A 288,358-nucleotide genomic window follows, 5' to 3' on the forward strand; every position below is an offset into this window, starting at 1 on the left:
ATTTAAAAGGAGAGGAATGCACTTCCACACCTGATCACTCAGTAGTCTGTAGGCACACCCAATTGCATGGCGCCTGCAACGTTCAGGAACCAAATTTAGCTTGCATTCTGAAGGGAAATCCTGTGCCAGCAATTACACCGACTTTTACATTATTAGCTAACGGTAGCTTTTAAATAATGAGGCATGCTGCAGGATGCTAGTGGGGATTCCGTACATTGTAACGGTCTCACAACGCGTAGTCTGCTGTAAAAATGTCCTTTTCCCGCCCCCGCATGGGAGACTGGAAGTCTCCATCTGGCCTTCCATACCAACCTTGAAAGCAGAGTTCAACAAGAAGAGCAGAATAAGGGCTCTATTGTCTCAAAAAGAAGTCACTCTGACTTCCTCCCGTGAAACATTCGTCCTTCACGTGGCAAACACCCACACCGAGGTGCATGCGCTTTTAAATACTGATCTCCCCATCGCGGCCAAGTTGGGGTAGGGCAGGCATGGGAGGAGGGGGGGTTTGACTCGTGAATTGCTGCAACGCTCACTCATGTTGATTGCTGTTATGTGCTGCTTTATTGTGGGATTGCAGCTGCACAGTTCTGGCTGCTATGTTTGTGGCTGGACACGAGTGTGGGGTGGACACATGTTGGGAATGTTTTTGGATGTTTTTTCTGTTGTATTAACACATGCTGTGCAGCTTTGGCGTCACATGGTCCTGATTCGAATTTCCTTGTTTCCTCTCAACTGCGTTATCATATATGACAGACACACCGGTATTTAATCCTGACAGCACTCTAGACTCGCTGGTCCTGCTTACTTGGAACGTGCGCGGCCTTAATGACTACCGAAAGGTCCGTAAAATTCTAAGCTACCTTTACAGGCACAACATTGATGTGGCCCTCCTGCAGGAGACTCACCTTCACCCGAATAGTCCCATATTACGTACTAAAGGACTGATGGGCAATATCCATGCCGCGGGCTTCACTTCGCATGCTAGGGGGGTCATGATGTGGGTGAACCCGAAGACGTCAATAACTTTGAGGCCCTTAGAGACGGACAGAGGAGGGTAGATTCGTCCTATCTAAGTGTTGTGGGAAGGGACTAGAACTTTCCCTTTTAAATGTCTACGGCCCTAACTATGATCATCCAGACTTCTATACTAACTTAACGACTTTGTCCCAACCATACGCTCAAGACCATATCTTGTGGGGTGGGGATTTTAATTTTACCAGATACCCTGCTCTGGATAGGTCAGACGGCCCAGACAGACGCACCTCAGTTTCAGCCAGTGTGGTGGAGTTGTCCCTGATGAGGTTGGACATGTGTGATGTATGGCAGCACAGACACACTCGCCAGGGTGGATACACGCACTATTCTGCGCATCACAATATACACACGAGAATAGACTACTGGTTCGCTTCACAGCACTTGCTTCAGCATATTCGAGCATGTACGATCCTCCCCCGCACTTACTCTGATCATTCGCCACTACTTCTTACACTTGCTTCCCCTAAGAAACGTATCCCCCCATTTTTATAGCGCTTCCCGCCATACTCCCTCCTTAACACTGTTTTCAGGGAGGAACTTTCCATGTCCATCGAGACGTTTTTCGTGACCAACGTTGGATCAGTGGACTCCTTTCAAACTGTCTGTGAGGCTTTTAAGGCGTATATCAGGGGGCTGACTATTTCCAAACATGCGGGGGTTCTTAAGTCGATACGCAATAGGCTGACGGCTCTGGAGCCCAAATTGAAGGACCTCGAGTCCTCCCGCGAGAAGGTCCGGAGTGAAGAACTCACTCTGGATCTAGCGCAGACTCTCCGAGAATATCACGAGGAAGCTGACGCAGAAATAAAACACCTCGGGAAATATGCCACCGCCCGAAACTATGGCGAGGGCGAGCAGCCGGGAAAGGTTCCAGACATTAAGCCGCAACAAGGAGAGCCCCCGCTCACGGAGGATCAGGTAGCGGAGCAATTTCGGAAATATTACACTGAACTCTACTCCTCCCGCGGCCGCAGCTCAGACGAATGCATGTTAGACTACCTGACCCATATTAAACTCCCATGGCTATCCAACTGTCATCGTGAGTTCGTGATGCGCCCGATCGAGCGGGAAGAAGTGATACTTGCCCTCTCGGAGATGAGAGCGGGTAGCGCACCGGGGAGTGACCGTCTAACCGTGGCCTTCTATAAGGCGTTCCAGGACCTCCTAATTCCACACTTACTTACACTGTTTGAGGATATATGCACCTCAGGAAGTATGCCTCCGACTATGCGAGAGGCGGTTCTGGTAGCCATACTCAAACCGGGGAAGCCGCTGGAGGAGTGCGCATCGTACAGATCGTTGTCCCTTATGAACGTAGACGCTAAAATCTTCACGAAGTGCCGAACTGCCAAGCCATGTCTTGCCTGGACCGGAAACAAGCATCCTGGGACCGGTTTCGAGGATGCTAGTTTCCGTCCCATGGAAGACATGGCTTGGCAGTTCGGGCTGGACTGTTCCCATGAGGCACAGGCCAAGATGATTTGCATATAGCTGTGTCTGAACTGAGGTGGCAAAGTGAGCTAAAGAACAATAATGGATTCAACCCAGATCTGTGACTGGAGGTGAGTGTCTGAAAAGTTTCAGCGCTCCGTCCATCATCTCCTTGTGTTTGCTTTGTTCGCCCTAAGTTGGCAGGGTATGCCCATGTTGTAAATTGGCAGCGATTGGGTTAGCATTAGCGGAAGCCATCTTGTATTTAGAGGCTATCTTGTCCATTTTGTGGAATCTATTTGTATTTCTGGCAGCCATTTTGTTAGCCATGTGCTGCCACGTGCTCACCATGTGCTCTGTCCTCCCTCAGTGTTGACTGCTCTTGTAATCTGCCTAGAAACTAACTATATTTAGCATCTTCCACATTCGCACATGCCCAGTTGAGTTTGCAGCTGTTAGTAGTATGAAACTGTCAGGATGTGTTTGGCAAACTGTTAACTCCTCCTACTTGTCGACTGTGCATTTCTATATGACCTTATATGTACATAAAACCTTCTTCTGTACTTGTACTGCCTTCTTTTGAGCCCCTGTGTGGGTTTAAAAGGACCATGCTCCTTCTGTTCGGTGTGCTACTTCATGCATTACCGAAGGGTGCTGTGTGAATGTAGTTCCACCTCATGAGGTTTATTAAACTTTGTATTTTCTATTCCAGTTTCTGTGCCAACTTCTTCCTATTAGTCTGAGGACTCTGTGCAGAGAAGGGCGAACCCCTTGCACTGGTAGGCCTTGCTGAGGCTTACTCCGACAAATTGGCGCCCAGAATGTTCTCTACTTTAATTGATTTGAACGGCACATCGTACTAAAGGTACCTTAAGTGATACTTTCATTATAATACTGCATATTCTGCACTATTTTTGGCATGCCTGTTTTTAGCACACTTCGTAGGATGTGTTGGTTTTGTAGTGGTACCAGTTTGAGACTCGATGAAGCACAACCAGCCCCCCCGGAGGGGACACCTAATAGGGATATGTATATTAAGTATGGTCTTTCTTCTATAATGTACAGCACATTATGGAATAAATACACTCGTAAGGATTCTGAGTTGCGTTGGCCTATGCATGGGTCATTTGATTTACGAAAGATTGAGTATGTGGAACAATGTATGTTTAAGCGAACGACTAGGCAAGATATGTTTGACTGTGTACGAATGTGGGAGAAAGAAGTGCGTGAACGAATGAAGCGTGAGCAAGCCTTGATTGAAAAGGAACAGCGAAAGAACATTTATGCGAAAGCATTAGAGTTGAAAAACAAAGAAATAAAAGAGTTAAAAGAGAGAGAAGATAGGGAGCGCAATTTACAGGTAACTGGCCAATACGCTGTTGGGCGGCCCCTTTATCCTAAACGTAATAAACCACAAGATGATTTCTTATTATTAGATCATCCTCCACCTCCGTATACTGTTCCTTCTGCCCCTCATGAGTCAGATGAGGACTCCGGTTCAGAGCAACAGAAGGCACGAGAAACTCGTTCTATGTTGACCGCTGAGCGTGCGTCCCAGCTTAGATCTGCTGCTCATAAAGCAGTTCGTAGCACTGCCCCCGCCTCTGAACTTCTAGATAGTATGAAAGGGTGGCAGGAAAGGGAGCAGCTGTATTTTACTGAGGTGTTTGCCGCAGAGGTCCTTGAACTGTTTATGAAATATTCTTAGGAGTTAAAGCCCGGCAATGTTGCAGATAATTATAAGCAAATGCGTGATAATCTTTTTTTTTCTCCCAGGTGGCTGATACAATCAGGCGTTTGATTAAACTGCGTGTTGATGCAGTCCGTTTGCAAGAGGAGAAAAAGGCTGCAGACGAAGCTGCACAGACATCTCAGACCGGCATGGCACAAGCTTCTATCTTCGGAACAGGTAAGACTATGATAGTTCATGCGAAACCTATGCGGGAGGCCGCGCCTTTGTATGCTCCTCCTAAAGGAATGGGTACAAGTGATGATAAGGCTTCTATCGATGCAAAGGGTTATTTTATTTATAATTGGGTTTACACTCCTTGGAATAGGATGGATGTCATGGCACTTAAAACTGCATTGCCTGATCCGCGGAAAAATCCAGCCGCTTTTTATGAGGAAGTTGAGGGTGCTATTAGCTCTTATACTATGACTTTGCCTGATATTGATTTATTTTTCAGATTGATATTACCGCCTGATATGTGGAGAACTGTTCATAAAATTGATGATCGTGCAGCTTTTGGGGCGATATGGAAAGACTTAGAACAAATGGATGTAGAAAGGGAACCCGCACAGAAGCCATGTCAGTTAATTTTAGATCTTCCCGCAGCTATATTAGTTAAGTTAAAAACGATTATTCCCCCTAAAAAGATAGATTGGACTGTTTTAGCATCTTGTAAGCAAAAGGCAGATGAATTGGTCTCTGGTTTCTTTACACGCTTTGAAGAAGCATTCCACGATTTTAGTGGCCAGTCATTGACAGATGACACGGGCAGACATCTGTTTGTCGATAAATATGTCGCAAACCTGTTGCCAGGAATAGCTAGTCGCCTAAAAGCCAGTGAGAGTTCATGGACTACCTCTTCTCCGGTTTCTCTCTTGACTATGGCTCAGTATTATAAACACCAGGAATTAGAAGCAAAGGGTAATGAGGATAAGAAGACTAAAGAATCAAAAACGAAGGTTATGTTGGCTCAGGCTTATGGTCCACCTTCTAGAGGTAGTGATAGAGGTGGACGTGGATCTTATGGTTCGTCTTTCCCTTCTTATACTTGTTCGAATTTGTCTGTTGACCAGTGCGCATACTGTAAGAAATTTGGGCATTGGGCTTCCGATTGTCCAGCACTGCGTGCTCAGCAGTTTCCACGTGGTCGGGGACAGATGAGAAATCGTTCAGGATATTCAGGACCTAGAGGAAACACAGGTGATCGTGCTAGGTTTGATGCTAATATATGTGGACAGGATGGGTTTAACACTTTTGATAGAAGGAACCAATATCAAATGTCCGACTATGTGCCGTCTGATTTTCAAGATTCTGCTTATGCATAGGATTGCCTAGGATGGGGTAAGGAATCAGTTGAAGTTCCAGTAGATCAGAGGGGTCCCTATGTTACAGCACATGTTTTGGGTTCTAATGATCAGTTTCTGGTTGATGCAGGAGCTACTCGTAGCGCCTTGTCTAAACAACTGGTTCCAAGGGCTCCCCTGTCTGGCTTAACCATTACATCGATAGGTTTCGATGGAACAACTTCCCTTAGCCCACTGTCACAACCACTTGCATTCCATGTTGATAAATTTACTGCTCCATGTCTATTTTTGCTTTCCCCGAATACACCAGACAATATTGTGGGTCTTGATATGCTCAAGTATTTCAGGGCTACGATACGATGTTCTCCAGAAGGTGTACGTGTTATCTTGAATGACAACCATCCTGTGACAGAGAGAGCTTGTCTTGTTAAAGAGGATATTGCATTAGCTTCACTCCCTAGTACTTTGTGGGCTACTTCAGACACTGATGTAGGTCAAATGGTTATTCCACCAGTGCATATTAGTGTCAAGGAGGGCGCTGTGCTGCCACGTTTGCCTCAATACAAAATTTCATAGGAAGGCGAAGAAGCACTCATACCTATTGTCCATGATCTCATTGAAGTGGGGGTTGTTGAGGAAGTTCCTTACAATGTTTGTAACAGTCCGATTCTTCCTATTCTGAAAAAAGATATTGACACTCGGATTTACCGATTCATTATTGATTTGCGAGAAGTTAACAAGATTGTAGTACCACAATACCCCGTGGTTTCTGACATAACGAAACTTCTTACTTTGGTTCCTCCGACAGCAACTACATTCTCTGTGATAGACTTGAAGAATGCTTTCTTTTCGATCCCTATTCATCCTGATAGCCGATATTTGTTCGGTTTCACTTTGAATAATCGATCGTATAGATTTTGTAGAGTTCCTCAAGGCTATAGTGAGAGTCCTAGTATTTACAGTCAAGCATTAAAAAGACAACTTGATTCTTTCGTTTTGCCTGATGGTGTGGCTTTCATACAATATGTCGATGACATCTTGTTGGCAGCCGATACCCCTGAACAGTATGAAAAATGTACTTTGTCCTTGCTTTCTTTTCTTGCTTCACATCATCACAAAGTGTCACGAAAGAAATTGCAATATTGTAGACCGAAGGTAACCTACTTAGGTCACCTTCTGTCTAAGGAGGGCCGTGCACTTACATCAAGCAATTTTAGACACACCAGTACCCTCTACTCAGAAAGATGTCCGTGCATTCATTGGACTTACTTCTTTTTGTAGGCAATGGATATTAGGTTTTTCACACATTGTTAAACCCTTGCTAGAACTTTTGACTAAAGATACTCCAATGCCCCTCCCATGGACATATGAATGTGAGACTGCTTTCCGACAGTTACGACAAGCTCTTTGTTCAGCACCAGTGTTAGGTACTCCAGATTATACGAAGCCTTTTACACTCTATGTACATGATAAAGATGGATACGCATTGTCAGTTTTAGTGCAGACACACGGTGACAAACAGCTTCCCTGTGCATATTTTTCAGCAGTACTTGATCCTGTTGCTCGTGCATTGCCTGGATGCTTCCGTTCAGTTGCAGCAACAGCTGTGTCAATACGTCAGAGTGAAGGGATAGTTTTGTCACATAAGCTGTTGGTGCTAGTACCCCATGCGGTTGATGCCCTTTTAAATCAGATGAAGACGCAGCATTTAACTAGTGCTCGTCTGACAGGATACGAATTGACATTGTTGGCCCCTCACATTACACTGAAGAGATGTGCGACACTAAACCCAGCCACTTTCTTGCCATACCCGGTGACTCAGTCTCAGTAACAGGAATCACACGATTGTATATTCCTTACTGAAGAACAGACAAAGGGTCGTGTTGACTTACAAGATACACCCCTTTCAGATGTGGATGGGGAATTGGGGGTTGATGGGTCCTGTTTGAAGTTGCCAGATGGTACGACCTCAGCTGCATATGCAATTACGACACTTCATACGGTAGTGGAGACAGCTCTCATACCACAGAAGTCAGCTCAAGCAGCTGAACTAATAGCTTTGACACGAGCATGAGAGCTTAGCACTGATTTGTGTGTGAACATTTATACAGATAGCCACTATGCTTTTGGAGTGGCCCATGATATTGGCCTGCTCTGGAAGGAAAGAGGCTTTCTTACATCCCACGGGATGCAGATAATGCACTGGGAACTAGTACATAATCTTTTGACTGTACTGACATATCCAAAGAAAATAGCTATTGTGATGTGTAGTGCACACCAGAAAGTGACTGATAAGGCAGGACAAGGCAATGCCTTTGCAGACCGCGTAGCTCGTGAGACTGCGATTCAGCGAAGCACTACTTCTATGTATGTAGTGAAGTCACAAGCTGAACGTTGGCATGATGCTAGACAAGAAGTACTAGACATACAGAAATCTGCTTCTGTGAATGAACGTGAGCAATGGTTTGAAGAGGGAGAGTTGGATGATGAGGGCTGTTGGCGGAATAAGCAGATGGACAAATGGAAACTGCCCATAGCTTTTGTACAACCTATGGTTCAGATGGCACATGGACTGGCACATGTTGGAGCTTCAGCAATAACGAAATTGCTTACGTAAATTTGGGAGCATCCAGAAATTGCCAGCACAGCTAAGAGAGTAGTACAGTCTTGTTTGATCTGTTTGCAGTACAATCCTGGAAAAGGGACACGAACTCCTGCAGAAGGGTTTGCTACACCGACTGCACCTTTTGAAGTTTTGCAAATGGATTATATCCAACTTGAACGCTGTAATAACCTGAAGTATGTTCTAGTGGTGGTATGTGCCTTCAGTAAATGGATAGAGGCATACCCCACAAAGGATAATACTGCTATCACCACAGCGAAGGTGCTTTTGAGGTAATTCTTCCCTAGGTATGGTGTTTGCAAACTTTTGTGGAATGATAATGGACCTCATTTTGTTGGGGAAGTTATTAAGCATGTCTTGAAAGGATTAGGGATCAAACAGAAGTTCCATGCGGTCTTCCACCCGCAATCAGCAGGGCTAGTGGAAAGGTATAATGCTATTCTGAAGCTGAAATTAGCAAAAATACTGGCTTCCACATCCTTGAATTGGCCAGACGCATTACCTTTTGCATTATTGTCTATTAGATCGGTGCCACATTCTCAAACTGGCCTTACCCCTTATGAAGTGGTGTTTGGGAGACCGATGAACATTTGGGGAGTTCCTATGCCATGCTCCATACATGATGTACCATGTGTTCTAATGAGTGATTATTTGGCACAGTTAACCGACAGTTTGGTTTCTATTCATCAACAGGTTCGAGAAGCACTTCCTGACAGATCCACAGGTGAGGCCCATGAACTCCGGCATGGAGACCATGTAATGGTCAAAGTCTTTGAAAGGTCGAACAGCTTGGAGCCGAGGTGGCGAGGACCAGAGCAGGTGCTCTTGGCCACGAGGACAGCAGTTCGAGTGACGAATTGGAAGAACTGGGTCCATAGAACCCACTGCAAGAAGGTGCTACCTACCTTGGTGGAACCTGCTGTGCTGACCGACCATCGAGAGATCCTGAATGCGGAGAAAGGCCACGCCATATCACCTGACGAATCTGAGGAGGTCTTCCCGGACCACATGATTCCTGGAGTATCCCGATACCAACTGAGACCACGGAAAGAGCCTGCATCGTCGAAATAGACTGGTTGAGCAACCGCCCTGGGTTAGTGAAACGGAATTCCGATGTGGCAAGGGTGGGGATCAGTCCTGTATAGTGTAGCGACACCCGTCTTGACCCTCGGTGAAGAAACCAATGGCTGCCCAGGGATAAGAGCTCCAACGATTGTTTCCAACGACGAGCTGATCATGTCCACAATGAGATCAACTGTTGCTAAGAGAAAGATCATTTGTGCTATAGGGTTTGTTGTTGCTATGGTGGCTGTAGCAGTAATAACCTGGTTCGTTGAGAAAGTGGCTCCTGCTCGAGAGCTTTTGATCGCCACTACTCCAGTATCAGTTGAACACCACTACTTTACGCTTCCCTACCATGAGCAGAAGCATCGACAATCCTACTTAAATAATACCTTTATCCAGATGTTGCATCATACTCATAATGCCACAAATACTACCAACTGTTGGGTGTGTGGGATGATACCTGCACATCAGAAGAAAGGAGGAACACCTTTAATTCCTCTTCCCTTTTCTCATAATGGTTCTTGTCAAGCTTGGTATGCGCTTTTGTCTGCATCTGGAAGACGTACAGTAGGCGGGCTTCTTTTTCGCCTTAATAAAGGATGCTACCAAGATAAAGATGGTTATCCTCAAGCCAAAGGGATCAAATGGGAATGGGAAGAGTACCAACCGGACAATATTTCAACACCATATGTTCTCACAAATATGAGAACTTTTACCAGTAATGAACAATTTGTGATTTCTGTTACTAGAACTAAAGCAGATCTATGTATAAACAGTATTGGAAGAATTCCAGCGGGGAAAAGCGAATGTACTGTAATTCTGACTATTGAAAGTGTAAATAACAGTAGTTTTATAGCCTCACATAATACTTACTTTATCTGTGGTAGCCAAGGATATTATCAACTACCTGCTGGGTGGTCAGGTGTGTGCTATGTGTCCTTTCTATTGCCCCCTGTGTTTCTGGCACCTGCATCATACCACCGGGACCTTAAATTATTCGACGATATCTCTAGAAATAGATACAAAAGGACAATAAGTGCTGAAGAAGTAGACCAAACTGCCACTACTCTCCAACAATATGTCGATTTTAATTTAGGTTTGTTCTTCTTTGTGGGTGCTGCATTAAACAGTAGGAAAATAAGACGATTGACTAGAGTTGTGGAAGCTGTTACCAATCAGACAGCTATGGCACTTGGGAACATTACGGAGGAGCTGCAAATTGCAAGGATTGTAGCTCTCCAGAACCAAATGGTTGCGTATTCATACCGGATCACTCACCTTCAGTATATGACGCAATATCAAAACTGCATAAGATTGCTGCAGAAATTCATCCAGAGACTGGTACTTGGACTTTTGCTGGATGGTTTTGGACTCTTGTTTCTGCTTGGGGCTGGAAGCTACTGACTATCCTGTGTGTAATGATTACGATACTTTTTACATGCGGTGTATGTATCCAATGTGGTCCAATGCTTTGCTCTAGTTGCATCTCTGTTTGTATACCTGCCAAAAGGAATGTTCCAGAAACAAAGACCCAACAAATGTTGAATAAAGAGGTGGCCGAAATATTACTAATAGATGTACGGGATGCATATTTAGATTACCCCAGAGGAACGAATGTCTCAGCTAATGCTAAAAGGGTCGTCTGTTGTAAATTGGCAGCGATTGGGTTAGCATTAGCGGAAGCCATCTTGTATTTAGAGGGATCTTGTCCATTTTGTGGAATCCATTTGTATTTCTGGCAGCCATTTTGTTTGCCATGTGCTGCCACGTGCTCACGATCTGCTCTGTCCTCCCTCAGTGTTGACTGCTCTTGTAATCTGCCTAGAAACGAACTATATTTAGCATCTTCCACCTTCGCACATGCCCAGTTGAGTTTGCAGCTGTCCTTGCAGCTGTTAGTAGTATGTAACTGTCAGGATGTGTTTACTAGCATTGGCAACATGTTAACTCCTCCTACTTGTCGACTGTGCATTTCTATATGACCTTATATGTACAAAAAACCTTCTTCTGTACTTGTACCGCCTTCTTTTGAGCCCCTGTGTGGGTATAAAAGGACCATGCTCCTTCTGTTCGGTGTGCTACTTCATGCATTACCGAAGGGTGCTGTGTGAATCTAGTTCCACCTCATGAGATTTATTAAACTTTGTATTTTCTATTCCAGTTTCTGTGCCAACTTCTTCCTATTGGTCTGAGGACTCTGTGCAGAGAAGGGCGAACCCCTTGCACTGGTAGGCCTTGCTGAGGCTTACTCCGACACCCAGACGTGGGTCCCTTGCTCACTTTGCCACGGGATTTAAGCTAGCGTGGCTGATGAGGGCTGTTAGCGTGAAACCGGTCCTAGAATCCTTGTTTCCGGTCCAGGGAAGACATGGCTTGGCAGTTCGGGCTGGACTGTTCCCATGAGGCACAGGGTCAAGACTGATTTGCATATGGCTGTGTCTGAACTGGGGTGGTAAAGTGTGCTAAAGAACGATGATTGATTTAACCTAGATCTGTGACTGGAAGTGAGTGTCTGAAAAGTTTCAGCGCTCCGTCCATCATCTCCTTGTATTTGCTTTGTTCGCCCTAAGTTGGCAGGGTATGCTCAGACGTGGGTCCCTTGCTCACTTTGCCACTGGATTCAAGCTAGCCTGGCTGATGAGGGCTGTTAGCCCGAAACGGGTACCAGGATGCTTGTTTCCAGTCGAGGGAAGACATGGCTTGGCAGTTCGGGCTGGACTGTTCCCATGAGGCACAGTGTCAAGACTGATTTTCATACAGCTTTGTCTGAACTGGGGTGGCAAATTGAGCTAAAGAACGAGAATGGATTCAACCCAGATCTGTGACTGGGGGTGAGTGTCTGAAACGTTTCAGCGCTCCGTCCATCATCTCCTTGAGTTTGCGATTTTCTTGCTTGAGCCATTTGATGTCTGTAGCCTGTCTCTGATCATTGGGTGTCGGTGGCATTTGGGCTTTTTGTGTTCCTCCTTGGCAGCCACACACAATGGGTGCTTAGATGTGTCTCAGTGGGGGGTCTCTGGCAGGATGGAGGAGGGGAGGAGCTGGGCACAGCCTCACTAATAAACCTTAATAGGCTGTGTCTTGTCCACACACAAAGGGCTGCATTCCCCTGTGGTAAGTCTGGAGCCAAGGTAGGAAAGGAGGGCTTCAGTGCATTTCAAAGGCCTGTCTTTGAAGTTTCCTCACTTCAAAGGTACCACTGGGTATAACTTCTAACCTCAGAAACCACCACTTCAGTACATTTCTGAACATGTTTATGCTCTGCCAGGAAGGACAGATGTGCTGCTGAAGGACTGCCACTCTGCTGGACTGCACTCTGTTGGACTCCTGCTTTGCTTTCCTCTCACCTGGGTAATTAGAACTGGTCCTGCATCTCTTGACCGAAGAACCCAGAGTGACTACAAGGGCTAGTTGTCTGGCCTCCTGATTATAAGCCTCAGGGACATAACAGGCTTCCAACTCCTGCACCTATAGTCTGCCATCTGTGAATCTACCCTGCTAAGTGGTGCCACCCCAGTCCTGGCCATTTGGAAGTGGGCCTAAGCCAATAGAACCGACACATCTTCCCTGCTGAGCGATGCATCCCCTGGCAGAACTGACACATCTACTTGGCTGAGCAACGCATCACAGAGCAGAACCGACGCATCACCACTGCTGTGTGGATTGGACGCTTTGCAAAAGACTCACATTGCCGTCACCTCCTGCATCTTGGGACCGATGCATCGCCTTCGGAACTGCAGGGGTGTGACGCTTTTACCGGTGCAAGCTCCTCTCATCCCTTGTCGATATAAGCCTTGACGACAAAACTCTTCATCGTAGCTTCACCGCTCATTGGAACCAATACATTGCCTCAGCTGCACCTCCCATCATCGACACCAGACTTCACATTGCAAGCCCTGTCGACAGGATCCTCGATGTCGATTCATCAGGAACTCACACTGTAGTCTTGCTGCATCTCAGAACCAATACACTGCTTTTGCTGCGTGCCGCATCTTCTAAGCGGATCCACACAACGCTCCACAACCAGGATTTAAGGTACTCTGTTCAGTGGGCCTAACTGGATCCCTGTTACCAGCCTGAACTTGTGACTTTGTCCTAGTCCAGTGCCACAAGATATACCCAGTAGCACTTTATGCTTTTTGGCAATATTTTTCTCTATAAACTTGAAAAATCAATATCTCTACTTCTACTAATTGTTAGGTCGAGACTAGAGCCAGCCTGCATGCCTTGCTCTTTGAGACTTGTTGTGGTAGAGTATCAAATAACAGCTCCGCCCACTCTCCCATATTTGCCATTGGCTTGTGTCATTGTCTGTCCTAAATGCTGGCTTCTGATTCGTAAATAGGCTTGTTAGTAGCTCCTCCTCTTCATTTGTCACCTCCCATGGCGACTGGCCCCTTTACTTCAGTTGTTACATATAGGTGTTATTTATACTTTGAGCACTATTTCCTTGAACTAGGTTCTCCTACTGCAGGCACGACATGCTTTGGTGCGTTCTTTACCCTCCACCCTCCCTCCTGTTGTCCGTGCCTTCTTCCCCCGCCAGACATCCTTCCCGTTGTCCGTGTCTTCTCCCCCCACCTCCCCGTCCTCCCGTTGTCCAATTACACAAGAGCTGTTTATTTAACTACCAGTAATTTTGAACATTTTTGTTCACAACTTACTATTCGTTTTCCCTGATAAGACCAACAAAGAAGGATTTGTTATTCTCCGTGGTGTAAGAATCCCAAATATCTTCACATGGAGGTTGGGAGTATCAATTACATTATTGTATTTACCTCTTTTTAATGCGCCACCTAAAAATAATAAAACGCGGAGACGGTTGGCATACCCATTGGGCTTCAAATGTTGTGTTTTTCAGCAGCATAACATGCCCCCTGCCCCCACCAGCCCCTCACGAGCGTGTCTCCTCGCTCTGCGCTCCGTAAGTCACAAGGGTAAAACAAAACATAACTGCAGCCTCTGAGGTGAATCTCTGCTCAAGCCTAAGGAATTACCGATTTTGCAAGAATGTACAGGGATGTACACATGGCGCATTGAACCAGGCCTCGTATGGAATCCCACACATCATAATAATAAACAAGCATTTGCAATACAATAGGTCTCGCATATACACGAGTTTGAGCTATTGGCATTGTAAATGACAATGCCTAATAGTTATGTTTTGGTTTTTAAAACATAAATAAAAGGCATTGTCATTTACAGTGCTAATAGCGTAAACTCCCGCAAATGCGAGACCTATTGCATTGCAAATGCTTATTTTTTTGTTGTTTTTTATGAAAATTAGAACTATTTTTCTAACTTGGCGTGGGACCTTTTTGTGTGGTGTTTTCACTGTTTTACCATTTGAAGTGTTGCAAAAAATACTTTACACACTGCTTCTAAGTTAAGCTTGACAGTTCTGTGCCAAGCTACCAGATGGTTACCACAGGTTAATTTAGGGTTTGCCTGCCCCTTACCATGACTAGGATTGTGGTTGTTTCTTGACCACGGCTTACCCCCCAGTCAACCAACAACTCAATTTCTTACACATCATAACTGGCACACCTTCTACCTGGCTGTCAACTTCACCATCTCTGGTAGCTCTTGGCACATTCACATCCATGGCACAACAGACTGTAGACGAAGAAGTGCATAACAAACAACAAATCAATAGGTCTTCTCTAGCAAGGCACCTAGGATATGGAAGAATATCCCCTTACCCATCAAGACTGCCCCAATTCAGGAAACAGCAGAAAACGCACTTCTTTAAAAATAGGATGTCATCATGATGCAGTAGCATTCCACAAGTCAGCTATCCATCCTATCACATGTTGAGTGTGCCTTTGCCTTAGACGCTGTACATCATTCATTTGTCTTTCAGCTAAGTTTGCACTACACAAATACTACATACATCAGATGCATCTTTTCCTCCACAGGCTAAAGCCATGTGAAACTCTTAATAGCATCATCCACCTCTTTCCTCCCCATGTTCCCTGTGTTCGCCTCTCCATATTTGTCCACCATCTCATGAGCATGAAGGGGATTAGAACTGGGCCACATCGCATTTCATCTTTTTTTGTCAGTTTATCCAGGATTCTCCTTTCAGCAGAGACTCTTTATTTTAACCATCCAATATTCAAATTACCTTGTCTGAAGTTGCTGGATGGTGGAGTATGGTTATGTGATGCAATGGCTCAGCCACACACAAGTCACCTAGTCTGGAATTGATGGCTAGAGGCAGGAGTCCTTATTTCTCAGCCTATTGAGACTATAAGTGTCACTGTACGAGTCCTGCACATTTCGTTTGAATTATTTAAAACACCCGAGGTTAACAGTACCAGGCTACCTGTAACTCCAAGGGTGTGGAGTTATCAGAGATTACAGGTGGGGGGGGCGTGGCCAAGCCACGGACCAAGATGGCCTTGCGGCTCTGAAGCTCCGTCGGCCGCCCAGGCAATCATTAAATTTCTCACACTACAGTACGGCCACTAATCAAGTGCTTCAATCCGATGGTCTGGTGAGCGGTTCCGGATCCAGATGAGCCCTGCAGCCTCAAAATCTGAGCGCTGAGTCCGGAGATATGCGATCAAGGCTAGTCGACCCCGGAATTATAATGGCGGCGGCGTAGGCGATCGGGGACACGGCGGAGTGACGCTGCAGAGGGGGCGAATTTATCAGGGCCCCACAAGTACCTGCTTCTTGCGGAGTGATCTCACAGGGACGACAAGAGCTATCGCCCCCTCGCCCACTCTATCCCACTTAGGAGTGAACAACAAGCTAGGATAGATATGGAAGTGGGGAAGGTAGCCTAGGATGTCTGGTTGGCGTAGGTCTTAGCAGCGGACGTCCCTCTGGTGGAGATGTCCTGGGCCCCAGCTGAATAGGGAAACAAGGGGACACCTGTTACCAACAATACAACAGTCGTATGTCATACACTAGTACACATTCATACAGGAGCCCACTAGTACCTCATCATGATGCTTTAATACAGAGTATCAGCGCTCCTGCACTATCCACCATGGAAACTTAAATTAAACAAGCGCTCTTGCACTATGGCTAGTGAAGGGAAAGGAAAACAACGTAGCCCCTGAGTTTGGGGTTCAGCATCAAGGTGGCGTGCTGGGAATCCTGCAGCACCACTGGCTACCTAGCCAGAAACGGAAATAAACGCGCCCTAACAAGCAGCACTCCACCTCAACCAGGGTGAAGCGCACTAGCGCAGAAGTTACCAACAGGCAAGCAACAAACGGCAAGTCATAGAATATGGAGAAGCGTGACAGCGTGGGAGGTTCACAACAACAGGAAGCTCTACAGGAACGAGTCACTTAAACCCGAATCGCTCCAGCGCGGACTCACGCAATTCCCACAGTACAATGGCCCGAGTCGCTCCAGCGCGGACTCACGCAATCCCCACAGTACAATGGCCCGACTCGCTCCAGCGCGGTACTCACGCAAACCTCAGAAACAGTCCTTTCAAGGGCAAGGCGTTGCGCTCCTGCGCGGAACTGTCATGCAGGTTCCAGGTCTCAGCACGGTCTTGGGGCATCTGGTCTGGCGTAGATGCGAAGCGCCGCACCGGGGGGAAGACGCAGTTAAAGTCAAATCCTTCCGGAAACGCCGCTGACGTCAGGGCGGTTCTGGCATGGCACACTAGACCGCTAACCTACGCGGGACCGGAAGTGAGGGGAACCACCTCCCGCAGGAGGCGCTGCGCATGCGCTCCAGGCATACAGGGACAGAGACGGGAGGAACGGTGAGCTAGCATTCACCCCATGACAAATTGCACAGATTCCCAGACGGCCTGGGTGCAGTGAGTCGGCGGGGCGCGGGCCGGGGCAATTGGCAGCTACTCGCAAGTTGAGCGCAGCACGATACCGGCGGGAGGCCCGTTCGGCCTCCGGCAGACTGCGCAGTGAGCTTCCCCCCCAGGGGCGCCTCAGAGCACACAGGGACAGGGCCTGCGTGCACGGGCTGGTAACGGCCCCAGGGCTCTTCTTCTCAGCACGGTAACTGCCCACGGGGGTTGCTCCAGTCCTGGTCTTGCTTGCGCCTGGCCTCCACCCTGCCGCTCCCCCTTTTCCTCCGATGCTGATCTCCCCGGTGGGCTCTTCCTGACACACTGGGACACTGACGCATGCTTGCCGCCTCCCTCATATCATGGATATTTCACCATCAGGCGCCAACATGGATGCTCCCGGCTTATGACCATCAGCCCAGCGCCCTGAAGTCCTACAGCTCGCCTGCCATCTGCTAAGAGAATTCAACTATTTCACCACTCCGTTTGCTAGACATTCTGGTCCCCTGCTGACTGATAACTCCACATGCTCCTGGTCAGTGCTGGCAGCAGTTAGGCCCCGGGGCGCCAACTTGCAATGTAGACATTGTGTTGCCCAGCTTGCCACATAGAGTGCAACTTTACCCACTTTCGCCTGCTAGTCATAATAGGTACCCCCACCTAATCCCTATTTTTTTGGGCTCTCTTGCTGAAACTGCGGCATGGGCCGCAAAGACCAAAAACGACGACTCCTTCCCTTTGAAAAGGTTACAGAGACTGCCCCAGAGGAATCTATCACTATGGCGGAAGGCGGACAAAGAGAGGCTCCATCGGAGGACAGTACTAGCCAAATAGGCTCTCTTCTGCGCGAGATGAGAGCAGGATTCAAGGCACTTGATGTACGCTTTGACATGCTTGAAAAACATATAGCGGATATGGGCTCCAAGATCCAGGCACACGACAGGCGTCTCGACGTGATGGAGTCCTGCACTTCTGACTTGGAAGACGGAACGGCACAATCGCTTAAGCAACTCGAACGCGTAGAACGTATCCTCAAAGATGTCGCCATCAAGAATGAAGATTTGGAAGTGCGCAGCCACCGAAAGAACGTTCGCATCATAGGTGTGTCCGAATCCACTGCCACGGGCTGCATGGACACTTTTGTAGAGACGATTGTGATTGACCTCTTTGGTAGGGACTCCTTCACCCCTAGCTTTGTGGTGGAATGTGCTCATCGGGGCCCAGGCCCAATCCTGGTTGCCCACCCATGCCCATCATCGCTCGCCTCATGAACTTCAGAGACCGGCTCGTGAACGTGGTGAAACCATCTGGCAGGGCTCCAAACTGTCACTATACCCAGACTTCACTAATATGGTTCAGGAGGCCCGGCCCAAATACAACGGAGCCAAGGCCACGCTCAGGAACCTCTGCCTGAAATATGGCATGCTATACCCCGCTCGTTTGCAAGTTGAGATCAATGGGCGGGCCCATGTTTTTGACAATCCCACGGAGGTGCAGGAGTTCTGCCACACATACAAGGTAAACAACAAGCGGCCTGGTGACGAAAGTAGACTCTCTCCACCGCAAAGTGGCTCAGATGCAAGTATGGAGCTTTTCTCCGGATCAGGAACTGGTTGAATTACTATTTAGGCCTTCCTTCCCATAGATGCCTGATAACGTTGGGATATAGTTTATTACATACATATTTACTAGTTGCCATCCGGCGGTAAGGGCATTGCCACCCCCCTATTGGTGTATACTGTGATTCTGTTTTGTGAATTATGAATATACCTTGTTTGGGCTTTTTGCATTATCCTGACGATTCATTGGTACTATGGTTCTCTTCGATGTTGTTGGTATTGCCTCTCTAAATGGGCGGGGAGGCTGGGTGGGGGGTGGAGGTTTTTGTTTTTGTTAAGATACACTTGGTCAGCTTTGCGTTTGTATTCAGTCATGAATAGCATGAATATACGTTTGCTTCATGTCAAGCTTCGTCCTTTGTTACCCACATGGCCCGGATAGGACACAACTCTGGCCCCTCTGATTTGTCGTTAATGACATGGAATGTCCGAGGCCTAAATGATACACGTAAGAGGAAACAGGTAGTGCATTATTTACTCCGACATGGGGTGGACATAGCCTTCCTACAAGAGACACATTTGTCCACAACTTATCAAGCCAGCTTTGCCACTAGCTGGGGAGCCCATAGATATTTTGTGAATTTTAGCAGCTACGATAGAGGCACTGCCATTCTCATACACAAAAGGATCCCATTCAGCCCCCACTCCATTATCCGAGATACTGAAGGTAGATATATAATTGCAGTTGGCACGTTAATGGGACATAAAATAGCGAAGGTGTGTGTGTATGGCCCTAACGACAATTACCCTGACTTTTATTATTCCATGCTCTCCCAGCTGTTGAAGCTTGGCCCTGTACCTTTTCTGATGGGAGGTGATTTCAACAGTACCCTGGATCAGGCATTGGACAGCACTTCACGGGCGCCCGATCCCAAGCCACATGCGTGTAGGGCTCTACATTCATTGTGCGAGCAGCTATCATTAATAGACATAGGTAGAGCACATGACCCACAACGCACCAACTACACACATTATACCAGTTGTCACAACACATGGACGAGGATTGATTATTGGTTGTCCTCCCCCACTATATCTAGCAGGTGTCGCTCCATCCAGACGTTCCCACAGACATATTCTGATCACTCCCCTGTATTAGTGGCATTGAAAATCCCCCGCCCTGAGGGTTTCGAGCGGCAATGGCGGTTCCCTAGTTGTGCTTTAGACGATGATTTATTCCGAGACGAAATTCGTGAACACTGGCTCAGTAGACTCTGCATCGATGTTATGGGAGGGCTTTAAAGCATTCATAAGAGGTGTATGCCTAGCCAAACACGCCGGAGTGCTGCGAGATTTACGCAGAACGTTGGCCCGATTAGAACGCAAACTCACAATATTAGACTCCGGGCGGTTGCTCCCGCAAAACACCGAAATCGACAAACAACGGATGACCCTGCTCACAGAATACAGAGATACTGCTGAGCGAGAGATCCTATTCATGGGGAAATACCACAATGCAAGGCAATATGGCGAGGGCGAGCGTCCGGGGCGTGTGTTAGCACAGATGATCAGACCTCCATACAGTAAGGCATATGTTCCCACTTTGCAGCCATTGACGGAGCATCAACTTACAGACACACTTGAAATCCAGAAGGAATTTTGGTCCCATTTTAAGGCCTTATACACCTCTAGAGTTAGGCATGACCACTCAGAGCAGGAGACTTATCTATCGGAGATTGCGCTTGTTTACCTCGAGAAGCATATGCAAGGCTTCCTGGCGGTACCCATCGCGGAGACGCACATTATCGAAGCCATAACCACTCTGAGGTCATCATCGGCCCCTGGCCTAGACGGCTTCACGGGAAACTTTTACAAGGCCTTTAAGGACTTATTAGTCCCACAACTCCTGGAGGTATATGCGGAGGCCTTGGAGAGACAAGTTCTGCCACCCACTCTTCGAGAAGCGGTTATAATTCTCCTCCCCAAACCTGTTAAAGATCCCCTGCTCTGTGGCTCGTATCGCCCCCTTTCATTATTGAACCTAGACTACAACATTCTGGCCAAAGTACTCACAAGTCGTCTATCCCTCTTAATGGAATTCATAATATCTCTGGCATAATCTGTTTTTTTTATCCCCCATCGCTCTACAGCTTTCAATATGTGAACCTTGTTCTCTACCCTGCACAGGATAAGTCCTGAAGTGCCTGCGGCCGCAATTTTACTCGACACAGATAAAGCCTTTGATTCCCTGGAGTGGCCATTTTTTCTGTCCATTATGAAATGCAAGGGAATGCTGCTAGGCTTTGTTGCTACCACAGCACTGCTGTACAGTCAACCCACCACTCGGCTCCGACTAAATGGTACCCTGTCTGAACACTTTACCCTATCGCGAGGCATGAGGCAGGGCTGCCCACTTTCGCCTTTATTATTCATTCTGGCCATGGACCCACTGATCCGACACTTTCAAGAAAAACACCTCCACAAAGGACTACAATTTAACACAGGCCCATTATTAGTATCACTCTATGCAGATGATACAATACTTTATGTTCACAACCCGCATATTAATTTAGATCCCCTCCTCCGTGAAATTCTCCGCTTTGGCGTGTATTCCGACCTAGGCATAAATTGGCACAAGTCTGTGATTTTCCCCCTCATGATCAGCACGGAAAAGTGGGAACTCGAGTTCCCACTGGAGAGGTGCACAGACTCAATAAAATATTTGGTTATCCACATACACCTCGACACTGAACAGATTATCCGCCTTAAATACGGCCAGGCGATACACACATTAGAAGTGCAGATTGACAAATGGCTCAAACTTCCGCTTTCCATGGCCGGCCGGGTGGCTCTTGTCAAGACGGTCGTACTCCCTAAGTTCTTATATTTATTTCATAACATCCCTATCCCCGTTCCAGACAGGTTTTTTTCTACTCTTCGCTCCCATTTAATATGACTGGTATGGGATGATAAACGGGCCCGGGTCCGATGGCAGGTCATGACGTTACAATACGACAGAGGGGTGTTTGGAGTCCCTGATCTACAGCTGTATTATTTGGTTGCCCAGTGCAGCTACGCACAGGCGTGGTACCACCCAGATGCCAGAATCCCTTACCCACGCCCAGAATCGGATCTAGTGCTCCCCGATACACTGGCTACCTTTTTGCCTAAGGGCCTGCCCAGACACCCTAAAGACATCCAAACGGTCACTACTACCAGTTGGGCGTGGGAGAAACGAAGATGGATCACTAACACACCACTTCTTTATGCTGCAACCCTTTCACTCCCAAATGCCAGATGGCTGCCGATCACAGGTGAGAAACTCATACAACGCACATGCACTAAATTCAACATTGTTAAAATGGGAGACCTATTTCCTGATGGCCATGTCTTTGACGCAGATGACATGACCCGATTCCCTTATGCAACATTCATGGATACGTTTGTGCTATTGCAAATTCGTTCTGTTACGAGCCACCTTCCCCGACTTTCCCCTTGAACCCCCGTCTTTCCCCCGCTCTCCAAGGTTATTGAGAGCACTCGGGGCGTGCACCTCATCTCCAAGCTCTACGAGGCATGTGCAGACATTATCCCACTCAATGATGACAGAGTCCGCAGGGATTGGGAGAAGGATTTGGGCAACCCAATAACAGATGAACAATGGGCTGCGTGCTGCACAGTGACGAAAAACGTATCACTTAATAGCCGGCACAAATTGATATATTTTAAGTTTCTCCGTAGGACTTATGTTACTCCAGCAAGAGCCCACAGAATAGATCCCTCCAAATCACACAATTGCCATAGATGCAATGCCCCACATGCGGACTTCGCTCACCTTGCATGGACCTGCCCACGCATTCATTCTTATTGGGTGGAGATACATAAGATACTGAGCAGTATGGTTCACTTGCCAATAGATCCCTTACCCGAGATTGCCCTCCTGGGGTACGTAGTTCAGTTTCCCCTAAAAATTCTTACATTTTCAGCCCTTTGTCTGTTGTTAGCCAAAAGAGAAGTCGCCATTAACTGGGGAGGTAGATCCGTACCCTCAGTTAAGGGTTGGAGGAGTAGCCTGGCATCTTGCTCCACGAGAAGCGAAATATATGCGACCACGAATCCTCCCATCTCTAGACCCAAGGACATATGGGGCCCTCTCCGAGCCTACCTGGAATCACGGCAGAATGACCCCTCCACACAACAGGAACAGGGTATTGTGCCCACCGGGGTGGGGTAGACAATTCCAGTAAATGGGCAGAGTGCCATCCCAACACCCTCTTGGTCATTTATTTTGCCTTATGTTTTGCATCCCATGTATAGAAGATAACTCTGTGGGGCGTATATGTATAATATGGGTAACTGTATTCATCCAGAAATTTGCCACAGACTGTTGAAAACTGATTTATATTTAGAACCTCCTATGGATGTGTTTCTGTCTAGACCACACGAAGCATGTACGCTACTCTTCAATGTTCTTTGGTACTGACTGCATTCATACATATGTATCTTACTGATATATGACAAAATGCTAAATAAAGTTAAAAAAAAAAAGAGATTACAGGTGGAACCTTGAGGTTCCCCTAAGAAATGAGGCATTACTGATGAAATTTGTAATTTAAAAACGACACCCCGAGTAATTCCTCATTTCCCACTGGAGTTTTACTGGTGGGAACAAAACAAATCCTTGGAGTCCTTGCAAATCTATGAATTTTACTGGGGCAGGTAACACCCATTAACAGCCCCATTAGAATGAAGAGGCCACTCACAATGAAGGCCTAAGAATGGTGAAATTATACGTGTCTGTAGTGTGTGTGACCTCACTGAAATCAATGGAACTGAACTTGTTTTCAGCGGAGGGTGCGTTTGCAGGGCAAAAGTGTAAGAGAAACATTTGTCTTGTCAGGATTAAACTGAATTCAAGAAGTGTGTCACTGTAATTATGTGATTCTGTGACTGTGGTGTTTTCTTCATAATTATGGATTTGCGGTATTTGCCACATAATACATCATCTGCTGTTAATATGCAGATTTTAGCAGTAAAAAATGTGTTTCCAGCTCAGACAGATGAAAGTTACTAAATACTTGGTGACGTGTTGCTGTGTAGTGGAAAGACCTTTGCAAAGGTGACTGATTACCTTACAGTTGCTTATTCATGTATTTAGGTGTTAAACTGGTACTCATAAGGTAAACCCTTTACCAAGACCGTGTTAACATGTATACAATGACAAAAGAATGAAGTAACACTATAAACAAATGTGCAGCATTACTCAGCATAATTTGTCTTTTCTTGCCACATAAATTAGTCAACCCTACCACATAATTTGGTCCTCCCCTGCCGCATAGTTCCATGGCAATACGTGAGTGTCAGAACCCCTTTCAGAGGGACACAGGGCACGCACAAGCTACTGAACCCAACTGTGGTGATTGAGGCCTTTTACTCCTGATGTCCTGGAGACCAACCTACTATGTATCCTGAGCAACTGGGCGAGTAGCCCCTCTGCACTTGACTCTCAGTGGTAGCTGTGGGCGAGTAGTGTAGATACAGGTTAGTGAACACGACTCATAACTCAAAGTGCACACAGTATTGTCAATAGATCAAGGCCCAGTCAAATACTTGCTTTTATAAGAAAAAAAGTATTTTATTCCTAATTCTACATATGCAAGGGAAAAATGACATTCATTAGCAACAACACAATCCCCTTGAGTTCGGGGCTCTAGCGTTTGTCAAGCAAATCCTTGTCCCACCCTCTTCCTTGTAATGTAGTCAGTGTTATTCCCCATTCACTGGTGCCTGCCTCCAGGGAATGCTTACTACATCGTACTCAAGAGTTCCCCTTTTGACTCCTTTGAAATGAGTCATCAGCATTTATGGTATTGGAGCACCATCAGCAGCTAGTGCCCTGATACCCCACAGACCCAGTTCAAGTCTTATCCGCACCTGCAGCATGGAAGCGTTCAGAACTGCAGCGAGAGCCCTGACCGCAATCACTCAAGTGTTCTTATCCTGGTTGGAGGAGTCGGACTGTGTGTGGTACACGCGACACTACTCAGCAGGGGTAGCCTTTATTTCCTAGCGGCACTGCCAGATTCTTAGAGATCAGAGATGCTTCCAGCCGAGACGTGGTAAGTCAATTTTCCTGAATCGGGGGTGGTCCTTCAGCTCCCGACTGGAGCGTATAAGGGTTATTGTCATCCTCGGCGTCCTCCACAGTTGTAGGGGTTCAGTCAGGGTCAGTTGTCTCGCTGTGTGGGCTTGACCCGCTGAAAGCAACCTCTGTCTTTCCACGGGCGAAAGCCCAAACGCTTGGCAATGTCAGTATCCGCAGTCACTCCTGGCATATGAGGTTGTCGAGGAAATTAAAAAATTCTGCACAGACTCCTGTGTTGCAGTTGCCTCCACCACAGCAGTTACATGTCTAAACACACTTGCAGCAATAATTTCACTGGGGCCCCCTCTGGCAGACTGGGTCACTGCAATGCGGCAGTAAGGACTTGGCAAGTCCCGCACAGCACTTAGTACAAGGCTCAGTTCACAGCGGCCCTCTCCTGGCATTCAGGGTCACAGAGTCAACAATGCACATGTGCAACGACCTGTGTACAGCTGTTCACTCACACCTCACTCAGGAAATCCTCTCAGTAGGCTCTCCACTGGACCTCGCTCCCTCCAACACTCTTCTCTTCCTCACAAGGCACACTGGCCTAGGCAAGCAGGCAGACGTTGGTGCTCCAGGGCAGGTGGTTCTTGGTTTCTCTGGGTGATGTCTTCTCACCCTGCAGGGAGACTAGCAGGACCCCCCCACCCCCCCCACCCCCACCCCCACTCCCCCTCCAGTCCTGGTCACAGGAAAAAGTCTTGTAGAGCTTGCCCTCTTCACACAGTCTGTCTGACTACTTGGCAGATGACACATTTTGGGGTCTGAACCTCCTTTTCTTACAGTCCTTTTCCGGACACCAAATGTGATTTAGGGTCTGAGTCTTTGAAGTTTTATGTTGGGGTTCTGCTTCTATTGAAGTCTGCATTTTTCCCTTCTCTTCTTTCTTCTTGAAAGGCTGTCTGTCACAGCAGTAATACTCTGAAGTTGATAGATCTGCAACACAGTTCATGGGATTGACCAGAGTTCACACCTGGATGACAGCCACAGTGATATATGCATCAAAAGGTTATTCCTGAGCTCCCAGACCTACTCTTTATGATCCCGTTTTAAATCCCATCTCATTCCTGAGATGTGTCCAGGCCCCTTCCTTGTAATCTATCACTGAATCAAAAAGCACTCTTTTGTGGGGTAACATTTGAGTCTTTTCCTCCCTTTCTCAAGTGTCCAGCTCACAGGGATGCAGCAATACTCAAATCTGTCTGGATGAATTACTCTACTCCTCATATGTTCACCAGGCAGGCCTGTTCTTGCCAAAATTAACCCAGGGGTCCTTCGTGTAATGTACCATTGCAGGCACACTTAAACTCAGTGTGCGTTCACAGCATATTTACTGTCCAGCTGTGTTACCTCCATGCATGTGTCACTACAGACACACATACATTTAGCACACACATTCAATCTGTGCGCATTGTTCAGTACTGTTGCTTTTCTGATTTGCACAGTGGTGTGCTATTTGTAAACACACACTACCAACAGTCACACTCACCATGTGCGCGCTGCACAACACTTCATCCTTCATGTATTGTACTTCTTGCAAGCACACATAAACCCAGCCCATGCTTCCATTGTGTTCGCACTGCACAGCCCTACATCTCTCATGTAATGTATTCCTCACAGGCATACCTACACTCAGTACATGCACTAAGTCCTCCTGTACTGCGCAGTACTGCTCTACCCTTGTACTGTACCCTTCCCAGGCACACACACTCAGTCCCTAGTCACTACTCCTGCACTGCGCAGCACTCCACATACAACTGATGTAGGCCAAGAGTCATTTAAGCACACAGCAGTGGAACTTACAAAATGGTAAGTGACCCTGTATGCTTCACTCCTAATGACACAGGTTAACAAGCATTGGCAAACCCAATAGGTCACTCCTATGCAAGACCTATTGGCTTTGTCAATATGTTTTGTTAAGTCATGTAGTACAGTCATGGCTGAAAGCAACAAAAACAAGCATTGGCATAGCCAATAGGTCTTGCCTTTGGGACCTCATAAGTGTTTAGCCATGCAACAGTTGATGTTGTTGCACCAAGGATATTGTGCTGGATAAACACTTATAAGGTCCCAAAGGCGAGACTTATTGGCTATGCCAATGCTTGTTTAAGATTAAGCATTTTGAACATAAACACAATTAGCCGTTGATAAGAACTGAGGTACAAGGGGATAAAGCAATTTCCTAAAGACCAGCTAGCGATGGAATAGTAAGGAAATAAGTGTGAGAGCCCAGGTGTGCCTGCGTCAAAGCAGTGTGTTAAATACAGACTGCGCCACTTCCTTTCTGGGTGGAGGAATGGCTTCAGCATGGTTATTCTCTTCATAATTCACTTGTTTATAGTCAGGGCAGCTGGAATTATGTGGCAAAAGAGGAGCAAGAGGTAGAATACATACCACGGCACAAAAAAGCAAATAGTGCATTAGTATGCTGCTCATGCTACGGCAGTATTATCATGCTGTTTTGTAATATTCGCACCCATTGATACAAAAGAGATGCTTTGCAGCACCGCTAAAAACCATTGGCAAAGCCAATAGGTCCCAAAGGCGAGTCCTATTGACAATGATTGTTTTTTGCTCTAGTCTGACTCCGGAAACACCGCTTTAAAATTGCAAAAGGCAGTGTTTCACTGGAAGGCACAGTAAAATTCCAGACCCAAGGCATTAAAAAAAGAAGCAACATGTTTGGGATTTTTCTGTACTGTGAGGGCTCTCCGGAAAAAATGATCCAGGTTTCAAAAGAGGTTCTGTAATGTAACATCAATTTGCACTAATACTAAATCAGACAATCTTTTATAAATAAGAAGGGATCAATATTCCCAACCTGTTGAATTACATTGAAATATGTAAGGATGTTTTCAGTGCTACAGAACAAAGCTTCAACCCCACTCCAAAAGTTTCAACTAATTTGCACCAGTTTAGCATCTGAATACAGCAATCAGCATCTGAAATGTGACCAGTTAACCCTCCCAGATTGATTGTGAACCACATCAACTGAACTACATCAACTAGAAACACTTTTTTGTTGAAATGTGCAAATTAAGCAGCAGATCATGGGTCATGCGGCAAATGTGATACATTTGTAATTACACGGAAAAAGCTGTGGCTGCAGTATCAAGTGGCTTGATTGTCGTAAACAAAGAGCATCACCTTTGGTGAATATTTATATCATAAGGGAAAGTCTTTCCAGTACGAAACGAGTAACCAGTAACAAGTGCATGCTGCCTCCGTCGGTAATGTTTTTTTCAGATACAGCCAAACATTCCAATTGAAATAAATGAATAAAGAAAAAACTCAATCAACTACGGAAATCTCTTTGTCGTTTACCTGCATTTCTGTCCTGGCCAGGTTAGCATTAAAAGAAATTGGTAAAGGTGAACCACAGGACCCAAGGGCCAGGGCCGCTGTTTGCAGAGCTTGAGTGGTGCACCCAGGGCTGTTTTTGCATGTTTAGATGGGGTAGAGTCAGATTGTGAACGTGTTGACTCTTGCAGAGTGACTGTTTGCATGTGACCATTAGATCGAGTGTTCGTGCACATCTTCGTCCTCAGCCACTCATTAAAAAAAACGCAGTCCCGGGGAGTAAAATATGCTCTTAAGAAAGTCAACACAGGAAGCTAGGCAAAAAACAAATAAATCAGCGAAATGTAATGCCCACTGAAAAAACATCAGAGGAGAGGGAAACATTGCAGCTATGAGGAAAGCGACGTTGCCACCCGTGCACCTCGAGCACCCTCGTCGGGCCATGCGGTGTCACTGCAGGGACAGGTCGATTGACAGGCAGGGTTCATGTCGACCCTTAGGTGTAGAGAGAGGGGGAGATTTAATTTTAGCAGAGGAAGGGGAGGAGCTAAAACTCTAATAGAAACGAGTAAACAAGTATTCTGTGGTTAAATTCAAGAATAATTGGAGCACTTTGGAAAGATTACTTGGCATGCGCTCCTGAGAATCAGAACCCGGCCCTGCTACCATCTTGGCACAGACTTGAGAGGCTTAAACGTTCAAAAGAGTTAGTAATAAGACCCTCGGTGCACCGCTTCATGCATTAAAAGCCGAATTATTGCCAGTTTTTTTTTGGGGCATACACCCTCTGATTTCAGCTCACTCAGCTTAAACAATTATTGTGTCACAAATATTTTTGCAATGATTAATCAGCAGAACAGACTTTTCCTTCCCTGACTTGTGTAAATTCCAGCCTCTGAAAGGATCAGGCCTGGCTCTGCACGCAGAGCTACCTTGCCCTAACACGACACTCGCTGCTGTAAGAACACATTGGCCGTGCGGCAGCGAAAGTGAAAGTGATCGCGATCAAGGGCGCGAATGGGAGTTGTGTACGCGTGCGTGTGCGCGTGAAAGTGAAAGAGCTCAACAACAGCGCTCGCTTGTGCGCGTAATAGCAAGCTGGAGGCCGGCAAAAGCCTTTTAGCAGCACTTGAAAAACCTGCTTACTAAATGTCTCGCCAGACCAGCGCATGCGCTGGCTCTAGCGAGACCTAAAGAGCGCTATGATGCGGTGAATGTTGGCCATGTTATAGCGTTTTTGGTTTTTTTACTCTGAACCATGCTGCACATGGTGACTACCTAGACCTCGGTCCAGGCCAGCACTCTCCCCAGCAACTCCGCCTGCAAAGCGTTGCATCCAGAGCCCTCCTTCAGCCTCCTGGGTTCGCGCCGGCAGCCCTTGCTCACTTGCTGCTCCGGTATTAATTTTAGTGTGCCCACGTGAACTCCTTAACGTTTTTCGAGTCACTGGTTTTACTGCTTCTGTAATTGATTCTTGTGTTGTGTATTATTTTTTCATTAGCCTTAGGTTTTTCCTTTAGCCTTAAGTTTCTGCCTTTGTTTTCTGCCGCTGCTGCCCCTGCGGCCCCTCCCACTGACTCAACCCCCGCTCCCACCTCCTTACCTACAGTCCCGCCCTCCTCCCCTCCTTAATGGCAGCCGCTGCGGGGAGCGTGTGTGACTACCTAGACCTCGGTTCAGGCCAGCACTCTCCCCAGCAGCTCCAAATGCAAAGCGCCGCATCCAGAGCCCTCCTTCAGCCTCCTGGGTTTGCGCCGGCAGCCCCCGCTCACTTGCTGCTCCGTTATTATTTTAGTGTGCCCACGTGACCTCCTTAGCGTTTTTCGAGTCACTGATTTTACTGCTTCTGTAATTGATTCTTGTGTTGTGGATTACTTTTCCATTAGCCTTAAGTTTTTCCTTTAGCCTTAAGTTTCTGCCATTGCTTCCTGCCGCTGCTGCCCCTGCGTCCCCTCCCACCGACTCAGCCCCCACTCCCGCCTTCCTACCTACAGTCCCGCCCCCTCCCCTCCCCTACTTAATGGCGACCACTGCGCAGTCGCGCAGCGGACGCACCTAGGGCAAGCCCGTCTGTGCCCGTCTGTGCCCCGACCGCGGCCAGCGCCAGGAACCCTGGTTCTCCTAGGTCACACCGCTACGATTCCACCACCCTCCACGCACTCAATCCCGGAAGACACACCGACTGCGGAAGATCCTCACCGAACACCACCCATGGACAGTTCTCATGCAGACCCTGCCATAGATCCTTCACCATTGACAAAGCCTCCACGACCGCCGAAGGCCCACCTGACGCACGCACTGCCGAAACCCTGACATGCATCCTCCTCCCTGCACCGACACGCCGTAGAGATCTGGGACCTGATCGACACCCTCTCGACCGATGTCGCCTTCTTCACGGAAACCTGGACCAACGCCACCTCCGGCCCCGACATCACCACTGTCATCCCCGATGGCTACAAGATCCAAAGGAAGGACTGCCCCCACCGCCCAGGAAGAGAACTCGCCATCCCACACAAGACCCCTCTCCGACTCTCCACCTCCAGCACGAGTGACCCCCACTCCAACAGTGAACACCTCCACTTCCAGATCCAGACCAGCCCCAGGACCGCGCTTCGCGGCACCCTTATCTACAGACCGCCGGGACCTCGCACCCTGTCCGCAACCACCATCGCTGAGCTCGCTGCACCCCACGCCATCACCTCCACGGACTACATTCTACTCGGGACCTGAACTTCCACCTCGACAACTGCAATGACCCCGACTCCACCACTGTCCTCGAGAACCTCACCAATCTCGGACTGAAGCAGCTGGTCAACATGCCAACTCACAGAGCTGGACACACCCTCTACCTCATCTTTGCAGGAGGGACACACATCCGCTTCAGCCACACCACCCAGCCCCCCTGGACGGACCACCACTGCATTCCTTTCATCTTCAACTCCACCACTGCACCCAAGCCCACCCCGCACCCACCACAAAGGAACTGGAGCAAGGTCACAGAGGAACACCTCAACAGCACCCTCCTCCAAGACCCCCCCAGCGCCACGGCCGACACCAACTCGGCAGCCAAAGAACTTCACCGCTGGATCTCCTGCTGTGCCGACAAACTCGCACCCCTCCGCCACCCCGCCAAACCACGCCCTTTGAAAGACGCCTGGTTCACCACAGAACTACAAAAAGCCAGGCGCTCTTCCAGACGCCTTGAGAAAAAAGCCAGAAAACCACAGAAGCACAACCACAGGAGCACTCTGAATGAATACTACCAGCGCATAAGAGACACCAAATGGACCTTCATAAGAGACAAAGTCCAGACCAACGCGACCAGCGCCAAGGAACTGTTAAACGTCATACAGCAGTTCGCTAAACCCCCAGCGAAGCCACGGACGTCACACCCTCCCAAGAACTCTGTGACAAGCTCAGCTCCTACTTCCATCTGAAGATCAAGGTCCTCTAAGACAGCTTCAGCGAACAGACACTGGACACCACCCCCCTCCCCACATCCACCGATAAGCCAACCTTCATGACCTGGAATCCCGCCACCGTCGAGCTCATCACCGCGACCATGAAGAAAACGCACTCAGGAGCCCCAACGGACCCCTGCCCACCGCACATATTCCACAGAGCTGCCGCCGCCATCGCACTCAAACTAGGACGGACCATCAACGTCTCCTTCAGATCCGGAGTCTTCCCAGATGTCTGGAAACGGGCGGAGGTCAAACCCCCCCTCAAGAAATAGACAGCCGACCCAACGGACCTGAAAAACTATTGGCTCATCTCTCTCCTCCCATTCGCGGCCAAAGTCACCGAGAGACTCGTAAACGCCCAGCTGACCACTTTCATCGAAGAGAAATCCGTCCTAGACGCCTCCCAGTCTGGATTCCGCAGCAACCACAGCACCGAGACTGCCCTCCTCGCCGCCACTGACGACATCTGCATACTACTCGATCAGGGACACACTGCGGCCCTCATCCATCTAGACCTCTCCGCAACCTTCGACACCGTCTCACACCGCACGCTCGCAGCCAATCTTCCCGACGCAGGGATACAAGGAGCCGCTCTCTACTGGATCCACTCCTTTCTCTCCGGCAGAACCCAGAGGATCAGACTCCCTCCCTTCTTTTCCGAACCCACCGATATCAACTGCGGAGTACCCCAAGGATCATCGCTCAGCCCCACGCTCTTCAACATCTACGTGGCCCCCCTTGCCACCATTGTCAGACAGCATGGGCTCAGCATATTATCCTATGCCGACGAAACCCAGCTCAGCCTCTCACTTACGAAGATTCCCGAAGACACCAGACTCTGCTTCCATGAAGGAATGAAAGACGTTGCAGCTTGGATGAAAGATAGCTGCCTGAAGCTCAACTCAGAGAAAACCGAGGTCGTCGTCCTCGGACCCTCCACCTCCGCCTGGGACAACACCTGGTGGCCCTCCGCCCTCGGGAATCCACCCACTCCTACAGACTACGCACGAAACCTCGGCGTCCTCCTCGACTTCTCCCTCTCCATGAACCGCCAGATCAATGCCGTCGCCTCCACCAGCTTCCACTGCCTGCGCCTCCTCCGCAAGACCTTCAAATGGATCCCCCCGATTGCAGAAGGACCGTCACCCATGCGCTCATAACCAGCAGACTGGACTACGGCAACGCCCTATGTGCCGGAATCAACAGAAATATTCTACACAAACTCTAAATCATCCAGAACGCCGCAGCCAGACTCGTCCTCGGGACACCGCGTCACAAACACATGACCCAACATTTACGATACCTTCACTGGCTCCCCGTCGAAAAGAGGATCACCTTCAAACTCCTCACCCACACCTACAAATCCCTCTACAACATCGGACCCAAATACCTCAACGAGAGAGTCTCCTTCCACGTACCCAAGAGGAACCTCCACTCCGGTGACCTCGCCCTGGCAGAAGTCCCCCGCATCCGCAGAAAAAGAGCAGGCAGGAGAGCTTTTTCATACATCGCAGCCAAGGCCTGGAACGAGCTCCTGGTGAACATCAGACACTCCCCGACCCTGCACACGTTCAGAAAGAACCTCAAGACCTGGCTCTTCGACTGATCCGGAGCTGACCCCCCCCCCCCCCCCCCCCCCACCCCACCGCCTTGAGACCCTCACGGGTGGGTAGCGCGCTCTATAAACCCCCCTGATTGATTGATTGATTGAGCAGCATGGCAAAAAAAGACAAAGCCCAATAGCTGTATTTTATGGCTTTGTGGATGTTTTTAAGCAGTGTTGTTAGGCAGGCCTGGTGGCTTAGTGGACTAATGCATCCACTGTAGGGGCCTATGTTAGACCTCATGGTCACAGGTTCTCATTCTTCTGAGTCAATAAAATGAGTACCAGTGCGTTGGGTAAAAATAAACATCTATTATTCAGCACCAAGATACCCTTCTGGGTGAATGTGCACTTTACAAATATACATTATGATATGTTGTGCAGCTGCGTGATTTAAAGAAAAGACCCCTATGATGCAGTCAGCGTTGACCATGTCATAGCTCTTTCTTCTTTTTAGCCATGCTGTACAGCAGCTGTGCAGCTTGGCTAAAAAACACAGACATGTCTAATAGATCTTACATTGGCAAGACCTATTGGCTTTATCAGTGTTTTTTTATTTTTTGTTGATGATGTTTAACATTGGCAGTAACTATTTTCTTTTGACGCTGTGGAACAGCATTGGCAAAAAGCACTGGCAGAGTTGAAGACAAGACCTATTTTGCCAATGCTTGTTTCTGTATTGGATGAATGAAAGAACAGTGCCAAGAATCAGTTGTACCGTCATTATCAAATGGTATATGTACATTGTGGCCCAACTGTTTGGCACAGAAAACTCGAGAGAACTTCAAAATGTCCATATGCATGATTGTAAATTATGATCTGCTGGAAGAGCCTCATCCACTTCATTGATGGTGAGAAAGGGTTTAGTGGCACATCATGATCCACTGTATCAAAGCAAATACATTTCAATAATAAATGTGGCGCAATCCGTTAAAGTGTGTAAAATGCCAGGCTCTTCTTCACCGCACATAGATGACCCTTGGGACTTTATAACAGGTTTAGTTTAAATTAATACTATGCAACCCACCCGCCAGAAACCACGGTTCATGCAGTTTGTGATTGCCGAGTGTGTGAAAAAAAGAATACTGTGCATGTTTTAAGGAAAAGAAAAGTCAATTTGATTTGGAACAAGGTGCTTCAAAAATAAAACACAAGCGAAGCAGCCACTGCACAAATGCTAGGAGGACAATCCACTGAATTAAAGCATATACCAAGAAAATAAGTCATTAAACTGAAAAAAAGACAAACATACTAGGGATGTGCAAGCCGATCAATAAATCTTGAGAATTACTATGCCCCACAAATGATGCCTTTGTCAAGTGACAAAACTGTGGCAGCAGACCTGTGTAGATAAGAAAAGAGAGTGGGACCCCTTGCAGCAAGCCTGGGGAATGGAGTGCTACTAAACGGTAGAATTTTTTTTTCCCTTGGCAAAGAGTTCAATGTGATCAATTCGTGCAATGCTCGCATTCACATCAAACAGGATTTCTTATCATATCAACCCTACGTTATACCATTTTACCGCAACTCGTAAAGCCCATATGATAGAGCCTAACAATTACATAAACGACATAAATGTATTAAGAATAAAAATATTTTATTTCTTTTTAAAAATGTCCCATAACTCATTATATCATAAAAAACCCATACAAATCACAAAAGTACAAATGTAAAATTCATATACATATAAAATAAGTTGCACCAACACATATACTAAAGAGAGACACACAGACAATACACTTTGTCATAGAGAGCACATCTGAAAGGAACACTTCTCTAGCTTCTCCAGGATACACTGTATTGTCTTTTGTCTGCAGGATAAGCCTGTTCCACTGAATATGCAACAACAGCGTAGACGTGTTTCGATGGCTTAATTATTTTTCCATCTTTTTCAAGACAAAATTTTTATCTCTCTCTTATTGGCACTGAATGGTTACCATAAAACAACTCCTGTATGAGGCAAAAAAATATATATTTTTGTATTTAAAACTCTTGCCATAGTGAGCTACACAGTTATAGTTACAATCAATTTAAAAATCACTATTTTATATTGTTAAACCTAAATTGAGTTTCATAGCACCTTAAACACAATAAAAGACTCAATAAACTAATATGTGATACTCTCTATACTGTGAGCGATTTCATTAAACCTTCCCTACAAAGCACAATTTTTTCCTTATTTTTTGCCCAAGTAGATTCAAACCACATAATTGTGTGACATCAATGCTCCAGCACTTTCATTATAGCTCTTCAAACCCCATTTGGGCACTGAGAGTGTACTACTTGTGGAGTCTCATTGTTGGCCTTGCCTAGAGGCACATATATTTCAGTCTCTATCATATGGGCTCAACCTCGTATAAACCCCACCCTCGAATTTAACCAGTTTCTGTGGGGTCTAGAAGTGGGCTCTCATTGATGCTGCCATGCTACCTCAAGACTAAAACACAATTGAATTATGTACGGATTCTTTTACAATTACCTTATTACATTTGGATTTTTTAACGCCTTCTGTATCTATGCGTACACCATAGTATCAGCCCTCAGGTCCCCACATCTATTTAAAAGAAAAGATACCAGAATATTACATGACTGGTTTCACTCCCTCCTTAACGGGGCATTTCTCCTAATTCGTATTCTATAGTTATATTCTCCCGTTATCACCTGTTAAAATCGGGAGGTTCTCCTCTCACTCAGGAACTCCCTTTTTTTCCTTTTCTTTATTCGTTTTCTGCCGGTTAAAATCTAGGACAGGGAAAATCTCATGTCAATACCCAGCATTTCTCTCAACTCAACTAAATCCCAGATACCTCGGCTACTATAATATTGTACCTGTGTATTGCTTTTGTATTGCCGGCCTGGATTCCGTATGTTCTTTTTTAAAAATCCTGAGTGCTACTGAGCTTAAAACTCCCTTATTCTTTGAGGATGCTGTGAAATTAAAACAAAACCGATTTCCATTACACAATGGCACAATATGTCTGCCATTGACAAGAAATGTTATATCGCTAGCAAGGGGAACATTTCTTCTACTCGAGAACGGTACTGCCTGCCTCAGCCTAACTCTCACCTTACCTTGCGGCGTTACTTTTAGCGGGACTCATGGAGGTTCCTCTCGTCTATAGAACTCCAGGAAACTCCTCACTTGTACGATGCACAAACCCTAATCGCATCACCGGCCCTCGTTTAAATTGCATGTTTCCTGCCGCTTCATTGGTTCCGCCTTCAAGCTTGTAATTATTCACAGCTTCTTGTTTGTTTGTGGCATGTTCAGCTTTGCTTATTATGCCCTAGAAGTACTATGTGTTTGATTAAACACTAGAACGACTCCTTCCCTCATTTTTGTATCGGAAGTTCACTAGCTCCGGACTACGTAGACCAGATTTATAAACCACTACACGATATCTCGCTACCACGATGTGGAAAGTTCCTTATCGTGTGTCATAAAACCTGGCAGTCCTATCTCCACTCTTTAAACATGTTGGTAAATACGAGCACAGAATCTGACATCTACTATGCTGTATCCTTTTTTAAAATACTTACTGGTTTTCAAATAATGTCATCCAGTCCTCGCGAGAGTTTAGGCCTTTGTCAATGGTATCCAGGTGACACATATACCATTGTTCACGCATTTTCCTCATAGTGTTGAGGTTGCCTCCTCTCCTGCTGATGTTCACATTTTCTAATATAAACCAACTAAACTGGTTACAGTCATGATTGCTCTTCAGATAGTGTTCAGTCAGCGGGGCATTTTCCTTTTTGTTCCTCAATGCAGATTTATGTTCCAGCAATCGGATCCGCAGTTCCCTGCCTATTTCCCCTACATAGCCCATTCCACATGGGCAAACAAGCAAGTAAACTACGTTTTTACTTGGACAGTTGTTAATTGTTTTTGCTGTTAATGTTTTTCCATTGAACTCAATACACTGTGGGCAGATTGAACAAGTACCACACCTGTAATTGCCTACCGCTTTTTGGTTATACAGGGTGGTTTGACTGTCACCATCAATTCTCTTATATGTATGGACTAATGCATTGCGTATAGTTTTGTTGCGCCAAAATGAGAAGAGGGGTTTTATCAATAGCTCAGAGAGATCATTGTTTAAAATCTTCCAATTCCGATTGATTACATTTTTAATTTTATTACTCATGCCTGAGTATTGGCTCACAAACACTATTCTTTCCAAGGTTTTGTTCTCTTTTTGTTTGTTCATGTTTAACAAATGGTCCCTATCGTAGAACCTTGCACGTTTCAGGGAGTGTTTTATTATTTTTTGGGGATATTCCCTATTTTTCAGTTTTGTTTCCATAATGCCAGCATGGTAGTAAAAATCAGTAAGATTCGTACAGTTCCGGCGCAATCTTAAAAATTCACCAAAAGGAATATTATCCTTTTGTGATTTTGGGTGGTTGCTGCCGTACTGTAAGAGGGTATTTTTGTCTGTAGGTTTAGAAAACAATTCAACCTCCAGGACACCCTGTGTGTCCTTCACTCGAATATCCAAAACGTCTACACTGGTATCACTAAAATGGGCAGTGAACTTCAAATTGTTGTCTCCCAAGTTTAACCATTCTAAGAACTGCAACAAATCACCGTTGGCACAGGTCCAGATGAAGATGATATCATCTATGAAGCGGTGCCAGCAGGTGATGTTCTCATAGTATGGTGCCATCTCGTTGTAGATGTGTTTATGTCCAAATCTACTCACATAGAGACATGCCAGACTAGGGGCACAAGTTGCCCCCATGCTGGTCCCTTTGATCTGGTTATAGAGTTCATCTTTGAACAAAAAGATGTTATTTTTCAAGACCATACTAATACAGTCCAAAATAAACTCCTTGTGGCCCCCATTCAGATCTTCATCATTTAGACTAGACGACACCACCATGATGGTGTCGTCTTGGGGGATATTGGTGTACAGGGCTTCAATGTCCAGGGTGACCCGAAATTGGGTCACCCTGTCGAAACCCTGACCTTCAAAAATAGAGATAGTATGAGCCGTATCTTTTGAATATGATTTTTGTTTCTGGACAATCAGCCTTAAGAAGAAGTCCACATATTTACTGAGAGGCTCCAAAAGTGAGCCCAGGCTGCTCACAATTGGCCTCATAGGCGGGTTTCTTGTGCCTTTATGGATTTTTGGCAATCCATAGATGGCCGGAATGATAGGGTTGTTGTTAAATAAAAATCTGTACTCATTCTCACATATAAATGACTCTTCTTTTCCATGTTTTAAAAGTTGGGCTATCTCTCTTTTTAACTCTTCGATGACTCGAAGGGGAACTCTTTCATAGTGGTTCCTAACATTCAGTAGTGACCTCATTCTACTTTCCTAGGCATGGGTGTCTAGGACAACAACCCCTCCACCCTTATCGGCGGGTTTGATGGTAATTGAGTCACATTCTTGGAGTGTTTTTAAAGCCTTCCTATGTAGAAGTGACAGGTTATTATTCTGATTGTGATTCTTGTCCGTAATGCTCTTAATTTCAATTTCAACTACCTTTTCAAAGAGTTCCACATTTTTGTCTACCTGATTTAAGCTACGAGTAAACGTTGACTTAGGTTTAAACCCTGATACATTGTGGGTTGGTTCATACGTTCTATTAGCAAAAAACCTATTGAGTCTTATTTTTCTAAAGAAACTCCTCATATCCTTCTCTAATTCAAATTTGTTTGGAGGGGCAGTAGGGGCAAAGCTAAAACCTTTCCTTAGCACTTCTTGCTCTTCTATCGTTAGAACTCTATGTGATAGGTTTATGATGGGTAATTCCTCTATCTCCAGTACCGCTGGTTCCTGGTCTTGAGATAATCCTGAGCTGAATGGTTCTGAGGTGGATGGTTCCTCATTGGTTCTTCCCTGGCATAGTTCCGATAATTTCTCTGTCCTCGATTTGGGCGCCCACCTAAAAAAGACTCCCGCTCATAATTAGGCGCCCCTCAACCTTGTTGCTCAATACTCTGTTCCTCTTCACTTGCTGACCCTGAGGACTCAGAGAAGGTTATTCTCTTATTGCCTCCTCTAGAGTACACCTGTCTCTGATATTGTGGTTTTTCCCATTTTTGCTCCTTCTTGATGTTATAATATTCATTTTCCAAGAATGGATATGCCACTTCTGCACTGAATTTCTCAATATCTTTCCTCAGCTTCATAGTTTTTTTATTAATAAGATATTCACGATATCCATTATTTTCCATTTCTAATTCCTCACTCTTTTCTTAGCATCTTCCAGAGCTGTATTTTGTTTCAAGGCATTCTCCAACTCTTCTAATTGTCTCTTCTCAATAATCATTACTTCCTGTGCGGTTTCAATTATTAAAATCAACCAATCCCTACTGCATTGATTTGCTATGTGGGTCCAAACTTCTAAAAATTTCCTGTTCTCAAAAAATAGCCCTGGCTCATTCCTAATCCGTAATCGGAATTACTCCAGCCTTTAAATATTTGATTAAAAAGTCAGCATTGAGTTCTGTCCTTGTTATTTTTTTCTTGAGATTCAAGATTTTCATCATTTGTTCATGACTGTTACTATTAGTCATTCATTTGTTCCCCATCTGTATGTTTTGGTTGATAAGCCTATTAAATTGATCTTTGGTGAATCTGAACGTCTTAAAAGTATCCATTATATTCACTGTACATTATATGTACATTATATTCACTGTACATTATATGTACTGTACTGACTTGCGTCTACAATAACCTCTCCAACCCGGAAGGGCTGTAATGTATAAATAAGAAAAGAGAGAGGGACCCCTTGCAACGAGCCAAGAATGGAAATCGGTTTTGTTTTAATTTCACAGCATCCTCAAAGTAAAAGGGAGTTTTAAGCTCAGTAGCACTCAGGATTTTTAAAAAAGAACATACGGAATCCAGGCCGGCAATACAAAAGCGATACACAGGTACGATATTATATTAGCCGAGGTATCTGGGATTTAGTTGAGTTGGGAGAAATGCTGGGTATTGACATGAGATTTTCCCTGTCCTAGATTTTAACCGTCAGAAAACGAATAAAGAAAAGAAAAAAAGGGAATTCCTGAGTGAGAGGAGAACCTCCCGATTTTAACAGGTGATAACGGGAGAATATAACTATAGAATACGAGTTAGGAGAAATGCCCCGTTAAGGAAGGAGTGAAACCAGTCATGTAATATTCTGGTATCTTTTCTTTTAAACAGATGTGGGGACCTGAGGGCTGATACTATGGTGTACGCATAGATACAGAAGGCGCAAAAAAATCCAAATGTAATAAGGTAATTGTAAAAGAATCTGTATATAATTTTATTGTGTTTTAGACTGGAGGTAGCATGGCAGCCTCAATGAGAACCCAATTCAAGGGTGGGGTTTATACGAGGTTGAGACCATATGATAGAGACTGAAACATATGTGCCTCTAGGCAAGGCCAACAAAGAGACTCCACAAGTAGTACACTCTCAGTGCCCAAATGGGGTTTGATAGCTATAATGAAAGTGCTGGTGCCTTAATGTCACACAATTATGTGGTTTGAATCTACTTGGGCAAAGAATAAGGAAAAAAGTGTGTTTTGTAGGGAAGGTTTAATGAAATCGCTCAAAGTATAGAGAGTATCACAAATTAGTTTATTGAGTCTTTTATTGTGTTTAAGGTGCTATGAAACTCAATTTAGGTTTAATAATATAAAATAGTGATTTTTAAATTGATTGTAACTATAACTGTGTATCTCACTATGGCAAGAGTTTTAAATACAAAATTATTATTTTTTTGCCTCAGACAGGAGTTGTTTTATGGTAACCATTCAGTGCCAATAAGAGAGAGATAAAAATGTTGTCTTGAAAAAGATGGAAAAATAATTAAGCCATCGAAACGCGTTGACGCTGTTGTTGCATAATCAGTGGAACAAGCTTATCCTGCAGACAAAAGCCAATACAGTGTATCCGGGAGAAGCTAGAGAAGTGTTCCTTTCAGATGTGCTCTCTATGACAAAGTGTATTGTCTGTGTGTTTTTCTTTAGTATATGTGTTGGTGCAACTTATGTTATATGTATATGAATTTTACATTTGTACTTTTGTGATTTGTATGGGTTTGTTATGATATAATGAGTTATGGGGCATTTTTAAAATGAAAAAAATATTTTTATTCTTAATACATTTATGTTGTTTATGTAATTGTTAGGCTCTATCATATGGGCTTTACGAGTTGCGGTAAAATGGTATAACGTAGGGTTGATATGATAAGAAATCCTGTTGGATGTGCACGCGAGCATTGCACGAAGTGATCACATTGAACTCTTTGCCAAGGAAAAAAAAAATTCTATCGTGCAGCAGACCAGTGCACATGAAACAACTGGGGCGTCTTGGCATCACAGATAAACTTCCAGGTACACTCACCCGTGCACATTCTCACATTTAACAACACCAAAAAGAGGAGTCCAGAGAGCACACCTGCGAGCAACTTCAGTTTGCACTAGAAATCATCAAATGAGCAGCTGTTTGCTCCCAGCCTCTACGTCAAGGAAGAAAGGGGACAGGAAGCAGATGGGCGAGGAAAAAGACCTGATTCAAATACCAACATCATGTTGTAAAAAAAAAAGTAAAGATACGTTCATCCACCCACCTTATCGAATGGACGCACATCCAACATTTCAAATAAAACATCACACTTACTGTTACTCTAAATACAAACCTAATATCATACCAAATATTAAATGAGAGAGGATGTGGCGTAATAGCCCGGGCTGAAAACTTTGGAACTGGGAAAACAGTTTTGAGTCCCGGGTTTGACTCAAACCTTCAAGCCTGGAACGGAAAAACTATTTTTGGAAATGTTCCAGACTTCACTATAGAATTGGACGCGAGCACTCGGGGATGGGGTGCTCGCCTAAACAATTTAGAGACAGGAGGGAGGTGGTCCTTACTGGAACAATCCCTTCACAGAAACTCTCTGGAAATGTTAGCAGCTCTGAATGCGCTTATGAGCTTCAAAGAACTTCTAAAAAATTCCAATACCTTAATCCATTTAGACAATTTTTCTGCCGTCTCCTACATAAATCGCCTGGGGGGCGTGCGATCCAAGAATCTTTCAGATATTGCCAAACGGATCTGGTTTTTTTGTTGGGATCACAAGATTATTCTCAGAGCAGAATTCATCCCCGGAATTCAGAATCTGAGTGCAGACTGGAATTCCCGTTATCTCCACGATTCCAGCGATTGGAAATTGAATCCAGAGATTTTCTCATTGATTCAAGAATTATGGGGTCCCTTCCAGATAGCTCTTTTTGCCAGCAGATTAACCCATCAATTTCAGACATATTTCAGCTGGAGACCGGACCCCAATGCATCAGGGGTAGATCCCTTTCTCCAATCCTGGATCGGAATAAAAGCTTACGCTTTCCCCCCTTCTCAATGATCCAGAGATTGTTATGGAGAGTAAGACTCGAGCGTTGCTCAATCGTTCTCATAACACCTTTTTGGAAATCACAAGTTTGATTCCCAGGAGTTATGGAGTTGGCAGTGGACTTTCCACGCTTAATCCCATCATCACTAGGCATCCTCCAAGGCCCAGACGAAGAAGAACATCCTTTGATTCTAGAAGGGAAATTGAACCTTCTTGTCTGGAAGATATCAGGAATTCAGGAAGATATTCTGAACTTTCAGGAGAAGCTAAGAGCCTTTTGGAAGACTCATGGGCACCTGGAACTAGGAAGAGGTATTCAGGTGTATGGAGAAAGTGGTCTTGCTGGTGCTTGGAAAGGGATCTGGATCCCGTACAAGCCTCTTTACAGCAGATAGCCAACTACCTTGCTTGTCTTTTTGATTCAGGCCTCTCCTATAGAATGATCAATTGCTACAGATCAGCAATTTCTTCAGGACACTCGTTGATCAATAATCTCTCTATTGGGAGCAACCCTTTAATTAAGAGCGTTATGAAAGGTATTAGATTGAGGAGACCTCCTAAAGCCCGTTATGAATCCCTTTGGGATGTTAACCTCATCTTTAATTTCTTTCTTTCCTGGCCTACCAACAATCTACACCCTCTTAGAAGAATCTCCATGAAATTGGCGACACTTTTGTGTCTGATTTCCTTTAGAAGAGTATCAGACATTAAAGCTTTGGAACTTTCCAATAGATTTTACTCGTCTGAAGGTGTTCACTTTGACATCTGGGGAAGAACTAAAACAATGTCAAAATCTGTCTTTTATCCTTTCTTTCATGAATGTGAAAAACTCTGTGTTGTAAACTGTATGAAATGTTATGACAATAAAATTTCTACATTTAGACCTGTTAACAGCGATCAACTTCTCTTGTCTTATGTTAAACCTTTTAGACCTGTCTCTTCAGCCACATTAGCCAGGTGGGTATGTCTGATTATGCACGAAGCTGGTGTAGATCTCTCTAGATTTGGAGCTCACTCTTCACGAGGAGCTATGGCTAGCAAAGTATTTTGGGGGGAGGTTCCTGTTGTGTTTATCCTATCTCTGCCTGCTTCCTATTTGCCTCCCCTCCCCCCTGCCTCGCGCGATACCCTCCCTCGCGCGAGCCTGCTCACGTCAGCTGGAATGTTGACAGCTGGACGTTCTGGTTGACAGTTGGGGCGGTTGTATTTGTCAGTTGCATCTGTGTGCTCCGCACAGTGGTTCTCCTGTGAGTGTCGTCCTACTGAGTAATAAACTACTTCAACTCGATATCGTTGAGGTGTCATCTTTACAATTTTGGCGACGAGAATAAAAGGATGGCACAGTAAAGAACCCACGGCGTGGTGAAGAGCAGTGTGAGGAGGATAAAGAAGATTTAACTAAGCTGCATTTTGTAAGAAAGAAAACGGAATAATTGAAGCACAAAGGAGAATATTAAGGAGAACCAAAATATACACAACAGACACGGGACCGACGGCGGAGAAATAAGAAAGTCGGTATGGTGTCGGAAGTAAGAGGATGAAGTGACATAACTTTAAGTCGTACAGTGTGTCTGCGCACTAATGGAGATAGACTGAGGAAGCGGTAGCGGAGTAACGGAACCGTTTGACTTACAAATAAGCTGGGTGATTGAAATCAACCGTCGTAACCCATACGAACATCAAAGAGAGCTTACTAGAAGAAAACCTCTGGTATTCTGGGTGAGGAAACGGCGGAGTGTGAAGAAATCAGCTCGCTTGGTTTGGTTGTTGCTACGCAACGGATTCTCCTCAGGAGTTGTGGTGAGCAGTGCGAGTGAGCGCTTTGTGACGCAATTTGAAAGCGACGCCATCTTGGCAGAAGAAGTCAACGCTCTAGCCTTTCAAATATTTTCACGCAACAGGAAGCGTGCGTGCGGCCATTTTCGTGAAGTGAAAACAGAGACTCGTTTTTCAAGCACTTCGTAGGAGCATTATCCTTAGTCTCCCTTCACATGTACTTTGAGGAATCTGAATGAAGGAGCAAAGGAAGCCTTGTTTAAATGCTCAGGTGAGAGGAAAGTGATTCGCTTTGAGTGTGTTAACATTTAAAAAACGAAAAAACTGTGGAATATTCGAACTTTAGCCTCTGACTTCACTGAATATTTCTAATATATCTGTGTAGAAGGATTCAATGGCTTCAGGGAACGTATATAACCTACAGCCACCAGAGGCATTTTTTAAAGGTAAAGGGGCACCTCCTGTACAATGGAAAGAGTGGAAAGAATATTTTTGCAATTACATTACAACTTTTGATAAGGATGATGAACCACTTAAACAGGAGGAAAGGAAAAAAAAATTGTTGCACTGTTTGGGTGCTGGTGGACTCACAGTGTATAACAGTATAAGTAAAAAAGTGAGGGAAGGAAATGAAAGAAATGTGTATGATGAGGCAATGGAGGATCTTGATAATTATTATAAGCCAACTGTATGTGTGGCGGTACACAGATACAAGTTCTACAGAAGAAAACAGGGTAAAGAGGAAAGCATAGATGACTATGTATCGGCTTTAAAAGAGTTGGCACGTTCATGTAAATTTGAAAATATGCATGATGATTTGATCAGAGACCAAATTGTGATGTGCGCCGCAAATTCAAATATTCAGGACGCATTATGGGCAAAAGGAGAGAAACCTCTTCTACAAGTCATTGAAATTGTCAAAAAAAAGCAGAATTGACAGGACGTTGTGCGAAGGAGGTGATTAATGAGAGTAAGTGTAAAGCAGAAGAAACAGGTGTGGTCGCAAAAATAAGTGGGAGCAAAAATGTGAATAAATACAAAGGAAAAGAAGGACAAACATTTAGAGGTAATGAAAGGAAGTATGATCAGTTGAAGTGTTACAGGTGTGGTAGCAGTAAACATTTAGCAAATGATTGGAAGTGCCCAGCTCGAAATAACAAATGTACACAATGTGGACTCGTAGGTAACTTTCAGAAGGCTTGCAAAAGAAAGATTAAAGGAAAAGGAAAATTTGTAGAGGATGAGGAGGATGGAGAACGGAACTCATCGGATGACTCTGAATATAACTTATGTGTATTAAATGTGACAGAAGCAACAGAAAGTGAGGAAAACGAAAGTTGCAAAAAGAAAAAAACAGTTTGCTTAGTCGAAATTGGTGGAATTAGTATAGAGATTGTGGCTGATTCGGGTTCACCATGCACAATAATTAACAAGGATGTATGGAGAGAGAAATTTAAAACGAAGTTAGGGAAACACTTAGAAAAACCTGACATCACACTCAAAACGTTCACAGGGGAAACTATTGAACTCATGGGTTACAAGGAACTTCCTTTTACATTCAAGGAGAGAAAAACTTAGAGCAAGTTGTATGTAGCTATTGCAGGTCCTTCGGTGCTTGGTTGGAGGGACCAGGGTAAACTTGGTATTACTCTGAACCCTAACAGTGCTGAACCTGTGTTAGTCATAAAACAGGAAGACATAAGAAGCAGTAACTTAGTCAACAGGTTCCCCAAAGTCTTCAATGGAGAAATTGGAAAACTGAAAGGATTCCAACATAGGATAAAACTAAAAGAGAATGCCGTGCCCTGTGTGCACAAAGTTAGGCACATCCCGATGACATTAAGAGAGGAGGTGAAAAGTGAAATAAATAAACTAATGGAAGCGGACATAATTGAACCTACGGAGTCTTCAGAATGGGTTGCACCTTTGGTGGTCGCAAGAAGGTCCAACGGAAAATTGCGGTTGTGTATTGATTTGCGCGACTTGAATAAGAACATTCTCGTAGACCAATATCCCCTTCCAAGAATTAACGAGATGTTGTCACTCACAAAGAACATGACAGTATTTTCCACTATAGACTTGGCTGCTGCCTACCACCAGGTACCCTTGCATCCGGATAGTAGGCACCTCACCACCTTTATTTCGCCTTTCGGTTGTTTCAGGTTCAAAAGAGTACCCTTTGGATTGGCGTCGGCAGCGGCGTTATTCCAGAGACTAATGCATGAAATGTTCAAAGGGATCAAAAAATTGCTGATTTTCCAAGATGACATTCTTATTATGGGGAGAGATCAGTCAGACCATGACAACAGGTTGCTGGTGGTACTGAAAATTTTGGAAAAAATGGCATGACGGCAGAACATAAAAAATGCAGTTTCAGCAACAAAACTGTCACCTATTTAGGTCATGAAATTACTCAAGAGGGTATAAAACCTAAGAAGGAACTCATTAAGGCTATTAAGGATGCTCCAGTTCCACAGAATAAAGATGAATTGAGAGCATTTTTGGGACTGGTGGAGTACTACTCCAAATTTGTGAGGAATTTCTCTACTAAAACGTATAGTATAAGGATGCTTTTGAAAAATAAGAATAAATTTGAATGGTCTAAAGACTGTGAGGAAAGTTTTAAATTGCTCAAAAAGGAAATTTGTGACGCACCGCCCCTCAAGGGATTTGACACCAAACTAGACTGTGTAGTCACTACGGATGCGAGTGGCAAGGGTATTGGTGCCGTCCTCACACAAATTGAGAGCGATGGCAAGGAGGCCACCATTGCATTCGCTTCCCGCTCTTTAACTCCCACTGAGGAGAGGTACTCAGTTATCGAGCGGGAGGCCTTAGCGTGTGTGTGGGGGCTGGAACATTTCCGGCAGTACATATAGGGAAGAAGAATTGTTTTGCGGTGTGACCACAAACCGCTTGTGAAAGTGATGACAGTGAAGGGGTTGTATAATGCTTCACAAAGATTAGCGCGATTGTCAATAAGGCTTTTGGATTTTAACTATGAGGTACAGTATTTACCTGGAGCTAAGAACGTCGTCGCTGATTTTTTAAGCAGATTGCCTTTGCATAATGAGGAAAAAGGGGTGGATGAAGAGGAGCTCTGCGTAGCGAGCATAAATGAAGAGTTCCCTAGTATACTAGAAGAAGACTGGAACAAAGAAGGTCAGAATGATGAGACACTTAAAGAAGTCAGTAAACTTATTGTGAAGGGTTGGCCTGAGAAAAAGAAACTGAAAAGCGAGTTAAGACCTTTCTGGGAATTGAGAAGTGAGTTGTCGGTGGAGAACAACTTTGTGTTCAAACAGGGTAAAATGGTTCCTCCTGTCACCTTAAGGGAAAGAATTGTCAACATTTGCCATGAAGGTCACTTAGGAATTAACAAAACCAAGCAGAGAATAAAAAATTGGTATTGGTGGCCTGGGTGCGACATACAAATTGAGAGGGCAGTAAGAGACTGCACACAATGTGTGAATTCGGATAAGACACAAATGACTCTCAGACCACCTTTGCAACCTTTGAAGTGTCCTAACATGCCTTGGGAACGCGTTGGGATTGATATAATGGGTCCGATCCAATGGCAGGAAGAAAAATTGAGTATTCTGGTCTTGGTGGATCATTTCTCAAAGTGGCCAGAGATAAAAGTTTGCAGGAAGGTGGAGGCTGTAGACATTGTGACGTTCATGGACAGTATCTTCACAAGAGAAGGCATACCTAAATATATCGTAAGTGATAACGGAAGTCAGTTCTTGTCTGAGGTTTTCAAGAGTTTTGTGATCAGGAATGGTATTACCCACAAGACCACCTCAGTGTACCACCCCGCGGGCAATGGTGCCGTGGAAAGATTTAATAGAGTAATAAAGGGCATTATCCAACTAGCGAACAACAACGGAAAATGTTGGAGAAAGGAAGTTAACAAAATGGTCTGGGGATACAGGATCACACCTGGTGAGAAGACGTTGATAAGCCCATTTGAGATTATGAGGGGAAGAACACCCATCTCAAAAGACAATATTGGATGGCTCAAAGAAGCAAGAAAATCGGAATGGTCAGTGGAAAGCGTCAGGAAGAGAATCCAAGAAGCGAAGGACATGAGCAAAGTGAAGTATGACAGCAAGCACAACTGCAAGCAAATAAAACTCAAGGAAGGCGATAGCGTAAGGGTAAGAAGAAGTGGACACATTATAAAAGGGCAGAACAGATTTTCGGAGCCATTGAAGGTGGAGAAGGTGTTCTGTAACTCTGCGCTCCTCGGTGATGGGAAGGTTTGGCATGCCTCTGCGTTGTCCGTTTGTCACAGGAAGGAGAGTGTACAACCAGAAATGGATGCAAGGGAAGTCAAGGATGCGGAGGACAATATGGAAACTATAGACATGTATAGTTGGTTGCACCTAGCGTCGTCAGATTCAGAGGAAGAAGTGGATAGCACAGTGTCACATGCCCTTGATCATACCACTGAGGATGAACAGGAACATGAGCTCATCGAATCCATTGGGGAACTCAGAGACCTCAGCACCAGTGCCTCAGAGGCATCCCCTGAGGACAGTAACATCACCACCGAGGAAGATCAGGTTGCTAAGGAACTTGATGTTGAGGTGTCCGATATCCTCACCAAAGATATGAGTAACTCTTGCGAGCCTAGAGGAAGCTCTGCGTTTGAACAAGAACAAGAGATAGGAAAAGAAGCTACAGGCGAAATGGCCAGCACGAGTAGACATGGCCGCATATTAGTCAAGCCAAGCAAATACAAAGATTTCGTATGCGAATAGATAGACATCCTTTGTTGTATTCCACCCTCTTCTTTCTCTCCTTCCCGGTTCTTTCAAATTGTTGCAAAGGGAAGAGATGTGTTGTGTTTATCCTATCTCTGCCTGCTTCCTATTTGCCTCCCCTCCCCCCTGCCTCGCGCGATACCCTCCCTCGCGCGAGCCTGCTCACGTCAGCTGGAATGTTGACAGCTGGACGTTCTGGTTGACAGTTGGGGCGGTTGTATTTGTCAGTTGCATCTGTGTGCTCCGCACAGTGGTTCTCCTGTGAGTGTCGTCCTACTGAGTAATAAACTACTTCAACTCGATATCGTTGAGGTGTCATCTTTACAGTTCCCTACCCGAAATACTTAGAGACGCAGATTGGTCTAATGCAGATACCTTCTCAAAATTCTATTTGAGACCAATAGAGCATGTTAGCAATGTAGCTTTACATGGCTTTAAACATGCATAATGGTAGCCTCCGGTCTTGTAATGAAATGACGATTCTCCAATTATTATGCAGAGAGAATCTTGATTTCATTAAAGACATACGGAGGCTAACATTATCCTACCCTCCTCTCTCTGAGAGGTTTGGGTTTGTTTTTTGTACATCTTTAATATTATATGAAATCTAATATAGCGATATGAATTTCTGATGTATTACTCTTTGTCATATTATGTTTCATTTGTTCATACTTCATTCACTATACAGTGTATTTTTGTTTTATTCCCTCAGCTAACAACGCTTAAGAATAACTGTTTCGCCTCATTTTACGCCTGTGTCATCGCAGCCCAAGAGGAAGATTGGAGTATACATTGGCTACTAGTTATGTTGTGAATGTTCTATTCATTGTGATGTATTTACATTCTTTAAAGGGCTGCATGTTGGGCAGCAAATAAAAGTATTTGCATAATGTTAGCCTCCGTATGTCTTTAATGAAATCAAGATTTTCTCTGCATTATAATTGGAGAATCGTCATTCTGGGCAAATCTCTTAATCCCCCTGTGCCTAAAAGAGAAGAATGTGACCTTGTGTAATATAACTGGTGCTAAGGTAGAACACTCTAATATCTTTGGGTCGAGTTGTTGCTATACAAGATTGCAAACAAAAAGAAACATAAAAGGCAGGGATAAAAGGAGGAGTAGGAATATGGAGAGGGATAAGAAAGAAAGCAATATGGTTGCGGGTTGCTCTGAAGCTCTAAAGCACATGCACTCACAAACAAACAAAAATAAAAAGGTAAAGAGTACAATCTAAAAACTCACTGGCAAGCTTGACGGCATGACCTATTGACATGCAGCCGTCACACTGACTGCTTTATTAGTTGGTGCCATTCAAAAATATTAACGTCCAACAAAGTGAAAATTTGAACAAAAAGTCGATCAGAAAAAAATGTTGATCTGAAAAAACGTAGAAAAGCAAACACTGAAGTCTGCCTTAATAATCTGTGCCATTGAAAAAAGTCCCATAGACCAAAGTGAAAGTTTGGAGAAAAAAAACTACTGATCTGAAAAAATGTTATTCAGAAAAAAATGTTGTCCAAAAAAGTGATATGGCGAAAAAATAAAAATAGCGATCTGAAATAAATCTTGTAAAAAAATGTTTTTTAAAGTTCTCAGAAATGCAGCGCAAATAGCAGAAGGACACACATTAAACTAAAATAGGAAGTGATGTCAGGTATATGGTAGTCGATTAGGAGGCCGCAACAAAGAGTGACAATCAAGCCTGCAAATGGTAAGTAATGGCGGGGCTCCAAGTCTCTTACTGCATACAATGCCCCTTGCAGCAACAGCGCATGTACGCTGTTAGGTGAGACCTAAAAAGGACCTGTTCACTACTCCTAATCCCTACATCAGAGCTTTCCAAACTCTGTGTCGCGACACATTACTGTGTCGCCTGCCATGTGTGGGTGTGTCGCAAGACGACGCATAGACGCTGTCTACCAGGCGCGCAACACCCATTGGACTCAAAGGGCTTCAGCCCCCCCCCCCCCGTCGTGTGTGGCAGCCCGGGATGAGACAGCTTCCCGGGCAAAAAATCAGCCGCACCCGAGCACTTCACAGGTCTTTAAAAGACCATTTGCATGTTAATGAGGCCTTGCTGTTGTTTCACCCCTTGTAAGAGCCCCTGCAGCTCCACTCTGCCTATTGCTTAAAGTTCAGCCCCCCCCCCGAAATTTTTGCTCAGCCCCCCCCCGAAATTTTTGCTCAGCCCCCCCCCCACCCCCCCCGAAATTTGGCTCTAGTTGCGCCTCTGTTGTCTACTCATCATGCAGGACGGTACTGTTCATGTCAGTGATGCTGTACCTGTTCCTGCAGAAGGCGGAAAGGATGAGCATCACACTGCCGTTCTACTGCGGGCCCGGCGGTGAGTATAATATTGCGGCATGAATGTCCGGTGATGGAGCTGCTAGATAGAAGAATTGGAAAAGGCTTTCAGTGACGTTCATTACCCTGATGCGTATGCGAGGGAAATGCTGGCCATGAAAACAACTTCCGGAAGACAGGATACAGGTGAGTTCAGGGAATTTTGTTAGACACTCTTGTTACATGCACACAGATACACAAATGCGTTCCCACACGCGTTCTTGCTATGCATAATAAATTTGTCAGGACAAACAAAATTGGAGCCCAAAAACACGGATCTTGCGAGGTTCAAAGCAAAACACACTACTATCCACAAAACTGCTCAAGAGAATCAGTTCTAACAATTGGACATCCAATCCTTGTGGCATTTTAGCCAATTAGAAATAGGAGCGTGCAGAGCCCGAAGACCAAAAAATCCTGGGGTCACTCAGGAGCTCGTTCGGAAAAAGAATTCAAGCATGTTGCTAAATGAATAATCCAGGAAGTACGATATGGCTCTCCTGCAAACACCGCCATGAAGTTTACAATCCGAGTGGAATCCGCAGAGGCGTGGGCTCGATAACCAGTTAGCGTTTATAGCCACACTGTTTGGGGATAAAAACACTGCTCTCGCGAAGTGGCCTGCAAACTGTACTCCTAGGGGACTTGTCAAATATCTCTTCACATGAGCATACCATATATACATGATAACTTGTCTGAATCCTGGCAGGTTCACGAAGTCTTTCGTCCTTTTGAGTACATAACAAACATCTTACTTAAGTGCCAACAGACTCTAAGCAGAGGTGTTCAAACTGTGGGGCGCGCCCCCCTGGGGGTGCGCATTCCTGGTGGTCCGTGGCTACATTCTCGTCTGAGGATTGCTTTCCATCAAGCGATTAGATTTCATTCCATAGTTCAGACTGTAAGGGAGTATGTGCCAAAAAACGATATTTCCCCTGTTTGGACAAATGGATTCCCACTAGCAAACTTCACCTTTGGGAAAGTGAAGGAAGAGGCATTTGTAGTTGTTCCTTAGAAGAAGGTGCTCTTAGACATCGCAATCCATGACAAAACCACAAAGGGTGGCTTCACACTTTGAGAAGCCACTGCTGTCGAGGAAGGAACTCTTGTGCATTTACTGCAGGGATGTCCTTAATAGTAAACTTTCAGAGTACTGTGGCCATGAGTGGCATTCATGCTGAATATATAAAAATCCAGAGTTCAGAGCAGTGAATCTTACAAATATTTAAAGATGCAACTGCTAAGTTTTGCAACAGTTGTAAATGTGACCAAGATTCTCTTTATTGTGCACCACAGTAATGAATTGAATATTATTTAATTATTTGCCCAGTTCATTCACAAATGCTCTGGTAGAGTCACATCATGTAGGTTCCTTAGGGTAGTTTTAAACGTATTAACAGAAAACCATTGAGTGTATCTTCAGACCTTTCTGATTTTTTGGGGGAGTTGCCAGAAAAAGGATTCTTCGCAGTTGTCATTCATGCTGAAACTGAGTTTTAGTTGCTGCGTTCTTGTAAAAAACACACAAACTTTCAAAAACGCAGTCACACACACACACACATACTGACACGTGCCGGCATTCACAACTGAACACCAAGTCACACAATTGGAGATGCGTTCACATATCACACAATGACACACACACAAAAGCACAAATTTCACTTGCATATACAAAACGTTCACATTTACAAAAACACACATCAGAAGGCACACTCATTTGCATACACACAATCAGACCCATACTCCGATATACAAACACACAAGCACACACCAACAGACACCAGCTGAGAGCGCACAGTCAACCATGTTCGAGACATCCAGTGTTATTATGAACGCGCCATCTGCTCTCCTCCAGTGCTTAATTTGTAAAAAAGAAAAAGAAAAAACGCGCCAGGCCCTCGTCAGGAGGCTAAAGCAGCCTGATCCACCCATTGCCCCTGCTAAGCTGGGTCTGGTGGCTTACTGGACTAGTGCATCCACTGCAGGGCCCTGTGTTCGACCTCATGGTCACAGGTTCAAACCCCCGGCTGGTACACTCAGCCATTCATCCATCTGAGGTCGATAAAATGAGTACCGTTGGGTAACATTAAACATTTGTTATTCAACTCCTTGAGACACACGGTTGATAAGTGCACTTTACAAATACATGTGTTCTGTTATGTTTTTTGTTATGTCAGAGCTGCCAATGATACTACCTTTACAACTACAAACCATCACACGCCTATAGGTGTGACAATTCAAACTATTCAAGGCCCCAAAGCTATAAGAATTGCTTGTATGGGAGGTATTAGTAATCTTTTCGTGAGATATGTTGCGTCCCTATACATTTTGTTATTTACAATTCCTATGGCATGTATTTGTCCTTATCTCTTATAGGCAGCTAATTTGACCTCCGGTTTGTTAGTAAAACTGAATAACTGTGTCACGAACTGATGCATGTCTAAAAAGTGTGTCACCAACATGAAAAGTTTGGAAAGCACTGCCCTACATGGTCTGCTATCACCAGCACACTCCTGCTGCTTAACTCTTGGTGAAGGCAGCAGCCTTCCACCACTATGAGGATAGCGATTTTGGCAACCCTTCCAATCCAACAAGACCGCAATCCGTGAGACAGGCCTTTCTCATGGCACACATGCATGATCTGTCTGTGTTTGCGTATGATAACAAAAATCAGCATCAGGAATCCAGACAACAGTACACAGTTGGGCACTCAGGGCAGTGATACATTTCTTTCACCATGCAGAGGACTTTTCCGTCCCAACAGTGAGTTTGACATGAGCTCTGTCAAACCCCAGACCCAAAAAGTTGAATCATCAGAAATCACATAAAAGTAAAAATAGAATACAACTGGATCATTACACCCACTGTAAAAAATAATTGAAATGGAAGACACAGCACGTTTTAGGGTTTTGGGGTGTCAAAATGGTTCAAACTAAAGAATGCAACCTTAACCTGTCGTATGAAAATCCCTCAAGGCCAAAAGGCAGCAGAGTAGGTAAACTGAAACAGGATAAACTGCCACTCATCCCGCCCTCCCCCTCCCTGGCTCAGCCAGTCTCCTCCTCCACAGACGGTGGTGACTCGGGTGATGATGAGGAGAAGGAGGGGCAGGATCTGGGGCGATCATGGTGCTTGCCGGCCAGCTGTCCCACCGTGGCAGCTGTACCTCCCTTGCCGGAAGCAGCAGCAGCCCCCACGGGAGAAGTCGACCCTAGCCCGCTCTGGCGCAGGGGCGCGGCGGGGATCTGACCGCTGGCAAGCGCAGGTGGGCGAGATCCGGAGGCGGCACAGAAGCCCGGCGGCTCCCCATCCTCAATGTATCCCTTCTGCCTCGGCCGCTTCTACGTCGCCTCCCGGCCGAGGCTGAGCCCCCAAGCCCTGCTCCACGGCAGCAGCATCGGACCGGCCTGGAGCGGCCTCGAACCCTGCCTCTACCGGAGAGCCTCGAGCCAGCAACCGCCATCCACGTACCCCGGCCACCGAGAGAATATGAAAGCGGGGCAGGAGGACAGCAGCTCCATGATCAACCTGTCTGTGCAGCAAGTGCTGAGCCTCTGGGCCCACGGCACTGTGCTCAGGAGCCTGACCGGTAAGTGCTGGAAGGGTAAATGCGGCCAGTGGGCACAGAGCATCGTTGGCCCACGAATAAAGCATTCTGGTGTGGGAAAGGCGTAACTGCGCCATTCCGAATATAAATAAAGTGGTCCAAACACCCTTAGAAACAACGCACATGGCAATATACGGCGTGCAGTAACTAAGGAGAGACATGGAAAGAGTGGGAGTATGGGGTGGCGAGCATAGGAGAAGCACATGCATACAAGGTGCAGTGCTTGAAATTGAAAATAAGAGGGGCAGGTATTCGTTATGCTAAAGGACGTAGAGTAGTGTAGTAGCGAAGAAGTTGGAATAACAAGGTGAAACACCGTAAATAAATTAATAATAGTATATTTATTATAATACCAATAATAAGGCCCACAGCGGACGGCAGGAAGCATGTGCTGACGCATCGACAGCTGACGAAGGAATGCCAGGCATTTCATGACGTCAACTATATAGCATGCCAGAATTCTATCACAACGTCACAACGATACAGATAGGCTGCAGCAACACAGTGCAACCACACTTGGAATGAGAATAACTTTATACCTAATGACGGAGTACAACATCTCCCTTTTCCAATAAAAGATTAAGTTAAAACAAAACATAGTCCTTATACTTGTTGGGAATGCATGACATTCTGCCAGAGGTGGTGCACGTACCTTCAAACACATTACGATTAAAAGATGAAACATCAACTGGCACATTGGTTTCTGATGTGGTTTCACCTGTAAACTGTGGACTTTGCCTATCTACACTGCACTCTGATTCCTGATGTCTTTCAGCTGAAAGGTGAACAGGTAAAGAAGAACTACTCCTATCAAGCACATTTGTCTCTGAAGGATTAGAAACACACGTAGCATCTGTTGACTCATTGTGATAACAACTGAATGTTTCTGAAGGCAACCATAAATAATCATTCTCTGACTCTGAGTTCTTCTTGAAAGACTCTTCAATAAGTTCTCTTTGACCTTGTTTAAGTTTAACCACATCACTCTTGCTTCTCCATCCTAGCTTGTCCAAGAGAACCGAACTATGAGTAACATCAATAACTTCAGAGGGAGCTGTGAACTTGGATTCCCCCTTTTGAACCTTTGAAGGTTTTTGCACGATGACCCAATCTCCTTTAGCAAAGCTTTTGTTGATGGCTCTATGGATTTTATCATGGTAGGCTTTAGATTTGATTTGATGCTCTTGGATTCTTTCTTTGACTTTTATAAGACCATCGTTGATTTCCTCAATGCTTGATGGCTTTTTCCTTCGTTCAACAAACATAGGTGTCAGCAATGTCTTACCCTTCCTGCCTCTCATAAGGAAAAAGGGTGAAAAACCAGTAACAGTATTAGTAGTGTTATTGTACGCATTCACTTTCTCCTGAATGAATTCTTTCACTGGAAACTTGGAGGCAATGGCCAGTTGTATGCCTTCCTTCAGAAACCTATTGATTCTCTCGACTTGTCCATTGGATTTAGGAGAATAAAAAGGAGTCTTTTCCTGTTTAATACTATAGTGCTGCAAAAATGACAACATCTTTTCTGAGATAAATTGCTTGCCATTGTCAGACACTAAAATACAAGGTAGTCCTTCAACAGCAAAACATTTTTCAAGAAATGTGATTACTGCAATGGTGTCTATGACTGTTACAAAATCAAAATAAATCCATTTACTGTAGTAATCAGAAATCACTATCATGAATCTACAGTCAGGTTCTAAAACATTAAATGGACCTGCAAAATCAATTGCTATTTTGCTCCAAGATGTGTTAGGAATGGAGACTATTTGCATCTCATTGACTCTTGGTTTCCAGTGCTTATCGGATTTCAAGCAGACTACACAACTGTCAACCAATAAATCTACATCAGCATCCATTCCTGGCCACCAATAATGCATTTTCAACATTTTCTTGGTAAGTGTTGAGCCAGGATGGCTTCTATGCGCGATATCCATTAACCTTTTCCTCAATTTAGTAGGAGGAATCAAAAGATCACCACGGAAGAGTAAATTATTTACTATACTTAGTTCATTTTCCACCTGACAATATGTTTTAAACTCTGAAGATAAATTTCTTAATGGTGGCCAATTTCCTTTAACAAATTCTTTTACTTTGTTCAATATATAATCTCTACTGCTGAGCTCCAACCATTCAGTCTCACTGCAAGACTGTTCTGAGTTCAAGATAATATCTACAGAAGCAACTACACATTCAGTGTCTTCTTCCATGTGTGGCTCTGAAGACTCTATAGGTAACCTGGACAAAAAGTCTGCACGGATATTATCCTTGCCTGGAATGTGTTTAATGGTAAAATTGTACTCTTGTAACCTTGCAATAAGCCTAACTAGTCTGGCCGAGGCCTTACCGTTACCTCTACCATAACCGTCAAACATGTAAGTTAAAGGTTTGTGGTCAGTGACCAATTCAAACTCTCTACCCCAAAGGTACATTTTAAGTTTTTCTACTGCCCAAACACAGGCCAGTGTTTCTCTTTCAATGGTGCTGTAATGCAGCTCGGTATCAAGTAGGCGCCTGGAAATGAAAGCCACTGTATGAACGGCATTCTTAACCTTTTGAGTAAAAATAGCACCAATACCTACCGAACTGGCATCAACAGTTACTATATTTTTACCTTCTGAATCATAAGGATGGAGAGTAGGTGCATTAACAATAGCAAGTTTTATCGCTGAAAAAGCTGAATCCTGAATACTTGACCACACAAACTTTTCTCCCTTGCGAAGAAGGTATCGTAACAGTTCTACTTTCTCTGCATAGCTTTCTATGAACCGTGAGTAATATTCACTGAGGCCCAAAAAGGACCGTAGAGCGTCTTTATCTTCAGGTTTAGGTGCCTCAGAAATAGCCTTCACAAGATTCAATTTTGGTCTAATACCATTACCACTGATAAAATGGCCTAAATATTCAATTTCTTTTTGAAAAAATTTGCACTTATCTTTAGAAACAGTCATACCTCTTTCATTTAATTTGTGCAGAACTGTGTCAAGAATGCTGTTATGCTCTTCTACAGTTGAGGCATGAATCAAAATGTCATCTTGAAATTTTTCAACTCCTTTGACTCCTTTGAGAATACTTTCCATAAGTTTTTGAAAAACACTTGCAGATGACGCTAAACCAAAAGGGAGTCTAATAAACCTAAAAGCTCCCAATGGGGTAATAAACGTGGTGTAATCTTTAGAGTCATCAGCAAGTTTCACCTGATGATAGGCCGATTTGAGGTCAATTAATGAAAAATATGTAGATCCTGACGTGGATGCCAATATTTCTTGAATTTTAGGCAAGGGATGGCAATCCACCAAAATATTCTTGTTAAGTGACCTCAAGTCAGCACATAAGCGTAAATCGCCATTTTTTTTTTTAATGATAATTGCAGAAATCCATTCTGAGGAATCTGTAGGTTCAATTACTTCCTCTTTGACTAATCTATCAAGTAATTTTTGTAAATCCTTTCTGATGGATAAAGGAACTGCTCTTACCTTATGTTTGATAGGTATTGCATTTTTCTTTAACTTGATAGAATGCTCGTATCCTTTAACACATCCAATGCGGTCTTCGAATAATGTTTCATATTTGCACAGAACAGCATCTAAACTGTTGTGAGATGAAGAAGGGAAACAAGAATACTGGACAGAAGCAACCAAAACATCACTAAGAACAATTGGATCATCTGCACCTGGTTTCAGCATAATTCCTAATCTTGCTAGGTCTTTCCATCCAACAATATTTCTGCCACGTTCTGCCACATAGATTTTTGTAGAAATAGACCTTCCTTTTACATTCAAATTATCTTGAAAGCAACCTAACATGTTAATGTCGTAATCGCCATAAGCTTTTGGGTTCACATCAGAAGCTAATAACCCCACATGTGACCAATTGTCTTCATATTTAGTATCCGAAACAATGGTGATAGGAGACCCAGAGTCAGCCATTATGTGTATCTCAACTTCTCCAATATGTGCCACACCTAATGGCCCTTTAATAGTGCCCTCATTTACCTCAATGGTTAGAACAATGTTAGAACACATTTCTTCATTAAAATTATCAACATAACTGACTCTTACATTTTGTGGTGGTTTAAATTTAAAATTTCTGCAAACTCCTGCGAAATGCCCAATTTTACTACAATTAGTACATTTCTTACCCAGCGCAGGGCATCCTGGAAAATCTGCAATATGGTTTTTAGAACCGCATCTGAAACAAACAAATGTTTTAGTATCTACGACATTACTTGGTTTACTTTTCTGTATATTTTTTACAAAGTTTTTCTTTTTTTCCTGAATTGAAAAAACATTTGTATTTGTATTTGGATTCTTATCCGCTGAAAGTTCCTTTGTGCTTTCTAAAGAGCGTTCTATTCCTTTGGCAATATCTATTACTTCCTGTAGAGAAGGATTTCTACACGCTAAAAGTCTTTCCTGAATTTTTTTTTCAAAACAATGAAAAACAAACTGATCACGAATATAAACATCTACCATCTCATCATATTCACATTTGGTGGCTAACACTCTCAGACAGGCAATGTATTCCTCCACAGTCTCAGTTTCGTGTTGTTTTCGCATGGCAAAACGGTGCCTTCCTATCATAATATTTGGTTCCTCACCAAATTGTTTTTCTAATCTTTGTACTGCTTCTTGATATTCATCTAATGGTATGAATTGACCAGGTTGCGCTTCGTATTCTGGTAAGCTATCAAATATTTCTTGACCCGCAACACCAAGTAACCCAAACATAATAGCTTTTTTTCTTTCTGGTTCATATTTTTTACCGTCTATTGCCACTAAATAGTTCTCAAATGCACGTAGCCAGTTCTTCCATTTCATAGATGGTTTGCCTGGTTCACTCAAATATGCAACTGGTGCATTTATGTTAGAATTTTGAGACATGTCGTTACTGTCATGAAAGTTTTCCTCTTGTTTAAATTTAAGAGCAATTTTTGAAGACGGCTGATGATAAATATAGTGCAACTTTAAAATACAATTGGAATTGTATACTGAATTGTAATATTAAATTTATATTCCTAGAGTAGAACAAAAAAAAAAAAAAAAACATTTTTTTTTTTTTTTTAAATGTTCACTTCTCCTAAAATGAACGTATTAGCAAAAGCTCTATCTGTGAATAAATTAATTTGCTCTTCAATACCTTGGATATGCAGAAATAATCCACTCGCGTGTAGATTGCTGACAGAAATGCTCGATCTCCAGTTAACTTACAGAAATTTTGCCGATTTTCAAGATGGAGTCACGCACGTTGCGTCAATTACGTCATGAAACTCCGTTACCAAACAAAGGAATCAGCCGTTGTCAGTTACAGCTGGAAGTGCCGTTTAGTTGACAGACTTCAACTGTCAACTTCAACCGTCAACAAGCTTCACTCGAACGCTAGAATAAACAAACATCGGATGCACAATGCATTCTCAAATTAGTAAACTGGCAAGGTACAGCAACACAAATGAACGTAGTAACTTGCCTTGTAGAATAAGGTAATCCTCGTAGAATTTCAGTAAATGTAGAATTCTTGTAAGTCCGACGTGGGCCAAAACTTCCCAAATTGAAGAAAACGCTCGTCGCCAAATTGTAGTAGCGAAGAAGTTGGAATAACAAGGTGAAACACCGTAAATAAATTAATAATAGTATATTTATTATAATACCAATAATAAGGCCCACAGCGGACGGCAGGAAGCATGTGCTGACGCATCGACAGCTGACGAAGGAATGCCAGGCATTTCATGACGTCAACTATATAGCATGCCAGAATTCTATCACAACGTCACAACGATACAGATAGGCTGCAGCAAAACAGTGCAACCACACTTGGAATGAGAATAACTTTATACCTAATGACGGAGTACAACAAGTAGTGCCTGTAATCTCCCCTTAAAAGCATTGTACCTATATTGAGAAGTGCTAATATTCTCCATTTTAAATTAAATGACTGCCGGGACACGGAACTTGACAGTCACGAACAATTTAAACGACCAGCAACTGGTTAAAAAAACAAAAACATGATAGGCACACTGTGTGCGCTAGACTCTGCAAACATTCTATTTACCGTGAGCATAACGGAAACGGGCAAGGTACTGACTTTTTTAACAATAGAATTTGGCATAGTTTTCATAATAGCGACCCCATAGAAGACCCATGGGGTGTGATTGAGATGGGACAAAGCAAAACCGAGCTTAAAGTCGTAATAATAATATCAGTGGCAGTGACCTCCCATCAGAAGATATGAGCATGCCAGAAACAGATGGCATGACAGAGATTGATATAGTCCGTTGGCATGATGAAGGCCTGGGTCATCATAATGGCTTTGGATATGATAGAGAAATTAGGTGCAATAGGAACTGGAGAGAGTACAGACAGTGGGCATGATATCGAGCCGTGGGATAGTATGGTGCTGTAGCGTTTACTGGGCCCAAAACTACAGATGGGAGTTTCAATAATACATTTTATAGTCGCTTAATTTTCATACCACTCTCTTGGTCCTCCGATGGACCATGCTGTGTGCTGAGAGGGGTCGGATATAAAGGGTACCAATAATCATCCAATGAGGACCAGGAATTGGACAACTGAGCTACAAAATTGATATCAAGCTCATGTAAATTACTCTCAAGATAATATTATAATTGTAAAGGATTACCACTGCAAACCCAAATCTCCAGAAGAAATGTAGGCAAGCTAAAATCATACACACCAAGGGTTCAGTTAAGGCTATACAGAACATTAACATTAGAATTTTGTGCTCTGAGAGCTCTCTAATATGATCTCTAGTTATTAGTAAATCCAAATTGAGAATGCAAATTCACTTATGTAAGGATAAATCATGACAGCTGAGTCAAAATTAGTAAATTTAGTTTCGTTTATTAAAATTTATAAATAAAAGTGCATCAATAGATTGCATTAGGTAATAAGACAAATTAATAAAGGTCAAGTAAGTACCAAAGGCTCAATAGTTCAGAAAGGGACCTACATTTGGCAGAGACCACTAAGCGCATATAGCATATGCGTCAGTTCGGGAAAAAAGCGAGATGAGTTGGCATCAGGCAAATTAATTTACCGGGAAAGTTCTGCAAAGGTCCTTTAGCAGTTCGTAGTCAGCATGCAGAACAGCAATCAACCGTCACCATTGAAATTGCAATCCAATAACTGCTTCAAATCCATTAAATCAGGCAAGATTATATTCTTAGCGTTTTTGGGGGTGACACCTGGAAGCACCTCATCTGGTCAGACTACTCAGTCCATTGGTCCGTTTGTATTGAGTGTGTGTCAGGTGACATAAAGAAGGCACAAAATGCAGAGAAGTAGGTGAGACAATTACGCAATCCTTAAGCCATTCAATATGTGAAATATTGAGAACAATGCTCTTTAAGCTAGAGCATGCGAGTGGGTTCAAGTGGACAGTTTCCCAGGCAGATGTCCTGAAATGGTAACAAAGATGTAGCAAATCTTTCATACAGTACATGAAATCTCAGAAAGAAAAAACGCTGTTGCACATGCTTTGTACTAAGGAATTCTCTCACGAACGATGAGCTTAGCGAGGCAGAAACTTCATGTGTGCTTTCAGGCCCATATTAATTTAAGCCAGAGGTCTTCAACATTTTTGATGCCGAGACCCCTTATCAAAAACGTTTAGGTGTAAAGACCCCCTCCTGACAAAAATTTCTAGAACCTGGTACTCCTCATCATATACAACTATCAACAACCATAAACGCTCCTAATTCCTACAGCAAATACTTTTAATGGTAGAGAAATAATATTAAATCAGTGAGTGTGTGGGCGTGGTCAGAGTAGTAGCTAAAAACAAAGGGCCTCAGTTATGAGGAATTGGCGTAGGGCAGTGCCACACTCCTTGCCGTGATGCCCTACACTAATGTGAATGGTCAGGAATGCATCATATTAATGAAATACGTTGCATTCCTGTCCTTTCCTCTTACATTGGCGCACAAATTGCTGCTTAGCACAAATGTAGAGAAGATTGTTTTTGTGCAGGAAGAGGCACCTTCCTTCACAAATATAATCCAGAGAGGCGTTTTCCTCTTTCTATGTGAGCTGCAGAATGCAGCATGCATGGAAAGAGGAAAAAACGAGGAGAAATTAAACCATATTTCCTTGTTATGCCTCCGCAGAGGAGGTTTAAGGTTTTGGTTCTGCGATAGGTTTACGTGAATTTGCAAATCTGGGGCAGCATCAAAATGTATGGGTGTTGCATGGGAACCCTCATGCAATGTCCATGGAACACCTCCTTGATGCAGAGTAAGGCAACACAGTGACTTGTCCTGCTTTGTCCTACTCTGTATCTATGAGGCCATGCAAAGTCATGCATTGTGATTTGCGCTGCCTCATAGGTATGGTTGAGATGCTTGCACTGCCTTAGTATCAAAAAAGTGAGGCTCTGGAGGCGAAGCCTCTCATAAATGAGCCCCAAAATATTCTAGAAGTTGTTTTACCTTTTACCATCAGGTAGCTAAATATAAAATAATGGACAGCTTAAATTAAAAATAAACAAAAAAAGTTGTTGCTCAGTGGGAAATGCACTGTAGTACATTATGAACCTTTATTAGTTAAAGCACTGCAGAGGTCTGTGTGTAACAAGAGAGCCACATAATTCAATCTTGGTTGACACAGTGCTGAACAGTTACTTGGGTATTTTTTTAAGTGGTATGAGGGCACAGCCTTTGACAGAAAGCACTGTGAATATTGTAAGTCGTTATTTTATACTTGCATTACACACAGTGTAAGATAGACTGATACAGAATGTGCAAATAGTATTAAGATAAAATGGTGCTTCCAAAATGTAGATTTTAGCCATACCAGAGCTTATGTAATGCAATTTTTGTTTACATAACTGTTCCTTCAACACCTTCTTAGGGGTACTAAAGGCTGTGTAAATGCAATTAAGTTTAAAAGCAAGCACTTCAGAGCCCAGTCGTTAACTCTTTGCACTACCACTACGAAGGCTTTTCACAGCACAGGAAACTCAATTAATGAAACTTCAGCTGAAGCATTTTAAGGATCAAAATTAGCCATCCCGACAGGGTTGTCTTTTTCCAAAAAGAAATCAAACATTTTGAATTTCAGGTACGAGTGAGGCTGGGGAATGCACAATCCCCTTCCCAGGACTCCACGCCCCCTGGGGGTCGCGCACCATAGATTGAAGACATCTGATTTAAGCTAATATAACGCAGAATAAAAAGAATTATAAGCATACATTCATAAGAATACATGAAGTGGTCATGATTTTAGTATAACTTCTGATGCACTTAAGGATCATTTAGTATAATTACAAATTATAGGTGTCAGTGTGGGGTAAGTACTGAGTTTGTAAGTACCAACTTGTAAATACATTGCAGATTATGCATTTTAGATTTTGTTTCCAACAAATAAGATTGATATATATGTGTGAAGTACATTCGCGGTAAGTTTCACAGAAGCATCAGCAAATAGAAATGTGTAGCACCTACTTCTTGTTTGTCATTTTCGGTGCACACTGTTACACACACAAAAGTCAAACTTTAGTAAAATTCCATATCATAATCAGAATTATTCATAACATTTTATAAATCTCTTTAGTTACTCTTATTTATAAATAATATTTATAAATAAATAGAAGTAAACTTTATGATCTAAGAAGCTACCAATTGACATATTTCTAACACATGTTAATTATATGTAATACTTACTCAATTTATAAATCACAATCTATATTAGTCATTCAATTCTATCACCTAGTCTAAATCTTTTACTGCATGCTTTTACAATGCAGTATCTAAAGAATTCTCTTTTCTGATCATGTTTTTGTGAACTTGTAGTCTGTGCACGTTTGCCATTTTGCTCTCAGAAAGTGTTGTATTCGGTTTTTCTTGTCATTAAATGTAAAAGTGATTTCCTCTCCAACAATGGTATGTGTATTTATATAGCACTTACTACACCTGATATGCCTAAAGTGCTTTACGGAAGGATATCATTCCAATTTTAGAGATTAAGCACGTATAAATGTTGTAGCTAGTTATGGGGTTTTATTTCTGGTGCTTGGCATTTGGAAATATTCATCTGATTCAGATTAGTGCAAGACTGTGGAGGTTCCCTATCTGATACTTATTTCACGTACTTGAGTTAATAGGACGTTTCACTCTGTTAGTAAGAATTGTCATGTATATGGATAGTAGATTGTCAAGTTGTTTGTAGTCAAGCATATGGATAATAGATTGTCATGCCATTCGTGTACAGTTTTTTGCACTCCCATAGACATTTGTTATGTAGAGTATTGCAAGGAGCCATTTAATCTGATGAGTAAGAACCTTTAAAGTTGTAGTATAGAGTTGTGTTTGAATGGACAGCAAAAGCTGTGATTTAGGGAGAAGAAATTGTTATGTTTTGAAGTTCAAGCTTATTCTAGCACTGGAGTGCTCGCAAATATTTTCCCAGTGGCCACAAAGTTTGGTCTGTGATGTGACTGAGGGCTGCATTGATAGAGTGGCGGTCGGGGAGTGAGGGGCAAAAGGGGGTTTGTGGCAAGGTGGGTGTAGGAGACGCAACACATAAACACAAAGATTCTGAAGATTGAATTGCGAAACCAAAATCTTGTGATTAATCCCAGCTTCTCCACTTAACCAAATTGTGTGATCCTAGGCAATTGTTTTATTTCACTTACCTCCTTTTTCTTCATTATGACAAATGACATCAGGATGTATTACAAAACTTTCTGTGTTTGATTCAATAAAGTATAATGTTCATGTATAAAATAATTAAACCCAGGCCACCCAAAGAGTTCACGTAACAACTGACTTGCCTCTTAGTTCACTATTGGCATTGTTGTCGGGGGGGGGGGGGGGAGGAATGTTTCTGAATTCATGTTTGAAAATTATCACTTTGGCAAAAATACTTCTCCGTGCCCTGTTATAAACTGATGTACTTAGGTGAAATGATTCTGCATGCTAATGAAATACACTTTTTGAATTTTGAAAAGACTATCATACTTTCGCTGTAAGATGTCTTTAAAAATTAAGGTGTTTCTAAAGTTTAGCGGTGCAGGACACCATAGTTACTTCCTTTAACCTTTAAATACATTCTTGCTCTTTTATTTAGCATTCTGTTTTTTAGTACTAGTGCTGGGTCGAGTAGACAGCAGCCCAGTGCTGCTGTTGAGTAGGGATGCGCATATATAGGTCAGTAGGTCCACATGTGGTCCCCGGGCCATACTTTGCTTTGAGTATCAGTGTTCTAGCAGGACCACATTTACCACTGACCGGCAGGGTTGTGCAGGTTGTAAAATTGTTCAGAAATTATTATTTCTCAGATACCTATAAGACATTTTTATTGGAATCAAACTCGTGTGCACTCGATTTGTTATCCATTTGTGCATATTGTTTTGTGCTTAGAATTTCTTCAATTGTTTTAACCTTGGTTAGGTTTGAATGAGGTTCTAGTAGTCTTTTCCATCTTGTCCATTTGATGCTGGAGGGTTGCCATTAGACTCAGTTGTGGGTGTCGTTGTCGGAACCTAGGTTTTTGTTGCAGTACCCTTCCCCTTTTTGCCCTGTACCTGGTGCAATTTTGACTGAAAGTGTCCTGGGTTCCTGCCAACCAGGTCCCCAGTCCAGTGTTCCTTCCCTAAACTGTACGATTGTTCCACAATTGTCAAACCCTTTAGAATCCCTTGTAAGTCCCTAGTGAATGGTACCCCTGCTACCCTGAGCATTGGACCTAAACAGGGTCCCTAAGGGCAGCAGCACAAATTGTGCCACCCTAAGGGACCCCCACTAAGCTCATGCAAACTGCAATTGCAGCCTGTGTTTCTTGGTGCAGAGAAAACCAAAGGTTAGACACGGCAAACCCCCTTGTGTGCCATGCCTGCCAGCAGTAAATGTGGTATAGGTAGGCCACCTCGACGGCAGGCCTTACAGCCCTAAGGCAGGGTGCACTATACACATGTCAGGGCATATCTGCGAGAGTGGATAGTGGAAATGCCACAGTGATATATAAGTTCACCAGTAGATATTAACAGTGCACAGGGAAGCCATAACGAATACATGGGCTGAACACTCGTCATTACGAGTTCTCCAGCTACATGATTGCTTCACTGTACCCCAAGGTATTTAGTATCAAACACCTCGTCTTAATAAACCCACTCTGATGCCATTGCTGGATTTATTAATTAATGCAGAAAGAGGACACCTTAGCGGTGCCCCCTGAAAACCTACTAACTACTACTGTGTTGACTGACTAGTCTCGACCAGCCAGCCACCATAGGCATGTTTCTGACCTCGTTTCTGACCTCGTGAGGCTCACTTTCGCTCTCAGAGGACAAGACCAAAGCCTGCTTTGGACAGAGGGGTTCACACCTCCTCCAAGCAGGACAAACATTCCAGGGTGGGAAGCTGCAAAGGTACTGCTGCCTTTGATATGTGACCATGTGCATCCCCAGATAGTGGAGGTGCTCACCCCCCGTCCTGACCCTATGGTTTGGATGCAAGACAGGGTGGAAATTTAGTTAGGTTAGGAGGTTTGCCCACATTCAGCTAGCACCACCCCTGGGGCAGACCAGCTGATGTGGACCCCACTTTTCATAATCCTCCATCTTGTGTTGGAGAGAATTAGCCTATTTGGGTCAGGGTTAAGAAAGTGATCATATAGAGGGTGTAGTCACCCTACAGGTAGGCAGCCTGTTGGCTACTACCCGGTTCTCTCCTTAATGCCCCTAAATTGAGTATTTAGGTGGCACCCCTCGACCCTGAACCTTAGATTTCACAGACTTAAAGACGAAGAGGACAAAGATGAGTTTCTGTCTGTGCTGTGTGCTTTGCCTACCTGCTTTTTCCTCCCATAATTGCACACATCTTTGAACTATTAACTTATTTTTAAAAATTCATGAGAAACACAGTACTTAAGTTTTGATGTAGTTTTTGGTATGAAAATATATGTAAAAAGATTTGTTATTTTTCTAAATTCCCTCTGTGAGTACAACAAATTTATAGCACTGCCCTCTGATAAGCATAACTCCTCGCATGCACAAAAGAGAGCGTTATACTTATCTATTTAGCCTCTGTAAACCAATTGGGGACCCAGTGGACTCTCAGCACAGTGTACTTTGTTTTAGTACAATATATAGAGAGCCATTTTTCTACAGTTGTACTTAATAGGATTCTATGTTCCCATTGAACACCTGGGTAGCAGAGTAATGCTGACCTGTTGTCTATAAATTCAGGTAGGTAAAAGCCAAGTTCAACCATGCTCCTGAAGTCTCTGTGTATCGGTGGCTCATGTTATTTCTGGGACCAAGTTTATTAATTTAGCCACTTGGATGGAAAGGGGTGTCTCAGCAATTGTATTTGTCCTTTTAGCATGGACTGATTGATTGGGAGAGCTAGTTTGGAGTCCAATGCTCTTTTCTGAAAGCATTGTTTAACTTCATTTGTAGGAAGCATGTCTCTTTCCATGTAATGCCCTATGTGTTATGCAGATACTTTTTAAAAGAATAATAGAGGAGACTGTCATATCCAAGACAGTGGGCATAAGTGAGTCTGCCCATGATAGAGATATTTGGCATACTAGACCACCCAGCTGCTTTTTAGGTCTTACCTATTTGAGACCTTTTGTTTTCTAACTGTGGGCTTAGAGACCGCCGCTTGGTTGCCTTTGTTTGGCTTCAATTTCACTTGCTTGCTTCTTAACCCCTTGTGTGCCCCGCCCTTTCCCCGCCCTGTGCCGGCCCTTTCATTAGCGGGCGGGGTTCATGACGAGATAGTCTTGTCATGGGCACAGCGCAACCGCGCTCCATGACGAGACTATCTCGTCATGGGCACTGAAGGGGTTAATGCTCATTTGGAATAAGCTTCCTTCCAGTTTGTGTGTCTGTCTCATTTCCCTCCAACACCTCCCCCACACGCAGCATGGGCGCATTACTTCTGTCTTTCCCTATCATTTTAAATGCGCTACTTCCTTCTGTGTGTTTAACCACTCTACCCCATCCACCCTCCCTTGTATGGGCTGCTGTTTGACCGCCACCCACCCTCCCTTGTCCGGGCTGCTGCTTGACCCCCACCCACCCTCCCTTGTCCAGGCTGCTGCTTGACTGCCCACCCACCCTCCCTTGTCTGGACTGCTGCTTGACCCCCATGACCGGACTGCTGCTTGACCCCCACCCACCCTCCCTTATCCAGACTGCTGCTTGATTGTCCGGGCTGCTGCTTGACCCCCACCCACCCTCCCTTATCCAGACTGCTGCTTGATTGTCCGGGCTGCTGCTTGACCCCCACCCACCCTCCCTTGTCCAGACTGCTGCTTGACCCCCATGTCCGGACTGCTGCTTGCGCCCCCACCCACCCTCCCTTTTCCGGACTGCTGCTTGATTTTCTGGTTTGCTGCTTGACCCCCACACGCCCTCTCTTGTCCGGGCTGCTGCTTGACCCACCACCCACCCTCCCTTGTCCGGACTGCTGCTTGATTGTCAGGGTTGCTGCTTGACCCCCACACAACCTCTCTTGTCCGTGCTGCTGCTTGACCCTCCCCCACCCTACCTTGTCCAGGATGCTGCTTGAATGTCCGGGCTGCTGCTTGCCCTCACCCACCCACCATTGTCCAGACTGCTGCTTGAAAATTGTCCAGGCTAATGCTTGATGTCCGGGCTGATGCTGGAAATTTGTCCATGCTGATGCTGAAACCCACCGACCCGCCCTCATCCCGGCTGATGCTTGAACCCACCCACCTGCCCTTGTCCAGGCGGATGCTTAAAATGTCCAGGCTGATGCTTGAGATGCTGGGCTGATGCTTGACCCCACCCACCTGCCCTTGTCCGGGCTGATGCTTGACCCCACCCACCCTCCCTTGTCCGGGATGATACTTGACCCCACCCACCCTCCCTTGTCCGGGCTGATACTTGATCCCCACCCACCCGCCCTTGTTCGGGCTGATGCTTGAATGTCCGGGCTGATACTGGTCAATACTCACCCGCCCTTGTTCGGCTGATGCTTGACCCCGACTCACCCGCCCTTGTCCTATCATTGGACAAAGATTCAACTAAGGCAGAACTCCATTTTAAATCATGCCTAACAGAGGTCATCTAGTGGATGAAGCTCAACCATCTCAGGTGCAATACAGATAAAACTGAGATCCTCCTGATAGGAATAGACAACCCCTTCCAGCCAAGTTTGTGGTGGCCTGAAGGTGCAACTGCACCACCGAACACTGTCGAAGTAGCAAAAAACCTGGTAGTGCAATTTGACACCTCACTCTCTTTCCGACCGCAAACCTTGAAGGTGGCAGAGACCGGTATTGAGAGGCAAGATGGCGGTAGCCTAAGACCGTAGGTGCGCACAGACCAGTAGAGAGTCAGTAAATTTGAATGCTGCACTAAGAACTATGGAGTGATGAGCCCAGCAGGCTGCAACGTGGATCTACAACACTCCCCAAGGACCTACGGGAGGTACCTACACCTCATAGAAACTGTTATCGGGCTGGCGGTTCTACACTATTTCAGCAAAATATTAAAAGAGGCATCCGTAATCCACGTCGGGGGATCATACCTGGCAGAGACGACATCCCGGAAGGCTGAAGCGCAGACCGCCAAGATGGGACCGAAGACCGCGGCTGGAACTTCCAAATCAAGGACCGCGACCGCAGGGGCATCACCAGTGCAGACACCCAGGCAGGGGCGCAGGGGAATTGCAGCCGATCCAAACCCGGAAAAGAAAGGAAGAGGCGGGCCGCATCGAAGCAACACCCGGCCGGCCCCACAGTGGTTGATCTGCTGAGAGGGCCGGCCGAGAAACTCGCTCCGGGTCATGACGAGTCAGTGCAGAACAGAACTAGTCCGGTGAGTGCATCGGAGCTGCCGAGAGAGGAGCTCAGCGAGGGAGAGAGAGAACTTCCCCACGTTGGTGGCTGACAGTCAATAGCGGATCTCAGGCGGGACTGAAGGTAAGCCAGCTGATACCCCCCCTTTCCCTGTGTCGGGTACAGACAGGTTAGACACTAACCTCGTAAGCCAGATACAGCGGGAGCGATGCTGGTTGCTCGGTCACCCTCTCCCCTTTGATGGACTCACTCGAAAGCCTCCAGAAGGCGCTCAGCGGGGAACACCACTACAGGGGAAAGGGATCAGAGGAGGAGGAGGAGGTAGCTGCGGGACCCTTAGATGAGCGCGTCTAGAGTTGAAGCCTCACTCTAGTAGCGTGTCCCTCAAGAGCCCTGGAAGAGAAGAGCAGAGCAGGGTAGTCATGTACACCATGCTAGCACACACATAAAAGAGGAGGCCCATTGTCTAACCAACAGCAACACTCACATGACCCAGGGCGAAGTCCTGCCAGCATGTAGATCCGGATACGTTGATGATGCCCCCCCCCCCCCCTTTGAAGGCACTAGGCGTTGTGGTTGCCCTTGCGGTGAATCACCTCGACGCAGTTCGGGGATAACAAGTTACTTCTCTCTGGGTTGAATAGCGTCGCTCTCCGAGACTTTCAACCGGCTCCAACCGCGCGGGTGCTCCGGACGTGGTACGCTCTCCGAACCTTTCAGGCGTGTCCAAGCGTTCGACGTAGAGGATATAGCAGGTCCAGTAAGGGTCCTTCCGTGGAACCCCAGGAAGCCCCTACTATGTCGCAGCCAAAAATAACGTGAAGGAAAAGAAAAGGTACGCCCAGCTAGGAAAGCGAGTGCGTCTCATTGGCCGCACCGCAGAACTCAACGAGTCTCTGGACGGTATTCTGCCAGGAGTTCCTGTCTCATTGCAGGCTGAAGTGAAGAAATAAAAAAGGAAATCCCTTATAGTTGGGGTGCACTTAAGGCTGGTTCTCACCAGGTGTAGCCTGTGGCGTTGCTCCTCGTCCCAGCGCGAAGTCTAAGGGGGCGGGGGCACCGCCCCTCAGGTGCCGCGGTCGAGTGGAGATCCGGAGGTCCCCCAGTGCTTCTCTCACCCGCGGCACCTCGGCTTGAGCGAAGCGGGGAGTGCTCGGTGCGTATGGAGGGAACAGGAAAGGCGTCCCACTCGTAGTCCGTGCTATTCCAAATTGACAATCACCTGAGGACGGGAAGGCAGGGCTTTTGTAGTTCCCGTTCCCGTTTGCCTACCGTGTCCTCTCCCAGGTGTTATGGGAGATGTAGTTCGGGTCTATGTACTTGCCTTGTTGTGCAGGTACGCGGCATGGCCAGCGGACGGCTCTCTTTGGGAGCGCCGAAACGTGACAACCTGTGATTACTACCGAGGGCGAGGAGAATTATGTCTTGAATTTTGATACGGTTCTTGACTCAGACATGTCAAACGAGGTCAATGTAGGTGAGGGCGAGCAGGCTTACTTGCAGGATACTACAACCATATCATTCCAGGAGCAGCTACCAAACGCTGCATACACCAGTCAGACAAAAGAATTTCAAGGTGCTTCCAAAGCTAACAAGGTCAACAACGGCAACATGGATAGAGAGCCAGATAAAGAGCCTAGTGATTATTTTTTTTCTGTATCGGGTGGGGGTGAGTGGACGGAGGACTCATCAGGTAATTCTACAGATCTGAGTAATAGTAATTTGGACAAGAATGATGGTGGTAAGACAAAAACTGTTTTGAGAGGGAAAAAAAGGAGACAGAGAGAAGGATCTTACCTGGGACTATACGCCAATAAATCAACTCACCAATCCTACGTCTAACGGCCATTCTGGTGTTGATCCATCTGGATCTACCCCCCCAGTGCTAGAAGCTATTCTCCAGGCCATATCAATGCACCGGGACGAGACACTCCAAGATGGACGTAAAGCCCAGGCAGCGATGCGAAAGGTGCAAGGGGTGGTTCGAAAGCTAACCAAGACTTGTAGCGTATTTGGGGAACGGCTGACTGACCTCGAGTCAAGGATTGTCTCTACTGAATCAGACCTTGTAACATCTCAAGCACGAACAAACTCACATGAGGCTCAGTTAGTCGACATGAAATGGAAGCTGGAGGAGCACGAAAACCTCCAGCGGAGAAACAACTTGTGGATGCTTGGGGTTCCTGAAGGGGATGAGGGGGCCGATATCCGCTTATATATTGGAGACTTGCTACGAGATACGCTCCCGGAAGGGTGGGGGGAGAAAACTCAGGGGGAAAAAAACATATCTAGAAATGATAACAAAATATGTGTACAGTTAAAGGAAAAGACCAGAACAAAGGTCATGATACGAAAAGTGGGAAAGAAAAGGAGTAAAAGATTGTTAAGAGGAGCAACATGGGTACTCAAATCTAAATTAAGATGGGGAGGATAACAATCTGCTCATGGAATGTGGCAGGGCTAAACAACAGAGTTAAAAGAGTAAGACTAGCCGAGCTAATGAGGATAAATGTGTTGGATGTAGTATGTCTACAAGAGACCCACATTCCTTGGGGGAAAAGAGAACTGCTGAGAATCGGAGGGTATAACATTAGCATGCACATCTCAAACCTCAAATGCACGAGGGGTGGCTATATTAGCAAAGACCTCTCTAGGATTGGCCAAACACAAGGCAGTGGATACATTATGGAGGTGGGCTATTGTAGAACTAGCGCGTGGGGGGGGGGGTACGGTGAGTTCGATCTATGGATCAAACCAGGACGATCTTTGAAGATTCAGAGGTGGAACTCGCAACATGGCCCAGCCCATTAATCCTATGTGGAGATTTTAATATTTCTCTGGATCCACGATCAGGGCAGCAGAACCAATGGGAATATAGTGGTCAGAAGCCTAGGGTTTACATGGCATTAAATTCTCTTAAGAATAGCCACTGTTTGGCGGATATCTGGGCTATGAAAAACCCGAATAACCCTGGATATGCGTATTACTCCTGTCCACACAAAAAATATGTTAGGATTGATTATTTTTATGGTACAAGGGATGTATTAGACCGAGCTGGTATAAAGAAATTTCCAAAGATCATTTCTGATCATAATCCTCTGATTTTGGAGGTGAAATCGCAAGTTTTAAGAAAACCCGGAGTAAATGGACGTTTGATAAGAAATTACTAGTGAATAATGAAGCGGTCACAAGGATCTTTGATGTAAATAGATATAGTGCTAGCAGGAGGATGGTGTGGGACTCCTTTTAAGGCTGCCCTTAGAGGTGAAACCATTAGCTTTGTTACCAGGGCTAGGTCTCAGCGTGAGATTAAGAACCAACAATTAATGTGGGATTTAGTGAAGGCAGAAGAGGAACATATTGCGATAATAGCACAGGGACAAGATGGAGCTCAAACTCAATACCGGATAATCACTTTAAAAGCAGAACTAAATAGTTGGTTAAAACAAAGATCAGCAGAGGAATACCAATCCCACCGGAACAATTCCTATGAAAATGGAGAGCAAGTTGGAAGTACTAGGCAAAAGATATCATCGAACTTAATAACCTTTATTAAAATAAATGGACAAATATTTACAGATCCAGACGATATTATCAAGGGGTTTCAGAATTATTATCAAATCTTGTATCAAGATGACATTAAGAAAGGTGCTGTTGAAGTCGCACAGGATATATTGCGGTTGGTGACTAACATAGAACTTGGAGGGGGAATGGATGGCTCAACTAAAGAAGAGCTAGAAAAAGAAATCACACTAGAAGAAGTCCATATAGCATTACAAGGAATGAAACAAGGGAAAGCTGCTGGTCCCGATAAGATTCCGTTGGAGGTATACATGATTCCAGGAACAGTTATAACACCTCTTTTACTAGACCTGTTTAGGGGCGTACAATATAATGGAAGCCCCCCTGAGTCTTGGAGAGAGACGGATATTATAATCTTCCCTAAAAAAGGAAAACCAGTAGATAACCCATTTTCATATCGGCCAATTTCCCTGTTTAATTCAGACACGAAAATCTACTCTGAGATTCTGGCCAATCGGTTATGGAGGGTTATAGAACAACTGGTCTCCCCCTGGCAGCACGGTTTTATCCCTGGAAAAGGAACAACAGACCATATTCGTAGGGCTATTTCTCTATCGTTATCGTAACTGGGACGGGGGGCCAGATGGCTATGATCCTCCTCGATGCCGAGAAGGCTTTTGATCGGGTGTCTTGGGAGTTTTTATGGAGGGTTTTGGAGTTAAACGTTTTGGAACTCAGTTTATAAGGGCAATTAAGGCAATGTATTGTCAACCAAGAGCTCGATTACAACTTATGGGGAAGGAATCTAATAATATTATAATATCATGGGGGACCAGGAAAGGATGCCCCTGTGTCCCTATTTTATTCGCTTTATATATTATTCCTCTGATGGTTAAGCTCTTACAGACCAGGAAGATCAAACCAATAATAACAAGGGGATATGAGACCAAAGTATTGGCATGTGCGGACGAGGTTGCGGTGCTAACCACTGATCCAGCTGAGGCAATTAAAGAAATAGTCAAGATTGCCGAGAGTTATGGGCTCCTTTCTGGGTATGCCCTGAATAAAGGGAAGACAATTGTTATCTGTACAGACAATATTGATTTTAATGACTCCAGACAAGCAGAATCAGCAGTCAACCTAGGGGTCCGAATCAGGTGGACGAGATTGTTAAATTTAACTTTGAACCTCTGATCGAGTTAATAGCCATGGATTTAAAGTGATTAATGGGTTACACTTATCTTTCATAGGGAGAGGGAACTTTTTAAAAATGATTATGTTACCGAAAATTCTGTACCTGTTTCGCGCAATACCTCTTGCAGTGGAAGACCACATATTGAGGGCTTTGGAGTCAACTTTTTCCAATTTCATATGGCAATATGGGAAGGTCAGGAGGATATCTAGCCCTACCGCAAAATAGAGGTGGCCTTGCAATTCGCTACATTACTTTATATTATTGGGCAGCCCTTCTTCATCAGATGGTCTCCTTGTTTGTAGCTGATAACAATAACAAAGTAGTACGAGGTTTGAGAATACCTACAATTTATGAACTAGCTATGGGGAACAAAGCGCTGGGGCTGTTATTAAGACAAGTGGAGCAGAGTTACTACAAAAAGGTGCGCTTCAAAGTAATCTGTAGCTCATGGAAGATATGGAAACAGGTTTCTAAATTTATGGCAATTCTGAAAGTGTGCAGATATACCCCCCTGTGGCGCTCATCGCTACTCCCACCCCAGGTTAATGACGTTATGGGGAAGATATGGGAAGAACTTGGGGTGGGTACAATTGGAGACTTCTGCGGGGGAGAGCAAGTTTTTCAATTTTCTAAACTACAACAAAATTTTGGATTACCTGATATTCAATATTTTAAATATGTTCAGATTAGGAGCATTCTTACTGTATATAGACCAACAATTAAATTAGATACGATACCTTTGATGGAAGCTATTATTAGGAAATCAAGCAGAATTAGGAATTTGTATAGCTTATTACTTGAAAGATGACCTGACGACTTAGGAAGAACTGAAACAAATTGAGCAACGAAATTAGAGAACCCGGATGTGGATATTTATATGAGCCTATCCTTAACTGACAAAATACTTCTATCCACAAGTTTAAAAGCACAATTGTACAAAACTATATTTAATTTATATTTTACACCCTCTAAATTATATATGTGGGGAAAAAGGCCAGATGATAATTGTCCCAGATGTGGGTCTGGACCAGCTACATTGATTAATATGCTGTATGATTGTGATAAACTATCTTTGCTGAAAGAAGGACTGCTTGGCTTCTGGGAAGAATTATTTGGCTTTAGATTAGAACTCACACCTACTTTGCTGATTCTGGGGTACAATAACTCCCTGGGCCTTGATACCGCACAGGAATACTGCCTTTTACTAGGGATTGCGATATTTAGGATAATACTAACTGCCAGGTGGAAGGATGCAGAACCTCCGACATTTCAGATGTGGCTCGCCAGGCTTCTTTGTGTTTATAGTCAAGAGATGGCTATTTATGCCTGTAGGGGCAGGCAAGCTAGAATTCGGGGGAACAAGTAATGGGCACATATCTCCAAATGGAGCAGAGAAGCCAGGGAGGTGTAAGAGAGAATTAATCGGGGTCATCTCCCAAAGGCTCTAAACTTGATTGATATCTGGCCAAAGGGCTCACTTATGAACAGTAAATTGAGATTCGTTACAATGAGTTGTTATGTTTTTATACTCTGGTTTTATATTTCCACTAATTTTAGAATTCGTACAAAATGGTATCTTAGTAAGTGGCCCTGAATCTGAACGGGAAGTTAAATAATTTACTTTAAAAAAAAATGGTCATGCTTCTCCGAAATATCTTGCACTATATTAATTGTCTTATGATTGGGAGAGCTGATTTTTTATACAAATGTACTGTATCACTTGCTTCTTTTAAAATTTGATCAGATGATTTTAGCTGGATTTTAGGCTAAAACTTGCTCCTACTTTATTTATTTTATTTTTTTTGAAAACCTTTATTGACAGTTCTATCAAGAACAAGTATGGGCCTACAACCCCCCGGGGCCGGCCGCTAAGCAATCAGAGCAAAAACAGGCAAGTGTAAAGTGTAAACACAGGCAGCACTTCGGGGAGCAGAATCGTAATGCTACTACCGTGAACAAAGTAGGTAGGGCACCAGGAGAAAAAGGTTTTCATTTTATAATGAAACAAGGCAGAAGGATCAGGTGCCAAACAATTTTCAAACAGCAATTACAGATATGCAGAGTAATAAACGTAAGCGATTTACAGCAATCCATTAGGTCAATGGCGCAAACACAAGAACATCAGGATGGGGAAAAATATCATAAGCAGTTGCGCCTGCAGTCCTACGCCAGAACTCCCGGAGAGCGCCCCGGAAATTGCGGTACACACGGAGCGGCAACGAGTCATAGCAACGGAGGTGTATCACGCTGATCCCAGAAAAGAAAAACAAAAAGAATCAGAGAAGAAAAAGGAGGCCATGGAAAAAGAGATAAAAGACTAAAGAATCCCCTCCCCCAACCCCCCACCCTGCACCTCTGCAGATGAGTACGGCCCCCCCCCCAGCAGTGTGCCTGTCGCCCTGGAACCAGACCCGAAATATAGGAGAATAGGGAAAAAGAAGTAGGAAAAGAACCCCACCAGACGGGGGGGGGTAGAGAAAGTATTAATAAACTGGAGGAGGGCCTTCAAAACATACCCTCGGCTTCTCCCTCCCGCACGGTAAGTTTCCCCCAAAGTGAACAATAAACGGCACAAAATCTATCTTCTCAAAGAAAAATGCACCTATTATGCTGTTAGCTATGCCAGGAGAGCACGCAACCCCTGAGCCCGCCCGTCCACTAGATGACCACCCCTGAAGGATCAGCCTCATCCCTGACCACTCTTTGGGAGTCTGCCCATGCCTACCCCTCGACCCAGCACCATATCCGATGTTCCAAGGTAGAGGATTGTCCAAAAACGTCCGAGAAGCGACGCACACAGGTGGGGTGGAAGTCTCTGAGCATCAACACAGTCCGCAGCGTGGAGAAACAGGCTTCCCAGTGCTGCACAAGGATATGCACTGCACTCCAGGTCCAGGAAGGCAGAAGCAGCCAAAGCAGACAATAGTTGCTGGAGTTGTCTCTGGGTCGCAGGAGGGCACGTACGGGACGAGGCTACCACATCCCACTCAGGTCTAGTGCCTCCGGGGCAGATCAGGTCCTCAGCTGGACGAACACACTGTAGCATACTGGCCGGAGTGTCCAGCTGTGCACTAACCTCAGGGGTGGCCGCCAAAGTGTCCTCCTGTGCGCAGTGTGGGTAGTCCCTGTGTACGTGCGGACAGGCGGGCCGCCACTGCCCCAACGCCGACGCCACACCGTCGAGCTTACTCCCCAAGACCCCGACACCATGAATCAAGGAGGAGTGAAGAGCACCAAGGGCCTCGAGGAGGTCGCCGTACCCCAGCACAGCTCTCTGCGATCGCGCCGCCACACTCCCGAAAGTCGCACTCTCACAATCCCGCTGCGGCCCAGCGGACAGGATGGTAGGCTTCATTGCAACAAGATGGCCGCCAAGTATGCCCGACCCTCACCGGGGCCGGGACCCTGGGACAAGCGTCTCGATGTCCACGTCGCTGGTGACCGGGTTCCGGGGGCAGGCGAAAAGTTATCCGTTGCGTGGTCACGGGCAACAGTCGTCCCCACTACGGACCAGCTCCCGTAAAAATTCGGGGGCGGCCCGCAATGATCAGGGCAGGATACGGGCGGCGGCCGGGCAGCTCACCATCAAAGGCAGGGGCAGCCACCGGAGGGTCTGAGAATTGCACCCCCGGGCATGCACTCGGTCCGCTACGCATGACAGTAGAGACGACCACGACGAAATGTAGGCCGAGTTTGGCACCGCTCCGGTGGACCGACTCCACCCAGTCACAACAGGCCGCTGTTGTTGAACTGCCACCCGGCCACGGCGTCCACTCGAGGTCCCGGCTCCAGGGCCGCACAGGCCGCAAAGTTCAAATGCACATTTCTCCGGCGATACCGCAGCCAGAAACCTTGGAGTCACACAGTCGGGTGCCTCTCTCCTTCAGAAACACGACCGCGTAGCACAGGTGAAGGATCTCGTGCAGGATATCCGTGCGGGATGCGGAGGTTCACGGAGCCGGGAGTCTACGCTGCCGTCCCGGTCGCCATCTTGGCTCCTCCTCCTGCTCCTACTTTATTGATTCGTTTTGCAATGTAGTAACAATCTTGATCTATTTAACTGACAGTTATTTTGTTGCTGTACTGCATTAATTGTTCTATGATTCACTGATTGGTATTTTTGCTCTTTGTAAATGGCATTTTCTGGATATGATTTAATAAAAAAAATTAAAAAAGAAGGTGACAGGGACCTGTTTTACCATATTTAAGACATTATACAGTGCTTCTCTCACCCGCGGCACCTCGGCTTGAGCGAAGCGGGGAGTGCTCGGTGCGTATGGAGGGAACAGGAAAGGCGTCCCACTCGTAGTCCGTGCTATTCCAAATTGACAATCACCTGAGGACGGGAAGGCAGGGCTTTTGTAGTTCCCGTTCCCGTTTGCCTACCGTGTCCTCTCCCAGGTGTTATGGGAGATGTAGTTCGGGTCTATGTACTTGCCTTGTTGTGCAGGTACGCGGCATGGCCAGCGGACGGCTCTCTTTGGGAGCGCCGAAACGTGACAACCTGTGATTACTACCGAGGGCGAGGAGAATTATGTCTTGAATTTTGATACGGTTCTTGACTCAGACATGTCAAACGAGGTCAATGTAGGTGAGGGCGAGCAGGCTTACTTGCAGGATACTACAACCATATCATTCCAGGAGCAGCTACCAAACGCTGCATACACCAGTCAGACAAAAGAATTTCAAGGTGCTTCCAAAGCTAACAAGGTCAACAACGGCAACATGGATAGAGAGCCAGATAAAGAGCCTAGTGATTATTTTTTTTCTGTATCGGGTGGGGGTGAGTGGACGGAGGACTCATCAGGTAATTCTACAGATCTGAGTAATAGTAATTTGGACAAGAATGATGGTGGTAAGACAAAAACTGTTTTGAGAGGGAAAAAAAGGAGACAGAGAGAAGGATCTTACCTGGGACTATACGCCAATAAATCAACTCACCAATCCTACGTCTAACGGCCATTCTGGTGTTGATCCATCTGGATCTACCCCCCCAGTGCTAGAAGCTATTCTCCAGGCCATATCAATGCACCGGGACGAGACACTCCAAGATGGACGTAAAGCCCAGGCAGCGATGCGAAAGGTGCAAGGGGTGGTTCGAAAGCTAACCAAGACTTGTAGCGTATTTGGGGAACGGCTGACTGACCTCGAGTCAAGGATTGTCTCTACTGAATCAGACCTTGTAACATCTCAAGCACGAACAAACTCACATGAGGCTCAGTTAGTCGACATGAAATGGAAGCTGGAGGAGCACGAAAACCTCCAGCGGAGAAACAACTTGTGGATGCTTGGGGTTCCTGAAGGGGATGAGGGGGCCGATATCCGCTTATATATTGGAGACTTGCTACGAGATACGCTCCCGGAAGGGTGGGGGGAGAAAACTCAGGGGGAAAAAAACATATCTAGAAATGATAACAAAATATGTGTACAGTTAAAGGAAAAGACCAGAACAAAGGTCATGATACGAAAAGTGGGAAAGAAAAGGAGTAAAAGATTGTTAAGAGGAGCAACATGGGTACTCAAATCTAAATTAAGATGGGGAGGATAACAATCTGCTCATGGAATGTGGCAGGGCTAAACAACAGAGTTAAAAGAGTAAGACTAGCCGAGCTAATGAGGATAAATGTGTTGGATGTAGTATGTCTACAAGAGACCCACATTCCTTGGGGGAAAAGAGAACTGCTGAGAATCGGAGGGTATAACATTAGCATGCACATCTCAAACCTCAAATGCACGAGGGGTGGCTATATTAGCAAAGACCTCTCTAGGATTGGCCAAACACAAGGCAGTGGATACATTATGGAGGTGGGCTATTGTAGAACTAGCGCGTGGGGGGGGGGGTACGGTGAGTTCGATCTATGGATCAAACCAGGACGATCTTTGAAGATTCAGAGGTGGAACTCGCAACATGGCCCAGCCCATTAATCCTATGTGGAGATTTTAATATTTCTCTGGATCCACGATCAGGGCAGCAGAACCAATGGGAATATAGTGGTCAGAAGCCTAGGGTTTACATGGCATTAAATTCTCTTAAGAATAGCCACTGTTTGGCGGATATCTGGGCTATGAAAAACCCGAATAACCCTGGATATGCGTATTACTCCTGTCCACACAAAAAATATGTTAGGATTGATTATTTTTATGGTACAAGGGATGTATTAGACCGAGCTGGTATAAAGAAATTTCCAAAGATCATTTCTGATCATAATCCTCTGATTTTGGAGGTGAAATCGCAAGTTTTAAGAAAACCCGGAGTAAATGGACGTTTGATAAGAAATTACTAGTGAATAATGAAGCGGTCACAAGGATCTTTGATGTAAATAGATATAGTGCTAGCAGGAGGATGGTGTGGGACTCCTTTTAAGGCTGCCCTTAGAGGTGAAACCATTAGCTTTGTTACCAGGGCTAGGTCTCAGCGTGAGATTAAGAACCAACAATTAATGTGGGATTTAGTGAAGGCAGAAGAGGAACATATTGCGATAATAGCACAGGGACAAGATGGAGCTCAAACTCAATACCGGATAATCACTTTAAAAGCAGAACTAAATAGTTGGTTAAAACAAAGATCAGCAGAGGAATACCAATCCCACCGGAACAATTCCTATGAAAATGGAGAGCAAGTTGGAAGTACTAGGCAAAAGATATCATCGAACTTAATAACCTTTATTAAAATAAATGGACAAATATTTACAGATCCAGACGATATTATCAAGGGGTTTCAGAATTATTATCAAATCTTGTATCAAGATGACATTAAGAAAGGTGCTGTTGAAGTCGCACAGGATATATTGCGGTTGGTGACTAACATAGAACTTGGAGGGGGAATGGATGGCTCAACTAAAGAAGAGCTAGAAAAAGAAATCACACTAGAAGAAGTCCATATAGCATTACAAGGAATGAAACAAGGGAAAGCTGCTGGTCCCGATAAGATTCCGTTGGAGGTATACATGATTCCAGGAACAGTTATAACACCTCTTTTACTAGACCTGTTTAGGGGCGTACAATATAATGGAAGCCCCCCTGAGTCTTGGAGAGAGACGGATATTATAATCTTCCCTAAAAAAGGAAAACCAGTAGATAACCCATTTTCATATCGGCCAATTTCCCTGTTTAATTCAGACACGAAAATCTACTCTGAGATTCTGGCCAATCGGTTATGGAGGGTTATAGAACAACTGGTCTCCCCCTGGCAGCACGGTTTTATCCCTGGAAAAGGAACAACAGACCATATTCGTAGGGCTATTTCTCTATCGTTATCGTAACTGGGACGGGGGGCCAGATGGCTATGATCCTCCTCGATGCCGAGAAGGCTTTTGATCGGGTGTCTTGGGAGTTTTTATGGAGGGTTTTGGAGTTAAACGTTTTGGAACTCAGTTTATAAGGGCAATTAAGGCAATGTATTGTCAACCAAGAGCTCGATTACAACTTATGGGGAAGGAATCTAATAATATTATAATATCATGGGGGACCAGGAAAGGATGCCCCTGTGTCCCTATTTTATTCGCTTTATATATTATTCCTCTGATGGTTAAGCTCTTACAGACCAGGAAGATCAAACCAATAATAACAAGGGGATATGAGACCAAAGTATTGGCATGTGCGGACGAGGTTGCGGTGCTAACCACTGATCCAGCTGAGGCAATTAAAGAAATAGTCAAGATTGCCGAGAGTTATGGGCTCCTTTCTGGGTATGCCCTGAATAAAGGGAAGACAATTGTTATCTGTACAGACAATATTGATTTTAATGACTCCAGACAAGCAGAATCAGCAGTCAACCTAGGGGTCCGAATCAGGTGGACGAGATTGTTAAATTTAACTTTGAACCTCTGATCGAGTTAATAGCCATGGATTTAAAGTGATTAATGGGTTACACTTATCTTTCATAGGGAGAGGGAACTTTTTAAAAATGATTATATTACCGAAAATTCTGTACCTGTTTCGCGCAATACCTCTTGCAGTGGAAGACCACATATTGAGGGCTTTGGAGTCAACTTTTTCCAATTTCATATGGCAATATGGGAAGGTCAGGAGGATATCTAGCCCTACCGCAAAATAGAGGTGGCCTTGCAATTCGCTACATTACTTTATATTATTGGGCAGCCCTTCTTCATCAGATGGTCTCCTTGTTTGTAGCTGATAACAATAACAAAGTAGTACGAGGTTTGAGAATACCTACAATTTATGAACTAGCTATGGGGAACAAAGCGCTGGGGCTGTTATTAAGACAAGTGGAGCAGAGTTACTACAAAAAGGTGCGCTTCAAAGTAATCTGTAGCTCATGGAAGATATGGAAACAGGTTTCTAAATTTATGGCAATTCTGAAAGTGTGCAGATATACCCCCCTGTGGCGCTCATCGCTACTCCCACCCCAGGTTAATGACGTTATGGGGAAGATATGGGAAGAACTTGGGGTGGGTACAATTGGAGACTTCTGCGGGGGAGAGCAAGTTTTTCAATTTTCTAAACTACAACAAAATTTTGGATTACCTGATATTCAATATTTTAAATATGTTCAGATTAGGAGCATTCTTACTGTATATAGACCAACAATTAAATTAGATACGATACCTTTGATGGAAGCTATTATTAGGAAATCAAGCAGAATTAGGAATTTGTATAGCTTATTACTTGAAAGATGACCTGACGACTTAGGAAGAACTGAAACAAATTGAGCAACGAAATTAGAGAACCCGGATGTGGATATTTATATGAGCCTATCCTTAACTGACAAAATACTTCTATCCACAAGTTTAAAAGCACAATTGTACAAAACTATATTTAATTTATATTTTACACCCTCTAAATTATATATGTGGGGAAAAAGGCCAGATGATAATTGTCCCAGATGTGGGTCTGGACCAGCTACATTGATTAATATGCTGTATGATTGTGATAAACTATCTTTGCTGAAAGAAGGACTGCTTGGCTTCTGGGAAGAATTATTTGGCTTTAGATTAGAACTCACACCTACTTTGCTGATTCTGGGGTACAATAACTCCCTGGGCCTTGATACCGCACAGGAATACTGCCTTTTACTAGGGATTGCGATATTTAGGATAATACTAACTGCCAGGTGGAAGGATGCAGAACCTCCGACATTTCAGATGTGGCTCGCCAGGCTTCTTTGTGTTTATAGTCAAGAGATGGCTATTTATGCCTGTAGGGGCAGGCAAGCTAGAATTCGGGGGAACAAGTAATGGGCACATATCTCCAAATGGAGCAGAGAAGCCAGGGAGGTGTAAGAGAGAATTAATCGGGGTCATCTCCCAAAGGCTCTAAACTTGATTGATATCTGGCCAAAGGGCTCACTTATGAACAGTAAATTGAGATTCGTTACAATGAGTTGTTATGTTTTTATACTCTGGTTTTATATTTCCACTAATTTTAGAATTCGTACAAAATGGTATCTTAGTAAGTGGCCCTGAATCTGAACGGGAAGTTAAATAATTTACTTTAAAAAAAAATGGTCATGCTTCTCCGAAATGTCTTGCACTATATTAATTGTCTTATGATTGGGAGAGCTGATTTTTTATACAAATGTACTGTATCACTTGCTTCTTTTAAAATTTGATCAGATGATTTTAGCTGGATTTTAGGCTAAAACTTGCTCCTACTTTATTTATTTTATTTTTTTATTTTTATTTTTTTTGAAAACCTTTATTGACAGTTCTATCAAGAACAAGTATGGGCCTACAACCCCCCGGGGCCGGCCGCTAAGCAATCAGAGCAAAAACAGGCAAGTGTAAAGTGTAAACACAGGCAGCACTTCGGGGAGCAGAATCGTAATGCTACTACCGTGAACAAAGTAGGTAGGGCACCAGGAGAAAAAGGTTTTCATTTTATAATGAAACAAGGCAGAAGGATCAGGTGCCAAACAATTTTCAAACAGCAATTACAGATATGCAGAGTAATAAACGTAAGCGATTTACAGCAATCCATTAGGTCAATGGCGCAAACACAAGAACATCAGGATGGGGAAAAATATCATAAGCAGTTGCGCCTGCAGTCCTACGCCAGAACTCCCGGAGAGCGCCCCGGAAATTGCGGTACACACGGAGCGGCAACGAGTCATAGCAACGGAGGTGTATCACGCTGATCCCAGAAAAGAAAAACAAAAAGAATCAGAGAAGAAAAAGGAGGCCATGGAAAAAGAGATAAAAGACTAAAGAATCCCCTCCCCCAACCCCCCACCCTGCACCTCTGCAGATGAGTACGGCCCCCCCCCCAGCAGTGTGCCTGTCGCCCTGGAACCAGACCCGAAATATAGGAGAATAGGGAAAAAGAAGTAGGAAAAGAACCCCACCAGACGGGGGGGGTAGAGAAAGTATTAATAAACTGGAGGAGGGCCTTCAAAACATACCCTCGGCTTCTCCCTCCCGCACGGTAAGTTTCCCCCAAAGTGAACAATAAACGGCACAAAATCTATCTTCTCAAAGAAAAATGCACCTATTATGCTGTTAGCTATGCCAGGAGAGCACGCAACCCCTGAGCCCGCCCGTCCACTAGATGACCACCCCTGAAGGATCAGCCTCATCCCTGACCACTCTTTGGGAGTCTGCCCATGCCTACCCCTCGACCCAGCACCATATCCGATGTTCCAAGGTAGAGGATTGTCCAAAAACGTCCGAGAAGCGACGCACACAGGTGGGGTGGAAGTCTCTGAGCATCAACACAGTCCGCAGCGTGGAGAAACAGGCTTCCCAGTGCTGCACAAGGATATGCACTGCACTCCAGGTCCAGGAAGGCAGAAGCAGCCAAAGCAGACAATAGTTGCTGGAGTTGTCTCTGGGTCGCAGGAGGGCACGTACGGGACGAGGCTACCACATCCCACTCAGGTCTAGTGCCTCCGGGGCAGATCAGGTCCTCAGCTGGACGAACACACTGTAGCATACTGGCTGGAGTGTCCAGCTGTGCACTAACCTCAGGGGTGGCCGCCAAAGTGTCCTCCTGTGCGCAGTGTGGGTAGTCCCTGTGTACGTGCGGACAGGCGGGCCGCCACTGCCCCAACGCCGACGCCACACCGTCGAGCTTACTCCCCAAGACCCCGACACCATGAATCAAGGAGGAGTGAAGAGCACCAAGGGCCTCGAGGAGGTCGCCGTACCCCAGCACAGCTCTCTGCGATCGCGCCGCCACACTCCCGAAAGTCGCACTCTCACAATCCCGCTGCGGCCCAGCGGACAGGATGGTAGGCTTCATTGCAACAAGATGGCCGCCAAGTATGCCCGACCCTCACCGGGGCCGGGACCCTGGGACAAGCGTCTCGATGTCCACGTCGCTGGTGACCGGGTTCCGGGGGCAGGCGAAAAGTTATCCGTTGCGTGGTCACGGGCAACAGTCGTCCCCACTACGGACCAGCTCCCGTAAAAATTCGGGGGCGGCCCGCAATGATCAGGGCAGGATACGGGCGGCGGCCGGGCAGCTCACCATCAAAGGCAGGGGCAGCCACCGGAGGGTCTGAGAATTGCACCCCCGGGCATGCACTCGGTCCGCTACGCATGACAGTAGAGACGACCACGACGAAATGTAGGCCGAGTTTGGCACCGCTCCGGTGGACCGACTCCACCCAGTCACAACAGGCCGCTGTTGTTGAACTGCCACCCGGCCACGGCGTCCACTCGAGGTCCCGGCTCCAGGGCCGCACAGGCCGCAAAGTTCAAATGCACATTTCTCCGGCGATACCGCAGCCAGAAACCTCGGAGTCACACAGTCGGGTGCCTCTCTCCTTCAGAAACACGACCGCGTAGCACAGGTTAAGGATCTCGTGCAGGATATCCGTGCGGGATGCGGAGGTTCACGGAGCCGGGAGTCTACGCTGCCGTCCCGGTCGCCATCTTGGCTCCTCCTCCTGCTCCTACTTTATTGATTCGTTTTGCAATGTAGTAACAATCTTGATCTATTTAACTGACAGTTATTTTGTTGCTGTACTGCATTAATTGTTCTATGATTCACTGATTGGTATTTTTGCTCTTTGTAAATGGCATTTTCTGGATATGATTTAATAAAAAAAATTAAAAAAGAAGGTGACAGGGACCTGTTTTACCATATTTAAGACATTATAAAAATTCTTCGACCCCATTCCCCTTTCTGCTAGGAAAACAGTTGCGGTGGTACTTATCATATCATGGCTAGACTACTGCAATAGCCTGTTAGCAGGAGCAAATAAACAAATACTAAAGAGACTACAAGTGGTACAACATGCGGCGGCTCGGCTAGTTCTAAAACTACCACACAGATCCTCTGCCTCAGCAGCTCTTAAACCCCTCCATTGGCTACCTTTGCACAAGAGAATTCTCTTCAAGGTACTCCTAATCACCTTTAAAGCAGCTTCAAATCTAGGCCCAACATATCTCTCAGCCAGATTCACTCCCTACACCACTGCCAGGACTCTTAGATTGTCGTTGGCTAACTTCCGTAAACCCCCTTGCTTTAGGTATAAAACCAAGGGAGGAAAAACTGTAGCAGCATTAGGAACCAAATCTTGTAATCTCATGCCAACACACCTAAGGCTGATAAAAACAGAAGTGCAGTTCAGGAAGACCCTGAAGACCTGGATCTTTGCATCTTCAGATGAATTCGGCCTATCCCTGATATAGGGCTTCTGCAACTCTCCCTTAATTTCTGTCCGCATAGCGCCAGGATGCTCCTTCCGGAGTGACAGCCCGCGCTTTATAAATACCTTACTCAACTCAACTCAACCCGCCCTTGTCTGGGCTGATGCTTGACCCCACCCTCCCTTGTCTGGGCTGATGCTTGAACCCACCCACTGGCCCTTGTCCGGGTTGATGCATGACCCCATTTGTCCGGGATGATGCTTGACCCCACCCACCCGCCCGTGTCTAGGTTGATGCTTGAAACTCAATGTCCGGGCTGATGATTGAAACCCATCCACCCACCCACCCTTGTCTGGGCTGATGCTTGACCCCCATTTGTCCAGCCTGATGCTTGAAACCCAACCACCCATCTGCCATTGTCCAGGCTGATGCTTGAAATCTGCCTGGGCTGAGGCTTGAAACCCACCCGCCCGCCCTTGTCTGGGCTGATTCTTGAAAGCCAACCACCCGCCCTTGTCTAGGCTGATGCTTGAAAATCCACCCACCCGCCCTTGTCTGGGCTGATGCTTATAACCCACCCACCCGCCCCTGTCTGGGCTGATGCTTATAACCCTCCTACCTGCCCATGTCTGGGCTGATGCTTGAAACCCACCCGCTCGCAGTTGTCCGGGCTGATGTTGAAAATTGTCCGGGCTGATGTTTTAAAACCCTTGCACCCACCCGTCCTTGTCCCGGCTGATGCTTGAAACCCAACCGCCCACCCTTGTCCAGGATGATGCTTGAAAATTGCCCAAGCTGCTGCTTGAAACTCCCCCACCCTCCCTTTTCCGGGATGCTGCTTGAAACTTCCCCACCCTCCCTCCCTCGTCCAGGTTGCTGCTTGACACCACCCACCCTCCCTCGTCTGGGCTGCTGCATGGGCCTACCCTCCTTCTTGCGGGCTGCTGCTTGACCCCATCCACCCTCTCGTGTCCATGTTGTTGCTTGACCCCGTCGTTCATGTTGGTGGTTGACCCTGTCTGTTTTGATGCTTGACCCCCTTAGTCCATGATGGAGCTGGACCCTATTATCCGTGTTTGTGCTTTATCCCTCCCTTCCTCCTTCTTGTTTGTGTTGCTTGCCACACCCAGCATAACAAAATAAAGGGCTATGATGCGAACCTCCTCTGGTCGCATTGCATTGGTTTTTTCCCCCACACCCTCTGTTGTCCATGTTGCCTCCGACCCGCCAGCAGTTAAAAATAAAAACAGTTCAATGACCCAGTCATCTCTTACCGCATCATAGCACTTTTATTATCTTGAAGCCATGCTGTATGGTAGCTGCACTGTTGTGTAACATGGCTAAACATTGGCAAAGCCAATTGATCTCGTCTCGTAGGGGAGACCTATTGGCTTTGCAAATGCCCTCCCTTCCCTTTGTGGTTTGGCCCCATCCATCCGCCATCCCTCACCTCTGTTGCTGGCCCGCTTTCTCCTTTTTCTGTGTTATTGTCTCCCCATCTGCTATGACATGGGCAATACTGGTCATGGCACAACACCTTTTCATTCCAGACACCCTCTCTCCTTTAAAAAAAAATGTTTAAGCTTTCAGCCAAACTGCGCAGCAGCCATGTTGGTGTACAACATGGCTAAAAAACATTGAAAAAGCCAATAGCTCCCGTCACCTAGGCGAGACCTATTGACTTTGCCAAGGCTTTTTGTAAATCTGTCTGCAAAGATCATGGCTTAGGTAAGCTATGGTGCGGTGAATTTTGAATGGAATGGAGTGATATGTATCATTAAATGCAGAGAATAAAACTGCATGATTAGTTTGCCAGCATTTTGGGAACAGTGTTCAATTATCCTTTTCAGTTACTGTCAGAGGTGGTACATCTGTGAGTTTGCCAACTTGGGCCCTGATTACGAGTTTAGGTGCTGCTTATCGCTCCTGATAAATACCGATACCACACAGGGTAAGTTCTTTATCAGCAGGTTAAATAACACCTGTTATAAGTTGGTGGGGATTAACGTTCTGATTTTGGTGTCCAACGCACCAAAATCCGCATGGTACGGTATTTACTGTATACTTTCCCCCCATTAGATTTAAGGTTTGACCTGCCGAAATTTAACAGAGGTTGAGGTAATTAATCCATCCGAAAAATATGGTTAGCAACTCCTAATTCCAATCTATGCTTAACAAGCATTTGCAATGCAATAGGTCTCGCATTTACACAAGTTTAAGCTATTGGTATTGTAAATGACAATGCCTTTTATTTATGTTTAAAAAATGAAAACACAAATAAAAGGCATTGTTATTTGCAATGTCAATAGCTCAAATTCGCATAAATGCGAGACCTATTGCATTGCAAATGCTTGTTCCTTACTTGGGGGAAGAGAAGTTCACAACAGTTTGTTTACTAGATGGCTTGAGGGTGTAAGTTGTGAGGGTAATGTTGTTAAACATGATAACAAAAGTGAGGTCTCTTCATATGTAGTTGTTAAACAGACATATTTTACAAGAGAAGAAATCTGTGTTGGCACCAAGGAAATTCAATAACTATGGAATGTATTGAGGTTATTATGCACGATCTTACATGTCGATCTTACATGTTGCAAACTATGAGCCAGAAGTTGCATTTTCCTTGCAGACGTTTTAAATGTAAATTACCGTCCACATTACATTTCACACTACAGGAGTTTACCGCCCCTGCCTCATCATCCACCGTCTGCTGTATCATTTGAAGGGTTCAGCTAAAAAAAATTGTTTGTTGCTCCGACCCATCAAAAGTTACTAAAAGGTGCCGAAATTGAGGCGACAGCTGATTCTTTGCAAAGGTTAATTGGTCACCATTCAGTTGCTAAATGCTGTATTCAGATGTTAAACAGGATCTAATGCGGTGAAATGTTTGCTTGGGCATGTCCGTGTTAAAATGACAAAATAGTGAAATGTTGCTATAGAATAATTCTGTGGTATTCTTGTGTAGAATAACTGCAATTTATTGTGGCATAATCTAGTCAACCCTGACTTTTAGGTAGATTTAGTGCCTCGAGGTCTCTCCTCAAACAGTTACTAGTGCTTCCCTGAAAGGTGATACATAGAGGGGTGTCCTGGCGTGATGACTACGCACTGAGCCTGCTAGCGCCTGAAGGAGGAATATACCTAATGCGATGCTACAAAGATGAGCAAGTGTTTTACTGTTCTGGCAGCTTCGGGGTTCAGAGCTTTACTTCAATAACTTGGACACTACACAGCGGCACTGCCATAGAAATGAATGACTTCAACATTACAGGGTGGGTAGCGCTTGCCCCATAAATATCCTGGAACCCAAAATTCTCTCTGTGGCTCCTAAACTATTGGGGTCATGTCCTTTGAACTGTTTGTGGAATTGTAACGCTGGTTAGGTTACATAGATAGTCATTTAGTGGCAATTACAAAGAATTTAAAAGTAGAACTACAATTCCCAGAAGTCATTGTGCTGCTTGTTAAAATCCCAAGACTGTCTGAAGCTGTCACTCACGTCACGGGGCAAGTTGGCAGCTATGCGTTTGTATGCCAGTTTTTTTTACAGGGTCCAGCTTGTTTACAGCGTGCTGAAGTCTGAGGACAGGACTTTCAGAAACTATTTAGCGAGTCAAAGCAACCCCCACGCCTACCCGGCAGAGCACGTAGTAAGTTTATCTTTTTGTGAAGGTCGAACAGTGAAGCACTACATTGTTCCTGTCGGAGAGGCGGTCATAAGGCTCCGACGCACTTCAGTCACAAGATGTGCAAATTCCCGGTCAGGCTCGAAGGCGTTCATAATTTCATCGGCACAATGGGTCGTTGTAATAAAATTTAGATTAAGACGAGTGGCCACAAAACAGAAAGCAATGCCCGAGAGGCCAGGTTTGTGGTCTGTTGTCAACTTCAGGCAGGATCGCTCATTGTTCGGCAGAGCCCTAGAAACCACTTCAGGTTTGAGCTCCTGCCCCAAAATTCAGTCTCCGTCAAATAACAAAACCAGCCCGGGAGTGATGCGTGCGTGCGAGGTGTGCCCGCGAGTGGTGCGCGCGCGCGCTTGGGAGAGCAGTCTGCTCACTCTCAAGCACTGCACTCGTGCTAGTGGCGCGCCCCTGCGCACTCCCGCAAGGTGGATGCCGCCACAAGCATGAGTATGTGCTTGGAAAAAGAGCAGAACGATGGCTAAAGGTCCTCCTAAGCAGTGCATGCGCGCTGCATAGGCGAGACCTAAAAAGGGGTTTACACACGTTTTACGCGTAGGTCAGAGTATAATGGCAAACTCGGGATCAGGCCACTAGTGTTTGAGGCACGAATGGTTGCTTTCTGCTTCTCAGGTTCATTTCCCAGACTTCATTAAAGTTATGAGCTCACCTTCCTTTCCTTCAGAAACCATTTCTCCGTGCCTGCCACCCTCTCATTTTTGAGCTTTCGATTTCTGTTTCTTGAATAAATTAGCAGGGTTACTAACTAATCTGTTTGTCTGCCTAAGAAGCGTACTATTCTTCTGGTATTTGTCCTGGTGTAGCACCTGTAATTCTTTTACATAAGTATACCGTTGTGTATGTGAGTCTCATTTCTCTATACATGTCTATTATTATTTATTTAACGAAACATTGATAAAAACATATTTCCTCTCTTCTGTAATACATTTGTACAGGTGTCTGGTTACCTTACAATTCCCTGTGCTAATCGAGAAATGCGCGTGGCAGCGAGGTGATAGTCATTCTCCCCTAGCTGCCACTGGCTTGGAGATAGCTCGGGCTCCTAGGGAACATGTCTTGCTATGACTGAAGGAAGTTCAGTTTTGGTACTGTGTGTCTTATCTGTTTTTATGGCCTAGGTTGGTCGAATACATTTTCGTTGACTTGACTGAAGGAAGATGGTTGCCTTCTTTGCCATAGGCACAGCACTACGCTGCTGGCAATGCTGAGAACATCTACTATCTAGGGAATTTTAAAAATAAATAATTTGGAATGAAGTTAGGCGATTGCATGAGGCGCCTCAATTTTCAAGAGCTTATTTAGAAGCAGTATGAGGGAATTCAGATAATAGAATATTTACCCAAGGAACGGAGAAGTGGGATTCTGTTTAACAATGGAATGACAATGCTGGAACAACTACAACAATTTTGAAAGGAAATTGAGACCTTTATGCATTTGGGAAAGGAGGTGGGAGTGGCAGCAGAAAAAAGGTATCTCTTGTTTGTGTGTTGCAAGGAGGCCAACAGAGTCCCAAGAAGTGATTCTATGGCAGTGAGCATTTCCACTCAAATCACTGCTTGTTCTGAAGATTCTTTTTCTTAATTTCTACATTTCCATTTTGTGACTCAATACCATTTTCCATCTAAATATCTGATTCCACTATGATGACTTGGAAATGAAATTAATTTGTGCCCACTTTATACCCCTTTTATGCCAGTCAATAAAGCAGCCACTATGACTTGCTGTCTCTTTTGCTTATCCTATCAGGCATTAAAGGATATGGCTTCTGGAAATATTCATTTGTCTTACATGTCAAACTATTACAGTAGGACTTTTTTTGTTTTGTGTGAACGTTCTATAGAACTAATCCCAAATATGCTCCCAATGATAAATGTATATACTCTTTATTGACAATTTTCGCTTCAATGAATTGCAGAAAACAACATGTAAAATATGTTGACGAATCACCTATAGTGCAAAGCATAGGTGTAGAGCACAGAAATAGAGTAATAGCTGTTACTAATAGAGCTGCATATTTTATCAGTAGAAACCCATTGTCTCATGTTTCAAAAAGCAAATACTACATTTTAGCACGAATAGGCATAACTTAACTTTTGACCACTTCTAGATTTGGGTGTCCTAACAAATTATTTTTCGTTTCACATACTACCAGTAACCTACGTGAATTCTTGCATAATCTTTCAAGAAAGTAATTTATGTGGAAGGTTCATCAGTTTATGCAAAAGAATCCCCAGTTTAATATTCCACGGTTTATATCCTAGACCCGCGTTTTTACTTTTTCCATCACATCCTTTCTGAAGGTTTCCATATGACTGAACAGTGGTATTTAGGTCCCTTTGATGGGACAGTGGTAGACTTCCAGGCCATCGCTTCACCAGAACCGTTGTAAATTGTATGAATTTGAACAAAGTTTTTTAGGTCTCGCCTGACGTTAGCAGTGCGCATGCGCTGCGCTCGCCATGCGAAGGCTTCTTGGAATCAATACGGTTCTAGAAGTACGCTTTGTGCTCTGCCCGTGTTTCCAATTGGTGCGCGTCATTTTATGTCACCTATTATGCTAAACGTGGTGTTATTATTGCTCCGGAGGCTTTTTAGTCCCTCCTGGTTGCCACCCTGTCCGCTTTTGGCCCCGCCCACCGGTATTGGATCTTTTAATTGTGGAAGGACACTGCCTCCTTCAAGTACTCAGCGCACTCGTTTTTTTTTTTTTACTTTAAGACTGAGCGCGGCGCCCGCTCAGGGACACCACGCTCAGTTTAATTACTTATTTAATCATTTTCAGCACCACGCTCGTCTCTACATCGGATGGAGCCTATATTTACTACTGTACGTGACGATTTGACAGCAAGTGCTTTAGATTGCGGTTGTTGCACCCTTGTTTCGGTACTCAACTTGCAATGTATTTTGGTAAAAATATTTCCCTTCTTAAACAATTGTAATCAGAGTTACATTACATTTACTCAAAGCTAAGACCTTCACATTGCACTCGGACCTCCCAGTGGCAGGTGCATTAACTCACCGGCCTTTCATATTGGAATTTGAGCTGCATGCCGCTTTGATTTCCCCTCGGGTGTATTACTCCTCTGAACTACCATAATCGTAGAACTGGACCCCCTGACCTCGTGTCGCCGCCTGATGCATCAACTCCACTGATCTAGCTTCCCTGGAGTCGAGCCTGTGACCCGCGGGCTGCACACGGGTCTCTGCCGCAGGCGCCTGAACCCCCCCTGAAGATGCTGCCCGGCTCCATACAGATCTCCGGGGAGAGCCTGTCCAGTGCCGAGGTGAAGGACGTGGTCGAGAGCCTGCTGTAGAAATCGGTGGGCCTGCTCTCGCTGCGGGGCTGCCCCCTCCGACCAGGCGCTTCGGGCGCTTCTGCCGGGGCCTGCCGAGTCCCACTCCCTGGCCCAGCTCAACCTCAACCTGGGGTTGGTGGGTAGCCTGGAGTGGGTGCGGCTGCTGGCCGAGGCCCTGAAGACCAACCGCTCGGTGCAGTCCCTCCTGTGAGTATGAGTGACTCTCTGATTACAACGACAACAGATGTGTGTGTATAGCGCCTATTGCCGCCATCTGCATTACTTATAACAGGCTCGTAGTATATGCAGACAACCGCTCGGTGCAGTCCCTCTTGTGAGTGTGAATGACTCTCTGATTTCAACTACAACAGATGTGTGTGTGTTTATAGCGCCTAGTGCCTAGTGCCGCCAGCTTCATTCGTTATAACAGGTTTGTAGATTGTGCCGACCAACCGCTCGGTGCAGTCCCTCTTGTGAGCGTGACTCTTTGCTACTACTGACTATAACTGTAATGACAACATGTGTGTATCTATGTATATCGCCTAGTGCCGCCAACTGCATTATGTATAGCAGGTTCGTACACATGTGCAGAGCAATCGCTCGTGCAGTCCCTCTTGTGAATATCACTCTCTGATTACAACTGCTTTATTTTCATTAAAAAAACATTTTTTTTGCAATATTCGCGCAATGGCGACATCTTAGTTTTTATATTGAAAGGTGTAGGAGCATTGTGTGGCGGGCCCAGGGGCTGCAGCCGAGTTTCAGTGTGGGGGCTGCGCCCTTCGAAGCTCTATGGCCTAGTTATTATCACAAATGTCGATCTTGATGGTACTTAAAGCCTTTGTGTAATTATGTATAATCCGGATCCACATATCTGATGTTATTAAATAATTGCAATGACGTGAGGGTCAGGCAGTAACCAGGCACTCTAGAGAGACGTGCGCCTGTGTCACCCATCGTGGAGGCCGAAGGACTTACTTTACACCAGCCCTGGCCTTTTGGGATCAGGGGTCTAAAGGGTCCACCCCATATGACGCACAGAAGCCCTGCTTTTTGAGGCAGACCGAGCGTTTTCATCAACAGCCCGGTAACGCCTCGGGCTGCTAATCACACGCAGTGCCGGACTGGGAACCACAACCGGCCCTGGCAAAGAGCTCAGTCCCCCGCAGGGGGGGGGTGTAAGTGGGGGCGGAGGGGCCCAAAACCAGCCCCACCCGTGAGGCGCACCGGGGTATTGCCCCGTGCCCGCTACGGCCAGTGCGGCCCTGATCACACATTACTGCCTCCCACCCTTTCTGAAGTCATGCCAGGATGGGCGGGGGTCTTAAGAGCACACTTCATTGACTTCATTCTGACAAGTTACTAAAGGGTGGGATTGCATGGAGTGCACAGAGCGAGGCTTTCTATTTAGAAGCTGTGAGCAAATGATCCGATGGAGGCGAAGCTGAAACAAAAGCCTGTTAGTCTCTAAATAACAAAGCTTCAGCCTTGAAGCTAGGAGATCCAAAACAGCTTTATTCGACGAAAGTCATAAAAGCAATACAAAACAAGTACAGGTACACAGTACATAGAGGATCAAATTATAACAAGAGACTAAATACTTAAAAACAAATACCTTTTAAAATATATACAAGATTAAAAACATGCAATCTATACAATTTCAAGTAGAGCGTAGGGGGAAGCATCTAGGGCAGCTGGCACTTTACTGACAAATACTCTAGCTTCTTATGATCCAGGCCCACCCCAGGAATTTAGCAACAGCCACAACAATGGCCGGGTCAGTACTGATACGAAGGATTCTTCCTGCTTCACCACTCAGTCTGGTACCCAGTAATTTACAGATGGGTCTCAGCCAGACACGCCTCGGAACCAAATAGGCAGGGCATGCAAAAAACATATGGGCAATTGTTTCATCATGAGATTTACACAAAGAACATAGATTATTACTATTGGAAACCCACCGAGCAGTAAATGATTTTAAAGGCAGCGATCCCACCCGCATCTGAAAATATAATTTCCTGTCTAACACTTTCGTGACAAGGTCCCAAAAGGGTTCAAGCCTTGGAGCAGGTTTTATGCTCAAAAAACCGTCAGATAAAGAGAAGGATTTGCTTTCAGAAAGTGCCTTAACGTTAACCAGCTCCCAATATTTCTCCTTCAAGAGTGTTTTAGATGGAAAAGAGGCACCCGGAGGGTTCTCCCATAGATCACTCATTCCCAGAGCCACAAGAGATCTTCTAAGTTTTTTAAACCAGCCAATATTACGGGAGCCAACCAAAGCCATTACATCGAGGAAGCCCTCGGCATACTGGGCTAAGGCTGGTGTTGTCCACAATCTACGCCAATAAAGAATGGGGCGTAGTCTAGCTACATCTGCGATGGAATTCTTACCCAGATCATGCCTTAAGGGAACTATAGGCGTGCTCTGTGGGAGAGAAGTAATGCTACGGAGAAACTTATTTTCCGAGATGGTTAAGGAAGACAAATTCTCGTGACCCCACAGTTCAGCACCATAGAGGGCTGCATTTACAGCTTTAGCACTATAGACCTGGAGCACGGGGCTAATAGGCTTCGTTAGCGATTTTTTGAATTCACCAGATATTGCACCTACAAGCTGCCTATGTTTTAAAGTAGACAGTTCCTTCTGCTGTTTCCACTTAAAATTGTTTTGAATATTGACCCCTAGATAATTAAAAGCCTGTACTTGCTCCAAAGGATTGTTAAACAATACAATTTTATTTTTGAACAATCTGTGTGGCCTAAACGCCATAAACATAGTTTTTTTATATTTACTTCGAGGCCACGGTACACACAGAAATTCTCAAAAATATCTAATGAACGCTGGAGACCATAAGGTGTCTTGGCAATTAAAAGCGTATCGTCAGCGAACATTAAAATTGGGTTTTTTATATCGCCAAGAATGGGGGCATCAACATTCGCTTTTAGGAGGCGTTCAGCTATATCATTGATATATAATGAAAATAAGGTTGGGGCCATTGCACAACCTTGTCTAACCCCCCTTTGCACCGGAAAGTCTTCTGTCATCATACCCGGACCTCCCCATCTAATTCTAGCAGAATTGTCATCATGAATTCTCTGGATTGGGGACAACAGACCGCGATGAAGCCCCAAATCTTTCAACGTCATCCAGAGTTTGGACCGGGGGACTAAATTAAAAGCGGCCCTTAAGTCCACAAACACAGCATACAGATTCCCCTTGCCCAGTACGACAGTCTTCCAATAAAGGAGAACAAAACGAAATACCTGGTCAATGGTACTAATATGCTGTCGAAATCCCGCCTGGAATGGGGACAAGATGTTATTTGATGCTATCCAGGAATGGACGCGGTTTAAAATCAGCCTGCCTATAATCTTCTGGATAGCGTCAATCAGGCTAATGGGCCTATAGTTCTCAGGAAGCGACCGGTCCCCCTTTTTTCAGACCGGTATTATTTCCGCCGCTTTCCATGAACTAGGGATTGGTGCACCCTGCGCCAGCGCATTAGCAATCAATTGGATGTATCTCCCCCATTAAACCTTATCATGTAGAAAGACATTCGCTGGTACCCCATCCGGGCCAGGAGCCTTTCCAGACGCCACACCAGCAAGCGCTAATTCCACCTCAACTCTAGAGAAGTTATCATCCAACTTAAACATAGGGGTCAACCCAAGACTTCCGGGGGGATCAGTAAGGGATGCGTACTGGGGTTTAAAATACTCAACCCACCTCTCCTGGGAAACATTGTTTTGGGGACACTCTGGCTGCCCACCGGATCCCCACTTTACTATACTCCAAAATAGTTTGCTATTGTTCTGGACACTTGCTTCGAGGAGGCCCTGCCACTTCTTTTCATCCCATTGACGTTTCGCCCTGGCGATACAGCTTTTATAGTTTTCTCTACTGTGTCGCACCACGCCTACGTCGCCTTCTTTCACGGCTTTCCCAAGTAATAGCCTAGACTGCCTAAATTCCCCGTTATACCAACTTGCTTGACGGTGAGTAGCTCTTATGCCAGGTTTCGATTTTTTAAGGAAATAAGATTTCAGACTGACGAAGAAGCTCTTGTGGACTAATGTTACATCCCTCATTTCCCCATTGGAGGAAAAAATTTGCTCGATAGCATGTATGGAACCGTCAACCTCAGCTAAAATGTTTAGCAGGGCAGTAGGATTCTCCCTTAGACCAGACCACCTCAACCTAGGAAATCCCTTCTGAGAGAATCTTAGAAGCAAACAGGCCATCCAGGTCGAACGAGGAAGAGGATGCGGTGTAACGGCCAGAGCTGCAGGTTTTGGAGCAGGGTTATTTAGTTTTGAATCTCGGCGCCGGCTCAACATCCTGTGATTCTGGGCAAATCACTTAATCTCCCTTTGCCTAAATATAAAAAATGTTGATGGTCCTGCTTAATGTAACTGGTGCTCACGTAAAGCGCTACAATAACGTTCGGTCGAGTTCACACTATGTAAAATAACATTTTTTTTTTTTATTCAGCGTTTTCAAAATCAAATACCTGCACGGAAAACACGTTCATGTTACAGGTGATTACGCAGACTCAGCATCCAGGCAGGATTTCTTCGGATTGTTGCCAGAGTTAACAAGCATTAAAAATGCAATATGTCTCGCCTTTCAATAAGTTAAAGCCATTTGCTTTGCTATACAATACCATTAGCAAAGCAAATGGTTTTAACTTAATCAAAGGCGAGACCTATTGCATTTTCAATGCTTGTCCTTCTGTTTTTAATAGATAGCAAGCAAATTGTCTAATCTATAATATCCCCCTTCATTATTTTCTGAGCACAGGTGACCCCTTATTTCAGCATGCATCGGTTAGAGGTAATGTGCATCTCTGTGCATTGCTTATCAAGTCTGAAAAGTTGTAATTCCTCTTATGTATCATGGGCTGGAATGGTATCATGGGCTGGAATGGTGCAAGCACTCTGTGGTTAGTAGAATTGTATTTGCTATCAGGAACGCTTCCTTTACACAAACAATTGCAATACATTGCTTTCTCAATAGGATGCCCGTCAATTCTTTAGCAATATTGTTGTATTTGCCATTTTGTTTCAAATAGAACACCCTGGGGTGTGTGTAATAAACAGTGGTTCATCTTTGCCTTCAACACTTAATACTCTGCAGTAAGTGTGGTACCCTAGAGTGTGTTTATTCAGTCTTACGCATGTTGCAGAAATTGCCCGTAATGATTTGTCCTAAACCGTGTTAAACTCTTTAAGGCCAGCATGGTATTCATTAATAAGTCCCCCATCTTAGATCGGTTTCTTCTTCTATTGCAAAATGAACAGTAAGTAAGTAGTTGGCTGTAGACTCAATTGAAAATGCTGATTTCCTTCAGCAAGCGCAGATCATGACCCACAGTAGCTTTTGGAAAAACAACAGGTAGTTGGCGGATTGTGGAGCAAGGGACTGAAGGCAGGTTAGTTGTGATGGGGTTCGTGCACAGATGAACTAGGTCCACACATACTGTTAAGAGGCTGAATTTCCGTATCTCTCCTGCCATTCCAGCTTATGGTTGGCAAGTGTGAGAGATTATATTGATACACCCCAGGGCACACACAGCAGAAGACCACATCAAGGGGGCCCACGGTCTGTGCATCCTAGTCCTTGGATTCTGCCCTGCAGATTTAAGTGTGCTAAATTAAGCTGCTAAAAAAAAATTGACCATGAGTTCGAGACAATTTTTCCATTTTTTTTTTGTAAAAAGTAGTATTTGAGTGATGCGTAACTATTTTGTTCCGCTAGATACCACGTCAAATGCTCTTCTGGGAACATTTCAGTCTGCCTCCAAGTCACCTTTCCGCACGGAAACTGCAAATCTATGTAACTTAGATCTGCTTTACTTGCTGAATGGAAGTAGTAAGTGTCCACTTTTATGTTATTCTCTTAAAGTCTTTGGAAAGTGGTCCACCCAATATGCCTATACATTGTAGATCCTCACCAAAGCTCACAAACAGTGATTTGACTTAAAAGCAGTACATTTAAAAAAAGAAAAAAATTATATATATCTATATATATCATAAACCAAGCCGATACAGGTGACGTACTAATCGGTTAGCACTTCACTATATTTCTGCTGCTGTATCAGGGTGGTCGTGCACAAAACTCTGGCACCTGTCACCTTTTGATGCCTCTGGTTACAGATTCCAACAGCGATTTAAACAAAAAGGAGGTGAACTGAATACAAAACAGGAAGTCCATTGTAATTTCTTTTAATCCCTTTTATTTCAAAATCGACAATAGTTCATAAAAACAGCCAACGCATTTCATTTCCCAAAACCCGAAGTTTTTGGGAACTTCATAAGGGCTTATGTGAATAAATTGCAGGTTCTCAAAAAGGTGAAAATATATTGTATTTCACGAGGTAGAGATATGTTCCCACAAATTGTCAAGAATAAGAACCTCTTATACAGGGATGCAAGTAAGCCTTCAAGCGGTGGCATACAATACCAACTAGTCCTTGTGAGCAAGATTAAATCCAAGTAATATGGTATCACCACCTAAATGATGGTAATAGACATAATCACTTTTTTGGCGGGATTCATTTACGATATATAATAATGGCTCAGATAACAATAATTCTTGTGGACAAATTAAGCTCCAACTGGTGCGGTATGGCCACCATGATTTATTCAGTTGGAGATGTTCTCATAGGTGTTCTAGAAAATTAACACTTCTAAACATGCACCACTTTTTGTTTTAACCTTGCCCCATCTCCAACTGAATAAATCGTCGTTGAGAGATGTAGGTAATTTTAAACTCACCTCACTTGCACTCAAACGATTGCTGGTCACTGGTGTAATCACCATTTGGTCTCCCTCCCGGTGGAGGTAAGCATACTTTGTAAAAGACCCTATGATGATGCTTTCACGTAGTCTCAGAAGCGGATAATCAAGATATACCGCTCTGCCACCTCTGTACGTGATTGTTTTTTTTTAGACGGTCAAAACCTCAGACCCTGGTTACAATACAGGACAAGTGATCCATTCTCTATTAATTATCTATGTTTTTGTAGAGTAGGCTTGTTGTGAAACAGACATGGATATTCACAGTTGTGAAGAGTGGCATATTGTTTATTTTGTTTGCGTCTGTTATGGGTGGAAGGTGTATGGGTTAGGGGTGGTAGTGGAGCATGTGGGTCATATTTAAGGCTCTAAATTATGCAATGGATTAGAGGCAGGTACATTAGAGTTGTTGTGTTGCCGTATTTGTGGTAGGGATTGATGGATATAGAACATTTGAGAATAAAAATGTTTTAGGATGTGTAATATTTGTGTAGTCATGTGGGTGGGTGTATGTTTCTAATTTGTGACAGAAAGAGTTATGAAACTGATATTTTGATATGCTATAGTGTGTGTGTTATGTTTGATTTGTGTGGAGTAGTGAGATGAGATATTGATAGAGTTGTTTTCTGAGAAGGATTTGTATGTAAAGTAATAAGTACTATTGGTGAGCGGAAGTTGAATGGTAAAGGGGACGTTGATGTGTTTTGGTAAAGAGTATGTGGTGTGTGAGAGGGGATGGGGAAGAGTTATGAGTGTGTTAGATTTGATAACTGGAAGAGGTAATATGTGTGGTGGAATGGAGTGTAAGGATTGTTTGTGTGTTTTTGGTAAAAAGAGGAGGAGGGTGTTGGCCGATAATATGATGGAAGGTTGGGTATAGGTTTGGAGGTGACAGAGAGGGGTCTGTTGGGAGCAAGTAGACTGTAGAGCTGATCTTTTGTATGAACAGGCAGTGTATGTCTGGATGAATTAAAGTTATGTATACTGTGGCTTTGTAGTGTGTTGGTGATGTGTGGATTTGTTCGTGGTATAGGACAGAGTCGTGTTTTGTGCGAGAGCGAATTTGCCATTGATTGGTAGTTGGGGTAGAGAGGTGTATAGGTGTGGTTTGTGGGTTTTTGTAGTTGCTGAGACATTGAAATGTGGATATGGTTTGTTTGTAGTTAATGAGTACCACCATTTCTGGCCCTAAGCCCGACCTGTTCCCAACAGGCAACTGCCCTTGTCCTCTCCGCCCTTAGTCTCGATGCCCGGCTGAGATGCCCTAAATGGCCCTAGGTCAGGTGACCTTTGGCCAATGGGAACTCTATCCTTAAGCAATCAGAAGCCTAACCCTAAACCCTAAGGGAGACATGGCCCTGAGGTGTATTATGCCTTTTAATTGTTTTTTAAAAAACAAGCATTTGCAATGCAATCGGTCCAACATTTGTAAAGTTATAGCTGTTGGTATTATAAGTGACAAGGTTTTTTAATTTATGTTTTTTTGTTTGCAGTGGAGTGTTTATTTAAAGAGACACTGACTGCTGCAATGTATGAAAGATGAAGCATGAAAAAGTGTCTGTTGGCCAAGGAGAGATGGCAATAAAGCGGACTGAAAAAAATGTCGTATGTGTGCACAAGAGTATGTGTAAGCACCACATTATCAGCCTCTGGAGCAAAACGATCAGCAACAAGCTCACTGCCATCTGCAACACATCCATTACCACGCCCACCTATTCAGAAGAAAGGAAACACACAGAAGTCAAACCCCTACTCGAGAAACAATCCGCCTACCCCAACGAACTCAAAAACTACCTCGCCATCTCAATGCTGCCCTTTCTAGCCAAAGTCCTTGAAAAGGCCATCAACCGCCAACTCACAGAACAAATGGAGAAAACAAACTTCTGGCCACTTCTCAATCTGGATTCTGCACCAGCCACATTACCGAAACCACCCTGATCGTAGCCACAGACAACATGAGATCCCTCATTGACCAATGAAAATTGACGGCCCTGATCCTCTTCTACCTCTCAGCAGCGTTTGACACAGTATCACCCCACACCCTGATCAAAAGGCTATATCACATTGGAATCCAGGAGGTGCCCTGTAATGGATAGCCTCTGTCCTCACGGGAACAACCCAGAGAATTTGCCTACCTCCCTTCTCCTCGTAACCCAAGAAAACCACCTGCGGCATCCCTACAGGTTCATCACCCTGCCCTACTCTGTTCAACACCTGCATGACTTCCTTGGCCAATGTCGTCAGAACCCATGGACTAAACATCATCTCCTATGCCAATGACATCCAGCTCATTCTCTTGCTATCAGGAGACCGCTCCGTCATGATGGCCAACCTCCGCAGGTGCATGACGAGCATCGCAGACTGGATGAAAGACAGCTGCCTAAAACTCAACACAGACAAGAAAGAAGTACTGACTTTTAGGAACAACACCTTCCTTGTGGAATGACGCTTGGTGGCCTCCCGAACTAGGACCCTCACCCACTCCAACCACCCACACCTGTGGCATCATCCTGGACTGTAAGCTCACCATGAAAAGACAGATCAATACAGTCACATCCGCATGCTTCCTCACCCTTTGCATGCTCCGTAAGATCTTCAAGTGGCTCCCCATCAACAAACAGTGGGTAGTCACCCAAGCCCCTGCCAGCAGCCGACTGGACTACGGCAATGCACTCTATGTAGGAATCACCTCGCATCTCCTCAAGAGACTGCAGACGATACAGAACTCAGTGGCCCGACTCATCCCAGACCTCCCAAAGCAGACTCACATCACACCCCTTACCTCAATAAGCTCCACTGACTCCCCATTCAGGAAGATATGTCAGTTCAAGATGCTGATCCAGACCTTCAAAGCCCTACACAACCAAGGACCAGCTTAAAGAAACCACCGCCTGAACTTCCACCTTCTCTCCAGACACCTGCACTCCGTCTCCCTCTTTCTCGCTCACACCCCCCTCATCCGCTGCATCAACAGCAGAGGACGCTCCTTCTCCTTCCTTTCCACGAAGTCCAAGAAGGACCTCCCACTCCGCCTCCTGGACTCATTTTCTCTGCTGGAATTCAGGAAAGGACTCAAAACTTGGTTGTTGAACTGAACCCTACCCTGCAGCAGTGTTCTCAGCGTCCGGAGACCCTTACGGGTGATCAGCCGCACTTTAAAATTCCTGACTGATTGATTGATGTAGATATTGTGTCTGTGCTTTTGCTGTTTTATGTGCTGGAAGTGACACTCAATACCTGACCCATGTCAGGAAGGCTGAAAGTCAGAGTCGGCGTTTGCAGAATTAGAACTGATCTACACATCACTGGCTGTTTCACTGGTGAACGATCAATTCAGTGAGACATCCTGCTTGCTTGAATTACTGCCTCTTAATTTGACAGCTCTAAATGACTTCAAGATTACAAAAAAAACATACCACCGTGAGTGTTCACATGAACAACTGTTAATATCTATTAGTATAGGTGCCAAAGACGAGATCTATTGGCTTTGTCAGTGCTTGTTATCTTGCTCATAGCTTTATCTTTCACTAACGTTGGAAGAAGGTATTGTGACATACGTTCAAGCAGTACAGTGTGCAAGGAAATAAAAAATGAACTGTAATTGTATTCCTTAATACACCCATTTGCTGTGTGCCGAGAAGCGAATGAATTATACGAGGATGATTATACAAGGACTTCCTTCTACCAGTGTTCTTTCTGTGACCTTTGAGAGTGATAATGGTTTCGGGCACAAAAGTGGATGCTGTGTTACAGAATACTGTTGGTGCATTTAATCGCCAATATATAATTGTTTTCGTTTCTGCATGTAGAGTATTTTGTGTTCATACTGGGTGCGTAGTCTGTGCCTTGTGCATGTAGTTGGACGGTACTTGGAGTGTTCAGTCCTTCATAGTGTAGGTTGCTCGAAACTGATTTCCGAAAGCACACACTGTTCTTGGAGATGACTGCAGGTTGTGAAAGAGCCTTTTCTGTGTGCACAAGAAGCCTTAAGAAAGGTTGATGGTGGATTGCAAAAAACAAATACTATAGCATGCACCAAGTCAAATGAGTGTAATTTGTGGGGAACCATTTCTATTTGCACAAAACTCCCTAAGAAGGGGATACGAGTAAATGTGATTTGCGGCTTGTACGTGGTTGGCTGTTAGGACTATATTTTATCCATGGTCGGAATTTTCATTTGTGTTTTTTGCCCCAGTTAGTGTTTTGAGGTGCAGGGTAACTTAAATGTATTTTCGTTGTGTCCTTGGTGTTTCTTGTGCGCCTATGGAACTTGTTACTCCTACTGTGTGTTTTGAAAGCAGTAGTTATGTGGTGTTTTGTTGTAGTGACTCGCCTTTTTACTCGTGTGCAAAGGATTCTTGTTCAAACTTGCAATGTTGTGGCCCTTGAATGCGTAGATGTCACTGGTATCGTGGAACTTGCAGTTAAAGCAGTTGACCAGATACGTACCTGGGTTCAGATGGAGAACTTTTATGACTGCTATTCCTGACTTGGTTTAAATAATCAGGCCTCGCACAGTTACAAGCCTCTTTGTTTACATGCGGTGATTATCTCAAGAACTGGAGCATATACTGCCGGAGATGCCTCAGCTGTACAAGAGTGACTTGAAATCGAGAGTACACCCAGCTTTGCCAAAAAGCTGTTAGCGTGCACCCTGTTAATTTGTTTGCGCCCCTTAACTCAGAGACGCAGGTGTTAGCTGCCTAGACAAGTGCACTTTTTAAAGTACATCACTTTGGTTACCAGCTGTCCGCCACTTTTTGGTCTAACTTGAGAGAACAGGTCAGCCTTGGGTATCGTCAGGGCCTCTGGATTTATGTGACTTGGTGGCCGCAGTGTTTATTGCATAATTATGATTTGCTACATTTGCCACATAATCCATCATCTGCTGCTTAACTACAGATTTTAGCAAGAAAAGTTGTATCTATCTTGAATAGATCAAAAGTTACTAAAAACATGTTCCTGCTCACTGGATGGCCCATCGCAAAGATTTGCTGGTCATCTTTCAACTGCTTGTTGCTGTGTTCGTGTGTTAAATTGACACTAATAAGGTGACATGTTTTCTGAGACAGTCACCATGTGCAAAAATGTCAAAATAATGAATTAATACTATCATAAAATGTGCCACTTAATTTGCCTTTTCTTGACGCATAATTTAGTCAACCCTGCCTCGTTATTTGGTCCTTCTCAACTACATAATTTTATTGGCCCTTATTATCTTCCACCTCGTTTAATGCAAAGAACACAGAAAAAATACCAAACGGGCGCAGACATTTTTTGCATATGGTGCAGTTTCTTGAGTTTGCAACGTTCAATTTCAGGGCAAAGTAACGTCAATGCATATAGCTGTTACGTAATAAATAGTTATAGTGCAAAAAACACAGAAACTGATCTTAGAGCCTTTTCAAAGTACTCGAGTTCCCGCTCTGTGATTCCTTCAGATGCTGTCCCCCATTTTGTAGGACAGTACTCAATGAGAGGAGGTGGGGACAGGGCAACTAAAGGGGACAAGAGAAGGACGCCATTCTTGTCCAGAAGAGACTACCTCCACCTCATGTCACACTGATGGGGCGTTATTTGACAACTGGTGGCAGAGGGCTAATTATATTAAGATCCAGCGTGCACTGCATGATGATGAAATAAAAGTGAACATGCTTGCCTTCAAATGTTTAGAAAAATGGTGGGTATGGTATCTATCATTTAACTGACGTTGCCTTCTAGCCCTTCATCCCACTCTATCTTCATTGGTAGACTTGTGTTGGGATAGCCAATGGGCATTGCCTTTGGGACCTTTTAAGTGTTTAGCCATGCTGCACATTATCCTGGGTGCTGTGCCGCCAGGAATTGAAGAGCCATACAATTACTACACACTGGGTCATGCTGTGTGATTCAGGAATACATGCTTGCCTCAGGAAACCTTTATGGGCACTTTCCAATGCTTTTCAACGCACAGACAGAAAGACAAGTGCCTTGATGCAAGTCAATAGCACTATAACATTCTGTGTGCGGCTGCATCACTAGAGTATTGGTCCAGGTCCCATTCCAGTTTTAGAAGTTGCAGGAGTCATTCCAGGGGTTGGTCGTAATCTAGATTAAAGTCATCAGGTAGATCGAAGAAAAACCACAAGAAATTTAAGTAGGTCTTAGCTCCTTCCCCCCACTCGCACTCTCCTGAGAAGGCACAGGGGCAGCACCAGACATCTCGATCTCTTTTCCAAAGTCTTTCGACTTTGGAGCCTTTACCGCAACTTGTTCCGAGTTCAGCGACTCCATTATTCAACTCGTCAAATCCATGCTGACTCAGCCCTCGGCGTGCCCTTCAGGATCCACTGAGCCGAGAGGCTTTCCAACTGGAATACCACCTATTTATTTATTTATTTCTTTTATTTATTTTAGTGTTTTATAGAGCGCGAACATGACCCATGAGGGTATCAGAGCGCTTTACATGGTTAACAGGAAAAAAAAACATCATAGAGAAACAGTACAAACAGTAAAGTAACACAAGCAGAGAAATATAACATATAGGGGGGGGGATGAGGGAGCATGGGGGCAAAGGGAGCACACATGAGAGCTAAAATTCAAGCTAGGGTTGGCAGAGACCGTGGCCCCCTTGGGTCTCGGTGGAGTCCGGTTATAGGGTTGCGGAAGATGCAATAGTCATGGAATCAAGCAGCAAGTCATATCTGCTGAGAGGAGGACTTAGTACAGGAATTTACCCATGAGGAAGGTTTTGGCTTCCTTCTTGAAGCGAGCAAGAGTGGGGATTCTTCTGATAACGGGCGGGAAGGAGTTCCAAATTCTTGGTGCTGCCCCGGTGAATGCCCTATTGTAGGTTCTTTTTTTACGAAAGTGGGCGGGTCGGAGCAGGAGACTGTTAGCGGATCGAGATTTCCTGTTTCCTCCCGATAGCACAAGCTTCTGTGAAAGGTATGCAGGGGAGTTTGCGTATAAGGCCTTGTGTGTAATGCACGCCAGTTTCAACTGTATTCTGGCCTCTAGAGGGAGCCAGTTTAGGGCTTTCAGATGTGGAGAGATGTGAGGGATACTCTTCGGCACCGTTGAACCCTCCATGTTCCCACGGGGCCATTTTGACTCCATGCCTGGCACAGAAATCCATGCCAGTTCCCGGAAGTTCCACAGTGATGCAGATTCTATTGACACCGGAAGACGAGGTACCTATTATACCTTCTGATTCCGAGTTGATGCCAGTTAGATCTCAACCACTGCCTTCACAAGGGAGAACACCTTCTTTGCATTCTCTGTTTGGCACAGATTCAGGTAACCATTATGATGTGGGTGATGATTGGTCAGTCATACCATGAGGAGAATTAGTTTGAGTTCCAAGAGGGTAGTGACTTTGACACCTCCCCTAAATCAGGGCGCCCCTCACCCCCTCTTCAGGCCACAGAGGAAAGTGTTTACTACGCTATGGTCATGCATATGGTTGCTAAAGTCCTTGACCTCTAGCTCTCCATGTTAGAGGTCAACACCCATGTCCTTACAGAGGTCCTTCAACGGGGACAAAACTCCACTGGTCCCATTTTTTGTTTTAGTGATGCCCTTACTGACTCTTTGCTGGGCACATGGGCCAAGCCTTGCTCTGGGCCCCTGGGCAGCTGTCAGATTTTACAACGCTATGCCTGAACCTGTGGATTTTGTAGACGTCACCATCTTTGCCGATAGCACAAATCTAAAAACAAAGACTTTTTACAAACCAACCACCAAGAACGGCCTCCTCTCCTTCAACAGGTTTCATCGACGCCTGCTGAGGGAGAATCTTCCCTATAGCCAATTTTTGCGAATACATCACAACTGCAGTGATGTAGTGAATTACAAAAAGCAAGCCCTTGACCTACAGAAAAAACTAAAAGAGAGACACTATCCCAATCATATCATTAACAAGTGTCAAATGGGAGCTAGGAATCAAAACCGGGATAACCTTCTGGGGAAAATGGAGAACACAAAGGAGAAGGATATCCTCAGATGTGTGACTACCTACTGCACAGTTTCCAACAGTATCAAAAAAAGCTGTGAACAAAAATTGCAACGTTATTACTTCTGGTTCCTTAAAGTGGTCTAAACCACGATTTGCCCATAAAAGGAGTAAAAACATCCGAGACATGATGGTTCACTCACGACCCCCAAGAAAGAAAGAGAAAACAGACACAGTACTAACAACTTGGGGCCTCCCCCCTGTAACAGGGCATTACCCCTGCGGGTCAAGCGCAGTTTGTCATCTGACTAAAGCGACAAAGGCCCTCACATTGAGTGAGAATTTCGAATGAGCTCTTAAAGGTCACACAAGTTGCGATACCACCCATGCTGTAAACATGATTACATATCCATGCGAATTAAGATACATTGGAATGACCTACCGCAAACTCAAAATATGGATTGGGGAACATCATGGTAACATCAGGCGCAAAAAAGCCACTACAAGGATGAACAATCATTTTCTCACCTCTCAACTCATTGCAAATGAACTTGAATGGGTAACTTTGGAAACACTTGGAGAGGCAGATACTGATGCTGAACTAATCCTCTTTCAGAAGGAACAAAGATGGGTATACTGCCTTAAAACGTTTGATATAGGACTTAATGACAATGTCCCTTGGGTGGCGTTCGGCCAGCAATAGCATTTTTAAAGTACTACGATCAGCAATATAACTCTGCATGGAGGCCGTGGACAAATTTAATAAAGCTATGCTGCACTCATAACTGTAACTCATGATCATTACTAAAGTCATGACAACATGATTATTATTTAGGAGGTGCCGCCATCTCAATGCCCCATAGCAACATTTTGTCTGAACAAGTGCCTGTAGACATCAACCCAAATTGCTACAATCACCACCTGGGCTACCTTCTCATGATGGCACCTGACGTTGACACTTTCTTTCTTCTTTTGTACGTACTACTGACTTTAAACTTGGTCAGTTTTCACTTTGCTACATGTGCCACAACATGAGAAAATACCGCAAATTCCTACACCAGAGGCAACCTTGAAAATCTCACCGGTTCTCCTTGGCCATCTACATTATCCCCTGGGGTTATAATATTATCTGTAAACTTCAGCTAATAGCTTTGCTTGCTTTCAGTTCCTTTTTTGATAAACCCATACTAGAATCTGACCAGTCCTCTAGTTTTAGAATAGGGGTTTTTCTGCTTCTTTTGCATTCTTCACAACCCATATTATTAGTTATGAATGAGGCCCTCCTGCCATAATGAGCAACCTGCGGGTTTTTAATTTTATGTTGATAACTCTTCTAAAAGCAAAGCTATTCGAGGGTTTGTTGCCTTCTTAACATCTATTACGTCAAACTTTTGGTCAAAATGAATCCTTATTACCTTTAACGGATGTCTTTTTGATGGCAGTGACACTATGTGCACGTCTCCGTTCCTTTTTCACTTACATTTTTTGTTTAAGTTCGAGAAAATCTGAAGACATTTGACATGTGCATCAGGCTCTTTCGGCAATAGCGCCCAAAGAGGCTCGCTCGTAACCCCAGACCTATGTTTATTTCTGGAGAGTTTGTTTACGTCGCGGTAACTACTGCAGCTACTTTCTTGCTTTCAAAGTACACCAGTCGCAGCTCGCACAGGTAAGCGTGGTAGGCCGATGAGGCGGGGCGGGGTGAAGGTAATGGAATTCTACATACAACGGGATAGTCCAAAGTAAATAAATAAATATATGAAACCACTTATCTTGCGCTTGCTGTATCGCCCACTCGGCGAGCCCAAGGTAAGTGGATTTATTTATTTACTTCTCACTATCCCGTCGTATGTCGAATTCCACTACCCCTCCGACCCGCCCGCCTCACTGCCCCACTGTGCTTACCTGGCGAGCTGCGACTGAAGAACACATCTGTACTGGCGAGTGTTTACCGCAGCCGCTTTCAAATTCATACAACTTTTCAAAATATACACCTTTGAGTCTTTTAAATCAAACAAGTAGAAAACACAGTGCTCAGCATTTTGATTCCATATTTCCTTTTATGTTTTAGAATGTTGTTGAACTTTTTTTTAAAACTCTTAACGGACTTTTGCAGCAGCTCCATGACATACGGCTCCTTTTTAGGTCGAGCCTAGCGCAGCGCGCAAGCGCCGCTCTAGGAGAGGTCCTCTTGGAATCACTCCAAACTTCCCCTAGACGTCTCTGTGTGGGTCAATTAACTCCCGCTATAACAAATTACGGTTCAAAGCCGGAGGGTCCTAGGGATAGTTTAAAGACCGCACTGGGTTTATTCCCCAATAACAAGATAAGCAACAGTACGAAACCCTGAGGTCTATGAAAATGCTGGAAAGGTGTGGAAAACCACTACAAAAGAGTTTAATCAAAGCAAAAAAAGGGGGTGAAACAGAACCAATATCTAAGCCCAATAGACCTATCTTTGGGCATATCCCTTTGTAGGACGAAATCCCTCACTCACCAAAGGTGACATGCTTCATCATTTGGGATTCTCCTCCTAGAGGAAAAACCTAGTTCCTCTGGAGGCTACACCCCCCTCTCTTAATACACAGTTTCACTTACGCAGCAGTATTACAGGTCCTGATGAAAGCTTAGCCTTCTCACAGGCTATATGGCTGAAACATGTTGACCAACTATTGTTATCTTATCACCACGGTTTACAATCTTGACTGCTGGTGTACGGTATTTTAATCCTGGCCAAGAACGTTCTATAATAAAGTTTACATCCTTGGGCTAGTTTTAACTTTACTCACCCTCACAGTTTTCTAAAAATCCTTTTTTTGTGCTGCGCCCTCATTCACACTACTAGCTCTACATTTGTGGATTTAGTATTTCCAGCATCACGTCTAAAGACATCCCTGAGCTCCTCCCTCTCAGAGAGGTGGTTTTAGCCCCCAGAGGAACTAGGTTTTTCCTCTGGGGGGAGAATCCCAAATGATGAAGCATGTCACCTTTGGTGAGTGAGGGATTTCGTCCTACAAAGGGATATGTCCAAAGATAGGTCTATTGGGCTTAGATATTGGTTCTGTTTCACCCCCTTTTTTTGCTTTGATTAAACTCTGTTGTAGTGGTTTTCCACACCTTTCTAGCATTTTCATAGACCTCAGGGTTTCGCACTGTTGCTTATCAATTAACTCCAGCTCATTCCATTGGCCTTTGCGTGTGGCTTTCAATAATAAAAGCACACAAATGGCCAAAGACGGGGGCAAGTCCCGTCTTTTCTCTAAACATTCCCTCCCATGGCGTTTGGGTCTCGGGAACGAACTGCGGCGCGCAGTGTGCCAGCTGCATTCCTGGATCATGTTACTAATGAACACAGCGCGGTTGCTTTCACTTTCGTGGCCACGCTTTTAAAAATACTTTTTTTATGGTGTCAACTGGGTCTGTTCTGGGAGCAGGAGGCATATTTCTTTCTTCTGTCTCCCTTCTTGGTGGAGGGGGTACGGCTCGGCCCGACATGTCACCAGGGAGAATACAGCCCTAAATACTTGTTTTTTGAAGTGCTGCTGCTTCACTTCTTTATTTGGTCACGGACGCTATTCTCTGTCTTGTTCCCGAGTTCTGGTGAAGCTGCCCTCGTAGCCCCTCCCCCTCCTCCCTGCCGTCTGCCTCTGCATCCCTCCCCCATCCTCCCTCCTCACATCCAGGTGGTTGCCTCCTCCCCCTCCCTTTAGAATCTGATTCTCTGTCTTCATTTCTCCCATGCTGTCTGTCCCGCGTGGCACTTAAAGTATAAGCATAATCAGTGCTTTAAATGGGAAAAAATAAGTGCAGGTACTCATTAAAATGAGCTAGAGGTGTAGTGAGTGGGCGGGGCCAGGGGCGGGGCTAAGGGCAAGACAAAATGATACTTAACAACTTCTATAATAGTTGCAGCACACAACAAAACACATAATTGTGTGTATATAAACAAAGCAGGTTCACTCATTACACAAAATGAAAGAGAAATGCGATATGTTAAAATTTCCTTTTTTTGCAATAGTTGCACCTTCTTAATGCCATACTGTTAAATGCTGTTGTTTGGCACAATACTATATATTTATTGGGCATGTGAGTAGGAAGAAACTGAAAATAACCCCACTTCGAACCAAAGCTCTTATGGCACCAAGCAAATGAAGCAAATCATTATGACCCTCCCCAGAAGATATCTCTTGTCTCTTCCATCGATCTATCCATTCATCCTTTCATCCTACCATTTACCTGCTGATGTCCATCATTTACTCTTTACATTCTGTTGTCTATTCAGTTTTTCATCCATCATTCAGTTTTTCACCATTCCGTCTGTCCAACCTTCATATCCAAATCTATCCATCCATCTTTAGACCTATCCATTCATCATTTCACTCATACATCTCTTTAGCCACACTTTCGCTCATCCATCATTCCTTTTTCTCATCTATCCATCAACCCTTTCACTCCTTTATACCATCCACCCTTTCATTCCATCCACCCTTTCACTCAATTCCTCCTTTCACTCATCCATCATCCACCTTTTCATCCATCACCCCTCCCTTTCATTCATCCATCCAATCTTTCACTTATCCACCCATATCCGCCCTTTTATCCAATCATCCACCCTCTTTCACCCATCCATCCATTCACTCACTCATCCATCCATCCACTCATCCATCCATTCATACATCCACCCTTGCTTACTCACTCACCCACTAACCCTCTCTACTACGTTATGTATTAACCTTTGTTACCGAGCAGACATGTACACACAAAGTGCCACCCATTTTTCTTACAAAAAACAGGCATACAAATGCAGGCAAATACACAAACATAAGCAGACACACAAAAGACTCCGGTATGTTAAAAGCCATGTTATACTCTTCACCCTGGCTTTTTTAATTGCCACTGCCAGGGGACTGTCTTGATTCCTGTGTTTGTGCAAATGCAGCGGATAGTGTGAATGTGGTTGACAGCACAGGGCCTGAATAGACCCCAAAGCTGCCAAGGTTTCAGTTTGCTTTGTGTGACATTTTCATATTTGCATTGTAATTCTCACTAGCAAAATTAAGCAATGAAGACGAGGGAATCATATAAATATCAGAAAAGACATCCATTTGAGTATAGCTGCTAATGTTTCAGATTGCTAATGTGTGACATTTTCATAGATTCAGTGGATTTACGAGTCAGGCAACAACTAGATGTGTAACACTTAGAGTGACACTTTTTGCGAGCATAATCATGGTATGAAGTCAATGGAAATAGACAAATATCAGAAATCACACTCATTTAAGCAACAAGGAAGTCAAACTCTGCAGTAGGTTCTTTTGAAGCTATTATTCAATTTCTAAAAAAATCAGCGCCCTCCACCCCAACCTCAGCTTCAGGTGCGGCTGAACCACATGTAACGAAGGGCTCTCTGTAACAAAAGTAGCAACCAACTGAGCTATCCACATACAATACAGTACAATACAATATGCTTTTTTGAAGGAGGCATATTAACTCTCTACACTACTTAATGATCAGAGTGAAAACTGCCAGTGGAGAAAACTCTGACCTCTCTCCAGCTGGGACAATAATCACATGACATCTCTGACTTAGCAACTCTAACTATGCTGAGAAAATAAAGGGTGCTGCTTCCTAGTGTCACTGTCAAGCAGGGATGTTAAACACTTGGCACTACTAAAAAATCAGCAAAACTGCTAATTTAGACAAAAGGTAGCGCTGGCGTGGTGAGTCTGGGGCAGAAGTTGGGCTCTGCTGGGCACAGCAATAGCACAGTCCAGGTCAGGAGGAGGTGAGCAGGTGATCGATTCTGGAACAGCGGCTTCCTCCTTTAACTTCATGTAGCAGGGGAATTCCTGGGTACCCTGGGCCACGGCTGGCAGGCAGGAAATGCAACATCCTGCCACAGCCTGGGCGCTGACCGGACATGGCTCCTCCACAGCAGTGTGACAGAGCAAGAAGGGAGCCAGGCGCATCTAAAGGAAAGTGTTAGGAATGTGTGGAAAACACAGGGTTGGCGGCACTAGTTTTCAGCTTCTTTGGCATAAGAAAGCCTTCTATGCACAGATCCAGTAATTCAGGCATGTGGCGTTAGGAAGGTAGGTGCCTCACTGCTGAAAGCAGATAGATTAGCGCTCCAGCGGCCTCTCCGATCGCATTGTCTGGGCATGAACACTCTGATCCAGAGAAAGAACTGGAAGTGTGAGAATCCGCCCTTTCCCCTGATCAAATGTTTATGCTTAAAGTATTACCCTGCACGGACTTTACCCTACCTCAAGTGCTGTGCTTTGAAAATCACACGTGCACACTAGCAGGTAAAATGAATCGCGACCCTGCTTTGTCAAGCACAGCGTGATGGTGAGCACCGAACATTATTCAACTGCGCCCTGCTGAATAGCTCAGCTGGGGCTCAGATCGGAGACGGGAGACAGAAGCGGCGCCTTTGCTACCAGAGACAAGTTCCACTCCTGCTCACCAGCACTCACAGCCACTAAACCTACCTTGTCATGAGTACCGGTACTCTCCAAGGCAGCAGAGAAGTGCCGGTACTCACAGTGATAAATTTAAGAAGTGCCGGTACTCAGTACCGGTGAGTACCGGCCCATTTAAAGCACTGAGCATAATACAAATCACAGGAACCTTTGACGGTCTACAGTGGTGAGGGCTGGGGTCACATAATGCCCCAAACTGATCCCCGAGCACATAGGCCGTAGTGTAATTCGTTTTATATTCTGCTTGTTTGGGGCTACAACATGCGTACTTTTCATCACATCAATGTTAGGGAGACACATCGTCCAGTGCACACTGGGTGTCCCAGGGGCGTGGCTGGGGGCAAGGCCTCGTAATCAAGACTAGAGACCAGAGGTGAGGCCATGTGACACGTCAGTCACCAGTCACTGCCTGTGAACCCCAGGAGTCTAAAACCACCTCTTGCTCACCACCACGGACACACAGCGCTTTACCAGTGGTTGAAAGGAGGTGCTTGAGGAGGAAATTAGGAGTCCCTTCACAACTGAAAATCTGGAGAAACCTGTTACGCCAGGATCCTCACAGCAGCCTCCCCGTGGCCTCCAACCGGCACACTTTACCCTACATTAATATCCTTCTACCTTCAGGGTGGTGCTCGCAGGGGTCTGCATGAGGGACTGCTTCAGAACCACACACCTCTGTCTGCTCCTCCTGGCTCCCTCCTCTGACAGAGCGGGAAGCCCGGCACAGATGGCCTCTGCGCCTCACACTACTGTGCAAGGCGTCGTGTGCTAGTGCAGTAACCCCAGCCCTACTGGCGTGTGTGCTTTTGAAGCAAGACGTCAGAGTTTAGAAGGAAACCATTCGCACTGCGTTTGATTAGAACCAGGAATGATGCGCAAGGTCATAAGGTTTGACGTCATGATTCCTAAAGCGCCTCCTGTGACCCATGCAGCACTGTTAGGGGAGCTGCTTCTTGCCATTCAGAGGTTCTTCGATGGACACCATCGTGTGAACACAGGATGAAACTGGCCCGAATACACGTTTGAACACAGAAATGTGAAACACGGAAAGAAACAGACACATGTTTTATTCTTTTATTACAAGAACGGGGCGGGGCTTCCACGCTCAGTGACACTGCACATGTTTTACACAAACTATTCTACTGGAAAGGGCAGTGCTACAGATTACTCATTCCAAGACAGAATCGTGGATTTTTATTGAATAACATTACAACCAGGATATGAAGGATATGTATACTGTATTATTTAAACACAGCTACTGTTTCCTGCAGCAGGGCGCTCCCTTTTTACCAGCCTATCAGTCTCTACAACACAGCTTAAAAACATTGGCAAGGCCAATAGCTCTGGCTAAACACTTATAAGGTCCCAAAGGCGAGACCTATAGGCGATGCCAATGCTTGTTCATTCATACGAGCTATCCAGCTGTGCCCAATTATCCAATTTAGGTCACTAGGACGGCATTTGGTTGGAAAGAAGCATGCAGTACCACTGTTGAGGACAGTTTAAAGAAGAGTGAGCGCACTTGTCGGTACGTATATAATCTAATGCTTTGAGACAGAGTATATTTAGAAAGTTAGTTTCTTTATTTAATAAAACATATTTATCCTTTACTTTTACTTTCCCTCCTTGATTTTCAGGCTTAGATCTTTGTCCCAAATGCCCCATAACAACCATGAGGCATTAAAAGTGCTTGCTTGAGGTAAAAGAACCCTTGTTTTGTTTCCAATATTATTTGTTGTGTCTAAGTTTTATCATTTGCAATCAATTCAGTGGGTGCAGTTACTTCTCTTTTGACATACACCTGCATATTTTACCTAATATCCTAGATTTTGTCAGTACTTTGAGAGAGCGCTATAATCTGCCTCACAGTTCTTTATGCAAAGCAGCGTCCCTGACCTCTATGGTTCAATATCACTTTTTAGTTTTTATACATTGGCATCCACTCAGTAAGCGAAAATCCCCCCTTTTTTTTATTTATTTTTTTAAGTATTTTGAGAAAGCACTATGCTTTGCTTCACAGTTCTCAAAGCAAGGCAGTGTCCTTGACCTTCAGGTTTTATTTATACATTTTGGCAATATATTTCCAGGCTGTAACAAGCTATCTCCCCATTTATGGTTGTTTAGCTGTGTCACACTGGGTGTTGTGGGAGCTAATGATATAAGTATTTTTGCATTTACCTCCCAGGTATAGGCCTAAAGACGGAGCCTATAATCACATACCGTCTTGAGCAACATGTGCTCATAGATGAAGGTGTGTGAGTGATTCCACACACTAATTTACCATTTGGCAAGTACTGCAGATTAGGGCCCCAATACTGTTGGTCCTGACGAAGGCCATAGAACCACAGGGGCTGTTCCATGCTGAAACTTGTTGACCTGATCACTAGGTCTCGTGGATCAGTGATTTGTCCACTTAACACCATTCTTGTTTTTAGACTTATCCCTATCTTCCTCTTTTGTTCCTGCATAAAAAATAATCTACAAGATAGGAGATCATTTTAGCTCACTCACACTGTCGACATCCAGACAGTCCACCTCCTGGTAGAGGTTATGTAGTCACTTGGCGATACCAAAGGGGATGATGGACGGAGCGTTTGAGCAAATCAAACACTCACCCCCAGTCAACTGATCTGGGTTTAATCCATCATCATTCTTTAGCTCACTCCACCACCCCAGTTCAGACATGGCCATATGCAAATCAGTCTGACCCTGTGCCTCATGGGAACAGTCCAGCACGAACTGCCAAGCCATGTCTTCCCTGGACCGGAAACAAGCATCCTGGGACCTGTTTCGGGTTCATAAACCTCGTCAGCTAGGCTATCTTGAATCCAGTGGTAAAGTGAGCAAGGGACCCACGTCTGGGCATACCCTGCCAACTTAGGGCGAACAAAGCGATACATAAAAAATAATCTACAAGATAGGAGATAATTTTAGCTCACTCACACTGTCGACATCCAGACAGTCTCCCTCCTGGTAGAGGTTATGTAGTCACTTGGAGAATGGGACACTTAAGTGACACACCCAATAATGACGCTATCCACCAAACCACACTAAGAGATTATATACACCGCTGACTGTGATCGTATGGCTGAGGGTCTCCCAAGAAAAAACCCTGAGACTTTGGCATTGAAACCGTCGTAGTTCATTCTCCCCCTTTTTGATTGATGACGAGTATCGTTCAAAAAACTGAATGTACCTCTGCTACTTCCTCCCCCTTATTGACTAGTACTGCTGGGATTGATGGCCTTCTGTATCCTGCTGGTAGAGCACGCCAGGTGGCATATGTAGGCTTTGCAGTTGGATCTGAAGTCTTAATGGAACCAACAAGGGGTTCAGATTCACATTTAGATTTTGGCGAAGACTGCAAAAGATCTCCTGTGGTGTTACTGGACTGAGATTGGGTCACTGGCAGATCCCTCTCTCTCCCCTACCCAGAGCTGACTGTGGTGACTGATGCATCACTCCTGGGTTAGGGTGGTCACCTGGGACAAGTTGAGATCAGAGGCCTCTGGTCTCCAGTGGACTCCTGGCTCCATATCAACTTATTGGAGCTGAGGTCCATTTGTTTAGCATTGAAAGCCTTCCTTCCATCCATCGAGGGGAGACTGGTACAGGTGCTCATTCACAACACCGCCATGTGGTACTGCAACAAACAGGATGGAGTGGGGCCACGAATCCTGTGTCAGAGGTCCCTGTGCCTCTGGAAATGGCTGGACCACCAAGGAATTTTCCTGGTGGCGAATGTCAGGGCAAATGAGCTCAGCCGTCAACGCCTAGTAGCTCACGAATGGCAGCTAGGTCTCTTCGATGATTCGGGAGAATCTTGGCTCAATCTGCTTGCCGTCTCTGAGAAAGTACAATGTCAGCACTTCTGTGCACTGTTGTTTCCAAGGCGTCTCTTCCTTGGAGGCTCGTTTCACCTTGAGTGGAACTCTGTACTCCAGTGTGCCTTTCCGTCCACACCACTCCTGCCTCATGTTCTCAAGAAGATCAGGACCGACTGGACCAAGTTCTCCTAGTGGCTTTGGATTGGGCAAGGAGATTATGGTCCAGAACTCTGAGGCTTGAGTATCTGTCCTCCGATCAGACTGCGCCTCCGAGTGGATCTGCTGTTGCAGCAGCAGGACAGGTGCTGAACCTGGTCCATCACAATCTCCACCTTCAAGCTTGGAGATTGAATGGAGACAGCTGGACATATTCAAGTTTCCTCAGGAGGTGGTGGATTTTATCTTGGCAGCTGGGTGTCCCTCAACAAAACTGTACACGCCTGTTGTTGAGACAAATGTGTCGCTTGGTGCTGTACTCAGCAGATAGACCCCCTCAAGGCAAAGTTATCTGACGTTTTGTTATTTGTCTTGTCCCTGGCCTGACAAAGTTTTGTTCTGGGCACAGTTAGTGGGTGCCTTTCGGCTCCTTTGCCTTTTTCTGTGGATCAGCCCTCATTGTTTAAGTCCCCAATTATTATGTGTTTTTTAAAGGTTTACAACATTTGTTTACTCCCTCTCATTTTGTCATGCCACAGTTGGACCGCAGTCTTGGTATTTACGTTTCTGATGTGTACTCCTTCGACCCTTCACAGCTGCTCCTTTCAGCTTCTTATCCCAAAGACTGTGTTATTGTCACAATAACATTGGCATGTGAGTGTGATTCAAGCTTGTGTCAACCCGACAAGCTGGTCTTGCAGACAGGGGCAACCTTTGTGCTTAAAGTTGTGACACTGTTCCACATTGGTCAGAACATCACCTAGCTGGCATTTATATGCTTCACCTCACCCCTATAAGGAGGTGGAAAGACACCATTGTTTGGAACCCGAGACAGTGCTGATATTTTACATAGATTGTACCAAAGAACACTAGGTGGGCTATTAGCTTTTTGTGGGGTCCTTTGGAGCAAAAAAAGTCAAGATTGTGCAGAAGAGAACCATCTCCCGCTGGATCGTGCTCTGCATCAGGATCTGCTGCATATTGGCTAAAAAGCAGTCTGTGGAAAGACGTGCTTATTCTAAAATGGCCAAAGCTCCTACCAATGTGTTAACACGTGGAATCTTGGTCCTGGACGTTTGCCAGAAATACTTAACACATTGCTCTAAGGTAAGCTAGTCTGCTCTGTGTCAAAACTACCAGGGGGTGTTGCTGTTGTCATTTGCTGACTTTGAGGCCTCATCCTACAGGAGTTGTGATTATTTCCTTGATATGACAAGTCATCCACCCCAAATAATAATCCATTTTCTTACAACTGCCACAATGTGTTTTACATGTTGTGGCCTGCCAATTAAAAGAGTCATTTTGGGATCCCCCCACGTGCCCTTTGGAGTTACGGTATGCTCACTCCTCCCCCTTTTATTTGGTAATTCATTTTCAAGATGCACGGGCCATACTCCTGAATCCCGTAATGGCTGCCACAACCCCATTGAGGATTTACAAGTCCCCTTTAAAGTGGTCATTTCAGAGCATATGTAGACACACATGGGCAGCTATAGCTATGTTTTTACCTCTTCGTGACCACTCTGAGCACCTCTTTAAATGTGAATTTCTCAAACGGCTGAACAGATTTATACCAAATAATGAAAAGCATGCTTTCTGAGAAAAGTCCAAAGTTTTTGTAAAATTTTGTATAGTAACATTTCAGCCATTTTCTTCTGTATTGCTTCCTAAAAGTTCATATGGGAATTAACATGGGAATTCCATTTTTTGGGGCCTCTTCGTTTTTTTTGCCCCCCCCCCCTCCCCCCCCCCCCATTTAACGGTTCACCCCAAATCTTACCCAGGAAGGAGGTGAGCTGGATGAACTTTATTTTTGGAAAGTTTTGTGAAGATTCGTCAAACGGCACCAAATTTATTGGCAAAACAAAAAACGCTATAATTTATGCATAGCTATATCTATATATCTAACTCACACCCCTCCATGCAGTGTTGTCAGTGATGTAATTTTAGTTGTCATCAGTGATGTTATCAATGGTTTCATACAACATGTCATGAGTGTAGTAATATGCGAAGTCATAAGCAGTGCCTAGCAAGGGCGGAAGTTATAGTTTCTTGAGTTAACTATAACTGATGAATAGTCCGTTTTTTTGTTTTGTTTAAAATGATTTGTTTGAATTTTAACTTTGACCTAACTATAAAGTCACTTTAACTTTGTTTTTACAGTGAATTTCTAGGATTTTTCTTTTTTGCCTAAAGTAAAATTTTATTTCCATAGATAACTATGGCAGCTTCCTGCCACGCACGGCTTTCGGATGTGTTCGGCATGAGGTTGGGTGTAGGACCTGGCCTGTTGCTAGGCCCTGTTCCCAACCCCCGTGACCGGCCAAACTCCGCTGCACATGGCCTTTGGTCATGCTCATAATGGGGTTGGCCAGCCAACCCACCCAACATGAATGAACACCAACACCTCTTATTTTTTTTTGTCTGATCCCTCTGGACCTGCGCAGGAGCTAGGGGGCTTGGGCTGTCTCCCATGGCATTGCAGTGCTCTAAAAAGAAGACTTTTTTGTATTTTATTTGACCACAAGGGAAGTCACTTGGAGACTACCCGTTCAAGGTCCTGGGTATCAGGATACCCCTACCTTGCCCACTTATACCTTATTTTCTTTTAATTTTTAGGACACAGCTATCGAGTCTTGTATTGGCGGCCCCAATATTTCTTTTAATATTGCATCCAGCCTATCGGAGCGCGACCTTCCAGTGGACTTGCTGGAGTGTAGCTGCTGAGGGGGGTATATGCCCCTCCGGCCAATTAGATTGCACTCTTAGGTGAAGTTGTGTGCCCCCGGAGCTCCTAAAAAAGGGTTTGCGAACCAAGCTATTCAGATATACACACATTTTGAACCTTAATTTATCAAAAACTACTGAACAGATTTACACCAAATTACATAAAACATACTTTCTGCATAAAGATCTAGCTTTCTGTTAAATTTGTGTTGATTCAATCTAGCCGTTTGGGCTGTAGCACTATTCATAAATCCAGATGAAAATTGCATGGGGACGTTTTGGGATGACCCCTTTTCTGCAGCCCTGCCTTGACGGATCACCCTGAAACTTTTCAAAACGGAACTGAGGTGGATAAACTTTTGTTTGTTTGGAATCTTTTTGTGATAATATATCAAATGGCGACAAAGTTATTAGCAAACTAAAAGTTAATTGCCTGTGGCAACTAGGTACTAACTATGAGAGAAAGAGAGAGAGAGAGAGAGATATATTATCTTTTTTTGTCGGTCGGTCTTGGTGTTATGGAAGGATGGAGGTTGACTCAAAATCATTTGTTATCCTATTATCCAGTTTTTCTGGTTTCTAATTGTTTAAAGTGCCTCTATTCTATATCTGTTTAACCCTTGAGCCATTTTTTATTTACTGAAAAAACTAATTAAAAAAAATCACCTGAATAGCGTGCATAATATTAAATTAGTATGCAGCAAACTTTAAAGTAGACTTCGCCTCCACCCATCTACCTCAGCAGGGAGGGTGAATTAAGTTGGGACTTGCCCGCTAGAGGCTTGAGGCTTTCTCAACAGTGTTTTTTTCCAAGTTCAAAGGTTTTTTTTTTTTTACTTTCTTTTTCATCAGCATGCAATCACTTTGTCTGCTAACAGCTGTAGAAACAAGGATCCATTTTCAGTTCTTAAAGAAGGTAAACATAAATCTTAATTTTGGGTTGCTTTGCTTACTCGTTTTGGTACTGACTAGGTTCTTTATCATTTCAAGTTTGTTGGTGTTCAGATTGGTAAACCTTTCCATATGTATGTGAAGCCTGGCAGGGAAATACGACCGAATCACTGTCAATCCAATTTATAGAGATAATAGTGTGCAGATTCCAAAAAAGTACGTTTTGCTGGCACATTTGGTGTCTTTTGCAAGCGACTTCCTTTTTAAGATGAAACCCCGGTTCAGTTTCTTGAAAGGGTGACGTGAAGAGTTATGAGCGCATGTTTCGAGTAAAACGCCAAAGATTTGTGACTGAGACAGTGTCATCGGAAGTGAACAGGAGCATATACTGAGGGCCCTATTACCTTTAGAATTACAGACCCCACGTTCGATTTGATGGATTTAAGTGTACGAATAGCCGCTCGCAGTTTCGTTGTTCGTGTCGTTCCTGCAGATCGAACCTGGTCATGGTAAAGGGGCGTAAATGCTTGAATTTTTTTAAACAAACGAAGTGTAGTTGCACGGATTACGCAAGCGTAACCCCCGTTTCTTCGCCCACGCGCGCGACATTTTTCAGTTCACATTTCCCTAACAGATTCTGATCTGCACATGCGACCTTATCTGTGGACTGATTATAAACCTTCCAAGGAGTGCTCGCCTTTACACAGAATAAACGTCTGAAAAAATTAATGTGTTGGAAAATTAGCTGATTTAAATGCAATAGGCTGTATGACTTTTTTTTTGCAATTTACAGCCTGCATCAGGAATGCAGTTGAGCATGGTTGGTGCTTTTTAACCTAAATGCTGTCATTTGAGTATGATTTCTCTCTGGCTGAACCGGACACAACCAGTTTTATGGACATTTGAATGAGCTCTAGCACTAATTCTTCATCAATTGTATGTCAGCTAATAATGTTTAAAAGCATATTTTGGTTAATTTGTAAAAAGCTCTACCAGTTTGACTCGAATTTACTAAAAATCGTAGGACTTGTCATCATAATACAGCCTGCATAGTAAACTTTGCTAGGGGAAATATAGTAATCGAAAGTATACAGTGGCCTGCTCAGGGGGTTGTGTCCTCTATAAGGTACTCACTGATCCATGGCCTCATCATTACCATGGATGTGGAATAATGTGGGTGTATTGGCAATATTCACATGCAGAACGTGGGTACTGGTGAATATTATTTTTATTTATTTTAAAGTTTTATAGAGCGCGAACCAGACCCGTGAGGGTATCAGAGCGCTTTACAGGACTGAGGATGGTATGCAAAAGAATTAGGAGGGGAGGGAACCAATTGGGTATACAATAGGTAGATACAATATAAAGAAAAAGCACGGTTTGAAGTCCCAGATACAATTGGGATAAAAAACAGGTAGATACATTATAAAAGAAGGCACGCAGTCTCAACTCTTGGGTGGGAATGCCCAGGAGTGCAGGGTAGGTATCATCCGTAAAGCCATGGATAATGCCGAGGTGGTGGGTGGAGCATGTCGATGAGGTGATTGTAATGTGATCGTTAAGCGAGGAATTTGCTCATTAGGAAAGTTTCGGTCTCCTTTTTAAAGCGTGCCGGGCACGGAAGTCTTCTGATGGTGGGCGGGAGAGAGTTACAGATTCTTGAAGCGGCCCCAGGGAAGGCCCGATTGTAGGTTTTTTTCTTCCGTAAGCGTACTGGTTGAAGCAAAAGGTCTCTGGCAGATCGGGAGTTTCTGGTTCCTCCGGATATCACTAGTTTCTTGGTGAGAAATGCAGGGGAATTGGAGTAAAGAACTTTGTGAGTAATGCAGGCCAGTTTAAGTTGGATTCTGGCCTTTAGGGGAAGCCAGTTCAGAGCTTTGAGGTGGGGAGAGATGTGGTCGAATTTCTTTGAGCCAGTTAGGAGTCTGGCGGCGACGTTGAGGCAGGCTTTCAATGGGGCCAGAGAGTTCTTGGGTAGCTCTGCAAGAGTAGAGCATCCATATTATAGTCTGGAAATGACTAGTGCCTGGATTGCTGTTTTCAGGTCGGAGGCGTCGAGGAAGGGTTTCAGGTTTCTTAGATAACTCAGGTGGAATCTGGCAGTTTTGGCCATCGAATTGATATTGCCCCGCATGTTCAGGCTGCCGTCATGGGTTATTCCAGGGGATTTCGCAGAGTCAACAATGATAGGAGGGCAGTTTAGCGCTTTGATAGCCTTTATCCATTCCTGGATGACCGGATTGGTTTTGGGTGGGGAGATTAGAAGAAATTCAGTTTTCTTTGCGTTAAGTTTAAGCTGGTTGGCGGTGAGCCAATGGACAGTCAGCTTCAAGGCGTCATTCAAGGAGAGAATGTCCTCAGGGGAAGAGATTTTGATGTAGATTTGTATATCGTCGGCGTACATAAGGTAGGAGATATTGGCGGAGCATAGCACCTCTGTGAGCGGTTCAAGGTAAAGATTGAAGAGGGTAGGGGAAAGGGTTGATTCTTGCGGTACTACAACCATGATCGGAGAGGGAGCGGATAGATTACCGTTAATGAGAACCCTCTGTGAGCGATTTTGGAGGAAGGACCTAAACCATTCAAGGACGGTGCCATCCAAACCCATCCTGAGTTTGAGGCGTTCAAGGAGAATTTCGTGGTTAACCGTATCGAATGCCGAAGATAGGTCTAAGAGGATTAGGAGACAGGTTTTGCCTTGGTCGAGGGCTTGGAGGGCGTCATCCACGATGTGGAGGAGGGTGGTTTCAGTGCTGTGTCCAGGTCTGAACCCGGATTGGAAGTCATCTAGAAGGTGGGAGTTAGTGATGTGGCGGCTCAGCTGCTGTTGCACACATTTTTCCAGAACTTTGGCTAGGAGTGGGATGTTAGATATGGTTCTATAGTTGTCGGCGGATGCAGGATCCAGCGTAGATTTTTTAAAGATGGGGATGACTTGGCCAGCCTTAAGAGAATCAGGTATTGAGCCCTGTAGGAGGGAAGCGTGGATTATTGCAGTCCAGGAAGGGATGATGGCCTGAGAGGCGGCAGCTAGGCTGTTAGAGGGGAGAGGATCATTGAAGTGATTGTTCGGGTTTATGGAGGCTAGGATTCTCGAGATCGAGTGTTCGTCATAGACTTTGAAGTTGGACCAGTGCGCTTGGTTTTTGTGTGAGGTTTGGGAGGACAGCGCGAAGAGAAGGGGTAGAGCTGACAGATGTTAGTGGTGAGTTGCGGACATAAGTTTGTTTCCTAGGGCAGAGATTTTGTCGCAAAAGAAGGATAAAAACTCTTCGCATGATATTAGGGGTTTAGACGTTTCTTTGGAGGTTTTTGCTAGTTTGTTGGATTGGTGTTTGACCAAATCAAATAGCTTGCGAGGTCTATTCTTGGCATTCTCAAGTTCTGTTCTGAAGAATTCTTTTTTAGAGTTGAGGATTTTCTTATTATAGGCATTTCTGGCCTAGCGGAGAATTTTAGATGGGCTGCTGACGGGTGCTGTTTCCAGTTAAGTTGAGTCTGTCGAAGGGATCTCCTCTCCTTGTTGAGGGATCCATTGAACCAGGGATTCCTGTCTTTGATCTGGGTTCTTTTTAGTTTTAGTGGAGCAAGGTCATCAAGAATGTCGGATATAGTTGAGGAATAATAATCCGCGAGGTTGTTGACCGAAGTGCACGGGGGGGCAGGAGGTCAGTCTCATAGCGCGCAGCTAGTTTCCTGTGATTCAGGTTCTTGGTGTCTCTAGTCTCACCCATCGTTTGGGAATCACGGGTTGTGGTGTCCATGTCTTGTGGGTGCTAGGCAGAAGGAAGGTGATAGCGTGGTGGAATAATTGGGAAGCAGCAATAATGGAACTTGTGTTTTTTTTCTTGAAAGTTTTAATTGGCATTTCAACAATAAGAAGCATGCATCTCAACAAGTGCAATATTAGATTACAACGCCTGCTTTGTACCCTGTCCCAAAGAGTTGACATCCGCTGTCTGTAACCTCAGTTGTCTGCTCACAAAGAGCACCAAGTCCTTTCCGTTCAAGTAGGCCGGCCAAGTCACTTTAAATCAACGTTGCAGGATACAGACCGCGGTATAGATCCCCCTTCAAGTGGGGCTCTTGAGAGGGGAAACACACAGACACCAAAGCACAGCTGATTCAACCCATCTTGTGGCTTGTGCAGATTCAGACAACTTACATCGAAAGTGGTAAGAGAACCCAAAGCAATGTCTGTAAAAGGATATTCTACCAAGTTTTGTTCTCTGCAGGAAGAACTGAGGCGCTTCCATGCCCATTAAAGAAACATCTTTCCTCTAATGCTGCACTTTGTCTGTTCGTCTGCCACACTTTGGACTAAACAGTGAAGTTTAGTGCCTCATCACAGATTTCGTACTTCTCTTTACTCTTGAGCGTGGAGTACATGTTGAGTTCAGAATAAAACAGGAGAGATTGTTCCCTGAATGAGAATGGCATATTCAGTAAAGCAACCCTTAAATTATAGTATAGTCAGCCTACTTTAGTACCACCTTAACTGCTATGACTCTTCCACTCCACTCCCCTCCCTTTTTCTTTTCCCATTTAACCTGAAGGCCTATGTTTTTTAGGTCTCGCCTAGGCAGTGCTTGCACTGTATCTTCGAGACATGCTGTATTCAGTAATGGACCTTAAGCTCCGCCCATTTTCCGCCCATATTTCCAATTGGTTGCTGTTACTGCCCTTTCTAAATGGTTGCTTTTGATGCGTCAATAAGTTTAGTAGTCCTTCCTTAATACCGCCTTTTCTACTTTTCTAACCTTCCTTGAGGACTGGCCCTTTTACTTGTGTTTTTACTCTGCAGGTTTTATTATCAGTCTGTGGGCACTATATTCTTAAAGGACTTTCTCTTACCTGCTGTGCGCCTGTTTTGTTCTGTGCTTTTCCTTTCCACCACCCTGCATATTTAATAACTGTGAACATACTTAATCAGTGCAGCCCCCGTTTCACGAGCACCACGCTAGTTTTGCTTTCATTGTCGTGTCTTTTCCCTGATCCTCCACCTAACTCTCTCTGTTCTCCTTCCAATCAGTCAGCAGGCTCCAGCCTGGCCTGCCTCGCAGCGGAGCCAGGTGGATGGAGAGGGAGAGCTATGCTACAGCCTGTCTCAGAGCAGGGGGCACTGCTGTCTGTGCCTGCTCCTCGCAGCTGCCCTGTGGACTGGCTCTGGTCTCTGCACAGAACTGCAGGTCTGAGCTCTATCAGCGCCGCGCCCGTTTTACGAGCGCCGTGCAAGTTTTGCTTTCATTGTCTTTTCCCTGCTCCTCCACCCCACTCTTTGCTCTCCCTCCCTTCCAATGAGTCACTGGTCTCCAGTTTGTATGATTTGGGTCTGGTGGACTTTTCAGACCATTACCCACTCCCCACTCTTCAGGAAATTCACGCAGCATGTCTGCTTCCCCCGGGCGGGTTCAGGATCCTTTGACCTGATTGGCTGCAGGCAGGCCCAGATGTTGCTCTGCTCTTGTGGGTGACCTCTGGATTTATTGGAATGCGCTGCCAGCGTGCCCGTCTGGATCTCTGTAGAATGCTGGACTCCCGCAAAAGTGTCCTGTAGGCAGCTGAGTCCAAGCCGTCTCGACAATTCTGTTCTTCAGTGGTCTGTAAAAGAAATGTCATAGAGCAACTCCGGGGTAACTCTTGTGTAAAGGAGTTCTTGTTTCCTTCCTCCAGTTTGCCCTCGGATGATTTGCCGCATCATTTTACTTTCTGTTCAGCTTTCCTTATCAACTTTACTGGCTGGTTACCCATGTCTGCTGCTAGCGCTATTCTATCATGGCCAGAGGTGTTTATGTTACGGGGGTTGTGGGTTGAAGGGATCTGGGAACTCTGCGCAGGTCATTACATTTTTATGGGAGTTGGTTTCACTGTTACCCCCAAAGAGGGCATTGCCTAAAATATGCGAAGTCCACACAATTTATTAATTGCTTTTGTTGCATAATGCTGCCACTCGTAGGTGTGTTTTTCATAGCAGTTGTAGGAATTCCCCAAACCAAGTTTTTTTAACACAGGTTTTATTAAGGTTGGCAGTTTTGATGGAAATCACATTGTATTACATTTGTGTATACAATAGTTTGCTGAGTCACAAAGTATACATTAGGTAATGACCAGGTGACATAACATATACTATGAGTACAATACTTACATCCTCAAGGTATCCGCTAATAAATTCAAATATGATACAAACATGTATAATCGATACATTGACCATAATTCAGACTATACTGTCTTATCTCATTATGCACCCAAGCTGTGTCGAAGAGAAAGAAACAACAATAAAGAACTGTGCTACAAAAAACTGAAGGTCTGTTTCATTTCCATGTGGGGGTAGGTCACGGCAGGAGCACCGATGTCGGGGGTGGGGGGAGGAGAGAAGGGGAGAGGAGGAAGGCGGGAGGAGGGTCCGGGGGGAGAGACAGGGAAAGAGAGGGGGGAAGCAGGCTGCGATTGTATATCACATCAGTCATCAGGGACATCTACATCTTGTATTTTGAAATATTCTATCATTTGAACCCACTCCAAAGATATAGTTTTCTTCCTCAATCCTCTACATTCTTCACGGTGCAGTGCTTCCCTCAGCCGTGGTCCATTTTATAACTTCCTCCCGCCATTTCCCCTTGCATGGTACTCTGTGTGATTTCCATCGCTGTGTGATTAGCCTCTTGGCCAACATTAAGATGAGACTCGTGAAACGGCGCAATACTTTTGCCTTCTTGGGAAGAGGAAAGAACCCCAGGAGGCAGACCTCAAGGGTGTTCCCCGCGCCAAGTTGATTCATTAGATGGACTATGTTTTACTACCAAATAGTCTGCTGTCTGGCGTGGCGCCATTTGTTGATCCTGTTGTTTCAAGCAGTGGTATTTTGTGTGCGGTTTTTGTTTTGTTTAGCTTGAGGGTGCAATTTGAAACTGAAACCCGAGTCCCAGAATGCAACCTTCCATTGGCTAAAACTTTGGACTGGTGGAATAACCTCTTGACAATTGCACACCTCACACATGAAACCGATGTGTAGTTCGCTGGGAACGAGTTCCTCCTTTCACCCAAGAAACTAAATCTGAAGACAGTCCATGCGAGCATAAAAAACACATTGTCTAGTTCTGGAAAAGAATTGTTGCGAGTCTCTGGTCAGAGAAGCAGCACCCTCCTATCCGTTGCTTCGTTCCTGTGTAGTCACCAGGTAGCTCTGCCTCCTCAAATCATTTAAAGGACCATCTAGTGGGTGGGTGGGGAATAGCAGTTCCCATGTTCAAAACTGCATTAATAAAATTGCTTTCCTTTCTTGCACGCCATATGTATAGAGCGTAGGTTACTACTATTATTGAGTAGTCCCAAAAAAAATCAGGCTGTGGATATGCGTACAGGTTTTTTTGTACTTTTTAGTGAAACCCCTCTGATCTGTGATACTGTAAAGGTCTTGAATGCATAATGGTGCATTTTGAAATTTGTTTTCATGAGGCAGAATTGCAAAGTGGTCACCGCTATTTGTGGTCCTCTAATTTAGGACTGATGTCTCAGTGCAGGAAGTAGTTTGCCACAGTTGGAATGTGCTATGGTGTAGATGATGCTAGCTTCTGGCTGCTGATAATGACCACCTGATTCTGAGATCTAATGTGAAATACACAATCCCACTCTACAAAATTCCATTACACTCAAAGCCACGTAATTACTATCCACATAATTCCACAGCACACCATGCCACATAATTCCACTACGCATACCCCAACTCAACACCACAGAATTCCACGCCACACCATTATATAACAAACAATTCCAAGCCAACCCACATAATTCCAGTCAACACCTCATACATCCACTCTACTACATGACACATGGCTAAAACACATTGACAATGCCAATAGCTCTTGAAAAGGCATGGTTATCCACACACTTTGACGCCATACAATTCAACATCACACATTTCCAATCCACACAACATAAATTGACACCAAACTACAAAATACAACTCAACACAATTACACAACACACCATATGTATCCAATCCACACCACACAATTCCACATTGTGCCACAAACGTCAACAGCACACCACATATTTAAACTCTTCTACATACCACTCCACAACACAAAATACTATTCTCATAATTACACTCCATAACACACACTCCACCTAATTTCAATACTCTCAATGCCACATATTTACTATCCACATAATTCCACAACACAAATTCACTCCATGCCACACAATTGCACGCCACACAATTACACAACTAACTAATTCAATCCAACCTACATAATTGTACGCTACATGCATAAACTCCATAACACACGCATATACACCATAACACATAGGTAGAAGACATTGCCATTTGCAATGTTAATAGCTCTAATTCAAACAAATGTGAGACCGATTGCATTTCCAATGCTTGTTTTATCATGGCTACTGGCACTCGAGTTTCAGGTCAGTTACTGCGGTTATGAGTGGCCCCTTGTATCCCAGCTGGCACATTCCTAGGATTCTAACATCGTCACTCATAATATGTTCTTGAATGTCTTTACTCCATTCTTAATGTCTCACAAAGGCTTGAGGTCTGAAAAATGAGTTGTTTCTTAGTCATTGTGTTATGTAATTTCTCCAGTGATTCCACTCTCATCGCAAGATTTGCTAGCTACTGATCCCTCCTTCACTGTAACATTGTTACACAGACCCTCCAGCTTGCATTCCACTCCAGAAATGGAAGTAGCTCCAGGGATATAGCTTCAGTGGGGCTCCTTCCCGACTTTGAGCATTCAGGTATGGGTCACATCGGCATGGACTAGCCCGCTTTGTAATTCACTCAAGTAAGGACCGGGGAGCAGTAGAGGCTCTGCTTGCTCCACAATCTCTGAGAGCTCATTGGTGTGCTTCCCTACACCACTGTAAAGGCCAGAGTGCAGGACATCACTAGTGCCAGGGGCATGGATTCTCTGCTCCCAGTGACGAACAGGGGCCATAATAATTTTAGGCCCCGGGTGCACAAGGAGTCTGTGCCCATTTATATTACGCCCCGGAGGCACTTTAGTATTACAGAAAGGGCTGCAGATGCTTGCGCGGCCCCTAATGCAATATATATATCACCAGCATTCATACAGTGCTGGTGATATTTTACCATGACATTCCCTCATTTGCATGGGACCTTGCCAATGCAAATGAGGGAATCATTTCGCCTCTGTTATAGGGCGCACTGACCCTGTTTGCGACTGGCGCACAAATTTGAAGGTCTGCAGTGGTGCAAAGAGGGACAATGTGCCCTATTTGTAATACAGCCCAGCAAGACTCCTCGGAAACTGCCTCCAGACAGAGGAGACATTATAAATCTGATTGGTTGACTTGGTTGACTTGGTTCTTCCACATGGAGGTTGGTTGGGGGTCAGTTTGGCTTCTGAACCTGTACCATATTATGGTCTTGGGATAAGAAGCAAAGAGGATGACAGGAGGAACACTGACTGTCACCCCGAGTGGGCCGGATATGCTGAGACTTGCCTCGCGTGCTCTCCATGCCACTAAAATCAAGCTATCCTGGCTGAAGAGGGGTGAAACCCCGAAACCGGTCCTAGGATGCTTGTTTCCAGTATAGGAAGAATCTGGCCTGGCAGTTTGGGCTGGACTGTTCCCATTGGGCACAAGGTCAAGACTGATTTGCATATGGCTGGGTCCAAACTGGAATGGCATGGTGAGCAAAAAAATGATGGATTTAGGCCCAGATCTCTGTACTGGGTTGAATGTATGACATTGTTCTGCATTCTGTCCATCAATACTTCTTTTTGCATTTGTCACCCTGAGTGGGACGGGTATGCTCAGACGTGAGTCCTGTGCTCTCGATGCCACTGGAATCAAGCTATCCTGGCTGAAGAGGGGTGAAACCCTGAAACCGGTCCTAGAATGCTTGTTTCCAGTCCAGGATAGGACCTGGCCTGGCAGTTCGGGCTGGACTGTTCCCATTGGGCACAGGGTCAAGACTGATTTGCATATGGCTGGGTCCAAACTGGAATGGCATGGTGAGCAAAAACACGACGGATTTAGGACCAGATCTCTGTACTGGAATGAATGTATGACATTGTTCTGCATTCTGTCCATCAATAGTTATTTTTGCATTTGGAACACTGACTGTACGCCACACAAACAGGTGATGCATAGTCAGTTCCTCCCAAGAGGGTAGTCTTCTGAATGTGGGAAAAGGGATTCCTCCCCCCCCCCCCTCCCAAAGACAGGTTCTCTTTGCACCTGCCTCTGTGGAGAGCTCTGTCACAGTTTGAAGTGTGGGCTTGATGCTCCCTTCATCGTGAACGATGGAATGGCTGCTTCAAGCTGCCACTCCCTCTCACTAATGTGTTGCTCCCAGGCAGTATTGAGTTCGCATCTGCCCTTGTATCAGTAATAGGGCGCACTGACCCTGTTTGCGACTGGTGCACAAATTTGAAGAAGGTCTACAGCGGTGCAAACAGGGAAAATGTGCCCTATTTGTAATGCAGCCCCAACAAGACTCCTCAGAAACTGACTCCAGGTAGAGGAGACATAAATCTGATCTGATGTTGACAAGGTTCTACCTCATGGAGATTGGTTGGTGGTCAGTTGGGTAGACTTTCACAGAATCCCAACTCTGAGTCTTGCAGCAATATACAATGATTTTGCTTTCTCAATCACTTGGTATTCATTCATTTTGTGACTGCTGTCTCATTGACATAAATAATGAAGTGTGGAGAGTTTGGTTATGAGGGAGTACAGTACATAGATGTTTGGGATTAAAAAGCACATTTCCGCAATATTTTATCAATATAATTGAAAAGGTACTAGTAGTGCACATGTTGGTGTGGGAGAGTCCAACCCATTGCTCTGATCAAATTGGACGAACTAGAAACACTTGTGATGAGCAAAGCATGGTCTCTCTTTCCTACAAACAGCACAGATTATTAAAGTTATCATCGGCCCCATCATTTTCTGTGTAGTTCCTCGCTTTCTGCTCTTTGTGGTTATCCATCTATGTTTTTCAAGCCAGAAAATTAGAGAATGAATTACTTCTGCTATTCTACTGTTTTCTTCTTAATGCAGGAGCAATTTTCTTTCAGTTTCCAAGTTGAAGTCAGGATTTTCATGTGTGCTCTTTCTCTCTTAGGGTCTTTAAAAACGTTCACCTCAGTTGCTTTTCTTCTTTAGAGCATTCTCAAAACTAAACTGCTGTTGAATTAGCCATCACACATCCTTCTTGGAAAGAAACATCCTTCAACCCAACAGTTTCTACCTGTCATTTGACGGGCTGTCAGTTGGCATCTTCTGCTAAATAAGTCTTAAAGTCTAGTTACCCAATAATTTTGGGCTCCTCAGAGACCTGAGGCTTACTGAATGATTTTTAAGTGGTCGTTGGCCTACACAGCAACACTGGATTGCTTCAACATGAGGAAAAACCATGACCAGCATCTAAAGATTCTACTCTGTTAAGCAGACCGGGGTTGGTGGGCAGAATTCTCTGCCCACAATAAACACGAGAAACAAATTAAAATTTACAAACATGAGAACAGAACACACATTAAATATTATTTTTTCATTTTAGGTTTGTCATACACTGATTACTGGATTGCCCATGGCCTGCAATCAATATGAGAAATGAGGCTACAATCACTAAACTGGACCCGATAAACCAAAATAACACTTATTGACCTCCATAATATCATTTTAGTGCTGATTTGAAATTGCAATAGGTTAGTAGGAACAGTTGTGTTCCATATTAACAATTTTAAACTAAAGCCTTGACAAAGTTAGCAAAAGAATTAAACACGTGTATATATAGTAAAAAGAGCATCTATTTTCTGATAGATGTGGAAATAAAGATCTTTGGTACCTATTACCCCGAATGGCTCTAAGTCATTGCAGCAACTGACTTGTACCCTCCTTGTGGAACACAAGACTGGTCCTGAGCATGACCGATGTATAGCTGAATGTGTTTTTTGTGCATTGCATGCCCAACAGTTGAGCATGTGCAGCCTCCAAAGTCCAATTCAGCATTCAATCAAGGGATTTATAGAGCACAGTACTCACCCGTGAGGTTCTCAAGGTGCTCGGGGGGGGCGGCAGGGGGTGCGGGCAGCTCCGTGGTCATCCGAAGAGCCAGGTGACATCTGGTTACCACCAAGGATTGAAAGCTGTAGATATGCCCGTTAGCACGTCAGTCGAAACTCCAAATACATCGCTCCAATGTCACATACACAGGAGATCTTTGAATGGTTTCTAGTCTGTTGGAATTCGGGTACAATGGCCAGTACAGCTCATAAAGCTTTCATGTCAAGCAAGACAAGATGGGCATACAGTGTCTCAAAGCGTGCTGTAATCCCAGAGTATAGTAACACAGGAGTTCTCCAGGAAATTAATCCCCAGAGCAGTCTTCAGTGATTTAGGTCACAAAGGAGCTTTGGTAATAAAACCCCATTCCTGATGATGAATCTACTTTAGCATTCCATGTTCAGACCAAAGTCCGGAATTTCAATTTGTGTGCTACATGCCATTCTTAAAAGTCACTTTCCCGATTTGTATATTAAGGGGAAGCAGTGTATGAATATTGCACCCTCCATAAATTACTTAATTCTTGCACCCTCAAAAAATGAATTAAAAGTGCCCAGGTATAGCTCTAACATGACCATTTTAAATGGCTAACTACAATAATGACTACCAATCTACTCACCTTAACACAACTGTCCATGCAAAACCTTGTAGGCAATCCATAATGCCTCAAACGCGATTCTCCACTTCCCTGGGATCCAACAGAGTGTGATGTGCAGGAGAGATGAAGGTATGATGCAGGAGAAGGTGTAGTGGTCATATTGCAACAATCAGCAAGCATTAATATATGGAAACTCTGAGGGCCACTAGAAAGCAAAACTCAAGTGAACCCATATATATAAGTAGGTTGAGAATTATTATATTTATTTAGCATGTTTACTTTTTTCATTTCGTTTCTTGGTAATGTATTGTGCATTTATGCAATCCGCTGTTCAGAAATTAAAGGTCTTTGTATGTGGCAAAGATACCAGTCTGTATTAATATCCGATTTAAAAAAACTAATGGAAAATGCATGGGTATTTGCTGTTAGCTTGTTTTATTGTTATCATCACATCAATTATTTATTCATGGGAAATAGAGAATCCAATTCAAAGTCAATTTACTTACGCCACAAAGATCAATTATACACTCTGTGGAAAAAATATACATTTAAAAGACAACTCATTATAAGAGGCGGACAGATCCTGTAAAAAGCCAATATAATTGCCTTTATATTTAATGTTGACTAAAACACTTCATCGGGCTGTAGGATTAAAAAAAGAAGCATCTGCTCGATTCAGGATTCAAGATCAATGCTAAAGGCTGAAACATCATGTTTTGCAGCCTCTCAGTGACAAAGCGAGCCAAAAAAGCAGAAACTTTACTTAATCGGGGATAAGTGAAAGCTGCGTTGCTATGGGTTAGCACCAGGAAATCCACTTCATGGTCCTGAGGTGATACCATCAATCTATGAATATCATATAAAAGTGCAGGTTCACACAACCTCAGAGAGTCGGGACACTCCCATTACAAGTACTGCACCCATGTTGAAAAAAGCAGGTACCCTTCTTTTAAAACAAAAGAAGTGCAGGTACCCATCAGTGCATGTCCATTTACCGCACTGATCTACAGGTAATAAGATAGTTCTATTTGATGAAATGGCGCCCAAATTATTTACTCCTTTAGCAAGAAAAGAACTGTTTCCTAGTTCATCTGGGTAAAACTCATCATTCCAGTGATGGGAGTGAAAATCTGGTGTGACCTTCTCATTATTGCTAGCGTTAAGCACCGAAAAGTTATGATATAGTTCATCAGTGAGTAGCTGCAAGGTAGGCCAAATAGAGGTGGTAGCATATCCAGGTTGAAACATTTCAGTGCTGATAGTTCCCTTTCTTCCTTGTACAAAATGATGTATTGTAGTAGCATGGGTCTCACCCTCCTTAAATATGTAAACCCTTCGTTAGTTAGGTACTTCTTCTCATGCTTTTTCTTCCTGAATCCACCCAGAGTACATATCTTACCCTAAGCATTTCATTTTTTAGATATACGGCATGCCAAACTTTCTTCTGCAGTGGCTCTCAAAACTGTTTCCAGTGTAGATGGATTTGAAACAATTTTAACATGTCAAATCGAAAGTTATCGTAATGTGCAACTGACCTGCTTTCGTTTCATTGTTTTGCCTCTTATCAAAACTGTGGTTGGTTTACTTGAACTTGTTTGGTGTATGTATATTAGAACATATACATCCTATTACTTTTGTACAAGTGGGCTTATCATGGAAATGGGCTTGTGCAGATGGTAGTGCGGAAAGAGTCAAAATTTAGTTATCAGTATTATTTCAACCTATCACTTAAAAGAATGGTCTCCAACTCAGCGCCAAAATCTTCTTTTAGGTGACAGATCTTTGTCACCATTTTAGAGTGGAGGCTAAATCAAGTCAAGTCAACAATCATCAAAACAATTTGGCAGTTTCCTAAGTTCAGTTAATTATGAGAGGTTTTAATTGGTTTCAAAACCTTTATTCTCCTTAAGAGACTAGTAATCTTCAGGTTTTTTTTATTCAGTTAGTAAGTCCAACAAGTTTGTTTACAAAATTTATCAAGAAGAATATGGTAGAGGATCAATAATAAAACAAAATAACAAGCATGCGGAGAGGTGTGGTTCAGGGGCCAGGGCAGCTGACTTCGGAGCACAGGGCTCACGGTTCGATCCCCGGCGGCAGGTCAGCTCAGCACTATGTGACTCTGATGAATAGCTCACTTAATTCCACAACGGCCCCCAGCGCCTTGTAAGGGTGTGTAGTTAGCGCTTTACAAATACGGATTTCGTTATTTATTTATTTTATTATTTAGGAATTAGACCCTCTTCTAAATAAAGGATCAGTTTCGAAAGTTATTTAAACTCACAGTAGAAAAGAGTGAAATTAATGGAGCATAAGATTTAGCAGTCGAATTTCTAATGAAGAGCAGTTTTATGAGACTCAGCGGAGTCCTAAATATCCAAAGAGTAAGTTTACAGTTGCAGTAGCAGTAGCAATCTGTACCAAATGCCTTACCAGGAAAATATGGGGAGGCAGATGCAGCCATCAAAAGCTAGGAATAGGAGAATTGAGAATCCAGAAGCATCACCTTCAAAGTGGCAGGTATCAGCAGCAGCTGTCAGCTATAGCAGTCAGCAAGAAGCATCAAATATAAAGCATTTCCCTCTCTAACTAGAACACGCACTGATATAAATGACAATACATGTATTATTACACAGTTGTAGGTCAGATCACGTTCATCCAATGAAAAGATCTCTTTCGATGGTGAGCCGTCTTCATTCTTCCTTTCCCCATGGGAAACACACAAAATTGACACTCTACTTTCAAACATGCAACAGACATCACTAAACATTTGTGCTTTTGGCATCTTTAACCTTTTGTTCCCAGGGAAGCTTAATGGAACAGTTTATTCTATCATTTGTTCAATGTTTCACTGCGTTACAATCAACTATACTAAGGACAGATACATTTACTTGCAGATTTTTAGTTAGGTAATGTTTCTCATGCTTCATGTAAGGGAGAGTTAGTTAAAATATACAATTTCTATTCAGTATTATATGAACATGAGATAGATTGGAAGTTCAATCCTAGTGCAAATGAGAACATGCTGCTTAAAGACAATAATACATTTTGTAAAGTCTGAACATTTTGCAATTACCATGAATATTTTAAGCAAGTCACACTGAGGACAAGCTATCCAATACATTCATGTATGGTTCTGCATTTTCTAAAGCCTCTATTTGTTAAAGGAAAAGTTAACTGCAGCCAACCGGTATGTGTGGCTCCTGGGTGTGTTTTGCACATTTTCCTACATGCAGTTTCTGAAATATGTTTTCACATACATTTCTAGGACAAATTATTAAATTTAATAATTAGTATTTGATTTGAAATTATTACTTTTACGCACTGGAAAGTCAGCATTATGATCTGGATGGGGAATTACATTCAATTAGAAGGTGCGTTTAAAGACTTTCCAAGTCCATTGTAGTTTGTGTTTTTGTTTTATAAAATATCATGAAACAACTAAAGAAAACAATTTGGGCCTATTTCACAAATACATTTGTGCATTTCAGCATAATTATGGTGTGCCAAAAGCATCATTTATGAGATTAAAGTTTATTTCTTATTCATACTCAAAAATGGTTATATTTTGCCCCTTGTATATTGATTTACATACCCTTAACATTAAGCCAGTGTGTCGTATTTGATAATTAATTTTAAGTGTACAAAAATCTCACATGAAGAGATTGTGGATGTCCGATAAAGATGGATATTCACAGCACTTTCACAAGTAGTTCCCATCTTGGAAACAGTTACAGATGTCCTCCTGTTATGGAAAAGAATACATCTGTTTTCATGGTGGCAATGTGTCGCGAATACCCTCAAATTTATGGTGGAGTTAGGAAAGTGGTTTCACCTCAAGCAAAAAAAGAAAATCCCAGCGGAGAAACGAAGAGAAGAAAAAGTTAAAAGGTTGCAAAGACTTAAATATTTAAGTATATAGGTGCTCCTCAAAATCTGCAACATTTCTTTTCAGGAGTTCTCCTGGAATTTATTGAGAATTCAAAGAAATTCTGACATTTGCGCCAATTCTTGGAGCATCCCAGTAAGAACATATTCCTGACTTTACAAATAGCCCCTTTGCAAATCAAACACTACATCATTCTACCCAGTAGTACAAGGTACTTGTCATGCTTTGAGCCTGTTAGAACCACGCTATTCTGATATATTGATGAGTAAAAAGAGTGATAAGTCCAATGTATTATAAACACCCATTTCTTTTGTATACTTGTTTTTACTCTCTTGCATTGGATAGTAGAACACAAGGAGGCTGTTTAGCAGAGGTGGATATATTCATTTTACACATTCAGAGTTAATGAATGTTCGAACATACTTCTGGGTGAAAAAAGAAACAAACATTTTCAAACAATTAATTTGTCTTGCCACCGATCCAACCGTTACTATGGCAAGCCCAAACACAGGGGGTGCTTGTGCAAATCCTACCTTTTTAAATGACTGTCAGTATTCAGCCTTCGTAGGCAATGACAGTCCCCAGCTCCACATATGCACATACAATCCACATGTGGTTTGAAATCTTTTAGGCACCCGAGTGCTGGAGTGACTCTTGTATAGGTGTGGACTGTCCTGCAAATTATGCTTATTAATGTCCATATGCTGGGTCCCATGCCACATGATGAGACTGGCACAAGAAACAAAGGGTATCCTTGGAATACTTGGGAAATATTGCACTCTTAGGGTCTGCACTGGTTGTTATAGTAGAGTGAAAGGAATCCTCAGAAAAATAGCCACAATTATTTGTGACTGGCTACACAGAGTTAGTGTGATTATCTGGCTTACTAATGTATTTACTGTTACCCAGGTAACCTCCGCTAGTGTGCCGTTTTTCTTAATGGTGAATCATTTTATTACATTTTTTAAATCGTATCAAAAGAAAAAGTAACAATGAGACAAGTTGAACATTACAAAATATGTACTACATCAGTTTAGTAATCTTCATTTTAATATTCACTGGGTGACCTATCAGACCCCACTCTATCCCTTTGTTCAGCCTATTTTAAAAACTTCAATCTCGGCCAATTTTGTACTTCCCTTTCTTACGACAAGGGAGCTACACTTGACCTGACTATAGCAAAAAAATACAAAGTGAAGTCCTAGAAGGTGACTGATTATTCCACTCTTTCATCATCATCTCAGTTAACTCAGTCATAACTGCTACCAACTCCAACCCACAAGACCGTAAACGTGGTCTAGAGACTTTAGAAACTTAGAAAAAGATTGACTACTTCATTTAATTGAACTTGAATCCTCCTCAGATACCAATGACTTTGTCAATCTGAACTCAGAATAAATCACAATGATGGCAGATAGACCAGCACCTAAATTCAAGAGTACAGAAAAAAACAAAACCTCAGAGGCCTGGTTATCGAAGGAATTGAATGAAGAATTGAGAGCACTTCACCACACTGAAAGAAGAAAGATGGCAGTAAAACCCATCAACTACCACTCTGCCAACATTGAGATGAGTGAGAAGAATCTATAAGCAAGACACAGTTGCAGGCAAATCCAAATTCTTCTGAAAAAAAACTAGACTGATCAAGGAAGCCACCCAGACAGACTTTTGAGATAGTAAATACTACCACGACTTTTGAGATAGTAAATACTACCACGACTCCACTCAACTCAACAATAACCCTCACAGAAAATAAAAATAATTCTCTAAATTGTTCAGGGAAAGTATCGAAAAGCTTGAACACTCCAAAGAGAGCTCACCCAAATCAATCTTATAATGACCAAAAAAAAAGAAAAACTTGGGAGTACCTTCCAAGAAACGGGCATTCAAACCTTATGAACATTAACAAAACCAGACTGTCAACTCACTCCTGGGAACCCATTCCCTTATCCTTTCAGAAAGAAATGAAAGACTCAATGGGCCAGATGCATCAAAGGGGTTTACCTGTTCTGTGTCTATAGGAAAATGTGTTCATACATATGGCCCAATATCTCCATTTTGTTGGCTGAACATCATCAACTTGTTTCCGACCCAAGTAATTATCCCCGACACACTTAAAGTTGGTAATTTCTCTCCGATATATATAAAAAAAAGGATCTGACCCTGAAGACTAAACCCCTTCCTCCCTGTAAGAAATGTACACTTCTTAGCAAAGGTGTTCGAATGCTGTTTTGAATCACAGCTTAAACACTTAAACACATCATAATGGAAAAAGAGCTACTAGACCAACTTCAGTCTGGCTTCCAAGCTGGGTGCAGCACAAAAACAGCCGATCTGAAAATATTTGCCATCCTCCAAATTTGGATGAAGAAGTATCTAGCTTCTAATCCTATTTGATGTGTCAGCAGCCACTGATACAGTAAATTATAACTCCCTTCTGACCAGCCCCTTGGACAGGATGGGGCTCAACAATACGGGTGTCAAATGGTGCACATACTTTCTGGGCAATCGGACCCTGCAAATCAAGTTCAGCAGCTGCTTCTCTGACAAATCAACCCTGCAACAAGCAGTAACTAAAGGCTGAAAATACTGTCTCCCATTATTTTCAACATTTGAATGGAAACTTTATCTTACATTCTGATACTATTTAATGTCAATCAGGTCTTTTACGCAAATGATATACACTTGTACTTAAAAATTGCCTCTCCCAAAGATATTTGAAACTTTAAATATAATCCACGCCTGGACCACTGCACATTATCCTTGATTTCAAGAGTGCCTGCAGCTCCCTTACCAGCCGTGGCGCATGCAGGTAAGAGCGGTGGGGCCGTTTGGGGCAGGGATTCGACCGACAACCATGGGGGACAATTAAATAAATAATTAATTTTTCACTCCCCGTCGTCTATCGAAATCCCCCTCCCAACACAGCCCACCGCTCTTATCTGAACGGGCCGCTGCTGTCCCTTACTATGCCAGTACCTAGTCCTCCGAAGACTGGACTGCAGTACCTCCATTCTAGTTGGAATTGCTAAAATCCACTGGGCCCCCATCAGGGCAGCTCTGCATCCTGTCGTGACATTGGTCTTGGCACCAGGAAATGAGGACACCTCTCATTGAATTAGCTTCCAGCCACCACCGCAAGATCAGTTTGGAAATGGCTTGCAACACGCGCAGAGCAGTGCATGAGGGCAGGGCCCTCCTAGCTGCAGGGAAACTACACATCTCAGGAGAGCAAAGCCGTCTAAGGAGCAGAGATACCCTCCTTGAAATTCCGAGTGTTAAAAAAGATCTAAATTGACAAAACAATACTTCTGAGAAAATGTCCGAGGCTGTGGAATCCCGTTTTCCCTGTATAAATAAGTAAACCAAAAACCCTTGTGTTTGAACACCACCATTCACAGTGAAGCATCTAACCCCCCACGCCCACAAACAAAATGGCGAAGCTGACTTTTATGAACTTCGAGGTTGACTGTGTGGTGTCTACCACATTAAAATAATCACCATAAGATGGGTTAAAGTCTAAAGTCGTATTTATTCACCTCACCCACCAACAGGTCATCTCCCAACTGTCACGTAAAGAACCTTCAACATAACTTGGTCCAGAATGGAACCCATGATGATGTCACACATCTTCCCTCTTTACAGAAAAATGAATAACACAAAGTAATAAAAGAGAACTTAACACACATAGTCCCTCAAAAACGTAGGTTGTCTACATACCCTCTGACTCTTAACTCTAATATTGACAGGCAAAGTGTGAGATCCTCCATAAGAGGAAATTTCACCATTAGATGAAGAACGTTTGTCAGAAAGATTCTCTTTCACGAGGACAGAATTTGGATTAGATCCGACAACAACAACTCTGCTTTTATTCCAAATCCTACCATCTTCAGTCTTTACAGCATTCTTAAACATTTTGACAACTTTTCTCATTTTTGTGTACTTAGACCAAGGTTGACAACTTACAGGTGACTTGATTTTTACAAAGCCCCCACAGTCACAGTACATGTTTGTGCACATTTTCTTTCATCAAAATACATTTTCCTCATCTTCTGTTTATCAAGCTCTTTACTCCTCCATTCACCAATGTCATTGTTCTTCAAACCTATGTTCAAAACCATCCACCCCGAACACAACTTTTAGTTTGAAGCTCTACCCTTGAATAACTCAAAGGGAGTTCTTCCAGTTGTTGAATGAGGAGGCATGCGATAAGCAGTGATTCTGTTTTGTAGAACAGTTTTCCAACAAAGATCACTTGCCCTGGCTAATAGAATACTTTCTTTTAGAGTTTTATTCACCCTCTCAACAGCCCCATTCGTTTCAGGATGATAAACAGAACTCCTCTTATGAACTATGCCACAATCTTTCAAAAATGTATTCATTTCTTTTTTTTTTTTTTTTTAAACTCTTCATATTAACATTTTCATTTCAAACCATTTCTGCATTACCATATCGTTCTTCACAACGTACATTACATCTTCCTTGTTTCAGCCTTTGTCGTGCATTAAGGGCCCCTTTCGGTTTTCCCATTACCTCTTCATCCGTCTCTTTAACCACATCAAAACACCTCTCGTCAGTGCTATTTATACACCCCCCAGCTAGTCGGAATTGTCTGATAGGGATTCTTCCTGCGGGGGATCACAGATGTTGCCCCAATATTCATTCCACTTCCCCCATATCTTATTCCATTTTTTGGGGCATCCTCTGTGTATGTAGACCGATTTTTCGGTTACCATTAGTTCATCCATACCATTACACCACTTTCGGAGTGTCGGGACTTGCCTGGCTCCCCACTGCTGCGCAATTTCTCTTTTTGCTAAGGCCATCCCTAGTGTTACCCATGTTTGCACTGCCTGATTGAGGTCTGTGGCCTCCCAGACATTTAATATGCAACCCCTTAGTTCAGGAAACAGCGTTATACCAGTTACCTGCGCGATTGAGCGCATTATTGCTTTCCTATAGTTCTGGATTTCTACGCATTGCCATATTATGTGCCAGAACGTGCCCTGTTCCCCACACTGTCTAATGCAAAGCAGTGTATCGGCTCTGTGCAATTTATGCAGTAGTGTCCTGGTGTAGTAGGTACGATGCAGTATCTTCAGTTGTATTAATTTAAATCTAGCTGAAATCGCCACTTCTCTTGGGGATGCCAACGCTTCCTGCCAATCCGTCTCATCCAGCTCACCCACGTCAGTCTCCCATCTAGCTTTTAGGGTTTGTGTCGGGTCTGGTTGGTTATTTATGATTTTTTTGTATGTGAGTGATATAGCTTTCTTCGTCATATGGTCAGTAAGGAGCCTGTCCTCGAGGGGTGAGGATTCTGGCAGTTTCGTGCAGTGTAGTATTAGTGCTGTTAGTGCATGCCTTATTTGTAAGTATCTAAACGTCTCTGTGTCAGCCAACCCATAGCTCTGTTGCAGCTGCGTGAACGGGACGGTCTCCCCCTTTTTCCACACGTCCCCTACCCTCGAGATACCGATCAGGTCCCATTGTCTGAATCCCTTCGTGTTCTTCAGCCTCCCTAGTTAATTTGTGTCCCAGAGTGGTGTCGCCTGCGTGATGACTCCTTCCCAACCCATGTCCCTCTGCACTTCGTGCCAGATCTTAATTGTATGGGCTGTAGGGCCTATGAGATGTTTATGTTGATTCCTGTTGTAGAGTACTCCCATAAGATTGTCCGCACCCAGCAGATGCCTATCCATGCGATAGGCCGGGTCTTCCTGATCAGCGTGAAGCCATTGGTTAATTACCGCCAGGTGTGAGGCCCAGTAGTAATGTGGAAATATGGATTTTTCTGGTCAGTTATGTCCCCTATCTTGGACCCCAACGGTCCCATGTGCATGTCACAAGTACATGTATGTTTCCCATCAGTTCCAGTTATGAAGACGCAAACACATGTGCGTCCACCGTCAACATGTCCTTTGACAGATCCGCCATGAATAGGCCGGATATTCCATTCCTAAATATGAAAGGCCACCGGCTTTATATGGTTCACTTATGCCACTTTACAGTCCAGGCAAGTAGGCCCTGATTCTGTCATCAAAACTCCTCTTGCCTTCTGCCTCTGAAAGCTCCAGTCCGAGCCTGCATCTGTGACCATGAACTTTGTCTCATTCTCTGCGCGGCTCACGAAGCCTGACATCAGCCTACTCTCTGCCAAGAACTGTATTTCACCTTCGAATTATCTGCTTCCCCCTCAGCCGATGCATTCCTGCCTAGTAGTTTAAGTAAACATTCTTCCAGTTACCAAGCAAAAAGGCCCAATTTCTCTGTCCTCATGCAAGTAATTCATAGCCCTGTTACCATGGAATATTCCTACCCCCTCGCATTCAGTGTAGACACTTAGACGCTTGTACACGCACGCACAGTCAGTATAGAATAGATTCTGTCCGAGAGTCCTTCTTTTGTGGATAACATAGTTCTTTAAACATAGGATGTTAGATATGATTTGGGATTAGGTTGACTTGACCCCCCAGACTTCTCGTCTCCACATATAGAGCTAAATGTCAAGTCCCCGTCACCCCCTAGTTACACGTCAATTACACGTCATACTGCTGCGCGCGCATCTATGCCAAGTATTATCTTATAGATCCACCTATGTATTACATCATAACCAATCATGTTTCTTTTTACTCATTATTACACCCATTTTCGGTTACGCAGACCAAACGTCAATGTCCTTATCAATTGTTACGCCTACTGTATTCACTTCATTATAATGTATGTACTATAAAAGTTACTTCTTGTCAATAAAGTATGTACTTCACTTCCTGAACCCCCGTGGTGATGGAACTTGAAGCATCCGATTATAATCGATTATTGGAATAAAGCCCATTCCGAAACTCTAATATCACGGATTCTGCCTCTCATTTTACTGAGCTATTTTATAATGTTTCTGTATCAAATTCAGTCCCGGTAAAGGAATTTTTATTTACGACATGATGGCGCCCGAACAGGGACACTTTCTCATCTCACGCGCCGGCGGTGAGTTGCAGGCCCGGTCTCCTGCCACAGCTGGACGGACAATAACGCGTACCAGCAGGATTTCCTGTATCTCCCTCCGGTCAAGCGGGGGCGACTGAGACTGCGATCAACACCCAGACGAGGCGGTGAGAAGTGCGAAGTATCCCGACCAGAGCCTAGCTGAGAGAGCAAGATCCGAGGTATACAGAGACCCACCAGTCCGAAGTCAAGCCCAGTGTCCGACGAGTCGAGTCGAGTCGAGTCCAGTCCGGTTCAAGTTCAAGTTACTGAGGCCTTCCGTTTCCGAAGCTACCCGGTGAGTACCATTGCTGGGGAGGCATTTCTGACGTGCACATAGGTTGTGCCGGTCAAGACGGGTTTGGGTACACAAATCCGGTCTGCACTGTTTTAGCAGTGTATCTGTACTGTTTAGCAGTATATCAAGTGTTCCGAAGTATCTAGTAAGTGTCAAGAATTAAGCATGGTGATTTAGTTATGCAGACGATCATCATTGTTGTTTCAGTTAAAGGTTTAATGTTTAATGTTTAAAGTGTTTAAGTATGTTCTGTATATCGTGGTATGAATGACTGTTCATTATCGTGTTTATTGTATTAAGTCTGTTCAAATTCAAGTATCAGGTCAAAATCAAGTATAAGGTCAGTTCTCAATATGCCGCTCTTTTCGAAATTAAGACAGATCACTACCAGAAAAGGGGTTCTCGAAGAAGCCGTCCCTATTCCTCCTAGGGACACTCCAGGGCACTTTATGTATCACAAACATGGCTTAGACGCTATATTATTTCTTGATTTATGGGTAGACTACACCAAGGGATTACCAGAAAGTCAGAGGTGGCCCACAGCGGGGACCTGGGATGCAGAGTGCATCATGAAAGTCGAGGAGGAGTTATGGAAAAGGAAAGTCAGACAGTCACAGAAAGACGCCGTTGAGTTATGGCGTAAAGAATCTCATAGACGTACAGAAAAAGCACGTAGACAGGAAGAGAAGAGTAAAGAAAGTTCAAGCAAAGTTCGAGAGAATCTATTAATTGAGGAAGGTATCCGAGTGAAATCAGAGCAAGTAGACAGACAAAGAAATGCCCTTATGAATGGTATGTATCCCCTTCTGGCCGAAGGATTACCTAAGGCTACTCCAGAGATACCGAAAGACTTGCCACCCCCATTATTCCCAATCAAGGTACATCCTAAGGGGCATCCTAGAACCGCAGAGGATGTTTTTCTTTCCTCATATTTAGATGACGCAGCTCCCGAGTATGCTAATTCCGCCCCACGTAGACCGCATACCAGGGAGGTCCAACGCCAAGATCCAGCACCCGTATCCCTACAGCAACAAATCGAGTCACAAGTTCCGGCAAGCACATCTGTTTCTGCATCTGTTCCTACAGGTACTTCTATAGCTGAGTCCACGCCTATAGTTGCTGTGTCACGTTCGACGAATCCTTTCACACCCGACGCCCCAGACGGGGCCACGGGAGGTGCTACCAATATTTTTTCTACGCCACCTAGAATAAATAAACTTATTTTTCAAGAGTCAGCGCATTCACGTACACCCAAATTCGTAAGTGATCGTACGCTTAAGGAACTTCTTATAGATTGTAGATATGACCCGGTGCTCGGTAAAGAGGACGAAATGATCCTGGCATCATTACGTATCAGACGAGCCGCAGGGTATTTAGCGAAGCTACCAGGAATGACTGCGCATCTAGATAAAATATATCATTTTGTTCAAACAGGGCGAGATCCAGAATGTATTAACAGAGCTATGGAATACCAGAAAGTAGAGATACAGGGGGAACTGTTACGTTTCCTCATAAACTGTGTGATCAGAAATCAAGACCGACCGGGGGTAGATCCGGAAGCAATGAAAATTCTTACAAAATGGAGCCAGAATATATCAGAAGGGAGACACGATAAGCAAAATTGTATAATAGCCATGTGCCGAAAGATCCGTAAAGAAATAGAACGCCTACACGAAGAGAGATTAGAGACAGACGAGTTCGAGCAAAGCGAGGAAGAAGGGTCAGGACTGCCCGCAGGACAGTCAGACACCATAGCCTATGTAGGTAGAGGAAGATCTTGTAATAGGAATCAGACTAGATGGCATACTGACCAAATACGTCCAATATGTCCAGATAATGACAGGAATTTCCAAATACCTATAATTAACATAAGGTCTAACGAGCATTCGTTCCAAACCGCCGACAAACTACTCCGAGAACGAAGGGGTTATCATTTTCTCGATTCTATGGATGAACAAGATTTAGCAAGGGCAGCTGTTCATTGGGTGGACAGTCCCGGAAAATATAGTGATGAGACAGTAGTACGCACATTTTTGAATCTCACCCCAGATGAGCAGAGGTTAGCTGGGATTTATATGATTCAACAACTCATTATACTATATCAGAGTCAGCATTCGGACCCTGGTCCCTTACCTGACATATTGACTGAATTGCTTATGAATAAATGGAGAGGTCCAGGTACTAAATTAATTAAAGAAATTCTAGTATCAAGAAAGCAGTATATTCTTTTTGTATGCTCAGAGCATGTCTCATTGCCTGTCAAGGAAAGAACTACGTATCACCTGGATAGACAGAATCCCTTACGAGAAGTACACCCAATAAAAGGCGAGGACAATCAGTTTAAACGCGTATTTGTATATATGCCCATATCGAAAATAGAATTGTTAGAAATGAAGAAAGTGGTACCCAGTCATGACAAAGACCCAGCGGGTTTTCACCGAGAAATTAAAGACATGTTACTCATGGGAGAGTATACCTACCCCGACATCATGACAATATTAAAGGTGTTGATGCCTGCTGGCATTTATGAGAAACTCAAGGAAAAAGAGTGGGAGGTAGGTGACCAAAAGATAGAATGGTCAGCATTAGAAGCAGAAGAAAGGGCCCGAGGTCCAGGTTCGGGGCTTGGGGACAAAACTAAAGCACTACCAGGTCTACTAGTACAGGTACTGCCACGTTTATTAACTACGAAAAAGGAAGATTGGGGTACAATTTCAGCCTGTAAACAGAAGCAAGATGAAGACACTAGCGATTACTATGCCCGATTCGAGAAATGTTTTGGTATAAATAGTGGCATAAAAGCAAGTAGCGAATCATACCCGCATCTGTTTGTAACAAAATTAGTGGAAAATGCCCTGCCCCCAGTAAAGAATAGAGTATTAAAATTCGAGAGTACCTGGCAAGGTAACACTCCAACACAAATGTTACAAATGTTACAGTACCACCACAATAGAATTAGAGAGGAACAAGAACATGAACACAGACGCATGAAAGACACGAAAATGAAAATGCTAGTTTCCCAGACAGTTCCAGCTGAAGGACATAAAAAGGGTATGACACATTCCGATTCAGCAGGACCTGTAAAAGGGACATGCAATTATTGTAAAAAGCCAGGTCATTACGTACACGATTGTCCAGTGCTAAAACATAATATCGCCATAGGTAAAACACAAGAAAGATCACGGCCACTAAGACAAGATCAGAATGAACAAGGAGCTCCGCAGCATGCCCAGGCCATGCCAGCCGCACAACAGCCAATACAGTTTGTGCCAGCTGCACCACCGTTGCCTGTTGCTGCCACACAGACAACAACACGACAAATGTATCAGACCGCACAGTATGAATATCCCGAGTATCAGCGTTACGCATGAACTATCCTAGAGAGGGAAGTTGACTTACCCCTTATCGAGATTCCTGTAGATCAAGAAGGACCTTATGTACATAGTAAATTATTAGGTCAAGATAGAAAATTTTTACTCGATACAGGGGCAAGTCGAACAACTATAAAACGTAGTGAAGTTCCAGGGGCACCCCTCTCAGGCTCACAGAATATTTCCCTTGGTTTTTCAGGAAAACCTATTGTTAATGAAGTGTCACAGCCTCTTCCACTTACGATAGGACCTCTGACCCGAACTACAGATCTATTGCTTACTAAATCATGTCCAGAAAACTTGTTAGGAATAAAAACGTTGAAAGCCCTAGGAGCCATAATATGTTGTTCTCCGGAAGGAGTAAGGTTGTTTTTACGTGATTTTAAAGGTCACTATGTATCTAGAGACATGGATCCCCGACTGCAGACTTTACCTACACATCTATGGGCACAAGGCCCTACTGATGTTGGTTGCATGAATATTACACCATATCGAGTCACGCTAAAGGCAGGAGTGGTGCTACCACGAATGCGACAATACAAGCTACCACCAGATGCTGTAGCGGCTTTACTACAAATCATTGACGAGCTCATTGCCCAAGGAGTAGTTGTAGAAACAGACTCCAATGTATGTAATTCACCGATAATTCCGATTCTTAAACGAACAGATCCTACAGCGCCGCCAGTATATCGATTGGTTATTGATCTGCGCGAGTTAAACAAATGCATTGTGCCACAATTTCCTGTGGTCCCAGATATCTCGTCATTATTGACAGCTATTGATTCCGAAGCAACATTCTTTACTGTAATTGATCTCAAAAATGCCTTTTTCAGCGTCCCAATAGATCCGGAAAGTCAATATTTGTTCGGATTTAGTTTAAATGGGCGTAGCTTTAAATTCACCCGCGCACCTCAAGGATTTACAGAAAGCCCCAGCATCTATAGCCAAGCACTGAAACGAGAACTTGACAGTATCCACATGCCAGTTAACACCGCCTTGCTTCAATACGTCGATGATCTGCTGATCACCGCCCGAAGCGAACCCGAATGTGAAAAAGCATCACTGACAGTTTTACAATTTCTAGCCGAAAAAGGGCACAAGGTGTCCCCTTCTAAGCTGCAATTCTGTGTCCAGCGAGTTGTTTATCTTGGACACTCGCTGGACAAGGAGGGAAGGCAGCTTACACCCGACCGCATTCAGTTGATAGCTAACATGTCAATACCCAAGACACAAAAGGAGGTGCGGGCTTTCATAGGCCTCACTTCATATTGTAGGCAGTGGATCCCTCAGTATGCATTTCTAGCAAAACCCCTCATTCAGTTAACCACACAGGAGGCAGCCACATCGACTGTTCTCCCTTGGACTCAGGAACACACACAAGCTTTTGAAAGCTTAAAGAAAGCTTTATGTCAAGCACCCGTTTTAGCAACGCCATGTTACAGAAAACAGTTTACACTTTTTGTTACAGAGCGCGAAGGTACTGCCTTGTCAGTACTCACACAGGAACAAGCAGGAGCACACAAACCATGTGCTTATTTTTCTAGTACATTAGATCCCGTAGCTCAGGCTTTGCCTGCATGCCTAAAATCAGTAGCAGCAACAGCTTTAGCAATCAGACAAAGCGATGCCATAGTGTTAGGACATCCATTGACAGTTCAAGTACCACACGCAGTAGAGGTTCTTGTAAATAGAACGCAAACACAACACTTGACTATAGCGCGACTTACAGGATACGAGCTTACATTGTTTCAGCCACATATAGAAATCAGACGCTGTAACACATTGAATCCTGCCACACTTTTACCAGTAGTCGGAACAGACCCACTAGCCCACGACTGTATTGAAGTTATTACTATAACGACAAAACCCAGACAAGACTTGACAGATGTCCCATTGTCAGATCCAGACCTGACCTTGTATGTAGATGGTTCATGCATGAGAACAAGTACAGGAGAGTTAGTAGCCGCCTACGCAGTCACAACAGATACTGAAGTCATTGAAACTAATCGTATAAATACTTTGTCAGCTCAAGCCGCAGAACTTATCGCTCTGACACAAGCCTGTATTCAAGCCACGAATAAAAAAGTCAACATATACACTGACTCACGTTATGCATTCGGAGTTGTACATGACTTCGGCGTGCTGTGGCGAGAGAGAGGTTATTTAACTTCCCACGGTGCCCACATTCAGCACGGACCCCTCATTCATGCATTATTAGATGCAATACATCTACCCACTGAAATATCAATTATGAAATGTAAGGCCCATACGAAGGTTACTGATATCATTTCCCAAGGCAATGATCTAGCCGACAGAACAGCTAAACTGACTGCTCAAACTCAAACCCCCGACATGACAAAGACAATAGTCCCGACACCGACACATTGTATGACAGTTAAAGATCCTACTCTTGACGTAATTGACATACAGACACATGCTACACCAGACGAAATAAAGAAATGGACTGAATTAGGAGGGATCCAAACGGACCAAGGATGGATGATGAAGGAAAAGTCTGTATGGTTCCTTCCTGATTCAATGGTCCAAGTTATAATTAACACTATACATAGTCCAGCACATCTAGGAGAAAAAGCTATGCTAGACAGCATTCAACACATTTGGTTCAATAAACATTTACGAGCAGCAGCAAAACAAAAGGTCCGTACCTGTATGATCTGTTGTCAGTTCAACCCAGGAAAAAGCGTTCCCGTAGAACAGGGTGGATTTCATACTCCTAATCATCCTTTTGAAGTACTCCAGATGGACTATATCCAGATGGAACGATGTCGAGGATTCAAATATGTTCTCGTAGTTGTCTGCGCTCTGTCCCGTTGGACGGAGGCATACCCGGTTTCAGATTACACTGCCCCGACTACTGCCAAACAGTTGGTTCGAGAATTCTTCCCACGATACGGTTTACCACGTGCTGTTTACTCAGATAACGGCCAGCCGTTCTCATCCGAATTAATGAAACACGTTTCACTTCTGTTAGGATATCAGTGGAAATTCCACTGTGTCCGACATCCCGAGGCAGCAGGTCTCGTAGAAAGACATAACCAGATACTGAAAATTAGAATGTCCAAAATATGCAGAGAGAAAGGTGTCGACTGGGTAGTAGCGTTACCAGTTGCACTCTTTTACATGAGAATGGTAGCACACTCTCGAACAGGGCTATCCCCGTATGAGGTGATCTTCGGTAGACCACCGAATATGTGGGGGACGCCTATACCACGCAAAATAACTGATATTGACTGTAATATGCTGACAGATTACTTGGCTTCCTTGATGTCTGCACTACAATCTTCTCGTTCACAGGTAGCTGCAGCCTTTCCCGACAACACTGAGGTGAAACCCCATGACGTTGTTCCGGGTAATCTTGTATTTGTGAGGAATTTCGACCGAAAGACTCAGCTGGAGCCCAGGTGGAAAGCACCCAAGTTGGTCCTGTTGACCACAAGAACAGCCGTGAAGATCGAGGGCCGCAAGGGCTGGATTCATTCAAACCACATCAAGAAATTTCATGGACTATCTTCGGATATAGACATTGTGCCCTGCACCCCCTCACAGACTGATACAAAACTCCCTTTTGTTGAACCGAACAAATCTGAAAATTACAAACTAAAGCTTAGGCCCACCAAGTCGAGCAATTTGATTGTTTAAGTCCTCTCCAAGGTGAAGCGGTTGAATTGTCTCTGACATGTATCCCTTGGACCTGAGTAGAGAAAATACCCGAAAAATGTTGAAACGACAGGCGTATTGTAAATCACTGCGTAGCCACTGCATAGTGACATTATTAATTTTGTTTTTATTGAGTCTTTTAATAATTATTACAAGTATGTTGTTGCACATATATTACCCTATTTCTAGACATGTTTATAATGTTGCTGCTGAACATTCTTTTAGTGACTTACCTCCGCATGAATTGTCTTATAGACTTGCGCTGCGCAATAACACTTTCATTAGTATGTTACATCATTCCCATCAGACTAGTAATGCCACCAATTGTTGGGTGTGTGGCCGACTCCCTCCCTATCAGAATTATGAAGGAGTCCTGCCTTTCTTTCCACATCCATTTACACATAATGGCTCCTGTGGAGCATGGTTTAGCTTAATTAATTCCATAGACTCAGACACAGCAGTTTACCGAGATCATTGGGTATGGGGAAATCTGAACCTAGCTTTACTCAAGGTCTGTTACCCTGACAAGGAGGGTCGCCCCAAAAGAACAGGAACTGATCTAGAAAATGAAGTATATGGATTAGGTAATTTTACACCTAATCTCATGATTCTAAATGTCGTATCTGAAATTGAACTAGTCTTACCCACCATGTCAGTATTTCCAGCGAAGGGTGAATTGTGTGTAAGAAAGGTTGGTTCCATACATATGGGCCATAGTAAATGCACTACTATAGTAGAATTCAGTGATCAAGGAAAATCTTCATTTAGAGCTTCTCGCCACTCCTACTTTATATGTGGTCAGACTGCATATATGCGTCTACCCCTAGATTGGGATGGTACCTGCTACATTGCATTCCTTCTGCCACCTGTTTTCCTAGCTCCTCCTGATTATTACAGAAATATTCATTTAGTACACAACAGAGAACGGAGAGATCTCCCCATTGTCGATTACACTGAGACGGCATGGGACAAGTATGTAGATTTTAATAAAGGCATCTTTCCCTATATAGGTACTGTTACTAACAGTAAGCTGATACGTAGATTAACTAGAACCCTTGAAGCAGTAGTGAATGAGACTATTTCCGCCTTAGGCAATTTAACGGAAGAGCAGTCTGCTATGCGGATTGTTGTGCTTCAAAATCGTCTTGTCCTTGACGTCATCCTGGCTGATAGGGGCGGAGCTTGTAGGGTCATCGGATCAAGCTGCTGCGTATTCATACCAGAAAATTCGCCATCTGTATATAAAGCCATCACTCGCCTTCATAAGATTGTAAGCCAGATACACCAGAACCCAGGCACTTGGACTTGGTCCAGTTGGTTTTGGAATGCGGTATCAGCCTGGGGATGGAGAGTTTTATCCTTCCTAGGTATTGGCCTTCTCATACTATTCAGTTGCTGTCTATGTCTACAATGTGGACCAGCGATTTGTGGTCTGTGTGCCACATCGTGCATTCCACATCAAGATTTTCATTCAAGATCCCGGAAGAAGAAAGAAGAACAAATGATGCTATATGAACAGATCAATGGATTGATGAAGATTGATATCTCTTGAAGGGCAAGTAGGGGACAAGGAGGGAATGTGGAAATATGGATTTTTCTGGTCAGTTATGTCCCCTATCTTGGACCCCAACGGTCCCATGTGCATGTCACAAGTACATGTATGTTTCCCTCCAGTTCCAGTTATGAAGACGCAAACACATGTGCGTCCACCGTCAACATGTCCTTTGACAGATCCGCCATGAATAGGCCGGATATTCCATTCCTAAATATGAAAGGCCACCGGCTTTATATGGTTCACTTATGCCACTTTACAGTCCAGGCAAGTAGGCCCTGATTCTGTCATCAAAACTCCTCTTGCCTTCTGCCTCTGAAAGCTCCAGTCCGAGCCTGCATCTGTGACCATGAACTTTGTCTCATTCTCTGCGCGGCTCACGAAGCCTGACATCAGCCTACTCTCTGCCAAGAACTGTATTTCACCTTCGAATTATCTGCTTCCCCCTCAGCCGATGCATTCCTGCCTAGTAGTTTAAGTAAACATTCTTCCAGTTACCAAGCAAAAAGGCCCAACTTCTCTGTCCTCATGCAAGTAATTCATAGCCCTGTTACCATGGAATATTCCTACCGCCTCGCATTCAGTGTAGACACTTAGACGCTTGTACACGCACGCACAGTCAGTATAGAATAGATTCTGTCCGAGAGTCCTTCTTTTGTGGATAACATAGTTCTTTAAACATAGGATGTTAGATATGATTTGGGATTAGGTTGACTTGACCCCCCAGACTTCTCGTCTCCACATATAGAGCTAAATGTCAAGTCCCCGTCACCCCCTAGTTACACGTCAATTACACGTCATACTGCTGCGCGCGCATCTATGCCAAGTATTATCTTATAGATCCACCTATGTATTACATCATAACCAATCATGTTTCTTTTTACTCATTATTACACCCATTTTCGGTTACGCAGACCAAACGTCAATGTCCTTATCAATTGTTACGCCTACTGTATTCACTTCATTATAATGTATGTACTATAAAAGTTACTTCTTGTCAATAAAGTATGTACTTCACTTCCTGAACCCCCGTGGTGATGGAACTTGAAGCATCCGATTATAATCGATTATTGGAATAAAGCCCATTCCGAAACTCTAATATCACGGATTCTGCCTCTCATTTTACTGAGCTATTTTATAATGTTTCTGTATCAAATTCAGTCCCGGTAAAGGAATTTTTATTTACGACAGTATACCTTAATGTTGGGGAGCGCTATTCCTCCATCATACCAGCCCTTCACTAGTTTGTGCATCGCTATACGCGTCGCCTTGCCACCCCACAGCAGCTTGTTTAGTTCATTATTGATTTCCCTGAAGTATGATGGGGTTATCGGAAATGGTGTATTTTGCAGGGCATATAGAAACCTCGGGAGTGCCATCATTTTAAACAGGGCCGCCTTGCCTAATAGGGTGAGCGGCAATGCACGCCAGCACTGCACATCTCGGCGGAACCGCTCCAGAGGTTTCTTGAGATTTTCAGCTATGAAGTGGGCCTCCTGCGCCGTGATATGGATGCCCAAATATTTGAACCCATCAGGCACTATCTTGGCAGCACAGTTGCGTGGGAGTCGAGGCTGGTCGCCTGAGAGTACATAAATATGCGATTTCGTCCAGTTTATTGTATATCCTGAAACCCGTCCGAACGCCGCACAGATATCCATGAGGCAATTGAGGGAGCGGGACGGCGAGGCCAGATAAAGGAGTATGTCGTCCGCGTAGAGCGATATTCGGTCCTCCCACCCCGGAGCCCACTTGAGCCCACGGATTACTTGGTCTTGACGTATCCACGCCGCCAAGGGTTCCAGTACTAGTGCGAATAGAAGCGGTGACAATGGACATCCCTGCCGTGTCCCTTTTGCCAGTGGAAAGGTGTCTGAGATTCTCCCATTGGCCACCACTTGTGCCATCGGTTTCGTATATAGCAGTTTCACCCATATTATGAAGTTGGGACCAAAACCCAAATGGTGAAGTACCGCGAATAAAAATGGCCATTCCACCATATCGAACGCCATTTGTGCGTCCAAGGAAAGGATTATAGCGTCCTCTTTAATTAGGGATTTGCGTGCCATGACACTATGTACTCACCTCAGGTTTTGTGCCGTATTCCGGTGCGGTATTCATTTCTGAAGAACAAAATTGTGGTCCATTATCAGAAAGAATAAAATTAGGATAACTTTCTCTCTTGAAAATTTCTTCTAAAAACTTAATCACACTCAGTGATGAAATATCTCTTACTGAGCTCACTTCAAACCATCCTGAATATAAATCTACCACAACAATCGAATAGGGAGTATCATTCATACCATACAAAGGACCAACAATATCAATTGTGATTTCATCCAAAGGATGAAGAGGAAGTCTCCTGCAGACCATGGGCATTTGTTTGGTTTTCAAAATGTAGTCACTCGCAGAACACTCAAAACAATCCCTCACCATCCTTTCAACTTCTTTATCCATCCCTGGTCACCAGAATTGCATCCTCATAGACTCCTTTGTCTTCACAATGCCTAAATGTCCCTCATGTGCGAGAATGAGAAGCTTATACCAAATGCCCTGAGATGGATCAAGTTTGTTCCTACGAATAAGCATACCATCCATCAGAGATTATTCTTCACAAATCAAAGACCAAGGTTTCTCTAGATGCTTGTTTTTCACCTAAGGACAACAACTCGATCACCTTAGAAACTTCCACATCTTTAATTAACTCACTCTTCCATTCTGATTTATCAACAGCACCCAAAGTTACTTCACAGACGTTAATAACTTCATCTTCAAATCACTCCTCCTCCAGATCAATCTCTTTAATATCCACCAACCGGGATAAACAATCTGCAGAATTGTTATTCATACCTGGAATATAATTAACTTCAAACTCGTACTCTAGAAGAGAAATGATCCATTTTCTAATACGTGAAGAAATCGAATCAAGACCTTTTTTTAGAGAAAACATCCTTTAAGGGCTTATGATCAGATAGAACTTTTACTTTCGTACCTCAAACCAAGTTCCTGTACTTCTTTAAGGCCCAAAAGATAGCTACGGCCTCTTTCTCAATTACGGAGTAATTGAGTTCAGATCCTCTCAAACATCTGGATGCACACACTATCAGTCACTCCTTACCACAACTCTTCTGAAGCAAAACAGCACCAATGCCCTTGGCACTTGCATCAGTCAAAATAACCGTTTCATGTCCTGGAACGAAAGCCTGTATGCAAGGTGCTTTTTTAAATTCCTCTTTACTACAAATAAATTCCTTAGCACACTCCGCACTCCAATCAAAAGTCACATTCTTGCTGGTCTAAGATCTAAGTTTCTGTGTTTTATTGGCATAGCCTGGAATGAATTTACAATAATACTCAACCATGCCCAAAAAGGACAACAACTCTTCCTTGTTACCAGGTTCATTCAATTTCACAATATTGTCTACAAGATCTTTTTTTGGATAAACACCTTGTCCCGTGATGCGATGTCCAAGATAATTAACCTCTTCCACACAAAACTTACATTTCTCCCATTTAAGCGTCAAACCAGCTTTTCTCACCCTCTCTAAAACAGCACACACTCTTGAAAAATGCTCAGCTTTTGTGCTACCATAAATTAACAAATCGTCTTGATAACATTTTACACCAGAAAGACCTTTAAGCACATTAGTCATTATCCGCTGAAACACAGATGCTGCTGATACAAGCCCAAAAGGCATCCTTAAAAATGTAAATGTTCCCACAGGTGTCACAAACGCAGTCAGGTTTTGTGAAACTTTATCTAACTCAACCTGATGGTAGGCCGAAGCTAAATCTAGTGTAGTGAAAAACGTAGCCCCGGCTAAGGTACCAATTATCTCATCAATGTTGGGTAGGGGAAATCTATCCACAACTACTTCTTTATTTAGAGAACTCAAATCAATGCAAAGACAAATTTCACCACTAGCTTTCTTCGCAACGACAATTGGAGCCAACCACTCCGTAGCTTCAACAGCCTCAATGACCCCTACAGCAACCAAACGCTCAATCTCCTTCTGCACACTGAGTTCTTGATTTAAAGGTATTCTTCTAACTTTGGCAACAACAGGAATAGCACCCTCTTTAAGTTTTATATGATGCTTGTATCCTTTGAGACAACCCAGTTTGTCTCGAAATACATCAGCAAACTGTTCACCAAGAACAGCTACCGAATCGTCAATTGACTGAACTTGAACTTGCGGATCAGCATTAGGATTGAGAAGCACCCCAAGACGGCATTGATGAGGCCATCCTAACAATGAATCCCCTCTCTTAGCAACATATACTTTCCCTTCAGTCATTCTACCACTCAATTCAATACAAGTCATGAAGTAACCCAACAAGTTTATCGGAATTCCTCCATAACCAACAGGAGAAACATCTGTTTTTTTAAGAGAGATACAATTACCAAAATGAAAATCCAAATATCTCTTTGTTAATAATGGTGAGATGCGAGCATGAATTAAATTTCATCTGGAGTTCAGCGCTTCCAACTCTGACAATATGAGAGGGATGATTAGCTTTACCATCATTAATCTGATACATAATTTCTTTAACTTGTGGCTGTTGCGCTCTCTTAACTTTACTCTTACAATATTTTGCAAAATGACCTTTCTTTCCACAGGCATTACAAATAACCTGTAACGTTGGGCAAAATGAAGCATTAGCCCTATGACCTGAGCGACCATGTCTAAAACAGATAGACTTGTTGTCGTAAGTGCTGGTTCCCACAGCAACACAAAGTGGTTTAACATTTTCTACATCAACTGATGTCTTATTTTTAACTTGACAGACAACCTCCTCAACACTAGAAGATGTTGCATTTGATTTGTTTTTCCCATTACTTAATTCATCTATACATTTCATCATATATTCAACTTGTGCTAAAACCTCATCTAATGGCGGTTCATCTTTTAACCATAACTCTTCTCTAATTTTATCATGTGCACACTTTAATACAAATTGATCTCTAATACTTTCCTCTACCGCTCCACCAAATTTACAGCTAGTAGCTAGTTTCCTTAGACCGGTGACAAACTCTTTGGCTCGTGTTTCTTCTGTTCACGCAGGCCAAAATAGTATCTCTCCATTATAGTGCTGACACGTGGTAGATAATGTCGATCTAACTGTAAGATGCATATCTCGTACTCATTTAATGTTCTCTGAACAGCTGCACTTAGTTCAGGTAAATTCTCAAGTACTTCCTGACCTTCTCCTCCCAGACAGTGAAGTAACAGTGAATGCTTACGTTCCGCACTTAAGTTTGTTCCACAGACTGTAGCATAATTTGCGAAAATCTTTTTCCATTTTTGCCACTTAATGACCGGTTCACCAGGACTGCTCAAGAAGAATGGTGGTGGAGTTACGTTCTGCATGACTATTAGTAAAAATAACTAATAATGACTTTCAAACATAAACAAAAATGAACAACAAAATAAAACAATAAAGTTATTCACTTCTGAGTTCTTAAAATTATGTTTTTTTTTTCTTAAAAGACTTGTTAAAATGAAGCAACTTACTAAACGTGGAATAAACAAGGTGTGCTGATCACCGCTGTATATTATTAATAACTGGTGTGCGGTTCACCGTCGATCAGCAACATGCAGATAAAATAATTGGTGTGCTAATCACCGTCGATCAGCGAAATGCGTATAAGATTAATTGGTGTGCTAATCACCGTCGATCAGCACCCTTTTAAACTGGCACTCATTTCATTTTTACTTTTTTTATTTTTTTGTATAAACAGCTGCTCACTTTACTTGAAGAAACACAGGAAATTAATCTCTTGTATGTAATGACAACAGCAACTGAAGTCTTACACGCCAAAAACGGTGATAATAAATTTACGGAAGTCACGTTCATTTTCCGAAAATGCGTCGTGTATCCCAATCCAAAATGGCGCTTGTGCGTGCCCACGCACGTTTAAACAAAGAGTATTGTAACGCAGGCTGTGAAATGTCACACTTACTCTTCCCAAACTGAAAGTGAGGCTTGACAATAGCACTGTGGAACGCAACAGTTGCTCTTCCACAGGTGAAAATGAGGCTTGGAAACTTCACGCTGTACGTTGCACAGAAACCGTGAAACGCATATGCGTTTCAGCTCTTGCCCCTACCAAAAAACTTCTCACCAGGCCGAAAACAATCCTTGAAACACCAGACAACTCGTCCCTGACTATATCTGCCGCTGGAGAAGTATCGCTCAACTTCTCATCCAAACCACAAATCAGCCGCTGGAGAAGCACTCCGCACCAAGTTCTCACGAGGACGATTGCCAGAAGAGACAGCCTGATGTCGAGCTGAGAGGTATACAGTCCCACGCTCGTCACCAAATTAATGTGGTGTCTACCACATTAAAATAATCACCATAAGATGGGTTAAAGTCTCAAGTAGTATTTATTCACCTCACCCACCAACAGCTCATCTCCCAACTGTCACATAAAGAACCTTCAACATAACTTGGTTCCGAATGGAACCCATGATGATGTCACAGACTGTTTATCGCAATTCCCCCATTCTTAAATCCAGTGCATGTACGAATTACGTTTACTTATCTTCGAACTTATTCTGTTCACCTTCTTTCAGTTGTGAAGTGCACCGAAGCCCTGGGGTCTTGTCTGCATTATAGAAACCTACATGAATATATACGTAATGGAGACACATGAAACATCAAGTTTCAATATAACAGGTATAATGAATAATTGAATAATATACTATATATACGACCTAATAGTAAAATTAGGACATGCAGTTTGACTGCAGCCATTAGAGTAAAAACATTCAGCGATGTAAATGATAGGGTACAAATTAACACAGAGCAGCAGACAGATGAAATGGACGAGAAAAAGAAGGAAGAAATCCGAGCATTAATATAGGATCAGAAATAAAAGGAACCATTAACGTTATGATGAACTAAACTTAACATTTGGACAGGGGATTCATGTTTCTTTTGGTGTTTTATGATGTTGCTTACATTGTTTTTTACAGCTTGCTGTTTCCTGATAAAAGGCAAGTGAGACAGATTCCCATGCACAATGGAAACACAAAAGAACACTATTTTCGGCATTGTAGCCATGTGTGAGTTTTATGTGTGTGCCCCTCTGTATATTCAGACCATTGTGCCCTTGCAGAACACTTCCACAATTGTTGTCATTGTTGGGGCATTCCCTGAGAAGAAGTTTCTAGAACAGATGCTTCGCGTTCCGCTCCGGTTTCCTAGGTTTCTGCTGTCGGTGAAACATGCCAACATAGCGCGTGGCCAACGATTCCGGGATTGTTTCCAATGCTTCTTTTCATTTTGGGGATATTCACCTCACTCGAGCACAGGCAAGCACTGGAGTTAGTTCAGAATCTAATGTTACTCCTTCTGGTTCTGTTTGTGAATTTCCAAGATTTTGGAGTGGAAAATAAACCCAGAAAAGGGCGAACATTTGAGCACTAAGGCTAACTGGGGAAAAAGCGAGAAATGTTTTTATTCACTTTTGGGGACTGTTTTATGTTAAGCAGTTGGGGGTGTTTATAATGCTTTTTCTGCCGATTTCATTGCGGGTTTACTCGTATGTTGTAACAATTAGATTCACTACTACCGTAGGAGGGAGAGGGAGAGAGAGAGAGAGAGAGAGATCAATGACAGCGAAGTAAATGTAGTCCAATAACACGTATTTATAACAACTGTACTAATAAACCATATTTGCACACTTATTACTACATTATAAAGGTCTAATTTGGGTGTATTACAACAGTACAGTAAACGCACATCATAACATCGAGGCTGCCCTTCTTATGAGTCATGGCCTCTCCCTGCATTCAAGAAGGGTGATAAATAAACTACACTCCATGCACCTGCATATATACTGCAAAGATGTGCAGCTTGTAATATGCTGTTTATGACCATTGTGGTGTGTCGGGTGGGGTTCTGACTCACAAGATGTGAACCTGCGAGTGGGTCATGCTGCCCTTCCCCAACTATGATCGTGAATATCATCTTACACTCTGCTCAGGTCTACAGATGGTTTATACAATGCCCTCCCCCCGTGCCAGATATAAACACAATAATTTCAGTGGAACCAGAGCAGAGTCTTATTCCATAGACACACAATGAGACCAGTGAAGATCCTAGAACAGGGTCTCCAACCTTTACAATAATAGAGCTTGTTGGAAACCGGGCAACCGGGTTAGCAGTCACCAGGTTCCCAGCACAATGGTAGCTTGGCTCGAGCGGTTGGGGGTCAGGCACCGTGTTAAGCGTACGTCACACCCTCACAATAACCATGCGTTCATCCGTTCCAAAAACGACACTACACCGTAAAAATTATGGGAGACAAGTTGAAAATATATATGTCTTTATCTTATTTTCTCTTAGTTGCAGGTTTCATAACATAAATACAATACAATAGGATTTTTCTACAAATACAAAAGAGCAGGTCAAATAAATAATGCTACTTTGGAATTTCAATAAATAGGTTCAGGTCATCATTAAGCAAAGAATAAATAGATGTGCAATAAATACAGTGCAAGAATAAATTAGTGGAAGACAATAAATAAAGCACCCTCAATAAATAAGGAAAAGCAATCAATGACAGTTACAGATCAGATCACTTTCATGAGGTAACTTGGTCTTACTTTGCCCATACACAGCTCGTTGTCATTTGGGTGGCATAGGGGTTTCCCACCTAGATTGGTCAAGGCTGGGGCCTAAGCTGAGGCAGAACAAGGGTAACCTAAAGATCTGGCCCTCCAAACTACACAGCCCCTCACAGATGTCACTGCACCAGTCTTAGTTCACCCCTGGCACTCCCAGGCTGGTTCTAACTCCCCTCTAGCCCCTAGAATGGTCTTTTAGGGCTCCACGGGACCTCAGACGCCCCCTCTACCACTTACTGCCCTTTTCACGATGATCGGCTCCGCTCGGCACCGTGAGGCGGCTCCGGATCGATGTCGCTGGGCGGCCTTGACTCGATGTCGCTGGGCGGTCTCGACTCGATGTCGCTGGGCGGCCTCGACTCGATGTCGCTGGGCGGTCTCGACTCGATGTCGCCTTCCGGCGTCGCAGGGACACGGCCTCTCCGCTTCCGGGTGTCTCCGGAGTGCGATCTCCACTCCCGACCTCCGGCGCGCTTCACCTCAGTTTCCGGCGACTCCGGTGGGCGGACTTCACTCCCCCGTCGACGCCTCACCTCGACCTCGGGTGAATCTCCACTCGACCTCCGGCGCCTCTCCACGACCTCCGTCGGCGCCCTCACCTCGACCTCGGGTGACTCCCTACTCGACCTCTGGTGCCTCTCCACGACCTCCGTCGGCGCCCTCAATCGACCTCTGGCGGCTCCGGGTACGACGTCTGCTTTCTGTCAGCGCCGCTTCTCTACCTCAGGCCCCAGGTCTCCAGGCTTCTCGACGTCAGGACTCCAGGAGGACACCACTGAACAGGTCAGGAACTTGCTGTTCTTCCTCTTTAAGGCCTGTTTCAAATGTTCAGTTCCTAAAGATGGTTCTTCTGGTCTTGGTCCCACACAGGGCTTTAGGCTGGGCTTGGTCAGTAGGGACTAGCATCAAGGGTGGGTTTCTGGACCCCACTCCAAGCACTGGTTTCCACCCCTGCTGCCTTACTCCGACCTCCTTCTATATCTGTCCTCTCTCTTCTCCAGTCAGTTGCCAACTGCCACTCTGAGATGGCCTCCCAACATTCTAAACTGCCTCCCACTGTCACAGGGTTCTAGAATGTTACAGAAGGTTCTAGAAACCTCCAGTGGGTTCTGGTGATGTCACAGGTGACAATGGATGGCCACCATTTTGTGTCTCAGGCCCTCATACAGAAGTTCCAGGGGTAGGGAAAATGGCTCCCTGACCCTGCATCAACACTAAAAAGTCTGGTGGTTCCCAAAAAGGAAAAATTATAACAGGGTTTGAGGCAAAAGTGGGACAAAATAAATAATGATGAGGAGGGACCACCCAAAGGGCTGACAGGTCTAACACGCGTCCCCCCCAGCTGAAAGTCGGGAGAGCTACCCAACCCCTTGGGAGTTCTCATCACTAAGGCGGAAATACCTTGAGAGACCGTCTGCATTGGCGTGGTCCACTCCAGGCCGATGTTCCACCTGAAAGTCCATTCCCTGTAGGGAGATAGACCACCTTAGCAACTTGGGATTCTCCCCCTTCATCTGCATCAGCCACCGAAGGGGTCTGTGGTCGGTCTGAACTAGGAAGTGCGAGCCAAACAGGTATGGCCGCAACTTCTTCAGAGCCCATACCACTGCAAAGGCTTCACGCTCTATTGCACTCCACTTCTGTTCCCTGGGAAGTAGTCTCCGGGATAGGAAGACCACGGGTTGATCCAGACCTTCTTCATTGAGTTGCGATAACACTGCCCCAATGCCATGTTCCGATGCATCCGTCTGGACAATGAACTCCTTGGAAAAGTCTGGGGCCCTTAAGACCGGGGCCTCGCACATGGCTTGCTTCAGTTTCACAAAGGCCTGCTGACAAGCCTCCGTCCAGACTACCCGTCGAGGTTGCTTCTTGGACGTAAGCTCCGTGAGGGGGGCCACAATGGTACCATACCCCTTCACGAAGCGGCGGTAATATCCGGTGAGGCCCAGAAAAGCTCGGACCTCAGTCTGAGTCTTGGGGGGTTCCCAGGCCATGATGGCTTCGATTTTCGCCTGGAGGGGTTGCACCGCTCCCCTACCCACCAAGTGTCCAAGGTACACTACCGACCCCTGCCCGATCTGGCATTTACTGGCCTTAATCGTTAACCCAGCTTGCTTCAGGGCCTGGAGAACAGTTTGCAGGTGACGCAAGTGATCCTCCCAGCTGTTACTGAAGACGGCAATGTCGTCCAGATAAGCAGCAGAGAAACTCTCCATTCCGGCGAGGATCTGGTTCACCAGACGCTGAAACGTGGCAGGTGCGTTCTTGAGCCCAAAGGGCATCACGCAGAACTGGTAGTGGCCCTTGGGCGTGGAGAAGGCTGACCTTTCCTTAGCTCCATCAGTCAGAGAGATCTGCCAGTACCCGGAAGTAAGGTCAAAGGTACTCAGATATTGGGCAGCTCCCAGCCGGTCAATCAGTTCATCCGCCCTCGGAATCGGATGAGCATCAGTCTTGGTTTCTGAGTTCAGTCCCCGGTAGTCCACACAGAACCTCAGTTCCGGTTGGGCTCCCGGTGGTGCAGCTTTTGGTACTAATACCACCGGACTGGACCAGGGGCTGCTGGAAGGTTCAATCACTCCTAGCTCCAGCATCTTAGTGACTTCACTGTGAATGCTGGCCTTCACCTTGTCTGTCATCCGGTAGATCTTTGACTTCACAGGTGGGCTGTCTCCTGTGTCCACATCATGGACGCACAGGTGAGTCCTACCCGGAACAAGGGAGAACAACGAAGAGTACTGCCCCAGGACCTGGCGGCAGTCCTCCTGCTGTTCAGGAGTTAGGGACGGGGAGAGAATCACTCCCTCCACCAACCCATCCTTCTCTTGAGACGCAAATAAGTCGGGGAGAGGCTCGCTTTCCACGTCCTCCCTTCCGTCAGTCACCATCAGCAATATGACTTCGGGCCTCTCATGGTGCGGTTTGAGGCGGTTGGCATGCAGCACCCGTAGGGGCTGGCGAGGGGTCTTCAGATCCACCAAGTAGGTAGCCTTACCCTTCTTCTCCAACACCTCAAAGGGCCCTGACCAGCGATCCTGGAGGGCGCTAAGCTCTCCTGGTTCGATCACCCACACCTTCTGGCCAGGCTTCAACTCCACCGGGTGAGCATTGTGGTCATACCACGCCTTCATCACTGCTTGGCTGGCTTCCAAGTTGTCAGAAGCTTGCTTCCACAACTTAGCCATTTGGCTCCGGAAGGCCAGCATGTAGCTCACCATGTCCTGGGGAAGCTTTCTGGGAGTTCTTTCCCATCCGTCTCTCACCAGGCTGAGAGGTCCACGCACAGGGTGCCCATACAAAAGCTCGAAGGGGCTGAAGCCCACTCCCTTCTGTGGCACTTCCCTGTAGGAAAACAATAGACAGGGTAGGAGGGCGTCCCATTTCCTCCGCAGGCTTTCAGGCAGACTTCTGATCATGCCTTTCAAGGTCTTATTAAACCTCTCCACCAGACCATTGGTCTGGGGGTGGTAAGGAGTGGTGAACCGGTAGGTCACTCCACACTCCTTCCACATCGCCCGCATGTATGCTGACATGAAGTTGGTCCCCCTGTCGGACACAACTTCCTTGGGAAAACCCACTCGGGTAAAGATTCCCATCAGGGCCCTAGCCACAACAGGTGCAGTAATGGTCCTCAGAGGTATGGCCTCTGGGTACCGTGCGGCATGATCCACCAGAACCAGGATAAACCTGTGACCAGCTGTAGTAGGCGGATCTAACGGACCCACAATGTCGATGCCCACCCTTTCAAAGGGGGTGCTAACGACAGGAAGTGGTTCCAGGGGAGCTTTCAGCTTCACCCCTGTTTTCCCACTGGCTTGACAAGACACACACGTCCGGCAGTAGGTGTCGGACAACACTTTCATTTGAGGCCAATAAAAGTGTGGGACAAGCCGGGCAAAGGTTTTGTCTTGCCCCAGGTGTCCTGCCAAGGGGATCTCATGAGCCAATTCCAGGAGAAAGGCTCGGTAACGTTGAGGGACAACCAAGGCCCGTGACGATCCGTGCATGGGTGCCTTGGGTTCACTGTAGAGGAGGCCATCCTCCCAGTAAATGTGGTAGTTCCCCTCAACGTTCCCTGCTGCCTGGGCTTCGGCCTGTCGCCTCAGTCCCTCAAGGGTAGGACACTCTTTCTGGCCCTTGCAGAATTCCTCCCTGGTCGGCCCTCCCTCCACGTGCCACTCGGCCGGGATGGGTAGGTTCTCCAGTTCGGTAACATCCCCCTCCGCGGACTCCTGGTCCACCACCTCCGGTGGCCCATCCGTCACACGGGGCGCAGATGCCGAGGCAGGCTCCTCCTGTCCTCGGTTCTTCCCTTGGTCGGCAGCCGGCTGTGCCTTTGTTCCAGGCTCCAGCCTAAACGAACTCCCCCTCCGGGTAGTCGCAGACCCTGTGCTGACACAAGCCCAGTCAGGTGTACCCAGCATCTCCGCATGAGTCCGGTATTCCACCTCCTTCCAAGCATTATGCTCCATGTCATTCCCCAGCAGACAATCGACTGGCACGGCAGGGCTTACGGCAACTCGAAGCAACCCTGTAACCCCTTCCCATTCAAATGGAACCTCGGCCACCGGATAGTGGCCCATTCTGCCGTCAGCCATCGCGGCAGGGTGGAGTACATCGGGAATCACGTGCTCTGGAGACACCAGTTGGCTACGTACCATAGTCATACTGGCTCCTGTGTCTCTCAGAGCCTCCCCTCTTTGGCTGTTGATGGTGACCCACTGCCCATACTTTGTGGTATTTTCGGGCACCTGGATCTTAGGAACCATCTCCCGTTCTCCCAGGGACACTAAAGTGACACCCGCCCACTCCCTTCCCTTATCTAAAGGCATCTCCTCCCGAGCACTACACTACCTACTCCAGGGGCCTTTCCTCCAATGGAAGGGGGTGGTCTTTTCGGGCACTTCACATCTCCCTTATAGTGTCCGACACCACCGCACTCGAAGCAATGGACAACCCTTGGCTGCTGACTCTAGCCAGGATTAGGGTTTCTGGGTGGGTTAGCCCTAGGGGTGAATCCCGTTCCCTTCCCTTGGAAACTATTTTGGGGGCCTTTAGAGAACTCCGTTTTCTTTTCCCCTCCCTCTTTCTTCTGGGGGGCGCCCTGTCCGGTCTTTTGAGAGTCCCCTCCAGTCCCCCTTGTGGACACCCGGGTACTAGCCCAAATGTCCGCCTCCTCAGCAAGCTTCCGGGGATTGGTCAGCTTGCTATCCACCAGGTGTTGACGCAGTTCAGGGAAACATTTTTCGAGCAGGTGTTCCTTCAACATCAAATCAAACAACCCCTCGTAGTTCCTCACCTCGCTGCCCTGTATCCAACCCTCTAATGCCTTCTTTGCATAGTCCAGGAAATCCACCCAATTCTGTGTGCCCAGTTTGTGGCTACCCCGGAACTTCTGTCTGTACTTCTCGGGTGTTAGTCCAAACTTCCTCACGAGCGCCACTTTCATGGTGGGGTAGTGGGTCTGCTCATCCTGCTCCAGGGCCAATAATGTATCCCTGCCAGCTGGAGGCATGTATTTATACAATCCCCCTCCCCAATATTTCTCTGGAACCCCATGGACTCTTAAAGAGACCTCATAGGCCGCTAGCCACTTGGCGATGTCATCTCCCGCACTATAGCTGGCTACTATGTCTTTTGGCAGGTAGGGTTTGGGTTCCCTGGTGATTTCTCTCTCTTCGCTGCCACCATTAGGCACAGTGTGTGCCCCGACCTGTAGGATCTGGAGATCTATCTCCCTGAGCCTCAACTCGTGAGCCATCCTCCGTTCCTCCTTTTCTTTCTCCAGCTTCGCCAACTCCCATGTGAGCTGTCTTTTCTCCCTCCGGTCAGTTAACTCTGCTTCTAATAAGCCGTTGCTAGAGACACTGCTGCCCTTCCTTGAAAGTGTTCTGGGCCCCGCTAATAGGTTCCCCACCTCAGTTTGGTACAAACCAGCCCCTTCGCTGTCAGGCTCTCCATCCCTGTCCTCCTTCTCAACCTTACTTTCTCGTCGTGCCTCCCACCAAGCCCTCAAGCTGGTCTGGAGCTCACCCTTCTTTGCACCTTGGGGACAAAACACTCCCTCTCGCTGACAAAACTCTCTGAGTTGGGCCACAGTGTAAGTTTCCACATCCTCCAATACAAACTCCATTTTGCCCACTCAGGATAGAAGACAGTTGCTTGCAGAAGCTATGCAGGGGGGTACCTTTTGTAATACCTCCTCCCACCACCAGAAGTAAATTTGGAAAAAACAAAACTCAAAATTAGGAAGTCCGCTTGGAGAAAACTCCCGGTGTAGGCCTATGGACTACCCAAAGTTATTGTCGAGTAGACGCAAGCACAGCTCTATCCCACCGCTGAACACCAATTTTATGTTGGAAACCGGGCAACCGGGTTAGCAGTCACCAGGTTCCCAGCACAATGGTAGCTTGGCTCGAGCGGTTGGGGGTCAGGCACCGTGTTAAGCGTACGTCACACCCTCACAATAACCATGCGTTCATCCGTTCCAAAAACGACACTACACCGTAAAAATTATGGGAGACAAGTTGAAAATATATATGTCTTTATCTTATTTTCTCTTAGTTGCAGGTTTCATAACATAAATACAATACAATAGGATTTTTCTACAAATACAAAAGAGCAGGTCAAATAAATAATGCTACTTTGGAATTTCAATAAATAGGTTCAGGTCATCATTAAGCAAAGAATAAATAGATGTGCAATAAATACAGTGCAAGAATAAATTAGTGGAAGACAATAAATAAAGCACCCTCAATAAATAAGGAAAAGCAATCAATGACAGTTACAGATCAGATCACTTTCATGAGGTAACTTGGTCTTACTTTGCCCATACACAGCTCGTGGTCATTTGGGTGGCATAGGGGTGTCCCACCTAGATTGGTCAAGGCTGGGGCCTAAGCTGAGGCAGAACAAGGGTAACCTAAAGATCTGGCCCTCCAAACTACACAGCCCCTCACAGATGTCACTGCACCAGTCTTAGTTCACCCCTGGCACTCCCAGGCTGGTTCTAACACCCCTCTAGCCCCTAGAATGGTCTTTTAGGGCTCCACGGGACCTCAGACGCCCCCTCTACCACTTACTGCCCTTTTCACGATGATCGGCTCCGCTCGGCACCGTGTCGACGCCGTGAGGCGGCTCCGGATTGATGTCGCTGGGCGGCCTTGACTCGATGTCGCTGGGCGGTCTCGACTCGATGTCGCTGGGCGGCCTCGACTCGATGTCGCTGGGCGGTCTCGACTCGATGTCGCCTTCCGGCGTCGCAGGGACACGGCCTCCCCGCTTCCGGGTGTCTCCGGAGTGCGATCTCCACTCCCGACCTCCGGCGCGCTTCACCTCAGTTTCCGGCGACTCCGGTGGGCGGACTTCACTCCCCCGTCGACGCCTCACCTCAACCTCGGGTGAATCTCCACTCGACCTCCGGCGCCTCTCCGCGACCTCCGTCGGCGCCCTCACCTCGACATCGGGTGACTCCCTACTCGAGCTCTGGTGCCTCTCCACGACCTCCGTCGGCGCCCTCAATCGACCTCTGGCGGCTCCGGGTACGACGTCTGCTTTCTGTCAGCGCCGCTTCTCTACCTCAGGCCCCAGGTCTCCAGGCTTCTCGACGTCAGGACTCCAGGAGGACACCACTGAACAGGTCAGGAACTTGCTGTTCTTCCTCTTTAAGGCCTGTTTCAAATGTTCAGTTCCTAAAGATGGTTCTTCTGGTCTTGGTCCCATACAGGGCTTTAGGCTGGGCTTTGTCAGTAGGGACTAGCATCAAGGGTAGGTTTCTGGACCCCACTCCAAGCACTGGTTTCCACCCCTGCTGCCTTACTCCGACCTCCGTCTATATCTGTCCTCTCTCTTCTCCAGTCAGTTGCCAACTGCCACTCTGAGATGGCCTCCCAACATTCTAAACTGCCTCCCACTGTGACAGGGTTCTAGAATGTTACAGAAGGTTCTAGAAACCTCCAGTGGGTTCTGGTGATGTCACAGGTGACAATGGATGGCCACCATTTTGTGTCTCAGGCCCTCAGACAGAAGTTCCAGGGGTAGGGAAAATGGCTCCCTGACCCTGCATCAACACTAAAAAGTCTGGTGGTTCCCAAAAAGGAAAAATTATAACAGGGTTTGAGGCAAAAGTGGGACAAAATAAATAATGATGAGGAGGGACCACCCAAAGGGCTGACAGGTCTAACAGAGCTACTTATGCTCAATGAAAATCATCTAGAGCTACTAATATTGTGACAACATCAGGAAGGTTTACATTAGTTGCTACCATTTGTAAGATTACCAGCACTGATCACCTCAATGCATCAGGCACGGTTGCCAGCAGTAATGCTTAAAACGCTTTGTTAATGTGGAATGCCTCTATATGGGTCATAGGAGCTATGCCCCCGGCACCAACGTAATAATATTAGTAAAAGGTCTTCACAGCACACCATGATATATTAATCAAACCTCAGCTTTAAATACATTTTAGAAATTCCGTCAGTCTTCTTCAAGTATCAGGTGGTGAGTTTTAAAAATATACACATTTTCCTCTTGAATACACACTCTTCAGTTTTGATATACATATATTAATTCATCCAAGTAAAAAGCTTTTAATTTAGTAGGCTGGACTGCACTCAGGAGAGCTACTTACAGGTAGCCGGAGAGCTACTAGTGGCTACAAGCTACTCGTTGGAAAAGCCTGCCCTAGAACATAATGATCTGGAATATTCAGCAGAAGACTTAGTTCTACTGTGATGATGACATGGGATTTGACCTTTGCACTGTATCAATAATGTCTTAATCTGTGTTTATTTCTATAATCCACATAACGTTCTGTGCCGCGCCGGTGCATATATAAATGTGGCTCAGTAATACACTTTATTTGGAACAAGCGTTTGTATTACAGTAAAATGTCAAATCGCATCCTATAGCTATAATAGACCTGGAATTTCTGGCTTGGATTCTTCATACCCTTCACTTTCAGTGCTTCACTGTATTTGCCTATGGAATTCAGCGATAATCCGGTTCTACTTAAATACTTATAACTGCTATGCAGATGTGCAGAGAGAAATGCCATTGTTGAGGTAGAGTATATGCAGCATGACCCAGTCAAGGCTTTTCCTCTTGTGAGTCATGGCCGTGCACAACAGTAGTTATAAATAGCATAGCACACTCACAAATTTGTATCAAAGCTAATTATTGGCTCACTTTTATTTCCACTTGCATGACGTAAACATACATTTATGGCGTGCAAGTGGAACTATATGCAAGAGGTGTGCTATTAAATTTACATTCACACTTCTGTTACGACACCTCGAAGGCCAAATTCCAGGTTATCATAGTGCTGCTCTACTAACTTGACAAAACACTGCTTAATGCCAAAGGAAACGAATAACGGTGATACTCCCAAGCCCTTTTTATTCTGATTCTATCACAATGAATACATTTAACACCCTGATCATGAGTCTTTGCTTTAACTACGATGCTTGTAAAAAAACACATCATGGCATAACCCATATGTATTAAGAAACAAAAAGGAAGGTAACCTCAAATATTGACTTATGTAAATTTGAATTCTCTTTACCATGGGCTGTAAGGAATGATCACTACACATTGATAGTGGCTCCAGAATCAAATTAATCACAGACACAATAGGTCCTCCTGTTCAAAGACTGAGTTGGATTTACTTGTACTTTTTAGGTCGAGCCTAGAGCGGCGGGCATGCGCTGCTTGTGAGGCTTTTAGTTAGGGGCTTCAGAAAGCTCACCACACGCTTGTGCGTGTGTTTTTGTTTTTTTCACAGGCTATTGGGCTTTGCGTGCGTCATTCTAAGAAAGACAGCGCGCAATTGGGCAAAGGCGGGTGCATGCCCCGCCTTTGCTCCGCCCACAGCCTATTGCTTGCGGTTACCCGCACGGGCGTCATCTGTTTTGAATTATAGTGCCCAGACACGGGCGCGATAATTGAAAACAGATTGCTTGCTGTGGCGCTCGCACACCACTCGCGGGCTTGTTTTTTTTTTGCTCTGTTTAGTTCCTTCCCCGGGTCTCTTTCTCTGATTCATCTTTCTCTCTTCTCTCACGCTGGTATGTATGCCTTTCTCTCTCTCTTGGCTGCCCCTCGGATCTGAATCTTGCATTTGGTGCCATCTGTTAGTCTATTCCACTTGTCTTTGTCATACCTTGTGCCTGGCGCCTCTCGCTCTGCTCACACTCTCTGGTAACATATTTTTTTATGCTCTCTTACTGGTCTGTCATGTATCACTCACTGATCTTTTTCGGGTCTCTCACCGGCCTTGCTTTTGGGCTTTCGCTGTTTGGTTTCAGGTTTATTTTGCGCTGTATGCTCTGTCTCCCTGTATATTTATCCCTCTTCTCTCGGTCTGGTCTTCTGTTGTCTGCGGGGTCTTTCTGGAATCTGGACCGAACTGTCCCTCGCGTTTCAGCACCTACGTGACAAATGTACTCCTCATTTAGGCGAGAGACTACAGATTTGTTTTAAGAATATCACGAATACGTCGCTCTTGTGTTAACTTCCATCGCTCCAGGGTAAAGGGGGCTACCCCCTGCTGGATGCACCCTTGCACTCGCCGCAGCTCCCTCGAGTAAGGCTATGGTCGGCGCGCCCTCCATGTGCTTTCTGTTTACTCGCGGAGGGGCTTGTTGTGCCTGGATATGAAAACTCCTTTTCTAGCCCACGGTTGTGGTCCAGGAAGGCGGCTCGCCTCCCTCGTCCACTGCCTGCCAAGATAGCTCCAGCGCGCATTCTTCCCTTGCAAGGTTCGGCATTCCCTCTGCCTCCTTGTTTATAGTACACATTTTTATGCAGCTCTGATTAATAATAAAGGGCGCCTTGATGTGCCCCCGGGCCTTGTGCTTCTTGTGCGTCTCACTGGCCGCGGCCCGAGCTCGCATTCTTTTGTGCTCCACTTCAACACCTGGTGTTGACTGCTGAATTGGAGTGAAAACTAGTGGCAGGGGCATGGCATTGGTCCTAGCTGAGGCAAAGGCGTAGTGAATGCATTAGCATTTAAGGGGTGCACAGCAGAAGATAAAGGTAGCTGCCGTCCCCCGCCCCCTCAGTTCTCGTGAGGACAATCAGTCTTTGTTGTAACACCGCTTTGCATTCTTACCAGGTTTCTCCCATTATTGGTTTGGGCTTACACATCCCCGCGTACAAAGTACTGGAGGCCAAATTGTCCATACTGGAGGAAGGTGTCGTTTAGACACCGGGTCACTTGGCAGCCATGTGCAAGAGGGCCTTGTGTCAGTGGTCCCAGCGGCGGTTTCTTCTATAAACATACAGCGCATTTTGCCTCCGGTTTGAACCTGAGAGCCGCCTGGAGACGCTTCACCAGCTGCCGAACAAATTTTATGTCTGTTGGCATCTGACTCACGGTCCCAAGGCTCTGGACAGAGTGCCTATCTGCCTTCACCAGCGACTGGATGCATAGAAGCGACAAAGAGCTGTCTGATCTACGAAACAGAACACATCACTTACACCAATCTGTCTTCATCGACTAGCCCCCATATGCGTTAGCTGCACTGAGCAGCGCCAGAGATTATCTTACCATAACTGCATGCCGCATCAACGTTGCAGAGCACCGTCTAGGGTTGGGTTGTCACTAATAGTGCACAATGCCTGACACTCCCTTTACTACCCTACTCTCCTTCTTCTCCTATGACCCTTAACTGCACACTGCTGATTGGTACAAGTTGCGTGCATGCCGCACTCCATACCTGGCATACTGCATGTAAGTGGGTTGAAAGCCCCTCCTAGGTTCGAGAGGGAGATGGTGTTGGAGATGGTTGGGGATCACAGAGCAAACTGGTTACTTGGCTCCAGTTGTCATTTGGAACCTTTTACTTCTGCTGCCCTGGGACCTGCTCACTATTGTTTCATTTACAGCCGCGCAGAGTTTTACACTGTTAAAGAGTTATATAACACAGCAAGATTCCGCAGTTTAGCAAGCGGGCGGAATTCGGCACGACACGCTGCTTGTGCTGACTTTTGGTACCAGAAGCTTGTTCCGTACTGTAAAATTCGCCTTTACTGCGCAAACGGCACCATGCAGCGCACCAGAGGGGGCGCTACTTCTTTCTGACACTCCATTGAATGACAGCTTTCTCAGTGCAAACACTTGTGAGCTGCCACAACCGCCAACATTGAGAAAATCTTGCCGGAAGGGCGTTCTAGCGCCTGAAAATCATGATAGGGGATGCATATTTTCGCTTGCCAACTTAATGTTGGTATGTCACACGTGATCAAAAACTCCCCCATGCAGAGTCTGTCGCCCACCCTTACTCAGAACACAGTGTATGCGCTAAAGATAAATCAATGCCGAGCCATTACTGTTTTCACCCAAGCAGCATTCTAATTCTGCTCACATCAAAAATAACTACTCCTGAAATGTAACATCCATTTCAATATGTACCTCAAGGATTCAATATAGCATCAGGCATAGGGATCTCGTGCAAGTTTGAGGATCCCGATTTTACTTCACCTGCCTTGTGATCTATCACTCGGGAATTCCCATTAGCAAGTTCCACTCTTGATTCTCTAGTCTGTGATGGTGCCACCCCCTGTTTGAGGATAATTGACTTTCCAGGCAGCTCTGCACGCACTCTCGCACATGCACGCTCAGCTACTGGTGCACTTCAAACTGAGCCAGTGAACCTGCTACAGAGAGTGTTGCAAATAAAAGGGAGCTGTTGACCATGCTGGTGGCTCCAAAGTCTAATGTGCTCCCCTTGAGAGGTGCCCTGGCCCAAGAAAACCCCCACTCAGATGGGGCAAGACTGCTTTTCCTCTGGGAAAGGGGTGAGGTTATGGGGAACACAAAGGGTGTACAGTGAAGAGATTCCAGTCTAGGACCAAAGATTGGACAAGTGTTTACGTACAAGTATCACTGGTCCCAGGAGATGGTGAGTGTATGGTTGGGGGGATATGCAGAACTGGTTTCATGATCACCACCCTCAATCAAAGCTGTGAAGGGAAAGCAAGAGCACTCTCATAAGTTTTCAGTGACTATGTTGCCACTGCAGCAGGATGACTGCATGGCTCATTTTCTCTTTGCACTAGCTACCACTCCAATATACCTTCAGGTCAGATGGCTCTCCAAGGTTTCTAGCAGGCTGGACTTTCCCCTGAGCTCTCAGGGTACTGGTGCTCTAGTATGCTGTTTGGTTATCCAGCACAATATCCTTGGTGCAACAACATCAACTGTTTCATGGCTAAACACTTATAAGGTCCCAAAGGCGAGACCTATTGTCTAATGCCAATGCTTGTTGATAGTTTTGTTGGTCACTCAAGAGACTGAGACGATCTGTAATCTGCTCAATTCTGTATAGTAATAGCTCTGCCTTTATCGCTGGGTTTATGACAATTTCGTAATCTGTGCGTAAAGCAATCAGCCTCTTTTTCTTCTCTGCTTATATAGAATGGTGTGCATTCATAATATAGAACTGAGAATATGAAGGGTATTAAATTCCAAGGACAAAATTTTGAGAGTTTAGTAAGTTTAGATTTTCTATAGCTAATTCCGCAAATATGTATCTACGCAGAACATATACCTTCAAGGTACATAGATGTGGAGTTGAGAATAGTAACTATATTTCCCTATATGCTCATACCTTTTTTTATTTTGTCCTTCGATCTTCTTTCTTTGATATTCTTGTATGTTGATATTCTTCATGTCGATATTCAGTAGTACAATCTGCAGAACTAGATTCATGTTTTGCATTGATATAAAACAGGTGGCTAAATAGGTGACTAAATGGACTTCTGCACCCGAGGAAAGTAAAGATAAAAGTGGTTGTCAAATGGTCTTGAACCTGGTTGTCATTCTGGGGATTCATGATGGAGGGTTTGCTGGGTTATGGGACGATCGGGGTTGCAGCTCACAGCCATCCAATCCAAACTATGCCAGCCTGATACATACAATATAGATACTCAGATGCTATAAGTGGAAAGAAGTAGTATTTGGCTTGTGCCACATGGCAGAACCACGTGATTGGACCCCACTTTGTGCTAAGGATCGCTTCAAAATGACCCAGTCTCAGTCAGTAGATAGCAAGACACATCTGGATGGGGGTTAAGATTTAACAACATGCTGGGCAAGGATGGGCAAGATAAAAACAAATCAATCAATAAGATTTATTCCATCATTAAATTTTTTTTTATATAAATGCACAACAGCAACAGTATAAAAACAAAACATACAGACCTAAGATACAATATATTCACATGATAAATATCCGACATTTCAAACTTAAAAGACTGCCTATGACGAAAGGAAAATTTAAGAAAGGTTGATACGCTAACACAGACTTCAAGGGAGCTAACTAAGCATCTGTAAATATAATAATGCAGGTTTACATCTAGACATCAAAGCACTGCAGAGTAGCGGAATTAAAAACCTTGTAGTATTAATACAGTAAAATAAAAAATAAAAATGTAACAGAGTTTGCGGAGAATGTTCATCACTGGGGCAAGAGAGAACAGTAGATGAATCATGCTGGCCAAGAGGGAAACAAAGGTGGCATTTAATGATTTCTATTCTTAAACTTGTCTGGAGCATCCTGTTCTATATGTTGGTCACCATATTAAGGTACGGCTCTAATCCTAACACCGTTTTGATCAATAGATAGTCAACATTCAAAGAGTTCCAAAGTTCTTCCACCTCGTTTTATTAGAGTTTGAAAAAATAGAAGGCCTACCCGGCATAGTACAGACTGCCTTTAATATAACATAGTGCGGGGATCCATTTCTCAGGTTAGGCCATTAATTATAATCTCTTTATTAAACATAACCTCAGGGTTATACCATATAGAACACCAGAACCTTAAAAGGGCACATTAATTAAATCTTCAACATAGCATAGCCCAAGCTCCTCATGAAACGCATATGTTAGGAACATTACAGAAAGAACCAGTACACCTTTGCACACTCTGTTTTCCTCACGCTGTATGCAACTTAACAGCATTAAACCCCACACGCCACAACCATAGGTTAAATCGGTAAGCATTCTTTAAAAATATACTCCAATAAGTGGAGCAATTGGCTTCTTCCTGATTTTGGATGTCAAATTAGCTAAAAAGTCAAGAGTTCAAAAACTTTAGCCTCCTCTGGGCCAAGCAAGGCACCCAAGAGCCCTGAGAATCAAAAGTAATTCCAAGGTAGTCAAAGTCGTCTTTATTGGTTTATATTGCAGTTGGGTTCTGCCAATTTAGTATGCCCAGATTCTTTACTTTTTTGTTCACCCATTTTATTTTACTATGGGTGAGTCTCACTACTTATGTCTCACCCACAGTAATCACATGGTAAATGGACTGCACATGTTTACCATCTGTATCCACTTTTTAAGATAAATCTGCTGCAACGCAGCTAGGGTAAGGTGAACTTGGTTGGTTACATGTGATCATGTGTGCACACTCGTGCTATACGTCGTTCAGATGTAAGGCAGATAGTCCTCAAAAGCAGGGAGTTGGAGCAGAGCTTATATTGGATATCGCTCATGTTTGCAATTCTCCAAGCTAATCTATGGCCATACTAACGTTGGTGCCCCCTAATACAAATTCGGTGGGTTTGACCACAGGGCTCTCAAAGGTGATGGTTAGTGGGTTATGGTCACAAAATATATTCTGGCAAACTGTTCCATCCGTGATTTGATTCAAGAAATTCCTGGAAGCAAATATATAATCAATCAGAAGTGGCTGCAGAGAGACAAGAGGAGGCAACCAACTCTTATGCGTTGCAAATATCAGACTTGAGCAAATAATAGTACTGCTGGGTACCTATGTACTTACTAGCAAATGTAGGACCTGCAGAGAGTCAAGAATCAAAAAGTTGGTTCATGGGGTGGCTATCAGGTTATCAAGTTTGGTGTTAAAATCTTTTGCCAATGACTACATTTAAATCCAAACATTGGTTAGCAAAATTAGTCAACTTCACCAATAAAATAAAAAAGGTGACCAATTGGGATTGTCCATAAAAGAGAAATGTTTAGTTGAGATGAATGCTTAGATGAATCCGCTATTGGTCACAATGGCCAATATCACACAGTCTAAGGTAGTGTTATACCAAGTTGAAACACCTGTTTGGGCATGCCTAAACACAGAGGGAGAGGCAGGAACAGAAAGGCTAGTAAAATCTTCATAGGATAACTCACTGGTTGCCATGTCTCCTGCAAAAGAACAGTGTCGAAGGTACTGATCAATTCGATTGAGTCCTCCGGACATAATTTTGCTGCCAGACCTGCAATATTCCAACTTAACAATTTAACCACACTTCAAGTACAAGGTAGTGAAATCAAAAAGTTGGGAATGGTTCTTGAGGCTGGCATTGATATACTTTTGTTTGTCAAACAGACATCAGACTCGTCTAGAGGTAAGGGGTTACCAATGGCAACAATTCTGGTGGGCATGTTAGATATAACTGTTCCCCCCCCACCCCCTATCACTGTTCGGGTAAGTCAGAAAAACAATTGGCAGTAGACTGGGGTGGGGGGGCATTTTACAAAGCTCTGGTGATAGAGGGCGAGTGGGGGCCATGGGCTTCAAACCTTAATTCCTATACAAATAACAACATTATTGATTCTGCAATCACCCTCAAATTAATTCTTCATAGGTCTCACCCAACCCACTCTGCGTACAAACAAAATGTCTTGAAACTGTTGTGCTTGTCGTTGGTATGTACCCAGTGTGTGACCTTATTTACTAACTGTTCCATGATTTCAGTCACCTCGGGGGCAAGTTTAGGGACATTAGCCAGAATAACAACATAAGTGCACGGGGTAGAAAACACACAAAGTTGATATTGTTAGTCCCAGGCAAACAAAACTTGTTAGGGTTTTGATAATCCTAATTTACACTTCCCCATGCTTTTCGTATATTAAATGTCAACCAATAATAATAAGGGGTAAGTTCTAGCAGACTAAAAAGCAGATATGTCTGAAACAAAAGAGATCACACACACAATACCAAAAAATACACAAACTGAGAAATATAAAGCTACCTTGAAAGAAGATGGAGGGGCGGTAGATAGTAAAGAATCTGGTAGCCACGAGAAGGGGCTCAGCCTCCTCCAGTTGATGACTAGCACAAACCGGCCAGCCCTAGGCCTGGGCTTTGGCCAGTTGCGTCCCGCACAGCGGGAGAAGTGTCAGTGCTTTGTAGCGCACACCGGGGGGAGTGGGCATCTTCCGCCGCCCATTCAAGCAGCAGGGTAGCCTGGGACATGAAGTTCTCCCCCCCAACATCCTCCAAACAGCCCGTGAAGTGGAAGAGTGTCCGCAGTTTGTCTCGCTTACCGGTGGATTCGACAGCTTCTTCCACCCCTTTCAGCAGCAGGAATGTCTGGGACATGTAGTCCCCTCCTCAAAAGAGTCACCAAGCATCCCTTGCAGCAGAGAAGTGGCTGCGCTTTGTAGCGTTCACCAAGGGAATGGGCAGATTCCTCCAACCGTTTCAGCAGCAGGGCAGCCTGGTATACATAGTCCCCTCCACAAAACAGCCTCCAAACCAGTCTAGACAGATAAAAGGTGAGAGCTCCCAGAGCAGGTAGTTAAACAGCACAAATATGGGGTTATATGCGGTCCTGCCAAGTGCCACGCATCTCACGTACAATAATGCATTTTCAGTAATTTTCCCGCATTAGAGCATGACTGAGATTGTCAGGCAAAAGAACCGTGTCGTGCAGTGCCATAAAACCATGTAGTTTCAGTTTCTCTTCTTGCTGGGACTGACGAATAAAAGTTGAGTAAGTTTTTGAAAGGCTACAAGATGGCGCTAGTGTACAACGGGGGTATAGGATTCTCTGTATATTATGACATGGAATATTCTACTATCGCAGAAACTTCTATCCAAGCCAAAAGAACTTCAGTGATTTGAAGACCGAAACATAAACCCACACAACCTGCCTAATTAATGTAAGAAAGCATCCCCTGCTCAAACCATAGTATCAAGCAGATGTGGATGTCCAGCCGCAAAACGATACTTCTAAATATATGCAAAAAATGGGGTTAGTCCAAACCGCAGTAAAAGAAGGGCCTATGAAGGCGGAGGCTGGAGTAATGTGCCTTTAATAGTTGATAGAGTTTAGAACGCTTTCTTTATTCTGTATTCTGGTAATGTGCATATAGAATTCTGTGGAGACACGGGGCAGCAATGGACCTGCTTACACCTCATCATCTATACTGACAGAGGTTGTCAATAACCTACTTGAATTATTTCTATTTGTGATCTCCATCATTACATTTTTGGCGACGAGGATGGGATACGAACCCACGCATGCAAAGAAATGTAAAAGTTTTTGGAATATGCAGGTATTAATCAGTAATTCACTGCACTTTATCATCCTAGAGGAAATGCTGTTGTGGAAAGGATAAACAGAGGTATTAAAGGAACTCTGCAGTTAGCTATGCATAATAAGAGGAATTTAGAAGTGGAACTGGTGAAAATGGTGTGGAGTTACAGGGTCACCAAACATGATTCGATTGGTAACAATCCTTTCGGTATCATGAGCGGTAGAGTTCCCCATTCTAAAATTAATCCAGGTTGGATAAACAAAGGTAACAAAGTTGAATGGGATGTCAATGATGTAAAGGAATGCATGGCGAAATCTCAACAGAAAAACAAAGTATATTTTGACTGTAAACATGGGGTCAAGGATGTCAATATTCATGTGGGACAGTGGGTAAAAGTGAAATTTAGTTGGAAGGTTGTAAAAGGACAGAACAGATTTAGTGAACCTATGAAAATTGTTAAAGTACACAGAAATACTGTATAATTAGATGATAGATCTATTTACCATATGAGCAAATTAGCTATTGTTAAAAAAAGTAACCTTTGTGAAAAACTCAGAGTACTGAAATTAGTCCTGCAGTAGACATGTATTGGTGGATTACCACTGACAATAATAATATTGAAAATGTACCTAATACTGTTGATATTGAGTCTAATCGTAACTTGGATTCATTCAGTAGTGATATAATTTCCAGTTCTCCTGTTGTTCATAGTTCCACTGTTGGCACTGACAAAGTTAGTAGCTTTGGTAGGAACATTGTTAAACCCAGGAAGCTTCAGGATTATGTTTGTGTTACTGTAGTAGCGAGGAAGTTGAAATAACAAGGTGAAATACCATAAATAAATTAATAGTAGTATATTTATTATAATACCAATAATAAGGCCCACAGCGGACGGCAGGAAGCATGTGCTGACGCATCGACAGCTGACGAAGGAATGCCAGGCATTTCATGACGTCAACTATATAGCATGCCAGAATTCTATCACAACGTCACAACGATACAGATAGGCTGCAGCAACACAGTGCAACCACACTTGGCATCAGAATAACTTTATACATAATGACGGAGTACAACATCTCCCTTTTCCAATAAAAGAGTAAGTTAAAACAAAACATAGTCCTTATACTTGTTGGGAATGCATGACATTCTGCCAGAGGTGGTACACGTACCTTCAAACACATTACGATTAAAAGATGAAACATCACATGGCACATTAGTTTCTGATGTGGTTTCACCTGTAAACTGTGGACTTTGCCTATCTACACTGCACTCTGATTCCTGATGTCTTTCAGCTGAAAGGTGAACAGGTAAAGAAGAACTACTGCTATCAAGCACATTTGTCTCTGAAGGATTAGAAACACACGTAGCATCTGTTGACACATTGTGATAACAACTGAATGTCTCTGAAGGCAACCATAAATAATCATTCTCTGACTCGGAGTTCTTCTTGAAAGACTCTTCAATAAGTTCTCTTTGACCTGGTTTAAGTTTAACCACATCACTCTTGCTTCTCCATCCTAGCTTGTCCAAGAGAACCGAACTATGAGTAACATCAATAACTTCAGAGGGAGCTGTGAACTTGGATTCCCCCTTTTGAACCTTTGAAGGTTTTTGCACGATGACCCAATCTCCTTTAGTAAAGCTTTTGTTGATGGCTCTATGGATTTTATCATGGTAGGCTTTCGATTTGATTTGATGCTCTTGGATTCTTTCTTTGACTTTTATAAGACCATCGTTGATTTCCTCAATGCTTGATGGATTTTTCCTTCGTTCAACAAACATAGGTGTCAGCAATGTCTTACCCTTCCTGCCTCTCATAAGGAAAAAGGGTGAAAAACCAGTAACAGTATTAGTAGTGTTATTGTACGCATTCACTTTCTCCTGAATGAATTCTTTCACTGGAAACTTGGAGGCAATGGCCAGTTGTATGCCTTCCTTCAGAAACCTATTGATTCTCTCGACTTGTCCATTGGATTTAGGAGAATAAAAAGGAGTCTTTTCCTGTTTAATACTATAGTGCTGCAAAAATGACAACATATTTTCTGAGATAAATTGCTTGCCATTTTCAGACACTAAAATACAAGGTAGTCCTTCAACAGCAAAACATTTTTCAAGAAATGTGATTACTGCAATGGTGTCTATGACTGTTACAAAATCAAAATAAATCCATTTGCTGTAGTAATCAGAAATCACTATCATGAATCTACAGTCAGGTTCTAAAACATTAAATGGACCTGCAAAATCAATTGCTATTTTGCTCCAAGATGTGTTAGGAATGGAGACTATTTGCATCTCATTGACTCTTGGTTTCCAGTGCTTATCGGATTTCAAGCAGACTACACAACTGTCAACCAATAAATCTACATCAGCATCCATTCCTGGCCACCAATAATGCATTTTCAACATTTTCTTGGTAAGTGTTGAGCCAGGATGGCTTCTATGCGCGATATCCATTAACCTTTTCCTCAATTTAGTAGGAGGAATCAAAAGATCACTACGGAAGAGTAAATTATTTACTATATTTAGTTCATTTTCCACCTGATAATATGTTTTAAACTCTGAAGATAAATTTCTTAATGGTGGCCAATTTCCTTTAATAAATTATTTTACTTTGTTCAATATATAATCTCTACTGCTGAGCTCCAACCATTCAGTCTCACTGCAAGACTGTTCTGAGTTCAAGATAATATCTACAGAAGCAACTATACATTCAGTGTCTTCTTCCATTTGTGGCTCTGAAGACTCTATAGGTAACCTGGACAAAAAGTCTGCACGGATATTATCCTTGCCTGGAATGTGTTTAATGGTAAAATTGTACTCTTGTAACCTTGCAATAAGCCTAACTAGTCTGGCCGAGGCCTTACCATTACCTCTACCATAACCGTCAAACATGTAAGTTAAAGGTTTGTGGTCAGTGACCAATTCAAACTCTCTACCCCAAAGGTACATTTTAAGTTTTTCTACTGCCCAAACACAGGCCAGTGTTTCTTTTTCAATGGTGCTGTAATGCAGCTCGGAATCAAGCAGGCACCTGGAAATGAAAGCCACTGTGTGAACGGCATTCTTAACCTTTTGAGTAAAAATAGCACCAATACCTACCGAACTGGCATCAACAGTTACTATATTTTTACCTTCTGAATCATAAGGATGGAGAGTAGGTGCATTAACAATAGCAAGTTTAATCGCTGAAAAAGCTGAATCCTGAATACTTGACCACACAAACTTTTCTCCCTTGCGAAGAAGGCATCGTAACGGTTCTACCTTCTCTGCATAGCTTTCTATGAACCGTGAGTAATATTCACTGAGGCCCAAAAAGGACCGTAGAGCGTCTTTATCTTCAGGTCTAGGTGCCTCAGAAATAGCCTTCACAAGATTCAATTTTGGTCTAATACCATTACCACTGATAAAATGGCCTAAATATTCAATTTATTTTTGAAAAAATGTGCACTTCTCTTTAGAAACAGTCATACCTCTTTCATTTAATTTGTGCAGAACTGTGTCAAGAATGCTGTTATGCTCTTCTACAGTTGAGGCATGAATCAAAATGTCATCTTGAAACTTTTCAACTCCTTTGACACCTTTGAGAATACTTTCCATAAGCTTTTGAAAAACACTTGCAGATGACGCTAAACCAAAAGGGAGTCTAATAAACCTAAAAGCTCCCAATGGGGTAATAAACGTGGTGTAATCTTTAGAGTCATCAGCAAGTTTCACCTGATGATAGGCCGATTTGAGGTCAATTAATGAAAAATATGTAGATCCTGACGTGGATGCCAATATTTCTTGAATTTTAGGCAAGGGATGGCAATCCACCAAAATATTTTTGTTAAGTGACCTCAAGTCAGCACATAAGCGTAAATCGCCATTTTTTTTTTTAATGATAACAATTGCAGAAATCCATTCTGAGGAATCCGTTGGTTCAATTACTTCCTCTTTGACTAATCTATCAAGTAATTTTTGTAAATCCTTTCTGATGGATAAAGGAACAGCTCTTACCTTATGTTTGATAGGTATTGCATTTTTCTTTAACTTGATAGAATGCTCGTATCCTTTAACACATCCAATGCGGTCTTCGAATAATGTTTCATATTTGCACAGAACAGCATCTAAACTGTTGTGAGATGAAGAAGGGAAACAAGAATACTGGACAGAAGCAACCAAAACATCACTAAGAACAATTGGATCATCTGCACCTGGTTTCAGCATAATTCCTAATCTTGCTAGGTCTTTCCATCCAACAATATTTCTGCCACGTTCTGCCACATAGATTTTTGTAGAAATAGACCTTCCTTTTACATTCAAATTATCTTGAAAGTAACCTAACATGTTAATGTCGTAATCGCCATAAGCTTTTGGGTTCACATCAGAAGCTAATAACCCCACATGTGACCAATTGTCTTCATATTTAGTATCAGAAACAATGGTGATAGGAGACCCAGAGTCAGCCATTATGTGTATCTCAACTTCTCCAATATGTGCCACACCTAATGGCCCTTTAATAGTGCCATCATTTACCTCAATGGTTAGAACAATGTTAGAACACATTTCTTCATTAAAATCATCAACATAGGAGGAGGAGCCTAGCGCGCATCCAAGATGGTCGCGTGAGCACAGGGCTCCCCGGACCCTCTCTGCTCCTCGGAATCTATCCTGAGAATATCCTGACGTGGCTTATGGAATCTGGGAGATAAAGACCAGCTGAGCATATATCTCTTTTCAAAACTCAAATCGGACCTGGGAATCCTGAGTTGTCGCCGTCGGAACTTTTGGGACCCACCCGACGGAGGTGACCGGGGTGAAGGTGACCCGAGGGGCCGGGCTGCAATTGAACAACAGCGGCTTCAGCGCGGTGCCAGTTGCCGATCCACCACTTTCGGTTTCGGTTTTGCACTTCAGGAGACCGGCAGGGGGGTGCGCTCGGGGTGGCGAGGTGCTTCCTGGGCCTCTGAATGAGGTTTTCTTTCACCTGCTACTAGAGTGCCTATCGCCTCGGACCCCCTCTACCGACATTTTGTGGTCTTCTTGCTGGTGCCCTTACACCTCTTGATTGGGTGTCCCCTTGAGTGACCGTGTTCACATGGGGGGCAAAGGGGGTCCCGAGGGCCGCAAGACCAAGGCTTCCCTCCGCGGGGGAGCAGTCCAGAGCAATAACATGGACCGATACACCCAGGGCAGGGGGCCCTCTGGCGCTGCTGGCCCCCCCTCGGATACTGCGGAGGGAGGCGCGACCGTCTCTACGGAACTATCCCTGCAGGACATTATGGGCGCCATTGAGGGCATTAGGGAAACCATCGCGACGCAATATGAGGCCCTGGCCCGTAAGATTGACACAGTCGCGATTGATGTCACCCTGATCCGGGCCGACCTCTCCAAAACTAACGAGAGGGTCCAGGCTCTCGACACACGGACCTCCACCCTCGGTGCGGAGGTGTCGGATCTGCGGGCCGCGCTTGGAGACATCAGGGTGGTCAACGATTATATGGCCCGACGGCTTGAGGACTTCGAGGGACGGGCCCGACGCAACAACATCCGCGTCATAAGTGTACCGGAGTCCTCTGACGGCCGCCCGGTTGACCTCGTGGTCGAGGAACTTATCCTGAAACAGTTGTCCCCGGCTGGCCTAAGTAAGTTCTTTGCCGTGGAGCGGGCCCATCGAGTTCCGGGCGGTCGGCCACGGCCGGGGGCCCCCCCCGAGGCCTATCGTGGCCAAACTGTTCCACTATAGGGACCGCGACGCTATTCTGCAGGCCTCACGGACCCACGGCCCGGTTCGTCATGAGAACTCGACCATCAATTTTTATCCGGACTTCACGCAACTGGTCCAGAAACAACGGATGGGATTCCAAGGGGTGAAGCGTCGTCTTCGCGAGCTGGGCCTAAAGTATTCGATGCTCTACCCTGCAAAACTCCGAGTGGAACATGGGGATCGGACAGCCTTTTTTGACTCTCCCGTGGCTGCAAGTGACTGGCTGGACTCTCTGCCGGACGGAGGTGGCCGTCCCGGACCCTCTGCGGGCACCGCGGGTGACGGGTCCCCTTTAGAATGACTTTTGGTCCTTGATTTTGCTGTTTTGCACTGTACAGTCGGGTCTTATTTCACTTGCATATTGTGTTTAACCAGGACCAGTGAGGGGGGCGGGCGGGGACGGGTCCCTTACCTCCTCTGGGGTCTTTTCGTAGAATGGGGTTAGAGGGGCGACAGGCACACTGCAAGTTGGGGGGGTTTTTTGGCCCGCAGGGGTGCAGGGTGGGGGGAGTTGGTTCTGGGGTGGGGTTGGGGGGGAGGTGGGGTTGTTTTGCTGTGTGTTTTTTGTTTACAGGGCGAGGTACTGATTTTTGTCCACATTTGGGAACTGTGCTGCAGGCTGGGGGACCCTTGATCTATTGGGGGGGATGGGGGGGGACGGGTTGAGGCTTATGTCATGGAACGTCAATGGGTTGGGGGACCGTATCAAGCGGGGTGTAGTACTGCAATATTTGCGTCGTTTGACTCCTGATGTGGTGTTTCTCCAGGAGACGCATCTGGTTGGTAATGTTTGTCATGCAATGAACAGGGGGGGATACCGCCTCGTGGCCCATTCTGGCTTCACAACTGGTTCCAGGGGGGTGGGCATTCTCCTGCGAACCTCACTTCCGGTGGAGATCACTAAGATAGTCTCGGATGACAGAGGGCGCTATGTGTGCTTGATTGGGAGGTGGGAGGGGCAGCCCCTTGCCCTGGTTTCAGTTTACGTCCCCCCGGGCCTCCAGAACTCCACCTTCACTGACTTGGGTCGAATGCTGCTTGACCTTCCGGACAGCCTCCTGCTCATGGGCGGGGACTTTAATTCTGTGGTTTCGGGTGAACTGGATCGTCACCCACCAAGGACCCTCCCCGCTGCCCAGGCATGGCTGGGTGGGATGCTGGATACCTTCGGCCTGGTGGATAGTTGGAGATTAATGCATCCGACCCAATGTCAATTCACCTTTCACTCGGGGGCGCATGGGAGTCTCTCTAGGTTAGACTACTTCCTTATGCCCGCGGCGCAGACTGGTCGGATTCGTGAGGTCAGGCACCTGGCGCGGGGTATTTCCGACCATTCTCCGCTGTGGCTTCTTTTCGACACCGGGCCGCGGTCTGCAGGGCGGATCGCTCCCATTAACCCATGGTACCTGCGAGACCCTACGACTCGTGACAGCCTGGTCAAGGCTATGGACCAATACTTCCTGGATAATGAGGGGTCGGTGTCGTCTGCAATGTCCCTGTGGGAAGCCTTTAAAACCGTGATCCGCGGACACGCCCTTTCCCAGATAGTGGTGGCTAAGAGGGTCAAGAGTGAGGCAGTGGTGAGGCTGGAGACTGACATAGTGGGGCTGGAGTCGGCCTTGGAGGCGAATGTCACTCCGGACGGGCTCCATGCCCTCAGCCTGAAACAGTTTGAGTATAGGTCCCTGGTCACTGACGCGGCCAAAACTATGTATAGGGAGCAGCTGGGTCGACGGTACGATGCCGGGGACAAGGCGGGAAAGTTGATCGCGTGGCTGGACAGGAAGGAGAGAGTGAATCGTGTGGTCCCGGAGTTGCGTGCTGCAGATGGTGTGTGTGTGACGGAGCCTGACGAGATTGTGGAATGTTTTGCCGACCACCTCCGGGCTGTGTACTCCCCAGTGACTGACAGGGATGAGGACGACTCTCGCCTTCTTTTGAGGGATATCGCCTTGCCCGGCCTGTCCGTTGAAGACCGTGAGCGGCTGGACGCCCCCTTGTCGGCGGATGAAATAGCGACCGCGATCCGCTCCCTTCGCTCGGGCAAGGCTATGGGTCCCAACGGTCTGCCCATTGAGCTATATAAATTGCGCCCTGACAAGCTTGCGCCCTTCCTCAGTCGCATGTTCCGTGAGTCTCTGGCGGCGGGTTCCCTCCCGGCCGACCAGCGTTTGGCCACGATAGTCGTTATCCCCAAGGAGGACAAGCCGCGAGACCGCTGTACTTCTTACCGGCCTATTTCACTGTTAAATGCGGAGCCTAAGGTCCTGGCGAAAGTCCTTGCCAATCGTCTGTTGAGCGTCGTGTGCGATCTTATTCATCCGGACCAATGCGGATTCATCCCGCATCGTAACACCGCTCTTAACTTGCGGCGTCTTCACGGCGCCCTTGCCAGGGCGGAGCTCCTCTCCGAACCGGCCGTGCTGGTTTCTTTGGATGCCACGATGGCTTTTGGCACCATCGAGTGGCCATTCCTCTGGGCTGTCTTGGCTAAGTTTGGCTTTGGGGAAGGATTTATTGGCTGGGTGAAGCTTCTTTACACGGGACCCATGGCTCAGGTGGTGGTGAATGGGCGGGTCTCTCGGCCCTTTGCCCTCGGCAGGGGCACGAGGCAGGGATGCCCTTTGTCCCCTTTGCTCTTTGCTCTCGCCCTGGAGCCACTCGCGGCTTGGCTCCGCTGGGAGCCCTCGCTTAGAGGGATCCGGTGGGCCCCGGGCTTTGAGGATCGGGTTTCGCTGTATGCGGACGATATTCTCCTATATCTCACCTCACCGCGGCAGTCGCTCAACGTCCTCTTTGACGTTTTGACTTCCTTTGGGAATAATTCGGGCCTCACGATCAATTGGTCTAAATCCTGCGTCTATCCGATCTCCGGTGGTCCTCCTCTCCTGCCGCCTCGGCTTCCGATCCAGGTATCTCTGAGCGGCTTTAAGTACCTGGGGATATACGTTTCGCTGGACCCGGTGGCTCGCTATGAGCAGAATCTCCTGCGTCCGCTTCGGCGATTGCGAGAGGACACGGCCCGGTGGTGCAGGCTGCCCCTGTCCCCGCTGGGTCGGGCCGCGCTGTTCAAAATGATGTCCCTTCCCAGGTTCCTCTATGCACTCCAGAATTCCTTCGACGTCATCCCAGTGGCCTACTTTCGGGAGGTGGAGAGCCTGCAGAGGAGATTGGTGTGGGACGGGCGGGCGCGTATTGCTCTTGCTAAGCTTACTCTCCCCTGGTACGACGGGGGCATCGCGCTTCCCGACATTCGCAGGTATTATTGGGCCGCGCAGCTTTCGGCCATCAACCATGCCACGTATGCGCCTGGCCTGAATCCGGCGTATGAGATGGACAAGTTCCTGCTTCCCGGCGGGGACTATAACAGGGCGCTTTACTCCCGCTCGGCTGGCCGGACCCTTACGGGTCCTACTAAGATTGCGGTGCGGACCTGGAGGGCTGCCACTACGGCCACGGGCTGGAGTGAGCGACTGACATGTGCTACTCCTTTGTTTGCCTCCGATCGCCTGGGGAGCCTCTGGACTACGAAGGGGTTTGACCAGTGGGATACGATTGGTATCAGCAAAGTGGGAGACCTGTGGCATAAGGGCGCGGTTAAGACTTTCGCGGCTCTTCAGGCCGAATATGAGCTTACGGACAGGGAGTTCTTCCGCTATGCCCAAGTTCGACACGCCCTGCTTTCAGTCTTTGGAGAGGGGACCAAGATCCCGGTTTCTTCGCCCCTCGAGGACCGCATACTTGACGGACATGTCCCTGACAGTACTATTTCTTTAATTTATAAGAAACTGATTAATCATCGGGCTGACCTCTTGGTGCGCCTTCGGGAGGCTTGGACGGGGGATGGGGTGGAATTGGACGACGAGGACTGGCAGTCTGCACTGTCGTCCCCCAAGGAGGTCGCCATTCCGGCCCGTCTCCGGTTGGTACAGCTTAAGATTCTTCACCGGGTGTATGTGACGGGTCCTCGCTTAGTCTCGATGGGATATTCCGATGATGGGCTCTGTAAGCGGGGTTGTGGGCTCAGCGCCACCTTTCTCCATATCCTGTGGGAGTGCCGCGAGGTGGCGGACTACTGGCGCCAGGTACATACGGTTATGGGACAGGTCACTGGGGTTGTGCTGCTGCCGGAGGTGCGTCGCTGTGTCCTGAATGTGTGGGAGCCCAATGATTATAGCGCAGCTCAGACTCGGTGGGCGGCCCTGGGGAACATGATTGCCAAGAGAGATATAGCACAGCTTTGGGGTGCCCAGCGGCCGCCCACAGTGTCAGTATGGAAGGAGAATATGGACTGGTGTATGTTCAGGGAGAAGACTGTGTATGTTGCCCGTGGTAAGCCGGGGGCATGGGGCAGAATCTGGGGGCAATGGAATGCATATCGCGGGGGTATCTGTACGCCCCCCCTGGTGGACACCGATATCGCCATGTCCCCCTGACCCTTGACGGTTCCGGGCACCTTTTGGAATGACTACATATGGACGTTCGTTTCCCTTGGCCCCCCCCCCCGTCCCCAGCCTCCCGGTACTCCTTCCTTTCGCGTGCTGCTTAATGGTCTGAACTGGAGTTCCCCGGAGGAAGCCTGACCTGCACTGTTTGTCTTTATGCCTCGCCTTTTGTTTTTCTTTTAGTTTTTTGTGTTTGTTGGACTTAAGTCTCCTGTTCCTTTAGAACTATCCGGAGTCACTACGGGGCCGAGCCCCGGGAACCGACTGCAGCTTTGATAAATGTATATTTTATTCTGTACTTAGCGGCCGGCCCTGGTGGTTGTAGGCCCATGCTTGTAATCGAATTATTGTTCAATAAAAACTTTAAAAAAAAAAAAAAAAAAAAAAAAAATCATCAACATAACTGACTCTTACATTTTGTGGTGGTTTAAATTTAAAATTTCTGCAAACTCCTGCGAAATGCCCAATTTTACTACAATTAGTACATTTCTTACCCAGCGCAGGGCATCCTGGAAAATCTGCAATATGGTTTTTAGAACCGCATCTGAAACAAACAAATGTTTTAGTATCTACGACATTACTAGGTTTACTTTTCTGTATATTTTTTACAAAGTTTTTCTTTTTTTCCTGAATTGAAAAAACATTTGTATTTGTATTTGGATTCTTATCCGCTGAAAGTTCCTTTGTGCTTTCTAAAGAGCGTTCTATTCCTTTGGCAATATCTATTACTTCCTGTAGAGAAGGATTTCTACACGCTAAAAGTCTTTCCTGAATTTTTTTTTCAAAACAATGAAAAACAAACTGATCACGAATATAAACATCTACCATCTCATCATATTCACATTTGGTGGCTAACACTCTCAGACAGGCAATGTATTCCTCCACAGTCTCAGTTTCATGTTGCTTTCACATGGCAAAACGGTGCCTTCCTATCATAATATTTGGTTCCTCACCAAATTGTTTTTCTAATCTTTGTACTGCTTCTTGAAATTCATCTAATGGTATGAATTGACCAGGTTGCGCTTCGTATTCAGGTAAGCTATCAAATATTTCTTGACCCGCAACACCAAGTAACCCAAACATAATAGCTTTTTTTCTTTCTGGTTCATATTTTTTACCGTCTATTGCCACTAAATAGTTCTCAAATGCACGTAGCCAGTTCTTCCATTTCATAGATGGTTTGCCTGGTTCACTCAAAAATGCAACTGGTGCATTTATGTTAGAATTTTGAGACATGTCGTTACTGTCATGAAAGTTTTCCTCTTGTTTAAATTTAAGAGCAATTTTTGAAGACGGCTGATGATAAATATAGTGCAACTTTAAAATAGAATTGGAATTGTATACTGAATTGTAATATTAAATTTAGATTCCTAGAGTAGAACAAAAAATTTTTTTTTTTTTTTTTAAATGTTCACTTCTTCTAAAATGAACGTATTAGCAAAAGCTCTAACTGTGAATAAATTAATTTGCTCTTCAATACCTTGGATATGCAGAAATAATCCACTCGCGTGTAGATCGCTGACAGAAATGCCCGATCTCCGGTTAACTTACAGAAATTTTGCCGATTTTCAAGATGGAGTCACGCACGTTGCGTCAATTACGTCATGAAACTCCGTTACCAAACAAAGGAATCAGCCGTTGTCAGTTACAGCTGGAAGTGCCGTTTAGTTGACAGACTTCAACTGTCAATTTCAACCGTCAACAAGCTTCACTCGAACGCTAGAATAAACAAACATTGGATGCACAATGCAGTCTCAAATTAGTAAACTGGCAAGGTACAGCAACACAAATGAACGTAGTAACTTGCCTTGTAGAATAAGGTAATCCTCGTAGAATTTCAGCAAATGTAGAATTCTTGTAAGTCCGACGTGGGCCCAAAACTTCCCAAATTGAAGAAAACGCTCGTCGCCAAATTGTAGTAGCGAGGAAGTTGAAATAACAAGGTGAAATACCATAAATAAATTAATAGTAGTATATTTATTATAATACCAATAATAAGGCCCACAGCGGACGGCAGGAAGCATGTGCTGACGCATCGACAGCTGACGAAGGAATGCCAGGCATTTCATGACGTCAACTATATAGCATGCCAGAATTCTATCACAACGTCACAACGATACAGATAGGCTGCAGCAACACAGTGCAACCACACTTGGCATCAGAATAACTTTATACATAATGACGGAGTACAACAGTTACCTACATTTGATTTTTTTTTCTTCTATTTGTTATTTTTTTGTATTTTAGATTATTAGGGGAGGATAGGAGCATATTTTTAATAAAGAAAAGGGATGTGTAGTAATGTGCCTTTAATAGTTGATAGAGTTTAGAATGCTTTCTTTATTCTGTATTCTGGTGATGTGCATATAGAATTCTGTGAAGACACTGGGCAGCAACGGACCTGCTTACACCTCATCATCTATACTGACAGAGGTTGTCAATAAACTACTTGAATTACTTCTATTTGTGATCTCCATCATTACAGAGGCAGGACGAGATGTTGCCTAGCGACCAGAACTGTCTATTTTAGAACCGTAGACAAGGACTCCAATCACGGCCTGGCTCAACATTCTGTGATTCTGAGCAAACCAGCTAACTTACTCGTGCTAAATAAAGACTTATCTGATTCTCATGTAAAGCGCCCCTGGGTCAATTCACGCTTTAAGGACCGTCACATACAAGAAAAGGGGGTTATTTCTAAAAATAATCTTCTGACATGGATGCAACTGTCATATTTCACTCACAATAAAGTGTCACTCATAAGCCTTGAAATGCCATACATAAACGCACGACACACATGGGAATGCCACACATAAGCAAACTGAAACCTTAGGAGCTATGTAAATGGAGGAGGAAAGCCGAAATAAGTTGTCACAGGCGAAGGGGTCACAGAGGAAGGGGAAAAGCAGAAGTGAGATGCAACAGATGGAGTGGATAACAGAGACAAGGAGCAACAGCTTTAGGATATATGCCACAGACAGCAAAAAACAAGGGGCGGCGATGCAGGTGGGAGAAGAAATGAGGGTTGCGAGGAAAGGGGGTTCGCATAGTAAAGTGGAATAGAGGCCTATTTACTACTAGTTGGACGCAATAGAAAACATTTGTAATGTGGTAGCAATGGCAAGGGATCGCAGAGGTAGGATGGAGGAACAACGCCGAATTAAGATTTAGGTGCTATCGACTGGACACAGTAAAAACCATTTGTAACTTACTAGCTGGGATTTCTAGGAGCACTACTTCCACAAATTGCAAAAACACTGATGTGTATGAAAAGAGTAGGAAGGACAGGGGCATTATAAATTAAATAAAGCTTGTCGAACAGTTAAACACATTTTCACTTGAAGTAACCGGTCACTTCATGTTTTTGTATAGTGGCTGAAAATGCGCAATCTAATATTTTGTTTCCTATCTGCTTCCTTTACAGAGATGTGGTACTGGGTGTTCCTGTGGGCGCTGTTCTCTTCTCTTTTTGTCCATGGAGCAGCTGGCGTGTTAATGTTTGTGATGCTACAGCGGCATAAACATGGCAGATTAATATCTGTCATTTTGGTCAGTGTTGGATTTCTGGCATCAGTGACTGGGGCAATGATCACAAGTAAGTTTTTTGCTATATATTTTATCTATGTATGTATATGATAATTCTACAGCACAACCTAGCTACAAATCAGCAGAGAGCTGTACATGGTGAAAGACCGCTATAACGTCACTTAGTAATAGGAGAGGAAGCTGGGTTGTGGACGATTAATACATTGGGATGTAGTGTTCTTTAACGAGGTGAAATCTTCACCTCTTTCCTAAATTGGAGCGGTGTTGGGATGTCTTAATGAATACATGGTTGTTGGTCCAGATCCTGGGTGTATAGATGCTGTCTTGTTTTTAGTTTTTTTCAACATCTTAGGCTGCATTCTGACCGTGTCCTGGATGCAGATGTACCGAGAACCATTTAAGTTTCATTTTTCTGCCATATTTTAAAAAATGTCATTAACGTCAGCCCCGGCCCGTTCAGGTAAGAGCGGTGGGGGGGATTTCGACAGATGACGACGAGGGAAAATTAGTTATTTATTTAATTTTCCCTTGTGGTAGTCTGTTGAATCCCCCCAACCCGGCCCCACCGCTCCTACTTGCTGGGGCCGCAGCTGATTGACGTTAAAAACATTCTGTTAAAAGCTCTTGTTTGTATACACTTAAAGCTGTACTGTCCATATAAGAAGGGTCTTCGAGCTTCCAGGGTCCACTGAAGTACGCACTGCGGAACCAGACATACCACTGCAGGGTAAGAAAGATGGTCACAAAATACCACCAGCCCAGTACTGGGACAGATGTGGCTCTGGCCTTTGCTGCTGCTACTTCTGAATCCTCTCCATGACACTCCATAGCATTGCCATGGTAACCTCCTGCAGTACAATAACTGGCGATAAGGTAGTCTCAGACTCTACCACTTTTGTGACATCGCAGCTTCCTGGATCACCGCAAGCCCGGTGCAAGCAGCACAGCTAAACAAGACCCCGTCTTTTCCCTTTAACAGCCGTATGAAATGAAGATGCTGCAGCAGTCTGCAAGTTTACATAGGGCCCACCAGCAAATGTTCTTCTGCATGTTCAGCACCGTCTTTTCACCGTCAGCCTGCTTTCCAGAGTGAAAGCTATGAACAACTTCTTCAGCAACTGTATAAAGGCAAACGAAATTGAAAGATGATGCCATAAATATAAGAATGTTGCTTCACGAAGTTGAGGAGAGGTCATAAAATCTGCCTGTCGCAACCAAACATAGGAAAAAATTTTGATTTTGCAAATGATGTGACTGCTTCATGTCCTTTTTGATCCTCGGATAACACAGAGAAAGAAAGATTAGTAATATGGTGGACCTGCAAGGATCCATTGAACCTTTAACGATCATCTGTAAAAAATCGTTAGCACTTGTGCAGTGTCAATGCCAAAGAGAAAGGATTGACTGAGATAATTCTATCCTGATTAGTCCTCAAAATGAATCGGCTTAGCCTGAGAGAAGAGTAAATGCCTTTGATGAACATATGGAAACAGGCTAGATCCCTATAATCTTCAAGAGTCAACAAACTATATGTGGAAGAAGTCTTTCTAGTGGGAACAGTGAAGGAAGAATCCACTGACAAAGTGAAACATAAGATCACTATACATAATACTACACAAGAATGTCAGACACAGGTCCACCTGTGGAAATTATAGTGGCAAGACAACAAACAAGAAATACTACCATGTCAAAATGCAGGTTCTGGGCAAGCATTAAACAAAATATCTTTTAAAGGTGTGATGATCCATTGACGAATACTTGCTGTCAGGAAGATCAGAGTGTCAGGAGATCTTTTGGAGTACCTCTGGAGTACGTTAGCGGGTAACGTATAAGTAATCTCCCTGATGATTTGTGATACACCGAACAGACAGAAGCCGTCTAAATGCTGAGCAACGATACAATGAATAGTGGTAATTGCCTCCTTGAAATTAGCTCCACTGTCAATGATTTTTGCAGCTGAACAATTCAGAGCCCTTTCTATTCCCATGAAAAACACTGAAGCAAAAGTCAAGTGTTTGTCTTTTCAGTTTTCACACAGAGATAAAGCTGATACAATATGGAGCCGACATCATTGCGTGTGCGATCGAAGACATTCTGGCTGAATAGCAGCCGTTTTTCAGTAAAGAGTGTGAAGAACAAGAAGGTAAATACTACACATCACCCTGTTGGTACAGACTGTGGCCCCATGATACTGACGTATCCCCTGAAGGGTCCAACACCATAGTCTTCAAAAAGTGGAAGAGAAGTCAAGATAAGAATTAACTTTATCTCCTCCAAAAACCCTCCCTTTCTCCTCCCACCTCACCCACACACCCCCAATGGGACTCTGCTGATGCAAGCAGCTAGGTTTTGTATGCTTTGTTGCTTTCTTTTTGATAACACAAGCTGTTCACTCATAGTCGACCACCCAGGCTTTCTATTTGTGAGCAACAAAATCCTATTTTTTTTTTATTGTTGATGAACATTTTATTTATTTTAGTAATTTTCCTTAAAATAACACAAATATACAGATTTTACCAATGCATCTTATATTGTTTCGAAACATTAAATGAAAATACATTTATAGTCGGGTTAAATATCATTAGAAACATTACAGCTTCAATTAACAATAACTGACCCAGACCAAGACTTAACTTCAAACACGTTCTGAGTAGGTTGTTTGTTGTTTCACGATTGTGGACTTTACATTTAAATGATGGCCTCAAACTTGAAGCCTTGGTACATCAACCATCAATTAATCTAACAATAGATGTTTAATTTTAAAGTTAGCCCCTAGCAAGCCAGTGGATTTTCCATCTTAAAACAACACATTGATCATAAAATCAGGGACACACAACCCTGGATTGACTCTCACTAAAAACTGAAGGAGTTCACAGGTATGAATTTCAAAATAGGCATGATGTTTATCAGCACTATAGACACGCTAGATAGTATGTTTGTATGTATGAATGAATGTATGTGCTATTTGTATCACCCAAAGCTAGCTAAAAGGCAGTGGTGCATTGTACAGGATGCAGTCAACTAGTGTATCTATGCTGGGAATGCTAAGTTCTGGGAGGGAACCCAGTGCAGTCTTTTTTAAAGCGGTGTTTCCTCAACTCTGTCCTAAAATGAAGAACTTGAATATCCAATATCGTCCATCACAGAAGAGGCTCAAAATAACAACTGGATGAGCAGCAAAGAATTTGACTTTCTTAAGAAAATCCCCAAATACGCCTGATAATCTCAGGGTGCGGATCATTACGCAAGCCCATTGCTCAGTATATTGTGTATTATCTAAAACCTCTAGCACAAGAAACTAAATCATACAAAGAGATTCTATGGATCTCATCACCAAATACGAGGGCATACGGAAAATGTCTATGGATTCGTAGAAACTGTAGCCGGAAGGAGGATTACTTTTCTAATGGTGAAATTCTGTTCAGCAAACTTATCAACTGTGGTTATCCAAAGAAACTGGTGAAGAACTCTCTAAAAAGACCATGGTTTACGCCAAGATTGAGCCTGCTAGTACTCGGAACTAAAAATTAGAACTTTCCCTTTACACGTCAGCTGACCTTCTCGACTGTTGCTTATAAAATAAAGAAGATTAACAAAAACAACTGGATAATTCTGGCACCATTTGAGGTTCCCAATCCCTTGTTTTGATTCAAGCAAGGAAAAAAGCTACAGCAGCATTTGGTTAAAGCTGCCTGATAAACGGAACAAAAAAAATTATCTGGGTTACTCAAACTACCCTCAGTCATCACAAATGGGCAGCATGCACATCCTATAATTTCACCTCCAATTCCTAAGAGGTGAATGTAAATGGAGCCAAACATATACAGCACAAATTTTCCAATTGCACCACAAAAAATGTTGTTTACTGTATTTTATGTCCTTGTGGTAACCTTTAGATAAGACAAACAATCCCACTAGTAAAGAATACAATCTTGCAACACTGGTCAACACTTCCCAGTTGTTCCGGGAAATTCAGTTATGTCTGCTCGCAGTCATATACAGCATGCCAGCAGTTCGATGCAGAGGGTGAAAAGGAGCGGCGACAAGGTGCACCCCTGCCTAGTGCCATGCTCCAAACAGAACCCTGCCGACACCACCCTGTTAACCATAACTGCCGCTGTGGGTGCCTCGTACAGCAGCACCACCTATTTGCACCACGTCAAGCCAGTTATGTGGTCGTCTCAAGTTTTGTCTTGTTTCCCTTCGAGGCATGAAGCCTGTTTGATCATTACTTATTAAAGTGGCGATTACCCTCATAAGGCGATTCACCACCATTTTGGCCTCCAATCTAACCTATGTTGAGGAGGGAAATGTGCCTATAGAAGCTACAGACATTCCGCGGCTTGCCCAGTTTTGGTAGTACTCCCCAGAGATCACTGCCCTCTACCCACAGGAAGGGCTTCCCCCTCTGGCCCGCAAGGCTTCCACCATGGATGGTTTGGTACTCCTTTCAGCCAGTCCACTCCTTGGGGTTGCTTTCCCCACTCTGGGACCACAACCAGCTGGGTCCGCAAGGGGACCAGGCAAAGTACACAGTGTGTCTCAGGTGGGGTGCGGGTCCCCATGCCGGATGCCCGACCTACCCGTTTCCAGCAGGCCAGCCACCAAGGCAAGAGCTCTTGGGCCCCCCTCCTGTGCTCCTAGCATTGCGACAATTAGAGGGATCCCCGAAAGATCAGCCAACTTCCCCTTGCTGCTGTAAGTGAGCCTGGGACCAAGGGATCTGTCGCGGCCCTGGCCCTTTCACTCGGTGTGGCCAAGAAACCACCCTGTTCTGTGGTTAAGTGCAATCATCCGAAGCTTCACGGGGCCAGGAAGCGAGGGTCCCACTCACCTCTCCTTCTGTGCCAGGTCAGCCCATCTGACCCTGTGCCTGGTGTCTAGGCTCATGACGGCAGGATTATGCAATATGTTGGAGAAGGCAGCAGGAGCAAGATCACCTCACGTTCTCCATGTTGGGTGGCTTGGCCAAGCCCCTCTCATTTCTCTCTCTTGCCATAAGGCATACTCACGCTTCTTCCTTGATGTGGCCTGCAACTAGAACCATTGGTCCCTCAAAATAACAAACACATTGGATGAAAGAAGAGACTACTTGGCCTAAACCTTTTTGTTTTCATCTTGTATCCTTTTGAGCTAAGTGTGAAATGACTTGCCTCACTGGAAGCTACAGTACTGAGGGGTTTTTCCCTAAGCCTTTTTATTCCAGCTACAAACCAAGAATACCTACCAATTTATGTGCATTATGAGAGCAAGCTGTAAGAGACCAGGCTGATTGTTTGTGCCCTGGTGATCTGTTCTTTGCATTGAAATTTGACAGGGAGTTTTTACTAGCTATGTAGTATTTCCCTTGTCAGACCTTGAAGTGAGGTGATGATGCCACCTTGTGTCTAGTATAAACAGATATTGTTGCAGGGATTCTGCTCGGAAACAGTACTATGCCTGAGACCATCAGTATGTAGGGACTGTGTGACCATACCACATCAGTACCTATGGGCCCAAATCCCACTAGCTAATAGTGCCTTACCTGCCTGCCACCCAAATCCCACTAGCTAATAGCGCCTTACCTCCCCCCTAACCTTTCCGTAGAGAGAAGTTATTTGGTAACCCAGAACAGAACACTCTAGCCTACACCCTGCCCGGGATCGAGGTAGCAGGTCATCATCTTTCGTTCTCTCACTCATACATGTCCACAATAAACAAAAAAGAGACACGAAGAAAGCTCACAATATTTATTAAAGCTATTCTGCTCTATTATGTACCAACTGCACTGCAATTAGAAAGCATAGGCAGGTCAACAATGTGATTTGCATTCTACGGAGACTATATACAATAAAAAGCCCTGTCATATTAGCTGACAGATTTGCCTAAGCCTACCCTCACTATGGGAAACTGATATATTGTAGATCTCTGGGATTAGTGGCGAACCCAATACCTGGCATACATAGATAGCTTTTCTACATCTATGCTGGCACAACTCTCTCCTGTCAGGACTTTTGCTCTACGAGTATGTCTTCGCTCTGTGTGTTCTCAAAACGAAAAGTCCCGGGAAATCTGATTAATTTATGTGTTCAAAACAGCAGCTAGATTTCTCTGTTATGTCTGGGTGCTAGTGTGCGACCACAGAGAATAATAAGTAACTATGTTGTTTGACCTTGCATGAGATGTTCAAAAGTAAATCCCAGCAGAAGAACAAATATGAAAACATGTGCAGCCTATTTGCAGAATAAATAATGTGACACAAAAACAAGTGTGATATTTTGTAACGTGTACAGAGCAAAAGCGGCCTACTACGTGCACAATTAGACTAACATAGGGAAAACAACAATTGGCTCCATAGGGAACACCCGACAATGTAGGGTTAGATATTGGTATTTACCATCAGTTGGTTATTTCCTTGAGAGGCCGAAACCACCAGTCATGTCAAAATTCCAATACTGGGATTTCAGCAGTGCTTATTATGGCGATACCTATAATTATGTTTCAAGTACTTTTTATTAAGTCCCGAAAGAAATATAATTTGCATAAGAACTTGGACAACAAAGTACATTGTAATAGATCACAGGCCTGATATTGTGCCAATGAGTTTTACATTAGCAGGTGACTTGGCCAGTTGCAGGGACGTCAAGTGAACATTCTTTATATCAAAACGATGAGCTACACAAATGGAATAAGGCTGAGAAATAAATGAATACATGGTCCCAGCGATTGATCTCTTGCTACACATGAGGTATTCTTTGCCACTGACTGCTTACTGCATCATTTTTTTAAACATTTTTATTGAGATTCCGGATTTAGCGAACAGCGCAATTGTGCAGTAAAAAAACTTTTCAGCAGCACACTAAAGTGATCACAGCTTTGGTAAACTTTCAAATTGATTGTTTTCAATTTCTAAAATATCTATCATCAGACGAAGGCTGTTAAATGAACTGTAGATACCGTGGCTGCCTGTGCCATATTTGTACATCACATGATTGTTTACTGTGGAGATCACCTGGGGCATAGCAAATACGTAGCCTAATTAATCATCTACATCTGAAATTATTTGCTTCACAGTGACGTGTACTTTCTATGCCAGCTATGGGTTTCGACAAAAACCTCTTTTAACACGTTTACCCATCTCACAGCTTTGCGTATACATGATGCAAAATACCCCTGCTCACCTGGGCTCCTGCAAAGTGGTTGGGACTAGATAGCAGTATGCAAGGTTAAGAGAATTGGAGTAACACTTAGTTTGAAGTTTGCAATCCTGCTTCTCAAAAGGCCACGATTAAATACCTCACAGAACTTAATCTATTTTAAAGAAAAAATCTTCAAATTCCACCTTCACTGAAATATCTATCTACCCATAACTTCAAGCCAAAGGGTGAAATAATTAATTCAGTTAACAGAGCTGGAAGACCGTTTTTCTTTGATTCATTCGACATCGTCAGTCATGTTACAGCTAAAAAAAAAATGAATTTCTGTTTTTGCAAAAGTATTTTCTGTTTAGACTAAACATTTATGCCAAGGCTAGGAAGCAGCATTTGAAAAAGTATGCAAGTGTTCCTAAGTACCGGAATAAAATTGAGCAGCCCTTGTGGGTGAGACCCGTTGCCCAGCGGTGCTATATGGAGCATTGCTCATTTTGCTGCACGGTGTGTATGTGTGGTTCAAAACAGAAAAACGGGTGGGTAGTGTAGCATGAATCCTTCTTTCAAACAAACATTCTGCTCATTTCTAGAGATTTAACTTCTTCACGATTCATTGCAAGTCCTCCTATTGAAAACATGGGCTTAATTTGAATGCTTTCTTTAGGGTATGTATATAATCCATTTAACATGCTATTTTACTCTTGTGGACTGGGACATAATGAGCATCTGCCTGATGCACCTGAGCGCCGAAGTACTGCATGCATCTATGCACACATCTCCATGAACCTTTTGTGCTCGCCAGTCTCTCATCAATGTAAACTGAGCCAACTTGGTAAGGTTTGCTTGCGCGGTGCGTAACACTAGACGTGGTACTGTGCCTTTAATGTTAACCCTTCACAAGCCCTGTCATTAGTAAGGGTGGGCGGAGCAGCAGGCGTAGTGCCTCTACGCTAGTTCCACGGAGCTGGAAAAAATTCTGTGGAACTCCGCTCTGCTCCCTTCCCCCTCCCAAAGTAATTATAATGTAAAAAAGTTACTTACCTGCCGTGGCTGCCTCCTCCTCGCCATGGCCGCTCTCCTTCCTCGTCCCTACGTTGTACGTCTTGCGCGCGATATATATACGTGGGATACCTGCAACGTTTGGTTGGAGCATTGTCTGCCGCACGTCGCCCCCCCCCCCCCGGTGCTATCAATCTCCACAAGGAGGTAACTGGCGCATGGGGAGAGAGGAGGCAATATCGAATTACCTGATAAGGGAGACTGGAAGTGATTTATACCCCACAAGCAACAGCGAGGGTGTGGGGGAAGCTGCCAACTTGGTTTGGGACATCACATGGTGTTTTGAGAGGCCCCGTTACTGAATGGGCTCTCATAGAGGATTCCAATACCCATAATGCAGCGGCTTGGTGGGTGGAGCGCAAGCTGCCTAGTAGTCACTAAAGGCGGAGGAGGGGCAAGAAGTCACCTGATGGGAAGTGGTCACAGCAAACATCTACAAATTAACTGACCCCCAGAAAAATGAAGAGCCATAGAAATAGGCACTGATGAAGCTATTTGAAAGCAGAAACGCGTCTGCCGAGCTTTTCTTTGGACTTTGCACGCAGAGCGCTATAAGATTAATAAATTCATTTCCAGTGTATCCCGGAGCTGTGTCGCACTCTGTTCTCACCTGAAGGGAGCCTGGTTTCTGTGTTTAGCCAGCTTGCAGGTGCTGGCCAGTGACACTCCCTCTCGTTCTGGAGCTGCGTGGGATACCTGCAACGTTTGGTTGGAGCATATATATATATATATATATATATATATTCACTGAAATAAACATAGGTTTCAGGCACGTTATAGATTGAAATTAGCATTTAAAAAACCTTAGAAATTCACTGAAAAAACCATAGGTTTCAGGGGCGTTATAGTTAGTTGGACATTTCACTCGTACAAAACCAGTGAAATTCCCCTGTTATAGTTAGTTCAGCTAACTATAACTCGCACCCCCCGCAATGCACTGCTAATGACGTCACATATTACATCACTCATGACATGGTCAGTGACATCACTGATGACATCACTGATGACATCATCCATGTGATAATTTGACGCATCTTCTCACACCCTAATATAACCTTTGATACACCCACTCTAAATTACAGACTGCCATCCTCAAAACCATAGACACTCCAACAGCAAGAACTACATACACACTCACTGATTCTTAGGTTTACACACACATCCACTCACTCACCCATACAGTCACTCATACTTATGGTCACTCAGTATAGGACTATCATATGCACTCATGCTCCTATATAGACACTCACACACCACCACTCATCCATAGAGGTTCACCTAGTCAGTCATGCAAATAATTAATCACACTGCCATTTACTCACCTATACAGTTATGCACACACCAGCTCAATCACTCATAGAAATACTAGCACATTCTTACGCTCTTATACAATCACTGATACAAGCACACACTCATCCATACAGTCACTCTCACAGTCACACACTTATAGCCATTTATATACTCCAACACACATATATACTGCCTTTCACATATGTAGTTACTCACACATGTACCACTGAGATATGCATTCACTCACTAACACACCCATACACACACACACACACACTCACCCACCCATACAGTCCATCACATATGCACTCTTGAAACCATGCACCCAGTGAATCACCCACTCACATATCTATGCACAGAGTCACACACACCCCACCCACATAAACACTCAGGCACCCATACAGATACTCAGACAACCAATCAATAACCCATATAGACACTCATGTAGCTATTCACAAACCCATGTAGCCGCTTACACACCAACAGACAAACGGATACAGACATTCACACAGTTTAGTCACTAACCCATGCATTCAGTAAGATACGTTTAAAAACTCACTTATAGAGTTAGTCACGCACACACTAAATCATCCATTCAGACACTTATACACCCACTCATTCTTCAATACGCCTTTCCCTATATATATTAAACATATTTAAACTTTACAGAAACACACAATCACTGGATGATGTCATGAGTGATGTCATGAGTGATGTCATTTGAGATGTCATCAGTGATGTCATCAGTGATGTCACTGGCCATGTCATGAGTTATGTAATATGTGACGTCATCAGCAGTGCATTGCGGGGGCGCGAGTTATAGTTAGCTGAACTAACTATAACTGGGGAATTTCAATGGTTTTGTACGAGTGAAATGTCCAACTAACTATAACGCCCCTGAAACCTATGTTTTTTTCAGTGAATTTCTAAGGTTTTTTAAATGCTAATTTCTAACTATACCGTGCCAAAAAACTATGTTTTTTTCAGTGAATTTCAAAGGTTTTTCAAATGCTAATTTCTAACTATAACGTGCCTGAAACCTATGGTTTTTTCAGTGAATTTCAAAGGTTTTTCAAATGCTAATTTCTAACTATAATGTGCCTGAAACTTATGGTTTTTTCAGAGAATTTCAAAGTTTTTTCAAATGCTAGTTTTTTACCTATGCCTACAGAGGTAGGACATGTGAAGAAAGAAGAAAAAACACACAGAAAGAAGCAAAAGAAATGCAGAAAGAAGCAACAGAAGTCCACAAAGACAAAAAAAAGTGCAGGAAGAAGCATGGCATGTGCAGAAAGAACCAACAGAGGAGCAGAAAGAGGCCTTGTTGCTAAATCATCCTGTGCCCACAACTTTTTCAGACGGGTACCGGTGGTAACTGACTGACTAACCAGGCCTAGAGCCAGTGCTATACTAAAAGACATTTATAATACAGTGAAAACACCAACATACACTAGGGAACACTATGCGTTGGGGTACCCCTGTGATTAGCAAGACCTCCTCTGTAAGGCCCTAGTACATAATAGGGCAGGGGGATTAAAACTACCTCTTAAAACGCACTATGGGGCGCGTTTGCACAGTGGTGAAGGGAGGGGGGAGCCTGTGGTGACATGTGTGCAAACACGCCCTGTGGCCGTTTTAAGTTGGGAGATTAAGTCCCCTTGAATCCTGACGGTCCCTGGGGTCCAACTAGCCCACCAGGTACCTCCAGTAAGCACCACAGAGCTACATTGTAGAGAGGTGTAAAAAGGGGCGTGGCCTGGATCTCCTCTCTGCATCGCAGCTCCCTGGCGCATACTGGAGGTTCCTGGTGGGCTAGTTGGCCCCCAGGGACCCCCAGTGTTCTAGGGGAAATAGTTCCCCATCTTCCAACGCGCCAGGGGGTGTTGTTTGCAGAGTGCTGCAGGGAGGGGGCGGGGCCTCCAGCATGATGCCGTCTTTTTTTTCCTTTTGATTTTTAGAAGGGGGCTGTGTGGCCCCTCTTAATTTTCCTTTTTTCTGGCCCTGGGGACCCCATCCCCAGGGCCTGACCCCTATTTTTACTTTTTTTAATGAAAAAAATGGTAAGAGGGGACACGTGGCCCACCTTCCTGAGGCCGATTTCTGCCCCAGGGACCTCATCCCCCGGGGCATGGCTATATATATATATATATATATAGTTTTTTTAGAAAGGAGGAGGGCAGCGTGGTCCCCCTTCTGAGGCCTCTGTTAGCCCCGGGGATCCCATCCCCGGGGCTCTGCCTCCTTTTTTTCTTTAAATTTTATTGGGGAGGGGGGTAGTGTGGTCCCCCTCCCAGGCAACTCCTGGCCCCAGGGACCACATCCCCTTGGCCTAGCCTTTCCGTTGGGGACCATGGGGGGGTCCCCAATTCCCCCACGGTCACGCCGGCTCCCCGCCTCCTGTGGGAGCCGGCATTGCTTTTCTACACGGGGAGCAGCTGACACGCAGCTCCCCGTGTGGAAAAGCAATCTGGTTTGGTTTTTGGAAGTGTGCAGGTTCCCTGCTCTCTTTTTTCACAACCAAACCAGAGTTTGCTATGACAGGGCGGGAGCCGCGAGGCTCCCGCTCTGCCATAGCAAACTGCAGTGTCCCGAGGGTGGGCACCCCGGGACATTGCAGGAGCCGGCCCTGGGTGGTGGCGGTCCCCAGGGCCATAACTGGCTCCAGGAGGGGGGGGCATGCGGCCCCCCTCCGAACATTGGCAAAGCCCTGGGTCCTCGAGGCTCGGGGGTCCATTACGGACCCCCGCATTTAAATATTAGTGCCCCGGGGAGGTGGCAGTCCCCGGGGCGTGGCCCCCCCCCCCACAGGTATATTTACCACAAAAAAAAGAAGTGGCGGTCCCCGGGGCTGCGGGGGGGGGGGGAAATGTGCCTCCCTGCGATTATAATTAATGAAAGCCCCCAGGGAATGGCGGTCCCCAGGGCTGCGGGGGGCCGTGTGCCCCCGCAAATATTTCTGCAAAGCCCCGGGGGGTGGCGGTCCCCAGGGCAGTGTGGGGGGGTTTGGGGGCCCCCACACATTTTTTTACTGCCCCCGGGACCTGGCTCACCCGGGGGCTTAAATTAAATGAAGCGCGGGAGCCCGCGTTTAGTTTTTTTTTAATTTTCTCGGCCAGATTCGCACACCCAGCGCGAATTCGGCAGATTTGTTTAAAACATTTTTAGTGTTTTTTGGGCCCTGAGCAGGCCTAGGGGATCAGGATGTTTCTACCCTGCCCCCTTTTCTTGTTTTGCGCGTTTGTTTTACTGTTTTCTTGTGCCTCGGTTCTACTGAGGCACAAGATGGCTGCCAATACTTCCTGGTTTGAAGTGTTGACACCCAATTAGAATGCAGCTTGTGATGGGCAGGGTGCGCGGATCCACCGCGGCCATAGATATCGAAACTTTTATTTTTGGATTTTCTCAGCAAACACTGAATGGATTTACACATTTAAGAAAAAGAGTGCTTTCTTAACCAGGCACTACCTTTTCCCCAAATTTGGTTTAATTCCGTTCAGCAGTTCGAGCTGTAGCCGTGTCTAAAGTTTCCTATGGGAAATTGATTTTTTCACCTCTTTTTCTTGAATTTCTCAGGAACTACTGAACGGATTTACGCCATTTAACAAAAAGAGTTATTTCTGAACCAAGGGCTACCTTTTTGCCAAATTTGGTGTAATTCCGTTCAGCAGTTCGGGCTGTAGCTGTGTCTAAAGTTTCCTATGGGAAATAACATGGAGAAAACACGTTTTGGGACCCCCCTTTTTTCTCGGCCCCTGCTTGGCGAATTACCCCGAAACTTTAAGGATAGGATCTGACCGTAACGGGCCATACGTTTTGAAAATTTTGCGAAGATTCGTCAACCGGCGCCAAAGTTATTGCGAAAATGAAAAATGAGTTTCCTATGAAAACTAGGTCCTAACTATAACTATCTACTGGCGACCGCCAGTAGATAATATATGTGTGTGTGTGTGTGTGTGTATGTCACATGCTTATGTCATTAAAAAAATATATATATAACTTATCCTTGCTGTAAAATTTTGCGTTGTAAAGTACCTGAAAATGGCCAGCGTGGTACTTAGCTGTGTTGAAAAGGCTGCGTGTAAATGTACCACTTGGTAAAGGCTCCGTGGTAAAGGTAACATAGCCATTAAAAGATGCACAACCTCCATGAATACATAGATACACATCTGCAATACTTCTTTAATTCGTGATTATTCCTCCTTGTGATACCCAGACTTCATAATATGATTAAACCTGATCTGTGCAATGTTTCATATGTTTAATCCATTTGAAAATCAGTGTAATTTGATTGAAGAAACTAGATATTCTTGACCCGCCAAATATTTACACATTGCTGAGATTTTTCCAGGAAATCTGTCAAATGTGTGGTGCCTGAGGTTCCCATCATTTAGTGTACTACTTGTTAATGGCAAATTTCAACATAGCATTTGCCCTCAGATAATGTCCAATTCAGGTCGATAGTACAGATGTCTTATGAATTTAAGTACTACTGTTCGTGCAAACTATAATTGAGGATTTAATACCTTGAGTGAGTTATTCATCTGAATAATTTCATTAGAATTCTTTTCTCTCTTTAACTTTCCTTTTTATTGTGATTGTAGGTGCAGCAGTTGCAGGGATATACAGAGTGGCAGGAAAAAACATGGCTCCCTTAGAGGCGCTGGTGTTTGGAGTTGGACAGACCGTGCTGACAATCATCATCTCATTTTCTAGGATCCTTGCCACGCTCTAGGTATTCTTCGTGGACTGCTTTTTACTCACTTGATGGGTCTGCTTTGATCCACTGTGAAGCAGATTTTTAATGGCCTGTGGACATGGACTTGTGCAAACGAGAAGAGCCCGGCTGCGGGTTGCACCCGTGTGCAATGTTTACACACTACGCCTTGTAGAGAAAGAATGCCCTCCTGATACTGGTCTGCACCTCATCTGTCCAAAGAAGCATTCAAGGTGTAATCCTTCCCGCTGGAGATGCAAGATGGAGTACCCTTAAAGTGCTGCTGATTCTATTATTATCTACTGTTAAGATACAAAGGGCATGATTTAGAGGTTGGCGAATGGTACTCCATCTCAAACGTGACAGATATCCAGTCCTCCTTGTTACAAGTGTATTAGGCCCTAGTTCCCAATTGTCTGTGTGGATTTACAAGGACATTATCGAGTCAGTATTATGTGTGCCAAACTTGATGGGTATTCTTCTCTTTTTACTTTTTTTAATTTAACCTACTGCTGTATTATGTACGCGCCATCACACCACATGCAGGGACCTAAGGTGAATTAGTGAGGTGAATTTACTTGTATTATTCTGTAGTAGTGTTGAATAAACTTACTAAGGATGCAGAAGTGGAAAGTAAACTAATGCTCGGCATTTCACAGAAGGTACGCCACCAGAATTCTAACAATGGAAAAGAAATGCAGGGAAACCAGACCTACTGTTAGCTCTGGATTTAGTTTATGAATGTCTTTGTTTGTGCCCAACACTGATGCGTTATTTAAATTATCTGTATGGTTTTAGGCGATCCAAAGCAGGGCTTTTTACACCAGGAGAAAATATATGGAGGTTTCCCAGCTGTCTGCCCTGCGCTGCATATATAATGAAATAACTTTTTTTTTTTCTTAGTCCTCAAAGCAGACTAAGTCAACTAGGAACATTGAACCGTATGTGATTCTGTCTCTATATTTTGAAAAGCAGTGATTGAACTTGAATTACATTAGTAAATTTAACAGCTTGCAAAAATGAGACCGAATCTTACTCTATTCTTACTTTAAAACATAGATGAGCAGAGTTTCTTTGTTATAGTCAAAGAAGATGGTGCATTAAACAAGACTTTATTTTTTGTAAGTTTTCAGAGTCTGCTTTTTTCACAAAACCCTTACTTTCTAAACAAATTTCAGAGAAAATCTGAATTGAAAAACCTTTCCTGATCGATAGTTCCTAAATTTATTTGACACCTTATTTTAACAGGTAGTGATGAAAATGAGGTGCCATATGCATATGCACATACGTATTGGCCACAATATTAGAGACATTTTAGCAGTCTTATTATACAGAGATTAAACATGTATGGACATTTTTACATATGTGTTTGCCTCTAAATTTATAAGCACCTCTTCTTTTTTGATGCAACATCTGAATGATTCCTTGCACAGAATATTTATTTGATAATTTTTTTCACACAGCTATAATAATTGCTAAATTATTATCACTGTCTTGCGCATAAATCTTAGCAAGTTCCTGCAATTGCAAATGTTTCCTGCAGATTTTGGGAAGTGTCTTGAGCAAAGCACAAACAACCCAACCATAAAAATTGTCATGCACAATTCATGGTCAGCTTAGTAGATCACATCCTTCCACGACCATATAACTAGCATGCTTTAAATATTCATGATCATAGAATGCATGAGCATTTGCTAAAACAGGTCATGATTTTTTTGAGGCCAAGAGACCCAAGGTCTTAGAAACCTTTGCAGTTAAGCGATGATGTGTTATCATATTGACACCTCTTCAGATATGCAGTAGCTTTACAGACAACACCATAGGGCTATTATATGCCCTCTGCTCATCCTCTAGACGACATAAAACTAGAAAGGTGCGATTAGGACACTGCACTCTTTAGTGACAGAATCGTTCCATTTAGTACCAGGAGAGATAGAAAAGAATCTTTCAAACTATTTTTCTGAGCTATCTGTGATCTTTGCGGCTAGCTCATCAAGAGCGAATAAGTGAAATTACAATTCTTTTTGGATATACTGTGTAATATGAATCTTGCTTGAAAATAAGATCTCTTCTGTTGGATGGTCTTTTCCATTACTCTGGACATCAGCTGGCAAGTCCACCTACATAATGATCTTAATTCATATTATTGGTAAGGGACAAGATTACCTTAAAAACGTTCTTATTTTTTGCAAGTTCCCAGGGTAAGCTGTGTGTGTGTATTAAAAATCTGTACTAATGAACCGACTCCTTTGAATCCTCCCAATGGTAATGGAGTATTATCTGGTTTAGAAGGGTTTTATGCTAAGGAGGGGAGCCATATATTTACTCGCAGCTATAGTTGTCTAATAATCCTTCTCTTCATGAAATCCATTGGAGCCTGCAAAGCTAGTTCTTTTTTTAAATTATATTTTTTATTCTCTTTTCATATTCCAAAAGGTAAACCAGTTGGGAGGCTTTTAAGGTGTTGTACAAGACAGATTTTTTGTGGCACCATTACACTTTAGAAAAAAGAAAACCTTTATTGAAAATTACTTCCAATGCCTTCTTTTCTGTGTCTCTGTGCAAGAGAAATGCTCACTAAAAGAATCAAGCTATCCTCACCCATGACTTACCTCTCAGTAATGATCAGACAGGGTAGCAAAGAGAATGTGAATTTGCAAAGCATGGCCTATGAACCTCTCTTTCCCCATAACTGCTTCTGACATAATCAGGGTCTTCCTCCAGCCAAGAGGACGGCACTCAAGGTGTAGGAGAAGAGTTTGTGAGAAACATGATGTCATGAAGTCTGGGGCTCAAAGTGGAAAAGGGATAAAAGGCACTTAGGTTGAGATCTGGAGGAGTTTAATTTTTGTGGAACTTTCCATGTAAGAATATCTACATTAGAAAACTGTTTTAAAGGGACCTCCTTCTGTTTTAGGGTATAAAAAATCAATATATCCATTTTATATAGGTGTTCATGTGTTTTGCATTCTGGTAGTCCAGGCAAACAAAAGGTTGAAGATAGGCATCCCACAAACCTTGTCATTTGTTTCCCAAAGGGTGTTCGTTAAATTGCAGAATAATACAGCAAGATCAATGCCACGTTCCACCATGAATTTTAAAGTTTCCAGCAACTGCCACTGGTAGCTTTCAGACTTTGGAACATTATTTCTTTATCTTCACTGCCACTGGAATACCAAGATTTGTTTTAAAATGTGTTTACGTATATGAATTTCAGCACTGAATCAAGACATTTGTCATGACACATTTTTATGCTGTCCTAAGATGCACCCCCATGACGTTGATACACATTTATATCCTCCACCCTTTTACACTGATATTGTTGTAGCCCCCAAATTTTTATGACTATAGCTAAAATAGTAAATTAACCTTGGTAAAGTCGAGGTCATGGCAGTCATGGATTTAACCATGTTGATGCAAAGTTTTATTAGTGTCACAGTATGGCGATGTCACTGTTGATGGATGCAGAAATACATATTATCCCTTCATGCTACAAATGCCATGCTCTTTAAATGAGTTGGATGTCTTAAAAGGGCACATGAGTTTGTCTACCTTTTATTTATGATTTATTTTGCACTCAATTTCATGTGGCTGCTTAGTCATTTCCACTGAACTCCTTTCTAAGATCGATTTATGTCTACATTCTGCTGACTGAAATGCATACCTCAGCGCACACTCCATTTGATGGAGTATATCTTTGTCTGCGTAAACTCTAATGCATACCTCTACTACAAACCTCTCTACACAACCAAGCAACAATTCACAACTAGCAAATGGAAATCCCAGAACAATGCCAAAAGGGCATCCGAATTAAGAAGGCACTTTGGTGCCATACCAATGGTGGTAGATACCACACAAATGCTGATAGCATAACATAAGGTGGCTTCCCTACCACGCCACAGAATTTGAACTTTGGTGCTTGGTTATTGGTGTGCAAGCCATAATGATGTATCCTATGAATAGTATGCATGCCAAATTCCTTATAGATTTCAATCGAGAACAGGTTGTTTGTCAGTTAATACCAAGGTCATGTCTCAGACAGTGGAATGAAGGCCAACATTTGTCTCTGGGTAGAAAATGTCTTTCATGTTAAGAAATGTAAACCTATCATGAATTATCACTGTCTCAGGGGTTTTGATTTCTGGTGAACAGTGACTTTCCTCTGGTCAATCTTCTAGGTGTCCCTTTTTGTATGTATTTAAAAGTGAGGTGTGACCAAAACAGCGGGTAAAATAGAGTAAGAAGTGATTCGGAAGATTCATAATTTATACTATGGATCCTCCAGATTGTTCTCTCCTTCTAGATCTATCCATTGTTCACTTTGTCATTATTGGAGCTGTCACTGTAGATTTTGTCACTGGTAGTTGTCATGTCTTCCCCATGCCTCAAGCATCACTGCTTGTCAAGACTGACAGATCTGCATGTAAATAAACGACCATCAATGAGGGAAGTTTTTTCTTCCTGGGTTATTTTGCATGATGTCAGCCATCATGACATGGCGATATTGGAGAGCAAGATTTACAGCTGCTATTGTTATGAATGTAATGTATCTTTCCAGGAGACCTAAATTTGTTGAATTGTTCTTGGAAACCGGTCTCGGACTATGGTATTCCTCTTTCACATAAGATAGAGTAGACTCCTTAAACTCAGAATATCAATTAAGACCTGGCCTCTAGTTCACTAAGTTGCATCCCATCAGAGTGGGTGGTCCATTTTTTAGCTGAGTGAAAGAGCCAGAGTGGTGATAGATTACAAACAGATAGCGATAGCCAATTTGTTTGCTTTGCTATTGGTTGTTGGGTTGGGTTCACATTCTTGCTTTCCTTGGGCATACTGCTCTTCAATGCCGATGGCTCAAGGTGGGGCAGACATTGCACCCATGCAACACCCAAAAGTACACCAGCTTACTGCTGATAAACATTTATGCTGGGTGTGTACTTTAATGTTTGGCCATATAATATTATTTGAGATCAACAAGCGGACCTCACTTGCATGAGTTTCGTCCAGAGGCAATTGAGGCACAACTGGCATACTAGTGTTTCGTACTTGTCAGGATCCAGTTATTAGCGGAGAATTTGGGTCATTGCCTGGCTTTTTGTAATGTGCAGCCTTGTGGTAACTATGCCTGCTTCCAAGTTGTATGTGCTATCTATGTATGTAAAATGGAATTTGATGTGTACAGAAGGTCTCCTGTATCTTAGTGTTGGGTTTCCTGAACATCAAATGTAGTACTCTCAGCTTTAGTAACTGTGTACACGTTTTCCATCTTATTGTTGTACATGAGTCCTGAGGTCCCATTTGCCGTACTTTTTAAAGTGTTAAACTTAACAGACTAGAGTTACATCATTATAAACCAATGCCATACTGTGTGCATTGCCATCAAAAAAATAATTGGGCCGTGCGAGTAGCATAGTTTTTGGAAAATCTAAAGCCAATATTGTGCAAAAAGACATTCTTTAAAGTCAGCAGCACTCTATATTGTAGAATTTAATAGCAGTCTTAATCTTTCTTTCTTAGTTTAGAGAAAAAAGATACGTGTTTTCTTTTGTTCTCCAATACGGAAGAGATTATGTAATGATATCGGGCAAGAGAGAGAGATTGTATGGTGTGAGGCTCAGAAAAGTGTAAACTTGCAAGTTTCGGGTCGAGCATGTTCTTCTTTAACTAAGGGAATTATTGAAAATATATAAGCCTTCTGCTCCCTGGATCTCTCTACCTCTACATCTCAGGCAATCACATTCACTGCCTCAATTCAGGAAGGGCCTCAAGACCTGGCTCTTCGACTGAACTGCGAACCACCCCCGCCCCCGCCTTGAGACCCTTATGGGTCGGTAGCCGTGCTCTTTAAGAACCCTGATTGATGAATTGATGTTAACATGAAGAGCCTAAAAACCCGCTGTCCCGATGTGCAGAGGCACATCCGATGCACCACTCGCACATTGGCCATATATCTACTTGACCATTAAAAAGGGTTTTTTAGACAAGGTCCATATTTTATAAATGCAGTATTTGGATTAAATTTGGTAGTGTTTCTATGGCTATTCCATTCTGAATTTGGTGGGGCACTTCGTAAGGATCATCTACATAGAGTGGCCAAAACATCCCTTCAGAGTATTTCACTTGATTGTTGTTTTGTTTTTTGCAAGAGAGATGCACACTGCTGGACTTGCCCTGTACAGACCAAAATAGAATTACATAATATATAATTCAAGAAAGAAATTTATAATTCAGCCCAAGCAGCTAGACACGTCTACCATTTCTGCACTGGTTTGTCTCAGATAACATACCATTGCTTACTCTCAAAGAAGGCATTTTATGTCAAAGCATATGTATTTAAGTCTTTTATTGCTCACTTGGCAACTTTTAATTGTGAACAGTTTTCCTTATAATAAACATTATTGGTTAGAATGCTGAAATGGTTCAGCTTGAGTGGTCGACCGAGTTTAATTATAAAGCTTTAATGAGTGAAACCTGAAATAAAATCAGAAAAATCTAAGGTCAGTCGTCCATTAAATGTGCTATCGTCAATGCAAAAAATAATTGTTAGTTGGGTGAGCAGATAGAAACCAAGGTAGGGCAGCAAAAGGTCTGATAGAAGTGCTCTTTATGGAAATTATTAGGATTAAACTTTGCTTTGTGATGTTAAGCAGTCGTTTTTAATATAATTGTTCAAGTAATATGTATCTTACTTAGCAATTAATTTATTTTGCTGCTGCTCTAATTCTGGAATATCCATCAATTGAACTACAGCATCGCTCCCTTCTATACAATGACAAAGCACAAGATATGGCTTCATTCACAAAAGTATTTCTCACCTGAATTGGCAGTGTAAATTCTCAAATCCTGAATGGCAGATGATAATAAGTATTATAAATCTGAGTGTTCTGTTTACGGATAGGTAAAAAGTGTTTTTGGAGAATTGGGACTATGCAAAATAAATGTTACAGATTGTTTTAACCACGAAAACACGTAAAGCTAATTCCTTATTTGGAAGGAGTAAGTGCCTTGCCAGGGTGGAATAGCGAAGGGTGGACCCCCACGGTGCATGGGGGGTTAGTGAAAAATATTTTTCTTGGGATGAAAAGCTAGCAAAAAATGCATCTGTCGGGTATACTGCAACAAAATGCCTGCTTTTTTTAACAAAAACCAGCAGTATGAATTCAGAATTAGAAATATGCATGGAAATCTATAACTTGCATAGTTTTTATATGTATTCACGGAATGTTTGTGATCCCCGAAGTGCCAGACATCTACAACCGTAGGAGGAATCTAATATGCATAGTTCTTGTTGCTGTTTTTTTTTTTTACTTTTCTGAAAAGCGTTAGTCTATTGAGCCATACTATCTTAATGAGCTGGTCAATTTGAATATTTGAAAATATAATTGGTTAACACAATACACAGCACAAAACTTTAGACATCACTATGAAATGACAGATTTTCAAATTGATCTTTAGTGTTTCTTCTCTTTTGTAAAGTATTTTTGATATGTTAGTTTAAAGTGTGTATTAAATTCAGACATTGTATTTGGGCTCAGGGGTTAGTAAAACATTGCTGTAGTACCTTTAAACGAGCAGTGCTACTCACAGTGAAATGAATTTCAGGTTGTATGACAGATCGGTTATTTTAAGGGTAGCTTGTGGTAAGATAGCCCGCAAAGACATATTTTCCAGAAGCATAGGCCCAAACACATTCTCAACCTTTCTTTAATATCTCTCTAAAGAAATTTTGATTTGTTACTGCACTATAAGACACTTTCTCCTAAGTATGGGGCAGCATAGGCAGGAGGTATTTTTTTTTCTTTATTGGAAGAAATTAAAAGTATGTATAAGCAACACCTCTAATTCAAGTTATAGTACTAATACTACAAGATGACTTCCATAGAATATAGTAATACAATTATTTAACAATATGAATTAAATGTCCACAATCTGAAAATTTCCACTTCTCTAAATAGCTGCTCCAAAAAATAATTTATTTTTCACATATTAATTACAGTCTCAGCCAACACGTATTTTGCTACACCGTTGCTTCTTAAGGGCCCGCAATTTCCACATCATCTTACCAGTAACCGTCCATTATTTCTTAATTAATTCTTAAAAATGTTCAAAAAGCATATCTCCTTAGCATGCTAGTTTCTGAACAATGGATCCGCTCCTATGAAATGGCCATCACCCATGAGAAGGTAACCTGAAATTGAGAACAAACCAGTGAAGTTGGCTGTAACTTTGTTCTCAATTTTGGGTTTCCTAATTATGGGTGTTGGTCATTTCATAGGAGCGGATCTATTGTTCAGAAATTAGCTTGAGAAGGAGATATGCTTCTTGAAAACTTGAAGAAATAATGGACAGTTACAGTTAAGTTGATGTGAAAATTGCAGGCCCTTAACAAGCGACAGTGCTGCGAAACGGGGGTTGGCTGAGACTGTGATTTAATATCGTATGAAAAATTAAAGAATTTTTGGAGCAGCTATTCGAAGAAGTGGAATTTCTCACATTGTGGGCATTATTTCATGTTTACATCTATCTAAACTGGGCAGGGGTTGTGGCAGTGGCACCAGTGATCTGAGATTAGAGCGCCCTGATACCCAATTTTCTCTTTTTTTGTCTATTACTGAACAATGCTTATTAAAACCTCCTGGAGCTCAACTGTAAAGTGATACAGGCTCAATCTGTAATATCCCCTACAATGGCAAACAAATACCTAATATTTGCCACAAACGGTTTGCAGGGGAAAGAAACAAGAACTTAAAAAAGCACTAACTATTAAACTGAGATAATTGGATGAAAATATTTGAGATGTCATAAATCTGTGAGGTTTTTTCATGCAAGGTTAACTAGATCTACTTGCCCGCTCTAAATTTCACCTTTCCCTATGTGTGCAAAACTGGTCAAGTTCATTAGATATGTCTCATTTTGAAGTTTAGTGGGTGTTTCCTGAACCTTTATATTAATACAGACGTTCTGAACATAACACAAAAAAAGATTTATAGTAGTACCATATCACTCCTTCTCCTTTCCAAATAATCCTCCCATGAATTACTGTGTCAAGATTGTCTGAGTGAAGTAAAGATTCTAGATGGAGAATCGTGTACTAAGAATTTCCAATTGGACCAAAGTTATTGCTTCTTAACCAGAACTTTTTTCACAATGTTGTCCATTTTGATCTGGACATATACAATTGTTTAATTCGAGGAAGGCCAGAAAGCCCAATCATTTCCAACTGTGTCAGTCAAACATGTACACTACCCACTCTAGTGTTTCAACACATGATTCTTTTATTATGCTTCCGTTTTGCAATGCTATTGATTGGTGTTTGCTTTGATGGCAATCGACGTGAACACTTTTTGATTACTGTATTTTAACTGTGACTCATTGTAGCATGGTCCTTGGATCAAATCTCGTTAGCTAAAGATTAACGTTCTGCCTGCAGTGTAGGAATGTAGAAATATGTCTGTGTCAGAGGAATATGCCTTGTTTTATTTAAGTCTTGAGTGCCGTTTATGTGCATACTTAGCAGGTGTATTTGTACCTTGAGGGATTTCCTGGCACTGATTACAGATATTACTGACCCAGTAGTATTCATTTTATCTACCTTGGAATGAGAAAAATCTGAGTGGACCTCTGCCATTCAAACCCGTGATATTTAGGCAAACAAACACGGATCCCTGCTGTGGGACAATATCTTAATTAGACATATAGTTTATTAATCTAGTGCACTGAATTAATTCATGGAGTGTTTTCAAAGTACTGTATGTCATATAATCGATGATGGTCCACAAAGAAGGGTTGATAGCATTGTAGTCTTGTTAAATGTTTATATGTCACAACACTAAAAGTGTTTTTACCACATCTGGAGGTGCATTCAAACTCTGATTAAAAGTGTTGCTTGTCCTTATGACTTGCATTAGCAGAGTGAAAGGATCCTCTTCTAGGTCCTCCTCTGATGATTTGCACTATTTTAGAGGTTCCAGACCCTCTTGGAGGTTTTGTATCAAACCCCTTGGGGTTAAAATCAATATGCTGATAAATCAGCAATTTTGTCAATACAGAAGTAAAGACTGCCATGGAAGCAACATTAGAGCAATGACCTGGTTCACGAAGTATGTGTTCTGGTGTCTTAGTGTTGCACTCTGGTGTTGAACTCTTAGATTCACATGCTTTCTGCTCTAAATACCTAGATTCTCAAGTTTGACTCTGTAATTTAGTTATTGAAATTATGGAGTTATGTGAATGTGGTTGGAGAGTTAAGAGTGAAATATCTAGTTTAGACACATAGGAACCACTTCACAAATGTTAATTGTGGAGCAAATTAGAAGTTTGCTGGAGACTTATACCCGAACATCTTTTACAATATCCACAGACTTTGCCCTGGATCATCCATGATTTGCTCATGTGCAATTTTTTTTCAGACATATTTATCAATTTGACCCGGGTGAATTCCCATGTTGTGTGTTTTTGTTTTTATTGAACAGCTCTTGTTTCCTTCGATACCTTAGTGAACATTTGTAGACAACATGAGGGTCACTCTTAGGTGAGTACAATTTGGTGCTTAAGGTATAAAAAAGGGTTTTGTTACACATGTTTAGTAAAAGGCTTAAACAAGAATTATTTGGTTCCTGAGAAACTTTCTGTCAATCGGGTATTAAGAGATTGATAACTGCAAATAGATTGTAATGCTTCTTCTGTGAAGCTGTACTTTGAGCACTTTGCGTGCTAGCCACTTCTTTAGGTTTGTTGTAATTTAGTGCTATCTGCTACTTTGGATTGCAAGACAATGCAACTCCAATTCACATTGGATTAATACTTCAGGTTAGGTAGCTGTTATAAGTGGTTTTGTTCACGTTTTTTGGCATGTTATTTTGTGACGGTTCATAGTTGTATGTTTTGAAGCCCCTCTCTTTGAGAAGAGGACACTACATTTATCAGTTAAGCTATTTCAGCCAGACTAGTTACCATTGGCTCAGGAAGGGTTGCACTATCGGGAATATGTTACTAGTTTTTCAGACCACAGGATTTCCAATTTTCTACTGTGACCCTCTTCTTTAAGCCCCACCACAACAAGTCATTTTAAGATGCAGGACTGTGGTAAATACTTGGTGCACTTGCCAACAAATACATTTTATTCACTAACCCTAAATCTAGATTTAATTGGGTATTTTGCTATCCACAACTTAAGTGATATACATTATTTGTTTGTTATTTTTCTGTTCCAAGTAATATTCAGACTAAGAAGCTATAATAAAACCTTTTACCCAATTCTTACGGAGGGTAAAAAACCCACAATTTAGACAGTATTTGAGTGGCAATTTGAATTCCGTAAAGCACACAGACAGGGAAAAGCAACAATTGTACTTTCAAATTGAGTAAATATTTAAAAAACACAAGTATACATAAGTAAATCACAGTAGATACTTTCAAAAGGGCATATAAGGAAGACTTTACCTTGCTTGTCACACCTAAGGGTTTTCTTCTGAATTTGGGCTTTAAGAGGTCAATCTTAATGCACAAATTGTCACGTTGAAATATGAACATCCGGTCTCTCAAAGCATGGAATATAAATATCATTGAATTTAAAGCATGGAGAACAAAAGCAAGTGTCAGAACTACAATAGCGTAGCATGGAAGCGTTAAACAATAGCTTATTTATTTATTTATTTATTTTTATTTCTGTTTACAATTACAAGAAGTGGAAACATGGTTTCGAGAGAGAATTACAAATCTTTCTTCATGTTTCTGGATACAGAAATGGATAAAGATTGAAAACATTGTTTTTTTAAAATAAATGTTGACTGTACATGTAGAAATAAGGCAGTTGGTATATTTTTCATTCACATAGCTTCCAATGTGAAAACTTATATATGTACATGCAAAAACACAGTTTGAACCATCCCTGTATTTAGTGGCAACCAAGCAGGTAGCACAATATGAAAATATATCCTAATGAGCGAATAAAGTTGATCACTTTTGGCCTTGTATTGGAAGTGGGGGATTGTGTAGGTGCAACTTTTTTTTACATTGGTTTCACCTTTGAAAACGAGGATTTCTGGTTCTCTAATTTTCTAATTTTAACTTTCGAGTAGAAGAAATGTTTGCACTGATGATTTCAATGCTAGAAAAATATTTAGGCCGTGGTTTGGGTTTTGTGCGTGAAGTGCGACTCGGCACACAATTTACCAATGTTAAATCAAATGCTAATACAAATGACTTGAAGAAACACTCTTATAACTAACATGTTTGAGATAGCACTTTGCTTTGTGACTGAAAACAGTATTCATTTTGTGTACGTTCTTGGTTTGAACTGTATTGTGGTGATATTTACTTTATTGCATGTGATAAATAGAATGTTTCCCACGGGTAACTGGGTGGACTCACTGTCCTTTCATGTAACACTCTGTAAATATTGTAATATGTTTATTTTTAATTTTATAAAAGTTACTTTTTTATTTCCTTATTCATGTACAAAAGCTCTAGTTTGTGAATACGATGATCTTCTTGGACAATAAAGTACATTTTGCAGTGAGGCGTCTTTTTTCCTTAGCAGTCCTGCCTAGTTTATTGGTGCTGATGAAAAATCCACTACACTTTTTCCAGCTGTTGCCGAGGAATACTTTGCGAAATATAAAAACTGAGGTATTTCTGCTGGTTTCGTAGTCAGGCAGATTTACGCTGTTTTTGTGGTTCTGTTCAAGACCATGTAATACAACAGGAGGTGAAGTCAAGGTGATCAAAGTAATGTGCACACATTGTTTTTTATAATCGATGTTTCTGGAAGCAGACAGAAGCTTACTGGATATGAATCACATTATACAGCTTTGGCATTGATCGTTATTTCCTGAAATGTGTAAACCTCCTTTTGTAATTTTTTACATTATCTCAGCTATTCCCTAACTATAGACTTATCATACCCCAATGTTTAAACTCTGCTCCCTTAAACTCAATAAGGCTTCTCAGACAGGGATATCCCATCCTGTTCCATTATTCCCACAAGGCTTTCTGGTGTTCTTCGGTCAGATAGAATCAACACTTTCAGTCTAGGAGGATTTGTGACCTCTACATCTATTCTAACCAAGCAGACAACCAATGGCTGCCATATGACTAGGATCTTTCCCTTGCTGTCAGATACATCAGCAGTCTGTCCGCCAGTATGTCGCAGAGTTTCAGATTCTAGATATGTGACGGTGGTGGCTGTGGTTGAAGACGCTTTTGAATATATATATCCTAGCATTATCTTTGATCTAATTTCTACCTTGAAGGTTTCTCAGTTGGACCAAAACGTTAACATGCAGTAAACTCCTTGCCAAACAATGAACGTTCTTGCAGCACTTGCTTGAGGAAAGAAATATACTGTTGTCTTCAAAATCCATCTCTTTCAATGGGGACAGTCGTAGTGTTCTGGATTGAAACAATACATATGTTGCAGATATAAATTGTTGATATCCATTTTGAGACTTGTTCTCAGAGTGTAATGGTGTGTATCTTTCAGAACTTAAATTACAGTAAAAAGTAAAACAGGAATACTTGATACAGATCGGATTCAGATTTTCACAGCATACAAAACCTATTTCAGATACACATGGGCATACAACAGGACAATGCAGATTGTATTGGTAGAACTGTGCATAGAAACTGCTTGCTTTGATCGACGATTGTAAGAACGCAACATCCATGTGATCGCTGATTCAATGTTCAGGTGTTCTGTAAGTAGCCTATCTTCTGTGAGTGAGATGGAAACTCTTTTTGCTTTATCTGACTATCCGCAATTTTGTGAGACTGCAGTATTTGATGTAATGAGGAAATACAAACCTGAGAAAACAACATTTAAGTAACCCAATACATGGAAAACCGAATTGGAGTAGAAAATATTTGTAGAAAATAGATGAAAATGGAAATTTAAAGGGAATTATTTAAAACACCATCAAGGCCGGACTGGGAACCTAAATCAACCATGCCAGATTTTGTCAGACCATTCCCTTACGGTTTGTAGCAAATACAGCAAACGAGCCTGATCACTACAAGGGCGGTTTGGGGGAGTTTTCCCCTCAGGAAATTTTGGGTAAAAATTGGAAGTATGGTGTATTCTGAAACACATTTTTCATTTAATTGTATCAGCTTTTAAAGCATAGTAAATGATAACCAAACAGTGCACCAGAATACTCATTCATACCTACAGACATTCTTACAGAGAACACAAAAAATAAGATGTCAAGCATAAAACATGAATTTAAATATAACATAATTGCACACATTCACTGTTAAGCACAGCCAAGAAGCTGAGATCACAACGAAAAACCATTTCAAGGGATGTTTGCTCCTCCACCCCAATAAGCAGCATGGCAGGGCCGGCTTTAACACTGGTAGCACCCGGTGAAACAATATATTTGTCCCACCCCCCGCCCCTATGACATCCTCCTCCACAGATTCCTTTCCTATCACTCTCTACCAGTGTCCCTCATCTCTCCATAGCCCGTCTCACATTTACTTCATTTGTTTAATAATTTATATAGATGGGACTATTCCGCATCGCAATTGTCAGCATTGACAGAACCAACGATGTGCTCAGGATAGAGCCATACACCCATAGGTGGCACCGTCGATGGGAGGGCTTAGTCTAAAGGTGAGCCTACTCTATTAGAAGTATTGCAATCTATAAATAACTTTCAAGAGGAAGTTAAGATAGATAACCTAAGGTTACGGCTGGCCACACAAAAGCTGCAGGGCACCATCAGGAAAGTGGGTAAGACTTGTGTTGAGATTGCAGATTAGACGGCTTCAGTCGAGGTACGTACTAAAAACCTCGATAAAGACATCGTAACCTTGAAAACACAAGGCGAGGAACACGATGGGACCTTATGCTTAAAATTGAGGAGCAGGAAAACAGACTGCGCCGCAACAACTTACGTTTTCTAGGTATTCCAGAGGGGGCAGGGGGGAGTGACCCCAAGACTTTTATGGTCACACTCTTTAAAGGAGCCTTCCCGGATCTACATTCTTGAGATTGGGATAGAGAAATACAGCGGGTTCATCGCTTCCCACTAACACCATCTAAAAGATCTACCCCCTCACAATATCCTAAAGCCATGCTGATCTATTTTGGAAATTTTCTCTTGCGACAACTGTTGTATGACCTTGCAAGGCCCACAAACAAGAAGGAATTTAATGCTATCACTTTTTTTTACTCGGCCTGATTTTGCCCATGCAACGGTGGAGCGTAGATGGAGGTTGAGACAACTCTTTGTACCATTTCAACAACTGGGCGCAACAGTCTACCTACAGAACCCTGCTCGCCTAAAGGTTATATTTAAGGGAACCACACGCAGCTTTGCATCGGAAATTCAGGCCCAAGCATACCTGCAGGACATTTCCGCTCACAAATGGGATATAGCTGGTGAGACAAGATATCTGAATGAATCTCCGAACATTACTTTTTTTTTTTTGGACACCGACTACATTCCTAGACTGACTTCTTCTTTTCTTTCTTTCTCGCCTTTCCTTTGAATTAAGATTTTGCAACAGTAATAGTAATTTTTTTTCGTACTCGTTTTTCTCTCTTCTATCTAAGGAACTGAGCGAATGCCTCTAAATCTGTCGGCACAAAATAAGGCGTATTATTGCGATTTGTACAGGGTGGCATATTAGAATAATAATGAAAGAAGAGGGATTGGACTGGGGAGGGGCACGGGTTCACGAGTGCTCAGATGACATCATCCTCCTTTGGCACCAGGTACCCTCAGTGGTTGGTGGCGGGAGGTGGTGTGGGGTCTGAGGGTGGGGGGCCTAGAGGGAGGAGGGGGCTGTGGGTGAAGGGGTTGGTACTCTGGGGGCGGATATTAAGTTGTATGGTTTACTAGTTTGGCAGAAAAGCATTTGTAAAAATGAGTAATTTGCGTATTGCCACGATTAATATCTGTGGCCTTAATGATGTCAAGAAACGCCGCAACAGTGCACTTGGGCTACGATTGTTGAAAGCCGATATAATATGTATACAGGAAACCCACATTGAAAGGGCACAGATACATTTGTTAGAGACACTTGGATTTAGATTGGTGGGGGCCACAACCTAAAACTCTTAAGACACGGGGGTAGCAATATTGACAGCTAATCAGTCTATTCAATTCACCTGAACAATAGCTGATTAAAACGGGCGTTGGGTAATCACACAGTGTTGCAGGGACAATGGGGACCTAATCACAATATGCACTATTTATGGAAGTACTTTGGATGATCCAACTGTTTTTGATTATATAAAACATGGCCACTACCTATTATTATTTGTGGGGGTCTTAATATAAATTTGCTCGCCAGTCAGAATGTGTCCATTGATAAGGGATGGGACTACAGTGGGTGGAAACCCAAAGTCTTCAGAGCCTTAAGGACACTATGCCTCGAGCAGGCGCTCTCTGACATCTGGAACTGGCAAAACCCCACTGACCCGGGCTTTACTTTTATTTCTTTTCCACATCAAAAACATGCTAGATTAGATTTTATTTTAGCATCACACACTATTCTTCATGTGTGCTCAATTGAGAAAGCTCTGCGCATACTCGCAGATCACAATCCTTTAATAGTGGAACTCAAGGGGTCCGGCACTAGAACTAAGGACAAATCTAATTGGAGTTTTGAGCGAGCGTTACTCTTGAATGAAGAATATTGTGCGCATATGAGGAAATGGATACCCCAATTTTAAGAAGAGAACATGGGGAGTGCCGGGGTGGACATAGTTTGGGATACATTGAAAGCGGGAATACGGGGGGAAACATTTAGCTTTTCATTTACTAAGAATAAGGAGAAATGACGCTTGCTTAATGACATGCAGCATAGTCTGGCTGTGGCAAAAGAAGATCTAGTTGCAGTACTGCAGGAAGGTAGTGACGCCACGGAAGCACATATGAAAGTGTTATTGGCAAAATCAGTAATTCTAGAAGTCATAACAAAGAGAGCGGCAGACAGTTTAGCCGTATGGCGAGAAAAGGCGTACGAATGTAGCGAGCAAGTAGGGCACCATCTTGCTACAAGAGCAAGGCAAAGAACAACGCGAAATATAATAGCCGAGATTAATGACCCTGTAAAAGGGAGAATTCGAGACCCAGAGGGTATTAGCAAAGTATTGTATCTGTATTACCAAAATCTATATCACGAGGATATCCTTGATAGCCTGGGAGACGTCTCTTTATATCTTAATCAAGGTTTTGGGGAACAATTCTCAGAGGAAGATCAAAAACAACTTGAGGAACTTCCCCAGTGGGTGGATATCTTGCTCTGCATTATTAATCTTCCAAGTGGTAAAGCTACTGGGTTGGATGATATTGTAGTGGAGGCGGAACTACAGGTACACACATTGCTATGTTAGCATAAGCGTCTTAGAAATTAAAACGCCATCTTGCCACTTTTGCTGCTTTTGCACACGACACTGTAGATAGATGTTATTGTATGAAAACTGCTTGCTTGCCTTTTCTTCACATGAGAACGGTCTGTTGTTCGCATCCCTAGACGTGCACCGTGACCTTGGTCTGAACATTGTGTGCAGAAGCAGTCAGGGCCAACAAACAATGTATGCTTTTGAATTCAGGTTGATCGTCCCACGCTCTAGCCATAACACGCACACAGCTGCAAATATCTGAAACTCGGGCTCCTTTAATATTGCAGTTTGCATGCATGAGATACACACTTTGGAGAAGACTTTTTCCAGACACAGAGCAAAGCTGATCCTGTGATGTGATTCACCGGTCCTAAGCTGATATTTACGGTATGGGATTTCCCATTCAAACCTAGAGACCTTCTATTAGTTTAATAATACTAGCTTACTAGCGAAGGGAGGGTGGTTGTATTCCACTATCATTTGTAATATGATTTCTCCCTTCATTTTCTATGGTATTGTAACAATGCTGATGGTTTCATTTTTAATCATTTGTCTGCTTATATTAGCTAAAGTACTGCATCTTAAGACACGTAGTTTATAAAATAAACATTTTAAACTTTACTGTGTCTCTGATTACTCTTGTTGTGGACTGATATGAGAATAATACCGAACAGGTATTTCTAATTCCCACCATTCCTGAGAGTACTCTAAGTCGCTTGTTCTGGGTTGTCTAATCATTCGTAGCTTCGAGATGATACGGAGAACGAATGAGACACTGATGCTAGTCGGATAGGAGTTCTAGGTACTGAGGTGAGTTTTTGGTACACCGCAATTCACTGAGGTCCTGGTTTCCTGCGCATAGTTCTGTGCATGAGCAGAATCCCTGCAACATGGCGAACCTAACGTTTGGTCTTATGATTTGAGACTATTTAGTAGTGTTTATATTAGTCCACGACGCCCTCACTATTGTTTCCGGATAGCGGGAGTGACGGTTTTAACCTACCTAATAGTTTCTCTATAGGTTCAATCCAGATTGTCAATTAAAAAGGTTTTTTATTTTTTTAACCCTTTTTGTGCTACTGTTATAATAGATTGTTCTTCTTCTCTGTGTCCTTATGGCTGAGGTCTCTATTGCGGGGCATAGCCGCGCACCTCTCCGGCGTCATTTGACGCAGTTTGAGGTGCCTGACGATGGGATGGCTGTTATCTTTGTGGTGAGTGCCGATGCATCATATCCCTATGAGTTGTTTTACTCTTGGGTTACTATGCCGGAGGTGAATGCGGATGATAGTACGTTTCACTCCTATACTCCTACGCAGGTCCCAGCGAATTATACGCCATATAGGACGCAGGAGATTCCTATTTCGGCTTGGCAGCTTCGTATTTGGTTTAATGGCGCCCTCCCCCACACGGTTACACCGGTTCGTTTAGGCCCTTTGTCCATTCCAGGGGCCACTTGGCCGGTACTGGCCGGATTTACACCTCATCCTCGTTATTTACATGTTACGGTGGATGAGTTACGTCAACTCCATACAGCCCTGATTACAGTACATCGGGCTTTGGTGCAATACGTTTCACGCAATGTGCAGGTAGGGGCACCTGTTGTTGTGGGGCAGCCAGCTGGCCCAGCCGGGATTGTTATAAGTCCCGTCATGGTTAATCCGGTAATGGGCAAGCGCCCCCAGAATAAGGACGATTTGCCTTATTGGCTTGCTGAGAAATTTGACCAGCTGGAAGCAGTATTTCTGCACTCTACTCCTGTGGAGAAACACAGGATACTCACCATTAGTTTGCAGAAAGTCTTAGTCCCAGAAGTGGCTGATTGTGAGAACTGGGGTAAGGTTTTTGCAGCGGTCTACTCGAAGTGCTTCGGCACCCCGTCTATGGCCGTACTGCCTTCCATGATCAAACGTGTTCAAGATCAACACGGTCCGGAAGCGGCGGTCGAGTTGGGAATGAGGCTTGTCGGTGTGTTCGACGTGGTTGCCACTCTAATCCATGGTAACCTCAAGGGAGATGCGGTTCACTTTCAAGTGGCGAATGGTCTAGCCCTCGTAGACGACGTCGATAAACCCTCGAGAGATGCCTAAAATTATTGCGGAGGCGTATAGAACCATAGGCCGCAGTAGTTTAGGGATTAAGCCTTCTGTTCAAACCGCAGATGTACAACAGCAAACCAAGGTAGGTTTGTCTTTCAAAGACGATCGTCCAGCTTTTCCTAAACAAAGTTGGAGATCTAAGAAACAAGGAAAGCAGCAACAGAAACAGGGGTCTCGTCCCGCGTCGCCTGTACAGGCGACTAGTGAGCGCACATATGATTTGCGCGATCGCACTAGAATTAGGTCACCTGATAGATTTCAGGTTACTGAACAACGTTCTCCTCGTTCTTCACAGGAAACATCGTTCTGATGGATACATCTGCCAGTGGATTCCTCACCTTGTGAACATCCCCTGCGCCAGCAACATTCGGAAACGTTTGTAGCAGTCCACGCCGATGGGGTCGAAGACGACGTCACAGAGACACGGCTCCGCTCGCGACTCCGCTGACGTCACCGGCTCCATAAGAAGACCTCGTCGGCGTGATGACGTCAGTTCCCTTTTTTCCGCGCCGACGACGCCAACGGATTTCGGGAATCGTTACTAGTAGCTTTACCTGTTACTTTGTGTATTTTCTGAAAATTTTCTGTCTTTCTTCGAAGATGTCGACAAGGAAGTCGGGTTTCAAGCCCTGTCGAGAATGTGGCAAGCACATGTCTATTACCGACCCACACGAGGACTGTGTTTGGTGCCTTTCATCCGACCACGATGTGGGTGGTCGTTCCAGCTGCCGCAAGATGAGTTCGAAGGCTCTCAAGGAGAGAGAAGCGAAGCTCTTCCTCGCTCGGATGAAGAAGAAGGAAAAAAGAGGAAGGAGGAGGTCTGGATCCAGGTCAAGGTCGAGGTCGGCGTCCAAGTCGACTTCGGGGCATGCTTCGAAAAGTAAGAAGCATAAGAAAAAGAGGAGGCATTCTTCACATCATCTCTCCGACAAAGGTTCGGCGTCGAAGTCGCCTACTCGACGTCGGAGAGAGTCAGTGTCTCCTTCTCCGGTCCCTGCTTCACCTCCAGCTCCTTCTTCTCCGGTGACTTCACCGGCTCCGGCTGAATCTCCGGTGCCGGTATCATCCCCGACGCCGGTTCCATCTCCGGCTCCAGCTGATTCTCCGGCTCCGTCTCCGGCCCCGGGTGAGGATCTTCAGGCTCCGGGTGAGACTGTGACGCCGCTTGTACCACCGTCGGCGCCACCAGGCCCGAGTCCGGTGCTGCCTGACCAGTATCCTGCATTTCCTGGTTCAGGACAAGACCCCTCGCATTATCTTAATGCCATGTACGGGGTGTTTTCAAGGGCCATGTATACCTCTGGTGCACCTGTGGGTCCGATGGCTTTTAATTTGGGAGTGCCGCAGGTCTACCCTCAAGCTCCGTTCATGCCATTCTTTCCGGCGACGCCGTCTTGGCAGCTACCGGCGCCGAGAACTTCGACGCCGCTTCCCTCTTCACCGGCGCCGACTCGACTTCGTTCGACGCCGGCTGCTCCAGCGAATCCGCGTTCGACGCCACTGCCGGCGCCGTCGGATTCGAACACGGCGCCGCCGACGCCGCTGGTGCGGATTCGTTCCAGAAGGGAAGCACAGAGAGTGGTGGATGAGAGACGCTTTCTGTTGGAAGAGGCTGAAGAGGGAGAGTTAGTCGAATCTGATGAGGTGTTTGAAGAACTGAAGGAGGCAAGTGGACAGGATTTGTCTCCAGAGTGGGAAATCACTCCACCATCAGATGAGCCCTCTAAAGATGCAGCGCCGTATCATGCGGTCATCAGAAAAGCTGCAGAGTTGTTGGACCTACAGTTGCCGTCCACGGAGTTCAGGTCTAATTTACTTACTGAGGTGCTGCATTCACCTACAGCGGTCTCGGAGCCTTTGTTACCCTTTAATGAGGCTATTATGGAACCTGTGCTGGAGGTATGGCGCAAGCCTTTTTCAGCTCCTGCGGTCTCCAGGGCAGTCGCAAGGAGATATAGAGTGGCTCTAGGGGATCCTGAATTTCTAACTTCGCACCCTTCGCCTGAGAGCTTGGTGGTCCAGGCGGCTTGTTCGGGAAGGTCAAAGGGGGCCTTTCCTCAGGTTCCAGGAGACAGAGAGGCCAAAAAGGTGGACCAATCGGCCAAAAAGGTCTTTTCATCAGCCAGCATGGCTCTCAAGTCCACGAATGCGACGTGTTTATTGGGGCGCTATATCCATGCGTTAATGGATTCGGCGAAGAAGATTGCGCCAAAGCTGTCGGAGGAGGATAGGGCTGGCTTCAATGAAGTTCTGACTGATGCCCAGGCGGCTGCTCGACAAGTCATTCAGAGTGGGCTGGACACGGCAGACTCAGTTGCCAGAGTCATGGGGTCTTCTGTTGCCACCAGGAGGGGTGCATGGCTAAAGTCCTCTGAATTTTCCTCGGATGTGCAGTCGACCTTATTAGACTTGCCTTTTGATGGGTCTGGCTTGTTCGGGAAGAAGGCGGATGCTGCTCTCGAGCGCTTCAAGGAGAGTAAGGCTACGGCTAGGTCGTTGGGCCTTCAATCCCAGCCGAGAGGTTCTTTTAAAAGATATAGGGGCTTTGGAAAGGCGACTTTTCGCTCCTATAGACCGTCCCAGCAGCAGCAAGGTTCCTCGTCGAGAGGTTACAGAGGAAGAATTAGGGGTCGCACACGTGGCCGTCAGCTCTCCTCCTCCTCTTCCTCCTCCTCAGCCCCTCCCACCACTGCAAAGCAGCCCTAGATTCGACATTCCGGATCATGCTGGTCCTGTGGGGGGCCGGCTTACCCATTTTCTACAAGATTGGGAATCTGTAACTACAGATCTCTGGGTTCTAGATCTTGTAGAAAATGGGTACGCCCTTCCCTTTCGGGAATTCCCTCCAAATTACCCTCCTTGCCAAGGGGCTTGCTCGGAGGACCACCTTCTTCTCCTGCAGGAGGAAGTCCTGAAGTTGTTTCAGAAAGGTGCGATAGAGGTGGTTCCAGAGCAGGAAAGGGGTCAGGGATGCTTCTCCCGGTATTTCCTGATTCCGAAAAAGGACGGCAGGTTACGGCCGATATTGGACCTCAGAATTTTGAACTTTTACCTGAAACAGGAGAAGTTCAAGATGCTCACCCTTGCGCAGGTTCTTCAGGCGCTGAATCAGGAGGACTGGATGGTGTCGCTCGACTTGCAGGATGCGTATTTTCACATCCCCATCCTGAAGTCGCACAGAAAGTATCTCCGTTTCACGGTAGGGTCGCAACATTATCAGTTTGCGGTCCTACCGTTTGGTCTTACTTCAGCACCTCGAGTCTTCACGAAGGTGATGGCAGTGGTGGCAGCCCATCTCAGAAGGACGGGGATTTCAGTTTTCCCTTATTTGGACGACTGGCTGATAAAAGCGGAGTCGCCAGAGAAGGTGCTGCGTCATCTGCAGGATACAACTCGGCTGTTGTACAAATTGGGTTTTTCGATAAACGTACCCAAATCTCACCTGGTGCCCTCTCAGCGCAACCTGTTCATAGGTGCGGTACTGGACACTACTGTGTGTCAAGCATTCCCTCCTCCTCAAAGGATTCTCGACATACAGGAAATGATTCCTTTATTTTACAGCAGAGCGGTCGTTCCAGTTCTGAAGGTCCTTCGCCTGCTCGGTCTGTTCGCCTCCTGCATCCTGTTGGTCAACCATGCACGCTGGCACATGAGGGCGCTCCAGTGGTGCCTCCGCAAGCAGTGGTATCAGCACAAATGGGATCTCAGGGAGTTTGTGAGTATCTCCAGAGAAGCTGCAGCGGATCTATCTTGGTGGAGCGTGGAGGGCAATCTGTCCCAAGGAAAGCCCTTCCATCTACCTCCATCGGTGGCCACAGTGATAACGGATGCATCCACTTTAGGGTGGGGTGCTCATCTGGGGGATCTGGAGATCAAGGGTCTTTGGTCTCCAGAAGAAAGGTTGCTTCACATCAACCTTCTGGAATTGCGGGCGATACGTTTGGCACTCAAGGCCTTCCTTCCTTCCCTTCGCGTTCAGTCTGTTCAAGTCCTGACGGACAACACGACCGCGATGTGGTATGTAAACAAACAGGGAGGAGTGGGGTCTCTTTGTCTCTGCAGAGAGGCCCTGCGTCTATGGTCCTGGGCTCAGGTCCATCAGATTTGTCTGATGGCAAATCATCTGGCCGGGGTACTGAACGTTCGTGCAGACAATCTCGGTCGGCAGTTCTCCGCCGACCATGAGTGGAGGCTTCATCCAGAGGTAGTTTGTCACGTCTTTCGGACGTGGGGGACTCCTCGGGTGGACCTATTCGCCACTCAAGAGAATGCTCACTGCCCGTCTTTCTGCAGTCTCCAGTATCCGATGCAGGGAGCGTTGGGGGACGCGTTTCAGTTGAGTTGGGGTTCACGACTCCTTTACGCGTTTCCTCCCATACCCTTGATTCCTCGGGTTCTGAGGAAGATTCGCCAAGACCGGGCCCAAGTTATATTGGTCGCCCCGGATTGGCCAAGAAGGGTGTGGTACACAGATCTTCTCCACCTCTCCTCGTGCCCTCCGCTCCGTCTCCCGCTGAGGGCAGACCTCCTCCCGCAGTCGGAGGGGCAGGTTCTACACTACCACCTCCAGAGCTTACACCTTCATGCCTGGAGATTGAACGGGGCAACCTGAATTCTTTCTCTCTCCCACCAGATGTGGTGGATGTTGTTTTATCGGCCAGGCGACACTCCACCGAATCTATATACTCATATAGGTGGTCTAAATTTGTGCTTTGGTGCGGAGAGAGGTCCATTGATCCCTTGAAGGCTCGTCTGTCTAACATTCTACAGTTTGCTCTTTCTCTGGCTCAGCAAGGCTTTGCTGTGGCTACTGTGAAAGGATACTTATCGGCTTTGTCGGCTTTCCTTTGTTTGCCGGATCAGCCGTAATTATTCAAATCACCTATTGTTCTTCGTTTTATAAAGGGCCTTACAAACAAGTTTCCTCCGTCTCCTTTTGTTATGTCTCAATGGGACTTAAACCTTGTATTAACTTATCTTATGGGTTCTCCCTTCGAGCCCTTACACAAGTGTCCCTTGAGGCTGTTGTCCTTTAAGACGGTATTCCTCATTGCAATCACCTCGGCAAGGAGGGTAAGTGAGCTTCAGGCTCTAAGTTCAAAACCCCCATTCTTGACTGTGCATGCTGAACGAATGGTACTTAGGACCAGGGCTGCGTTTTTGCCTAAGGTGGTAACTCCCTTCCATCTGGGGCAGTCCATTACCCTTCCTTCTTTCTATCCTCCCCCTCACCCTTCCAAGGAGGAGGAGAGACTTCACCGCTTGGACCCTAAGAGGGCGGTGAGCTTTTACCTGGACAGGACAAAGGACATCAGAGTTGATGACCAGCTCTTCGTGGACTTTGCTGGCTGCAGGAAAGGTCGAGCGGTGCACAAGCGCACCCTTTCCAGGTGGATTGTCTTGTGCATCAAGATATGCTACTCCCTAGCTGGTAAGGAGCCTCCGGAGGGTTTGAGGGCTCATTCTACCAGAGCAAAGTCTTCCACATCTGCCTTAGCTAGAGGTGTTCCAGTGGAGGATATTTGTAGGGCGGCAACTTGGGCCTCCCTCCACACCTTCGCAAAGCATTATTGCTTAGAAACCGAGGTGAGGAGGGACGGACACTTTGCGCGATCCGTCCTTCAGGACTTTCTGGTATAGAAGGGTGGACACCCTCCTCCGGGAGTGGGGACTGCGGTGGAATCTATTCACAAGGTGAGGAATCCACTGGCAGATGTATCCATCAGAAGAGCAAGTTACTTACCTTCGGTAACGCTTTTTCTGGTGGATACAGTATCTGCCTGTGGATTCCTCACTGACCCACCCGCCTCCCCGTTGTCCATCCTTCTATACCGGTATTTCTATGCCTGTAATTCTATTGATGGGTTTCAAGTGTGTTTATCACTGTCAAAGGCATTATGTTAATTCTTGTGCTTTGTTATTTATTTTCCACACTGAGTGTGTTGATATGCATATTGTGTACTGTGTATACTGTCTTCTTATGGAGCCGGTGACGTCAGCGGAGTCGCGAGCGGAGCCGTGTCTCTGTGACGTCGTCTTCGACCCCATCGGCGTGGACTGCTACAAAAGTTTCCGAATGTTGCTGGCGCAGGGGATATTCACAAGGTGAGGAATCCACAGGCAGATACTGTATCCACCAGAAAAAGCGTTACCAAAGGTAAGTAACTTGTTCGTCTCGCAGTCCGGTGGCGGAGAACGTGGCAAAGGTCGGGGTGCCCAACAAGAACTTGAGCAACCCTGTCAGCCTGACGGTAAAGGCAAGCAGGACGAGTTTGCACGTCAACGTCCCCCATTTCAGAAGAATAAAGTTGCTGCACTAACAGCGAGGTATGCCACAGATAGTGAGAACGCAGCTTTGGAACCTGACATGGGCACTAACGCTGCTCGACAGCGCAGCGGAGGTTACAGTAGTGCGGCAAGCACTGCGTCCATATCTGGAGACGACAGCAACTGACACGTTCATTACGGTAGAAACTGCAGATACTAGAGTGACTCCCCCTGACAGACTATATGGCATAGTCCTTTTAATAGAAGGTGACATACAACGTACCATAAAAGGGATTTTTTGGGAAAATCTGACCTCTACATATGATATTCTATTAGCAGAGGCGGACTGACCCCCAGCTTTCGTTTTGGCCGCTCCTAGAGGGGAGGAGGTAATCCTCCCATCTTTCGCGCACACTGTGCCGAAGGACCAGGCTCAGAACTTTGCAGAAGAGTAGGCTCAGGTACTTGCTCCGGCGTTGTACCGTACTCAAGTTGGGTGGGATAAATTGTCACCAAGTCACGAGATTCCTTTACAGTCTATGCCCCAGCCGCAACCCCAATATCCCATGCACCGCGAAGCTAGATCTCACGTCGCAGAAATCCTTGAACAATTGGAATATCAAGGTGTTATTGAAACCTGTGTGTCACCCATGAATAATCCTCTATTCACTGTAACTAAGCCTGATGGGTCGTACCGCCTAGTTTTGGATTACCGGCATTTGAACTCTCATTGTCGGACTTGTGCTGTACAAAATACCCACAGTTCTGCCCTCATTGATAGTCTCGTGAGAAAAAGGTTTAAGACCACACTTGACATCTCTAATGGCTTTTTCAGCCATAATCTGTCCTCTATTAGTAGTCAATGGACAGCCTTTACTTCTGGCGGCAAACAAAAACAGTTTAAGAGATTAGTCATGGGCTATACAAACAGTCCTGGCGTCTTTGCCGCACGTGTAGTCTCTCTGTTAGAGAGCATTGACCCTGATGCGTACTCGTATGTTGATGATATCTATCTTACAGACGACGAATTATGGCCGCATCTGTGTCGCGTTGACCGCATCATTGTCATGTTTGCGGACTTCGGTTACAAATTCAACTTTGCAAAGTCACACATTGCAGAGTATACAGTGTTGTTTTTGGGCTATGAACTTAACAATGAAGGTCGAGGATTAGCCCCTCACTTCCTTGAGAAGTGCGCGTGTTTGCGTGCTCTGAAAACACTGAAAAAACTACAATCTTTGCTGGGTTTTCTGAATTTCGGGCATACTTACATTCCCGATTATGCCCAGCGTATCAAGCCGCTATATGCCTTGATACAACCTAATTTTTCCAAATCGAGCTGGCTACCAGAACATTCAGCTATCTTGCAATCATTGCAGGCTGATCTTCTTGCTTCGAAATACTTACTGACGCGTGATAACCACACTAACCTTGTGATCAGAATTGTGCCTGGCGCAGTGGGTTTCACATACTTAACGTTCAATGAGGGCGACACAGTCCCCATTGCTTACAAATCACACCTGTACACTGCTGAAATGCGCTTTTCCACAGTCAAAAAAGTTTTGACTGCGGTGCAGATGGCGATTCTTAAAGAGAGAGCACTGTCGCAGGGGAAACGCATGTTGGTTGTCACACCGTATCCTGCTCTAGAGGCAGTAACGAAAGCCAGTGTACCTAATTCTAAAGCTTTGCATCCGCGTTGGATACAATGGGCCACTTCCTTGACATCACCGGATGTCACCTACAACTTTGATGCCTCATTGCAGACTCAGGAGTACTTGCAGTATGAATTCGTTCATCCAGCTCCTCTGTCTTTGCGCCCGCTTGAGGAGTACCATTGTATTATTTACACAGACGGTTCGGCGCAACCGGCGATGGAATGAAGGCATGCTTATTCAGCCACCTGCGCAATTGTAGCTGGTACTTTCGTGAATGGTGAATTCAAGTCTGATGTTGTGCATACGCAGTCATTGGGTGATTGTACCGCACAGTTGGCAGAGCTACGTGCTCTTGTACTGGAGTTTGCTGATCCACAAGTTACAACTCTTATAGTAAGTGACTCTTTTTACTGTGTTCAGTCTTTTAACGACAATTTATTCTTTTGGTCTCAAAATGGATATAGTGATTCCAAGGGTAGCACAATCCAGCATAAAATGCTTTGGGTTCGAGTAGCAGAATTTAAACAGAATCTGCCTCTCGTGAATGTAATTCATACTCTGGAGCACCAGCGAGTTGGTGTCCACGCTGTCGGAAACAGCTTAGCTGACGAAGCGGTGAAAACAGCAGTGGGAACATATCTAGTAGCAGCAGTTACAAGATCCAAAAGTAAGATTGATGATGACATCTTGGCAGCTATTGCTGCAACAGAGAAGGGAAGTAAATACCCTAGAGGTTTCCCTTCTAAATACTCTTATCATTTAAGTCCTGATAAAGTTCCTTATGTGAGAATTAATGACGTTGGTAACAGATTGATTCCCAACATGGACTGCAGACTTTCCTTGATAACAGCGGCACACGAAGGCATGGCTTCTGCGCATGCCGGCGTTTCAGCGACTGTTACTCTTTTACAACAACATTACTGGTGGCGCGGATTGTATAAACAGACTCGAGCTTATGTTCTTAATTGTGACATATGCCAGCAGATTAAACCTTCGACTGCTGCGCGCCCACCACAAACACAGTTGTACATATCTAATAAACCACTTGGGTGTGTTTATTTAGATCACTGCGGTCCTTTCTCCTCTGATACTGCGTATAAGTACATCTTAGTTGCAGTGGATTTGTGCACACGTTTTCTTTGGGTATGGCCGCAAAGGAATGCTGATGCTCGAACTGTCATCAGGGATATGCGTGTCTTTATGGGAATTTTTTCATGTGGAACCCTTCATTCTGACCAAGGTCCTGCGTTCGCCTCTAAGGCGTACAAAGAAGCCATGAGATCTTTGGGGGTCCAAGTCAAATTTTCGTCTCTATACCGGCCTGAGAGCAATAGTGTTGTGGAACAAATGAACCGTGACTTAAAGCAATCCCTGACAGCTAGGGTTTTAGGCACTGGCAGGAACTGGTTAGCCCATCTGTATAACGTTCAATATGCACTTAATAATCTCCTTAGAAGGTCTCTGCGTGAGCGGACCCCATACGAAATGCTCTTTGGCATAAAGATGTTTGTTCCGTACCTTGATGGTCTAGACATGGCGGCGTCTGCCGCATCCTTTGACGTAGATGATCACTGAGCTGTATTGCAGAATCTACAAGAGACTAGAGACAGTCTTGCAAAGAAACACTTGCCCTCCACGACTGATGCTGTGCTTCAGATTCCGGTAGTCGGCTGGCTACCTCGAGTTGGTGACCTGGTCCGTGAGAAGGTGGAGAACAAGAAGGAGTTTCGCCCCTCTTATCATGCTCCAGTACCAGTGCTTGGCGTGCAGGGTACATGAACATCAGTCATTTTACCTCCACTTCCTGGTCGCAAGAATAACAGGTACATCTCCATTGACAATGTCAAACTACAGCGAGTGGCCGATTCTTAGTGTGACTCCAGCGGTCTCTTGTCCAGCGATACTGAGAAATTCTGTTTTGGCTCCGGCATCTTCCAACAGGCCTGACATTGCCATCGAGATGCATACAGTTACTAATCCTTTGTTGCCACCACCGGCTGGTGGTCCACCTGAAGATACAGAGTATACTTATCCCACAGATGTGTCGTTGCCTTGTTTACAATCAACAGTTGACCAGTCACGTTTTTCATTTGACACTAACTCTTTGACTTCCAATCCCCCATCGAAAGTTTCTATTTTTGCAGCTTGGTTTAAAAGACATTTTTTGATTCCCCCCTGGACTTACATTTGGCTGTTACTCATAAGTATTTTTTTGTTTATGTCCATTGGGTTTGTGGTGGTATTTTTTCATCTTGCAAATGGACACTATCTCGCCGAAAGATCTGCAATTAGATTAATTGATGGAACTTTGGCCCCCCACTCCTCATCGCACATCATGAAAAGGGACCAGACTTTTGTGAATATTACTGTCTGGCCTGTGTTGGATGGGATTGTGTGGGATGCTGTTAAATTTCAAATTCATGGTCCCACAGAGGTGATTAATGTCTCCAATGTACTTCGTGTTTCTATGGGGGATGTTGTGAAACAAAACATCCGCTCTGATGATTGGGACGTCCAGGCCATAGAGGCACTCTTTTCTGATTTGAAATATTATGCTGCTTTTAATGCTGAAGATTTGTATTTAGACACAGCTAATTACGGGGAGTTGTGGCAATCATTTGCTACATAAAGCAAATACATTTCGAAATGTTGTTAATTATACGCAATGGGAACATTGTCCGGCACCCATTGAAGGCAACTCCAAAACTCTAGTGAACAAATTTACATATTTTACTGATTTCAGCGTTTCTGAACCTGAAGCCTTTTATTTTAAAGTGGCGGCGGAGTCAGCTTCCAAAGTTAGACTGACCCACACTAAATGATTTTATTCCAAGTCCTTTATGGATGAATTGGCTATTGGGGGCTATGAGCTGTGGAAAGATAATATTGATCTTAAATCTGTTTGGGGTTCTAAAACATGGCAGGTACAAGGAACAGAGGCTCTGCCTCGTGCTTGCCTTATCCCAAACCACATGTTATTTTTGAGGTCTACCATTTTTCAAACGACCTGCTTTGGATTGGCTACTTCTAAAAAAATTAATTTGCCCTCTGTCCCTGATCTGGGTGCTTATCCACAATGGAATAATCACACAGATCTGTCCCTTGATGCGTTGCAGTCATATATTACTAATACGTCCTTCAACATTACCGAATTAGATCCTGAAGGATGGTTGATATGGCAGAAGAGCTCAGATCCCTGTCAACATTGTTTTCTGGGTCTATACCCTGGATATACACAGGTTAGAGTGGACCCCCGCTTTGAAACTTCCAATTCGGTAACTACCTATTCTGTGGGGAAGTTATGTCAGAACTGGCTGCAACATTCCACCTTGGCATGTGTTAAACTTCATTTATCAAAATTACATAACAAAATAGATTTGAATGATTTTGTTAAGGGTCCTGTGGGTGGCAGGTCCAAAAGGTGGGTGTATGCTATTTATAACGAAGTTTGGATATTATCGCAAATTGAAGCTGCTTCCAGATTGAGAGCTATTGATCAAGCAAATTTGGAAAAAGTGCTAGCGGTCATCGATAATAGCATTAACACCCTTTCTTCCAGAATTTACACATTAGATAATATTGTTTCGTCTGTTGTGGATATTGTACAGGATGATATGTCTGTTTTATATCATGATCAAAATCAATTGCGTTCTATAATGCAGTTTGCATGGACTTTGCAAACATTGAAGGCTGGGAAAGTTCCCTTGGACTACATGAATACATCACCTCTATTCCTGCATGAAAGATGCAACATACTCATTACTGCATATTGAAAAGTTGGAACCTTTACCTTTCTCTGTGGCCGAATTGAACTCAGCTGTGTGGCTTATCCACGGGTTAATCACCTTGCCATTTCCTTTGTTTAAGTTCAGTTCATGTATGAAACATTATGCCCTAGGCAGATATGAACCATTGGTTACTGCTTTCCTGCATGAAGTTTGGTCACTCCCATTTACATACCGATGCATGAGAGAAGGTAAAGAGGTTTATTTGAAAGGTGAGGAATGCATTTCCACACCTGATCACTCAGTAGTCTGTAGGCCCATCCAATTGCATGGAGCTTGCAACGTTCAGGCACCGAATTTAGCTTGCGTTCTGAAAGGGATTCCTGTTCCAGCTATTACGCCCACTTTTACATTATTAGCTAACGGTAGTTATTGGCTTTTGAATAATGAGGCTTGCTGCGGGATGCTAGTGGGAATTCCCTACATTGTAACTGTCTCACAACGAGTAGTCTGCTGTAAAAATGTCCCTTTCCCGCCCCCGCATGGGAGACTGGATGTATCCATCTGGCCTTCCATCCCAACCTTAAAAGCAGAGTTCAAGAAGATGAGCAGAATAAGGGCTCTATTGTCTCAAAAAGAAGTCGCCCTGACTTCCTCCCGTGAAACATTCATCCTTCATGTAGCTAACACCCGCACCGAGGTGCATGCAATTTTGAATACTGATCTCCCCCTTCATTTCGGTGCTCTGATTCATACTATATTCAATGCCTCGTCAACAACTGGCTTGGCGCATTTTTTCAAAGTTGTGGGTTCCGGCCTCGTGACCTCCTTCCAAACAATCTTTGGTGTGATACCGGCATTTTTAAAATCAATTTTTTCCAGCGTCTTCGGCGGGCTCCCGTTGATTCTCGTCCTCACGGCTGGTGTGCTCCTGTTGGTCTGCTTGCTGCGCAATGGCTGCACAATGTGTCACATGACAGCCTACCCCAGCTGCTCCAACTTCGGAACCGGATGCTTGAATATTATGGAACATTACTACTGGCCACTTTAAGCGTAGCCTATCGATTGTCCTTCCGGTTTTCCTACTTTACTTGCGTGCAACCTGTTTTTCATTGCCTAGATTGTCCTTTCGAATGGGCTCTGGATTTGTGCCTGTCAAACTCGGTGTCTCCTGCCCCGGATTATGATCGACTGATGAGTCCCTTAGTGGCTCATGAGTTGGACTGTTCTGGTATCGGGATTATGGCCTGTGGAGCGTCACATGGAGTCCTAGGGAATTGGGACAACTATACGGCAGCATATGACTTCTTGGCGAGAAGTTATCTTGAAGAACAGGCAAGTTGTCTTCTGATTGTACTAGAGGCTCCAGTTATCGAGGAACATGTATGTTCATTTAATTGATTAGACTGGATGGCAGAATCTTTTACAGACCAATATAATGACTTCCTCTTGGAGGCTGTCGCTACTTATTGTGCTTACATGTTGATTGATTAACTTGAAAGTCGTCCATCTTCCATTAGTCAAACTAAAAGATGTTGAGTTTGTTCCATTTTTTTTTTTTTTTTACTCTACATCCAGGCTCTGCCGCGCCTTTGCAAATATGTTACATATTTTCTTTTCTTTTTGTTCTCTCTTTCTTTTTAATTTTTTAAGCTGGTTTTTCGAACTTTCACTATCACTCAGATGGATGAACAATACATGCTCTTGGTTCTGTCTCTGTCGAACTTGAACTCTGCGTTTCTAATTTGTATCCCTATTTGTTCGTGGTCTGATCAAGGGAGGGTGTAGTGGAGGCGGAACTACAGGTACACACATTGCTATGTTAGCATAAGGGTCTTAGAAATTAAAACGCCATCTTGCCATTTTTGCTGCTTTTGCACACGACACTGTAGATAGATGTTATTATATGAAAACTGCTTGCTTGCCTTTTCTTCACATGAGAACGGTCTGTTGTTCGCCTCACTAGACGTGCACCGCGACCTTGGTCTGAACATTGTGTGCAGAAGCAGTCAGGGCCAACAAACAATGTATGCTTTTGAATTCAGGTTGATCGTCCTACGCTCTAGCCATAACACGCACACAGCTGCAAATATCTGAAACTCGAGCACCTTTAATATTGCATGCATGCATGAGATACACACTTTGGAGAAGACTTTTTTCAGACACAGAGCAAAGCTGATCCTGTGATGTGATTCACCTAAGCTGATATTTACGGTATGGTGTTCCCCATTCAAACCTAGAGACCTTCTATTAGTTTAATAATACTAGCTTACTGGCGAAGGAAGGGTGGTTGTATTCCACTATCATTTGTAATAGGATTTCTCCCTTCATTTTCTATGGTATTGTAACAATGCTGATGGTTTCATTTTTAATCATTTGTCTGCTTATATTAGCCAAAGTACTGCATCTTAGGACACGTAGTTTATAAAATAAACATTTAAAACTTTACTGTGTCTCTGATTACTCTTGTTGTGGACTGATATGAGAATAATAACGAACAGGTATTTCTAATTCCCACCATTCCTGAGAGTACTCTAAGTCGCTTGTTCTGGGTTGTCTAATCATTGGTAGCTTCGAGATGATACGGAGAACGAATGAGACACTGGTGCTAGTCTGATAGGGGTTCAAGGTACTGAGGTGAGTTTTTGGTACACCGCAATTCACTGAGGTCCTGGTTTCCTGCGAATAGTTCTGTGCATGAGCAGAATCCCTGCAATAATATACCTTTAGAATTTTATAAAAAGTTTGTCCCAAAGTTGAAAGAGATAATACCACATTTGATCATACATTTATTTAAAGGAGGGAAACCACCACAATCCTGGTCACAGGCCAAAATCATTATCTTTCTACAAAAACATATATCACTACTGGAACCCGGTTCTTATCGTCCTGTCACTTTAATAAATGCTGATAGCAAGATTTACTCAAAAATTCTCGCTATTCGCTTAGCTGCTGTTATCCACAAGGTAGTCTCACTGCGGCAACATGGTTTTATACCAGAACGCGGAACAACTGACCACATCAGGAGAGTCATTTCATTGTTCGATGCTGCCAATATTACTGGAGCACCAACAGCACTTATACTCCTAGATGCAGAGAAGGCCTTCGACAGGGTCTCCTGGTCCTTTTTATGGGCAGCCCTGTCGAGGGTAGGTGTCGGCAAGGGATTAATACAGGCCTTTAAAATGCTATACTTTAATCCCAGAGCAAGACTCTCTGTAAATGGAGTTCTCACAGACTTTTTTGACATAACCAGAGGTACCCGACAAGGTTGTCCTAGTTCCCCGCTGCTATTTGCACTGTACATAGACTCCTTTTTACGTCAACTTGAATGTAATAGGATGATTAGGCCTATGGAATCTCAGGGTGGGAACACTAAAACCTTGGCCTATGCCGACGACCTTGCGATAGTCACCCCCTGATCTTGAAATAGCTATGGCTGAGATAGAGATAGAAGCGGTGAGATTTAGGCGACTCTCCGGGTACTCCTTTAATAACAGCAAAACTCAAATTGTTTGTAGCAATATAATCATGGCTAATGACTCTAGACAGGTAGAAAAGGCTACATATCTGGGGGTTGATGTTTTGGCTAATGTTGACAAAATTGTTGAGAGCACAATATTGATCCTTTGATCACCAAAACTAAAACGACTTATTGAGAATACATAAACTACACTTGTCGATTGTTGGCAGATGCAATATAATTAAAATGCTTTTCTTTCCCAAATTTCTGTATCTTTTAATGGCAACTCCATTAGAATTTTCTATCTTATGTCTGAAAAAGATTGAAGATTTAGTTTCTCGTTTTATTTGGGCATATGATAAGCCGAGGAGAGCTTATACATTTTTTTTTTTTTTTTTTTGAAAACCTTTATTTCAAAATTCAGGACACAGCTATTCAGCCGACAGCCCGGAGGTTCGGCAGCATTGAGAGTTAGATACAGTGATGTGTCCCCAATACAGTTCAAAGAGTAATGCAAAGGTCCAATTTTAAGTAAACATAGAAAAAACTCACAACAAACCCCAGCAAGGCAAGGACATTGAAAGCCCATGGCGAAAGCCCCCAGGGGAGGCCGGACCCCACTCATCTACTAGTTACAAGACTGTGTACGGAGGAAGAAGGGGGACAGCAGAGGCCCAAAACGGTTCCTAAAACCAAACTGTGCTGGAAAGTAGGTCAGGGGGAAAGCTGTTCCTCGGGAGGTTCCAGATCCGGGGCAAGACATATTCCCCCCCTGTATTGGTTTCACCGCCCCCAGATGGCATGCCACTTCCGGGGGCGACCTCTAGAGCAGTAGACCGTCTTTTCCCTAAACATGCTCCAGTCCATGTTCTCCTTCCACGCGGTCAGTGTAGGGGGTCCCGAGGAGCCCCACAATCGCGCGATATCCCTTTTAGCAACCATGTTACCCAGAGTCACCCATTGGGTCTGCGCCTCATCGAGGTCAGTGGGCCCCCAGACGTTCAGGAGGCAACACCGCGCCTCCAGCTGTACCGCAGTGCCCGTCACCTCCCCCATAACTGCATGGACTCTCCTCCAGAACTCCACAATGACACCACATTCCCAAATGATGTGCAGGAAAGTACCCACCATACCACATCCCCTTCTGCACAGGCCGTCCTCCGAGAATCCCATGTGGACCAGTCTTGGCCCCGTCACATACACCCGGTGCAGTATTTTAAGCTGCACCAGCCTCAGACGCGACGGGATCGCAACCTCCTTAGGAGAAGAAACCGCTGACTGCCAGTCCTCATTATCCAACTCAAGGCCATCCCTAGTCCACTGTTCTCTCAGCCCCAAAAGCATGTCTGCCCGGATGTTAATCAACTTCTTATATATGAGCGAGATCGTGCTCTCGGGCATATGACCATCAAGGACTCGGTCCTCAAGGGGAGAGGACTTCGGCACCTTCTCACCCTCCACGAGGACTGATCGGAGGGCGTGACGCAGCTGGATATACCTGAAATACTCTGAGGGCCCTAGCTCATACTCAGTCTGCAACTCCTCGAAGGACTTCACCCTCCCCTTATGCAGCACATCTCCCACCTTGGATATACCTATCAGGTCCCACTTATCAAAGCCCTTCGTATGCCAGAGTCTTCCCAATCTTTCCGATTCAAACAATGGGGTAGCAAGGGTGAGCCTATCCTTCCAGCCCAACGAGTCAGTCGCCATCTTCCATACACGCACCGCCACACCTGTGGGCCCCGTGAGGGACGAGTCTAAGGACCGAGAATACAACGCCCTGTAGTAGTTGCCGACACGCAGCAGCCACCTATCCATGGCATACCCAGGGCTGAGGGCAGGGCCATAAAGCCCATGATTGATCGCGCTCAGCTGCGTGGCCCAATAGTACCGTCGGATGTCGGGGAGCGCAATGCCCCCATCGTACCATGGGAGCGTCAACTTTGAAATAGCTATTCGCGGCCGCCCATCCCACAGCAACGTCCGTTGGAGGCCTTCGACCTCCCGAAAGTATCTGGCCGGTACCCAGTCCAAGGTGTTCTGGAGGGCGTAGAGGAAGCGGGGAAGAGACATCATTTTGAACAGGGCCGCACGCCCAACAAGGGAGAGCGGCAGCCTCCGCCAACCTTCAATATCTCGCCTCAAGCGTGCCAAGGGGGGGAGCAGATTCCTCTCATAGCGCACAGCAGGATCCATGGATATAAAAATCCCCAAATACACGAAACCCTGCTGGGCAACCTGTATCGAACATGTTCTAGGGATCGGTGGGACCTCGCCACTAAGAACGTACAGGTACGATTTGCCCCAATTAATCACAAGCCCCGAGTTCCTACCGAACGATGCGAGTACGCCACAGACCACTATAAGTGACTTTTTAGGTGAGGCAAGATACAACAGGATATCATCGGCATAAAGCGAAATACGGTCCTCGTGATCAGGCGACCACCGAAGGCCCCGTATATCCGGATGCCAACGTATCCACGCAGCCAACGGTTCAAGGGCGAGGGCGAACAACAGAGGCGAGAGGGGACAACCCTGCCGAGTACCCCTACCAAGCTGAAACGGAGTAGATGCCCGACCATTCACCACAACATTCGCTAGTGGCCCCTCGTACAGCAACCGAACCCAACTCACAAAACCGCGACCGAAACCAAACTTGGCCAGCACGGCCCATAAGTATGCCCACTCCACCGTGTCAAAGGCCATCGTGGCATCAAGAGATGCCACAATAGCCGGTTCACGCAGCGTGCCCGCCCTGGCGATGACGCCATGAAGACGCCGAAGGTTTAATGCCGTGTTTCGGTGCGGGATGAAGCCAGATTGATCCGGGTGGACCAAATCGCCAAGTACCCTAATCAAACGGGTGGCCAGGAGTTTGGCCAGAATTTTCGGCTCAGCGTTGAGGAGAGAGATGGGCCGATAGGAGGCGCACCTATCTCGGGGTTTACCCTCTTTATGTATGACAACGATCGACGCCAGCCGCTGATCCAACGGAAGGATCCCATCCTCCCGCGCCTCCAAAAACATGGCGCGCAGGTGAGGCGCGACCCTATCCGGGAACAGTTTGTACAGGTCGATCGGCAGTCCATTCGGTCCAGAGGCCTTACCCGAGTTTAAGGCGCGAATCGCCCCCGCCACCTCGTCAACCGTTATGTCACCATCCAAATCGTCCCTATCTATGTCAGAGAGGCAGGGCAACTCGATTTCCCGGAGGAGATCAGACGAGTCCTCGGGCGGCCTGTCCGACACCGAGGAATAAACCCTACGAAAATACTCCGCGAAACACTTCACAATCCCCTCAGGTTCCACAATCGCCTCTCCCCACTCTCCCGTCAACTCTGGCACCACTCTATTGACCCGTTCTTTCCTGTCCAACCACGCCAGGAGTTTCCCTGCCTTATCACCAACGTCATACAGGCGGCCCTGTTGTTCCCTACTGAGGGTCTTAGCGGCGTTCGTCACCAGGTCCCTATACTCCGCCTGCTTCAAGCAAAGCTCATGCAGTAAGGACTCTGTAGCCTCCTCCTCCATAGCCCCCTCAAGGGCCGCGATCTCCTCCTCCACTTGCCGCACCTCGCCATCCCTCCGATTCTTGGCAGCCACCACCAGGGAGAGGGCTTCCCCCCGAAGCACGGTCTTAAAAGCTTCCCACAGCGACAGCGCCGAGTCCACGGTTCCCAGATTGTCCTTAAAGTAATTATCTACCTTCTTTACCAGGGCGCTGCGCATCTTGGGGTCTCGGAAATACCATGGGTTAATGGGGGCCACCCTCCCTCCTCCCTCCCGACCTAGATCCAGCCGGATCCACACTGGCGAATGGTCAGAGATACCGCGTGCCATGTGCCTCGCCTCGGATATCAACGAGGCATGTGCGGCCAGAGTGAGCAGGTAATCAATCCTGGAGAGGCTACCATGCGCCCCGGAGTGAAACGTGTATTGACTCTGTGTGGGGTGCCGGAGCCTCCAGCAGTCTATCAGACCAAACGTATCCAGGAAGTCTGGAAGCCATTTCTGAGCCCCCCCTGTGTCCCTGGGCGGGTATCTATCCAACAGTCCGGAGCCCACAGCGTTGAAATCCCCTCCCACTACCAGCATTCCCCCCGGGAGAGTTAGCAAAGCCCTGCCCAGTTCAGCAAATGTGGAGGCCTGCAGGGCCGGCGGGACATAAACTGAAACCAAAACCAAAGTCCTTCCTTCCCACCGCCCCGCCACCGCCACAAACCTCCCCCTATCGTCAACAATGGTGGAGTCCACCTCAAAAGGCAACGATGCTCTAACGAGGATGCCCACACCCCTGGACCCAGAAGAGAATCCCGAGTGTGCAATGAATTTATACCCCTTCCTATTCAGGGCATAGCACGTATTACCTATGAGATGCGTTTCCTGCAGCAAGACAACATCTGGCATTGAGCGTTTCAAAAATTGCAAAACAATCCCCCTCTTGATGCGATCCCCCAAACCATTAACATTCCAGCTTATAACACTTAAGCCTCTACCCCCCATCCTCAAACGGAAAGAGGCCCACCCCACACCCGAGGAGCCACCATGGAACAGCCCTGAGGATAATCATCATGCCTTGCAGAAATAAACCCCCCAACAACAAACTCAAAATCCCCAAAACTCCCCCCACCCTGCACCCCTGCTGCAGCTTACAAAGCCCCCCCAACTTGCAGTGTGCCTGTCGCCCTACAAAAACAAAAAATCTACAAAAAGTACCCTAAGGGAGGAAAAAGAGCAACCCTCGTCCTCCCGCAACCCTCCACAGTTACTGCACTCTGTTCAAGTCTTCAAGTATGGTCAATTCAAGTCAGGCCGGCTCTGAGATATCAGCCCTGTCCATCCCGGCCACTGTCTCCATGCTCGGCTGTGTCATCCCCCGTCCGTCGCCGGGGCAAAGCGTCCAGCCATTCGTCGGCCATAACCGGAGAGTCAAAAAAGAATGTCCGATCTTCATGCACCACCCGTAGTCTGGCAGGGAAAAGCATGGCATACTTCAGATCCAGTTCCCGAAGTCTCCGCTTCACCACCAGGAAGCTCTGTCTCTGTCTCTGCACCTGCTGGGTGAAGTCCGGATTAAAATTCACCGACGCATTCTGGAAGGGGACTGGGCCCATCACCCTCGAAGCTTGCAGGATAGCGTCCCGATCTCGAAAATGAAAGAGCCGGGCGACAATCGGCCGCGGCGGGGCACCCGCCTTGGGCCGCCCGCCCGGCACCCTATGGGCCCTTTCCACCGCAAAAAACTTTCCAAGGCCCTTAGGCTTCAGATGATTGAGGACCAAATCCTCCACCAGCAGGTCCGCCGAAGCCTCATCCGAGGACTCCGGGACCCCGATGACGCGCACGTTGTTGCGCCTGGCCCGGCTCTCGAAGTCCTCCAGCCGGCGGGCGACGAGGTCACTCTCGGCCCTCAGCTTCCGAACCTCGGTCTGCAGATCCGCGACATCATCAGTGAGGCCCGTGGTCTTGTGGTCCAGGTTCTTAACGCGCTCGTTCGTCTTGCCCAGGTCCGAGCGGATCAGATTGACATCTACCAGGATGGCATCCACCTTATGCGCCAGGGCCTCGAACTGTCTCCCCATCGAGGTCTGCATCCCGTCAAGCGCGCCCATGACATCCTGTAGGGAGAGCTCCGGTGTCCCAGGCGAGTCCTCCTTCTGGGCATCCGGCGCCTGGCTCGATCCACTCGGCGATGCTTTCAGGAGGGCGTAGCGGTCCATACTGTTGACTTGGGAATACGTTCCCCGCCTGGTGGACTTAGTCTTCAGCCGATCCCCTTCTGCCTTGCCCGACATAATGGACTCCAGGCAGTCCAATGCAGTTAAGACTGTTCCCTCTCAGAGAGAGGAATAAGGAGTGAGCAGGTCTGCCTTGTGCTGCCAGAGTAGCCCGCCGAGCGTCCTTGGGGTAATAAAGCCACCCAGAGCTCTGCAGTGTCCGGGCAGACAAAGGGAACGAAATCGAAAGTGAAAGAGCGAGGACCTCCGTCCGACAGTTCACACCTCGTCAGGCCGTTGTTGATCAACTAGGAGTCGGGCATCCTGCCAACTCTAGCCCCTGGCATCCCCAGGAGTTAGGCCGCAATCTTCCGCCAGTCGTAAGTCCGGTTCCCGATGGGCGATCCGACCGCGGGTAGCTTCAATCGCCTCCCTGACAACTCAGCAACACGGTGCCATGCATACCATCAGGATTAGAGACAGGATAGTCGACGGAGGGCGCGAGGGTCTCGGGAGCTCTAAGCTCACGCGGCCATCTTGGTCAAGCGCTAGGCTCCTCCTCTCGAGCTTATACATTTTTATCTTTACCAAGAGATAGGGGAAGCCTGGCATTGCCTAATATTAGATTATATTATTGGGCCACTACCCTATTAGCCAATCTAACCCTCATATCTGAAACGTCACCAAATAGTTTTATGGAGGATATACCTACGCCAATAGAACTCATTATGGGCAAAGATGCATAGGGGTGGCTTTGGAGATTCCTTAATGATAGCCACTACAAGAAGGTCCGCTTAAAAACATTAATAGGTGGGTATAGAATTATGAGATTAGTTCGGAAACTGCTAGGGTTGGGCCGACTGAACTACTACACACCGATAGATAATAACCCTAATTTGCAGGACATTTTTAAAGATCCTATTATTAAAAAATGGTGTGATGCCGGCCTGTCCAAACTTGGTAATTTCTACTCTTTTTCCGACATAGTTAGCTTTGATAATCTCAAATCTATAATTTAGATTGGAGAGACTTTTATAAATACCTCCAGGTCTGAGATTTTCTATGCAAAAAATGTGAAGGCTCAATTGGATTCGCCAACAATGTAATGATAGACAGATTAAGGAAAAACAGATCGCTTTCCATCGGGGAAGTGTATAGTTATTTGAATTCACTAATGTTGAATGATTTGGAGGCCCGAGCAATAAAATGGAAAGCTGAGATAGGCATCCAGGAAAGTCTATTCTACCATTCAGTCGAACTAGCGCAGAAAATCCTAATTCCAGCGGGGCTTCAGGCTCAATATTACAAATCTTGTTTTTCACTCTACTATACCCCCAAGAAAATCTCTAAATGGGGGTCTGGAAAAGTAACTCAATGTCCCCGTTGTGCATTGCATCAAGCAGATCTAGATCACATGTTTAGCTCATGTCATTCTTTAAGTGGAAGTGCTATGGGTGGGCTATGTCCTCACTTCTTCTCTGGTGAGACTTGGGGTAGACTTGCAACTTCAAGGGAAGCCAGGAGAACAACTGGTATTCATTGGTATGGCTATACTGTGCCTGTGCTTGGCCTCGGCGTGGTTGGATCCAAACCCCCCAGTTTTCATCAATGGCTTTCCCGCTTATTAGCAAATCATACCTTTGAGAAAGCTATCTACGCAAAGAGGGGAGGACGAGCCCGCTCTAAAGGCATAAATATTTGGGCACCGTTGTGTAGATGGATTGATAACTATTAGTGAAGTTTTTCATACTTTAATAATTACTCGGCTGAAGTTCAACCCCTCATGGGTGGGGAGGGCGGGGTTTAGGACAGGGGTGGGGGTCAACTAATAAAATGTGCATAATTTGTACACTTTTTCTGATATTTAACTTCTGGGTTGTTTTTGTGTTTCTTCTTTTGTTCTTTTTGTTGTTTTTTCTGAAAGGAACAGTAATTACTGAAAATTGTCTAATTATTTATTATGCACAAATAAAGAAGAAAAAAAAAAAAGGATAAAGATAAACTGGGAAACACCATAACTTATTAACCTGTATAATGCAGTTTGCGTTCAGCTCTTTGATGGCAGTTCATAACTCACAGTGCCGTATTACGATTGTAACTTATGAACTGCAAGTAACAAAAGGAGGCCTGTGACAAAAGTAGTAACCTGCTGAGCTATCCACATAAAATACAGTTCGGTAATAGGCATGACACAAGTTTTTTACAGCAGGCATGTTAACCTTGCATTACTTTAGTTGAGTCAAAACTGCCATTAAACAAAACTGATTCCTCTCCAGCAGGAACATTAATCACCAGTTATCTTGGCGTTTGTATTGTTGCCTGAAAACTGCTGGATATAAAAGGAACTTTTCAGTGTGCTTTTAAATCCATAGCAATTTGTAAAACACAGTTCCCCCAGCTTTGCAATAAACCAGCCCCAGGAGCAAAACTGTCCACCAGGAACAAAACCGGCCCCGACCCTTCTGGTCTTCCGGGAAAACACCCGATGCCTGACACAGCCAGTCTGTGCTTAAATTCCATTATGTTGAAACAGTTTACGAGTAGGGTTTAGGGTGTTGGATAAGGGTTAGGTTTAGGGTTAGCAGCTGCGCTAGGTTGAAAAACGTGTATGTGGGATAGTCCCCCGGCAAAAAAAATACACCTATACGAGATCTAGGGATAAAGAATTTGTGCAAAACCTGCAGAAACTCCAAAAGAGAGAGCACAGCTCAGTTTCAAAACAAATGCAATTCATCTTGAAAATTTCTATTAAATAGTTTAGGTGAAATAGTTTCTCAGTAATGGTACTTTGTAATATTGTTTTTTCTGAAATCATGTATATCCGGGTCAGACAACAAGTTCAGATCATATGATTAGCGGACGTGGTTTTTCTAATCGTAATTTCTATTAAATAGTTTAGGTGAAATAGTTTCTCAGTAATGGTACTTTGTAATATTGTTTTTTCTGAAATCATGTATATCCGTGTCAGACAACAAGTTCAGATCACATGATTAGCGGACGTGGTTTTTCTAATCGCTAAACGACATGCTCTGTATCCATGATATGTTGTGCAGAGCTTATTACAACTGGTAGGATAGTGGGATCTAAACCCACATATTATTTTGGTGAGCACTGCTGATGCTTCTCATGCTTGTGTCCCTGTTGCATGGTGCTTGTGTTAAGAAAAGTAAATATTTGTCAAGAAGAGAAATTGTTACTTGGTCTCTCTTAATAGGTGTGGACATTTTAATAGCTAGGTAGCTTGCTAAATGCATAGAATACAGGAACTGTCATTCTGTGTTGCTATAGTGATAATCTGCTTCATAGTTTTAAATTCTGAGCCATGCCATGTGGAGACTCGAAGAAACATTTTTCAATCAGTTCCAGTCTTCAGATGAGCGTCTAGCCTTTCATTCTTTTTCTGAACATTTCCAAGCCTCCTAACTCCTATATCAGATGCTCAGCCTGAATTCTCTGTGGAATGTCACTACGGTTTATAAGTAGGCATGTAGAAAAGGTATCTCTGTCTGTGAAGTTGTAAGAAGTTCCAGAATTTATCCGTTTGTGTATTTTCAAAGATTTCCCTATTTTTTCTAAAATATATTGTAACAGACAAGTTGTTTACCCTCACCACCATCATAGTAGAAAGTAGAATCCGCTGCCAATCAACATCATGGCCAAAATTGTCAACGAAAATTATTTTTTTAGAAACCCTTGCTACAGTTTTATGTGTAGAAGCAAATACCTGCTGTGTAATTACCAAAGTATTGCGAAAAGTTTGCATGCCTGAAATATTTCGCATAGCTTGTGTCCTGAAGGTTGACAGTGATCCAGCGGTGAACCAGCCACAGATACTCCAATACCATATACTCACCTGGGTCCCATAAACACACATGCACGGGCCAGTCAATCCGCTGGAGTCAAGGTTTTTTTGTGTTTCTTACTGCAAGATTAGTTTCCTGTCATTCCTAACTAATCTTTCACTGATCAAATAATTCTTTCCTCTGGTCAATGGACCATTAGTTGAACTAGTTGATGGTGAAATTACATGAATTCATTCTCTTTGCAATGAAATGATCACAGACTCTGGAAACCTTTTAATGCATTATCTAAAATAATTTCATGTGAACCATTTTCAAAGTACGGTACAGTAACCGTCTCTCACAGGAAGGAAGATTCAATGAATCGATCAATCAATCAAATATCATACACAACAATGACTTTGCTCAGAAAGGAGAGGATAGAGAGAAAAGCACATCTGCACATTCACGAAAATTTAATTACCTAGGATGGTGTGAAAACCAACCCCCCTGGCCAAGGAGCTGGGAAGGGTCTCCCGGGAAAGATCAGGTGACAAAGGCTTCAGGACAGGAATCAGGACAGGATAGATGTCCTCTCTAGCACCGACGCTTGCGTCGCACCCCTCTATGACACTCTCTTCCTCCTAGAGATTCTTCTGCGGTCTTCTTCTAAATTATTTAAGTTAAAGTTTATGGGTCTGCAATTAGATTCTTCATCAGCATTCGCTCGCCACTCCGTCAGCATCCCGAGCTCTATAGCATTCAGAATCTCTGTCTAACTAACTAACTAAGGCTACCTCAATTATACCTTTCTATGCTCATGTACCACCCATTAATGTTTCAATATCACAAAATTACTAACTCTGATTGGACAGGCAAGGGGGAATGATCATCACACCATGCTTATTTTTCAATTTAGTCTTTCAGTTTATTGTTCAATGATCCCACCCCTTAATTTTTATTAATAAATCTTTAGTTCCACCCGTATTCACATCTTATTAGACACAAAAGTACGAACTTCATATGGTGCCATTTGTCCCCAGAGGACTTTAGTACTGGTTCCCAGGGTATGTAACGTTTTCGTCCTTGGACTGCGTTCAAGTGTCACATCACTTCTTCCGGCTCATTTGCACCACGCATGTGCGGAGATCACGTGGGTTACAGACTCCGGATTCTTATGAAAGGCCCAAATGTATACTAATAGAAAAGTAGAAAGAAAACAAATATTAATTTAAAAATAAAATGGTTTCACTGTATACCACCTATCTCTCCTCTAATCCCATTTACTTATAAATGCTTCCCCCACATTAGTATTAGCAAAACAGCTTGGTTTAGTTTCAGCAGGAGCAGATGCTTAGCATGTGAGTTTTCATGCGGCCATTTTTAACGCGTCGGCGCAAGCGCATGAAATTCCCTCCAAGCGACAGCTCTTCATACTGCGTAGATGCAGTTGACGCATGCGCAATACAGTTTTCCGCATTAGCAGCCATTTTAGATTTCGCTCGAGTTACTTGTTAGTAAGACACGTAGGCAAGCTTCTCTATCTTTTATGTCGAGTTTGATGTGTATTAATTTACACAATACATAGTTAATACAAGGTTATGAGTTAAATGAGAAGATTGCTTCCGAGCAAGTCTCTTTTCTATGAGTCCTTGCTCCATCAATCCCCTCTCTGATGGCATTTTTGAGCCATCACAAGATCACCCATCCAAACCAGATGCCAACTTTAGCACATCTCAATTCCCTTTCCAATCTTTTCGTTCTTACTTCATCTTTAATTTTCAGATTTTTCATCTTTTTGTACAACTCTCCGTTCAACTCTTCTAGCTGTGTCTCTTCATATTTTCTTTTCTTTCCCTTTCCATTTACTTCATATTTCCTTCCCTTTTTTACAACATTTGCACCATATCATTATTGTTAAGACTATTATTGTTATACCAACTATGGAAATACTATTTGACCTTTATTTATTTACTTTTTTTATTTTTATTTACTTGAGTTTTATACAGCGCTGGCTAGACCCGGAGGTATCAGAGCGCTTTACATGAGGAGAGATACATAGGTTATAAGTTACACATTGTTACAGAAGGTACATCAATTACAAGTTACATCCGTTGGATTCATGGCTTGTAGAAGGGTAAGGGGGTCATGTAAAAGGGCGACTGGGAGGGAGATTAAGCGGAGCATAGGCACAAGGATAAACAAAGCAGGCAGGGGGAGAGAGTTTCAGGGGAGAGAGGAAAGGAATAGGGGAGGCAGGCAAAGAATGAAGGCGGGAAGAGGTGGGGGAGGGGGTAGGAGACACAGCGAGGAGACGAGGAAGTAACTGTGTCTGATGTCCAGCTGGATGGAGGACGGCTCCCCGCGGTAAAGGGATCATTCCCAGTCTTCCATTATGTGTGATTCCCTTGTCACAGTGGACTCTCTCAGCGGGGTCACTGAGACTCCAGGGCATAGATACTGGATCCCTCCCCAACAAGGGTAGAGGAGTGCTTTGGTCACGGGCACACTTGGAAGAATGAAAGAGGCATTATGTTAAAGCATTATGTATTATTATGTTTTTTGGCTGGTATGGGTAGGGTGTGGTGTGGTGGGCGCGGTGGGGTTTTTTGGGGGTGCGTCTTCATATGCTGTCATATCAGGACAGAAAAGTAGGGGGGTGATTCCTTTATCTAGATACGGGGTGGGGGGCTGGAAGTGGAAGGGATGGGAAGAGGTGGGGAAGGTCGTAGGGGAAGGTTGGGTAAATGGTCATGTCATAATTAAAATAGCACAGAAAGGGTACAAACAGAATTTTGAGTATAGGTTTAAGGGGAAAAAAAAATATTTATGGATAGAGAACAATGCGTTATTACAAATTTACTTAATGCCGAGTGTTACATTTATGAGTTGGAATGTTTGCGGGCTGAACCTGGCTAGTAAAAGGCGATTGGTAGCTGAAGAGCTGAAGGTGTTTAAGCCTGATATAGTTGGACTTGCTGAAACCCATCTGGCTTTTAAAGATAGAAAGTATTTCAAACAGCTTGGCTATGATCTGATTGTGTGTACATCACAGTCGGCATCTATCCGGGGGGTTACACTATTGATGGTTAAACATTCTGAAACAGGGGTTCTACGTACACAGGCCGACTCCAAGGAAAGATGGGCAATTGCTCAGCTCTTGGTTTTTGGTCATAAGGTGACAGTATGTATGATCTATGGTCCTAATGTTGACTGCCCTGATGTTATCTCCTACCTAAGCTCTGAACTGTTGGAATGGGCCGGGGATCTTATAGTAATGGGAGACTTTAATTGCATTTTAGATAAAATAATTGACACCACAAATACGAATGCAAGAGGTAGAATGGCTCAGGTGAGGGCAGCCTTACAAGATTTGCTTTATATACATCAACTGGAGGACGCTTGGAGAATACTTTTTCCCACAATGCCGGGGTTTACCTTTTTTTCTCATCCTCACAAACAGTATTCTAGAATCGATATGATTTTTACTAACTATGCTCTGCTGGATAACTCCTCTATGGTGGTATGTCCCAAGATTACATCGGACCATAGTCCCATCATGCTTACTGTACACTTTGGTCCTGATAGGGTAGTACAAGCCAGGGAATTTATGTTTCCTAGGCACTTTCTCAGTGACTCAGATTATGTAACTTACATGCAAGAGGTTTTGAAGGAATATATAGCAAATAATCTTCATACTACATCCCTTGCTATAGTCTGGGATTGCTTAACGGCATATGTGAGAGGGGCTACACTTCAGTATATTGTCAAGCAGAATTGGTCTAATTTTAGTCAGCTTGAAAATGAACATAGGTTATATACTGATTTAGAGCAGCAGCAAGCCCGAGCAATAGCCTTGAAGGACACTGGTGAACAACGAATATATTTACAGATTATTGATATAAGAGCGAAGCTTAGTAGAAGGTTAAAGGACAAAGTTGCCAGCAACTTTCTTAAGTTTAGAACCAGGCAGTATGAGTATGGAGAGTGGGTGGGAAGGGTTCTGACTTACCAACTTGCCGACCAGAGGGCTAAGTCACATATCAAGAAAATTAACGTTGCGGATGGCGTAACCTTTACTAAACCCCAAGAAATAGTGGAGCAGTTTAGGATTTTCTACGCTGATCTGTATAATGAGTCAATCAGTTTTAATCAACAATCGGCTATAGATTATTTACAAAAAAAGTGCATTACCTGTTTTGGATTCTGCTCAAACTTTGGGGTTGGAAGGAAATGCTGAGCTAGTAGAACTTAATTTAGCAATTGGGGCATTACCTTCTGGCAAAGCGGTGGGCGAAGACACCATCCGGCTTGAATTTTATAAAACTTTTAGGGATGTACTGACTCCAGTATTTCTCGAGCTTGTTAATGAGATACTGCAAGGAGGGGACTCGCCCCCTTCGTGTAACAAAACTAATATCATTGTTTTTCCAAAAAAAAGGTAAACCAGTGGAGGATATGAGCTCATACAGACCAATATCCCTAATTAATGCGGACGCTAAACATTTTTCAAAGCTTCTTGCCTCTCGCTTAGCCCCATTGATACACTTATCGGTATCAGAAGACCAGCATGGTTTTGTTCCAGGTAGGGACACTGCTGCACATATAAATACTGCTATTGCAGCATTCGATATTGCTAATCACCTGGACCAGCGGATTGGGATGCTGATGCTGGACGCCGAGAAGGCCTTTGACCGAGTGGCCTGGGCATCGTTGTAGCGTACAATGATGTCTTTAGGTCTCGGTCGGAGGTTTGTCTCGGCGGTACAGAAACTTTATTGTAAACCAACCGCTGTAATTAAGCAGAATGGTCTTCTTCTTTTAGTATTCATCGGGGCACGCGGCAGGGATGTCCACTTTCCACTTTATTATTTGCTCTTTATATCGACCCTTTAATCAGGCACTTGCTCCACAATGTTTCTATTTCACCAGTGTCCTTCAATGGTATGATTTTAAAAGTCCCTGCTTATGCAGATGACATCGCAGTATTTACCACAGGGCCAGTAGAAGCTATAGCTGTGATAACCCAAGAAGCACAACACTTTGGGTCTTTTTCTGGATACAAGCTTAATTTAAACAAGACACAGTCAATCCTTAATTTTGTACATGTATCAGCCCCACTCTCGCTAGGTATTACTACAGCCACTACGTATTTAGGTGTGTGTCTCAGTTGTCGTACTGACGATCTTATGGATTTAAACTACGAACCACTGCTGAAGAAAGTGCCTTCTGATTTGCGTAGGTGGCATAAGCTACCATTGACTATTATTGGGAGGTGCAATACAGTAAAAATGAATATATTACCTAAATTTCTTTATTCCACTAAGAGTTTAGGTGTCTTTTTTTAAGCGGCTTGACAGTGTTATTGGAAGTTTTATTTGGGGCTATCGTAGGGCGAGGAGAGCTCTCAGATATATCAAGTTGTCTTATGAACAAGGTGGTTTTAAACTCCCGGACTTCATAGCCTATTTTTGGGCTGCTTTTGTTAACCGTATTCAGAGCTTACTTAAGGGACCTGACGTGGGCAAACCTTGGTTCGCGTATCAGCTGGCTTACGGTTTGAATACGGGGTTTTTACTACATCACTTGTCCGACCCGAACTACTACAAGAGAGTTCGATTCAAGATAATTCGACATATCTCCCGCATTTGGCTCAACATTCGCAAAGCATTTATATTGCCAGATTGGCACAAATTTATTTTTCTATGGGGCAATCCGAGGCTCCCTGGTATATTTTCTGATTCGGTGGGGAGAATGTGGCAACAGCACAGTATAACATTGTTAGGACACCTCTATGACGAACACGGCTTTAGGTCATTTTCATCATTGAAAGAGGAATTTGGGGTAGCCCATAATTCATTTTTTAAATACTTGCAAGTTAGGAACTTCTTTACTCAAGGGGAAGGCCTGCTAGCTCTACCCTCTACAACTGAGGTACTCCGGGTAATTTTCAAAACTTCGGGCGGGGTTTTATAGGGAAAGTTTACCAGAACTTTCTAGTTGCATCGGAAGATTATGCTATACAGGTCACAGCCAAACTGAATCGCATTTTTTAAATTTAGATTACTAATAATGAGGTTTTTGAATCATTGGCTATAATTAATTCTGCAGTCACCTCAATTAATTTAAAGTTGCAACAACATCGTATCATGTTTATGCTGTATTATACCCCAATGGTCATTTCTAAATGGGCTGTGTCTCATGCTTCTTTGAAGTCATACTGCCCTAAGTGTAATGAATATGGCGTGGATCTCCGACACATGTTAGTACGTGCTCAAAGCTAACTGTATATTGGTATGAGGTTGCCCGTGAGTTGGTTAAGTTGTAGGTAAGGATACTCCACTATCTGAGAAAGAAATTTTACTGGGGATAGTACCGGATCCTGGCAATTTATCGAAATCCCGAGTGTCAATTATCATTGCTTGTGCTCGTTTGTGTATTGCTAGGGCATGGATTGAAATACTCAGTCCTAAGATTACTGATTTTTGGTTGTTACTGAGGGGGGTTTATGAAATGGAATTGGCACTAGCTAAAGCAAGGGGCCTACGGTCGAGGGTCAAATTCGAGAGGGTTTGGACCAGCCTTCAGTGGGAATAGTAGCATTTACTTATTTATTTTATTTACTCATTATATGTTATTTGTATTAAGTGTTTATATCTATCTGTAATTATTGTTTGTGATGACGACATCTATATCTCCTGTCTATGCTATGAATGTTTTTATGTTTATTTCAATGAACAAGTGGCTAATAAAAGCAAAAAACTAAAAAGAAGAATGAAGGAGGGAAGAGGAGGGAAGGGGGTAGAAAACCCATTGTGAACACAGTGACCGACTTCCGGCAGGGTAGGAGACGGTTCCCAGTGGTAAGGGGATCAATCCCAATCCTCCACTATGTGTGACTGCCTTGTCACTGTGGACTCTCTCAGAAGGGTCTCTGAGACTCCAGGGCAATAAATTCTTGATCCTTCCCCAACAAGGGGAGTAGGAGTGCTTCAGACAAATGCATACTTATGGGGGCCATTATAGGGAGTCAGGCTGGTAGGGTTACATAGGTTACAAGTTACACACTGTTACAGAAAGGTACGTCAATTACAAGTTACATCCGTTGGTTTATGGCGTGTAGAGGGGTAAGGGGGTAATGTAAAAGGGCGACGGGAGGGAGATTAAGCGGAGCATAGGCACAAGGATAAACAAAGCAGGCAGGGCGAGTGAGATTCAGGGGAGAGAGGAAAGGAATAGGGGAGGCAAGCAAAGAATGAAGGAGGGAAGAGGTGGGGTAGGAGACACAGCGAGGAGACAAGGAAGTAACTGTGTCTGAAGTCCGGCTGGGTGGGAGACATCTAGACCCAGAGGTATCAGAGTGCTTTACAAGAGGATCGTTGCGTTGCAAGTTACATCAGTTACAAGAGCATGGTAAAGGTACAGTAAACAGAAACAGTGTTGCGTGAGTTCGTGGGGGGGAGGAGCCATAGCAGGGAGACGAGGAAGAACTGTGCCCAATGTCTGGCTGGGTAGGTGACAGTCAAGGGGGAAACCAGGGCCAATCTCCCCAATAGCTGTCTAGCAGCTCCACCTGGCATCAGCCATGTTGCTCAGGTCTCAGCGTTCAGGAAAAACAGTTTTGATTAGTTAGATAAGCTACAGTTTTATAGTCGAGCAGGGGAAGAACATATCCGTACTAGAGAAAAGAGGTAAAAAAAGAAGGGGGGAGTATAAAACAAATTGGAGAAGGAGCTGGGGGCTGGCATTTAGGAAACGAAGGCAGAGGCGGACGCCATTTTAAGGTCAGGCACAGCATGTCTGGGCCTCAGTAGATCCCTGTGTAGGCGTTGATGCGGTAGTTGGTCTCGGCCATGATGAATCCCTGCTCGTGGGAGGCAGCAGACAGCTCGGACCCCTGGATGCCGTTTATATGGCAAAACATGTGAGGTAAAAGAGGCGGGGCTTCATCTTTCTCTGGAAGATGAGGCCAAATTATTGTTATAGTACCTAAAGCACCAGATTGGTACGCACAGCTACTAATCCATGATACCTTCACTCCCCAGTCAGTGATGTTGCCCCACCTGCGACTCTGCAAGCTCCGATATCTGCCTCTAAAGATCACGGGCGAACAGCTGCCGGGTGTCAGCACTTCACCGCGTCTCCCTCAGCACCCCACAGTTCAGTGCTGGTGAATCCGTGAGGCACGAGCGAGGGAGAAGGTCACCAAATGCCCAGCACAACACCACAGTCAGCCGATGCCCGCACCACACCGCAAGCCCTCTCAGCCAGTCAGATGGCTGCACACAATTCGCGCTGCGGCGCTCTTTGGGTCACGGTCTGAGTGAGTATTATGTCAGAGCAGGCAACACATCGTCAGTGGGCACCTCCAGCTCCTGAATCAGCGGTCAGCACACTAACAGTTACCTTGTCTGAAACCTCCGATGCCACGAGCGGTCAACAAAGTCACAGGCGCAGCACACTGTTTCAGCAGCTTTCCTAGTGCTATATTTTTCTGGCATTTACAGCAGTTACATCACACACAGACTTAAAGCTGCAGCAATCACCATTTTTGTCAGCCGGACTGCGCTTGCTCGTTGCGGTCCCCAACTTGCGCACCTCCCTGTGCGATCGATTGCTCCGGCTCTCAAAACAGCCATTGTGGGGATACGGGAATAGCTACCTTTGTCGCCGTATTCAATGCAGTCTCCACAGGTCAATGCTGTAATTGGAGTCCCGTTGGAATAAATGGCCGCGGCGCCATCTTGTCCCCGCTGCAGTCCAGGCGGCAGATATTTTCTGCGAAGCTCGATCGGAGGGCGCGATCGGAGGAAAGCGAAATAGGTCTCCAGGTGAGCCGCCTGCTTTCCGGTTCCTATAACGTTTTTCCCAACATTAGTGATCCAAGCCCCTATTGAAGAAACACTTTTTGTTAGTCTTTTCCATACATTGTCAACCTCCAGTGGTTTCAATTCTTTTTCAAGTTTCGTAATATTCTTAATATATCCTCTAATTTCTGTGCTTTTTATCCGGTATGTAAGTGCAACAATGTTGCACTTTCAACATTTTACAGACTCTGCCTTCTTTTGCTAATTATATATCAAGCGCAAGTCAATTTTGTAAAACCATAGACTTAATTGCAACCATCTCTGTATTAATCATCAAGAAACTTCCAGCAGTATCAGTCGAGAGGCGATCAACTACTGTTGACAATTGACAGATTCTACGTGAATTTAGAATGACTCTCACTAAAGGTATCAATGCACTAAATATGTCACCTATTATTTCTGAAAAACTAGCTTTCTTTCTTCGTGTTAGTTCATTAGTGTTTTCATTGCTTCCAGTGATTCTTTTTACATGATAAATCTTCAGAAATATTATTCCGAAGTAGCTACTCTCATACCACCGTGCAGGCATTTTTTTTTTTGCAAAAACAATTTTTATTGCGTTTTTCAGGTACAATTACCTTCCGTTAATTACCATTGTGCCGAGGGACATATCCGACTTCCAGAAATCAATGTGGTATATGATCTAAGTCGCTGCCATCCAGATATTCCTTACCCATCAGCACTCCTATATGCATTTACACCCTCCCCCCCCCCATGTCAGTGTGCCATAATGCAAGGTATAAGGATGATTCTCTCTTTTTAAGTTGCTGTGTTGTTGGTCGTGGGCTACTCCCCACTTCAATAATCAGATTCAGTTCTGTAAGGAAAAGTGATGTACTCGTTCCATCGCTTGTGTTCTACCTGGTACATCTCTATTACTGCGCTTCCGCAGGTTGCTCCACTGTATCATCGTCCTCAACTTCATCCGTTCCCCACCCTTGGAGCTCAACCACTAGTGCCTCCCATGTACGTGCCATGTCCAGCACCTTTTCATCGTTCCCCCGCAATGCTAACATACCACCGTGCAGGCATAAGCATTATTCCCACACACGTAGTAGACACCAGGAAACACTGGATCTGTTCCCCCTTTTAGTCCCCAGCCTCCCAGAATTAGGAAGTTATGTTTACACTCACTGGAACCAATAAATACATTGTTATAGTCTGTCTTTAATCTATGGAGGCAGGTTTTCCCTGTCTTTACAAAGTCTAGGGACATAGCAGCATGAGTCTTGCCAGCTGTGTAAATTCCTTCCCTTTTAGACCATGGTGGAATATGGGTTTTCTGTTCAGTAGCCTTTCTTTGGAAATCAGGTCTCCTTTCTTCAACTAAATTCAAAAACACTTTTTCTTCTTCATGTAATGAGCATGTTAGATTATTTTTGTGTGCCTTTACTATATCTATTGACTTCATAGTTAAGACAAATTCACCCATAAACCGTGCATCTGGACTACTAAGCACTGAATTTATACTCTTTTGAATAGGAATCTCTGAAAATATTATATCTAAGTTTGAATAATAGTATTGAAGTTTTCCTGTTCTATAGAATAGACTTGTCAGTATGCTACATGAAATACCATATGTTAATGGTAAATGATGGTAAGTGACTCCCTCTGCTACTGAAGCTGGTAATTTCATACAAACATAACAATCTCTAATCTCCATAGTATCTACGTATTGAAACAAGAATTTTGTGAATACATTTAAAGAAGTGTCATTATCTGTCACTCTGTGATGTAAATCGAACTCATCTGATGCTTGTAGTTCTACTCTATCTCCCTTCATGTTAGCTACCTTTTCATTAGCGTCTGTGTCATTCTTCTTGTCTGTTATCATAAGGTAAGGAATTGCTACTGTTAGAAATAGCCATACTGTGACCACTGATAAAATGCTACATATACAAATCATACAGCACTTCTCTGCACAATTTCGCTTTGGTCTTACAGCAACCCTGTCTTCAGCCATTTTAGTCTAAGAAGATTTTTCTTCTTTTCTTTACTTTACTTATGAACTTTATTTCTCTGTTAATTCAAGGAGGCCTCACTTCCCCTTTGTCAATCTGTTCTGCATTTACTTCTTCATCTGTTTCTTCATTTAAATCTAGACTCTCGAATTCTTCAAGAGTCACATAGGTCCATTCAGGACCCTTGAATTTATTGTTCAAGATTCTTAGTCTTTGGCTTCTTCGACTAGTTTTCACAGTCGACTGCCCAGACTGACTAGTAACTTCATTCACTTGTTCAGGATTCTCACTTGTTTTTCTCAAATTATATTTTAACCTTTTGACTCCACCTGGCAAGTTATCACCTTTTCTGACCCTTTCAGCTTGCACTGCACTTTCACCTTCTTTGTCTTTTTCGAGAACTCGTTAATTTTTGTAATGCTGTGGCACAATCTGATTTTCTTCTTTTTCAGAGTCCCTTTCTGTCTGTCCTTGTTCAGGTCTGGTTATTGTGGCTTCATCTGCCTGAACATGTTCTTCTTCCTCTATCTGTTCCTGTTCGGGCCTTATCTTAAACTGGTTATCTTCAACCCGAACTTGTTCTTCTTCTCCTAACTGGTCCTGTTCAGGTCTTATTATATTTGGTTCTTCTGTTGCCTGAACGTGTTCTTCTACATCTGTCTGTCCCTGCTCAGGTCTCTTGATTGATCTGCTTGCCTGAGTATGTTCTTCTTTCCCTGTCTGGTCTTGCTCAGGGTCTCCAGTAGCTTTAGTCACCTTTTCCTGAGCCTGTTCTTCTACACCTAACGGGTCCTGTCTATTTTCTTGTCTTTCTAATCTCGTTCTGCTTCTCGTTTGAATAATCACCTCAGGTATGTCAACCACTGGTATCCAGTCCTCCTGACTTGTACTCAGTTGTTCTTTGTCAGCCTCTTCAGAATTTGTTACTCTATATTCTTCGGTTGCACAACCTTCAGCAGCCTCAACTGTTTGGGTCAGTTGCGGTCTCTCTTCATCAGGGGCTGGAGCCCGTTTTGTGTGACTGGCATGAGTCCAATTAGGCAAACCTGCACACTTTACTGCTGTAGTAGTGACCAGTATGACCTGTCGTGGATCATCCCACCTGGGTACTAGGCACGACTCTCTGGTGTGATTCTTCACTGCCACCCAATCTCCAGGATTCAAATCATGTGCTTGATCCGGCTGCTGGGCAACTGCGTCTTCTCCAACTTGGTGAGAGACAGAACGCACTAGGTCATCCAATCCTTTGCAATAGTCTAATACCAGATCATCAGATATATTCAGCAATTTATGTCCAAATAATGTCCTTGTCTCATTGCTCTTCCCATGAGGATCTCATGGGGACTCAGTCCTGTGTTTCTGTCAGGAATACTTCTGAGTCCCATCAGAACATGAGGTAATGCATCTGGCCAACTCAGTGATGTGGATGCACACACCTCTGCCAGTCTTGACTTGATTGTGCCATTCAATTGCTCCACCACTTCAGAAGCCTCTGGGCGGTATGCACAGTGCAGTTTCTGTTCAATTTTAAATGCTTCACAGATTAACCGAATTATTTCATTATTGAAATGACGTCCTCTATCTGATTCCAAAGTTACTGGAAAACCAAAATGCGGAATCAACTCTCTCAACAATAATTTGGCAACTGTTATACTGTCATTTCTCCTAGTAGGACATGCCTCCACCCACCGTGAAAACAAACATACTATGACAAGGACATACTTCATTCCCCTGCATGGTGGTAATGATATAAAATCTAATTGTAATCTTATGAATGGTCCTTCTGCATTTCCAATTTTTCCCCAACTGACCACTGTTTTCCTGCTTGGATTTATTTGTTGACAAATTAAACATCGCTGGCAAAGGCTCTCTGCGACTACCCTAAACCTTGGATTGTACCAATCTTGTCTGAAAAGTCTGATCATGGCGTCCCTGCCTACATGAGTGTCTCCATGGTACATTCTGGCCATTTGTGAGAGCAAGCAGTCTGGCATTTACTGGTCGGCCATCAGGATAAACCCACACATCATCTTCTTCCCTCCTTACACAACCCAACTTTATCCAGATCTCCTTTTCACTCACTTCCACCTCATCCTGCAGTTGTCTTATCCCATCCCATATTTCAAAAGCTGAGAATAGCATAAGTTGGCAGCTGATTCCACGTTTCAACCTTTTTGTTTAATGACATATTATTTCTTGCACAGTATTGAGCAACCTGGTCAGCGTATGGATTACCAGCAGCCACATAGTCATTTGCCGACTGGTGAGCAGCACACTTGACCAATGCTAGTTCTTTTAGCAATTGTATTGCTTCCAACAGTTCTTTCACAAACTTTCCATTTCTTATAGGAGATCCTGAATAAGTCAGAAATCCCCTCTGCATCCAGAGCTGGCCTAAGTCATGCACAACCCCGTAACCATATTCGGCTACTTGTGCAGACTTGACTCCTGGTAAACAGGATGCTTTAATGACCCCAGATATTTTGCAAACAGCATAAGCTGCACTCAGTCCTCCTCCTTCAAGTCTTAAACAGCAGCCATTGACAAAAAGTTAATGGTCTGGCTCTTTCAGAGGCCCTTCCTGTATATCAGGGCGGGGCTTAGTACACAATTCTGTCACGTCTAAGCAATCATGGTCTACTTCATCTTTCACTTCTTCACAACGTGCATCTGGCAATAGAGTCGCTGGATTTACCATTGTGCACCTGATCACTGTCACATTTTCAACTCCCAAAATTATTCTTTCCTACTTAGTCATCCGACTAGGGGTAAGATGCTGTGTTCGAGTTCTTGTTAAAAGAATCTCGACTGAATGTGGAACATATACTTTTACTGATGTCCCATCCCAATTGACTCACTTTGCTCCAGACTCCTACAAGTAGCAGCTATTGCTTTTAAGCAGCCAGGTAATGCTGAAGTCACAGGGTCCAAAGTAGCAGAAAAATATGCGACTGGACGTCGGCTTAATCCATGTCTTTGGGTCAGGACTGAAAGCGCACAACTCTCTCTTTCACAACAGAACAGTGCAAATTCTTTCGTATAATCAGGCATACCTAGGGCAGGGGCCTCACATAGACAATTTCGCAATTTTACAAATGCTTCCACACTTTCATCATCCCAGACTATTGGATCTTTCACTCTCTTTTAAGACCTATAATAGGTGAATTACAAGGACTGCTCATTATTTCTTTTAAAATGCCTTGTTTAATCATTCGAGCAATTTCGGAAGCTACTCCTGCTTTGACTTCGGGACTCATTTTATATTGTTGTGTATTGGGGTAAACTGCACCTTCTTTCACTGGGTCCACATTTGCCATTAGTCCTATTTCTTTTCCAGTGAAATCCAATACTTCTGGATTCACAGTTGTTTTCAACTCTTCTGGTAAGTCATCTTTAGACATTAAAGAATACGTTTCATCTACCTCTGTGCCTTGTTTTGCAAGCATTATCTTGTAGACAATATCCTCATCAGGGGTCTGAATGGCAAAACCATCCGGTGTGCAATAAATTGTGCAATTCATTTTGTACAGCAAATCTCTTCCTAGTAAATTCACTGGACTGGAGTCGCGCACCACAAATTTGTGCATATCTTTAAAATTTCCGATGCGCACCTCCATAGGCTCTGTAATTGGAGTTCTAATCTGCTTATTAGATACACCTACTACTTGGATGGCTTCTCCCGAGAAGGGTAGGTTTGGGATGGCTGCTGTTCCCACAGTAGAACGGGTAGCACCAGTGTCCAATAGAAAAGTGATATAATTGCCTTCCACTTTCCCATCAATAAATGGACCTGACTGATCTACCGGCAACGATGCGCCAAGTACGCATTCCTCTTCCTCCCCCCTCAGGCATCGTCATTGTTCATTCTCACTGTCACTGATATTTTGCAAAAGATATTGTGAAATCACAGAATTTTTCTTACCACTTCCTCCTTGAAATCCGGCGTCCGCACTGTACTTCGGCTTGTTCACAAAATCTGGCATAGGGGCAGGTGGCACCTGATACTGCTGATTAACAACCTGCTGCGGTTGATTCATAAGCACCTCATTCTGCGTCTGTGGATTGAAAGTTTTGGTTTGGGTCATTATTATTCTGAATATTCTTACACTCTCTTTTTTCCAATGTCCAAGCCTTCCGCACCCATGACAAGGGGACTTTTGCTTTGCATCCTCTCTATTCATTCGTCCTCTTGGCTTTCCACCATTCACTGCATTGTCACTCTGTCCCTGTTCTTTCATTTGACCATCAGTCTCACTATTTAATTTAAGTTCCTGTTGGTCTGCCAATTTCACATGTGCCCACATCATTTTCTCTTTCAACTTTTTATGTCTTGCCTCAATATCATCCCCACAGTACTTCGCGTATTTTAAAATATCATCTAAGGGTTTTCCCTGCCAACACAACATATGCTGTTGAACCATCTGAATAATTTCTGGTTTCAGACCATACACAAATCGCTACACAAAATGACCCATATCCTTCTCTCCAATGTTCTCAAATCCACTATACTGTTTAAACACCTGCAACAGTCGTTCATAATACGCATGAACAGATTAATTTGGCTCTTGGGTTGTTCTATCTATTTTTACCCAGTCTGTTTCTTTAGGAGGAATTTTCCCTTTCAAGAAAGTAATGACTTGGTGATATTTCTTCATCACCTCATCTGAGGGTGCACCTGTTTTTGAGTCTCTTGGATACTCATCACTAGGCCAATCAACTGTGATCTTACATTCTGTCCATAAATCAGCAGGTACCACTATGTCAAACAGACCATCCAAGTCTTTCAACAAAACTTTCGAAACCTTCACAAATCTTTCAATCTGTTTGTACCATTCAACTGGTTTCTCTCTCAGCTTAGGGAAATAATTTGTAAATGACAAAATATCTTGTCGACTCCATGGAACAAGAACATATCCACCACCAGGTACTTTTCTCATAGGACACAATCTTTCTATTTTCCCTGACTCTTTCAACATATATGCATTAGACGCCTCTTTTGCCTGTGCTTCCTCCTTCTTCTTTGTCCACCTTATTCTCCACTTGTCAATGTCTCCCCATGTTTGCACAATATTCATCAACTCCTTTACCTGTAACTTCTTCCCAGACACATTCATATTTTCTAAATCTTTGTCAGTAAATTCCACTCGGTATGGCTTCTGTAGTACTTTTTTTTTTTTTTTTTGAAAAAAAGTTTTATTGTGCAGAGAAAAGGTTACAAGCACGGGCCTACAACCGCCAGGGCCGGCCGCTAGTAGTTAAAGTGGTCAAGCAGATCAAAAAAAACAATGACTGGCCCACAGGGGCTCCGCTATATTACAGTAGATCAGACTGCACATAAGGGAAGTCAGGATACACACTTTCAATATAAATAACAACAAAAATAAAGAAAAACAAAAAGCAAGGCGAAACGACTTGAAATGGGCGTCGAACCACAGCCGGGGGAGTCCACACCCGACCACCCGAGGGCGGTCGATAAAAGGAGGCCTGAGAGGGAGGGGGGGGCCACGGGAGAACCAAATCTGTACTCCGAAGTACGAGATAAGCAAGGAACCCTCAAGGATCAGGGATTCTGTAGTACTTTTGATCTCTCTATGTCTATTCCCATTTCAGAGGCTAGTTCTGTCAATTTCTCATGAAATAATCTTGCATATAAACAAAAGCTCTATTATCAGTATAGGTATTTAATCTCTCTATTCCCACATTTCCAGCTATCATCTCTTCCAATTCCACTTTCAACTTGTAAATATCTAAAATCTTTGATGGTGAGCTTTGTTTTTCTATTCCCTGTGCCCATCTCTCCAGATCTTCTGGAGTTACCACCATTGCACTTCTAACTCCTGAGGATGTCACTGACTTTCCTTCTTTTGAACTACTGGGTGTAACTATTTTCGGCGTTTCATTTACCTGTTACCTTATTGGCAGATCCATTAATGAAATTACTGAATCGCACTCACTGGCTTGAGCATCAGTTATTGCAATTTCTTTTCCAGGATTATTCAAAGGAGTTGTTACATCTGGTTGTTTTGGACAATTTACCTTGTCCCCATACAATGGAACAACGGGACCTATAGTTACGGGTATTGTCAATGCTTCAGGGTTTATATTCAGTTGGTTCATTTTCTGTATTAGTATCAATGCTTCTTTCTCCTTATCCTGAAGTACCCTATTCACTGTTGGATCATGTTAAATCTGTGGAATCAAGGGTGTTCCCAGGACTGGTGCACTTGGAGTGACTCTACTGATACGGTGGAGGGTTTTTAGTTAAAATGTCCTCCATAAATTCATCATCTGATTCACCATAACCTGTCATTGTCATGTGTTTCGTTTTTTCTTTACATTTGCCCAATGACTATTCTTCAGCCATCAATACTGGATACAATCCTTCTGACACCATCGCTTTTCTCCATTGCTTCATCTGACCCTCACTTGACTCACGCAAATACCTAGGGAAATGACCCATGTATCTTCCGCTCGTATTTTTCTCTCGTTCATATGATTCAGTCTCCCATTCTTCTAATGCCTCATACTGCGTCATCCTGGGTCTTGAATCTAAATTGTTCATCTGCATTCTCAAATTCTGCAAAATTCTCCCATTAAACGTACCATGGTCTGGAAAAGCCTAAACACCATCCCCTTTTGTATACTCTACCCAATTCTCTATCCATACACACGTATGATATCCTCTCTCCTTCATCATAAATGAAGCAGGCGTTTTTGGCGGAGGTATAGGAATTCCCTCTCTAGTCAATACAGGCTTATCTTTCTTAAAGACATTCTTGATTCTCTTAACTAGTGACATTTTTCTCTTTTCACCATACATTCTATGCTTTGAATACATAAAACAATAATCCGCAAAACCTCGAGCTTTTCTGTCATGGCGACTCGCACCAAATGGCAAATGAGAATCAAGCATACAACTTTTCGTCAACCAATCCGAAAACAACTTTCATTCAATCACCCAATCCTATTGTGGCTCATGCTCCTGAGCTGACCAATACTAGCGCGGCCTTTTTGTGACGTCAGTATCACTCCTTACTACTGACCCCTCCTTTACAATCTGCGTTTGTCACACATGCCAGCTGTTTCCACCAATCCCAGTGCGGCACACTGTGACGTCAGTGCAACTCCGGCGACTGACTCTCCCTTCACAAGGTAATACAAGAACGTATCTCTACTTTAATCTTCGTTAATAACAACATAAAAACATTTGCTACTCTGCCTGTTCCACTAAACCAAAGGATAGATTATTTATGTCCACTGCGAGTAAAACCTTCAGCTTACTCTTCATACACTGCAAGTAAGACCTTCCGCTTACCCTTCATTCAAGCTCCGAAGAATCTGCTACTCCTTTGGTGTTACCCTTACTAGGTGATAAAAGACCGAAGTTTCACCAGCGAACTCTCTGCTATCATTCACTCTCTACTTTTATACGAAAATAGTCCCTAATTTAGCACTGCCAGCCCTGCATAGTTCCTCAGCACTATTCCAACAGACAAGTAACCTCACTGCAGTGTGGCTTCCATTTACCACCCGCTATTCATTCCCGGGAATTTTCCAGACAACATAAAACAAGACGCTAACTCCTTTGCTTAAACATGAATCAATAAATCAATAATCAATACTAATCACCAAACTAGTCAATAATAACCATAGCTCTGCTACCAGAAAACTGATCCAGCGGTGAACCAGCCACAGATACTCCAATACCATATACTCACCTGGGCCCATAAACACACATGCACACGCACAGGCCAGTAAATCCGCTGGAGTCAAGGTTTTTTGTGTTTCTTACTGCAAGTTTAGTTACCTGTCATTCTTAACTAATCTTTCACTGATCAAAGAGTTCTTTCCTCTGGTCAATGGACCATTAGTTGAACTAGTTGATGGTGAAATGACATGAATTAATTCTCTTTGCAATGAAATGACCACAGACTCGGGAACATTTTTAAGGCTTTATCTAAAATATTTCATGTGAACCATTTTCAAAGTACAGTACAGTCACCGTCTCTCACAGGAAGGAAGATTCAATTAATCGATCAATCAATCAATCAATCAATCAAATACCATACACAACAATGACTTTGTCAGAAAGGAGAGGATAGAGAGAAAAGCACATCTGCACATTCACCAAAAACAAACCCCCTGGCCAAGGAGCTGGGAAGAGTCCCCCGAGAAAGATCAGGCGACAAAGGCTTCAGGACAGGACTCAGGACAGGATAGATGACCTCTCTAGCACTGACGCTTGCGTAGCACCCCTCTCTGACACACTCTTCCTCCTCAAGATTCTTCCGCGATCTCCTTCTAAATTATTTAAGTTAAAGTTTATGGTTCTGCAATTCGATTCTTCATCAGCATTCGCTCGTCACTCCGTCAGCATCCCGAGCTCTTCAGCATTCAGCATCTCCGTCTAACTAACTAATTAAGGCTACCTCAATTATACCTTTCTATGCTCATTGTCCACCCATTAATGTTTCAATATCACAAAATTACTAACTCTGATTGGGCAGGCAAGGGGGAATGATCATCACACCATGCTTATTTTTCAATTTAATCTTTCAGTTTATTGTTCAATGATCCCACCCCTTGATTTTTATTCATAAATGTTTATTCCCACCTGTATTCACATCTTAATAGACATAAAAGTATAAACTTCATATGTTCCCATTCGTTTCCAGAGGACTTTAGTACTGGTTCCCAGGGTATGTAACATTTTCGTCCTTGGACTGCGTTCAAGTGTCACATCACTTCTCCCGGCTCATTTGCACCACGCATTTGCGTAGATCACATAGGTTACAGACTCTGGATTCTTATAAAAGGCCCAAATGTATACTAATAGAAAAGTCAAAAGAAAACAAATATTAATTTCAAAATAAAATGGTTTCACTGTATACCACCTATCTCTACTCTAATCCCATTTACTTATAAATGCTTCCCCCGCATTAATATTAGCAAAACAGCTTGGTTTGTTTCAGCTAGAGCAGATGCTTAGCAGGTGAGTTTTCAAGTGCCCATTTTTAAAGCGTTGGCGCAAGCACAAGATATTCCCTCCAAGCGACAGCTCGTCATACTGCGTAGATGCAGTTGACGCATGCGCAATACAGTTTCCCGCGTTAGCAGCCATTTTAGATTTCACTCGAGTTACTTGTTAGTAAGACACATAGGCAAGCTTCTCTTTCTTTTATGTCGAATGTGATGCGTATTAATTTACACAATACATAGTTAATACAAGATTATGAGTTAAATGAGAAGATTGCTTCCGAGCAAGTCTCTTTTCTACGAATCCTTGCTCCATCAACAGTAATGGCTTAGTTTCCAGACTCTTCTTGGAAAGGGCCCTTAAGCCTCCTATCTTGAAATGCTATTGAAGTGCAGGTCTTAGGACACAGATTTGAGTGGACACTTTCTTGTAGTAAATACCAGCATAATGTCTGACAGACTTTCTGTACTGTAGACTAGGGTGTTAAGGGCCACCGAAGTCTCCTCCCCACTCAGACTGCTTCATCTGTAGTAGATTGGCTCTTACCTTTTAGAACTTTCGCGGCATCTGTGCAAGTTTACAGTAAGCAGTGAAATGATCAAGAGGCCTTCTTGTAGTGCGAATGGGCAATGGGCTTTCTAAACCTCTGATAGAGGATTTGTAAGCAGGCACTGCTAGGGTAAAAGTCAGTCAACTAAGCAAAGAGGGCCCTGACAAAGAGCACTGATAAGCGGCTATCATGCCTTGGCAGCAAAGTGGAGGCCTGGCTTTGGATGGTTTCCCTGTTAAATGGAAAATAGAGGTGAAACTGCATGATAGGCAGGAGAATCAGCAATGACACCGACTGGAGAAGACATGTTTCCAGAGCCCCAAAGAAATTCCACAGAGACCAAAAGAAATATATTTTATCCCAAGGCAGTTCATGGCAAATCCAGACCCTCCATTTGAAGGCCCTCCTACGGCTCTTTCTCCATCCAGATATGAAGTTATGCCATGTTGAAGAGATTTGAAACAAATGCTTGTAAAAGTGAAGTTAATCTGGGTAACATAAACGAAGCAGGACATGCGCTTGAAGGTAAAATTAGACATTTGCGGATAGAGAGCTTGAAACATACAAAGGTGATTAGATGCTTACACCAACAACCGATAGAACAAGAATACCTCCCATTGAAAGTGGAGGGCAGTGATTTGGTGAGATTTATTAGAAACTGGCTTTTTGTACCCATATTGAAAAAATACTACATAAAACTAAAATCACTGACTGAAGTATGGACTCCTAAATTTTATATCATGGTCATGGAGACTCAACACCATCAAAATGATGGACGCCCCACCAATCAACGTTTTTACGAGCATGTTCTATGCATGTAATAAAGCTGATCAACTGTGGGTTCTCTATAAACCTGCCGAAGTCACACCTAACTCCTTCTCAGACGTTCCCTTTTTATCTGAGCTGTTCTGGAAACAGTGCAGTTTCAGGCTTTTCCTCCCGAATAGCGAGTCCAGGATATTCAGATTATGATACTGATGTTTAAGCCTCTATCCTGGATTTTGGTGAGACTGACTCTGAGGCGGCTGGGCCTCATGGCCTCCTGCATCCTGTTGGTATATCACTCCATATGGCATATTCGGGCTCTGCAGTGGGACCTGAAGTTCCAGTGAGCGCAGCATCAGGGAAATCTCCGAAACGGTCCAGATCTCGAAGGAGACTGCAAAAGACCTGCCATGGTGGTTGACTAACATCGATTGGGTAAGAGGCCTATCCCTGGTTCTTACCAAACTCCAAAATCCCCTAGCATTCCTGTCCAAGCTTGCTGCCAAGAGGTCCGCCCATTCTCCTCCCCCTCTCTTTTTGCTACCTTTAAGGTCTGGGAGTAATCTTTCCTTGCGATCCTAATTGCAACCTGGGATTTAGATTTAACAGCCCCTACCCCGGCCCCGTCCCTTTAGCCGGTTTATCGCCCCGGTGCCGGGCACTGAGTCCACCTAGTCCCTGTCCTGACCTTATCCCCCCCTTGATACTCCTATGGATTGGTAGGGTCCCCCTTCTAGGGGAGCACATGTTGCTGTTTCCGATTGTGGGTTGCCTTGTGGATTTGTTTTTTGTGTTATTTATATCAAAAAGAAACCGTTATATGGGTTCCGGATGGTGTGGCTATCAACGCTGCTAACTCCTGTGCATTTCCCTTTGCCGCAGCATGTGCGCTATTGTTTGTACCATATGCTCCTTCTGTCTGCTAGCGGCCGGCCTGAAAGGTTGTAGGCCCATCTGTGTATATTTTTTGAATTTTGTAATAAACGGTTTCAAAAAACAAAAAAAAACAAAAAAAAAAAAAACAAAAAAAAAAACAGCCCCTACCAGCGCTTTTTTCTTAACTCTGCATTTTTTTGTAAACCAACCCTGCGTTTTGGGCAGCAACTTCCTGTTATTAGCACGCGTAGCCATGCTAGGGAGAATAAACAGGTTGCTCAGCGCCCTAGTTAAGTCGCAGAAGGTCAGCGTGACCTCCTCTGGCAATTGGGTCAGCAACTCCAATTTGCACTGTGCTGCAGCCAGGAGTGCCCCTATACCTGCCACTTTCTCTTCGGACATGATAAGCTTGGCCCACTTCAGTCGTCTACCACAATTGGATGGGAAAACTTTGTGGGGGTTTGGAGCTATATAAGATGATAATCCCCCCTTATCTGTTAACCACTGGGGATAGAGGGCGAGTGAGAGGAGATTATGATCGCTCTCAGTTGTCGGTATGATCACCATATCCTTCAGGATGCTCCATAGACTTACGTCAAGAAGAATATAATCTATTCTAGACGTATGATTCGGCCTATTATAAGTATGAGCTCCCACTAAGTCAGACTTTGACCTCCCATTAACAGCCCTAAGGTCAAATTCCATGTTGAGGGAATTAATCTGTACCGTCACTTGGGTCCACCTCTTGATAGGGGGCAGCGCTAGGGCAGGAATCCCCCTCCTGGAGTCCTCCTCACCACTTCCCAATGTATCGACCAAGCCCAAAGGCTCGAACGTACAATTCAGGTCTCCTGCCACCAAGATGCGAGATTTATTGGGGCGCTGCCTGAGCAGACCTTCTAATAGGGATATTGTGGACGATTGTATGCCACCCTTCGTCCCTCTGGCGTAGATGTTAAAAATATCCAGAAGGAGGCCACCCCGTGCACCCTTTATAGTAATATTAAGGAGATCGGGAGAGTTGGTGGGGTGCTGAACCGCCTGACAATCGAGAGCGACATCAACCCATATGAGGAGACCACCCGAAGGGCGTCCCTTCCCTAAAGCAGGGGGGACAGCGGGAACAAAATATGTTGAATATCCTACCTTATGGCAGGGCTTCCTGCACCATGTCTCTTGAAAAATGCAAATGGAGTAACCCTCCACAAGGGCGTTCCAGTCTGGTAATCCCAGCTTCCTCGAGATACCCGCAACGTTGCAGCTAAAAATCTTAAAGTCTGGATCCGCCTTTTATGATTAAGGAGCATCTTATGAATGTGCGGAGTCCAACTCATAGAGTCGCTAAGGCGGATTCCCAGGTAGTCAAACTCTGAAACCCTCTCCAAGTGAGCAGAGTTCAGGACCGGGAGGCGCCCCAGTTTCCTAGGAGGATTCATGATCATATATTTGGTCTTGTCAACATTGATCACCAATCCCCTAAGGGAACAGAACTCCTGGAAGCGGTTAAGAAGTTTTTGGAGGCCCTGGGGGGTCTTTGCAATGAGGAGGGTATCATCTGCAAAGAGCAGTGTGGGGATCCGAGTGCCCGCCAGGGAGGGTGCATCAGCAGGTTCTTGTAGCAGATACTCAACCACACCATTCACATAGAGAGAGAATAGAGTGGGAGCTAACACACATCCCTGGCGGACACCCCTGCTTACTGGAATTCTGTCAGTTTTCTCCCCATTCTTACCCCACCTCACCTGCGCATAATTGCCTGTGTGTAGTTTTATCAGGAGTGATAGGATATAAGAAGGCAACCCCAACCCCTGCAAGACCCTCCACAGTTCCTCCCTTGGTACCAGGTCAAAGGCAGTCTTTAGGTCGATAAAGGCCAAATAGAGACTGCCCTTGCCCAGCACCACCACCTTCCAATACAGGAGCGCCAGTCTGAAGGCTTGCTCAATGGTCCCGGTTCCAGAGCGAAAACCAGCCTGGAAATCTGACAAGATCTTATTTTCATCCACCCATTGGAGGATCCTCCCCAGAATCACCTTCCCTGCCACCTTTTGGGTTGAATCAATAAGGCTTATGGGCCTATAGTTAGCGGGGTTGTCCCGACATCCCTTCTTGAATATCGGTACAACCTCCGCCCCTTTCCAGGATTCAGGTACAGATGCTCCCCCCATAATAGCATTCAGTAGAGTGGAAACCAACTTCCCCCATTGCTTGGGATTGGCACGTAACAAGTCACCGGGTATCCCGTCAGGCCCAGCAGCTTTTAGGGGGACCAGGGACTTGATTACGACCTCCACTTCTCTGTCAGTAAAGGCATCGGCTTCAGTGTCCCCTGCCTCGACCAACAGAGCAAATGAGTCATTAAGGACCCCCTCAGCAGGGGTATAAAGGGACAAGAAGTGGCTAAACCAATTCTGAGCTGGGATATTACATGTCAGCAATGTGCCAACAGGCCTATCCCTGGTTCTTACCAAACTCCAAAATCCCCTAGCATTCCTGTCCAAGCTTGCTGCCAAGAGGTCCGCCCAGAACTTCTCCTCCCCCTCTCTTTTTGCTACCTTTAAGGTCTGGGAGTAATCTTTCCTTGCGATCCTAATTGCAACCTGGGATTTAGATTTAACAGCCCCTACCAGCGCTTTTTTCTTAACTCTGCATTTTTTTGTAAACCAACCCTGCGTTTTGGGCAGCAACTTCCTGTTATTAGCACGCGTAGCCATGCTAGGGAGAATAAACAGGTTGCTCAGCGCCCTAGTTAAGTCGCAGAAGGTCAGCGTGACCTCCTCTGGCAATTGGGTCAGCAACTCCAATTTGCACTGTGCTGCAGCCAGGAGTGCCCCTATACCTGCCACTTTCTCTTCGGACATGATAAGCTTGGCCCACTTCAGTCGTCTACCACAATTGGATGGGAAAACTTTGTGGGGGTTTGGAGCTATATAAGATGATAATCCCCCCCTTATCTGTTAACCACTGGGGATAGAGGGCGAGTGAGAGGAGATTATGATCACTCTCAGTTGTCGGTATGATCACCATATCCTTCAGGATGCTCCATAGACTTACGTCAAGAAGAATATAATCTATTCTAGATGTATGATTCGGCCTATTATAAGTATGAGCTCCCACTAAGTCAGACTTTGACCTCCCATTAACAGCCCTAAGGTCAAATTCCATGTTGAGGGAATTAATCTGTACCGCCACTTGGGTCCACCTCTTGATAGGGGGCAGCGCTAGGGCAGGAATCCCCCTCCTGGAGTCCTCCTCACCCCTTCCCAATGTATCGTCCAAGCCCAAAGGCTCGAACGTACAATTCAGGTCTCCTGCCACCAAGATGCGAGATTTATTGGGGCGCTGCCTGAGCAGACCTTCTAATAGGGATATTGTGGACGATTGTATGCCACCCTTCGTCCCTCTGGCGTAGATGTTAAAAATATCCAGGAAGAGGCCACCCCGTGAACCCTTTATAGTAATATTAAGGAGATCGGGAGAGTTGGTAGGGTGCTGAACCGCCTGACAATCGAGAGCGACATCAACCCATATGAGGAGACCACCCGAAGGGCGTCCCTTCCCTATAGCAGGGGGGACAGCGGAAACAAAATATGTTGAATATCCTACCTTATGGCAGGGCTCCCTGCACCATGTCTCTTGAAAAATGCAAATGGAGTAACCCTCCACAAGGGCGTTCCAGTCTGGTAATCCCAGCTTCCTCGAGATACCCGCAACCTTCCAGCTAAAAATCTTAAAGTCTGGATCCGCCACAACCGGCTCCCTACGGGGCTCGGTGTTTGGTGCCCCCTCCGTCAAATCTATAAAACTTAATCTACTGCCCTCACTTAGTCTACCAGCGAGCGGGTTAATATCCTGAGGTTGGTTAGTGGCTTCGTCTAACTGAGAGGGAAGAAGGGCATTGCTTTCACCCAACTCTTTTGCCACAGGAACATCACCTGGGCTAAGGACCCTGAAGGCCACCCTATGGCAAGTGTCGGTTCAATATCCCGACAGCCCCCCATAAGACCCGGGCCAGACTACCGGTTGGAATAATTGAGGGATGACAGGATTTTCGGGATAAATACCTCCAACCCCCACCAAAATGTAAACCATTATAGTTTGCTGCAGTCCTAGGGTAAAAATAAGTTAAATCTACTACACCAATGCTTGCCCCCCCAGCAACATACTTTTGATTGCAAATAGTTTGAGCAACCCTATTGTCTTTGAAGTTTATCACCACACAGTCTCCTTCTAGGTGCTTACGAAGAGGTCTATTGGTCTTTAACCAGTGCATGGTTTTATTTTTTAAAGCCTGGTGGGATTCATAATGATCATCCTTCAAGGTGGGTACGTTAGTAAGTATGGCGACATACGGGTGGCACTCGGGGGGCAAATTCATCGGTGGAAAAGTTGGAGCCGCTTTGGTGGAAGATTCTTCTGGCTGAGTTTCTCTGAGGAGGTTAATACAAGTTCTGGGCGAGTGGGCTTGATCGGGACCATTGCCTTTGGCAATCCCATTTGAGATTCCCTTATATTTAGGAGGTCCCTTCCTACCCGGCAGCTCAGCCCGGATAGGCTTCTTTACCGGGACTTTAAGAGGCTTAGGTACACTCGGTTGTGCTAGGCCTAATTGACTAGCACTGCCTGAGGTATCCGCAACCTGTACAGCAGGTACATTAGCCACAGCCAACATATTTACAGAGTTTGCTGTGTTAGAGGCGATAGGTGTGGCCTGTGTGGATGCAGGAAACATTCGGGTGCCACTATCCCCTCCCTGTCAATCCTCCCTGATTTTAGAGTGCAGTTTGATAAGGGTTTTTAGAGAGAAGAAATTATCCAAGGTTGCTTGTTCGAATCTATCCAACCTCTCTCCCAACCCTTTTACTCTCTCTACAATTGGGGACAATAATGTTATCATCAGATCTTCAAATTGTGTAATTGTTACAACGTCATTAGGTGGAGCTAAATGACAGTCTGATGTTGGATCTACACATGCTTCCTCAATCATGAGGCCTAAGTGGTCACCCCCCTTATCCATCCCGGGGTTTTTCATGCCCAACCCCTCACCCGCTTTAGTTCCTATTCCCCTGGCACCATACTTCCTTGGTCTCTTAAGACGTTTTGGGAAGCTGCCTTTTCGTGGGCTAGCAATCCTTTTCCTTTTGGTGTAAGTTACATTCTTGGATACCGTCAGTGGTATGACAGGTGGCTGAGGGATATTAACTTGGATAGTAGGAATGATAGCGCGGACAGGGAGTTCACTGGAGCATGGGTCAGAACTACTGCTATCAACAGGAGGGGGAATAGATATGGCTGCCAAGCTCTCCAACCTATCTATACTGGCCCTCAAAGATGCAACCCGTAAATGCTCCAGTGGAGGGGGTGTAATTGAGAGGGGATCTGAACTGCATACAGGCGAGGTAACAAACGCCAGGGAACCCAATGAGGACCGTTTCGATAGAGGAAGTTCTTGGGAGAGACGCCGCTCTGTCATTACAATCTCCTTCTCTATGACAGCAGGTACCCGTGTAATAAACTGATCCATAGTGCCTACAATACAACTGGCTCCACCCTCACCTCCTCTCCTGAGGCTCTTCCCTAAACGGGTGGACATTAACACAGGCTATAGTGGTAGCCAGATAATAATGATAATAATATTAATAAACCTCTATATGTCTGACAATAGAAGTGTTGTTGTCAGGGAGGTGGCCCGACCCGGCCCAGGACAGCCCCGGACTGCCACAGACTGCCCGCCCTTTGCCCGGGCTTCGACCCGCGCGCGACCCGCGTTCGCGGACGTGAGCGAGATTAAGTATGTATACGCTGGGGGCGTGGCTTGCAGGGAGAGCGGGCCAGGTGTCAGCTATTGGCCAGGGAGGGACTCCTGGGAGATGGAGTCACTGCGGTAACGCTCGCTGCCCTGCTCTACTGCCACAAACCTCCCCAGCTGCAGAGCAAACTACAGGTACTCCGCTGATTTGTCCGTGAAGCGGGACCCGCGAAGCGGGTCCGGCGAACAGTGGTGGCGAATACAACGATTAGGTCCAGGCACAAGATTCCTTAGGATAAGTGTCCACTTGCTCAGGGTCCAAATTAAAGCGCACAGAGTCCCCATAGGTCCCCTATAGGTGACTGCGACATCATAACCAACACAAACGATAACATAATGCGGAGCCGAATGGAGCCAATCGACAGTGCTCACGGTTCCTGCTTACGCAAAAGTTTCCAGATCCAGCCTGATGCCTGGGAATTAAAATGTAAGGAATTTGCAGATAGATATTGTCTCTACCAGATAATGCATTACCGAAGGTAAGTAACTTGTTCTTTACTTACATTTCCATGAATTGCGCCCCTTGAAAAAGGTTACGACCCCTGGATGCATGGTCGGAGCATGGCATAAACTCACTACGCCTGCTTATGGATCTGTTTTTAAAAGTTATAAGTCCTTTTTCCCTAGGAATCCCATAGAAACAAATTGTGCTACCTTTGACGAAGAAATTATTACAAGGTTAAATAAAACAATTCCTCTCACTATTCATAAACCCCATCACTGACCATCTGCCCATGATATAGTGAGTCACTAAAAGCAGCAAAGTTAATATGTAGGCAATTGGAAAGGAAATGGCGTCAGCAATATTTATAAGAAGATAAACAACTCTTGAAGACTGCTTTGAATAACTATAAAAAAGGAGGTTTGAAAAGTAAAAGCTGACTTTTATACAAATTCTATTTTGGCTGCCTCTAATAGTGCAAGAAAGGGTTTTCATATTTTTCATGACTGGTCAAGCCCTATGTTAGAAATGGGGATCTCTAGTTGGCAATGGTTTGCACCTTGTCAAAGTAGGGACCCTTCCTTCTAGTCAGGATAAGGGAGTTACACTCCTAAAATAACCCCGGCTCACCCCCTTGGTAGCTTGGCACGCGCATTCAGGCTTATCTTAGAGGCATTGTGTAAAGCATTTGCACATAACCAACAGTAATACAGTGTAAGCACTACAAAAGGACACCACACCAGTTTAGAAAAATATCCCATATTTTTATATACTTAAGACAAGACCAAAAACGATTAAAAAAATCCACAATACAGTACTTAGAAATATTAGTTATCAAAATCAACTTGAAAAATAGTTACTTTAAGTCATTAGCTCCATCTGGGGCTATCATGGCATCGTGAACAACAAATCTAAACAGTTCTGTCTGACCGTGGCGTTGCGAGCCAGCTACGGTGTCGGGAAGACCTGTAAAACAGTACCTTTAGAAATGCAGGGCGTTGGCGACCTCTCGTTCAATCAATCAATCAATCCGTTTGTAGAGCGCACTACTCACCCCTGAGGGTCTCAAGGCGCTTGGGGGAGGTGGGGGGGGTGCTGCTTCTGATCGAACAGCCAGGTCTTGAGAAGTCTTCTGAAGGTCAGCAGGTCCTGGGTCTGTCGCAGGCGGATGGGGAGTGTGTTCCAAGTCTTGGTGGCGAGGTGGCAGGATGATCTGCCGCCGGCAGTCGCTCGTCAGATGCGGGGGACGGTGGCGAGGGTGAGGTCGAGGTGGTTTGGGATGTAGAATGTGAGTCGTTCGTTGAGGTACGCTGGTCCGGCGTTGTGGAGTGCTTTGTGAGCGTGGGTGAGGAGCTTGAAGGTGATCCTCTTGTTTATGGGGAGCCAGTGCAGGTCTTTGAGGTGGGCTGTGATGTGGCTGTGACGGGGGATGTCGAGGATGAGGCGTGCAGAGGCGTTCTGTATGCGTTGTAGTCGTTTCTGGAGTTTGGCTGAGGTTCCCACGTAGAGGGCGTTGCTGTAGTCCAGCCTGCTGCTGACGAGGGCCTGGGTGACCGTCCTTATGGTTCCGGTGGGGATCTATCTGTAGATCTTGCAGAGCATGTAGAGGGTGTTGAAGCAGGAGGAGGAGACGGCGTTGACTTGCTGGGTCATAGACAGCGATGAGTCCAGGATGACCCTCAGGTTGCGTGCGTGGTCAGTGGGCGTCGGTGCAGCTCCCAGCGTGGCCGGCCACCATGAGTCGTCCCAGGTAGAGGGGGTGGATCCGATGATGAGGACCTCCGTCTTGTCCGAGTTCAGGTTAGGCGGTTGTTCTTCATCCATTCGGTGATGGCCTTCATTCCTTCGTGGAGGTTAGTTTTGGCAGTGGTGGGGGCCTTGGTGAGGGAGAGGATCAGCTGGGTGTCGTCGGCATATGAGATGATGTTGAGTTTGTGCGATCGGACGATGTTGGCGAGCGGTGCCATGTAGACGTTGAAGAGTGTCAGACTGAGGGACGATCCTAGGTGTACGCCGCAAATGATCTTAGTGTCTTTAGATCGGATTTGGAGGGAAGCGGAAACTCTGGGTTCTGCCGGTGAGGAAGGAAGTGGTCCAGTCCAGGGCTTTGGCACGGATCCCTGCGTTGTGGAGGTGTGTGCGCAGGGTGTGGTAGCAGACGGTGTTGAAGGCGGCCGAAAGGTCCAGGAGAATGAGGGCCGCATTTTCTCTGTTGTTCAGCAGGGCCCTGATGTCGTCGGTTGCGGTGATGAGGGCTGTTTTGGTGCAGTGGTTGCTGCGGATTGGGATGGGTCTAGGATGTTGTTCTCTTCGAGGAAGGAGGTCAGTTGCCTGTTGACAATCTTCTCGATGACTTTTGCCGGGAATGGGAGTAGGGAGATGGTCCGGACGTTCTTGAGGTCCTTGGGGTCCGCCTTGGGTTTGTTGAGTAAGGCGTTGATCTTGGCGTGCTTCCAGGTCTCTGGGAAGGTGGCGGTTTCAAAGGAGTTGTTGATGATCTTGCGGAGATGGGTTGCGATGGTGGAGCTTGCTTTGTTGAAGATGTGGTGCGGGCAGGGGTCTGATGGTGAGCCAGAGTGAATGGTGTTCATGATTTTGATGGTGTCGTCGTCGTTGACGTGGGTCCAAGAGAGCAGGGGGTCGGTGTGGCTGGGGGGGCAGTGAGTCTGAGGTGTCGGTGGCTGTCAGGGGGGCCTGGTTGTTGAAGCTGTCGTGGATGTCTGCGATCTTGCGGTGGAAGAAGGTGGCTATGGAGTTGCAGAGGTCTTGCGATGACAGGATGTTGTTGGAGTTGGAGCTGGGGTTGGATAGTTCCTTCGCTGAGCTCTGAAAGCACGGTGTCCGCAGGCGTCGGTTCTGGAGGTCGGTGCAGGAGTCGTCAGGCCCTTGAAGTCATACGTGTTGCAGATCGAACTCCTCGCGGTTGAAGTCAGGAGCGCCGGTGTTGGCAGGCGTTGGGTGCTGCGGTGCGGTGTGCTGTGCCCTCAGTTCACGGTGCAGGCAGTGGCTCGGTGAAGGTCGTTCAGCGGCGTCGTTGAGACCAGGGCCGCGGTGCAAAGTGATGCGGTGCTCGCCGCGGTGCTGGCAGGTCACGGTGCCAGCAGCGGCATGGTCGTTGCTAAAGTGCTGTCATCGGCTGACGAACTGGAGTCGATATTGCCAGCATCGGTAGACCAAGGATGCGGTGCGGGATGAGGATGGTGTGTTGTGTAACTTACGAGCGTTGCCCTCGAACCATGGGGCAAGCAGAGGTGTCGATGACGGCGTGATGCGGTGTCGTCGGGGTTACCAGGGCGAGGGTGTGAAGTGAGGCAGTGCAGAGTGCGGTGCCTACAGGTCGTGGTGCAAGCAGCGGCTCGGTGGCGGCATCAGCAGGCGTCGTCGGTGAGACCAGGGTTGCCGTTCAGCGTTGTGGCAGTGCCCTCTGCGATGCCTTCAGGACACGGCGGCGGCGGCATAGACGGCGTCGGGTTGCTTTTTCTTCTGTTACAGCACAAAACACACAGACCCCAGTGCTGAGGGCAGAAGAACTTGAAGTCTTTGCTGTTCCTGAGACTTCATGAACAGGGGGCAAGCTCTACCTCAAGCCCTCGAAGAAACTAACAAAAAAGATTGCAGAAAGTTTAGTCCAGTCCTTCCACTGCCCATGACAGAAGCAGCCACTGCAGGCCAACACAGCAAAGCACACAGCAAAGTGGTAGTTCCTCCTCACAGCTTCTTCAGCTCTTCTTCTTGGCAGTCTTCTAGCTTGAAAAGAGTACTAAAGTTCTGGGGTCTGGGCCCCAATATTTATACCACCAAATCCTTTGTTCTCTGAAGGCAAAAAGTGCCTGTACCCAGCCAAAACCTGTTCTGTCCTCACTGGTGCAGCTTCCTGGCAGGGGGTGGAGACGGCATTGTGCAAGGCAGACCAGGCCCATTCAGGTGCAAGGAAATCTCCTCCCACTACTCTAAATGCAACCCAGGTCTATTCAGCCCAGTCCTGACCCATCAGACTTCTGGAGCCGCTGCCCCTCTCCAGCCCCTGTTATCCAAAAGCTAGACATGCAATACACAAACCAAGCAGAGGCACACTGGATAGTTGGGCAAGAAAATAACTACTTTCTAAAAGTGGTATTTTCAAACACAGAATGTAAAAATCACCCTCAGTAAAAGATACATTTTAACATTCTGAGTTCAGGCATACTAAACTTTATTTTCCTACCTTGTTCCCAGGGCCAGTTAGGTTTATAAGATGTTATAAACAAACTCCCCAGTCTGTCCTATGGGAACAGGCAGCCTTGCAATCGTGAAAAATAAAATACACTGTAATTCACCACCAGGACATGTCACACACAGCAGTACATCTCCTACCTCTAACATACACAGCACCCTGCCCACAGTGGTACCTTGGGCCTACCTTAAGGGTGACTGACATGTAGAAAAAGGGAAGGTTGTGGCCTGCCAAGTGGGTGCAATTGCCAGGTCGACATGGCAGTTACAAACTGCGCACAGACCCTGCGGTGGCAGGTCTGTGCTACCTTTTCAGGGCTACGTCTGTCCTGCAAACCCACTAGTAGCATTTGATTTACCAGCCCTGGCACTCTCAGTGCACTTTACTAGGGCCTCACCAGTAAATTAAATATGCCAACCATGGAAACACCAATCCATAATATAATTTACAACAGAGCACTTGCACTTTAACACTGAACAGCAGTTAGAAAGTGCGCAGACACACTAAACCAGCAAAACAGAGTCAAAATCGGTAGGTCAGAAAGCAAAAAGACATGAGAAACACGCCAAGAGATGACAAGTCTAACACATGTCCCCTCCAGTTGAAAGTAGGGAGAACTACCCAACCTCCTTGGAGTTCTCGTCACGAAGGCGGAAGAACCTGGACAGACCATCTGCGTTGGCGTGTTCTGTGTCAGGGCGGTGTTCCCCTGTAAAGTCCATTCCGTGTAGGGAGATGGACCACCTCAACAGTTTTGGATTCTCACCCCTCATTTGCATCAACCATCTGAGG

At 44.6% G+C, this 288,358-nt stretch overlaps 1 protein-coding gene across 1 annotated transcript; it reads left to right on the forward strand.

Moving 5' to 3' along the window:
* Positions 1-54,373: 54,373 nt before the first annotated feature.
* Positions 54,374-223,559, forward strand: TMEM170B (transmembrane protein 170B). The gene is made up of 3 exons (XM_085606999.1): positions 54,374-54,875; positions 196,725-196,895; positions 210,927-223,559. Exons 1-3 carry the CDS (start codon positions 54,602-54,604, stop codon positions 211,055-211,057), a joined length of 576 nt encoding a protein of 191 aa, XP_085463125.1. The 5' UTR covers positions 54,374-54,601; the 3' UTR covers positions 211,058-223,559.
* The last annotated feature ends 64,799 nt before the right edge of the window (positions 223,560-288,358 follow it).

This window comes from Triturus cristatus, chromosome 5_2 (assembly GCF_964204655.1).
Source record: "Triturus cristatus chromosome 5_2, aTriCri1.1, whole genome shotgun sequence".
Lineage (NCBI taxonomy): Eukaryota > Metazoa > Chordata > Amphibia > Caudata > Salamandridae > Triturus > Triturus cristatus.

Bases quoted from the DNA above. Each gene is read 5' to 3' on its own strand.
- TMEM170B (XM_085606999.1), top strand. From the start codon at position 54,602: ATGTATCCCTTCTGCCTCGGCCGCTTCTACGTCGCCTCCCGGCCGAGG. The intron at 54,876-196,724 runs GTAAGTGCTGGA...CTTCCTTTACAG, and splicing joins TGTGCTCAGGAGCCTGACCG to AGATGTGGTACTGGGTGTTC. The intron at 196,896-210,926 runs GTAAGTTTTTTG...TTGTGATTGTAG, and splicing joins GACTGGGGCAATGATCACAA to GTGCAGCAGTTGCAGGGATA.